At 41.4% G+C, this 288,358-nt stretch overlaps 6 protein-coding genes and 2 long non-coding RNA genes across 18 annotated transcripts in view; 4 read left to right on the forward strand and 4 right to left on the reverse strand.

Annotated features, from left to right (window-relative positions):
• Positions 1 to 579: 579 nt before the first annotated feature.
• On the reverse strand, positions 580 to 99,789 carry elmo1 (engulfment and cell motility 1 (ced-12 homolog, C. elegans)). 8 transcript variants are annotated; one of them, XM_056398850.1, is made up of 23 exons: positions 99,645 to 99,789; positions 67,369 to 67,521; positions 61,182 to 61,222; positions 60,898 to 60,970; positions 60,747 to 60,797; positions 60,430 to 60,599; positions 57,035 to 57,070; positions 55,236 to 55,335; positions 54,876 to 55,027; positions 54,622 to 54,700; positions 53,460 to 53,501; positions 53,052 to 53,102; positions 52,436 to 52,558; positions 51,111 to 51,239; positions 48,645 to 48,749; positions 46,939 to 47,047; positions 31,986 to 32,122; positions 13,103 to 13,266; positions 10,275 to 10,387; positions 6,085 to 6,192; positions 5,630 to 5,712; positions 3,365 to 3,442; positions 580 to 2,036 (listed from the first exon to the last, which is right to left on the reverse strand). In XM_056398850.1, the coding sequence occupies exons 2-23, from the start codon at positions 67,444 to 67,446 to the stop codon at positions 1,836 to 1,838; spliced, it is 2,223 nt and encodes a 740-aa protein (XP_056254825.1). In that variant the 5' UTR covers positions 67,447 to 67,521; positions 99,645 to 99,789; the 3' UTR covers positions 580 to 1,835. The 8 variants fall into 8 exon arrangements, with proteins under 8 accessions (XP_056254825.1, XP_056254827.1, XP_056254826.1 ...); XM_056398852.1 differs by lacking the exon at positions 99,645 to 99,789 and adding an exon at positions 91,916 to 91,938; XM_056398851.1 differs by lacking the exon at positions 99,645 to 99,789 and adding an exon at positions 77,027 to 77,197.
• Positions 99,790 to 103,271: 3,482 nt separating this feature from the next.
• Positions 103,272 to 109,476, reverse strand: rp9 (RP9 pre-mRNA splicing factor). Its single transcript, XM_056400371.1, has 6 exons — positions 109,175 to 109,476; positions 108,911 to 108,941; positions 108,641 to 108,770; positions 106,732 to 106,823; positions 106,182 to 106,243; positions 103,272 to 104,323 (listed from the first exon to the last, which is right to left on the reverse strand). The coding sequence occupies exons 1-6, from the start codon at positions 109,318 to 109,320 to the stop codon at positions 104,098 to 104,100; spliced, it is 687 nt and encodes a 228-aa protein (XP_056256346.1). The 5' UTR covers positions 109,321 to 109,476; the 3' UTR covers positions 103,272 to 104,097.
• A 424-nt stretch (positions 109,477 to 109,900) lies between these two features.
• c16h18orf21 (chromosome 16 C18orf21 homolog) lies at positions 109,901 to 130,771 on the reverse strand. Of its 2 annotated transcripts, XM_056400067.1 has the most exons (6): positions 130,723 to 130,771; positions 130,494 to 130,530; positions 124,360 to 124,388; positions 123,354 to 123,574; positions 111,436 to 111,629; positions 109,901 to 111,106 (listed from the first exon to the last, which is right to left on the reverse strand). In XM_056400067.1, exons 3-6 carry the CDS (start codon positions 124,376 to 124,378, stop codon positions 110,944 to 110,946), a joined length of 597 nt encoding a protein of 198 aa, XP_056256042.1. In that variant the 5' UTR covers positions 124,379 to 124,388; positions 130,494 to 130,530; positions 130,723 to 130,771; the 3' UTR covers positions 109,901 to 110,943. The 2 variants fall into 2 exon arrangements, with proteins under 2 accessions (XP_056256042.1, XP_056256041.1); XM_056400066.1 differs by lacking the exons at positions 130,494 to 130,530; positions 130,723 to 130,771 and adding an exon at positions 130,097 to 130,416.
• Positions 130,772 to 131,940: 1,169 nt separating this feature from the next.
• Positions 131,941 to 137,796, forward strand: LOC130184194 (uncharacterized). The gene is made up of 2 exons (XR_008829944.1): positions 131,941 to 132,325; positions 137,466 to 137,796. It is a non-coding gene; the product is annotated as an uncharacterized LOC130184194 (long non-coding RNA).
• Positions 137,797 to 147,000: 9,204 nt separating this feature from the next.
• LOC130184044 (uncharacterized) lies at positions 147,001 to 150,714 on the reverse strand. The gene is made up of 3 exons (XR_008829918.1): positions 150,574 to 150,714; positions 149,343 to 149,463; positions 147,001 to 148,884 (listed from the first exon to the last, which is right to left on the reverse strand). It is a non-coding gene; the product is annotated as an uncharacterized LOC130184044 (long non-coding RNA).
• Positions 150,712 to 168,261, forward strand: poc1bl (POC1 centriolar protein homolog B (Chlamydomonas), like). Of its 2 annotated transcripts, none has more exons than XM_056399801.1 (12): positions 150,712 to 150,804; positions 151,160 to 151,305; positions 154,453 to 154,904; positions 157,893 to 158,062; positions 159,811 to 160,000; positions 160,172 to 160,357; positions 160,449 to 160,566; positions 162,325 to 162,501; positions 163,867 to 163,998; positions 164,857 to 164,967; positions 166,188 to 166,340; positions 166,518 to 168,261. In XM_056399801.1, the coding sequence occupies exons 3-12, from the start codon at positions 154,519 to 154,521 to the stop codon at positions 166,647 to 166,649; spliced, it is 1,755 nt and encodes a 584-aa protein (XP_056255776.1). In that variant the 5' UTR covers positions 150,712 to 150,804; positions 151,160 to 151,305; positions 154,453 to 154,518; the 3' UTR covers positions 166,650 to 168,261. The 2 variants fall into 2 exon arrangements, with proteins under 2 accessions (XP_056255776.1, XP_056255775.1); XM_056399800.1 differs by having other exon boundaries at positions 150,720 to 150,804; positions 151,068 to 151,305.
• Positions 168,262 to 171,241: 2,980 nt separating this feature from the next.
• On the forward strand, positions 171,242 to 183,936 carry galnt12 (UDP-N-acetyl-alpha-D-galactosamine:polypeptide N-acetylgalactosaminyltransferase 12). The gene is made up of 10 exons (XM_056399799.1): positions 171,242 to 172,202; positions 172,480 to 172,649; positions 173,306 to 173,495; positions 173,800 to 173,985; positions 174,146 to 174,263; positions 174,734 to 174,910; positions 177,256 to 177,387; positions 177,595 to 177,708; positions 179,131 to 179,286; positions 180,360 to 183,936. Exons 1-10 carry the CDS (start codon positions 171,847 to 171,849, stop codon positions 180,495 to 180,497), a joined length of 1,737 nt encoding a protein of 578 aa, XP_056255774.1. The 5' UTR covers positions 171,242 to 171,846; the 3' UTR covers positions 180,498 to 183,936.
• A 17,722-nt stretch (positions 183,937 to 201,658) lies between these two features.
• The window catches only part of gabbr2 (gamma-aminobutyric acid (GABA) B receptor, 2), a 177,304-nt gene continuing 90,604 nt past the window's right edge, over positions 201,659 to 288,358 (forward strand). Inside the window, exons 1-2 of one of the 2 annotated variants that reach the window (XM_056399025.1) lie at positions 201,659 to 202,721; positions 250,792 to 250,929. In XM_056399025.1, the coding sequence (XP_056255000.1) occupies positions 202,407 to 202,721; positions 250,792 to 250,929 (453 nt within the window). In that variant the 5' untranslated portion in view covers positions 201,659 to 202,406. Of the gene's footprint in view, positions 202,722 to 243,891; positions 243,945 to 250,791; positions 250,930 to 288,358 lie in introns of those variants that run through there. The other variant, XM_056399026.1, reaches the window with a different exon arrangement.

Consider the following 288,358-nt stretch of genomic DNA (forward strand, 5'->3'; position numbering starts at 1 on the left):
AGTAATATGTATTTCAAGATTCTATAGTTTAATTTCATGTTTATGTCATGTTTTTTTGGAGTCTAAAAGATGCTTTTAACACCTAGACTTTTTCTAGCCTAGTTTTGATTTACATGTCTCTGCTTCTTGAACCAGATCAAGCAGCTAAACAAAGAAAATCCAGGTGTGATTTAGTGCAAAAAGTCAGCTTGATCATCAAGCTTAAAATACATTTATGGGTAAGACAATTTGTACTTTGTAGTGTTTTCTGGGAATACTGTGTGCTATTACATGAACAGACCGGATCATTTAATAAGCGTTTTTTTAAGTTAATTATGTTAATGTTTCAAGAGCTTTCCTAGTGAAATTAAATTGCCTCTGGGATGATTAAAGTCCTAATCTATAACCATCTGTTACTCAGCTGTTTAACAGACAGTCTGTCCACACAGGTTTATTGTAGTGTTGACTCAGCACAAATGGCTCAATTTTCTTAGTCTAACTAGTGGAAACTGATAACTTTTCACCTCCAAGTCCGAGACACTGTTATGATCCTTTAGGTGCATGTGGTTCATGAATGAAGACAGCAACTGGGAAAAGTGGTTACAGTTCTTAAATCTTTAATGTAAACAGCAGTTTTGAGGGGCTTTGAAAAATCCTAAAGAAAAACATCTTAAGGTATTAAATAGGAAGGGGAAAATATATAAATCATACTAGAAATAACAACCATGATCTGTTTTTAAATTAAAAAAATAATACTTCCCTTGACCAAATACTAACATCCTCTTTGTAATACCAACTACTTGGCAGTTTCACAATTTTAAAAATCACTAAATTATGACCATCTTACACATGATAAACAAAAAAAGCTCAAATATTGCTTAGGAATGTTGTGTACAGCAGTCATTACAACGAGAGAGACTCAAATGAGGGAGAGACGAGTGTGTGTTTGTCTGTGTGTTTCACAATGGGGCTGCTTTTTACGGTTGTTTTTGGCAAAGCCACTGTGTAGGTGTGTACAATATGCAATAAGCAGCGGTGGGATAATAACATTAACATTAAAATATTCAAAAGAAAGGCTTTTTACTGTCGTACAGAGCCTGGATTTTGATGATTGACTTGTTCTAACAGTCTTCAGTATATGTGTAGCAGGGCAGAGCAGGTATAAGAGACTATCTTTTAAGTTGTATTCGTTAAAATGAACTTCAACCCTCTGCTCAGCCTCTTGGAAAACACTTAGCTGCCACAAATACTGTACGTGAGAATGTGACAGGAAATACTGCTGGGAAGTTGACAACAAAACACAAAACCCCCGTCCCTCCCTGCTCCTGAACTACACAACCACCATCCCTCCCCACACAAAAGCCCTGAGGAAAAATAATAAAAATCAACATAAGAAAGGACAACAAGGAAGCTGAATCAAATAGAATTTCTAAGCATTTGTCTACAACGGTCTTCAAGCAAGATGACGGCTGGCGCCTCGGTCGAGAAGAAGAAGAAGAAGCGAATGTTTGGAAACATCAGACACAGGAGGAGAGTGAGGAAGAAGACGCAGGACGACCAACGACAGGCCAAACAAATACTTCCTGGTTTCTCATCTCCATGGCAACCTGTTGACTGCATCGAACCCCATGTCCCTCAAGTGCCTATTAATGTGTCCCATTATCTCTCTTATAGAGGTCTAGTGAGAAGCAAGAGGAAAATAGTTCAATAAATCCTTTTTCTTTCAATCACAGTTCATTTTTTATATCGTATGGTTTAATTCATTTTTATGTTCCAGTTTATAAGAAAAGGGGATTGGTCCAGTGAGTACAGTAGGTGCTGGGTGGGTCTGGGTTAGATCTCGTACTGTTGTTTGTCTAGTTACAGTCATAAACAAAGTCATAGTTGCTTGGTTCTTTGGGAATCGGGGGCGGGGCCTCGGGAATCTGGATGTTCTCTAAATCCAAGAGTCGGAGCTTCATCTCCATGGAGAGCAGGGTGTCCATGTCAGATTTGGTGTAATCGCTGGTCATCTCCTTACCTAGGAGGGCGTTTAGACCGTCTGTCCACACGCAGTACTGCATAGACATGGACAGAAGTAGATCCAAAATTAAAACAAATAAGTGCAAGCAAAAAGAATCACAAACACAAAACAAAATAGTTCAAAAATTCAACAAACAATAATTAAGAATGATGTGTTTCCAAACTCAACGGAAGCTGCTGATAGCGTACAGACGCCGCCTACTTTAGAGACCTGCAGGCATAAAAGAAACTCACCACTGAGGGAGAAAAGTCTGTGTACACTGTGACTCAGGAGAAATAGAGCAGGGACACCTTCTTCTCTATTGTCCTAATTACAAACTTCTATGTTTGAAAAAATATATTTTTTAAAAAAGTTTCTGGATTCAAGCTGCAGAAAATGATGCATGTTACCCTTAGATGAACTCTTGCAGCTTTAGCCCTTTGTGTTAGGTGTCTAATAATGATGCCATAATCAATGAAACACAAGAAGCTTCCTTTTTATTTTGCAAAGTTCTCGAGTAAATAGTTATTATTATTATTTTTCTGACCTATATCGATGCCGAAATATATAATTACATATATTGTGATAGAGGATTTAATTAATATTGCACACTCCTATGTAACAGCAAGTATTTTAAGTCTCTGAACAGTGATCATCAAAATGCCAAAGCTGCTTAATATATAGGGTTTTTTTTATATTGTTGTGGGATTTCACCAGCTTGAACTTGAGACTTGATGTTTTTGATATTTTTGCTTGGTCAGTGAGTCTTAATTACGTTGAATGTGCCTTGTTAAGCATTTGACCACTAACAGACTATTTTTACATTTTTCACATTTGGTTTGTATCAGGCTTGTGCATGATGGTGAAGCCGAATGCCAACTGACAGCAGTAATGTGTAAAGAAGCGCAGCCGACACATCGTGTTACACACAGTGAGTTTTGGTGAATAACACTGAATGTAAACATAACAGGGCACCTTTAATTCTCAAAGCAGCCAAATCCAAACCCAGTTTCAAGTCTTGAGTTCAAGTTTCAAATCTATAGCTTTGTTTATAAGTATGTTAGTTGTATAGTTTTTTTATGCAGTTAGCTTTCTCTAATGCTAATTTATTGCTGATTTTTGCTCACATTTATTCTTTGATAATAGGCGCACATGTACGTTGTGCAAATAAAGTTCAATGACTCAATGAGAAAGGTTCAAGAAAAGGACAATACACACACATTTAGTACACTGTGCATGGTGCAAATGAATCAGTTAAACACACTGTGGTGATCATTTGTAATATATATCTGACTTCTACACACTTTCTCTTTGTGCAATCACACTTGTTCATTCTGTCCATGACACTATCAACAGCCGAGGGGCCGGGCAGTGTTGGCTTACCTCATGCTTGTCAGGAGCAATAAAGTTTAAATACTCGTCAGACTCATACAGGATAGTGAAGGCCAGCTCTAACACCTCCTGGATAGAGGAAAGAGTGAAAGGGGGGGGGGGGGATAACAAGTGAGATTTACAACACAACACTGCCATACCAATGCAGTCTCCCGCTCCTCCACATGTCTTGTCACCTTCTGTTACATCAGCTGCACATCAACATATCAGCGAGAGAGAGAAGCCAAATACCTGGGATGCCTTTAGATTCTAGACACTGAATATGATGTGACATGTTTCCAGGTTTATTCCCTCAAAATCCACCATGGTCTACTATGGGAAACAAATTGAATGCAGTGTGAGGACACTGAGATCCAGATTTGCATACATGAAATTAATTCATTAAATGCGTGCTTGCAATCTGCGTGAAATTAGCGCCTGATTTAGTGAGGCAGTAGGTAATTACACAATCCGGGGCTGCAACCTAGGCACAGTTTGTGAGGCAGAGCTTAAGCGATGCAGTTCAGTGGTGGGATTTGTCTCAGATCAGGAGGCTAAGAGAAGAAAACATGTAGTGATGTTGAATATAAACATATATTACTGAAGTAATGTAGTGAGGGCACTGTGAACCTACACAATTTCATGGCAATCAATGTGACATTTGTTGAGATATTTCAGTCAGGAAAAAAGGTGGTGGACCAACGCTGCCAGCCTTAGAGGGCTGGCAAGGATATTATGTCCATGGTTAAATATGAAGCAGTGGTTGTAGATGACACTGATACAGCTGAAGTCTCCATAGAAGCACATGCTAACTGCAACCAAATGCACTTTTATAAATCAAATATGTATAATGTCCACAGTGCATTAACAGCTTTGTTGCAGTTTGAGGTTTATGACCACAAAGACACAGCTCTGCTCTTTATTTGGTCTTATAAAAAGGATACAATGTTCATTTGTTAATGCTCTTTTTTTAAGTGTTGTTTTTTGTTCATGAACTAATTACGTGCAGGCCCACTTCTTTTGCCGCTCTGTCTGCTATCATTTTGTTTAAATGAAATACTGGTTAATTAAATTTCTCTTCCCTCCCCCAGACGGCCTTATTTCAGTGTACTGTAGCTGCACAAATCTGCACCTGCTCTTTAGACGCAGAGGCTTTTCCACACAACTCGGAGCCATCGCAAATTGAATGAGCATTCCTAAATGCAGCAGAACATGCAATCATCCACACTTATCCTACAGTATATCCACCAGTTATTTGCATGATGCTCCTTTTAAAATTCACATAAAGCAAAAAAGTTTCCTTCAGTAATGAGATGCAAAGTGCAGCACACATGACATGCAAACTGCTCTTCCAGGTCGGTGCACCTGTCTTCCTAGATGACACGCGTGTCTTGAGACACAGAGGGTGTCTGAAGGAAGGTAAATATTGCCCCGAGTACATATGGGAGATATAATAAGTATGGAATAATTATAAAAAATATCATAATGAAAGCGATCAAAGAAATGCTTGTGATGAATACATTTGGCAGAATATGAGAAACAATCTGAAAACACTGCTTTTAACTTAACCCTCCCACCTCTGTCTCAGTGTCCCACAAATGGTCCACAGGCCAGCTCTGCTCTAAAGCCCGCAGGGGTGACTTTGGCTGGCCTTGTAACAGTGAGTAATGAAATATACTTGTGTTCTCATTCACAAGACTGGGACAGGCCTGCTAGACGGCCCACAGACCCCCCTCGGGTCATTCTCCTCGACCTGTGCTTATCGACAAGGTAATAAAAGAGACAAAGCGGGAAGGAGGCGTGCTCCTTTGTCTTCAAGGCTATTTATCCAAGATCCAATATATCAGAGTCCTGTGGGGAGGGGGAGTGAAGGTTTACAGAAACAAAGTGCAGGAAAGGAAGGGCTGATGTGTACACAGACGCAGACAAGATGGCTCTTTCATCCTGGTTATGGTACCACAGAGGGCACACCAATGTGTTACTCTCAAATTTAAACAGCAAAGAAAATATATCAGTATCTTTTCAGCGACTCCTGTGTGATCTGTGCAGCTAAAGGACTACTCTGTGATTTATTTCTACACAACGCTGCTGAGCACCGACACACAAGTTATTGTGTTATTTCCCAAAGCAAAATTATGTAACTGACATCATGTTATGCAACTCTTATGCACACAGAAACACAATCTCCTGCCTGGATACACACCCACCCGCCAACACATATGCACATGTGTGCGCACACATGCACGCACACGCACACGCACACACACACACACGCACCTTGTTTTGCTTCAGGGCTCCCTTCTCCTTCATGTGAGGACAGTCTTTGCCGGTGATAACAGCTTTGATCTCAGCCACAGGCACTGCAGAGAGGACAGAGGTGAGTTCACAACAACAACAACAACAACAACAACAACAACAGCAACAACATCCCTGTGACAACTGTGTCATCCCAGATGGGTGACTGGTTTACTCAAGTGATTAAAACTTAAATCCTCCCCAGGTCTGCCACCTTGCGAGAATCATAAGTCAAACTGATGTCAACACTGACTCTTGGTGTCAGTGGCAGCTATTTGTCACTGCCCATGCTGTGTTTTGGGGCTGGGTAATCCTTAAATAAGGGCAGAGACAGTAGTCTTGTAGGAAATACACGAGTTGCAGTGAGCGCAATTAAAAAATACATTCTGCATCACAGCAGTGGGTGAAGAGCATCAATAATTTAACTTGACACTCACATTTTTCCTGTAAAGAGTCGTGGGGCACCTCGCCCTGAGGGCTCTCCTCCAGATCTCCATAGTGCAGGACTTTATGGTTCGGAGACAGACGGCAATACCAAAACTTATCTAGAAGAAAAGGACAAAGAAAAACAAAGGGGCGGAGGAGACCGATTTAGAGGAGTTATGAAATAACTCACTGTTATAGGACATCATATGGGATTGAATGAGTCATCAACAAGAGAGAAAATTAGCGTGCCAAAAAATTCTGTGACAAAATAAATAAATAAATGAAAAAGAAAAAAAAGAAACAGCCTTGAGGAAAATCCACAGATGGGCTGTGATGCTGGGCATGAGGGAGGGGTCTTGATGGGCAACAAAACAGACAGTTGGCCTTCATCGTTTTAACAATGATTCAACAACAACATACAAGCTCAAGTCAAGATCAAGAGAGGACATGCTGGGCTTTTTCTGGCAAAGATTATACCTGAACTGTGACTTGGTTTATTTTCTTTTTAACAGAAAAGCTAAATCCAAACATGTAGCAGGTCACCAGCAGAGGCACAAGGTCCAGAATGTCTACTCTGCCCACGGAAAGCGCCAACGATGGCTGAGATATTTTAAGAAAACAGTGACAGCTCTTTGGTGTTACCAAATGTTCTAATTTAAATAACTAGAATGAACCCCTCTGCCGAGTTGACCACGGTCAGAATAATGGGAAAGTTTACTGGAGAAGAGAGTGGTCACAAGTTGATCTGGATTTCTTATTTATATAAAACAGGAAGACTTCTTTAGATGTTAGGTTTTTACATAGCTCACGTAAAAAAAAAAAAAAAAAGGAGGAAGTTACTAATATCTTATTACCTTTACTCGCAACATTTTGCATGTTCATAATGCAAGTGAAAACTTCAAGTTGTGAGACAGTTTCACTCTGGTCTAAGCTTAAATGCAAAACTCTTATCTTGATCTTATCTTTATTATCTCTATAGAGGTCTTATTTTGTTAAAGGTGAAGCGTTATTTAAGTAAGGCTTAATTGCCACATTAAGAAGACATAAATCAAGTTGAGTGAACTCCTCTCTTGGCTGATGTTATGAGTAATCGTCCAGCAGTGGGGGCCTGTATCTGCCAGCTGTGTCTATAAAGCCTCCACCAGCAGCCTCTGCGGCCAGCCTGGTGTTCTTTCGTAGCTTCCCTGCCAAGGTGGGCACCGAGCTGAGCTGGCACTGAGCGGGCACAGACTGGGGAGGTCTGGCTGGCGTGTGCATGGGTGGCACAGTCCAAATCCTAATTGCTGAAAATAGACAGTTGGCGGTGCCAGGCTGGTGCGGAGTGGCACCGGTCCATGGGGAGCAGGAAGAGATGTGTGGGGTGGCTGTGAGGGGAGGGACACGCTATCAACTGATTTGTGTGTGCTTGTGTATCTGGATACAAGCACATATGTTCTTCTTTTGGCTGGAAGACACCATGTCTCAATTTTGGATTTAATTTAATTCTTGTATAATGTCGAACTATAACTGTCTTAATTTGATTCAAACTCCAGAATGAAAAGATTCAACAGAACCAGGCCAAATTTCCAAGTTTACTTTTGCTTTAATGCAGCTTTTACACAAAGCACACTTCCCTTAGCCCCAAGTGGCGCTACCTGACAGTACCCTGCACTTAAAAGACAGTACAGGTAGTACTCTTTATTCCAATTTCAAAACACCATCAACCTGAGCTTTTAGAGAGAAGCTTCCCCTTGTAATGGGCAGACTGGCACTTTGGAAGGTAGAGAGAAGAGTCATCTGCACTGAAGTCAGCTAAATTAATATTTGATGTAGGCACTTGAGTCCCTGCAGGCTGGAGGACTTTGAAATAGTTGTACAAGATGCTGAGGGAAGAGTGGGAGAAGGAGAGAGAGAGGGAGGGAGGAGGGGTGCACGTTTTATGCATGAAAAAAAAGATGGGTCAACACACATTAAACAGACAGAGAGCTACTATATAAAAGTATAAAGATTGTGAAAGTTTGTCAGAGAAAAATTAGACTAATAAACCAAAGCACCAAGTGAAAATGAAACTTGCTATGGGGCTCATTTTATTCATGTTCAGCCTGCCTAAGGTCTGCAAGACAAAGGGCTCTTTACATCATCAGTGCATGGATATACTTTTAACTACCAGCATGAGAACAATAGCTCAGAGAGGAGGTGGGAGGCTAGGATAGACATGTACGGGTGGAGGGAAGAGAAATCAGAGTGAAGGCATGTGAAGGTGGTAGCATGATGGCAGATAAGGAAAAGGGTGTGCACCAGTAATGTGGAAAAACAGCATGTCCTTGACTCGAGTGTCCTCAGAGGGAAAGACAGCTACAGTTAGCTTGCAGCAGGCAGACAGCTCCCCTACAGTCAGGGGACTGTTGCAGCGGATTAAAGCCAGTGTAACCCTACAGGCTACTGTGCTAAATTAAATCCAGAGAGGCTCATGAACTGCTTTATGTAGTGTGTGTGGGTCTACTCCTCCTGAATGGCTAACTGTTTTGTTTCTGTATTTAGTATGCGTGTGGCTGCTTGCTTATATGTGCATGTGTCCTCAATTCCTTTGACAGGCTTTCTAGGAGCTCTTAAGTAACAACTGTGATATGGTAATATGAGCCCATTCGCAGCGTGTCACCGCCGCAAAAGCCAGACAGGCATAAATCAGCCGACCACAAGCAGCGAAAACGATCTGATGCTAAATCTGGAGGATGTTTTCCACCTCAACATCTGTCCTGCAATATCTTTTCAACTCAGATTTTTTCCCCTTACTCTTACGTTTCTTTTCAGTTTTTTAAAAAAATTTTTTTTTATTGTTTCTGTGACCCAGCTTTGACAACTTCTGGATGACAGCTGCCAAGACGAATTGTAATCAGGCTTTAAAATGTCAGAATACATTGATGTGAGAAGGAAAAAACACCAGGTTTTACTCAATTTGATTTGACTTATTGGAAAGCAGAGTTCCTGCAGGGAAGTTGATGACAATAATCCAATAACAGCAACCTGAGCTTGTCACTGGGTTTTTTTCTTTTTTATTTCATGTATTTGTACGTATGTGTGTAGACAGAGAGAAAAGTGACAGGGAGAGGTGAAGGAAAGTGCAAGAGGGAGGACAGAGAAATGAAGGGATCAGGTCTCAAGCAGATTAAATCCTATTTGACTGAAGTGCAGTATATTATACAGGCTAAATGCTATCACTGCTACTCCTCTCTATCCCCCTTTCGCTCCTCCTCTCTCGCTTTCTCTCTCATGGCAGCGTGTGTGAAACATGATATTAGGCTGAATGATTCGAATAGGCTCCTGTCTGAGCCGGCTGCTGGGATTTTCCCTTTGTATCCATCTTCCTCTCTCCTCTATGTATCACTAGGAAGGAATACATCCATACTTTCACTCAATTAAACCAAAGGAAAGCACTGTATCTGTGGAAATGAGACTTTGCTTGCCCAAAAATCTCAACATAATTTGGTACCGTGGACAGAACAGACATCCTTAATGAGCTTAAATGTGAGTATGTTAAACATCTTCTGAAAGTTGCAGCCCCTGACGTCTGCCATGGCACAAATTGTCTGACTCACACCCTCCGTGCTGTAGAGCAGCATCATGTTTGATCACCCTCCATGCTGCAGAGCAGCATGAAGCGTGTGTAACTCCTTTCATTTCTGTTTTCAAAGCTTTCTCTTGAATTTATCTTGACAAGTGCAAAGTATGAATGTGTGTTCATGGCTTCGTGTCTTTGTATTTTTTTGCATTGCAATGTATCTGTGTATGTAGGGGCCAAAAGGAGGGAAGACAGTGTGATTGTGCATCTCAAGACAGCAAGACATGCATGTTCTTGAATAACAGAGGCGGCCTGTCTCTGCCTCTAAGGCTGAGAGAGCTAGAAAACTTGTGTGAGCGATCGTGACAGCAGAACCACAGCAGTCCCCCGTTTGGAAGATCTCCTGTGATAAAATGTGTCCTGTGGGGTTTCGACACAGCAAAGGGAATAAGATGATGAGTGGGGGTTGCAGAGGGGAGGGATGAAGAACAAACAGACTGAGGGAGACGGGGAAAGAAATGGAACAAGGGTCTGTGTTGATGCAGCAGACAGAATTTCAGTGTGTATGTGGTTATGATGTGCGGGTGAAGACGGTGTCACGTCAGAATCGGATGCTGGTGCATATATGTGAGTGCGCACGCATGTGAATACTGTGTGTCTCACCTTGCCTCCTGCGACTACTGATCTTCCTGAAGCAGGTTCCCTCACACAACCTGTTGAGCCTCTGCTGTTTGATCAGCTCCATGATCTCTGGCTGGATCTTCTCCCTCAGCTCCCTGCAGATACAACAAACACACATTATTGGTTTAAGACAATTATCTAAATTCTGTCAACCGCACCCGTCCAGTGTGGCAAGCAGGCAAGCAGGCAACAGCGAGCGGCAGGATGCTCCAAGTGAATTTTATAACATTTAGCCTGTTTTCCTGCCAGCGTGCAATATTCATCTGTCAGGAGGGAACAGAGAATAAGAAAGACACATACTTCCACACATACGTGCACATGCATAGTGCACACGCTCAGAAATATAGCATATAGCATCATATGGCTCATATAGCATCCCAAAAGGCTGATCGGTGAAAATCTGTGCCGCTCCAGCTCGGATCACTGTCATTTATTCATGCATCTACATGTATGTGTGTCTGTGCTGCATATGAATGTGAAGCACACAACACTAGTCAGCATGAATTATGTATATTATCTGCCCGAGCAGTGCTGCTCCCCATCGTTTTTTCTATTCTAGAAATTTGCAGGTTTTGACAAGATTTACGTTTTTCTAGCCGCATAAAAATTTATATTTCTAACAGGAGCTATTCATTTTCTTGTATTTCCTCTCTCTGATGGTCATGATCACATTTTTGTCCTTCTCTCTCTTCCCTCTCTCCGTCAGGCCCATCAGCACTTGTCTCCCTTCATCCGTCTCCCTGCTCGCCCTCCCCGTCTATGCGTTCGCCTCATCAGTGACTCCAGTCATTACATTGATCTGTGGTCGCACATTCACTCTGACATCTTTAAAGAAACAGCTAGTGGGGAAGGCGTGGCTCATCGCTGGAAGGATGGATGGTGATAGCTCGGCTTTAGCGCCTCTCGTGCCATCCTTCTGACTGGGCTAGAGACACGTGAGACGGTTTTTGTCTCAGACATTTACACAGTCTGGCTGCTCTGTCTTCTTAGGAAGTAGCTCCAGTTACAATCTAAACTCTTTTCCGGCAAATGCATAAAATCACAGACAACTGAATTAATGGGCCGAGGTATTGCCCTGGCAAACCTCTATGAAAAGAAGCACCCCGCTTGGTATCAGGTGTCAAAAACATCAAAGAAATGAGGCAGGAAAACCCCTTTCAAACCTTGTGGAAATGTACATTAACTTTTAACATTAACACCGCACATCAGTAAAATATTGCCGAGCACAAGTGAAAGAGAGAATCAATAATGAATTGAGTTAAACCGCTTTTCATCCTAATTTTCTGGAGGTTGCATTAAAATTATGTTGCATATTAACATTTTCTCATTACTGCATCCTCAGCGGCTCTGAGCTGACCTGCTGCATGAATTTTTTATGTGATGACGATTTTATTTCTTGGTGTAAGCAGCTTTTGGTAAATTTAAAACTTCCAACATACATCTCACCCCCCCCCCCCCCCCCCCAAAAAAAAACCCATATCAAAACAGCTCCAAATTCTGCTCCAACAAGTCAAAACGACATTAAATAATTCTTCAGCTCAGGCATTTTACGAGAGATGCAGCTTTGATCTGAAGCTATAATGGCTCCTCTTCACCTTCTTTTGATCTCTGCAGTCATTCCCTACAATAATTGATGGCAGAAAATTGGCAGCAATTGTAGAAGGTAACACAGACCTCCTTTAAATCTGCCGTCTGACATGCTCTGCTCATTATGTTTACAAGTCATGACTGTACCGTATTGATTAGAGGAAAATTCCACCCTTGTGTCATCTCATATTGCTGACGGGAGGCTCGTCAGTCTTTGACACTCACTGCTCTCCAACAGTTATGCTGTGATAAAATGTTAAAATGTGCTTTTTCATGTCAGCGTCTGATTCGATTTCAATTATATATCACTTACTTCTCCCAAAATACTGTTTGACAGCAGACTGGAGAGACTGGAGAGATTGGGTGGGAACTTGTTGCATTCTGCTATACTCTTATTATTATTATATTGAAATCAGGTCAAAAAAATGGATCTTTAATTAAAAACTACACTACCTGTGTTATTTATTTTAACTAAGTTAGAGTATTTTTTTATTGTACAGTTTTCCACAACTTCCTTCACCTTTGTTCTGCGTTCACCTCTGTGATTAATTGGCTTCAAAAGTTTGGTCTCTACCCCTCCAATATCGATTTAATAAGCCCTTGGCTCAGCATTGATTACTGTTCAAAGGGACAAGCTCACTCTGTGAAACGATTTTTCAATAGTGCTTGCTACTCCATTAAATACAGGCAGGACAAAACAATGTTCTCCATTACAGAGACTGCATCCATGATCAGTCAGTGAATGATCTATAACAGACTAGCTCTCCATGCTTAATGAGCTGGAGGGTCATTAATGGAGCATTCACTGGGAACGCCATTTGCAGACAATTTGAATTTAATGCATATTTTCAATCTGGAGAAGAAAGCACAGGTGCAACCTGCTTGAGGCCAGTTGCTGGCATTTGGTTGACAAATGGAAAGAGGAAAAAAGAAATAATTACAGCATATTAATGACCATGGCGCTTTTTGTAGGCACAAGGCATATCCTAATTTCAGATTTAGGCTTGATCAGGTAGATGAGGAGAGTTATCACACTGACAGTAAGTATGAATAAAATTATAGTAAACATTAATCGGATTAAGCATTCTGTCAACAACTAGGCAGCCCAACAAGCTCCTGTGGGTCACAGACTACCAGTATGAACCTTTGAAAAATGTGTGCAGTTGCATTTTTGGATTTTACAGTGTGACACGATCATAATGGCCACTGATTGGTTGACTCACAGAATGGGGCGGGACTGGAAATCTTCCTGATTCATTCTCTCGGACTGGCGTATCTTCAGGATCTCTGTGTAGCTCAGATTCTGCAGGCGACTCTTGAACTGGTCCAAGGAATTAGGCTTGAGAGTCAGCGCTCGCATGATCTGCTCCCGCACCACCTGCATTACCTGCAGAGGAGAACAGGGAGGTTGAGGATGAGTGAGATTATCATGGATGCAACATGTAGAAAGTGTGTCATGGTATCTGCTATAGACGGGCGTCAGTGTAGCCATGAAGTCAGACATAAGCCCCTCCCTATTTCTAGGAGTCAGGGGAGCATATAAACTGTGGTTCTGTTCCTGACAGGATTAATGATGTGATTTTTTTTTTCAGAACCAGAGCCTGTAATCCAGTCTAGTGCACTGAGCCTTAAGGGGGAAAGAGCAAAGCAGAATAATTTAACAGTGGATACTCAACTGTTAGCCCCAGTATCATGCATCAGTGAAATGCATGACAGAACTTTTCCTATAATACCCAAGCAAGCTAATACCATTAGTCTGGCTGCAGAGGCACGACACGAGCGCTGTTCCAAGTCATCAATCCCACTCGAGGGGTCTTTGTGATCAACGGAGGTAACAATATAATAAGAAAGTGTTCCACGACAACACATAAAACACATCATGCATATCCACATCAATTAGCCTAATGCATATGCATTACTGTCAGGAGATAATTTAAGTCTACACACACTCCTCAGTTGGACACAGGCAAATGCTTAGCCACAGACACACACACGTTTAAGACTGATGCACTGGAGTTCAATGAGAATCACTGAAATTTAACAATATGAACGCTGAGAAGTGAGCAGTAGTAAACACTATCAATCCCCTCAACTAACACACAAATACAGACTAGAAAAAAGTCATGACCTTTTCGACATTTGTGCAGATGAAATAAGAATTGAATTGACGCAAACTGGAATTCATTCGTTGTGATTGATATTCTCTTATAAAATCTGATGTGAAAAATCTGGTCAAAGTAAAATATATGCAAGACATCTGCAACACGGCACTAGGAAAACTAAAATCTTACACGTCTTCTGTCATTTGAAGTATCAATTAGTAGAGAACAGATTCTCCATTTGAGTAGAAATAGCTATTAAATAACTGAATGGTTAATAAATTGTGACTTTCTATGATCCCAACATACTTGAACTAACATTGCTTCCAGGTGAGTTCATGTCTTTCAGCCTCGAACGCTGGATGAGATCAAAACCAGTGATCAAACAAAGGGTCCTGAACACAATGGTACTTAACCTCATTAAGGTGTGAAATGAAATTAAAGCCCAGTTTGAGCCACTTTATGACAGAACCACACTGCATTTTAAACACAGTTAATAAAGCACTGGTTCTTCCCAAAGTATAAAATCTCCTCATCCCTCGGCACGTACGCTGGAGCCCCCGGAAAATGACTCCTAAGCTGAAATCTTCAATGACAGCTGCTTCCATTTAGCTTTGCACTCTGACAAGTGATTTGCATTTTGCATAATTAGGATTTGAACACTAATATAACTCAAAGGTAGATTTGCGAAGGTATTCGGCTTACACACAAGGGACTTGACTGGGAGCAAAGGTAACTCCTAATGTGCTGAAATGGTTCAAATACAACAAGCACCTGGAACAGTGGTTTCCTCTCACAGCTGAGAGTAGCTTACAGAGCCTGGGTTGAAGTAGGCCTATAAATCCTGCTGACTCTCTCTCTCTCTCTCTCTCTCTCTCTCTCTCTCTCTCTATATATATATATATATATATATATATTTGACCATAAAAACAAACTTGACTTGGCTTCTTAACATTTCTTTGGCCAGGCTGAGCGGTGCTGTTCCAGCTACTGCAGGCAGCGTGATTGTAGACGTGACAAGGAGCCATGATTATGGATCAGCCTTGTTAGCAGCTGCCTCTGGGCCTGCAGATGCTGATTCACTGGATCAGATCATACTGAGGTGACAGAAAGAAATAGACTGTCTTCCCTTCTGTTTCATTTGATTTTGCTCCATTGTAGATCCTCTTTTCTCTGCTCGCCTTCATGATCAAATGTTTGAGAACACACAAGTATTTCCAGCCTCTGCAAACACACTTCCTCACAATGTTTCGACTCTATTATATTGAGAGACAATAACAGGTAAGGATGATGTTTTAAGTGCATGTTTGTACTTATACATGCAGAGAATACTTTATGGTCTTTGCTTATAATTGGTCTGGTCTCCTGTTCTGTACTTTTTGGTTTCATCTGGGCTCCACACCTTTAACAACCAAGCCAAAACCCAGTGTGCCAAGATCCCAAATATAGTCTTACGTAATATTGTTCTTGCTGTTTGTGCTTACTGCAAGGCGATTACTCATCAACTTGCTAACCTCTGGACTCTCACTAGTCAGACTAAGCCAGGGGTGAGCGCATTAAAAATAGAAGACTTCAGTTGCTGAAAATGAAACATGAACAGCATAAACCTCAACCCAGCACCAAAACACAGAAAAACTAAAGAGGACACAGGCGATCGAGGATAATCCTCCTGAATCAGTGTCACATTTGCTGTGTTAAAATGCATAAAGAACTGGTCTGGACTCAAAGTGCCCTTTTGGGATGTTGTACAGTGAGAGCGCCAGGAAAAAGAATGAACCCATTTCTAATTGTAGCTCTGATAAGCCCTGAAGGTAATACTGAGCTCCCACCATAATAAGACCAAAAAAATCATTTTATAAATGATTACACAATTTAATCCAGGGATTAGCTTTTGGAATGCAAATATGTTCAGAGGCGGTAATCAGTGTATTTTCTAACAAATGGGCAACAAATTGACCTTGGAAAATAAACACATGCACAAAAAGGTGACAACCGCAGAAAAGAGGTCTGTCAAGTCACATGGATTTATTTAGTTTAATTTAAATGTTTTTAAGCACCAATTCAGGAGTCGAGTGATTCTACAGTTGAGCTCTGAAATTAGTTTTAATGAGTCTAGATTTGGAACCTGTGCAACCCTTGTCGTCTGGTTTATTTACAAAAGCTCAGACACAGACCCACAGCAGTGCACAAGGTCTTCTCTCGTGTGATCCAAGTCTAACTGGCATTAAGGCTGATGCAGGACATCAGTGACTCAGCACAAGAACCTTCTTCAAATCCCATTTGACAGAAGCAGACAAAAGTTCAGATCAGGATCTCAGCTGTTTAAAAAAAGAAGCGGCCGGGATCAAGTCTCTGCATGTAGAAATAAAAGGTAAATTCTGTTGCTTTCTTTGGTGTGAATTGCACATGAGACGAGGGCAAAGGAGGGATGTCAACCAAAAAAAGGGGAATTTGCTGGACAGTATCAAGAGCTGCTCCTTTACTGTATGTCAACAGAGTCATAGAAATAGCAGGATCATTCATGATTATTTCCATGAAGGGGACTACCTCTACTTTGTTCCTACACTCATGGAGCTTAGCCATGTTTCAGTAGCGTAACAGAGAAACAAAAATGCAAATGCCTGAGTAAGACTGCAACCACTAGAGGGCAGAGGTCAACACTTTCCCTCCCTACCAGTCAAGACCTGTTCTAGGTGAGTGTGCAGAGACTGAGCTGAGATGCAGGCTTGTTGAAGACAGTTATAAGAAGGAGGATTTTGTTTTTCTGTACACGCGTCAGTCTGTCTGTTCCTTTCCATCCTTCTATCGGTTCATCCATCCATAAATGCAGCTGTCTATTCCTTCATCAGCTGAAACAGCTAGGAACATATTTTCATTAACTCTCACTGGTGAATGTCATCTCCATGCAAGGCTCTTCCGCATTCTGTCTTAGTCTGTGCTTCCATGTAATCTGTAAATCATATTTTCAGAAATCGCGGTCCAGCCAACAGCAGATTTACAACCCCCCAGGACTGGCATTTCAGCCGCAGCCTCTCTTCCTCCTCCTCCTCCTCCTCCTGAAAAATTTCCAGACGAGTGGAAGAAGCCACAGCTTGCAATCATGCTACGAGAGATTCATCACTGCTGCCCACCACTTTTAATCACAGCTTCACCGAGCTGCCTATCATAAATTTTCACACGCATACACACGCTTATAATCCTGATAATAAAGCCTCAAATTAATTTATTTTCCCATTAAGATTACAAATGGCCTGTCAGTGTGTCTAGAAGGGACATTCTTCCCTTAAGAAGCCATTTAAAAATAAAGGAAATAATATGACAGGAGAAACAAAGACTGGGCTTTGATGGCCTCAGTTTTACTTATAATGTGGAGTACAGTTAAGACTGCAGATTGTAAACAAAAAACAAATTCTCTCGTTCTTCCCTGAAATCATAAAAGCTTTTAAAGGCAGATCTCACTGTCACCTGCAGCCTTCTTTCCAACCTAATCCTGATCTCCGGAGACTGACTGCCACGCAGCCCTGGTGTTTCAGCGGAGGCGTCCTCGGGGAATGTTCATTAATATGCCTTGTTTGCAGTCATGTCTCTGGCAGGAAAACAATTCTGTTGGCCCATGTGGCTGCACTCATGCTAATTAACACTGCGAATATTCATCACATTAAAAACGAACACATGGTCCTTTCACAACAGGGCGGGGGCTGGGATGGGCGGGGGCATTATGAATATTTTATCTTCATCCTTCTTTTTCTTCCTCCTATTTCTCAGAGAGCACCTTGGTAGAGGTGAGGCGACGTCAGTGCTGAAACTAACTTTGTCGGATGAGCTCACTCTCAGGATAAATTTAGGTTCAGTTTTGTACTGGCGTCGTTTTAGCTGCTTTCTGGATGATCTGAGTGCAGAGTTGTTCATCATGTGCCTCTATTCTTGTTGATCCGAGATTTATCGGTTCCATCTTGTCCACCTTTATTTCTGTCTTTTTGCTACATTCCCTCTCACGCGCCCTGAGCTCTCCCAGACAACAGGCCATCATTCTTTCTTGTAGCTCCTTCGCAGGGGACGTTAGACACCAGAGCAAGTGTCAGCAAAAGTAATTAAACACTGTCCCATGAGCCATCTAGTACACGTAATGAAGAAATGGCCGCACTGACTCATCTGCCACACTCCTTCATCCTCACTCTCCTCCTCAGTTCCTTTCAGTTTGTGCTCAAACAGGACAGTCGGGCAGCTCAGCTCTCCCACAGTCGCCCCACTATCAATCATCGACAACGCTTCAGCCGTAACAAATTACCGTCCCCTTCCTGGCGACCAATCAACTGTCGCCGCTGCTCCATTTACCTAAGAGGATGCTAATGACATCATTTACCAGCTGTCAGTCAGACGCTCACCCGCCATTCAAACCCGGGTGAAAAAATCTGGAGAACGTGCTGGAGAGGCTCTTAGGTGGCCAAATAATAAGGCGGTAATCATAGAATAATGACTTTGTCGAGACTCCCCGGAAAGCAATCAAAAAGTCAATCTCACGTGGTGATAATGGGAACGTCGCAGAAGTGAATCTGTGCATTTGAGGCTCTGAAGCAGACGAAACATGCATGCTCGCAGACATACAAAAGGAAGCATTCACACACATGAAAGTACACACACACACACACACACACACACACATTTGTTCACTTCTGTCAGGGGCCTTTTTTTTTGATACAGAGAAGAAAAAGAATACTGGGAACTAATTTCTCTGTTATTGAAATGGTAATTACATTTTACCTAGCTGCCACTATGTCCCATGTTCAGTTAATAATTATCTCCTTCAAAGTTGAGCGTGATGTCATAAGAATAAAACAATGCCACAGAGATGGACATGAAAGGAAGCCTATGTCTTATCACGCTGCACAGAGTGAGTCTGGTATGGCTTGTATTAAATTTAGAAGCTGATAAAAATGCACTGAACAAAGATGCAGATGTGTTTTGGAAGCTGACTAAATAAAAAGGACTAATCTGTGGTTGGAGATTAATGGCCAAACTTAAGACAACGCTTCTGTTGTCACTGTTAAATCACTATTAAAGCTGTCAAATTATTATAGGCTATATTTTAAGACATTAAAAATAGCTTATGTGACTTTAACCATGAGTATAGCTAACAGAGTGCAGTCTACACCAGATCAAATCATGTATTAACAAGCTAGAGATGACTCTTGTTTGTGCACACAGTATGTAGACACACAGACACTGTTTCCTTCTGGTTTCCTTTTATGAAACAGTAGTGACATTAATCTGTGCCAACAATGCCAACTGTGCCGGTTTTTGCTATCCATCACCCCCGTGGTCCGTGCGAGGGGACGTTTGGGGGAGGCACAACAAAACACAGATCTCCGTCTGACAGCACACACGCACGCACGCACGCACGCACGCACGCACGCACGCACGCACGCACGCACGCACGCACGCACGCACGCACACACACACACACACACACACACACACACACACACACACACACACACACACACACACACACACACACACACACACATATGGCTTCGCTTTGGTCACAACACAGTGTAGTGCTTCAAATGTTTCCCACTGGCTTGGGAAAAAGCTCGATCTGAAACAACACTCCATGCTGCTGTGCACGTCAGCTGTCGTGGGTGTGACAGACGTGATGGTTACAGAGACGAGGTTTGTGAGCAACTCAGACGAAGTGACATAAAGGCGACGACACAGGGCGACCTTTGTCAGTACTTGGATGGTGAAACTGCCTTCACCTATAGTGGGTACTGCTAAATGTGACTAAATCAATATGGGCATCATGAAGAGTAATGAAATAGTGTTGACAAAAACTCTTCAGCATCACTGAAACGATTAGTTTATTAATTAGATTATTGATCTAAGTCTATCAAGAGAAAATTAATCAGCAGACAAAGTCTCAAACAAAATTAGGCAATCTGAAAAAATCATCTTGGGTGTTTGGAAAAAATATGCAGGCACTTTTCATTAGTTTTTTAATTGTTATTTCTTAATTGATAATTAATCAAAACAATAATCATCAGATTACTTGATAATTAAATAACCGTTAGCTGCAGCCTTGATAATATTCTTTTACAGGTTGACAGCATTATGCCACGTCTTTGTAATTCTATCTGAAACATTGTTGGGACTGGGTGACGGCCATATTAATGGTATGTAATGCCAAACAAGAGGCTGTCAGGGTGTCATTACAAAGAGGGTGAAGAGCAGTGAATGTTGCACAGCAGCCAAACTCCCAGATTACATTCAGTATATTCAGCTTTTTCTCGTTAGACTCTCCTGACAGCCCCGTCATGGCTCTGAGTTAAGTCTGCTGAGAGCATCTAAGTGGAAAGACACCACTTTCATCCATTAAACTTTCAATTATGTATCTACCCTCCACAGCTCCAATGTAAGGAGTCATTGTATCTGGATATTTCGATAAAATAAGACAGAGTGGTAAGGGGTACATGTAAGTTAAAAGTGCAGAGATAAAGCAGATCTTTCCTCTTTTAGTGAATGCCTCAGGGACCTGTTTGACGGCATTAAAGCACCACAGGGAACAGAACATACTGCACTGAAGGCGAGGTTGATATACACACTCTCTATGTACATACAACTACTGCAGATATACCAATTAATTCCTTCTTGTACATGCATTATATAGTATGAACAAGCACCAATACACACAAAACATAAGTACTGGTGATTATTCCATGTAAATTCCGAATATCCCGAGGTACACACACTCACTAAACACATCTGGAGACCCCCTTCCATCAGTCCCGTTCTTCCTTCTGCATGAGTGATGCAGGTCAACGCCGGCTGTTGCTGCTAGCTGTTGTTGTTACCATATTTAGAGGCCCAGTACTGCACGCCTAGACAAAATGTCAGAGGAGCTCTTTTTCAACATCGAGCTTGATGTGAAGTGCAGCACAGTCCATATGGATGACTGAAGAGCAAAGCCACCTGGGAAACCGCCACTTACGGTTAGTCCATCAAGAAATGCTGATGAAAGCCAAGTGCTGACCTTGGCTTGTGCACAGCATTGCATTAATGAGTGTTTTATTACGACACGGTTGTTGCTGGAAATATGAACATTGTGCATTAATTGTCCCAGAGGGATGAACAAATTGGTTGTGATTAAACATCTATTCAAGGACATCAAAACAGGTATTATTTCATTATATGAGATAAGCCTCATCCGGGACAAGCACTATCCTGCAGTCTACAGATAAGGCATCATTGCTGGGTAGAAAAACTATCTGAAAAATCTGTTTCTAATGCGTTTTTGGATCTGATTGAACTTGTCTGGTGAAATGAAGTCATCCAAGTTCTCCATAAAAAATGCAAACATCATCCATTTAGGACAGTTACAGGGTTTTTACACCAAAAATGCAAGTCACATAACATTGCACATTGCATGGCCATTTTCGCCTACGGAGCGAGCTGCTGCATTTTCCACAAGATTTTGTGGCAACTGCATGGATTTCCACAATGCACAATGGGATTCGGGGTATTGACAGGTAGAGGGGGCTGGTGACGGTGGCTGGTTCACTGTAAATAAGAATGGTGTGCATCTCTGTGCAGATCTACAAGATGTAAAAATGAATAATCTGATTATTTAGTCCGGTGTACTCCTTAGCATCCGACATATTAGCTGCTGCTCTTGATTCTGCAACACTCTCACACAAACTATTTGCTCTTGCATGTTTGGTCTTAATTGTTAATGGCATTAATGAATGTGAGCGAGTGTGGCTTTGACCCAGCTTAGTTTGTCTTTTTGTTACTGGTGGAGGAAGGTGGACCATCGAGAAACACCTTCACCAAAGATGGAGAACTTCTGATTGACAGACATCCGTGTTTGTCTCCCTTCCCCACATGCATCATCAGCCCCACACAGACAGATGAAGTGCTTCAACTTAAAGCCAGTTTCAAAGATACATCAAAAAAAGATTATCATATGATAATAATGATAAGGCTTACAGCCCGCCATATCCCAGCATGCATCTACAATAAGTCACAACCACACACAAGAGCCTTTAGTGACTTTTCATTGTCTGTAAGCAGTCTAAAGTACATATTGTGGACTGTGCACAAAAAGCATTACACACACACACACACATACACACACACACGTCTTCATAGCAATGCACACTCACTCATTAATAAAGAAACAGACATAGATAAATGAATAGATGGATAAATAACTAAATCAGAAGACAAGAAAATTAGTTTACTTGTATTTTCCCCTGCTGATTTCCAGTGAGTTGTTGTGGAGATGAGACAACAAGATCATTATCTTGACACACAACAAAGCAAAATGTTAGCTCTGCATCTCTGCTCATGCAACTCTGACTGTTTGATGCTAATGGCTGATGATCTCTCTGGTCTGATTAGTGAATTTAGCTTTGGTGTTCTCAGTGTGAGTGGACCAACGCTGCCTGAGATCAGAGATGTCCCTTTAGGCACACACACACACACACACACACACACACACACACAAACACACACTCATGGAAAAAAAGAGAGGTCCCTGCATAGACACAAAGCTTGGCATTCACCCTCTGCTCTTGCTACACACCTACATACAAACCACGAGGATAAAAAAACCCACATACAAACAAAAACAACACACCGATTTGTCATGGGGTATGTACAAACATACATTCATGCACTGTCCGAGTGCGCATACACACGTGCAAAAACAATAAAGCAAACCTTGTTAAGGGAGTAGGAGGTGAGGCAGCCAGGCAGAAAGATATAAATAGCCTGTCTGAATTCAACAATAGAGGTGGAGGGGGGGGGGTCGAGAGGCAAGAATGAGGAGGTGTAAAAGAGAGGAGAGAGCAGAAGGGAGAGAAAGAGAAAGACAAAAAGAAAGAGATATATTAGATTAGGGGAGAAAAGGATGTATGGAAAGATCAAGGCATTTGGAGAGGTAAATTAAACCAGTATTGAATGAGAAAACAGCAGGTCTCATTGTAGGAGAGGAGAGGAATGGGGGATGGGGGATGAGCCGGTTTACTGAGTCCTGATACGTGTCATAGATGTACTGCTTCATGCAAGCACGACAGCAGCAGTCATGGTTGCTGACATATGGCAGCGTGTGCAGCGCTTACACCAACTGTCCCAAGCTGCTTCCTGGAATCCAAACAAGGCATCCACCCCTAAACCTTTGGCACCTGCACTGGCATCATTACCGTCACATCACTTCTGACTGGATGCACCAGCACCCATTTCATTAATCATGTACACGTGCAAATGAGTCTTCTGGCAAAGTGGAGAAACTGTCCTGGTGCTAAAGAGCAGCGCGAGATATGATTTGCATTCATTTGCATTAAGTGTCCTTAATTGATTTGCAGTGACATAAAGACTAAACACCACACCAAATTATTTTTAAATAAGAAGCTAAATAATAGCTGATGTATGAGGATTGATGAGAGGGTCACTCAACTATAGTTGCAGGGGCTTTTGAGGATTGCCATGTGAATAATCCCACATGGGACAGGTCAGTCTTCAACATGGCTGAACAAAGCAGATTATCTTTTCTCCTCTGTATCACCCCGGGCCAGAACAGAAATGTCAAATACCAATAACAAAAGGGCTTCGCTTTACATGTGTGCTTGGTCCATTTCGCTGAAGTGCTCACCCACGGAGACTTACCAAGTTCAAGGTTTCTTGCTCAAGGGCACTTTTTAAACAGGACACTGATACACAGAGACAACAAGATTGAACTTGGCTCACCATTTAGGGGGCAGTATCATTAACAGGGCTGCAAATAACGTTTATTTTTACTGTCGATTAAAGGAATGGTTTGACATTTTAGGAAATAGGCTTGTTTGCTTTCTTGTTGAGAGTTAGATGAGAAGACTGACACCACTCTCATTTCTTTCTGTTCAACACGAAGCTGGATCCAGGAGAGAGTTAGTTTAGCTTAGCATAAAGAATGGAAACATTCTTTATGCTAAGCTATCTTAGCTCTATCAAGAGGCACCCTGGTAAAACCAAAATAGGTTTGTTTTTTTGTTTTTGTATAATCAAATGACAAGTGAGCTTGAGATGTGCTGATTCTATGGTCTTTATGCTAAGCTAAGCTAAGCTAACTGCCTCCTGGCTGCAGCTTCATAATGAATGAACAGATATGAGAGTGGGATGGAACTTCTCATCTAACTCTCTGCAAAAAAGTCTGACAACAGTAACACGAATGTTGGTCATCGAATTCAGTTGAGCATTCAACATCATCATCTCCGCCAACCTGATCCCCAAACTCAGTGGGCACATGGGCATCAACACCTCCCTCTGAAACTGGATACTGGACCTTCTAAACAACAGGTCCCAGGTCCCACATCTCCTCCTCTGTACTCCCTCTTCATCTATGGCTGCACATCTGTACATGTTTCCAATACCAATATCAAGTTTGCAGATGACACAATGGTTGACGAGAACGATGAGTCGGCCAACAGGGAAGAGGTGCAGCACCTGGTGGCAAGGTGTGCTGATTAACAACCTGGCCCTGAACACCAAGAAGCCAAAGAGATCATTGTGGACTTTAGCAAGACCCAAGGCGGCACACACACTCCCATCTATATTAATGGGATGGAGGCTGAGTGTGTCCCCAGCTTCAAGTTTCCAGGTGTCCAAATCTGAGGATCTCTCTGAGACCCGACACGCTTCAACCCTGGTCAGAACACCAAGCTCAAGAAGATCCACCCGTCTCCTCAGATCCTGGTGAACTTCTAACACTGCACGATCAAGAGTATCCTTACCAACTGCATCTCTGTATGGTATGGCAAGTGCTCAGACCGACTGCAGAACGTGGTGAAAACTGCCCAACGCATCACAGGGCAGCATCGTCAGGGACACTTCTCACCCCTGTCACAGACTGTTTGCCCTCCTCCCCTCCGGGAGGCGCTACAGGACTCTCACACACCCACTCACTTTCCATTGCCACACTACTGCACCTACACTTACCTGCGCTCTTTATTCTCCCACACACCAATCCATATCTATACCACTGTCAATAATACTATACATATCTGACCTATAGTGTATACACATATTCACATCTGGCTGTTTATTCTGCATGTAATGTTTACTACTGGCATTACTCGTTCTTACACCCGCACAGCATATATACACTTACACCTGCAATCGCCTACTGTAGCTGCTGTTCATATTGTATATATTTTATCTTATTCATACAGACCCCTCACTGTTATTTATAAATATCTACATGTAAGCACATCACTCTGCATTTTACTGCTTTTTGCACTTCTGGTTGGATGTTAAACTGCATTTCCTTGTCTCTGTACTTGTACTGTGCGCAATGACAATAAAGTTGAATGTAATCTAATCTGAAAATCAGTTACTGGCAGTATTTCACAGGCTCCTGCTCTGCAGTCTGGGGCTGACCTCACTCTAATCCTGTGTCAAACCCCTCTGGCTAAAACACTGGTTGAAGCTCATCCAAGGCTGAGCGACACAGTGTGGAGAGGAGAAGAGCAGTAGTAATGGCATTGAATTCCTCTGGTGACAAACGGTGGGTGTTGGTGATGTGGAGTAATCCCATTCACAACAACAAAGCCCAACCCCCCACCTCACACACACAGACTGTACACTGGAATACAGACGATGCCTGGAGTGTAGTGGGGGTTAGGAGAACAGAGGATGTGTGTATGCATGCATGTAGTTGTGGGTGTGTGTTTGTGAGACAGGGTGAAATTGTAATCTAGCAGATTATACTTGTGTGACTGTGTGTGTGTGTGTGTGTGTGTGTGTGTGTGTGTTAATGAAAAGACTGTGATCAGGGTCCTTGTCTAACCTGCTTACGCCTCGTCGAGTCTCCACGGCCCCATCTGTCCCTTCTCTTTCTCTTCCGCTCTGCTCCTGTCCCATCTTCTCCATCCCTCCCTGCCTTTTCTTCTCCTCTCCTCCCTCACTCCTTCCGCGCCCCCCCTCCCTTTTCCTCCTCCTCCTCCGCAGCCAGGCAACAACACAAACACTCCCTCCCTTACTACCACCACCCCTCGCTTCATCCATCCATGCTAATTGAAAACCACTCTCCCTTTCTCATCCTCACTTCCATTCTTAATACTTACATGTCACCTCCATGTTTCCAAGCGTGGTGTGATACTCTCCACAGTGACTGAAGAATCCTCGTGCTTTTGCCAGAGAAGGAGTTTTTAGCGCTCGACGGGAGACGGGGATGGACGGGGGGAGCAGATGGCTCCTTGGAAGAGCGGTCTAGCTGATTGTGGACAGTTAGCTTCAGCGTTAGCCACAATAAGGGAAGACTCGTCTGTCAACACAGCTCGTGCACTTCCTCCTTTTGCCTTTTCTCTTCTTTTCTGTCTTTGCTATTTGTTCCTTCAGTTTTCCTGCTTGACTCCCTCTTTTAGCATATTATCTTAAAAAAAAAAAAAAACTCCCTGCTTCTTTTCTGACAAACTCTACCTAGCTCCCCTTTACTATGATATTTCTGTATTCCTCTCTATCTGCCTTCCTCCCTCCCTCTGTGACTCTAAGAGCATCAGCCAGGCTGCTCTGCTTCGCTTATGTTGATCTCTGGGCTTATGCCCTGATTGGACACACGCCACGATCAGAGACGCCAATGGTGGTGCAGCAAGTGGATCACATGATAAGTGTGTATGTGTGTGTGTGTGTGTGTGTGTGTGTGTGTGTGGGAGAGAGAGAGAGACAGAGAGAGAGAGAGAGAGAGAGAGGTTTAGATGGAGGGGAGGGAGGGAGGGATGAGAGGAGGAGAAGAAGGAGGAGGGGTATTTTGAGTGGCTGCAAGCCGCTACATCGGTGAGGGATTTTTTTTTCCCCAAGCGCCTGAGCAGACAGGGTTGCAGGCTTTTGTTTTTCTCTTGTGGGGAAGAAGAGAAGGAGGAGAAGCTCTCAGCACAGATGTTTGGATGAAGAGACGACAGGCAGCCGTACAAGAAAGAGTCTCTGATAGACTGACGCTCGTATACACAAGCGTGCCCACATGCAGTGGAGAAGTGGCTCCACCATACAGAAACAGAGCCAGTAGTGCAACGCAGCAGTGGTAATTGGACAGGGGTTGCTATGGAAACAGGGGAAACGGTTGCCTGACGGCCGGCTCTGTGCCCTGGGAGCATCAGACTTGCCTCCATTAAACACACACATGTACATGTACAGCGCGCTCACACACACACACACACACACACATATACACATACACATACACACACACACACACACACACACACACACACACACACACACACACACACACACACACACACACACACACACACACACACACACCTGGAGCAAACAGGACAGAATATATACTGGCCTTACTATGAAGAGTGTGTGCGTGCTACTGTGTGTAAGTTTCATTTAAGCCTCCGTGCCCCTGCCTTAAATGACCGTGTATTCATGCACGGCCCAGTGTGTGTGTTCATGTCTTTGTGTGTGTATCAGGGCCGATGCTCAGTCAGCCATGAAGAGCCAGCCGCTGAGAGAGCCATCAGCGCTTAAGACATGCTCACACACTCGCAGGCCACAGCACCGTGCACACCCAAACATCGACAAAACCTAAACAAGGTGTTTTTTATTTTTATTTTTCGATTCCACACCTCAGAAAGCTCAGTGCAGTCCGTAACTGGCAGCGACTGTAGGAGCTGCAGGGAAATCTAGCCGTGCACTAGCTGTGTTTGGAAGTGGACGCCCTCATAATTATCCTTGACACAGCTTATTATCCTCCCACACACCCTAAAGAGGATATATTCTCATTTGCTGTATGTACATGAGGAGTTGAATGGCGACATGCATACAGTCACATACTATAGATCCTTCCTCTCCCAACACAGCCAGTATTGTTGTTTTAGAAAGCGAAGCCGGACTCAACAGAGAGCATTTTTACAAATACAATAGACAGGATTTCTTTGACAGACTGATTAATCTATCACATTGTACTGTTGTCATTTCTCAAATAGATGTTGGCTCACAGAGATCTTTTAAGATCCCGTACCTTTCAAAAACCAAAGTATATTCGCGCACATTGTAACTATCATTTTCCACTGATGAGTAACAGATGATTAAGTGCAAATCTCGCCATAGAAACCACAAAAAAACAGATGATAAATTTCTTACTCGACTGAGACACCAATAACCAATTACATGACTGATCGCTTGAGACGGGTCAGCTCCACTATTAAGTTCAATAGTCTAGTTTAAATGAACAATTGGTGGCAGTTAAATGGACAGTCACTGCACTTCAAATCAGTGACTGTGGGGTGTACAGTGTAACTGCTGCTGTACATATTCACCCCAACCTCTTGCCATAGTTATTACTGTGCCATTCATTATTAGGCAAGTCAATAGTTACTTTTATACAAATCAGTGTTACCTTTGAGATTATTCCTCCAAACTTGCAGACATGAAGTCATAGTTTCATCCGTTCAAGTTTTTTTCGCAAGTCATTTATTTCATATTCTCTCATCCAAAAGAGTCTGTTCCTTCTTTCCTGTTCCTGTCCCCTAAAGACACAACGAAATAAAAAAAAGATAGTTTTCAAGTTCTAATCCTATGATAAAATAAGATGTACCTTCATTGATCCTCCGTAGAGGAAATTCAAATTGACACAGTAGCACAAAAGAATAGCAGTAAAAGGGGAAAATGTAAAAAGAAATCAAATAAAAATAGAAACAGAATCTAAAATACATAAAATAAATTAGAAATACTATATACAATAACAATATACAAATACCATGTAGGCTGTTCTGTACATGTGCAATAACACAAAATAAATGTGTCCTTGTGAATTTTGAATCGTTATATCTAAAAAACAAAAAAACAAAACAAACAAAACACGAACAATGAAAATAAAAAGCAACGTTAAATTCCTCTCTCTTCTCTTTCTATAAAATATATAAGTATATATATATTTATAAAATCTTTAACTCTGGGCGCAAAGCTTAATTTATCCGGTCAACTGTGATTTCGGGCGACTACCTATCCCAATGCATGAGAGGAAACCAATCTCGACTATTAGCCTTTGGGTTGTAGTGGGTCCCAGAGCGATGTCGTGGGTCAGAGATGTGTGTGTGGGTCTCAAGTCAAGTGAATGTGGTCTAAATTATTCATTTCTCCATCTCCCTCACTCTGTATTCGATAAGCCACACCAACTTCTGAGAAACTGTGAATCTGAGTCTCACTCCTGATTACAACCCACACATATTCTGTTTCACAGCATAGTACGAAAGCTAAAGATGCTCCAATTCCCATGTCACTTGACGTTAAATGTTTATATCTGTGATTTGTATTTTCCTTAATCCCCTCATCTTGCTACTCCTTTTATTGACTTTGTAAAGCACTTAAAACTCATGTTCATGTTCTTCTCATTAGTATTGCTAATGCTAATGCTCAGGATTTAGAGGGATCTACATCGAGCTTTCCCAGCGTGCATCTCTGGGGCATGTTCCTCCTCTTTATCGTAGAGACATTTCATTTTATGGAATGTGCAGTCAGTGACTTTCAGTTATACATAAACAACTTGGTTTGTTGTTGAAAGAACTGGGTAGAAAATGACAACTTTCAGACTTCATCAGAGGGGCTGATGTCTCCTGAGTGTTTCTGAGTTCATAGCGGTTACAAACTGAGCCTCAGCGTTTGGGGCTGGAAGCGCAGAGCTCCACACGCACCATTTAACTGATAGGAAGCCCTAGAGACCAAACAGTCTTGCTATCGACAAGCTGCTGCTGAATTTCAAACTCCCAAGGTATCGTGTGATGAAAGATGAGGTTTGGGGAGGGCAGAAGGGAGAAGGAAGGGAAGCGTCATCTATCCCAACTCAATCGAAATTGACTCTTGTCTTTGAGGGAGGGGTGTGAAGGATGGGGTTGGATAACAGGATTGCTTGCTAGGGGAGGTGTGTGTACGGTATGTGTGTGTTGTGTCCTCGCCCCAGGATGAACTAGAAGCAGAACTGAACTGAGATTAGCTAGTCAGTTCAAGCCCATTACAGATGGTCTCATCACTCCTGGTATATTTATTATTAAAGAATCTCAAGGTTTCACTTTGTAATTACAGCATTTAGATCACCAGACAAACAGACTGACACAATGACACTGTCCCTTTTTCAGTTCTGAATTCATAAAACCAGAAATACTATCATGCTCTCAAGTGATTCCACTACTAAAGCTTTTAGTGAGCTGTAAAACACATATAGTGGTGAGGACTTCAATAGACTGTAGGCGCATGAAACATTTACTCAACCACTGCTACAGAGGATGACTGGATTTTCCTGTTTCTCATCTTGACTACGATATGTTAAGACCCTTCGTTCGTAGCCTCTCGCAGTAGATCAAAAAGTCTCAAAACAACAACAACACATTTTTCATATCACTCTCTTATTTCCTTTGCGAAAGCTGAGAGCTCGACTTTATTCACAATCTTGCATCCGAGCGCTAACTTCTGTTTGTCAGACCGACTTATGAAACTCACACTGCTGTCACTGCCATCATGTAACCCACAGCGAAGTTAACAGAGAATGATGCAACTCCAGCATCACTTCACACTCATTCCCATTCACACACAAAATTAAGATGTGAAAACTCTTGAAAATGTATTTCATGGATGCTGGAGGCTGATTTAGCAATTACAGAGTCACCTTGATGTAGCGCAATATGTGGCCCTTTACAGCAGCATGACATATAGGAACAAGAGCAGAATACCTGCAGAGCAAATGCAGAATTAAGGACTGGCTTGCTTATGTGTTAGACACTTTTCCAATGCTGATCAATGCCAGTAAATATGAGCAGAGGACGGAAGCACAACAAATCACTGTGTAAGCAGTGACTTGGACATGGGCTGGCTTGTAGCTTGTGTTGGTCTGCTTGGTGTTTGACACCATAAGATAATCATAATTTGTTTGACAAATCAGTGAAAGGCACACAGCATCTGTTGTCTGCTTCAACTCATGCCCAACTGAATACACCACATACAATATCTGTCATAAACACCTCATTACTATCACCGTCTGGCTGCGCGCACACATATATTTCCTGTGTGAGCCGACTCAACGGTAGCCATCTTACAGGAAGTTTTTCATCTTCATCCCAGACTCCAATGAACTCCAAATGAAGATGTAGGAGCCTAATCAGTGGCTCGGCCAATGGAGGCAGCTAATGTTTCATGTCAGAGAAAAAAAAAATAAATAAAAAATGCAGGAAAAATTCAAAACCTAAAAGGCGATGTAAAATGCGATGAGATGTTTATGCAGTTCTTTCTCTCAATTTGTGCTCTTATAAAAGAAACCCCTAAAGCATGTTCATTTGTGCAAACAGGGAAAAAAAACATTTCATGTCCATGCACCTTAATCAGGACTGATATTTGACTGTGCGTGCCGCCTCAGTGACTGACAGAACACGAGATATGATTATCAGAGCTGTAACTGAGAGTGAGCTATGCGACTGTGCTGCTTCACAACAGAAAGTCAGTGATGTGCGACACAAATCGTGTGTGTGTGTCACGATTCTACACAAAGACCTCACCTTAAAATAGCAAAAATGACCAATCCTAAAAAAAACACAAAACATTGTTTTTGTCCTCAGTGTCATCGTCTATTAGCTTGTTTTCCATCAAGTATAAAAGTATTCTTTTTCAAGAATGTGCAGTGAAATATCACCGTGCTACATCTTTGTGGAACATTTTTTAACTAGTCAAAGACTTCAGCTGCGTCCCAATTCCACACTACATTGTTAGTTAGTTGCTGCTAATTTCAAATTTGGAAACCTTTCGAAAATGTTCCTGAATATGTCTCACCTGAGTCCATCAACATCATTCATATTAAGTATGTAAGTATTTAAAGTATATTATAAGCGTGCATAGTGCTACCAAGTATTTCAAATGTGTCACTTGGCCAGTGTGAATTGAATGCACTTGAAACCCAAAACCTGGTTGCAGTTAGCATGTAGCATGGATGGAACTGGGACACAGAGATGGTTTTTATTCAGCTAAGCCTCCCACGTACTTTGTTGAAGTCTTCACTTGTGGCTCTCATCTCCTTCCAGGTCTTGTTGAGCAGCTGGATGGAGATGCAGAAGAATTCCTCAAAGGAGCGATCATGGGTGAAGAACATGGGGTGGAAATCGTGGCAGTTTTCACTGGCTGTGGGCACAAGGGAGACGGACTGTCACCGAGAGCAGCGGTTTGAGTCAAAGCTGATACCTGTGATGGAAACCATTTTATGCTGGCATTTCATTGGACATAAGACAATGACAATGATTCATACAAAACGGTAATAACTTGTAGTCGTGCCATAAATTATGCTCTGACAGGTGCAATTATTACCTTCATTCCTCAGAAATGTTTTGAAAAACAATCTAATATTAATGTTTATTCGATATTCATGTTGATATTCAGTCCTTGAGTAGGTGGAAGGGTTGTGGTCAGTTCAGACATGTTGGTGATTACAGCAGCGGAGTGAACTAGAAGGACTTTTTTGGACGCTGACATGCCACAGACATGTGGCTGTCTGGATTCTTGTATTTGCTTTTCTGGTATGTTACCACCTTCTATCAGGTCTCAATAAAACTAATCTAAGCTAGATCCTGACTCGCATCCACTGCATCTCTACATACACCAACATGTTGATAAAAGAACAGCCGTTGGCCAGTGAAGGTCCATTTACTTTGTACTCCTCTACTCTGTTGAATGACTCATACCATATGGTGACCTTCATATATATAAATACGTAATTGGGCCTGAAAGAATGTGGCCCCTAGTTCGGACCTGAACACCTGAGTAATGCACGATAACAAGGACAAGCAGCGCAACACACACACACACACACACACACACACACACACACACACACACACACACAACACACACACACACACACACACACACACACACACACACACACACACACACACACACACACACACACACACACACACACACACACAGACAGCTGCAAGCAAACATCACTTAACCGGAAAGCGTTACAGATGAAGTCATCAAATAACTGCTGCTGAAAGGTTCTGAATTACATTTAAAGCGGCAAATGTGCTTGATGATCATACAAGATCATTCTGACACTTAAGCTTCAAAGAATAATCATCAGGCGTCTGCGTGCTAGATTCATATTCAAAATACATCAGTTTCAGAAGATAAGGAGTGCAGAGTAATATGAGATGTGACAGACTGCTCATGCGAGATCTAACTGATCTGGGAGGGATTCTATGATTCTGCATTACAGACGTGGCAGAGGGTTGATGTGTTTATAGGTTATTTGATAGAAACAACAATTGAGAATGAGATACAGTTCTTCAATGAAACAAGACCGCATGTTATTGAAAATTTAGGTCCTCATCAATTTATAACACAAAATAGCCCTCGGAGGCAAATTGTGACCAGCAAACACTGTTCCATCTGGATTAAAGTGAGATTTTTCATTTTCCAAAGCCAGGGGGTGGTTTATTTTCTTCATTAGCAGTGAACTGAGGCATTTTCAACCCCCACTATTTGTGTGAGGGTGTGTTTGAAATCAGAATGAGAGGGAAGGGGGAAAGCCAGGGCTCTTGAGTGCCCAAACCATATTAACCAAGAGCTACAATAACAAGGCTTGACATTCATTTGAACTAAATTCGTCTCCCTCTCGTCTTGCTGAGATGAGTGGCGGCCTTGTGCCAAAGGTTGGTTCGTTTAAAGAGTTTCAGAGCGGAGCAGCAGGGGCACTGGCCCACCATGAGCAGCCATGAAATTGGATGAAAGGGGTCAGGCAGCAATTGAAACTTCACAGTATAATGAGTGATGCCCGCAGGCCACGGGCACAGCGACCTGAGCCTTGATTTGGAGCGATGGATGGGAGATTAAGGGGAAAGCGGGGTGGAGAAATCTAGGGGGATGTGCTACCGGTGCCGGTAGTCAATCAAGAAACTAATGGAGGTGAGCCAAAACAGATGCTGACTGGCTGCTTAGTCAACAGTACACTGACCCTCAGGGACAGAAGAAGAAGAAGAAAAACGAGAAAGAGATGAAAAAGGGTGAATTCAGAAAAAAAAAAAATCCTTCCTCAATCAAATACCCTTTTTTGGCCGACTTGCAAAACTTCTTGTTAGGGTGGAAGTTTAGAGTGACCTCTGAGCTAAATGGACTGTTTATTGATAGGACCAACAGAGCCCTGAGGTGGCAAGGTGAGTGGAATTACATGTCAAAGTTTATTTGGGAGATACAGACAGTGAGCAGTCTCATGTGGCTCCGCAGAAATTTCTCCATTCAGAGGTTTTGCGAGGCATGCTGAGTCGCAGGCACTTTTATTACCTCTTGCAGGGCTCAGCGGGACCTGGAGCAGCACAACGATGAGGCCAAAAAACACGTTACGGTGCGTTGATGCTCAAAATTGTTTGCAAACAGTGTTCTCCATTATAATATTCTTATTGCAAACGTACCCAAATGGCTACACAGTGTGGATCACTGAATATTTCATCAAACAAACATATTTCACCCACGCTGAGGGAAATAATTTAAGAGGGGAAATCTGGACACAGCTGCTCAGCATTTCAGCAGCCTCCAGAGATGAAAACACATCAGTATTGGATGTAATACTTATATCTATGGGGGAAATCTAAATATCGTCTTGAAGACACAGTCTAGTCTGTATTCGGACAGGGTTTTCAATCGCTTCGGTTCGACTCTACCACTCTAGATTTCATGACACGTAGACGTTTCATTTTTACCCTTAGGGGTATGTATAAAAAGGGATACAATTTCGACATTGGTTCGTTGGATGTGGAATTATACACCCTCAAAGTCAGCACTTTAACTTTATAGTTACTATCTCATTTCAAATTCAATGCACTGAAATAGAGAGCCAAAACAATACTATCTTAATGGACCTGCACTATATTTCACTGAGCCCTCAGGCATTACCAACTGTTTGAATGTAATGTCTGGCTCTTTTAAATGAAAAGTCCACATAGGGCGACAAAACTCAACAATTTGGTACTTCCTTTTTCAGCGCTGCAGTTGCTTTCCAGCTAGCTGAAATGTCACGGCTGAATCATTCTCAACACTGCACAAATGCACTTAAAATTATCCGCCTGAACAGAGACGGCACGGAGTGAGTGCAAAGTCATGTTACTGTGATTAGGTAACTATTACTTTAAGCCTTACTTGCCTTAAACCGGCCTTGTTTTTTTTACCAGAGCCATGCAGCATTATTATGACTGACACTGAGGCGACAATGATGAAATGGTGAACATGTGCTACACAATAAAATATGGTGTCACACAATACACTGACTAATGGGGCTTTGCAGCTGGATGGCTGTACTGAGGAAAATAAAAAAAGAGAAGGGAAACACCAACTCCTCGCCACTCTTGCCCCAAATCTTTAGGCTGCACACGGCCTAAATCTGAGAGGAACTGCAGTCATCCTGTGTGAGAGTGTGTGTGTGTGTGTGTGCGCGCGCGCTTGTCACATTAAATTCTATTAATGAGTGAAGCTACCTCATAACAATGTCTTCATTTAAGGAGACTAGATGATAAGACCTGCAATATCACTCGATATATATCAGTCAACTGCTCTATCATTTAAGAAGCAGCGAGTGAGTGAATGAGGAAGTGATTTGGGACACAGTGAGTGAAGTCAGCGTTGCGTCTTTGTAGCTAATGGAAAACTGATGTGGTGCCATCGCTGATTGAGATGTGGCCAAAGAGCAGAGCAACAGTTTCTTTCCTTATGAGTTCAGCTGTGTCATACTAACCCTTTCTTTTCCATTCCCTTTACATCTACATCTGCTATGACCTGTGCTTCTTAGACAGCTACAAAACCCGAGGCTAAGCACTTATGAACTGGCCTCATGATTGGTCGAAATAGGTTATGTAAAACCTCTTTTACTTCCTTCCTCTCGATGAGACACAGCATTCTCTCCCACAGGCAAGCTAACACGGTCATAGAGATGGGGCGGACAACTGGACACATCAAGCGCCTGAGGAGCCTGACACTTTTTGATGGAAGAGTCACACAGCTAGGGGCATGCGCGCACACACACACACACACACACACACACACACACACACACACACACACACACACACACACACACACACACACACGTGCACACATGCGGACACAAGCACGATGAACTCTGCTTGTGGCTGGATGTCATGCTACGAAGCAGCAGGGTAGATATGAACTCTCTCTCAATTTAAGTCACAATTTGTGACTCTTTTCCGTCAAGCATACGGGTCCACAGCAGACAGTCTAGATGGATGGAAAATGGGCTGTAATGACTTTTCTTTGTCCTGCATGCTTTTCATCCATCTGTACAGCCAGATGTTCAGTCCCTGTACCACCCATGAACTAGGTAACAGGACACTGTGATGACCAGTTTAGGTCATGCTGGACCATATGCCCACTCAGATCAACAGAACTTGACGCTTTACATTTATGGCGCAGCACTTCGTCACTATATGTCTCTACAAAATGATTAACGGAAAAGCAAGAATGATAACACAACTTCCCCTGGACATGACAGGGAGTCAGTGTTTTGTAAAAGGACATTTCAGCAGGATGATTGCTGTAAGACCTTTTAGTTTAACAGTGTCTCACTAGGGCTGGCTAGCAATTACTTTCATTGCTTGTTAATCTACATATGATTTTATAGACTCGCCTGTTTAAAAAATGTCACAGTGACATGAAAAAAAGCCCAACACAATTTCCCAAAGTCAAAGTTTTGTCTCAGCAGCACTCGGGCGGCAGATCCTCACATGTGAGCAGCTGGAACCAGCAAATGTTTGACAATTTTGCTTGAAAATGATCAAATTAAAAAAAATTGTTAGTTAATTTTCCACTAATCAACTTAATTATTACAGCACCACTCCCGACTCACACTGCTATCCTGTTGCCAGTCGTGTCTTGAACAAAAAAAAGTTCTAGAAACTTATTAACTTTCAAGTTAAATAAAATCAAACACACAGGGCTCTAAGCATCAGGGATAGTGTGGTTGAATCATTTAAACGGCCTACTTTTGCTGCGGCTTGTTAATAAGTGAAGCTAGATACACACAAACAGTGTGTAGCTCCTTTTAAACAGATTGAATCACTTCTATAAGTATCAATATTGTATTGAAGTTAGTTGCAACTTTGCAGCCATTTTGTCAACAGTTTGTTGACACACAGATCTTTTCAGGGGAGATAACATTCACTCTTTGAAATTTCCCATATTTATATCTAGGAATTACAACCCAGAGGCTGCCGTGAAGGTTTTTCTGCTTCAGTTGCTCATGATTATGATCAGAGCCATATGACGTGAATGCGTCATAAGCTCTGTAGGCAGAGAGGAGTTCCAGGTCATTGGTTTCAGACAAATTAAACACATCGGTACAGTGATGTTCCACAACATCACACAATGTCATCATGAAGGCAAGACTATGCAGAGGGTGCAGACACTTCCCCTCTCCTCTCATTTTCCCTCCATCCATCCATCTACTGGGGTGTGTGTGGTTGGGCTGAGGTCAGGTGTCACCATCTTCTCCCTGAGGTAAATGTGTGACTGTGTTTATGTGCATGTGTGTGTATGTGGATGCAAGCTTGACTGAGCATGGGACAGCTGTCGCCTGTCACGCTCTTATCAGAGTCCATTCAACGTGAAAACTCTGAGGGCTCGGTGACGTCAACTAAGAGCTAATTACTCAACTGGCCACCACACGAGTGCTGGGCATGAGAAAGGTGACTAAGCATGTGCGTTAAAAGTGTTTGCGTGTGCAGCTGTGAGTCTGTGTATGCATGAGAGAAAAAGCGAGAGAGATGCGTGGGCTGAATGCCACCCTGACATCTGTCAAGGGCCAGTGTGTATTTGTGTGTGTGTGCACACAAAGTAAACGAAACAACCCTCAGAGTCACCTTGCAGCTATGCCACATGATGAATACACAGCGAAAAGTGTCATCCTCACTCTAATTACAATACCAGCATGCCCTGATGTCCAACTGTGACAAGGGGAGAGTGTGTGTGTGTGTGTGTGTGTGTGTGTGTGTGTGTGTGTGTGTGTGTGTGCGTGTATGTGTGTGCGTGTCCAGCGAGCAGCGTCAGCACCATCTTTCCAGTCAAGTCACTGTTAACGTGTGTGCAGGATGCCAAGGCAGCAGGTACACAGAGATGAGATGCAAACCACGGCTGGCTGGATGACTTAGCAGGCTAACTGTGTACTTCTCATGCATATAAGGCTTCTGCCAGAGTAAAATGAGCGTGCACTAAAGCCATTTATCCAAGCAAACCAATCCATTTATTTTCAATGACTATGCTGCTCTAATTGGTAAAAAAAATCAGTTATATAGATACTGTAGCTTTCATCTGTTTGTCATTTTGGACTCAAGTCATACACAGTGGGTAAGATCACCCTACACTTCAACATGTCCTTAGGAACAACACTGAGCTGTGCAGCAATGTTATTCTTCTAGAACTGCCGGTCACATGACGCTCTTAGACTCAGAAACACAAAACAGTGCAAAATTAGCCATTAGGTCAAATAAAATGTTTTGTCTAAGCTGTATAACAAACCGATGTGTGCAGGGAAGTTGAACAAACACTGAATCCTAAAGAATGGTCTCCAGTGTGTGCGCCTGGTCAACGACTTGTTTTGAAATGGGGCACCACCTTAGAAAACTGCATGTAGTTCACTTCATCTTGCTAGCCTTCTGCAGTAGATTCTGGACCAAATATGTCACTTTAAAATGTGATGTCTCAGGGTTTCTGAGTTTGGAGTCTGTGAAATGTGAAATGATAAATCAGTTTTATAATGTTTGGGCCACACCAGCGGGGCCGTCTGGTTGTATTGATCATGAAATAAGGATGCCTGGAGAATGAGGTCACTGGCCAAGTTTCTTCTTTGAAAAGCAAGATAAAAAAAACAAAAACAAACAAAAAAAAAACATTTCGAGACACCGAGTATTTCATTTCAGGGAGGAAGAGAAGCATATGAGGAACCTTGACTGGATAGGGATGAAAACAGGAAAAGTCAAAGCCTTATTTCCTCTGTGGTTTCTAATTACATAACTAAACCATTTTAGCATGCAGAGTCCCCAACAATGGTCAAGATGCATTAGAGGACAGAGGGAGAGCGAGGCATAGGAGAGCAGCAGATGGAGAGAGGGGAAAATGAGACAGAGGGACGCATGTAGCGAATCCATCAACGCTCTGGACTGAGACACATATCCAACAAATTTAGCAGTACATCTGTTTCCACAGACGCCTCATATTCTCACAAATACAATAAGGCTTGTCCATCCACATTTAGCTGTGAGTTTTCTATCAAGTCAGAGCTGCCCCAGGATGCATTTATTAAATATACGAAACACAACTCCTATCTTAGACTATAAAAGACATCATGCCAGACTCCTCTGAAGGAAAGTCTCAGATCAGACGTGGTGATTCATGCTCAGGCTAACAAACACACAATCTGTCTGAGTTTGCCCAAATGCAGAAACAGAATTGTTTAATCATAACAAAACAACAGAAAAAAATTCTCCAGCTTACATGCACATATGTGCTCACGCACACACGGAAGCACACAAACACAGTCTGTATCTGGGTGAATAAATCATAATTATACTTGAATACTAGAACTAGACAGTTTTAGAGTTTTGGAGTTTAGAGTTTTTACACATGTATTATTATATACAGGTATCATTTACTGTGGAAACACCTTTTTGTCTCTGCTTTTTGGACATGAGTGTTAATTAGTGATGGAGAGAAGTTGCATAAAATGCTGAAAGACTGTGTTTATTAGGAGACCTGTTTCTCCTACCACTGGATACATATCTAAATAAGAATTTGAACAGTTTTATTTTATTTGTATTAGCTACTTTTATGTGGTCTGATTTGTTTTGTTATCCGCTGTTCAATGATGTACTACAAGATGTTGTCTAGTGCTGCATTATGATCTTTTAAATGTTCCTTAGCAAAGGCTTTAAATTAACTGTTAACAAGGTGCGTTGTGTTTGATCCACCACGCCACTTCAGTCCACCAAGGTTTGCAGAGAAGTGACAGCAGCGTCTGAAAAACTCAAAGGATGCTCAAAACTTGAGATTCTGGAGCACCCATCTGTCAAGTTTGTTGTTATTTGTGCAATTTAAAAAACCTTTTGCTGTTGTATGCCCGAGGCTATGAAGTGGAAAACCCTGAAGAATGCTCTCCCCCTTTAACACAAGGCTGAAACTGACAACTGAAGTGTGAAGTGGCTGCTGACTGCCAAATAGATGCTCATGTCACGACTTGAGGGATACTTGGGATTCCGCGCTTGGCCTTTCCTCCACTCGCTATCATCCACTCTGCTCATGATTCATGCAGGGAGACTTATGGGAGGGATTATCAGACACAACCTTGAGACTTAACAAGTCATTTCCAGTGGGGTCAAGCTTTCCAAGCTAATGTTCAGCTAACACTAATGTTAGCATACTAATGTTTGATCTCTGACAAAGATTCTCATCCCACTGATACCTCATTAGTGGCAGCAACTGCCCACTGAAAATGATAAATAAAACAAGATACAAACATATCTTGCAATGTATATTTAATGCACTATAATTCAGCATCTTTCCTTCATGTTTCCTAAAACCTACACAAACTGCCAGTACTTTAAAAACAAATATAGAAAACTAAGACAGAAAAAGAACCCCATAAAAAGTGATATTCTTGCCCCCAGCCACTGCTAATGTAACATATTAATTACAAGATAATTTAATGACTTGTCAGCATGTGAGGAAAAATGTCTCTTTGGGTCAGAAATGTAATTAATCCAATTGAGGTGATAATCTACTCCAAGTCTATTGAGTTTCAAACACGAACTCCCTGGAGGCTTGAAAGGTGGATGTAAAGTTTTTACTTATTATGCAGAATTACAGCTGGATGCGGTGATTCATACTGGTCATAACCTATGAAGGTGTGAAAAAAGGATTAAAATGTATAAAAATAAATAAGATAAATAAGAATAATTATTATATCTTATCTAAGTGATAAGGAATGGATGATGAACATAAATTACTTTTAGCAGAATAGTAGAGACCCATGTCCCATATAATATTGACAGAGGTGTTATATGACAGATTTTAATTAATTAAATTAATTCTTTGCCAATTTAGTTTGAAATATTTATAAAATAATATTATATCATATGTATATATAATATTACATAGTCTAAAATCTGATATGACTTTTTCATTTCCTGTTTAGTCTTTAGTGTATGTCTGCACGATCAAACATGACATTTCATTTTGTGCCATGGCTGTGTGCGTTAAAACTATATCTCACTGACACACTGTGGGCCAGTCCAAGCACATCGCAGCATTTCAAACTCACACTATGGCATTTCTCAAGGGTTAGAAGTGGATATGGAGGAGTGTGTGTGTGTGTGTGTGTGTGTGTGTGTGTGTGTGTGTGGTGTGTGTGTGTGTGTTGATAAGTTACTGTTGTTTTTACAGGGGTACAGCAGGCAACTCAGAGGAGTGTCGTTACAGTGGGAGTTGTCCAGGTAATGATTGTAGATGGCTCTGAATCACAGGCTTTGTTTGGAAATACTGTGCATACACATACTAAAGCAACACACACCTAGGCAGGACTAGGCAGGATGTAACAGCAGAGTCTACATACAGTAGCATACAGTGATAGGCTGGTTACCCTCACTTAACTTGTGTTACCTACGACCCAAAAAATCCCTGGTTTTGGTCCAGCTAATCTTTGCTGCATGTCATTTTCTACTACGTATCTCATGTCTCATGATCCCCCAACTGTCCACTATTAATAAAAACAGATAAAACACCCCCAAAATTATTCTGAACATCGAAAAAACATTGATTTGTTGAAACACTACACAAAAGCACAAGGACACCTAAATACCTATGAGCAAGAGAGAAGAATTTACTCAGCTTGGGTTGAGCATCATTTTCTAATGCTCAAAACTAAGTGACCAAGAAGGAAGATACAAACTGTTCTTGAGACGAGACAATGAAAAAAAGAAAATCAATCCGAATATCACAGTGATGTATTGTGATGCTGTACAGCTCCGTTGTACGACAGGAGCTGTCCATGGTGCTGAACATGGCCTTTTGTTCTGACCTTGGCTGATCGCTCAGTGATGGAGGAGACAGCTACAAATATAAGGACATCATGTGACTGTCAGTCTGGAGCCTGGCCAGACCTGCTTGTATGTGTGTGTGTGTGTGTGTGTGTGTGTGTGTGTATGTGTGTGTGTGTGTGTGTGTGTGTGTGTGTGCGTGTGTGTGTGTGTGTGTGTTTGTAGGTGCTTATTTCTGGTTCCTTTTTCAGTTTCATGTGTGAGGCTGCTTCCATGTGTGTGTCCATGCTCAGACCTGCCATAGCTCACCACCCTGCTCTCCATCTCAGCAATGAGACGCCACGCCATGAATCACCAAGCAGGGCCATTACTCCCCATGCCTGGCCCTTTCTAAATAACTTCATAAATATTCCATGGACCGGCTTAAACAGGAGAGTCGGAAAAGTCATGGCTTGGTGCCTCACCGACGCAGATTCCATTAAGCCCCACGTTCCAGCAGAAACATGGTGGGACAATTAATCTTTTAGGATCTGAAGCAGGGCAACAACAAATGCAAGAGTGGGAGAGAGGAACAGAAAGGTTATGAATTAATGGAAGAGGGTGAGAGAGAGAGAGGAAACAGAGAGAGACAGGACAGAGAGAGTGACACCTGGAAAGTGTTATGAATTATGTAGGATCTAGCAGCTCTGACAGCTGATTCAACCAAACAAGCTCTCTTGCCTCCTTTCTCCAGACCATATCTACATAGAAATATCTTAGCAACGAAAAGGGAAAATGTCAAATGTCTCAAAATGAGGATGGCGTTAAATGGATAAGTGGAATGCAAGAAAATCTCTTGACCTGAACAAACATTCAAACAACTGTCATAGCATATTCTTGACTGGGTTCTCTGTTGTTTATGAATGTAAGATATGTAAGATGCTATTTGTATTGTAGTGTACATGGTGTCATTTTCGTCAAAGTCATTGGATGGAGAAAGAGAGCCAGAGCGTGAAAGCATGAGAAAGGATTACAAGTCTGAGAGGGACAGAGCCACAAAGAGGGAAAAACAGAGAGCTTGAAAGAAGGAGTGAAGAGTGAGAAAAAGTGAGAAACATTAAACTGGAAAGAGAACTTGAAGAGACGAGCTGGGAAGAAAGGCAACTTCAATAGCCCCAGGCAAATCAAGAATCTCTTGGTGTTTTATCCTCATGAGAAAACAAGAAGACAGTGTCTGGCCCCTGCCAGAGCCACACTGGCATTTCACATAGATGGAGAGAGCAAATGAGCCACTAAGACGTCCCCGCCGTCACAATTAATCCGCTGTCTCTTTCTTCTGCCTTTATGCACATTAGGGCAGTGGAGCAGAGAGGGAGGAGGTTAAAAAAAAGCTGAAATTAACTCTTTTTCTGCACCAGGGGTTTGGACTCCTTTAATAGAAACCAGGTTTGAAAGACAACCATGGCTTTTCAATGGAGAATCACTGAGTGCTTGTGTTGTAGTTGGCTTTGATGAAGTTTTGGGAGCAGCTTTGCGTCTCAGTTTTGCTTTGCACTATGAAACATTTAGAGGTTACAGCTGCTTCGACGGCTATATCAACTTGTTCCTGCATGCTTTGTGTCTCCTGCTGCACTGACGCTTATGTTGGGTAGAGGATTATTCACATGAACGTTCAAATGTCAGCTACTGGGTTACAGCAATGAATAAACAATACTACAAGTCTAAAGCCAAGCTAGCAGGTCTGTGAGGCTGTAGCAGCAGTGCTTTGAGCTAAATGGTAACATTAGCATGCTAATATGCAAGTGCAGGTGATGCTGAATGTCTTCAGAATTGCAGGTATTTCGTCAAAAACCTAAGTCATGGACAAATTTACAGTTTAATGTGGTGAAAAATTAAAAGTTATAAGATCAACAAAGTTCATATAATAAATGTTGATGGGGCATGCATGTCATGGCCGTCCATCCAAATGTTGTCAAGACATTGGATCCTTAAATCACAAATGTCACCCTCATTGTGGTGGGAAAAGTCAGGGGACCACCAAAATCATTAGGATTCACCCTCTGCGCATCATGAACGTCTATACAAAATTTTATGGCAACTCATCCAGAAGTTGTTGACATATGTCAGACCTGGCTAAAGTGGTGGACCGACTGACCAATACTGCCATCCACTGAACTACACAGATAAAAATTATGTTGGTGTTTTTCGTCTGGCGATTGGCCAATGCAGAAACATTTTCCCCACAGCGTGAAAAATGGTGCATTAAAGAAAAATAATCAGCTTGAAATGCCATTGTTACACTTCAAGTTATGGGTGAAACAATGCGCCAAGGTTTCTAATACTACTCTGACTCAAATACCACACTATCAAAACTGATAAAACGTTGCAGAGACACAGACACTCCCGCTAACATCCTCATTAGTGTCATGTATTTCATTGTTTCCCTGTTGAAAGGTCAACCGAATGATGACAGTCAGTGCAGGGCAGAGACTCATTTCTCTCCCAGCTTCCCTCTGGGAAATGCACACTCATGCCCTAACATCACACACACACACACACCACCTCTAATGACCAGCCGTTCTTCAGGAAGCAATTACAACACCTGCCTGGCCCATGTTACATTCATCTTGCTCATACATTCATTAGTGTGTGTTAATATACACAGGGCTAATAGGGTGTGTATGAAAATGCACTTAGCCCTTTACAAGAGAAGACACAGTGCAGATTATGACTGGGACACGGTGGCTTCCTGCCGTAAGAATAAGACACATATGATGCTCTGTGAGTGTGAGTCTGTGCAAATATTTACTGGAGCTGTGACAAGAGATGGATGGGAACATTAAGATTTGGGACGAAGTAAATATAAATATATCAAAATGTTGACTTTCCTCTCCTGTACCCAGTGATTTCCTGCAAGGGGTTGTTTTATTTTATTCCCTTTGCACATATTCTTTTTTCACTGTGTGCCCATAGATGACCTACTTGTGTATACGGGAATCCTGTCATGTCTTATGGCAGCAGACAGTATCTATAGACGGATGGCTCATTCTTTGCAGCTTATGGGTTCACCTTACCAATTCTTATCTGTCCCTGCATTTTACACATACACACATAAACACTGTACCACATCATAAATATTAATAGTAGGTTCAGTCTCCTGGGATAACAGCCTTGGTAAAGAGGACATTATACAGCCACTGGGAACAGAAAGGCCCAGAACTACAAGTCAAGGTCATTGCCATTATTCAACTCAGGCATTGAGTCCTGCAGGGACACAACAGTATCTTCATCTTCATAAAAATAATAGAAAACACTATTTGCAAAAATGGAAGACTTTGGAGATGAAGGTTTTCTGCCAAACCAAGAAGATCACAAAATGTTGGGCAGAATTTGTACGTCTGGCTGCTTGTTCTCATCATAGTTTCGGAGTAAATTACGTGAAATCCTGCACTTGCCCCAGCTCTACTTATTTGAACAAGCAAGTCTCTCAGAAACAAAGTCTTATTCATAATGACGGCCTGGCATTCGTCCTAGGGATTTAGCCCTATTGCATAAGCCTTCAACTACATGCTTAGAAAAGCCAGAGAGATAAAGATGTTTTCTCTATTTTGGGACAAGTCTGGTTGCCTAATCTCCATTTTGATATGAATGATGTTAAAGTGTTATTTCAAAGAGACTAAAGGGAGGCAATTTCAGTCTACTAAGAGCGAAGGTCAAAAGGGCATGTGCAGTGGCTCACATCTGGATAAAAGCTCATGACATACTCTGAATAGGAGTTCAGCACTGAGACATGCTGCCCAGAAGGAAATCCCAGATACAAGTGGGTACACACACAAACACACGACCAACGAAAGAAGTGAAGCTAAAAGCTCAGTATGTGCATTCACGCGTCACAAAGCACCACAGGAGAACATGACCTGTCTCCTCACCTAGACTAAAACCCTCCACTCACCCACCCCAGACCTCTCCAGGTCAGGGCAACTACGTTAGTGTAATAAAGTGCTGCAGACAGCTTCTTTACGGTTAACATAAAATATCTAGATCCATTTGCCTTTGCTGACTGTGTGCTGAGAATTTGATGAGGACAGGGAGGATGGTGGAGACATTTTGCATTAGAGCAGAGTCTGGCAGCGATAAGAGCATATTAAAAAAAGGACAGGAAAATTACAATATGCTTAGAAATGTTAAAGAAAAAGTATTAGTGCACCTTCTTATCTTGTATTGAAACCTAGCCTGGCACTTTTATCAGTAACATTTAGAACAGATGAGAAAATTCGGGTGAACTTCCTTTGAATATCTTTTAAAGGCACAGAAACCGAAGTGGACACTATTCTTTCAATAAAGTCTAATGTCTTCCTGCAATTTACAGACGAGTGAAGAACCCTGTGATGCAGCCACGTCTGAATCCTTTATGAAAAAAAACAAAACAGACATGAGCAGAGGAAAAGGGCACATCCCTTTAAAACTGAGCTAAAAATGCCATCTCCCTCCCTACAGGGAGCAGCAGGGGTCAGTCGGGAGCAGAACTGAGACCAACTCGCACATTTAAACAAGTAAAGACAAATGAAAAGGGCACATCAATTTGGAGTGGACGTGGGCACAGCATCTCTTTCTCTGCTCCGTGTGCCTCCCAGAGGTGGTATACAAGGCTGAATAAGGGCTCAATGGGGTGAGATGCATCGCTAAATAATGAACTCCCGTCAGCACAATTACTGAGCATTATGCTTGCTTTCGTCTTAACAAGGAGGGAACTTGTGTTTTTGTGAGTATGTGTGTCCAGATATTTGTATTTTTGTATACATAACTATATGCATCTCTGCGAAGCACTCCCTTATAGGTTTTCCTACTGTTTATATGCTCACTCTGGAGATAATACAAGCAACGTGGAAGGTGTTTGTGTGTGTCTGTTTGCTGAGGGAAACTTACGAAGCTCGCCCACTTTGAGAATTTCACAGAGCATCTTGGTCAGCTCGATGCTGCTGCGGCCAAACGGACACTCGTGCTTGTCTTCTCGACTGCTGTTCTCCAGGACGATCTAGAAACACAGACGATCAAATAAGCCAGAGGAGAATGTGATGGCGTGTTTTGGTAAAATCTACACAATGACAAATGTACCAGTAAAAGATGGAGGAGCGCATTTGTAGTTACCTCAAAATCTAGATCAATGTAAAACATATTTGCCTATACTAAAGACTATATAGTAGTAAGTATAGTAACGTAGACTATAGCAACATGCACTGTTATAACACAGCGGTCGAACATTTTGGTCCATGGAATGCAGGTTAAAAATGGCAAGTAAATGTGGACGCAGATTAAAGCGTCTATGTGAATGACGCTGATGTATGATGTATGAAGAATATTTATGTGACATATTGCATCGGGTGTCTTTCATCCCATTCATCCTCAGTCTCAGCGGGTGGTCGCAGCATGCATTGCCATCTGCTGCAGTATCTTTCCGACACTGCAACTTGGCCAAAGAAAAATGTTTGTATCCTACAGTCTAATCATTTTATATCAAAATAACAAATTTTTTATATTTTGTGGCCTTGGCAGAGGTATGCAGTCTCAGAGTGCCGTTAGCTTTTATATTTGAATAAATTCACAATACCACACTAGCTTGTCACACTGAAGGTTATTATGCCATAAACATTTCCATTATGGTTGAAAATATTAGTAATTATTTGACCTTATCTGACCCTCTAAACTATCTGTTGGAGGGCAAAAAACATAAACGAAATCTCTACAGCAAAAAATTCACTCTAATTATGTGGATGGTGGCAGGGCGCCATAAATGAGGCCATCAAGGTCCCAATCATTTTAGCTGCTGACAGTTTAATTTGGGAAATTGGAGGCTCTGTTTTCTCCCCCTGGTCGACTGATAAGGGCTGAGTCGGCACTACTAAGACATCTCTTTTCTCACTTTCAAGTCCAGAGGTAGAGTTACACACCAACATAAGGCTAGATCATGCACATACATACACACACACACACACACACACACACACACACACACACACACACACACACACACACACACACACACACACACACACACACACACACACACACACACACTCTTTTACAGGTGTGGTGAACTGCTGCATGTGTACTGTCCATACTAATAAAAACAGTAATTTTTAATCACAAAAGAGAGCTGCAATAAAATTATTCAAACTAACCTGATTCAGCAAGAGGAAGCTCAAACAACTAATCACCAAAGCTAGTGATCACTACAGTTGAACTACTGTATTTTAAGTCTATTAAAGAGCAGTAAAAATTAAGTTGACTGTCATGTAAAAATGACAAAAATGCTTTAAGTCATTCCCACTGTTGCTCAGGGACTTACTCTGAAAAGAATTAAATCATCTCTGTTGTCTGGGCTGAGTAACCTCATGAAATGTAGTTTTCACTGAAAGAAAATTTGGGTACGAGCCAGAAACCACAAACAAGTGAACAAGCCGGAGGGAAGACGCTCTGGTAGGAAGCGGAGGTGACGAGGAGAAACATAACACCATAGAAATGACTGAGCCGTGTGTGTGTGTGTGTGTGTGTGTGTGTGTGTGTGTGTGTGTGTGTGTGTGTGTGCGCATTAGCGTGTCTACTGCATATGAAAATTGTACGTGCATGCTTACCCTGATGTAGGCGTCTTGGTGATGTCTGGCAAAGTACAACATGTTATCCAGAGCCAGCATGCCTGGAGGAATCTGGGTGAAATCCACAGCTGGATTCACATGGTTCTGAGAGAGACAGAGGAGGAGGTGGAGGAGGAGGAGGGTGAGACATTTACTTAAACACATACTACCAAACCTCTTTTTAAAGCTTTATTCTTATGGGTATAATCTGCTGAACATGACGCTTTTCCTAGTAAATGAAAGTCACAGTACGAACAGTTCCTAAATGGGAGCAACTTGGGTTCAAATTGACAGAAACAACGGTGATCAGATTTTTGATTTAAATATTGCTAGATTCTGATTAGGTGCACTGAAGTATGTGACTTTAGCTATATTCCCAACAAAGCCACACACACTTCAAACCAGTGAGATAAGCACATGTAGAAACCAATGCAACTTAATGCAAAAAAACCACCAAATTTAAATCATCCGTTTCACAATGCCCATACCTGCTTTTTTTTTTTTATTTTTAACTCAGTTTCTGAGCTCAACTTGAATCTTTTTTCTTTTAAGCCGACAAACTGTTCACTGTGATGGATGATCTGTCGTTGCAGTGAAAGCAACGTGCGATTTTCAGTTTTTCAGACAAATTGAAGGATTAAATTTTCATTTGTGGGCGCAGACAATTCTGCCATATCTTAGGAAAAAACCCTCTAAAAGTCAGTGAATTATCTAAAAATGCACTTTCATCAAGTTTGTTTGTCTTATTTGATGAAAAGTTGATGTTTTTGGAGACACATATTTTGTTTTATTGGACAGTGACACTTTCTTCAAGCAAGGTTCCAAGTCTCTCCAAGTTGGCTGCCTGGAAGCTACAGTATTAAAATAACTTCCTAAAAACTTACATTATGCTTTAGAAAATGGTCAGAAATAAAAACAAAGTACACTGCGCATGATTTATAGTTTAGGCTAACATCTACAATACCCCCCACCCCCCCTTCCCCATAACGGATAAATATTATATTGGACATGCTTATAGAGACTGCCTGTGCTGTCGCAGTCCATCACACTTAATTCCTCCCAGATACTGCAGAAAATTTAGTTGACTAATGATTAAAACATTGGATACATATGCAAACGCATCATTCTGAAGCTCATCTTGAGTTTAAAAGGTGAGACAGGATGTTGAAGAGGAAAGTGACAGGAAGAGGAGGAAGGAAGGCGGAGGATGAAAGAGGAATGGAGGACACTGAGATCTGCTCATCAGTTTGGTAAGTCTGCCTGACAGGAAGCAGACTTATAGGCTTAAAACAGAAACAGACACTCAGGCACATGCATATCTTTAAAAAAAAAAAAAAAAATAGCCTCGCGCTCATACGGACCCATGAAAAATATTCCAGCATGCGCAACAATCCCCTCTTAAGGAACCTGAAGGCCCTAAAAGGCAAATAAATTATCTCAGCAGAGATAACGTCTATCTGGAGAGTTATGGCTTGTGGAGGTGTGTGTACACAGTTTGTTTGTGTGTCTGTGTATGTGTGTGTGTGTGTGTGTGTGTGTGTGTGTGTGTGTGTGTGTGTGTGAGTGAGTGTATGTGTGTGTGTGTGTGCGTGTGTGAGAGAGAGTGTGTGTGTGTGTGAGTGAGTGTATGTGTGTGTGTGTGAGAGAGAGTGAGTGTATGTGTGTGTGTGTGTGTGTGTGTGTGTGTGTGTGTGTGTGAGAGAGTGAGTGTGTGTGTGTGTATGTGTGTGTGTGTGTGTGTTTGTTTGTGTGTGTATGTAAGCTGTCTAGCATGGAAAGCAGTCTAAAGATTTTAGGGTGGGTTTTCTCGACACTGGTGGAGACAAGGCAGTCCAATTGGCCTTATCTTTACGGAACACACTGCAGTGGGAGTGTGGATGGGAAGAGCCCCGAAACAACTCTGGGCTTACACCAAACCACAGTGGGTTTAGTTCAAGTTCTTATGCTATAGTTAGACCACCGCATACAACACAAAGTCACAACACACACATACACACACATACACACACACACACACACACACACACACACACACACACACACACACACACACACACACACAATCTTAATAGGGACAGTGTAAGCAACATACATTTAAAACGCCTGAGGAAGAAACACAGTATATAATAAGATGGGTAAAAGCACATAGAGAAATAACACACTTTCTCAGCCCATCTCTCCTGGCATGCCCAGACAGACACACACACTTTGATGTGCAGATTCTGAAGTGAAGGACAATCATGTCCAATTAACAGCAGTCCCCTGTGGACAGACTGGCTCGTGTTTTCCTTTCTGATCTCAGTCTCGAGTCCTATGTGTGTTCAGTTGTAGTAGTTTGAGGCACAGAACAAGCACACTCACGGAGCCCTCTGACACACACACACAACCACACAACCACACAACCACACACACACACACACACACACACACACACACACACACACACACACACACACACACACTTACAATAAAGCCAAGCTTCTTGTAGTCGCGAGTGTACATGGACTTGCGTTTCTCGATGCTGCCGCTGTTGTTGGGCTCACACTCCACATCGAAGGCAATTCTCCGCAGCTCAAAGATGATGTCCCTCTGAGCCTGCACACGCAGAGAAGAATATTAAAGTGTTGCTCATAAATCCATTTGTCTTTTCTTCCATTCACCATTTTATAATTTAAGAATGCTTCAGCCTCATCTCCGTTGTCTGGGGTCTTGCAGTGCCCAAGGCAATCTGGCCAGCAGCCATGTCTCTCCACTGTTTTTATTACTTGGCCAAAGCTACAATAACTGTTTTTTGAAATCTGGCCGGATCAGGCCCAAACTTCCCACAAGCTGTTGAATAAAAGATTAATGATTTACTCCTGGCAGCTTAGAATGCTTGGCTGTTCTGTTGGGGGATCCCTCCATGAGATGTACCTGTTTTTTTTCTTATAAAAAGGTTTTTTTTTTAGGAATTGTTCTTTGTACACCTGCAGGGTCTGAGGTTACTTGAGCAATGTAGGCTACACTCCATTAGACAGGCATGTCCTGAATACTTATTATTTTGCCTGGACAACTTCTTGTTTTAAAAGTCTGGTGATATTCTATTATTTTTTCATTGTCAACAAATCCCATGAAAAGACAAAACCAGTCAATAAACTGATTTCACTAACTGGAATTTTCTATGTAGCCAAAGTCTAATATGGAACAGGGGTACGGTCATGCTGCAGAAAAAACTCACTAAAGCCCCAAATGTGTATAAATTCACTGCTGAAGATCGTCCCTGACAAATACACTATTTACTCCTGTCTGAATAGTGTTTGCTAAAAAATGCCACTGTGGCACTGCCTGGCCTGTTTTTAAAGATTAACGTCTTCAGTAGGAACAAATGAGCTTGGGGCTGAGTGCAACAGATAGTCTGGGGTAATCGGAAAATACTGACAGACGGACTAAAGCATTGTTGGCTTTGGTCTTTTCATGGGATTTTGTTGATAGTAAAAAAAAAAAACAGAATATCACCAGGCTTATTCTTTAAGTTGTTACGCACCATCTTACTTCCTGTTGTTGTGTAATTGATTGCTAATTTGATGGATCTGGATCACTTTTTCTATTAATTCATTATTCATACAGTAACAGCTTTGTTTGCATTAGATTGTATAAGTGTATTATGGGTTTCCATAGGTTATGAAGCTCATGTAATTAAAATAATATACAAACTCAGACAGCGAAGGTCACACAACTCAGGTTGAACAGAGCTAATTTCTTTTTTCACTTTCATTCATCACCATTTCCTGTCTGCATCATTCAGTCCCCACCTGGTCCTGGGGATCCATCTTGGTCATCATGCGGTCCTCCAGCAGGTTGAAGGTGAGCACCTGAAGCACATACAGCTGGTGGGCCATCTCATCGTTGATGGGTGTGGGGCTCCGGATCACATTCTACATGGCATGAGGGACAAAGAGAGAAGGGAGAGGAGTGAGAGGAGGGGAGGGGAGGGAGGAAGAGCAGGACAGTAAGACAGAGGTGTTTGATGCGCAAGGAGAAGGTGAAGGAGAGGGGACGGGGTCAGAGAGGCGAGAGGTGGATTTTGGAGGAAGACGGTAAGAGATAACAAAGGAGAATAAGAGGATTTGGGAGTGAATGACGAGGATTAGAAAGCAGAAGTCAGATGAAGGAAGAGGAGAGGGAGAAATGAGATTTAACACAAGGGAGAGGATGAAAGAGAGAAAAGAGAACAGGTGCGAGAAAGGAAGTACAGTAGATAATAACCAGGGAGGTGAGACACAGGCAGAAGTGGCAGGTGTCATTTTCCTCTCTGATATCACACTGGTGCAGAGGCATAAACCCGAACAGAGAGAGAGAGAGAGCGAGAGAGGAAGAGAGAGAGACACACAGGAGAGGTAAGGAGGAGAGGGGCATTATTAAACTTACACTGAGAATGATGGAGCGCAGCTGTTTCTGGGCGAGAATATGGGCCATCTCCTACAGAGGGAGAAAGAAAAGGAGGGAGAAATAGAAATATAGATAGAGAGAAAAAGACAGAATTTAGGAAGAGCAGGGAGAGAGTGAGAGGGATAAAGATGAGAAACAACAACATATCACCAGTAGATAGGTTTTGGGTTCTCTATGATGAAAAGAAAATGGATGCGGGCAAAAACCAAAATAAAGTTGCCATGGCACACCGCAAAGTATGCAGTGACAGGCCGCAAAAAAACAAAACAAAACAAACAAGGAAGCCATCCCAAATAAGAACTTAATCTTAAAAAGGGATACTAAATGCACTAACTAATGTCTTCTACAGTACAAACTACAAAGTGTGCTAATCAAGGGTGCACTTACTGTCAAGGGACAATTTAGGATGTCCACAATGTGCTCATCAAACTACCATATCGTGTGCAGTGAGGAAACAAAGTCAGAGACAGAGAGACAGACGGTGAGTGAGTGAATGTGGTAAAAAAAAAGAAAAGAAAAAAAAGGAGTCTGAGAGGAGGTTAAGAAAAAGATTAATTTTCTGTCAGCGGTGCAGCTTGTGGAAGGAGAAGGGTGGGGTGGTGGGGGGTGATGGAGTCAGCAGAAGGGTGAGGGAATGGGGGATCATAAAAATAGCTTTACTGATGGCCGAGTCTGTACCACAAAGACAAACACACAAAAACCACTGTCATCTATCTAAGAACTAAAATTGTGTCATTAGCCCCTTGCATATTTAAAAATGTGTCATCTGCAACTTATCTGTGTATAAAAGAACTGACACGATGAGCAGGCGCTGTCCACCAGCATCTCATTATAAAACCGACTTTCTGCAGACATAAAATGACCTGCTATAAACCTATATTACCACACATGCCTGCTCCTGAGCAAAAGGGCATTATTCACTTATCACCTAAAACAACCAAGTAAAAATTTGTTTAAAATTTCACCCAATCAACCTCATGAATCTGAATTTAACAGCCCATTGCCAAATTGTCAACATTTTGCTAATTAAATCCCCCCCAAAAAAAAGAGGCACTGCAACATCCGAGTGTGCTTGAATTTGTATGCAGTAGTGCTGCGGAGCTTATTTCTGCACAGCGCATCTTCAGTTTTGTATGCTGCATAGGAGAAAGAGCTGTGGGTTAGCATCATTCATTATTAATGTCAAAGCACATCCCTGGACCCTATGGTGCTGATGCAAGGGATCATGTGGTTAGCTACAGGGCAATCTGTGACATCGGTGAGGGAGCTAGTGAGAGATGAATGGAGAAATGAAAGCATGTTTAAGCTAAAACATCACTTCTGCAGAGAGGAAAGGAAAGAAAAATGATTTGTCGATACTTCACTACTAGATTTTACTGTTGCACTCCGCTGCAGATGTGTTATAGACACTGGTGCTTCTTAGACACCAAAATACACACACATACACACATATATTAGGTGCACTGTTACAGGATCGCTGCATCATGAAATGACGTACAGTAGATTCAGTGGAGCGTGAAAGTGCTGGGTGTGCATGCCGGAGCCTCACCTGTCTCTTCTCCTCAGGAGCTTTGAGGAACAGAGCATTGATGACAGCAATGGTGTAGGTCTGAATGTCCTGATCAGTCCTGTCATTAGAAAACAGCCCGAACAAGAATATTCATTATTGAAATAATAATCATAACCGTCTGCACACATGCTTTGCATTTATCACTGTGTGAATGATTCTGGTGGTTTAAAAAATAAAAAATGAATCAAAAATAATTAATGTTCACACACACATCTTCTGATTCATCCACTTACCCCTGAAGATGTGGGATGAGCTGTCCAATGGTGATCTCTTGCGCCACCTTGTGGTACAGATCCTGACTGTTGAGCACCATGGACTCCAGGATGGCCAGGGAGCGCTGCAGCACTGCTGTGTCCATTGCCGACTTGTTCACGTAGCTCGCAATCTGATGTCACGACAACAACACAATTTACACATCTTAATGTAACCAGCACAGAAAGCTTCCAACTTTGTATTCATCACAGAGGGCGTCAAAGCCATTATGAGAGTGTTAAAGCAAAACTTTTCCAGTCAGTACGTAGTGGGAGAGCAGCATTATGACTTTAAGTCCATCTTATCCCAGGCCTGTTACATGACTCATTTTCTTGGCTGACCTTCTTGATGAAGGCCACAGAGAAAGTGTCCCAGGAGACGATGCCGTGGTCCATCAGCTCCACGAAGGCCGTCAGAGTGAAGGACAGCAGGTCGCCAAAACTAAGAGACAACACACACACACAGACACACACAAAAACCATAGGAAACTTCTCTCTAGCAGATGGCTTGGAGCGGTGTTTAGCTGCAAAGCCCAGATGGCTTGGAACACAACGAGGAATGAGCGGTCAGCAGAGACAAAGAGAGAGGTGGTGGAGAGGAGGAGATGGGACAGAAGAACAGAAGTTCAATGCTGCAACCAGGCTTGCTGAAGAAAAAACAGAGACAGAGCGAGAGGAAGAAATGGGATGGAGGTGTGCGATGCAGCGCAGACAGACTGGCCATCAAGAAACAGCAGGGGCCGTCAGAAGGCCAGCAGGAGCCGAGCAGCACAGTGCGGCGTTCAATCAGGACCAGAAAGCTACATTATAGAGTGAAGTCATGCAGTTACACAAATACCAGGAGAGATAAATCACTCTGCAAGAGTCACAGGAGGCCAAAGCAAGGGGAACACATTAAACGGCTGTTATATCCAAGACATATTACAGCTGGAAGAATTTAGGAAGTTTTCACCAGCACACAACTCCTGATAAAATGAAACATTTCAAGTTATTCTTGCTGACTTGTGTTTAAAACTGCTTAATGCGTGCAAGCGTTTCAATGTATTGTGACTTCACAAATAGATTGGACAGTACTGACCTCTACTGCTCAAATCTGGCACTGCAGAACTGTCCTGCACTGAGGCTTTTACTGTGTTTTAAGCATCTTTTTAAGCATGCGTCTACTGTTCTAGTTGAATTGCATAAATCCCAACTATGGCACTATAAGCTAACTAAGAAAGGTTCTAAAAAAAAAAAATAAAAATTTGCGTCTTAAAAAAGATCTGAACTCTTATTGAAAAAAAACAATTTTCTGCTGATGCTTTTTACCACTTTATAACAAAGTTTAAAGATTGATTACAGAGATGAAAACCCTCTTTTGACCACGACTGAGTTATTCCTACACAAACAATGGATCAACAGAGAGCATCATGGGTCAGTGTTGCTGCATGGTAGGTGATTGACAAACAGTTAAATGGACAATTAGTAACCCACAGCTGAAGGACGAAGAGGCTTTTGCAGATGGCACTGGGCATTAGGGGACATACTCTGGTTAGCTACTTGATGCTACATGGAATAGCAGAATGCTGACATTAGTGGAAAGATTGTTTAAGGCAGATAGAGTAAAGGAAACCTCGTTGATGGATTGATGATGTTCCTGTGGTGATAGAGGCTATCAGCTCATAATGTTGAAGAGAGAAAACTGGCTCACAGTGAGTCGGCGGAAAATCCCCTCACCCTGAGCAGCACCGATTTGTAAAGAAGACCAAGATTTATTTCAGGCTAAATATTGACTCGTACTGGAATTAATGATACATGCAGCTGTACTAGACTTTTAATTGCAAAAACAGCAATTCATAGACGTCAATAGGGTTTTCTTGATTTAGTAGATTTTTAAAAATAAATCTTGGTCTTCTTTCTGTTTGTGTCGTATAATTAGGATGTTGTTTGATTCTGTTGCCCAAAACCACATGCAAAAAAAGTGATTTTGAAATGGTAGCCTGTGAGCGGCTGTGTTAATACATATAGTACATATACGTATATATTTCCCATAAGGCACTGGGGCCAGAGTCTTAATCATGCAGACTCGGCCAGCAGGTTAGGAAGAGCACAGAGCCAATGACGTTACCCGACCGGGGGGAGGGGGAAGGGGAGGGGCTTACCAGGGCTTCATAATCTTCTGTAGTTTCTGATAGCGCCTGCAAAGATTTGAGAAACTTTGGTGTCACAGGTGGGAAACAAACAACCAAACCTTAAAGTCTCAGCCAGCACAGAGAGGGGAACAACACACATCATGATCGGGTGACAGGTTACAATGAAAAACAATCTTCGAAAGAGAGGAGGTCCAGTCTATGACACATCATAAAAACACATTTCTTATTGTACAAATGAGACACAAGCAAAGTGAAATTAAATGTCAATATTTCATTGATTGACTTAAAATAAACACCTTTAACGAGTCTGTCTACCCAGACACTGAAAGCATGCCAAGCAGAAACAGTTGAAAAAGCAATTTGCTGCAAACCGTACTTACACACAGCAAGCTCAGGTAGAGACGTCGACACACAGAAATGATCAAACAACACTTTCATTTAACAAAAAGAAAAAACAAGTTTGTGACAGATGCAGTGTTTCCTTGCTTGAACTTTAACCTCAGATCTCTGCTGCTTTCTGCACATTATAATATGGCCACACATATTATGAATAAAATGCTGCAGCAGTTAAATTACACACAAATGAAGACACCATTGGATTAACAAAGGGGAAAAAAAGCTCAGCTGAAGATTATCAAACAGAACACAATGAACAGTTTCCACTGGGACTATTTCTTCAGTGGAAAGTAGCTCTGATGAAAACGACTGACGGTGTATAACTGAACTCTGAACTTCCAAACTTTGCAGATTTTTCACTTAATTTTACAAACAACATAACAAAATTAAGTCCACTTCCTTTGTATTTCACATGACAGCACAAGTCCCAGAGACTTGATATCTCAAAACCTTGGCAAATACAACCAAACTGGCTGCATGGTTTGTTATCACAAGGAGGTCAGTGAGAAAATTTGCTTTTTTTTTTCTTTTTCTTTTAAATTTGGGTGAACTTACCTTTTAAAACAACACATTAAATCCCTCTTCCCATCCTTTTTAAAATAAAAACAATCTTAATAATCCATCTGAAGTTGCACTGCACATTCTGAACAACTACATTAGGAATCTGTTGTTCCATGTTTCAGTCAGTAGAGAGCGATGTCTGCCGATTTGTGGAGCTCCTGTGGGCAAAAGCAGCAGCCGACCAGCTGATTTCCGTATGAACACAGTGCAACATCTATGTCAGATGCATTGCCTGCACTGAGCCTCTTGAATAATTACGGTTTACCAGTCAGGCACACTCATGAGTGTGTGTGTGTTTGTGTCAGACACTGATACCTATGTGCCTGTATGTGTTTCATAAGACCCTTCTGTTGAGATGAAAATGCAGCAGAACCACTTGCTCTCTGTGAGACACACACACACACACACACACACACACACAGGCCACTTTTAAACTCTCCAGTCCTGAATAACCGATGGGATGGTAATTTACATAAAAACATATTTAATGAAAAGAGCCAGGAGCTGAGTGGAGTCAGCGTCGGTGCAGCTGAGATGGCTCCTTGCAGTAAGATCAAACAGGGTCAAATATTTGCTAATTTGAACATTACATGCAAAAAAAAAAAAAAAGAAGAGAAAAAGCTTCAATGATTTTCTGTCAAATTTTGGAAGTGAGTGCAATGCTAGAGGCGCTGCTGTCTAATAAGCAGAAACAGGAGATCATTAAGTGGTTTCTGCGGAGGAAAAGATATTAAATACCTGACTGGGATGTGAACCTCTCTGTACCTACAAAACAATCAGGATCACCAAAAGAGAGGGCATACACTTTAAGAAGTTATTGATCAATTTCACAAACAGTAGAGTCTATCAGTGTGCGGTTGTGTCTTGCAGTGTTTGGCTTTTCGCTGCGCTGTAGTAAAAACACATTTGACCTTGTGTGTGTGTGTGTGTGTGTGTTTACACCATGAGTGTGTCTTTGGAGCAAACTTCTCATGCAAGTAAACAACTCTTCAATCCATCTTTTTTCTCACTGGGAAAAAGGGATGAATAATGAGAACTGCATGAGGCAGAAAACAAGAGCGTCCCGGATGGTTGGCTGCTGCTGCCCTCCCTGCCAGTTTGCATCGTATGCCAGCTTGTGTGCATGTGTGTGTGTGTTTGCGCGTGTTTTCACTCCGACTGTAACTCTGGGTTTTGACTCTGGTTGGCCGGCACCTTGCACTCACACAGTCTGCTACTGGCATGCCCATGCACATGCATGCGCACACACACACACGCACACGCACACGCACACACTTCCCCCTGGCATCAGGGCTGAGAAATTCCACCTCAGCGAAAAATGCCCTCGCTTTAACCTTCAGTTGAGACAGTCTCAAGGGGCCTCCACCCTCCCTCAACACACACACACACACACACACACACACACACACACACACACACACACACACACAGTTTTTGGATGTGCTGAACAGACAGAAGCCAGTGCAGCGCTCTCCTATCAGTTGAGTGTAATATCACTCTCATGGTCAACAAAGACAAAGAGGAGCCCCTGGGCATGTACTACATACATAATAAAAGCTAAGTCTTCTCTTTTCAGCAGTAACACACTTGGATGACACCTTTAGAGTGCGTTAGGGGGTCACAGCTTTGCTGTAGCTCCTACACAAATAGCGACCCTAGCTGTGTAACTAATGTAGACTGTGCAGACACAGATATGAAATTTACATATTTACTAAGGTCAGGCTGCTAGTGTTTTATCCCACATATTTCTGCTGCTGGTAGATGATTTTCATAAGGAAGACGACAACAAGCAAGTTAAAGAATTTTCTCCTAATCAGAGCACAAGGCATATTTTGAACAAAGACACTGCAAACCGCTGTCACACTATTATCAAGGTAGAGAAAAACTGTAATCAGATTACAGCCTAATTAATGACTGCAGGGCAGCATTTTTCGTTTTAGTAGCGAGATAGAACAAATGTTCCACTATTACAAGATGAATGTAAGAACGTAAACACGATTACTGAAGATACTATAAATAATGAACTCTGCAACACGGCCTGATAACACATCTATCTAGTGTTGCAGTGGTGCCGTGAAATCCAACAGCATGCTGAACTACAAAGTCCAGTACAGACAGCGAGCCTCAACACCTGATGCAAAAGCATAAATCAAGATTAATACAATGATTTCAGGTGCGTTACTGAATGAGCACGTCAGTCAGCTGCTTTGAACATAACCAGTCAGAATGCACAGTGCAACTCCAAAGACGCCCTGGAATCTCACTGCCTTCAGGTCCGTGTCAGTGGAATGTGTTTAAAGCTCAACCTGATTACTTAAAGCCACAACAGACTTAAGTCGGGTTAAGATGGATCCTTCTAACAAATCCCTGGTTTGTCACATCAGGCAAGAAACTGTCCGAGGTGAGGAAAAAAAACGCAGAGGAGAGGGGACGGACAATTAACTTACTCAGTGCCACTCTCCACCATCTGAGTGAGCAGGGAGATGCCGTCCAGGTTGATGAACTCCTGGGCAAATGTGATGTCCCGGGATGCGTTGGCCAGGTCCTTCAGAGCTTCCAGCTTGGCATCCATGCTGGATGACTGGATACGCTCATGAAGCTGGACTGCTGTCTGGTACTGGAGGGGAAGTGGGACAGAGGAGAAGCAAAAGACAGATACATACAGAGATTCAGAAAATTTAAATGTGTCTGTGCATTCACACTAAGTAAATTTTCTTACATACTAAAAAAAATAAAAAATAAAAATCAAAGAAATAAAACTTACAGGAGAGGTGGTCAAGCGAAGTATTGAGCCGTTCTTAATGTCATTGCGATTCTGTGGAGGATCACCAAGATAAAAGCAGAAGTTACTCAGCTTATGAGGTATATTTTTAACTTGGATACTTCTACCTGCAGTTAAAAACAGATAACCAAACCTTTTCTGTGATGTAAAAATTTGTTGGGTCGGCAATCTGCAGAGCAAAGTTTTCATGGTTCCCCAAGGACCACCTAAAAGCCATTGGATGGAGAGGAAAACATTCCATAATTGGTATAAAAAGTGGAAACATCTTCTCTACAATACAGTTAATATGATTCAAGCATGGAGACAGAGGCACAGGGCTTTTGCAGGAAGCCCTTGGAGAATTATTTTCAAGTCCAAAGGCAAGCATTTATGCACACATACACACACACACAGTGAGAAAAGCAAATGTCGACTTACCCCTCACACACTTCTTTAATGATGGCTGAGAGAGGCTTTTTCTGTGGAGAAAGGCAAAACTACATTTAGTCCACAGCCGAAGCTTGAGTTCCTAAAACAACAGTCAGCTCAGAGTGGGCTGCAATTATTTTATATTACAGGTCTGGCACAAAGAGAGGCTGTTCTTCAGGACCCTGTATTTATCTAACTGTCCAACTGCTGATGTGGGAATCATGTCTGCTGCACCATTTCATTCATTCATTCATTATATGTGAAACTCTTCTAGATCAACAACAGTGGTATTCTGCTCCAAACTGGTGGAACGTTGTTGAGTGAAGTACCTTCACTCTAGTACTGTACTTACAGTAAGTTTATATTAGGGGCACTTTCCTTTAAATTGGAGTATTTCTATTTTGTTCTAGTACTACTTATACTTTTTTTTATTATTATATATAATTATTATATCATTTCATATAAAACATATGATCAGTTTATGAGATATGATGCTTTTTGACTTCTTACACCTAACAGTAGGGTTGGTTATTGTACTGATACTAGACCATTTTAAATATAATATTTCACTTTTTTCATTGACTAATATATGTGAAACCTCTCAATGCCTCAGAGTTAAATAAAGAAACTAAATAAAGTATCATCTGAGGTTAAAAATGTTCGATCAGAAAATGTCTGATCAAAGAATAAGAAGATGAACCAATCTGGCAACTAAATGCCAAAGTTTGATGCTTGATATTTTTCAATACTTAATTCTACAAACACATTTTGGTTATTTCTCAAAAGTATTGACATGCGATTACAAATGCTCCCAAACTCAACAGACATTTGTTCAGATTTGCTTCACTTTGACTGGCTACAACAATAAAAATGCTGTTGGTATGTTAATGCATCAACAATCTGACTTGATATAATAACATTACACACCATTACTATATATACTTAAGTGATTTCTGTCTGGTAACACTTCTGTGAATACTGGATATTTACTTGTACTGTATTTGTATTTGTGTGTGAGTTTTTATTAAAGGGGCACTCCACCTATTCTACACATGAAGTTCAGTTTACTCATCGCAAAGAATATTCAGCCTGTTGAACAGTTGGGAAATGTCTTCTGTGGCTCTGGAGGAAGCTTCCCAATGTTTGAAAGGAGACTTAAAGTGCTTAAGAGAAAGTCTGCATTGCAAACTGACTGTGTGGGGTTTGACAGAAGGGAGCTTTTAGCCATTAGCAGGGAGGATCTAACGAAGGTGTATTAAGTTGCACATTGGGACTCAAAATGCATTATGCATTTTTTGAGCTAGACCTGTATAGAGACCAAAAGTCAAAATATCTTGACCTCTGCTCCGATTCAAGCAAGCATCCCTTCAGACTTAAACAGACAGAAGTATAGTTACTTTTGCTCAAGTAAAAGATCTGAATACAGCACTTTCACTAGTGCTGCTCCATCTACTGGCCCAGGAGTCCCAGCAGTCCCTGTTTGGAGCCAAGACCCCCACTGTGCCAAGCTTAATCTTTTCAAAGCACACAGGCATGAACATGTGCAGAAAAACCACACAGTTACAGTCATGCATTCTAGCATAGGCATATGGTAATTTCATGAGCATCTACATACAACTCACTGAGCATTGTGGAGGATATGATCGTATTGCTGCTTCTCTGCAGTGAGAGAGGCTGCTTCGAAGAGCACAAGCTGTAGTGATGAAGATTTACAGAGAGAAGATAATGGTGGCAGGATGTTGGGGATATATGACAGGGAAGGAAAAATTGGGACGTGACAAAAGAAGAGGGTGAGCTGTTACATGAACAAAAGAGGGAACAGAGGATATAACAGTGAAAAATAAGCAAATTGGATAAGATGAAGGAAAAACAACAGCTAACACAGGAAGAGGGAGAATGGATGATAATAGTGAGAGAAAGCAGGAGAGTGGTTGTTGAACAGAGAGACAGAGGGACCGGGGGGAAATAAAGAACGTGGGGGGGGGGGGGGGGGGGGGGGGGGGTTTAAGGGGTGTGTGTGTACAGTGTGTGTGCACAGTGCCAGTCAGTATGTACTTAATATCTGCTAGTTCGCCACTGCTGTCATCCTCTGGTTCTTTGGGACTTACAGTATGCTGCCAGACTACAGCGAACACACACACACACACACACACACACACACAAATAAACATCCAAAAGTCTGCAATGTCTTAAAAGCAAAAACTTGTGCATTTCTTCGAGCGACTCCTTCTCTCAAACACGATCAAAGCTTTTTTCCAGTGTGGACATGTATTAATAATGAAAATAAATACATTTAAATGTGTGGACATTTAAATTACAAAAAAGGTAATAATCTTTTACCACATGTGTAAAGTGCTGTATAACTTTTTGCTCAGAACACTTCCTGCTGCTCCGTTTATTCTGGCGTCGTTAGTAATAAGCTCACTTTGGTCTAAATATAAGGAAAAGTGGTAAAGATAAGTTAAATATATTTTCTGAAAAGTCTTTAAACGTCTCGCTTCTGCATCATCAGTGCAAACATTGGATCTTTTTCTCATGGTAAGTCGATTTAATGTGACTACACTTATGCATTGTTATTTCGAGTTCTTGCTTGATCTGTGCTCATATTAGTGCATTATCCAATAGGTACAGATCAGGTACTCCATTAACTACTCCAGTTGAGATTTCAAGTGCTGTTTTTTCCTTCTGCAATTGAGAAAATGTTACATTTAATTTGACAAAAAACAACAGTCTGGTGATGAGTACAATATCAGAGGTTTTCACCTTGTGCATTGGCATAAAAGGTTTTGTGAGTCTATACCATCTGTCAGCTTTTCAGCTCAAAAATCTCCCTTTTAACTGGGGGGATAACAGCACTTCATCTCTTTCTTTCCAAGGTCATTCGATCACACTACAAGCAGATTTCACCACCTAGGAACCATGACTGACAGGAACAATGTCTGCATGTCCATTATAGACATTTTAAACCATTATTACACTCAAAGATGCATTTATTGGATATTTTTCTACTTATTTAATGTTTTAATTTTACTGCTCTTACAGAGTCATTAGGTATGCATGGAAAAACATCGCTAAGAGGCAATTAAAAAAATGAATTCATTTATTCTTATATTGGGGCTCTTATTGTCAAATGCATTTTAGCTCTGTCTGGTTTACAGCAACGATCACATTCAACTGCAGCAGTAAAACATGTCTACAACTAATTTGTTACATGTGATCATCCTCAGCATTAATTAGAGAAAATGGACAATCTCGATTTATAAGAAGAGAAAAATGGAAAGAAAAGAAACATATTACAAATAAAAGTTATCAAAAAATACTTTGGTGGACTCTTGCTTGTTTGTGGCTGCAGCAGGCAGATGTTTTCAGTGGAAAAGCTCTGATAAACCCACTGTACACTACTACTAACACTACTGCCCAGCTACAAGCTGAAGACAGACAATTCGATCAGGAGCTGGTGAAGACCAAAACAGAGCTACAGGGTGAATGTTGGACTAACATCAGGCATCCAGACAAGTGACTCCTAATGAATGATGATGTTGCTCTTATTTGCTGGATGTGTAATTAAGCTGCTGTTTGCTAACAAGTTTGCTATATCAACTCAAAAGGTGATAATACGTATGTCAGTGTTTTATTTGCAGCTTGTTTCCGCTGCTCCAAGTGGCGAAACAATGTTTTGTTTTGGTTTGTGTTGGTCATAGAACATTGTCAGATATGACAAAGATTTTTTTATAGCCATCACAATTGTCTACACGTCTTTACAGAGGTTAAATGTGTATTCAGTCATACACCACATATACCTCTATAAAATAGCTTTATAATTCCATAGAAAACTGCTTCCTCACAACAGGCCTTTACACATTGTTTCCCTTCAGTTTGACTTAAATTCTTCTGTTGGTTGCTGCTGAAATTCTCATGCTCATTTTCAAATCTTTTTTTTTTCTACCAGCAAACAGAAACCCCATCACCTTGTCCTCCCACTGTTTCTCTATTGCACTTCTGACAATAACCAATTCCCTAGCGTCCCTACACAAATGTCGGACCTTTGTGTCTATAGGGATGTTGAAAATTTTTGGAAAGACAGAAATCACAGTGTGATCTCTGCAGACACACATATACACAGACAGAAACAGCTGTACCTAAACACACTCAAACTAACATGGCACAGGAACACACACACAAGCACAAGCACACACAGCAATCAGAGATGCACGAATGAATCCCCATACAAATGGGCACAAGTACACACACACACACACACACACACACACACACACACACACACACACACACACGCAGAGCTGTCAGCACATTGAGCACACACACATGCATGAATAGTAACAAGTATGCATGTTGCCACACAAACACACCCACACACAATTTCACTTATGCAGAGTTGTACCCACCTAAACAAACAAACAAAACAAAAAACACACACGCACACACACAAATTCACATTCACACAAACGCACACGCATTCTCTGGGTCTCAAGACAGCTCGAGCAGCTGAAGCCCACTCCCCATCGCATGACTCAGACAGCCATATGCTGCTGCAGGGCCTATTGTACAGAGGAGATGCAGAGGGAGGAGGAAGAGGTGGGGGTTGGCGGTGGAGGACAAGAGAGGAGGAGGCACAACGCAAGTTTCACAGTTACAACAAAAGACGGGGAGGAGGAGTGAGAGGGGGAACGAACAAGGGAGAAAGCAAAGAAGGAAAAGGAGGAGGAGGCAACAGATAGGAGGAAGACAAGAGAGAGATGACAGGGAGAGATAAGAGAATAAGAGAAAAGCTGAGGAAGGGAAGGAGCACAGGGGGGTTTAAAGAAGTGAAGACGAGAGAAAGACCAAAGAGGAGCTAAAGACATTTTACAATTGAGACTGCAGGAGCATTGCTGCTGATAAGGGGTCATTAAATACAAAAACTACATCCCTAAATCTTCACTTAAGTGCTTAAAGCACCTTGCGGAAAACCCAGAAGCACATGTTCTCTGTAGTTCAATGTTTCATTCAGTGGCTCAGCCATTGAGAAGGGCAATCACGGCTCCAGTTGCCACGGTGACTCATAGCTTGTACAATCATTAGCCCATCCGTGAGTCACACACACACACAGAGAAAGAGAGAACAGGCCATTTTACAATCTGGATGTGTAATCAAACAACGCAACAGTCACCCCCACCCCCCACCTCCCCACACAAACACACACACACACACACACACACACACACACACACACACACACACACACACAAACACACACACACACACACACACGGTAGTCGTTGTTTTGGCTAATTATTGGCGTCCACTGACACGCAGTAAGGGACGACACCTGTGGATTCCTATTTGAGCCGTGTTCTGGCACTCATCTGGCCACTAATCAGCCAATCAACACGACAACAAATAACACCAGAAAAGGAATCAGTCCCATCTAAGATCTTAATAGTCAAAATCGAATCCAAATGCTTGAGATGTTCAACAATAGAACATCTAAGCATTTTGATCTTGAATTTCAGCCACTATATGATGCAAATCACTGGAATTTGTTGTGATGCACTGAGGTGGTCTGATGGCATTTTCTCAAATCCAAATCCAACCCTGAATTCCTTCTCTAATCTAATTCTGTTTAGCAGTCGACATTTATAAATGAACGGAACTCAAAGATTCAGTTCAGATCTGTAATCTACAGCTTATATAATATTCTGCCTTTGTCATTTTAACCAGTGAAAATTACAAAAGCAACATTTTGGGGTGGGTCAAAATGTGAAGCATGACCCCAGTTACTGGAGCCCAACCCTGCACGCTGATTGCCACGATCATGTATCAGCCAAACATGACTGATCCACCATTTAATAATGTTTCTTAATTACTTTCCTTAAACACTTGGAAATTTTGCTTCATACATTTTTATTTTTCTGAAAATACCTGGGATAATGTGGCTTGTTTGATTTCAGACACATTTATGGTACAAGATTGATGCCATTAATTACAGGGGCACCACATCACATTCAGTGAAATGTCTTTAAAGTTATGTCAAAGCTGTGGCTGTGTTGGCTGTTAAACATCTTTAATTAAGGCACTTCCTTTAGGGCTAATTAGTATAATTGTTAGGAACACTGAATATATCAGGCACCAATTGAAGGGCAAGTAGTGTGTTTTGATAATAACGCAGCATCTTTGTTCGTCCATAGGCACCCACCTGGTCTATCTCCATGAGCTTGGGGAAAGCCCCTGGCCACTCAATGGCCACCTTGACGATGTCTGCCGGCGGCGGCATGGCTGCCGGGGGGTTTGGTGTGGGTCTCGCTGCCTCACACCTCCGTCACTACTACTGGAAGAAGGTCATCCAAACCTGCAGGACAAGAGAGAAGAGGAGAGGATGGGCAGAGAAATGAAGGAAGAAAACAGAGGAGGATGGGGATAAAAAGAGAGGAAAAAACACATTAGTTAAGAACTAGGTCTAGTTATTTGAGATGATGTTTGCGTTCATTAGCTTTCTTCTAAATCCAAAAAATACTCTTTGCTGTGGTGCTGAAAAAACCATGGGATGACACAGCACTGCTCATAAGCAAGTGTTAACTTCACATCTCATGTAGAAAGTATTTAACAACTCAAAGCAAATAATTCACTTTCATACAACATTTAAGGTTCAGAGGAAATGAGTCAACTGACCTACTAACTAACCGACCAGTTTACAGTTATTCATGCACATATACATACAGCACAGACTCTGGCTTCTTAAACCATCACACCCCTCAATCATCTGAGGTCAGGCTACCCAGCTATAAGTCACACCTTTCTATCATCAGCGCTAATATAGAAACCATGGCTGATACCTATAAAAGAACACACTGTCCTGTTTGTGGGACAGTTGACCTTAAAAACTGAGCTCTTCATGCAAATTTCTGCAGACGCTGGTGCTGAAAATCATATTCAAATACACCATTCAGTTTCTTACATCCACTTATACAAAATAAAGCAGACAAGCAGATTTTTCATTCGTCCACCGAGATCATTTTTTCCGGCGGTAGGCCAGTTTAATTTGTAGTTGTTGACACACAGAGCGTTAGGACGTGAGAGAGGTGAGGAAAAGGTACAATGTCTTTAAAGATCCACTCTGTTTTCACTGGGAGCTAGCCTCAGTTCAGTCATTTAAATGCAGCAGAGACAGACACAAACTGCACAGCAACATCTTACTACTACTTCAAGAAACAAGTAGTTCTGCTTCCAAGTGCATTCGGACATTTTCACTGTGATCAAAGTGCAGGAATTCCTGCTGTTTGCGAGATAAAACAGCACTCTCTCATTCAATGAAGCGCAGGCACAGATGTAGTAGCACTTTAGCCACAAAGGCAAGTGAGCATACTAGACTCAGCAGGGCAGTTTGAGCAGGTTACTAGTCCAGAGAATTTCCTTCTGTTCAATGTCACTGGATTAAAGGGGCATTCCACTGATTTTACACATGAAGGTCAGTTTACTCATCACAGGGGCACAAAACATCCACTGAAACATTTGCATAATAACAATATAAATAATAATAATAATGTATAATATTCTGTTATTCTATATGATTTAATCAAATCTGAGAAAATTACTCAAGTGACATCACCTGGGTATTTAAGGCTTTGGTTTGGAGACTATAAATTAGCTCTCTGGTTTGTATCACTGTTCATCACACTGTGTGTATCCTCAGGTCATAAGACATTTGGAAAACCAATATTTAACATTGGCAGGAATGTGCATCTGCTTGCACATATGCATCGTTGTGCATGATACAAAATAAACTGCAACCCGCTTGTAAAAACTAGGAGCGGTGAAAAAAATTCCACAGAGTACCGTTAACAAAATTGTGCTACAAAGTGGAGTTTGAAACATGTAGGTGCTTACTGGGAGGGGAGGCTCGTTTTATTACAAGTTTTTCCATTTCAGTCCTGAAACTCCCCAAAACTTTATGGAAGTGTGACCTCAAGTTGCTGGTGTTGTCTCTTAAAAGAAGACAATGTGAAAGAGGGGGTGAGTGATGCCGGGAGAATAAAAAGAGGAGGGAAAGGGAGAGATCAGAGGAGGGATGGACAGAGTGAAAAGAGTGAGAAAGAGCATTTTTGACATCTTCTTTCTATTGAGGCGTAGAAGTCAGGTTCTAAGAGACACAAGTAACTACAACCGTCAATTTCTCTTTTTTTCATTAGCTAAAAAAAACACAAGTGAAATACTCAAAACAAACTCTGAACCGTCTGCACCCTGGTTTGTACGCATAGCAACAAGCTCACCAGCACTCGCTCCTCTTTCATGCGAACACACACATACTCCAAAATTGAGCCTGTAATCCTGGGTGGCTCCTCCCTGGTTTCTGTCCCTGTGCAGAGGACTCCTGAGAGTGCACGGGGGAAAAAAGCATGATATCTGACAGAGGAACAGGCAGTCTGATTGACCTCAACCCCGTGGCTTTCTAAGATAAGCCAGTTGGAGGTCCCATGGTGGAAAAACATTCAAATCACAGTCCTTCCAAACCACACAGGAGGGAGCTGGCTAAAGCCACTTCTGTGCACTCACAGGGGGTCTAATGAAACCCACCACTCCACAGTTATCAAGTGGAGAATGCAGCATAGATATCCCCAAAACCGACTGAGGAAGGCATCAATAATTTATTTTCCCAGCCTGTCTAGAAAGCTTGGATCATCCTAGTTCCTGGTGGAGAATCCTGTTTACATATTTAATCTCAATCCATAATGCATAAAGACAGGCTCAGACTAATTCCTGGGGGACAACTATTGAGCAGAAAGGAGTGAGTGTTGATATATACAGCATGTCTGCATGAGCACAGGCAGAACAGTGAGTGATGAAATGTGTGCACACAAACATTGACCAAAATTGTTTTTGTGTGCATGTCTGCAGCACTGTGCGAGTGTCTGTATACGTGTGTGTGTTTGATGAGCAGGTTTTAATTTAAAGATAGTAATGAGACTGGCCTGGCGCTATGTGTGAGTCACCCCATAATAATCCACATAGCCTTTATTCAAGGGCCCGTTGCCATGGCAGCCGCTGCATCAATAGCTCGAGATGTGGATGCATCTTTCTTTCCAAAGCGCGTGTCATACTCAAGTCACGTTTGTCACAACTCCACAAAAATGACTCACTCCACCCTTCTGCTTTTGAATTTCATCAGTGATATACGAACAAGTATGTTCATTGAAGATTATGGTGGTTTTGTAACGTATGTTAAATACTTTCTTAGACACTTCAGTGACATTCAGCTGTATATCTCTCTGTCTCCTTCCTTCTCTGCCTCTCCCCTCTGAGAAACACAGACGCAAGCACAGTCCCTCACACGTTACACTTCATAGGCTAACGGCCGAAACAAACACAGTTTAAAGAATATCAGCAGCACTGTATTCCATTTTGGAATAAGAATGTGTTTTACAAATACGAGCCTTATTATACATAAGCAGAGAATGTGTGATTATGTGATTCATTCGGTTGTCAGACAAAAGCATATCAGTCATCTTCTGAAGGCAAATTATCATCCCTCTAAACACTGACTGAAGCTACAGAGCAGCTGTCAGTGAAAGATATAAAACAGCCAATCTTCAGACAGACTGTCAAAATTTTTAGTCATGTTATAGCAGCATGGCTCCGGGGTATTTTAATGTCAGTCTGTTGGTCCAGCACTTTTGACTGAAATCTCTCAACAGCTATCGGAGGAACCGCCATGAAATTCTGACTTTTCCTCCAGCTCTACCACGACGTTCACATTTGTGGTTTTGAGGGAAAAGTCTCAACGAGCTGGAGGGATTGTCATGAAATTTGGTAAAGACATTCATCATGTTCCCCCTCAGAATGAACTGTGCCTGCTAAACTAATGACATCCCTGTTAACCTCAGCCGCACTTTGTGCCTGGCGCTTATTAATTCATGTTAACATGCTATCACGCTAAGCTGAGGTGGTGAACATTATACCCACTCAACATCAGCGTGTAAGGGACAACACCCTCACAGATGCGCTAACATGGTTGTAGACTTTTTTTTCTCTCCGTTATTCATTATCTTTATTGACTTTATCAAACTCTCTCTCAAAAATCTAGTATTATTGTCAACATTCATCAAAATTGACGGCCCAACTTCTGACCCCCTGTTCTTAATGTGTTTGTGCACACACCCTTTCAGTTTGATCTCTGAATAATGTGGTTCAGATAATCAGTCTAAACCAATTTGTTTCAGATATGTGTCTGTCTAAGTTTTTTCTTTCCCAGTCTGAATTTGTGTTGCCACGTTCCCGTATCTCAGCAATTAATTTGACAAGGGCAACACTGTCATAACAGATAGAAATAGCCAAAGTAACAAAAAACGAGACACAAATTGCAATAAAGAGAAATCATGCTTTACAATGGAGAGCACCAAGTTTAATTGTGTGTGAAGTCAAAGCCTCTTGACTGAGGATTGGTATTTGGTTTTCCCGTAAAGATGGTGTGTATGTGTCTCTGCGTTTAGTGTGTGTTCCGAGCACCTTGTCATCAGTTTCTGAGAACTACAGATGACTCAGAGATGGATGGCCTTGAGGCTTATTGATTGGACAGACACACAAACACACACACACACACACACACACACACACACACACACACACACACAGTAAATCCCTTGAAAACGGGCTCAAATGTAATTGAGAGACACAGCGGTTGGACACACCAGCTCACCATGAGCAAGGCTACAAATGGTCCAGTGCTCATTTGATCAACATGTTTTTCCTGCAATCGACACAACACACACTGCTCCAGGGAACGACTTCTGAGAAACAAGGTTTTCACACCAGGACTTTCTCAGGTGTGTGTTTGTCTCCATATATTGTCTCCATGTCATCATGAGTGTTTACTATAGTCTGGCGGGCTGTGTATCCATTTCCAATCTGTCGCTCTGGGATCTCTTTACACAGTAAATGGAGCCTTGTTATCGAGCTAGCTGCCGTCAGATCTCATCACGCCAGAGCAGGTGATTTGCTGCAACCTGGTTCAGTTGCGTGTGAGCGAGTGTGTGTTTATTTTCACCCTGCCAGAGGGTTAAACAGGCTAACGGGACACAGAGCTCACTCCATCTTTTTTCATTTGCAGAGGAACGCTCTCGTCAGTCTTTCAGGATGTGACCGTGCTTTCCTCCCTCTCCTCTTTTCCTCTGTTCATTCATTTTGTCCACCACATCTGATGTTTCATGCTTCCGTTAACCTCTTTTACTTGCCAAGTTCCTGTCTCCTCAGAACATATTTTCCAGAATCTGATGAAAAAGAACATGAACCGGTAGAGAAGGAGGCTCCAAACTCTCTCCATTCATTTGTTTCACATACATTTATAATCCTTCCACTGGTTTAACTGAACTAGTGTACTGTATGCAATAACATGCTGCCAAAACCATCAAACCACAAGTCTAACTAGGCTCTAGTCCAGCAAGGTATTACAACTGCTTTGTGTGTGTGCGTGTGTGTGTGTGTAGTAAGTGCAGTTAATCTGTCTTCAAACATTCGCCCACCTGCTGTAACCAGAGAGGCATGTGCCGCTGGGTTACAGTGGCCATAATTCCTTAGGATTAACTCCAAAAGAGAGGACAAAAACTAAATCTCATGTTACCCTCAGAAACCTGTGATCCGATCTGCAGCCAGAGGTCGAAATTAAAGAACAAAAACATCAATAAAGAGCGGAGAGAGGGTAAGAGGAGAGGAAACAGAGAGGGGAGAGAAGTCCTGTGATTTGTTGGGCAGCAGGACAGTGCTGGGTTTCACCTCAATAATTCATGATGTGTAATGTGAGGGTCACATCATCTGTAGAGGTGAAAGGGGTTAGAGAGAGAGGTGAGAAATGCAAAAGAACAATAGAAGAGAAAGGGGAGGGGGACAGACACTGACAGAAAACATGAAATAATGACATTAAAAGAAGATTTAAATAAAGGGTTGTAGTAGCGAGAGTGACAGAAAAGAATGAAAAGCAAGACAGACAGAGAGGTGAGGGAGAGACGCAAAACAGAGCTGAGAGATGAGGATAAAACAGCAAAAGATAAACATGCAAGAAGGCCGAAAAAGGAAAAGAGGATTAGAAAGAAGACAGATTTCAAAAAGGCAGCTGTAAGACTTCCTACATTACAACTGGAAGTGAAATTAAGAACTTATCCAAACTGGAAAACCTAAAGCTGTATATACAAGTAATATGGAATATGAGATGTGGTTTCAGAAAATAACGCTGGCGTCGTTCATATTTCACAACAGAGCAATTTATAACATTTGCCTCATTTCATTTCCAGCATTGCTACAGAATCCATCAACACCACTTTCTGATGGCATGAAGCAGCTCTCAAAGACTTTTAATTAAAGCATCTCTACAATGCGGGTGTGTGTGTGTGTGTGTGTGTGTGTGGGGGGGGGGGGGGGGGGGATAAAGATGCCTGTTTGCTTTATTTAAAGGATTTTAACACTTTGAAGTAATTTTAATTAAAGCTTTTTAAGGATTCGCTGATAGAGAGAGACAGACAACGATAGAGAGAGAGAAAGATAGAGAGAGAGAGAAAGATTGTGGGTATGAATATCAAGGGGAACATGATCTAAGTAAAGCACAGCCTCTCCTGCCAGCTCCTCCTGGGACCTTTTAGTAAGAACCCTAATTGTGAGAGAGAACATGAGGCAGCAGTTTTTACAGACAATGTCAGGGTGACCAGACCAACCAGCACTCAACCCTGATGAACCTCAGACTTATAAGAATAGAAAATCCTTTGTTGGCACATTTACTAAATTGTCATTCTTCTCTTTTTTTCCCCCCTCAAGCTTTAATTGCCACTTAATTTGGAGCAGTCTGCACAGCATGATACATACTAAACACCACACTTTAGACCTTGTGATCTGCCATGAGCTTTGCCCATGTCATTTTGTCACATGATATAGACACGGTCAGTTTATTAGGAACACCTAGCTAAGACTAATGTAGTCTGCTACATCAATCCTACCTTCATGAGGGTTACAATGTTTGTATTGAAACTGTGTTAAAGATGTGTTGATTCAGCATTGTGGTGGTCGGTGGTTAAGTTGAAATGTTTTGTGTTATGTATGAATGTGTGTGTGTGTGTGTGTGTGTGTGTGTTTCTATTACTTTGTTCACCCCATTCAAATCAATGAGGGCAGGGTAAATAATAGACACATCTCTGTATAATGCAATACAGTTTGTCAGCACCACAGACTGCATCATGTGTGACTGATCATGTAGTTGAAACAAAACCTAAACATTTTCTAAACATGGTCATGAAGGCAGCATTTACTGCAGGACTACATCAGTCTTAGCTAGGTGAAAAAAATCTAAAAGTTACTGACGCTAGATCACATATCATCCATCTTCTGACAAGATTATGTTTTTGACTCACTGGCGTCTACAGTTGGGCCAGTCTTACTACTAATTTCAAACAAGCTGCAGTACAGCCACTTCTTAGAAATCCTGACTCACCCCAACGATTCTATTTCACGCTGTAATTATCATGGCTTTGGAGGATATTTTAATCTGTTATTCTCATAAACAGGAACACTATGTAATCAATTACAGAATACCAAGCATGCTAACAATAAATAGTCATTTTAAGCTCCTTTTAAACCACAGACCATGAAAAACAAGCAGCAGCACCCTGAGGTCACCCTGTCATTCAAAACCTTTTCTTTTTTTTTCTTTCTTAGACTGTAAAAAAAATAAATCCTCTTAAATTTCCACATCCGGCTCTGGTGTGCTTAGAGTGGGTACCGTCAAGTTTCACACCATCATGTGCATTTTGACTGTGGGAGTGTATATGCTTCAGTATGTAAACCCTAGCAGATTTATATGCAGACATTTGTGTCTGTGTGTCAAGTAACCTATGCCCTGGGCGGATTTCAAAAGGACCCATTCTGGCTCTTCATTTGATGCCTCTACAAAGGGCCCGCCTCACCGCAGGGGCTTTTTTGTTGTGTGTGTGTGTGTGTGTGTGTGTGTGTGTGTGTGTGTGTGTGTGTGTGTGTGTGTGTGTGTGTGTGTGTGTGTATATGTGTTTGTGTCTCAAAAAAAGTGCACCATCCTTTATTTGAGGGCTGACAAAAGCCTACTGACATGGTGTAGAGGAACACAAGTTATTGTCGCTCTGAGCGTGACACCTTCACACACCTACACACACACACACACACACACTAACCACACGATGGTCATGTTACACCCTTGAGGAGAGGCGTGTGAATGTCAGAAATATACACACACACACACAGAGACAGACACACACATACACACACACACACACACACACACACACACACACACACACACACACACACACACACACACACAGTGGTTCCCGCAACCTTTTTTTCCTCAGACATACTGACATTAACTAAAAATGTTGGTTTGGTTAACTTTGCAAATTTGTTGAGCTCTACAATTTCTTCAGCTCTGAAACTGCAGTAGTACCTACTGGGGTCCAAGTAGCGCTGATATAGAATATTAATGCAAAAAGACACAAAAGAAGAACATGACAACAACTACACTGAAACGAAGAATCTTAAAAATGCTAAACACACACACACACACACACACACACACACACACACGCTAAGACAAAGGGTTGACAAAATGGCTACAAATAAAGGGGGAAGACAAAAGGAAAAGGAGGAAGGCTGGGGTCAGGATTTAGAAATATGGCCTCTAGATTCAACCAAGGAAGGAAGTGCCATGCTCTAAGAGCCTCAAAAAGCATGACTATATACGAGCGCGATACAAAGACAGCATTCAGACCAAATAATTGCTTGATAAACGACAAAGCACCAGATGATTTTTTCAAATTCAGGACAGCATCTTCTGACATTTGGCGACTCTTGTGTGTGACTCTCAGCAGGCCTCTATTGTGACAAACCCGCCCTGGTTCTCGCTACACTGCTGCAACCAGGATATCCTGTGAAATGTTCGTACTATCAGCTCGGAACAACTCTGTACAGCAGCCGGCCGACCTCCTGCCGAGGCGTGAGCCCACTATATGGGGACACAGAATCAACTCCCTGCATTTATACTGAGCACATATAAAGCAGGAATCTACTATATGTGCGTCTTCGGATCTAACACACACACACACACACACACACAGGACAACAAGTGAAGCATGGAACTACAGTGTATTGCTGAACATGGTACAAGCCCAGCCTAAATAATGCGTTGCGAGCAGAGCAAGCCAGCAATTTGAAGTAAACATGCGAGTCAGAAACAATTAGAGGTACTTGGATGGCATTCTGCAAACCCAGATAATCAAAACACTGGAACGTTTAGAGACGAGGAGACAGAAAAACAAAAGAAGACACTTTCCCAAAAAAAAAAAAAAAAACACAGCAAAATTAGGCCTACAGGCACACAACTAATCCATAATGTGTATTGTGAAAGAACCTTCATATTGCCAAGTAATTACTTTCCAATGCAGCAGATTTATCAGCTGTGTGAGCGTGCTCTTTCTTTATCCCTTCCAAAATCATAAACTACCGACACCACATTTCTACCCCGCCCCCTACCCCCACTCCCCCAAAACCATGAGGCCACAGCGTTCAACTGTCTTAAAAACACATCCGTTCTTTGACATTTCCATTCTTTTCTGGTTAGATGTGGAAAACCAACAGCGAGACGCATCTCGGATAAGCCAACAAGCATGTACAGTACATACCAAGACATTTACAACTCCAAGATGCAAACATCTAACCACAATGTTCGTGCCCACTGGTGATACACAGGAGAGGGAAAGAGGCAGGAGATTGAACAGAGCCGCACCCTGAGGCCTACTGCATCCTGTGCAACATGAAGAAAGAGTAAGAAATACTATGAAGACGTGAGGACTCACCCGGAAAACTTGACAAACAAGCAGCCACAGTAATTTCTCCCCCAGTCAACCTGCTTCTGGTGCAAACAAAGCAGATACAGGAGGCAGCTCTTTTCTAAGCTAGTCTAGTCTGAGTATCTGGCTGCAAGTGAAGTGCCTTCAGCATCATTAGCTATAGACAAAGACTTCAGACCTCAGGCAAAAGAGCTACCAAGAGAGTGCAGAGAGAGACAGACAGAAGGAGGAAGTAGGCGTTTGTTGAGAAAAGAGGAAACAGGTCTGTCAGCGAAAAAAAGCGGCAAAATTCAAAGTGAAGAAGACAGCAAGCAAGAGGAGACTGCAGATGTCACATGTGAAGGAAGACAAACCGTGCATCTGAATTATCACTGTAAATTAAAAACACAATTGAGCTGCTGGGATTAATTAACGGCAGCTAAACCTCATAAATATCTCATTAGTGTCCACCTGCTATAGTGTATCACTGTGAGATTACTACTGGGGCCTTAAAGCATGTTCAGTTAGCTTAGCATAAACACTGCAAAAGGCGGGATTTACATTTACATTTACATGTTCTCATTTGGTGGATGCTTTTATCCAAAGTGCGTGAAAACACCAAAGCATCAGTGCAGTAGGAGACCTTGATTAGAAACCTGTTTCTAATCGTCTAGCTGCTGTAGCTTCACAGTATCAATCCTGTCATCAAACTCTTTGCAAGAAAGCAAATAAGTGGATTTCGCACTATGTTGAACTACTGCTTTAATAAATTTCCCTGAAGCTAATTCCACCCATGTCTTAGTCAGTGAACCACACTTGTCACAACAGACAGTTAACCTATCTAACCTGACGTTCATGCAGCACTCTATAGGGCAAAGGGCCACAAGGCCACGGACTCAAAGAGACTTAAAAAAAATACATGCACCAAACTTAGAATAAATGTTATCGCTTCTACAGCCAAGTTAGATTCAACGATGCCTGTAATACCGTAGTTTACACAGAATATCGCACCACCATAGTTCACACTTTCACTTCCACCACTAGCTCTCCCCAATCACCACTGATGCAACAAAGCCAGGGTCTACAACAGCAGCAGGGGTGAGTCAGATGGTTTGGGCTGTCACAAAATAGCACTGATCATGAGCTAAGAGGCTGAGTGCCCAAATTAAACATTTACTGTTTCAGCCGGGTGATGACATCTTCACTTCAGACTGAGAGCTTAACGGACCATCTGTGCAAGTGTCACACAAAAACAGATGTTTACTCCACCCAGGCTGAGGTCAACTTTGGTTCGTATGAGACTCATAAATGCAAACATCCAGAACTTTTAGTTCTGAGTCGAACTCCCACTGAGCCTCACTAAGACGAGTATCCAAGTTAGCAAAACATTTCAAGGGAGCAACACCAGTGTAAACAGAACGAGCTAATAGAAACGTATCATATCCTTACTGAGTTTTTGTTTTAGGATATTAGAGAAAGAAGACAGGCCTGTCAGTGAACTGAGAGGTCATGTGAGTCATAAGTCATTTTGCTGAAGCCAAACATGCACGCCATGGAAAGCTGAGGAAGTGAAAAAAGTTTAGAGGACCTCTGTCGCTAATGACTTCCTGCTAGAGTGTGAAAAATATTTGTGTGAGCGACACACAACTGTCTGTCAGGGAAACTTTAAGAGTGAACAGTGCTGGGGCGTCGTGTGGCCGGTTCGAATCCCGCATCGGAAGGCCCTTTACTGCATGTCATTCCCCCTCTCTCTGCCTCCCCGTTTCCTGTCTCTCTCTACTATACTATCCAATAAAGGCATAAAAGGCCCAAAAAAATATACTTAAAAAAAAAAAAAAAAGTGAACAGTGCTGAGTCAGAGAGCTCACAGGGGACTCTGCCCAGCTCCATGTCAAAGCTTTAATAATCTATCGAAACTATCTCAGCTCCCTCGTGGATACCCTGACTCTGCGTACTCCTTCAGCCCGACTGACCCATCCAGGACGCTGCACCACGTATGTCACCAGTCCAGCCTTATTTTTGATATATGGTCGAAAAGGTAATTTGTATTGTCATTTGCAATTATATCAGCAAACCCACTGAGCTGCTTGACACTCTCCGTTGCAATGAACAGAATAAACAGAATCACTTCATGTAGCCATATCCTGGTGGAAATGTCTGGAACATATTAAGCTTATGGCTGGAGAAGTTTCATGATGTTTTGCAGCAATTACTTGTTACTATTTTTATGACAAACAAAACTTCAAGGTGACCACAGCTGTTGTTCTCTGTGAGCTGTTAACAGCCAGTTTTACAGCCTACAAAAGATGAGTGGGTGATACCAAAGAGCGGAGTATCAAGTCTCCTCTGGAACCACTAAACCCTTGTAATCATGACCTGCTATGTTTACATGCATGTCGTGTGTTCTGGGTTTATCAACTCCATCAGCAGATCTAAAGAAACACAGGACGAAAAGGGTGTTTTTGAGTCGATCCAGGAGCAGCAGACTGTCGTTTGGTCTGAGTAATAACCTGTCTACAGCCGTCTGTCCCGGCTGTTTGTTGTTCCAATCAGAAACTATTTAGCCTTAGTATGTAAGACTGGTTGTGCTGAAGCAATGTTTGAAAGAAAAAGGTGAGAAATAATTACTAACAAACATGAAGAGCTGAGTTTTTTAAAATCAGATATTATTGACTGGCAAAACAGGGAATCTTTTTGCTAGTGCAGCAGTGACTTGGGGGGCAATTATTTATTTACAAGGCATGAAAAAATATGAATTTGTGCAGCAGTAAGATACTGGTGTGCAGAAGTACAAAATATATTAACTAGATATAAACTGTAGCCTGTACAAAAACGAAAACTTAGTTAAAAAATAACATACTGGATATCACATTTCAGTAAACATGCTTCTACTTACTCCTCTAATACCGACACTTCAAGCTAGTAATTAGCACCTGGAAGAAGTCTCAACGTATGGCTAACTTGCAGGTTAGCAAATACATACTCTCGTCATTCTCGGTTACAAACCAGAAACTTGTTTGAGACAGTTATTAGTCATTGTAGCAGAAGCCTGACTAATAATCAAATATGTTGACGATTTTGGTTTGACTAAGTCAGCTGTGGCCCTGACCCTGGCCCACACTACTACTGTTTGCTTGTAATGTTGGTGATTCAGGAGTTTGAGCTTATGATTACACTCAGCTGTAAAAGGCTCTAGATGAAAACTCAATTGTGACAGCAGATTTGGAATAATATCAATCAGGTGTTGACGTCATTCAGTCATTTAGTGTTTCATAACCCCTTCTTTCTCATTTTTTCAAACACAAAATGAATTTGCACATTCCCACAGTCAGCTTGCAGAGGAGGTTGTAAGGCAAAGATAATTCCATGACACCTCAGGGGATCATCTATTATTCAAAACCACATTCAAATTTATTCCACTTGAAGAGGAGTAACATGCCTTAGTTGTAATCATCAGACTCAAGCGGTTGCGATCCATGCATTTCAACATACAGTGGTCCGTGTTGCTTATGGTTACTGTGACTGACAGGAATCTGGGCCACATCATCTTGCGAAACAACATCACACCAGATCCTGCTTCCCAAAACAACCCTAAAAACAGAACAATAACTACCTCCTTTGGCCTTGTTCACAAAACAACTGCCTGTGGCTGGCTGCTAAGCTAACATATGCTAGTTGTTTTTATGCAAATTATTAAACACTAGCTATTAGCCTGCAGAAATGCAGAGACCCAGTATTCCCACACTGAACAGGAGACTGGGGGAGAGGCAGAATTCCTGCTCATTAGAGTCTGAGGACGAAGTCTGAACTGGATAAGATTTACTGGGGGCAACCTGTAATGAAATTATCATGGACCATATGTAATAACAGACCATTCCTATTCGATCTCCATTGAATTACAGTTTGGAGTCCAGATCATCATCATTATCAACACTGTCTGTATGCATATGCTGTTCTGCAAACCATCAAGACAAACAGTAATGCATTATTATATTACAGAGATGTAATAGAAGTCTAACGAGAACTTAACATTAGCATTTTACAGAAATGGGACATGTATATAACATAATTTCCTTCCTTTATCTTGTGGACAAAGAAATGGAACAACATCGATAGTTAAAAACGGACTTCCCCTGTATTATATAATATCAGTGAAGACCAGAGAGGCTTAATAGGTGCACAACCTGCAAGCTATAGCAGCCATTTAAATGGAGCAAACACTCCTGGGTCTATCTCACTGTATTAAATGTCGAGTAGAGTTACACTGTTAGTTGGGTCTCACTGCCCACAGGTTGTGCAAGTATCCTCTCATTATCCTCTGTGATAGTTTATAATCGCAATAATTGGGACGTGGTCACACGGGCTAATGTGCTGCTGACTCCTCGTTCTCTCACAGCCGTTTAACACGACACAGGTTTAGCTGGAAATGGGACTAAACCTGTGTGTGCGGCAGACAGGTGGCAAAAAAAAATAAAAAAAATAAAAAGCTTAAACTTGGCAGCTTACATGTATTCATGCGGTGATTATGCTGACGTAATAAATGCCTAGTTTAGAACATTCTTTGTACAAAGTTCTATGCTTTTGTTTTTGTTTATCTATCATTTGCAACGGTGTTAATTACCCAAATCCTTACACTGTCTGTGCACAGCTACAGTCAGCAAAGCAGCAGCAGGGCACACTCTCAGATCATGCCATTTTCTTTTTCTTTTTTTTTTTTCCCCCTTTCCTCCCCATCTGTAATGCAACAAGAAAAACGAAAGCAAATATCTAAATATCCAAACAAGCTCATAATCGTCTTACTACTAAAGCTCATGAATTTGTCATTTCACTCAACTTTTTACACATTGGAGTTTGAACAGATTAAACAAACTTAATATAACGTGTTATCCAGAGAGCTTTACTTCAATATAGCCCGGCTAGCATGTCTTCTATATTTCCACGCTGCGCTAACCGTCTGCTAGCGACAGCTTCATATTGACCCTTCAGATATACGAGTGGTACAGATCTTCTCACCAAACTCTCAGCAAGAAAGTGAATTAGCGTATATCCCAAAAATATCACTGTTCATCATCCTCACTGTTCCCTGATCAGTCTCAACTCACGATATTTCGGGATATTTAAGTGCTTATGAAACATTACCTGCACCATTAAAATACCCCAGTGTGTGTATTTTAATCCTGTGCACTTAAAGCATGTGTATTCAAGAGCGTTATGTAAGGTGACTATTACACATGTTGTTTTTCCTCCATTGCCTCGCTAACTGAAACACAATAGGCTATGTGCTCTGTTCACACACACACACACACACACACACACACAATCTCTTTTCTCTTTAGATTTAAAAATAACATGCCATCCTCCCCCATTACATAACTCAATATCAGTCAGCATCAAGGTCGGCAGTGAGAGCTTAAAAACAGAAAAGAGGAGCACAATTAGGTGTTTACCCTGGAAGCCTTTTCACTGCCAGTTAGGTGTGTGTGTGTGTGTGTGTGTGTGTGTGTGTGTGTGTGTGTGTGTGTGTAAGTAAGAGAGAGAGCCCACAGGCTTAGTGAGTCACTGACAGTGTGACCTTCTGCTCTCAGGCTTCGCAGCCCTGTTGGAAACAGCCTATCCAGGTCAAACACCCACTCTCCGCGGTGTATTTCTTCCAGCTGACAGATATAGGAGGACTGAGTTATGGAAATACTGTCTGATCCACTGTTGTCTTCGAAAGTCGATCCAAAGCCGGAAATTCCTGCAGCAGCAGGAAACATTAACATCGCTGGATTCTGGCTGTGATGAGAGCAATCAACGTACCATGTTGTGCACATGCCGACTCGTGCAATTAGCAAAAAGACATTAGTATCTATTTTAGTGGCAAGCAGGCTGAGATGCTTAGAAATAAAGTTTTACTCATGAATACAGCGAGTGTTACCATGAAAGAGACCGCACCATCACAGTCTCCTCCAAAGAAATTCAGCACACTCCACGACTCGTCCAGTCTGATCTTCACCAGAAGGCTTTTACGGACCTCAGATTAAATTCTGAGGCTGATAACAGCGGTTTCTAAAACCTTAAATTACCTCAGCTTTACCCAGAGCAGAGATGCGGGTTAGGGAAATAGAAATGTCAGCTATGCTATGTGCGTCCCCCCGCAGACTCCACAGCGGCTGGTCTGGCTGCAGGCCCGTGGGGTCTTTGGCGTAATCAACTTACATAGCTGGACCATTAGGATGAAGCTGGAGAGAAGAGCCTGGATATTTAAAGAAACAGACTGGGATCAGCTATGTGACTGCTTTTTAATACTCCAAACAGCCACAGTGTTTGGATAAAATCATCATGCTGACAATGGAGGGGATTCAACCAAGCATTTACTCCAGGCTGACACTGGCACTATATTATTTTATAAAAGACATAGTTAAGCAGAGAAAGATTTGTTAGGGTTTCAGCTAACAAAGGAAAAATGTATTTCCAAATTGCAAGAGGCTAGTAGTTTGAAATATCGTATGTCCCCTAGACTGAGTATTACAATGATCTAGACTGACTTTTCACAGTGGTGTAGTGTTTCATCAAACAAGAGGGTATTAAAGAAATAGTTTGATATTTTGGGAAAATACACTTATTAGCTTTCGTGCCAAGAGTTTGATTAAAAGATTGAACTCATTTTCATATCTGTTTATTCACTAATTAACATGTTAATAGCTCGTTTCTTTAATCCGAACAAAAAACGAAGAGTTAAAAAGAGACAAGTTGCCAGGCAACCAGCGGAGACTCGAGGAAGTCATTGCACCCATCCAATAGCCTGATTCCTAACCCCACACAAAACCACAACTTATTCCTTTTACAATTTGGTGTAGTTCCTCTTAAAAGTTCAGATAAAAATCAAAGTACTCTCTTTTAATACTGCCCCATAGGGAAACAGAAAAGATTGAAGAGCGGTAAGAAGGAAAGAAAAACATTTTTCCCCACTGTGGGATCTTAAACTTTCCCATCATTTCATCAAAAGCAAAGTTGGAGTCCCATTTTTCGATATCATGAAATATCAGACGAGTGGTAAAAAGTGGAGCAAACTGAAGAGAGTCAAACGAAATGCAACAAAAGTGTGCATTGTTTCCAAAGACACAACAGTTTGTGATGTAGCAAAACATCAAAGTGAAATTCTTCAAAAGCAGCAGAGAGTGGGGGCAGCGACAGGGAAAGGTTTGACCACAGCTTCCCCCCCTGACTGATCACTGCACACAACAATGATTGGAGCCTCTGGGGCCACGCTTCAAGGAACAAGCCATCCTGAAAAAGATCAGTGAACCCCTATCTGTGTGTCTGTGTGTGTGTGTGTGTGTGTGTGTGTGTGTGTGTGTGTGGGGTGTGTGTGTGTGCGTGTGTGTGTGCATGTTTTGGTATGTAAAGATGGGATGGGACCACACAAAAACCCTGCCAGGTCACGTGAGTGAGGCGGGGACGAACGGTGCTTTTTGGTTGGTCACAGAGGGGAAGTCATGGAAACAGGTCTATAGTCCCATTGTCTAACTGTGAGGCCTGCATGTGTGTGCATTGGGGGAGGCGGGAGGCGTTGTGTCGTCAGGAGGGACGAGCACAGCGTTCTTCATTCACAAGCAGAAAAACGCCTCCATCATCAAGTGACCTTGACTACTCCAACAGAACAGACAGCGCATCCCAGCATCTCTCTCACACCCCCTCTCATTCCAAGAGTATTGCAAAGAAGGCAAACAACCACATAAATATAAACTGATTTTTGTCAGTAACAACACTGATACAGTTATAAAACTGGGCTGTCAATGAAATAAAACAGACATTCAGTTTTAACTAGCTCCAGTTTCCACATTGTGTAACTAATCAAACCATGTTACTGCAGGGCAAATCAATAACTGCTCCTACACAGTGTCATGATAGGCATGTTTTATCCACCACATGCCTGCTAGTCTTGCTCATACAAACTGTGTTACAGCAATAAAAAATAATCCTTACAAAAGCAGCAGTTGGAAAATCAAATTGTTTTCCATTCAGTTCTAAAAAAAAAAAAATCTGTTTTAAAAAAAAAAAAAAAAAAAAAAAAAAAAAAAAAAAAAAAAAGGTAGAAATTCTTTTTTAAAAATCCATACTCATTCACAATGTTTGAACTGGCCCTTACCATTCAATTTAGCTGGGTCAAGCTCAAATGTTTTTCAGTTCTACCAAAAGTTTAGCAATAAAAAAAGACTGAAATCCCACTTCCTCAAAGTGCTAAAATTATACCCGAGACAGCGGGGGGGGGGGAGTACCAGACAAAAGGTTATTATGGAAAAGATGGGCAAACAACCACAAGCATACATGGAAGCAAAAGACAACAGACATAAAACTGCCTTTTATTTTCTCCTCTGTGGGGCTTCTCATTCATAAAACACAGACAGTGCTTATCACCAATACGGCTCTTGAGGGATCTTCCATCCCTCAACTGGATTATTGCTGTTCATGAGGAAGATAATGTTAGTATGGCCTCCGTGTGCTAATTGAAAAATCCAGCAGGTGCTATGGGAAGTTACTTCTGCACACACAAACCCACGAAGGCACAAAAAGAGCAGTGCACTCTGCCGACCAGGCATGAGTCGTGTTTAAGTCCCAGAATAAAGCAGTGGGGATTATGCAAGAACAATACTGTAGCTAAAGGCTTAGTTTCACTCATTTTAGAAAGAAAAGAGAACTTCCCTACTCTCCAGAGCATGGGCAGTATGGCAGAATATGGTAATTACTCTAAGTGTTAGGCTTCATATAAGCTGCACAGTTTGTTAAACAACCACCTCTCCAAAATGAATGGATGATGAAGATGGGAGATGCTTCTACAACCTCCATTCATATGTTAATGATTTTTGTACACAATATTTTACATACTTATTGTATGTTTTTTGTTTTGGATATGAAGTGTTTAAACTGAATTTTCATATACTGTTGTATTTATTATATTCAGTTCACTTGACAGTTCAGATGCAGCCGTTATTCAATTGATTCAAAAAGTACTGAGCTTCAAACCTGGGCCTTCTTTGTACCACAACTGTCTATAAGTAGAGAAATAACAAGTGCGTTCACTGCACGAGTGCTTTCAAGGAAAGAAGAAAATAATATGTTTTTAAATGACTCTTTAATGTAACGTATTGAAACATGGAGCCTGAGCAGGCACTCTTGATGTTCCAGCCCGCATTGATGCTCCTTGAGAGGGCTGCAGTATCATGCCCCTGCAGACATTTCTAAAGACTTAGAAAAATACTCTGCTTGTTGTGTCTTACATTGCTTAGCCACAAAAAATGTCAAAATCTAACTGTGAAATAATTGAGTAACATCTTCTTTGGTTTTATTTTTATAGATAAATGGTGCTGTCCGGTCACATTTGGACTGATTTGATATGTTCGGTCCTGGGAAATGTTAATATGAATGTTGTGAAAAGGTTTAATATTTTGGTTTGGCAAATCCACAGCTTTGTAAAAACATTAACATGATGTAATACAATCACTGATTTGATTTAACCTATAAGTATCTAGCACATTTGAGGGATCCACACTCCACTATGACCTTCTAAACAAAAAGTTACACAATACACTGAGCTTGTTCATGCAATTGTCCACTGCAAAAGCATTTCAGTTATGAATACAGTCTTAGTGCGGTTTTAAACTAAAAGGTTAGCGGCACGCTGATGACTCGACAGCTTTTTCAGACCTGCTTTGTTACATTATAGGAGCTTAACTCCCTCTCCTCACAGCGCTGGCAGGGCTGGCATGTGCTCCATCGAGTTAAATGGGATTTGAAGGATTGGGCATCCCGGGTCAGGGAATTTCCATTGCAAATGATTGCTGAGCCACCAAGACCAGGCTTTCATATTGTTCAGCATTTAGACAAACATACACAACCAGGACTGCTGTCAGATGGTTTCCTGTCAGGGAAACACACAGGAAGACAATGTAATATTCTACAAAGTCTTTCACATTGCAAAATTTCCTCATTAAGTTTTGACACTCAGAAAGACTTTCTGGAGGCTTTGGTGGAGACAGGGTAATCCAAAGTTCAAGATGACCCATTTTTTGGTACAAACACAATGTTTTCGTCAGACTGACTGTTGGATAAATGTGTTTTTTCTTTCTTCTTTTAAGCAGCGAGTTTTCTTTGATTCTAACTCATTTCACTTTATTTTGTTTTGGTTTTTTTTTTTTTTTTTTAACTGTTTTTCTTTCATCTCTCTCTCACATACACATTACTTTTATTTTTGTTTCTGACCGTTCTTCCCATGAATCGCTGGTCCTATGGTGTAACACTGTTTTTTCATTTGCTTTTGCAACTTTGGGAGAAATTAGCAGCGCTTCGATGCAATGGAGCTCCCTGCTGTTCCTGTAAACAGTGCAGTCATTTCCATGTGAGAAGGACTCTGCATAACAGGCATGAAAAGAAATAGAAATAAACCCTTAACGCTAGACTCGCAGAAACACTAACATCAGTATCTCGGCCAGTGAGCTGATGCTGAGAGATCTAAAGCTGCAGGCCACTCCGACTGTGGTGGCTCCAGACTCCTTACCTTTCAACTAATTTAAAGTAGAAAATGTCAGTGGCTATTTGTGAAAATGCTTACATAAAGATGAAAAAAATGAATATGCAATTTGGCTACTTTTTGGAACCATTAGATACTGATAAAAGGGTGATTTGTACAAACAGTTTGAAACAAATTATATACAAAAAAAAAAACGAATGAGTGCAACCTACAGAAAGTATAGTATGAAGACATGCCTGCTCTTTACCCACCTGCTGATGAATGCACATTACTCCTGAGCCCTGCAGGCCTTTTTATTTTGCCATCTCTTGTGGAATCACACAGCACTTTACACTGCGTGACATTTCTGTGCTATCGATAATTTGGTCTGTCATGAACCGCCGCTGCAGCGCTGTACACGTCATATACATCTCTTAATGGAAACATGGTCTCCACTTAGCTAAATTCAATAGCTCAGAGGATTACCATCCTCACTGGAGCATGTAATAACCAAAAGGTCATACCATCATCATAACTCAACAAACCATAATCCACCGCTGCCTCTTTAATGGCTTTCAAAGTGTGTCAAGGCCCGAATTGCAGCCACCAGTAAGGTTTTTTTTTTTTAATGAACATGGCCTCTTCTAAAGTGCCAGTCTGCCACTCATTCTGCCCAGTTTTGAATGCCGTGTCACTCTATCCCCTGTTGGGTTGCGCTAGCCTAGATCGAGATGTGCGAAGAGCCTGAGAACATTTGGGATTGATTTGTGGCTATTTTTACTTGTCCTACTTGAACTAAATGGTTCAGATACTCAGAGGAAGAAGTCAGGCGCTGAAAAGGCTTATTGAACTCCTAAAAAAAAAAATCATTGGAAAGCTAAATGGTGGTGGAAGAGTGAACACTTCAGTGTAGAGCTTTCACAGAGAAAAAAAAAAACACCTTTAATAGAAGAGAGGTATGAGCTATACAGTACATCCTCCAGCCATTGGTCTATTATTTAAAAGGGTGCTGGCATTCTGAGGGGTGAAAATTAATGTGCTGGGAAAGACAAATACCCTTGTGAATGCACGCAGCAGACAGGTTCAATAAAAGAAAGGTGGTATAAGCTGTCTCAAATGACCTTGCACCTTGATAGACTCAATGCACACAGTAGCAGCATTTCCTCCAGAAGCCACACGGGACTCCATACAGAGCTCCTCTCCACCAGAGCAGATATTACTCCTCTTATTAAACCATAACTCAGGAGAGAACACAGGCCCTCAACAACACTCATTACCTAAGCATATAGCAAACAGGCTACTGTTCAATGTTGCTGGCGCTACAATTATGTTAGCACTGATGACTATCATCACAAGCATAATAAGCGCTCTACAGGAGCACTGACATTATGGGAGATGGTTCTGGGCTCTCCTGTGGAAATCTCCCGCTGCCATTGCCAGCTCTCTGTGGTATAAAGTCATGCAAACACACACATATACACACACACACACACACGGGCTGCAGACACGGCTAATGTAAAGCTGGACTGTGTATCTGGTCTAGGTGCTGTGAAAGGATTCAGTCACTTCACAGATCAGCCATCTACTCGCTGTGACTGGCACAAGTGAGTGGGAACAAAGGAGTCACTGTGGCTGTCACACACACTCCTCGTTACACTCACCCTTTGCTCTGCCAGCTGTCTCTCTGTCCCCTCCCATAGCCTCCCCCCAGCTGTGGCTATACATCAAGCAACGCTTAATTCCACGCACACACACGCGCGTGCATGCAAAGACACCCACCGGCACACATGATTTGGGTGGCTTCAGGATCTGGCTTCACCAAAACACTCTCTTCCTCCCTGCTGGGCTGCTCTTTGCCTATCCGCCATACTGGCTGACTGGCTGACTTACTGCACTGTTGGAGGCACTGTGTTATTCACCAACCACCAACGGCTCATCAGTATCACACCACTGCACACAGCCACAACGCATGAGCTCATGCTTGCTACGAATAATACACTGGAGACGATTTTCGAAATATTTTCCACGTATGTCTTTTTTTTTTTTTTGCCTGAGAGTACTGTCTCACAGATGCTAGTTATTGTTCTTTTACTCTTTGACCAACCTCCACTTCACGCATGCCACACCCTTTCACCACAATGCCCTCCCCTTTCCTGACAGATGCCCCATGCCCAGTTTTTTGGGCTCACCCTTTAATTTGCTAACCCCTAAGCTCTGCCCTCAGCCTCCCACTCTCCACTGCCTTCCTATTATTTATTTATCCCTGTCTTTTTTTTCCTTCTTTTTTTTTTTAAACCATATGCTACACCCATGCCCTCCCCTCCCTGTGTTTACCCACTGGCAGGCCCCAGCCCTGCCTGCCCGGTCAGTCACGAGCCAGCGCTGAGGCCAGCTCGGCCTCCACCCTAGCAGTGTGGTGACTGCCGCTGTTTAAACACTTTCATCCCTTCTGCGTGCCCAGCCCAAGCCCTGCAAAGCCATTCATTGGGGCTTTGCTCGTGGCTGCCTCATTATTGTCAAGTTATAGTACAACGGAGGGAGGGGCTTCACTTGTGGTCCAGGCCCAGTGACAAGATGAGATGAAATGAGGCTGAAGTTGGGCTATTTATGGACTGGGGCATAGGATTCAAAGGACTTGATTTTTGCCTTTTATGGGTTAATTGCATGTAACCCACATTTATGTGAAACAGAGAGAGACAGAGGAAAAGAGGGGGCAGAAAGGGGGAAAGAAAAACACAAGTGGAGGGCATTCCTCAGGCCAGGCTTTCATTGCTGTGGGTACGATGTCATTGAAATGATGTAATCGGTGCATAACAGCCCCCCCATACATCTATTCGCAATACATGGAAACAGACTGAACATGTTTCACTTGTCAGTCTGCCCTGTAATTGACACTGAAAAACATTAACGACTAACCACATATATGTCGAGTTGTGGGGTTGTGTCTACACTCCTTGACCTTTTCTCTTCAAGCTTTCTGTCAACAGGAAACCGATCGGTTCACCTGCATATATCGGCAGGAAGTGGCTCATCTTCCAGCCTCAGTTGATAAAAAAGGCGCGCTCCGCCACCACACATACTCTTCTTGGAATTAACTCACACCTAAAATTTCTACTTTGTACATAAAAAACTTTTAAAGACTGCTCTGCATCCAGTATCTCTTCCCCTATTGTACAAATGCCTCTGGTATTTCCTGTGCCTTTCTTCCACACTACTGTCTGGAATGGAAAATGCAGCCAGACAAGTCGGACGCACACACATACACACACACAAAAATACAAACACAGAGTGTTAAGCTTCCCCTCCAGACAACAAAAGAACAGACACAGCAACAAGCCCCGAAGGCAACATTAAACCCAGCTAGTCTGCCACTACAATACCCCTCTTCTCTCAATAGAGAGCCATGCTGAGCCCAACTGAGCTGAGCTGTACCGTGTTATTCTTCAGTTTTTAGCATAGCTGGGAGTAAGACAAGGACTAGGCACACTGACAACGTGTAACATCCACAGGAAATGGAAAACATTGATGTGTGGCCAGCACAGACCGGCCAGGGTGACACGGGGTAAGGCAGGTGGTTTACAGATGGAGAGAATCTGCTCAGGCTACAAACAGCAACAGAATCCAAAGCTCCACACAAAGGCTCCACTGATTCTGAGAGACAACAAAACACTCCTTGCTTGTTTGTTCTCAGATGACAGAGAAAACCTGTATCTATAGACACAACAACATGGCTGGCAGGAATGACAAGAAGCAGAAACACTGATAAGCACAAGACAGGAAGTAGGACACCCAGACTGGCTGTCCTGTGAGAATCTTCACTGCAGATATATGCTGCTTCATACTACAGTTTTTTAATATTTTTATTTGATTTTTTTTTTTTTTTTTTTTAAGTGAGCCACCAGCCTAATAATTTGTTGTAATTACTCAGCTCTGCCTCATAAAGCAGAAAAGAGACAAATAAAGGTTTGATGATGATGTGTCTGTATGTGTTTATGCTCCTCCATTAATACATGTCTGATATGCCTAATAAGCCAAACAGCCCGGGAAATGAACAGGAACAAATTTAAAACTTCCACTTTTAGGCCTTCAAATGAACACTATGGGCAGAAAATAGACACGAGGATTCGACTGAGGGCGAGGGCAAGTTGAAACACCACTCCTTGCACACAGTGAAGAAAATATGAGCCATACAACAGCTCTTTGGTGAAGCTTCTCAGAGAGCTTCACCTGTTGACCTGCTGTTCTTTGACGACATTAACAACTCCAAGGCTTCGGTAGGCCTAAAAGAAGTCTTCTTCATGCAGTGGTTATTTTCCCGGCCACAGATCACATTTACTTGTTGCTAGCAAGTGGTGAAAGGCAGCATCAGGGTGTTAGGGTGATTATGGCTTGTTTTTACTGGCTGGTTACACCCAAAAGAAACTCACCTCAGGCGGCTACTGAGCTTAAAAGTAGCAGCAGTCGTGACGACCATTGGAGCTCTGAGCTAGTCGATCTTTTCCAGATGCCCTGACAAACGCTGCTGCTGGTCAACGTGTCGACAGCTCGGGTCAGAAACTGGGCAATACGTATAGGCAGAGCCGTTAAGATGGAAAGCTGTGGTGAGAACATGGAGGTGGAAGACGGAGAGGAGGAAGAGACAGTGATAGATGGATGAGAATGGAAGACAAAAATGACAAATGAATAAAAAAGGGGCATCAACTAGTAAAGTCTTACAAGGGAGACATGAAGACAGAGCGAGAGGGGGAGAATTAAAGTGTCTTATTTCACGAATGTCCTTCTGTGTTTTGATTTATTTGGAGACTCGGAGGCAGCCTCAACATAAAGTAACACACCTTCAATCCCTGCAGTTTCCCAGCCGGAGAGAGAGAGCGAACGAGCGAGCGAGCGAGCTGGTGACCTTGGCATGTTAAGAGAGGCCCTCCACTCCTCCTCAATCTCCTCTCTCTAGAGGAAGCCTTGACTATTCTAATGGAAAGCGCTGCTGCGCCACGTTGACATCACAGGGGCCGACAACGTGACAGAATGGGTTCAAATCCTTAATCTCAACCCATACATTAATTATGCAATACGTTTAGCTATGCGTTATTCCACCTCTCTCTCTCAAGTCCTCCGAACAGAACATAACTTGAAATGAACACGTTCGCCGTAGCCATAAGCAAACAAGTTGGAAAAGTACCAAAGGGAGTTGCATTCTATAAAAAGGAGTTTGTGTTTTTGTTGTGAAGCAACAACACCATCAAAAATATCAAAAGATTACACTCACACTGTTACATATTTTACCAGTGTCTTCTGAGCAGGTACTGTATTTTTTTCACTTCCATTCCAGTCAGGAATAAATCAAGTCTTAACCGAGTCATTTTCTAACCTGCACAGAAACTGAGACTTGAGACTCCATAATCATTGCTTAAATTGATTCTTAAAAACAGAGAAAGAAAAGGGGAGGCAGAGAGCACAAGAAAACAAGGAAAAGATAGAGAGAGAGAAAGCATGTTGACAATAAAGTAGAAATGTAAGGGTAAAAATAAGTAGCCTATGTTGGTTTCTTAGAAACAGCGTCGTCCTCCATTCCCTCCCACAGCCAGCAGAACAACAGGCTACTTTTATTTCCGGTCCACCTCACTGAACCGCCAGTCATCCGTATGTCCTGTCCACTCTCATCAAGGGACGGCGTTGACAAGATCATTGTTGTGTGTGCGCGACTGTGACACACACAGGGAGACAAACAGGGGGCCGACCTCTGATTGGACCCTGGCTTTAACATGTGACTCATCGCTCACAAACACATACGCATATATACACACACACACAAAAGATACAGACAAGATCAGTCAGGCCTTTTCTTTACTTGGGAAAACAAACCAAAAAAAAAAAAAATCCCAGTGTCCACCCTGATCCTTCAGCCTCATATCCTCAGAGACATTAATGAACATAAGTTATGTTCACAATCACATGTTACTGGCCATTTAAGTGAGAGTCTCATGTGTGTGTTTGCTGCTCATTTTCTTATTATAATGCCTTATAATAATTATCACTATTGTTTTATCAGATGGAAACAAATCACTGTGACCATGTTTTAATAAAATAATCATGTTGTTCTTGGCTTTTCAGTTTCAAGTCTTTGTCCTTAAATGTAAGGACATTATGAATCGTGGTAATTCCTTCAAGCAATGTCTGCAGCATTTACAGAAAGGGCACATAAAGGGCTCCAAAAGTCAGCCAACGAGCCTCGAGGCGTTATCAGGACTTCACTAAAGTAATCTTTAATTCAATCTCTACAACTGCTCAAAAATCGTTATACAACTTTTTTCCCACATATACAGTGGTAGTGCTCCAGACATGTAAACAGACTCTGGTGTGTAAAATCAGCAGAGTTCCCCTTTGATGAGTTCAATACGCCAGTTACGAGATGAAGGTGAACTAAATCTGCCGGGAGTTTTTAGTTCTTTTAATAGGAAAATGGCTGCGACCTTTATCTGCACTCCACCTACTTTGCTACTTTAATGTAGGTGAAGCAGTGAATCATCTAATTTCCTAATTGGGTTTTCATCTGTATATCGTGCAGCATGTGTGCAGGATTTATCTGTTCAGTTATTATTATATCAATTATTGTTTAATGTAAACAAACAAATATTCTGTGACATTTTAATTTTTTTTTTTTTTTTCAAACAGCAAGCATGCTAAAGCACAACACAAAAGGATATGACACCTCCTGCCTGCCCTTATAATCTGATACACATCATTTGAGTTTCGCTAAGTGATTGGGTCACACTTTATAAGCTTCCAGTGTGATACAAAGGGAGAAAAATTACAAATAGCACTGCGGCAATGTAGTGATGAAGTGCTTGAAAAAGAACACACACATACACATGCACACGCACGCACATAAACACACACAAAGTTCATAAAAATCTCTCTCGACTTCTTCCGTGGATCTAAGATCAAACAGAAAACTCATTACCACATCAGACAAAAACTTCCATGAACTAATGGTTCAACATTTCTGTAGATACCAAAAGTCAAGTGCACACTTTGGGGAGAGCAGTACAGGAAACTAGGGCACCTCCATTGACTCACACTCACGTTAAGACAGTAATGGGTGAGACTGTCTGGGGAAGTACACATCATAGAATCTCATGGGGATTCACACTCACACCTCTGATCCCCGTCCAAGCCACTGAGATCATGGAGGGAATTAACAACAACCCACGTATGTGATGATTGATCATTGGTAGACCACCAGATCATGTTTTCATGAGCAGGGGGAAAGAGGAAAGAAAGCAACGGACGGATGCACGGATGGAGTGATGGACAGGCCCCTTGCCAGCATGACAGCAGTTATCTGAATATAAACAGTGACGGGGATCAAGTGATGACCCATACTATTACACACCACCTAAAGGGCTGAGAGACACACAAACATGCATACAAACACACAGATACACATGCACAAGGGAAAAGCTATAATTAGGTTACAGCTTAAGAAAACCTGTGTTTAGCACCTGGGTCATACTGACGCACCAGCATGCAGCTACTGAAAATGATGCAGGCAAGCCTTGGAGGAAAATAGAAAACTGACACAGCAACAAACAGCAGCACTCAAATTCTGCAAATCTCTGCAGCACTTGTGCATACATGCCATAAATCATACCCTCTGTGATGTTAAAACTCATGACACATTCGCACAGTCCTACTACAACAGCTGCGTACAGCGTAGTAGACCCTAACACCCACTCACAAATGGACAATCTTTACAAAGTACGCACCTCTAAATGTAAAGTCGGCTCAAGCCTCTCACACAGCTGGAGTGGGGATCTACTGGGCAGACTGTGAGACTATCTGCCCATTTATCATATTGGGTCAGTAGGCTCAGAGGCTGAGAGGCTCTTAGCTTAGAGATGCTAAATACCACAAACACACAGATTCACACAGAGCAGGAGAGAAAGCTAACCTCTCACTCAATATTTACAGAGCTCTGCGGCAGTTCCACAGCTGGAATGCAGCGGGCAGAGGGAGCACGCAGAGGGAACCGTATCAGTTTCTGGGTCATCTAGGGCTCCTTCACTCCGCATAAAGTCTAGACTTGGACTGAAAAACACGCCCGCGGATGCTCACCGCTTAAACTGATTCATATTCTAAGAATGGTTGGACTGTGCCTGAGGAACAAAACATATACACTTATAGAAGCAAAGGGTGAAAGGTTGCAGTGCATTCATGAGTGTATTCCCTTACGCAACCGCTAAGAGATCACAGTTCGTCATAAAACACTAAGTTTCTCCATCAGTTTATCTTGTTTATTGCATTTTTACTGCAAGTCAAGGAGCTGCTTGGCTCTGAATTTAGCCAGCAGCAACAATCAGGGAGCTAAAGAGCAGAACATGACAGTCGTGCCTATGAGATCTCTTCTCACCCACCTATGTCTGTCTGGCTGTCTGGCACCTTCCCATCGCACCTACAGTACCTGCCTGCTGTTTTAATTAATTTCATACCGCAGGGAGCAATTATGCAAGGCAACATTCATCTCATTTGAAACCGCAAATTAATCTAACCTCAAGCTACAGAAGGACAGACGTACCAGTGTGTAGCGCAAGCAAGAATACCAGTGCTTAAAAATGGCAAGGCTTTTTTTTTCCGCAAGCATTGTCAATGGCAGAAAAAAAAAAAAAAAAAAAGACATAAAAAGTGACAGAGAGATGACAGGAAACTTTTCGGTCCTGACGTTTTTTGGTGTCACTTGAATGCCACAATCCTGAGCTTTTAGGAGAAAATTGGGGGAAATGGGTTCATTAAGATGGACAGATAGCAGGCCAGGCATACATCAAGGAGAAAACAATTTACATACCTCCATTTCCCTTAGGGAGCGAGAATAGAAAGCGAGAAAACTAGATGGGGGGGGGGGTGCAGCAATGTGAGAGTGAGCAAAATGAGAAGAAAGTGCAAGAGATGGGGATAGAGGGAAGGTGAAATGAGAGAGACAGTACGATAGCATGCCTGAGAAAGCAAGTGTAAGAGAGTAAGCTAATGAGAGAAAGATAACAAGCTGCGGGGGGAGAGGAGGAGGGGGGGCTGACAGGCGAGAGGAGGGAGAAACGCAGCTCAGAAATTGGCAAGGTTGCACTTCAGGAGGTGGTGAGAGGATGCCAAACAGTAGGCAGTGTCAAACAGATACAAACCAGGATCTCGTATGTGATGCAACTCAATAAGCGAGGGCAGGCACCCATCCTCTCCCAGAGAGTACTCCAACCTGCCTCTTTCCACTAATCTGATTTTCTGGATTATGTTTCAGTATTTAAAACAAAAGACCAAAGCGCTCAAGTTGAATTCTGTCAGTTTATTTGGCAAAATGAGGCTGCCGTATTTTACCTTCTCACTTTTCATTCATTCTTGTGTTGCAACACTTAATTTCTCTCGCTGATTTTTAAGACCCTGTAGGGATGAAGAAATATTTATTTGGCCAAGCCTGCTAACAAGAAAAGGAGGTTTTTGCTAGGGCTAATAAAACTAGGTTTCGCATGTGTGTGCATTCTTTTTGACATATAGGTCCCTCAGGTGGCTTTAAAACTGAAATATTATCCTTCTGGCACACTTCACTTCTTGACTGGACAGCTACTGGCCGAAGCTGAACACGCACACTGAACTTCACATACCAGTTTAATGGGAGAGTGCACTGAAGTTACCGGATTGTTCCAAAGTATGAGATGAAAATTGTCGTTCCTTGACTGCTAAAGCTTTGCCAGACCTGAATCTAAAACCAAACATCAATCTCTAAACCCACGGTCAACCACAGTCTTACAGTGAAGTATTCTGCAGGAGACACAGAGGCCAATTCCTCACAATGCATCACAAAATCTCCCAGCTTAAGGTTGTCTCCGTGAAAGAAACTCAGATTTTACATCTATATCCTCATGGAGAACTACAGCAAGGAAAAACCAGAGAATAACCTCTAACTTTCCTCCTCTATGATGCTCTCAGAGAGGCTCTTGAAACCAAAACTGCCACACTAAACATCCCTTGTCCTCAAGCTCTTGAGAACTACCCGAGTCTGTCTGTCTGTGTCTGAGACATGGCAACACATTCCCGTGCTTCTGGATCTAGGTTATGTTTGTCTGTGTTTGTTGCTAAGTTGACACGATCACACCGGCAAGCGTGCGGCTCCATCACAACGGGGACATCTCTGGTGGGTAGCAGGGCATGTAAATGGGCTCTCACTCTATCAGAAGTCGCCTGGAGGGAGAGGGTTAGGGGCCGAGAGAAGAAGACAGCGTAGCACTTGCACGGCACTACAACTGATGTTGTTGATGCTGTTGAGGTCTATCGCCGGCTACTGAGAGGTGAGAGGAGCAGAGGTTCCCAGCGTAGGGTCCACAGACAACCAGGGGCCCTTTAAGGACCACTGTGGGACTAATGGTGGGTCTAGTTAGTTTCAGTTAGTCCATTTTTAGTCCGACGTCCTCCACCTTAAAATGAATGGTACCATTCATTCATTTATTAGCTGAACTGCGTATCCTTGTAGGGCCATGGGTGGGCTGGATCTAATCCCAACTGACAGTGGATCTGTAGCTTCACATCTAAATGTACAAGACATGGTGATTTTATATGGTTCAATTTTATAGTTTATATTTGTACTACTGCCACAAAGAGTGGCCGAATTTAAAGCTTCAACCATTTATTTGTCACTTTTATCCAAAGATTTTGAATGTTCATTTACTAACTAGTTTTCACATTCTTTCAACCACAGCATGAAGTGTTGTGACTCATCTGGTCCTGTCAGAGCTGGTAGGTTACTGAGGCAATACAAATCATGTTTACGCATGTTTATTCTCCTCCTGGACACAAAAATGTGGATCCATTTCTTTGAAACAAATCAAAATTCATCGTTTTTCAAATTAGCTGAGCTGCTCCACAATCTTTGCACATACACCCTGGTTACTGCAGAGGCACCCCCTGGGGTACAAGCACTTCTGGTCAGGAATCGCTGATCCACAGTATGTATAAACATTTTAGGATTCTGTTAAAATAGAAACAACAAAACCTGTGCAGGAAAAGGCTACCTGGGGCAAAATCTTTTCAAAGAAGTCCATTGTTGTCTAATCCAGATCTTTCATACCTGGGAGTTATGAGATTGCAAGATATTTCTGAGGGGTTGTGCAACATTAGTTTACTTTGGTTAACTGGTGTCAAGCCAAAGACACATTCAGCCTGTGTTGAAAGTTAGAATAGCTTCATTTTAAGTAGTTAAACTAATCTAATGCACATGAATTAGGGGTTACATAGAAAGTTGGAAACCTCTCGATGTACAGATTGGATTGAAGAAAAGATGTGTGACCACTGATAAGTGACTAGACTACCAGATTATAATGCATCTACATATCTTTGTTTTGCATCTTATGGAAGAGAGTAAAGAGCGTTAACATGCATCAGAGTCTTCTCCTCTCCTCTGCTAATCACACAGGCCCCACGTTGTGGCCACAATGCTGGGCTGGAGTTACACCCCGCACACCATTAACGCAGCTCTTTAATTAGCAATACTTGAAGAGAGAGAGAGAGAGAGAGAGAGAGAGGGGGGGGGGGGGGGGGGGGCGGCATCTATAAACGCACCACTTTTTGCATCAAGCCAACAACATGCACTGAACAAACAAGCCGGGGAGCAGCAGCCTCGGCTTCTTCACGGCAAATCTGCTGCAAACACACAACTTGCAGCTTAAACCAGCGTTTGTTTTAGAAACCCAGATCTTCAAAAAAAAAAAAGGAGGGGGGGCAGAATTAATTTCCAGGCGTTTTCACCGCATTTCAATGTGTCTGTTTGTGTGTGTGTGTGAGAGAGAGAGAAAGAGACAGAGAGAGCGGAGCGATGCTTTTTTTATCAGACATGCATGTCAATAACAGAAGAACAGCGCCCAAAGCCGCTATAAGGCCACTTCACAAAGTAAAAGACAAGGCAGGGGAGATGTGGAGAAGCCGGAGAGACACACACACACACAGCGTTATCTCGCCACAGTGGCACAGACACACAAGAGGCTTAGCGAACCCCAAACAACCGTGAAGCCTCAACATCTCGCACAAAAACGCGAAGGAAGTGAAGCTGCAAGACTCCCTCAACACTCAACATTTCTGCAAGAAGGAGAAGAAGAAGAAGAAAAACGTGCTTTGACAAACCTGCTGAAGCGAGGACACTTCTTCCACTAAAGCGCTGATGTCCGGAGTTTGTATGTGAGTGTGTGTGTGTGTATGTGTGTGTTGTGAGTGAGAGTGTGTCACTCTGTGGTGTTTTCTCTCTCCCTCCCTCCCTCTCTCTCTCTCTCTCTCTCTCTCTCTCCTCTGCCGTAGAGATAGCGCTGATGTTTCCACTTCCTCTTTTCTTCTGCCGTCTGCTGGCTGGCTTGGTGATGCCAGACGGCGAGTGTATATGTATGTATTTGTGCGTGCGTGCATGTATGTATTTGTGCGTGCGTGCGTGCGTGTGTGTGTGTGTGTGTGTGTGTGTTGTGTGTGTGTGTGTGTGTGTGTGAATGCCTGCGAGCAGAGCTGCTCTGAGTCACCGGTTAATGAGGGGACTGTGACATTAAAAGTCAGGAGGCTACTTTTATCATGGCCTGTCTGACGTTTGGTGTCTCGTTTCTCACTGTAAATTCAATTTTAAAATTAAAATCACTTTTACTGTCCTGATAGTTTAATTTAAGGATGACAAGAGAATTTGACTTAGGTGAATATGTGTGTTTATATTTCGTGAGCTGTTAGTGATAAGTGAAGTTGACATTTTTGTCAAGTTGACAAAATTTACAATTCAAAATGTCCTGCAATCAGAACCGGGTTAGAGTGAGTCACCCTGCCCCCTGATGTCCAGCACAGACACATGTTGGTTGATTAGCTCTTAACATATGAGAATTGGTTGGTTCCTATGTCTGCATTTCCTAAAGTTTTTAGAAGTCTTTCAAAAACACTTAAATCATTCTGTTACATATGTACTTCATTAATATATATTATAGTATAGTCTAAAGGTTAAATATGTGGTGACTGAGCAAACAAACTAAATTAGCACAAAATACCTCAATTTTGATTCAAACAAACAAAAAACTGTTATTTCACCAAATACAGATTCTTTGATGCAGTTTGGACTATTTGCATACAAAGAAAACATGTATAGCTGAGTTTAAAAAGTAGATGGTAATATTAAAATGGTACAAGTGAGTCCTGAGCTCCCCAAGTGGATCGTAGCGTTTTCTACACTGTCTCAGCAAATGCAAATAAGTGAATAAAGGGGATTTCCACTAAATTATATCTGAACAAACAAACTGAGGATGACACACGTTTTTTCTCTCCATGATGGGTGACACAAAAGCGCCGCTGCCTCCAATCTTGCAGGAGGGGAAGGCAAACAGGAACAAAGATTTCAATAATTCATGGTTATTGAACTCTCTGCAACTCCACACACACACACAACTGTCTGGAAGGTGCGATTATGACCCTTCTTATGTTGCATTATGTTGGGAACCATTTTGACATAGCTCAGCAGTGGCCCAACACAACACAATGCTATACAGTGGTTTCATTAGATTTCATTGATACAGGACAGACTGTAGGGCTGCATCACAGACGACAGCAGCTCTGAGCCACATGCGGCCACTTCCCTTTAATTTTGTCAGTGATTACAGACTGATTCTCATATTAAAGCCAGGGTGTGTGTTTGTGAGTGGAAGACAGAGGGAGAATAGTGTACAGCAGACAGTCCTGCAGCTCATCCTTGTCTCCACTCAGCAGGAGCAGCAGGAGGAGGATTAATACAGGAGCCCTGTCTGTCCCGATAAATAATCTGAAGCGACACATCCAGCAGAAATCTCTCTCTCTCTCTCTCTCTGTGGAAAACACAGGATACAGAACTCCGCCTATTTAAATGACAGTTAAATTGTTAATTTGACTGCATGGACTGGCTGTGAAGGTAGGCAGAAAAAAAACCCCAAAAATATCAGAAAAATAAACTGAATATTCTACTCAGTCTGACAATTTAGTGAAGCAGGGCACAAGTGTTTTCAGGAGGCTTGGGTACAAGATGACATTTTGAAATGCACAGACTTGGGTCAAATACTAATGTCAAATCATTCTTTGTTTGTTTGTTTGTGGTTTAAACATCAGCTATTCAAATGGTTTATAATAAATTCCAGACACCTCTTTAGTGTTTACTCCTGATTTATAATTGCACTTCTTTTTCCTTATCAGAGAAGACCTGAAAATAAGCAAAACAATTAATTTATTCCTCAGTTCAATTGTTGTCATTGAGTTATGGTAACTTTCGCATCCGTGACTTCAGCTTCATTGAGATGGAGATGTCAGAGCGCTCGTAGAGGATGTAATCCTTTTATGCGAGACAGCAAAGAGACAGTGCGATGGTTTTAAGCCAGTCCATGTGGTTTAAAAGAACTGCATGATGCTGTCAGTAAAGTGCAGACTCACAATGCAACTCTGCATCCAATAAAATAAAATGCAGAGTCACACTTGTTTCTTGTTCTGCATCTTGCAAGGTAAGACTTGAATAAGTTTCTTTTGTATACGTACTTCAGTTGGTACTTTTACCTGCGTGTGTAACCTGCTCAAAGCTGGACACATCCTGTTTCACAACTACTGGCCGAACCTCTACCCGATGAGCTCACATACTCAAAGCAAAAAGAGAAAAGCCTTGTTACTGCTTCTTTCTCATCTGGCAAACATGATTATTATTCATGAGTTAAGTGCAGAGCTCCGGTCGTAACAATTTAATTATCTCCTTTTTCAGCAAATATGTTAGGCCTCTAATACAACCAGCACAATCAGTCTGGCCCGGCACTCAATCTGACCTGTCCCTTGTCCAAGAAGACAGAGTGCTTCAATAAAGACTCCGCTGAACAAATTCTCTCTACGTGGCACAACCTCCCTCTGAGCTGCTTCTGTGACTGAATCTCATCTGGGAGATTCATTGTTCTACTCACAGAGAGAGAGAAAAAGTCAACGTGGAACAGACTGTTTCAATGAAGCTGATTTAGTTTTGGTTACTGGTCCAAGCAGCAGGGAAAGGCTGGACAGAAAGGAAAGAGAGGAGAGGGGGAAGAGAGAAGAAACAAAATGATGCTCTCACTCAGAACTATAATGCTTTCATAGCCTTATAATCTGTCAGTCTTTGTTGCGATTGTAATTTCTCACACAAACACATACACTCCCCACAGCTTTTGAGCTTCTCAGAAAGCCCAAGACACAAATCTAAATGGATATCTAGTCTGCTTGTTCCCTGTAGGTCTACTGTAATTGTCTCTCTATCAGGGTCATTAGGAAGAGGGAATGTTTTTAGTTCATTTCCACAGGGATTCCTTCTCAAAATGTTCTGCTTACGAAGGAAAGAGGCGCCAGACTTCCTCAAATGCGACCCAAAGGGCAGGTGTTGTGTTGTGTGAAGCAGCTACCACGCCTCTGCTAGCTTTTTATGTAAGGCAGTTCTGCGGTTGGACATTTGATTGAGTTGTTGATGGTAGCTCAGCTCAGCGAGGGAGGATCGCTCTGCATTGTGAACGTTACAGACTGTGAAATGACTTTTGAGAAACACTCTCTGAAGTATCCTCAGACTGCGAGTGGGCCAAGATCAAAGGAAAGATGTTATTCGGCACTTAGGGAGGTCACCGCAGTTCTGTGCCGTGTACTTTATAATGATCAGACTTCATTGTGAGGAGGTTTGCTGTACTGTCCTCTAAAGATCAAGTTGTTATCGACATGAAAAATAGTGCCATACCCATTAAATCAAGGCCCAAACGATAAACAGTGTTGTTTTTGCAGCCCAAACTTGGGTAAACATTGGAGAAAAAGAGCCATCTTTATTCACAGAATATGGGAACACATTAACATACATTCTTTCCCCATCTATGTGGCTTTTTGAGAGAAAAAAAAAAAAAAAAAGCAAATAAGCATTTTCCAACCTCAAATCATTCCAAATATTTATGTATAGTCACAAGCGTTTTGGCTTCTGTGGAAAACAAATTCTAACTGCACTCCAATGTTTAATTTAGACTTTTTTTTTTCCACCTCTCTGCGTTTAACACACTCTACAATCAAAGTATTTAATACCAGCGAGATGGCAAGGATAAAAAAAAAAAAAAAAATATGGTGGAAAATACAATCTCTTAATGACACACTATTTGCTGACATGCTATCTTATTAGATTCCATAAAAGAACATTATCTCTTACACCAAAGGGCTCAATTCATATCCCCTCAGATTCATTACCCACGCAGCTAATGCTGTTTGACACTCATATGCACCAAGGCACACGTACGCACACTTAACTTAAGCAGCTATTCCATATGACTCTGTGCTGTATGATCTAGCAGAGAGGATGTAAATGCAAGTTGTCACCCTGCAGCAAATAAGACGGCTGGGAGAAGTCATGCGCAGTGGATGTACAGTCTTAAGAGTTTCACCCTGCAGAGAGAAGGCTTAAGGAGATCTCCAGAGTGCAGTTCATACTGGTTCATTCTGCAGAACACATTTCACTACTGTGTAAGATCTACCTTTGCTGCTACTTCATTCACAGTCTCTTCCTACGTTTAAAGCACGTAATTTATGAGTACATACATTGGCATGTTCCAAACACTCAATCTGAATCTGAGTGGGCACTGGTTTTGGAGGACTTGTGCTTTCGCTTCCTCTTTCTCTTCTTCTTATCTTTCTTCTTTTTGTCCTTCCTCTTTTTCCGCTTCTTGCTACGATGGTGGTCAGAGGAGGAGGAGGAGGAAGAAGAAGAGGAGGAGCTGTCGGTGTCAGAGGAGGAAGAGGAGGAGGAGGTGGTGTCCTGGAGCAGCTGCTGCAGCTGCTGGATCCTAGAAACAGGAAGGGCAGGGAGGAGAGGAAGGAAGGATTAGAGTGCAGGGGGAAAAACACAACTGATGCAAACTTGGATGTGTGGGTTGGCAAGCATTTGAAGTGTCCTTGAATAAGTCACTGTCTTTGTCCCAGTACCAACGTTTTCCAGACTGTGGAGTTCGCCACATGTCTACTTGTGTTACATATTTCCAATAATTGCCAATAGTACCTGTGAAAGCTGCAGGTGTGCAGCTAGGACATGTCTGGATAATGAGGTCACCCTGTCACTTAAATATAAGGCTCAAGCTCAGATTGCCTTCTAAAACTTTTGTACTAACAAGTACTATCAAAATAGGAACAACCACTGCTGCTTTTCTTTCACTTTCACCAAAGGAGATATACAGTGATTTCACAGTCATTAAATCAGATTAACATCATCATTGATCACTGGTGCAAACACAACTGAACCTTCTCATTCTGTGTTGTGTTGTGTTGACCGGCCAGGGGACAAGTCAGAAGTAAAAGGTAGTTACTAAAACATCTGGTGAACAGCACAAGAAGCTGCTCACTAACTAGGTCAGATGAATATATCTACTTGTCACAACCAAATATGGTTCAGGAAGGAAGATTACAACATCAACTCATCACAGAATTGGGAAAAATGCACCACACAGCTCAAAGAAAAATAAAGCATTTGTCAAAAAGGAAGTGGAGGAAAAAAACAGACTCAGCCATGAAAACATTGTCTCTTGAGAAAAAGACCGACATGCTCTTGTTAAATGTCCATCAGGCCTCGTTACGGTGGGTAAGATCACACGGAGCAGAATGACCATCTGATGCCACGCTACTCCTTAGGGCACACCTATAGTCCTCAAAGTGAAGTCCATCATGAAAGCACTCAGTGACCTACAGATTGATCTCTAAAGAAAACTCACTTCTGTCAGCTCCAACGCTTCTGTCTCCTCAAATGCACTATTTAAAGAAAAGGTTAAATTCCTGTACACTGGTGGTTCTGTCATGTACCTCCATCTGGCATCAAATTCACAATGTCAAAAAGCACATCTTTATATAAAAGCCACATACTGTAACAACTAATCAAATGGAATGAGGCAATGAGGATGTAATGAGACAACCAATATATGTCAAAATTTGTTGAATAAAAATGAAAATAATAGAAACTGAAAGACAAAAATGTAGAAAAGATTAGATGACCATTGCAAAATGAGCCATTCTGGGGATGCAGGTCAGAAAATAACCAGCCCTTAGATGTATTTATTACTCAGCACTTCGTGATAGGAGGCTAGGATCTCAAGCACAACTTGAGACAATACTGTCCGTGAAATTGGAAATGGCAATTGGCGGATATGTTTCACTTCCCTTTCAAAGATGATGCCACCATTAATGTAGCACAGACACTACAGAGGCTTCAAAGACTGAGACTTCAAAACTGGCCTTTGAATAACCTTTTTGTAGTGCATTCAAAAACACACACAATACACGACACAACACTCTGCATGTACGTACACACGTACACACACACACACACACACACACACACAGCAGTGAGACTTCATAGGGAACAAACCTCAAATTCAAACATCCTGGTGTCAAACATTATTTGCAAGGAACTGGCGCAGAGAACCAGCCACCATGAGAGAATTTCTAGGTCATCTGAGATTGTCCCACTCCTCTGAGGGAAAACAGTCAAAAACTGCAAAAACTATGATCTCATTGTCTGAGTGCAGCCTCAAAAGTGGCTTTTGTGTGTTAGTTTGGACTATTTTAAATCTGACTCTTATTCAGGTAAATAACAGAAAAAGGACATAAACACTTGAGAAGTTTAAACGAGTCAAGAAAAAAAAAGAATGTATGTACCTGGTTTCTTTTTCATTTCTTTTGTTTTCCCGTATTATGTCATACATTGGGTCTTCATGAGCCTAAAAGAATAAAACACAATTTGTAATTAACCTTCCATGAAGAAGGGACATAAAAATCAAATTGACTTACAATAAGAGATGCTGTTATTCATGTTAGATCCAGGAAATGATCCCAGCACATGTCAACCATCGTATTGTTTTACTAGGTCAGCAATTTTTAAAAACCTCCAAGTGACAATACAAGCTAGGAAAATATGAAACTGTTGCATTTATGGTAATCATTGCAGAGGCTGTGTGCTCCTGCAGTAGGCATTGTTCCACTATAGGCACACAATGGAACAGGCTGTGTGAGGAAGTCTGCTGCCCACATGTTCCTTGGTGTAAACTAAACGTGCCCCAACCGTGTTGTTAACCTCCACCCAGGTCTCAGACACAGACTGTCAGTCGCAACTTGCCATGACCCAGCCTACACTGTTTTGACCATCATTTCAAAAGTTCTCAAAATATATAAGGGTGGGGCATTTTTTGTGAAGAGCTACCAAACTCACCACTCTGAACTGTTCCAGTTTCTGGTTGCCTTTGATGAAGAAAGGACACTCCCTGTCTCCTGTCCTGTGACCGTAGCGCTTGCATCTCCAACCTGAAAAAAAAACAAATAAACAAACAAATATCAATGTGTCTACTGGGGGAAAAATGCCAGGTTCATGACTGCAGATTTACAATGAAACAGATTAAAAAATGCACATGAAAGTACATTCTTGACATTTTTAGCTCATTCTGAAGCTTTCAACAGAATCTCACAGCCTTCATTAGCAAACAGAGTACAATTAAGTTCAGTTGTCAAATACACGACCATACACAGACAGTATATACAAACATAAATAAATACAGTGTGAGCAAGGTTCGATACTATCTGACAAGTGAAAGATCTAGAAACAGAAAGTAAGTGAACCTGGAGTTAATATTATTTTGTCAAAGTAGGTAATATATTTTTTAAGAGGTTTTATTTACTGTAGTTTCTTTCTAATCTCCACAAAAACACATTCATCTGAGCAAAGAAACAAGTTTTCCTTTCCTTTGTGTGATTTAATAATAGCAACATAAGCAACTAGGAGTCACACACTCAAAGGTCCTGCTCATGTCGGGATGTGTTGGAAAACTTACGGCTCATTATCAAAGACAGAGCATCTGAAAATCATAGTCACTCCTTCCTCACTGAGAAGAAGTTTCAAAGAGTTTTAATATTCTACACTTTAAGTGGCAGTGTAGCTACCATGAATAACTTGGGAGTTTTTGTAAACCGAGACCACACAAATTCTGTTTATACTGTAAAAGCCGTGCGCAAAATTGTTTACTCAGTTCTTTTATGCCCATATCATTTACAATGAAGTGTCTCCGTTCCTCTAAACACGATGCCATATTCAAACATTTTCTCAAAGGATTAGGCTGAGCAAGTCATGCTCAGATTCTGCAGAACAAATGCCAACTTGTGGACAGGCCCAGAGTGTGTGCGTCTGCGTGTGTATGTGTGTGTGTGTGCTGACTCCTGAAGTCCCTGGCTGTTCACACAGCATGAAAATGAGTGGGACAAAGGAATGAATGGACACTGAACATAAAGACAGTCTTTGTCTGGCCATCAGGAGAGAAGGTAATCTCCTCAACACCATTATTAATCTTTAGTCTGTTATCTTCATCAGAAAAACATGATGTCCGCGATGTTAAATGTCAAGCTGTTGCAGTTATATTTATCATCTACGAAGACCGCTGCCCACTCATGATGGAGGTTTACTCCCACCTGCAGCTCTTGAGCCAGTAGTGCCACTGTTACTTCTACAACTAATATAAACTTGATTTGTACACAGGGTACACAGTTTCAGCAACAATGTCTAGAGTTCCAGTATTGAATTAAAGGTGTAGAACAGTTATGTAACCGTATACAAAATCATTCAAAGCCTTGAGTCCACATAATTGCCATCAATTTTAGACGTTTCCACGACTTGCAGACACCATGTGTGCGGTACAGTATTAAAAACAAGCACATACATGGTTTACAGGAAAAAAATAAAGTAAAATTGAGTGAATTCAAAGCGAACAACAACAACACTGTCAAAAGGAATTTAAAGATTAAAATAAATAAATAAATAGTACCAAAAGATTAAAGACAAATGTGAGAATGCACTGAAGTGATGTCTTGACTACAGTGGTGCACTTGTCTATTATGACCCCTGCTCTGACAGCAAGTGGCTGTTTCATGACAAATATCCTTGTATTTTACAAAAGTGTTTCATTAAAGATGAGCTTCACCCCTGACATCAACTCTGCACGTCTACAACTGTGTGAGATGTACCAGATGTTTGCGAAAATCCAGTTAAGTACTGAATCTTTGGGAGGAGCACTTTTTCGCCCTTTCAGTGCAAACCCAGGCGTACACTGCTGAAATAGTGTAGCTGTACTCACACTGCATCACCTTCACTTCTTTCCCCAGAGGCATCCACAGCCCCTTAGTGGGGGCATGTGCCAGGAAGCTCCGGGCTTCTTCATTTCCTGGTTCAGCAGGAATACAGTCCTCTGGTTTTTCCTCATTCTCCTGCAACAGCAACTGTCACTGTCACCACTTTTGGACATGCAGATAAAGAGCCACATGTATTAACACCAAGTCCAACACAATCTGTTTGTATAATTGTCTCCACATTCACCAGATGTCTTTCGTGTTTGTGTCAATATTACCTTTATGAGTCCCGGTGGAGGTTTCTCATAGCTGCGAGAAGGAAAGATGGCTGTTATACAAAAATTAATTCCCATGTTACTACAGAAGAAATATCTTATCTGACAACCCCATAATTTATCAAGCACAGTTGAAGCACATGTAACATTTGCATCGAAGTGAGGCACCTCAACTTACAACGAAAATAGCGGTAGATTAAGTCACATTTATAATTCATGCACAAGTTTGCAATCTTAAACAGAGAAGCTCTCATTAATATCACTCACAACGTCTCGACGTGTTTCAGTTTTTGGACTTCTTGGTTGAGTTTTTTCGATTGTGTCTTGAGTTTCTCCAAATCATGTTTAGATGTCTTGTGCCTCTTGTGGTCCCGTCTGTCCTCCTTCTCTCTTGTTCGCTTTCTATCCGACATTGTCCTGTTATCGAGGAACCGTGGCCCCGAAAAAACATTAATTTATAAATAATGCAGCATTCGGGGATAATTTTTTCACTGTTCAGAGAGAAACCCCGGCTAACGTGCTAACCAACTGCTAACTAGCAAACATTGCTGTGGAGCTGCTGCCTGTACTTCCTGTGCAGCCGGGTTGGTTAGTTAAAGTCCAGCGCCACCTGCAGGACACGGTCAGTTACTGGCCTGGCTACTAGTTTTTGATTATATAAATTAGTTCTATTTTTATTTGACTATATAGGAAGGCTATATTTTATTCTCTATATACATTAAGCATCTTTGACATAAAACATTTATTTCTGATAACTGATGTATCTTACAACATCTTAAACCCAGTTTTAAGCTTCCCTTAAAACATAAAATTAAGCTAAAACTTAATGCCAAAAAAAAAAAAAAATTCAGCTGGATTCATGATAATAATGATAATTTATATCCATAACTGCTTAGATATGGATATGAACATTGCAGTACTGAGGTTGCAATATAAGAAATTTTTACAGCACTTATTTCAAACGTTCACAGCAAGTACGGATAAACAGCAAAGTTTCACAGACTGAAAAGGTTTTTATTTCAGAGAATCAAGATGTAGGCGGAATACAAATGTGAGGTATTTCAGGATTTAAACACATACTGTACATTGAACAGCTAATGAACAACAGGTAGGTAGTCAGGCAGTACAAAATTCAGTAGACATATTTAAATTCCTGCTCTTAACATAAAGATGAAAAGAGTAACCATTCACAAACAACATACCCAAAGAAAATATATATAAGAAAGCCTTGACAATAGGTATTGTCAGTAAGTCTTTGTGTACAGGTTTTAGGCAAATGTGCCTATTCAATGTAAACAACAACTGATGAGTCCCATTTTAGATAATAATCACAAATATCTTCATTGGTGACTTGCACACTCTCAAAATCATTTGTATGCAATTAAAAAAATGTTAAATAGTGTATCAAATCTGTCATGTTTCGCCAGAGCCATCACAAATACACAGACACATCTGGAGAGGGCCAAAAAATAAAGTGAGTAAATAAATTCAAATACAAAAGTTTCAACATCAAGTAGTATGAATACCAAATAGTTTCATATTCATCATATAAATGTATAATTGTAACTTTAGAATAAAAAAAAAATCAAAAATGAAAGGATATTGGCATGTAAACCAGCTCATCATGCCACAAACACCACCACAGAACAAAGATGGCTTTCCTGTGATGTTTCAGCCATTTGATAACTACCGAATAATTCCTCAAACATTCCACTCACAGTAATATCCCCAATTTAGGAGATTATAAGAGGCATGTGCTAAATTAGACAAAAGAAGCATTCTGCTCTGACAGGCTCAGCAGAGGATGCAATAACCCTGATTAATAGGTGAAATAACCAGCCTAATTTCTGCACTTCAGGATTTCAGGAGTGCCATGCCAAACAGCCCAGCAATAGTTGTGCTGGTAGCCAAACTGTAACCATTCCCACAAGGGCTTGGAAACCAAGTTACTGTCTTTAGTTCCCCCTTAGCCTTGGGTGTAAACAGGTTACAACACGGTCAAAACCCTTGTTTTTATATAAGAATATAAAAAACACTCAAAGTGAGGAAAGAAAATCTTTCAAGCCCCCCTTTTTGCTGCCTGGGTTGTCTTCTCGCATGAGAATCTTGCTGAGACGCTGGACGACCCAATTTTTTGGTTTAGATGGAGGCTTGGAGGAAGATGAGCCTGACCCTGAAGTGTTAGAGGACATAGAGGACCTGCAGGGAGAGAAAGAGAGATTTGGTGAGGGAGGAAAAGGAGATATAAAGAGGGGGAGAAAGGAAGAATTAAGATACAGTAACCTGAGATTTTGTTGGTTGGCAGGAAATGTTAAAAGTGTACTGTCAACAAGTATATGATCTGGCAAGAATGAATACCAACACGTACCAATCATACAACTAACTGCAGCTTAATGCTGAATAAATAGAAACTTAATCATTTAAATGCTAACATGCCTGACGCATCATCCTCTCGGATGTCTGTGACACCTCCCGAGTTCAGTCGAGGAAGGTTAGAGCTCAGGAGATATTAATACCAGCAATCTTACCTTGGTGTATGAACAGGTGTCTTGTCTTTGCCAGGAGTCTTGGGGGTAGTCGAGTTGGATCTGCTGGTTAATTGTGGAGTCTTGTGTTTGCCAGCGCTCCCTGGGGTGCTGTGGGTCTTAGCAAGGGTAGCTATAAAGTCCCTATTCATTCCTTTGTGTCTGGATGTCTTATTGCAAGTGTGGCAGGTGGCCATCTGGAAAAAGGAGAGGAAAGGAGCATATGCATTAATATTGCATGCCCTGCATCTATATTCCTCTGATACATAATTAGGTTTTGACGTGAAGGCATACACAGTATCCCAACTACAGATACTTTGCAAAAACTCTTGCAGGATTTCTAAAAGGTGATTGAAACTACTCTAATGTAAATCTAAGATCTATGTTCTTTTGTAATTCTAGCTATTATTTTTTTTATCAAACCCAGTATTGCCACCGCTGTCTGACTTTCTCTGGGTCACACAAGAGTTTGTTATGAATTAGTCTGGACAGGGACTGCAGCAACAGATTGACTCCAGGGACACAGCGAGCAGGACAAGCTGTGGTTGTGGCAGTCAAGGGGGCTGTAATGAGCACTGCTCCTATGCCCTGGGTGACGCAGGCCAGCCCAAAGCCTCACAGATGTCAAGCACATGTATTGCATCTCACAGCTGAGGAATAGTTCACAATGGTGTCCAGGAAGCAATTTCACGACCGGGACATGATCCACTTAACAGCTGAGACTCTTCCCATCGGCACTGCCAAACATCCCCATGATTATTTTACCTTTGAATGTTTGTATGGTTATGAAAATAACTGGATTAGTTAAAGCAGGATGGGAAACTGTGCCTTTAGCCTATGAGAGGGCGAGGAGGGGCTGTTGCCATGCAGGTTCACCTATTCGGGGTATGGATGCTATAAGAGTCGTCAGGCAGCTCTACCCTATGAACCATGTTTAAATACAATTACTTTGACACTTCAGCTGAGTTTACTGCACCTCACTTCACATGAGCAAATTCAAAGCAATTTTCTGACACAGATTACACATGCTCATGCAAACAAACAATTATGAGACTCTATATAAGGCAAAGCATGCAGAGACTTGTGAGAGTTATGAGGCACAACTGTCATGTTTATGAGATTCTCGTGATTGAAGGCAACAATTGGCATCTCAGACGTCTACCTCCAACTGTCTTGTGTCCTAAAAAAGGTATAGTGGCTGTAACTAGACTATGACTGGGACAAACTACAGTAAAAATCTGTCACGTAGGTTGATTGATGACTGCTGAATCCATAGGAACTAAATAAAGCACAAATCCACAGACACCAAGGTCCATTCCCAAACAGATAATTCAAACCTGCTCTGGTAATCGCCACACTCACTCTTTTACATTTACAACATCTGGCAGATGCTCTTATTCAATTGCTGTCCAGTATTCACACGCAAAACACCATCAAACACATTATCCCAGTGATGAGCTGACACTAAGCACAAAACTAATTACAAGGACTGAGGTTTTTTGTAGTCATTTTTTTTTTTACTCCAGTAAAGAATTAAGCTCTTTAACAAACAGCCTGTTACACTTTTCTTCCTTAAGAAAACTTTCTTCCTTCCTTCCTTTTCCTGTAGAAAATGCAATACAAACTCTTAAGAGCTATTTAGCGTCAATTACGAACTCTTCAACACTCCTCCAAACCGTCAGTCACTTAAGTCCCATCAGTGGCACAAGCCCTCCAGAGTTGCACAAGGTTAAAACTGGTCTAAACAGACCACCACTGCAGAGGTCAGCAGGTCTGAGCCAAGCTGCTGACAGTCCTAAATGCTGATGAGATGGAAAACTCACCGACACGAACGTAGCCATTTCAGATTCTGACAGGTGTCTGTTGGCGACTGTTGGAGAGTTGGGTTTCGATGCACCAGGAGGACTGAGTTCCTCTTTCTTTCTATGTGACAGTGTGTGAAGTGTTTACCACATGAGCCCGCCCGTCCAGCTTTATACAGACCAAGCCCAGCAACCGACCCACCTATCTTTGAGTAGGGGTGTGGCTCAAAGGAGGACTGACCAATGCAGAGAGAAAAAGGGTCAACTCATCTGTGAGACAGCCAGCACTCTGCTGCTACTTTTCAACAGTGACTCATCCGGACACGTCCTTGTTTGCAAATAAAAATCAACAGGACAAAAAAAAAAAAAAAATTCTGAACTTTATCCAAGCAAATCCAAACAAAGAAAGATATGGCTGAAAGTTGTGTTTGAAATCCTTTAAGATAAACATTTTATATATTTTTTCCATTTAATTCTTTTCCTCGTAGAATATATCATGGCCTTGTTTCTGTAGGGTAAATCAAATTTAAATCATTTCTATCTATGTCTATGTACACTAAATTCAAGCCGATAAATGACAATATTGAATTATTGAGGAGTTCAGTGCAGGCCGCATATGAAGCACTGGATGAAATGCTGTGAGAAAACACTTCGCAAACCATTGTGATCATCATTAAAAATGTTTGCTGGTGGTAGTTTTGACTTGTGTTATATGAAATTATTTCCTTATATTGTAAAGGTAAAAATGAATATAACACAGGTAAGTCTGCAGATTTAATTTTCAACATATATAAGAGAAGCTTCAGAGCTGGATACCCAATACATTTCAGCAAAACTGTTGTATTGATCATTAAAAAGCTGTTTTTGCTCAATCATGACCGAATTAACGCAGCGAGGTTATTCTGCAGTCTAAACAGTAAACCATCTATTCTATGCATGAGGTAAGCATTTTAGGTTTTGTGTCCTGTATGGTTCCTGACTGTGATCAAGGAAGTGGTATAAAACTAACTTCTGTCGAACTTCTAAACAGGCAAGCTTCTATTTCAGCAGATGGAGCTTCATCCTAAAAAAAGAACACTCAATAGTAAAAGCCTTTTCATCAAACTCATTATCTCTTCTGAACTTGAAATAACTGGCACTCCTCTAATCTCAGCAAAGCTCTAACCTATTATGATCACAACTGCTGTATAAAAAGAAATAACAAGTCAAAAAGCTGGAAGCGAGTGTATTTAACATATTAAGGTAAAAGTTAGCTGGAGACTATAAAGATGTTCAAGCTTATTATTCAGGAACACACAGTGTGCAGGCTTTTCTTTGTGTCTTCAGCCAAGAAAAATGCATTAATATTACAAAGACATGGCAAAGGATGTTACACTGGCACCACTTTCTGATCATAAAGAGGTATTTCAGAGAAACAGAGGTGATCTATAATGGATAGAGTGGCACTCCACTGGAGGATGTGGGTTCACGTGAAGGATGAAATATCTATCCTACTGACGTGTCCTCAAGCCCAACACTGAATTCATAATGTGTCCGCCACTCTCCACTATAACTAACATTAACACTACTTCACGTTTAAAACTGATATTTGAACTATAATATGTATTATTTGTAAGTCACAAACAACTGGGGAAAACTCTGTTTGGTTTTCTTGCATTTAGAAAAATGTATACTTGGAAAACTGAGTCTGTGTTTGCATCAACATGAAGGATTTCTACAACACTTCTTGCTCACAACTGCAAGGTCAGATGACAGTAACATATTTTTGACATCATTAAAGCTGTCTTAAAATAGATGGAAATGTAAAGAAAAAATTTTTTGATAAAAGGCTAAAATGCATTACTATTCATCCATTAAGATTTTAAAATTTGAACCTGGGGTTTTTGTTTTTAGAGAAACTCCTTTTTTTTTTTTAGCAAAGTCAGTGACAGACTGAAAGTGGAATTTGGAAGTACTATATTCAAATTCACACAACATCTATAACTTATGTCATGTGTCTAGTCTTCTGTGCATGTGATAACATGAAAAGTGAAAAGAAACACTCTTTTTTTTTACATTTAATGATGCAGAGCCTGTGACATATCGAACATTTTGTACACTGCATCATTCCAATTTTCACCACATTCCTGTTTATGTCTACATCTATCCGCCTCGATAAGTGTAGTGATGAATAGTGTTGTTCCATTTCACACTGCACTTGCTTTATTGTTATTTAGAACCTTTCCATCCACACCTTCTGTCATTTCCTACTACAATTACCCAATTTCCTCCTGTGGATCATTAAAGGTTCATCTAATCAAACCTAAACAGGATGCTGGTGTCAAATCCTCAAACAAAAACTATTTGTTCCCAAGTTATAAACATCATCTCAGTTGTAACACATATTGTAAGTGATCAGGTCTGTGGACTTTTAGGTGACAGCCTAGATTTTACTGATTTGAACTGAGGCGACTGTCCAATGATTGCCAAGGAGAGAAAAAAAAACACCTTAGCAAAACAAGAGGTTGGGTTCATGGTGAAGTGGATCAAACACAGACAGACAGACAGCTGGCTGCAGATGGATGTTTACAGACAGAATGACCTCATGCTGTTTATCCTTTTGTCCTGGTCCCACTATCATCAGCTGGCCTGAGCTGAGGCGCTGATATCACAGGCTCTAAGAAAGGAAACCTTTACCCAGTGAAGGTATATGTATGTGCACGTGCACAGAAAAGCATAGCGGAGAGACTAATCGGACCAAGTTCGACAATACGAAAGAGTCGACAAAGTGACTCTGTCCATTCCGAAACAACATGTATGGTATGGTTGCTGCATAGTGATGAGAGATCATGGGAACCTGAAATGAAAATCCCACCCATCACGTGTACCCATTTAATTTACGCTAATCCTTTGACATGTAGTGTATGCACTTAGAGGGGCACACGTGAGCTGGTGCCACAGAGAGATTTCATTTCCTCATCTTGGGCTGCTCGTCCTGGCAGCAGACAGACCTACACAGTGGTCAGTCAAACATATGGCAGCGGCGACATGTTGGAGCTTCAGGGTATGAAGAGAATAAACAACCACCTATACACAGCTGGGGGAATATTAAGGACAATAAGTTTTTGCAGAAACTCGAATTTCTGTTTGGGAAATCTAAGTTCACCATACGGTCAGAGGAAAAAAACACCACTTGTGATTCCAATATTTAAATGAAATCCACTGTTCAAGAAACATAGCGAATAGCAATCTAGCAAAACCTCTGACCTGTGAATATATTCTCTCACCTGGTCAGCCTTGACCTTTCACCCTACTCCCGTCTAAACAATAAGAGAAGCCTGGTTTCTGTCTTACAACATTTGCATGCTTGTGTTTGTGTTCAACGGGAAATGTGAACCCACACACACAGCCACACTCACAGATACACTTAACCTTGATCCTGCACACATATATCACAGATATTTAGCTCTCGCAATCCGGCATGCACATGGAATGTCAGCACCTACTAAATCATAAAAAGAGACAACATGCAATCATTATATACCTCGATAACAGCAGCTATTTATGGCTTCTTTATGCCATTTTGAAGTCAGAATAAACCTGCTAATTCTCATGTGTGTCTGCAGTGAAAGCTTGAAAAGCAGTCAGGGCTCACTTGCATGCCAACAAATCAGCAGTCATCCTTTAATTTATGAGCTCTGACACGCATCCCATCTCAGTTTACATGAATGAGCATGAATAATAGTCTGAGCTTTTATTCATCAAAGGATTCAGCAATAGTTCATAAATTTGACAACTCTCAGTGAGATTGTGCAGCTTTATATCGTTTAGCTGAAACTCAGTTGACTGTATGTGACTTAATATTGTGAGAAATGAGACAAGGGAGTTTAGTCTTGTGAGTTTAACAATTTTAAACAAGTCTGAACCTAATCAACACAGAAACCTTTCCAGACCTTTCACATTTATTTTTTCTTACAGAAACATACATTCCACCATGTGACATGCAATCCTACACCCTGAGATGACTCTCAAAAATAACATTGGTTCTGAGAATTAAAAGTTAAATTGCATGTGAAATAGTGGAAATGGCACACAGACACACAAACACTAGCAGACCCACATAAATCGATTCTGCAGATGGACCCTTCTGTCTATAAATAGCCCCTGCGCCATAAATACCTCCCTTCCTGTCTTTCTCTTTCTGCTGCCAGAGGTCAGCGTGGGTTGATTAGTTTGACCTTCGCAGTACGATACCACCCAAGAGGAGGAAGATGAGCCCTCTAACAAGGTGAGAGACCAAATTAGGCGCCTATAAGAGCCTTTGAATTGAACATAAGCCTGACAAAGTAAGCGGGTGTTACGTGTCGATTGTGTGTCAGAGTTTTCAGAATCACTCTGTGTGTGCGTGCGTTCAAAAGCATGAACATCTGCATGCATTGTGTGCAAAAGTCATTTGAGAGCACATCAATACGACACAATAATGCTGAAAGCAGAAGAGCAGTTGGGGGATCAATACGAGGCAAGCAGTGTAAACTTTCCTCTAACTATGGCCTTGCACTGTGATGGTGCTGGCAACCATTTAGTCACTCTGTCTGGAGGCCGACTGCCCAGTAAATACACAGAGACACCTGATCTGAATGCGGAGCTGCTACACAGTGCCATTTTAAAATGATGTCATATCTGTTTCTCCCTCTTTTTCTGTCTCCGCCGGCGGTGATAAAGGTCACATTTCATCCTGCATCACACCGCTAGGTTTGCCTCAAAACAAAACAGGCTGGAGGAAAGATATCAAGGTTTCAACTGATGATTTATCCATAGCCCCCAAACAGCAGGATTTATCCAGTTAGCCAAATTAGATGTAAGAATAATATGTTATTCATGATGCCTTGAGTCTTTTGTCAATTATATGAGATCTTTGATGCCTCTAAAAAAAGTTTGATAAAGTTCTTTCAGATATAACATATTATCTTGGGGAGGCTTTATCAGCTTGAAATCATGGTTTGAATTTATTTACGAAATTAATCCTGCTTGATGGCTTATTCATTAGTAGTATTAGGCAAAATAAATGTTTCCACTGACTAAAATGTTCATTTAAATTATTTGACGGTACTAGGTAGAACTCCAATTTAAAAAATGTCTTTTACCCGAGGACACACCTGGACAACCCAGGTGTGCTGCAGCTGCTCGGAGTTTTGCGGGTTTCAAAACTAAACAAAACAGCTAATGACTAAAGACTTCATAACAGATTTGTGATGAATACCACTGATGTGCACACATGCTGATCAGTTAAAGGAATATACTGTAAATACTGGTGAATGAGGATCCAAACAGTGGCGCCTTCCAAACCTTGGCACTACTGCTAGTTTACAGTTAAACTAACAGTAGGGATTGCCAAATTCCAGAGTAGACTTTTAATAGTGCCGATGAAACGAAATGAAGTGAGACACAGGGGCTAATTGAGAGATGACATGCTGTTATGGTGTGGCATCAGGTTCTCTCTATGGGGTTTATCCTGCTTGAGAGTTGGGCTACAAACATGATGACAGCAGGGAGTTGAAACTGCATCTGATCCTAGCCCAAGGATTATTGAGTATGTGTGTGTGTGTGTGTCGGAAGAAAACAAACGAACATGCATGCATTCTGAGTAGGTGTGCGTTACATGGTGCATTTTTTAAAAAATACTTCAGCACACACTTCTAAATCCCTACACACGTGAGACATAAGTGAGTGTAAGTCCCAGCGTGCCTCCTTTGTTTGTCTCAAAAAAAAGCTCAAGGCCAGTTGCCCATGACTGTTGCTGTTCCACATTCCCTCCTGACCTTTCTCTACCCCAACACAACCCTCCCCCTCTTGTCATCCTGACACTCGCTGCCTACCCTTGAGGTGTCAAAACCCCTGGTGGAGCTTTTTCCTCTTCCCTGAGAGCCAACAGGCAAAGCACCATCCAGAGGCCATCCAGACATCGCTGTCTCCTCTTTCCTGTCATCTCAAGAGGCACATTCTCCAGCAGCATTAGTCCCGTAAAGATAAATATGACAGAGGGATGTGGTGAAGAGATGGCCAAGAATGGAAAGAGGAGAGGAGAAAGATGAGGATAAAACGAGGGGGGAAGGAGGGCGGTCATGAGTTGTGGTAAAAAGAATGACAGGGATTGGAGAACGTGAGGAAAAACGGAAGAATATGGGATGAGGGGATGAGAGGTGGTCAGTGAGGTCAAGAAGAAGTGGAGACATAAATTACAAAGAGAGGCTGGACTCATGTCAGAAAGAAATGGCCCTTCTGGGAAAATGGAGCGATTTTCCAACCACTTATGTTCTGTCACTTTGTTTATTTTTTATTTTTCTTGTTCATCTTTTATTCTGAAAAGAAGTGTTGTCAGCAAATGGCATTGTGACTAGCACACTCAGTGAACATGTCTATGCATCTGTCTTGAAAATAGAGCCATTCCAAATAAAACAAAACATGAATATACTGTATATAACCAAGGACAAGCTAGAACTGTGTCCTTTTTTTCTAGTAACAAACAAGCCTGCTGGGAAGTATAAATCTACAGACAAGGAGAGAGAATGGAAGAATGAAGGAGGAGGAGAGTGTGCTGTCCTTCGCTCCATTTAGGGTCTTTATCTCTCTTGAGGGGCTACAATCCAACTTATTTCCATAACCACTGCTAGATAACCTGGTCTGCATGCACAAACACACCCGATTAATAGTACCTCTATGACACAACTTCACAGGGCTGAGGAATCCATCCTGAGGGCAGAACATCCTAAAGGGAGAGCAATATGGTGTGAAATGGAAGGGATTTACACCCTGGAGTATAAATACTGTACAGTGTTCATGTGTGAGTGTGAATATGCATCTCCTGGTCATGTGTTTCTGTTTGTCTGATGCTTTTATACTTATATTTAGTTAAGACAGGGACACTTCCTTAAATTCAATACACATAGAGTGCAGTAGTGTGCAGTATGTATGAACTATTCAAGTACAGTAAATAGTAGTACGCAGTATACCAATTGTTTGGAACACAAAATATTTCACTCACAAAAGCTGGAAAGACTTTGTGAATGAAATGTGGTGTTGATCAACAATTTAAACTAATCCAGATTAAAAAAAACAACAACAAGCTCTTCAAAGTGTTCCATAACACCTCTCATCCGCAGCATGATCCCAGAAGTGTTTTGACACTCGAAAGAACATCGGGAACTCAAGCAAACACAGATATCTGCGTCTGCAAATACTCACACCTCGTTTTTAAATAAACATCTACCTCACGTCACACACAAAAAGGAATGAATGCGGCAATAAATTTATACAACAGTTTGTTTTGCTTATTTCTCCAATAAACCCTTCACTGCTTCCTGTGAGTGTCACGTGACTGACAGTAAGAAGAGCAGAATATTGTGTGCCATAACACTCGACTCTGGAACACAGAAATGAATGATGAGCCACTAACAAATTAAAGTCTTGTGGTTAAATTATCAGGGAGTTTTCAAGATCTGTGGACTATGTTTTTTCATACAGTTAAAATATGAAAAACCATCTTCTCATAAATGACATAAATGGCACGATAATTATAAAAAAAAAAAAACACACACATTACTTCTGATTCTCCCACATCTTTTTCTTTAAGGAGGAGAGGAGTGGATGCTAATCTCTTTGTTCAGGCTCTCGTGCTGAGCCTCTCTCCCTGGCAGGGTTGCTGTGCTCTGTTCATCAGCATGGAGCCAGAGAAGCAAAGAAGCACTCTGCATTCCCTCTCTTATCTCTCTGCTCCACAACTCTGCATTTTAAGGGTATCGCCTCGCTCTCACTCTTCTGCCGAGCACAGGTGTATGCCGTCTCTCACATGTGGCTTGACTTGTTGCCCCTCCACTTTATGACGGGCGAGTGACCATGAAAACACAGGGTAAAAATACCTTGGAGGACATGTTCAGGGTGTATTGGTTTACTAGGAAGTCACGTGATGAACAAGCATCAACATTCCCCGTGATGACCAAAACACTGTTGACAAATGAGTAAGAGCAGAGCTGCAGAGTCACGGCCGAGAGAGAGGCCCCTTCGTGTACAACACACGATATATTTATGTTTCACTGAGTGTGACGTGTCAGACGTTACATAGGAGAGCAAAACACAGGTATAGTTTATGGATTTGGTTGCTAGTCAGCTAGCTAGTCATAAATCCACCATTAAAAATTTTTCTTAGTAGTTACAGTTAGTAGCTACAAGTTAGTTTCGAGCTAGTGATTTACTAAACTGGGTTGCACCATCTAAACTACAAAAAAATGCCTTAGCTAGTAAAGACTTTAGTACTGTGTAAATTGGCAGCTAGTCATCCTCTGAAGCACCGTCCAATTAAAAGTTATCAACTATGTAAACAGGAAGTCACCGTAGCATCACATTTAAAAAAAAAAAAAAAAACAGTTTGAGGGGCCAAGATTTACCTGATAATCCTTTGTTAAAGTAGGTATAACCTTATTTGTATTGTGTCATATATGAATAAATGGAGAAATTTGTTTCAGAATAACCAGAACGGTTGTAGTTAAGAGTGAGAGCAACGTTATTTAGTCAGCTTATTCTCATGTCATTTGTGTAACGTTTTGTAGTTATTATTTATATATTATATTATTATATATGTAGTATATTGCGTTTATTAAGAAATCTTCCCAGCTTCCCATCAATATTAAACAACATTAATCAGATGTCAGCTCAGTCATGTCAAGCAGTTGCTGTAACTGGGTGAGGTGTAACTTCTTATGTATGTATTGAGTTTTCGAAAACTATTAGTTGGATGTTTTTTAGATGGTTTCTTTCTCAAGGTCGATGTGACATGACACCACACAGCATTACATAACACTATCAAAAAGGTCATGTATCCACTGTTAGCACATTTCCTATCCTTTCCCATCATTTGACTTTTCCTGTTCACCTTTTTCTATGTACTTTCCACTCTCTTGAATATTCTAATTATCATCGTCTTTTTTTTATTTATTTTTTTCTGTTCCTTTGTTATTCTCCTCCATGTCTCTCGCTACCTTTTTGTATTCCTGCTCCCTCACTCCATCTTCGTCTGCCTCTTTGCCTCCAGAGTCAACAGACATATAGTGGAGAGTGGGTTCAGAGTGCTTTGTGCAGTGAATACCTGGGACACCTGCATACTAAACGAGCCCAACCAGATTTTAATGAGGCAGCAGCAGCAGCATTTCCACTCGGGCTGCTCTTCATTAGGGTTGATGTCAGATCACCAGAGAGGCTCTCCAGTGGTTCTCTCCTATCATTGCTCTCTGATGCGAGGGGGGATGCCACAAGCTCCACCGCCAGTTTCCTCATCTAAATGGGCTTATCAGTGGAGTGGATGGGTGCTGGCCAAAATAAGCTTTCCAAGTTGTTTCTGACTGGTGCTATCCATTAAGAGGAAAGACAAAAAGGACCACTATAACAATTTTGGGGGCAGTGGGAGGGAACAGGGTGAGTATTGACAAGGCACAGTCTGGCAACATTAGTTCTCTTACAGTTAAGCTTAATGGGATCACTGTAAAGGCTGTAACGATGAGTGGAGCACCATAATGAAACCAGACTCTTTCTGTGAAATGAATACAAATGCCTTCATCAATCTTAAGAGCAACAACGGCTAGAAACAACAACAACAAGAGACAACAAAGAGCTTGTTGAAGTTATAATAAATAATAATGTGATACATTTTGATCACCACTTGGAAATGTGTTTATGTCTTAGCTCCTTCATAGGTCAGACGTCAACACCAGTTACAGAGTAAGTGTCCAGCTCAAAGACTACGCAAGAGGCTTGACTCCAGGATTACCAACAATATATATTTAAAAAATTTAAAAAAAAAACGACCTAAAACACACAAATTGCTTGAGGTAAATAATAAACTATGAAATTACCGTTTTCCAGCATGTGTTTTTCCTAAATACCAATAACAGCATCTGACTCAAAACTCCTACTGAAGTCAGGCTATAAAAACCACCGCACCATCCTTCCATCTAAACCTCCCCTTAGTTCAACACTTCTACAGCAGAGGACAACAGATCAAGCATTCAACCATGATGTTTTTCTGCAAGGATAATATGCTGCAGTGCAGTACAACCAGGTCTGTGGGGTTGTAGCGTTTTGTCTTCTCACCAGTACTGAGGAGGACTTTTGGAAGTGATGCAGCAGATTTTTTTGCACCAAGCTGAGTCGTTTCCCCCGGGCCTTTCTACGCAGGATGCTCTGCACCCGTGCTGATGGACGCTGCTTGGGCCGCAGTCGCATCCGGTGATTGTCAGGCTGCAGCCACTGATAACAGTACGGACACACCAAGGTGTTCTGCAACAGACGGGGGCATTTCTGCTTCGGTGGTGCTGAGAAGAGGGAAGAGACAAATTATATAAAACCTGTCAGCAAATATTCTGGTGCAGTCATGCATATTTCTTTTCAACAAAAGAATACCCAGGTAGATTGAGAATGAGTTTGTTAATTGTTTTCCAACCCTTTATGTGAGCATATTAAGCAAAAACGCAAGGAAATATCTGTTTAAGACAAGTAGTTGAAAGATCAATGTCGGAAATAATCATTTTAGCAGCTGCATAGAGATTCTGTGCTAAAACTTCATTACAACGTCTCATCTTTCTATATCCACAGAAAAACAATCTGGATTGCAATATATTTGTCATTCCCAAACAACATTTTGCAAAATTCTGTTTATTCTCTCAACATCCAGACTTCATAAGTCACATTATCATTTCTTGCAACAAGCAATTAAGTTCTCCAAATGGACCAATGAACAAATGCCATGTTACTCTCTTTGGGACCAGTCCTGGTGTTATTTGGAGGAGAAAAGCCTGAACAGCCTTACTAAATAGCACCACTACCTATTGATGTGGTTTTAGCTGGCATGTGTCTGTGTGTGTTTACGATTGTGTGTGTGATCCCATCAGGCAGTCTGCCACAGACAGCTGGCTGACTCAGTGTGTTTGGCTAAGGGTTTAGTGAGGTTTATCAACCTTGACAAACCGGTGACAAGGTCCTACTTACTATTGCTCTACATGACTATTACACTCCAGGGCATGATTGATGAAAACATGCCAAAATGAAGTTATAAATTAAAATGGAGTTTCTTTAAGGATGCACAGGCTTTTTAACTTACCATTCACAGTGGCATTCATAGGCCTCTGCCTAGGGAAGAAAAAGATGATAGAAGATCAGACACTGGAGGAGAGATTTATATGTGAGAGTGAAAGTAATTTGTAAGTGGGATTTAATCTTAAAAATTATAATATCTTCTCTTTAAAAGATAAAGTTTCTGGTTGGTTTGCTCTAAAATACTGGAGAAAATCATTTATAAATAATTCAACATGCACATTTGTGTATTTTAAAATGCCCTTGTCAATTTGCAATAGAACAGCTCCTTTCACACTGGAACAATGTCATAAACAAGTTAAGAGCTTAAGAGTTAAGAGAATATTTGGACTAATTTTCTTCCACATAATTATCAGTTTAAATAATTTAGTGAAATAATCTCGGAGTTAAGAATTCTATTAAAATACATCCATGCAAATAGATCCATTAAGATATGGAAACACCAATTTGGAAAAAAAAAAAAAAAAACAGAAAGCCCTTCCCATTTTGTGTATTGGAAAACATGCAACCGGAAAAGCAAATAGGTCTCTCCCAAACAATATAGGGCAACTCTCCAAACCATTTCAAAGCCCCCCTCCTCCTGCTAGGCTGCCTCCAGTTTTGGAACTCTCGCAATCAGATATTTTTGCCAACATTTCAACTAAGCCACTGCTAAGTCACCCTAAAATTAGCTGCAGGCTTAAATCAATGAAGGGAAATTTGCTGTCCGGCAGCACGTGTGGCAGGGACAGAGACAGGAACAGGGCTGGCTGTTTATGGAGAGGAGGGAGAGACTTAATCTGGAGTTGACCCGCTGGCTGCTGCGGTGGCGGCTGGCAGCAGACGTTTGTTGTCACTCTCCACTTGCACTCTCAATCACCCCGTATGTGAAATGGTGCATCACACTGCAGGTTGATGTTGGATGCAGCTCCACTCACTCATCCCACAGTCTGAGTCACTTTCCCTTGACCCCCCCGCCCCCCCAATTTAATAATCAGTGACTGGATTAAACTGTCATATTATATAGAAGCCCTGTCAGAAAATGCTGGGAATGAAGAGACGCTGAGCGAAGCTGGCGTGGTGGATTGTGACTCTGTAGAGGACTGATAATGACTCATGGATGTTGGGCAATTCCCCAGACACTTTTGCTTGTCATTCAGAAAGCCTTTTTCATTATTCTTAGCTGATAGAAAAGTAATCTTCAGAAAGTTTTGCAGGTTTTGAATACATTTCCTGAAGTGGCTGCTTCACTATTGATAATCAGTGCTCATTAGATCCACTTGACACCAGTGATGAATGTATTTTGACTAAATAAAACATATTTTTAATTTCCTGAAAGTACTAACAAAAGCAAACCCTCTGAAAAAGCTCCTGTTAAAAAAGCTATGAACAAACCACTAAAGACTTGAATGTAAAGAAGCTGGATTCTTGAGAAAATTTGTTTTCCTGCGCCCTCCCTTCCTAATGCTCCCCTGATGAGCCAGCTCTCAGAAACTGTACACCGCAAAGACCTCTTCCACTAATCTTATTAACATACTTGTCATGCTTCTCCTTTTAAGTGCACACTTAGTTGTGGTGATGAACACAAGAATTTGGCTCTACACACGGACTGCTGACAACTGGGAGATGCTATCAAAAAGCCCCAGAAGATGCAAAAAGGGTGGGGGGTGGACATTATGACATAATGTGTTGGCTACAGAGTGATATTGTAATTAGAGACAGAAGTGCTGGCTGAGGCAAAACACACAAAATTAAGAGCATTATGAACATATTATTGCTACCATCAGGGAAAACAGTGCGGCTGCTGGCAAATCCTGAAAAACCTTCACAGATGCTTGTAAACATTTAGACACAGTGGCCAGGCACAGACAGTGGTGTGGTCAGTGTCAATCGGTGAACACTGTAGATACTGTATCCCTCTAGAGCACAGATTGGCAGGGTCCCATTTATCAGCTGGATGTGACAGAGAAAGAGACCAGCAGGTGCCTCCAAGTCTGGGGCTCTGGGTGTATGGGTGAGGACGTCAGCGGAGAGAGGCCGTAAGATGAGATACAGTACGAGAGGAGGTGAGAGCCAGTGGTGGATGAATGGGGTGAGAGAATAGTAGACCCAAAAAGGCAGTGATTGTGGAAGGAATGAAAAACATAGTGATTGATTTAAAAAAAGAAAAAAAGAAAAAAAAAAGTTAGTGACTGTCGTATTAATGAAATGGATGAAAAGAAGGGTTCAATTAAATCAAAGCGCCTCCATCCACAGCTTTATGGCTGAAACAATTACTCAGAAAGACAAAATCAATTGGCAACTATTTTCATAAGTGATTAATCATTTTGTTCATTTTTCAAACAAAACAGCTTAACAATCACTGATTCCAGCTCCTCAAATATTATGATTTGAAGCATCTGTTTGAAATACATAACAGTAAATTGAATATCTTTCGTTGCTAGACTGTTACAAGTTATTTGGATACATTACCTTGGTCTCTGAGAAATTATAAGGAGCATTTTTCTGAAATTTTACACAACCACACAACAATCAATTCATTAATTAACAAAATAACAGGCGGATTGTATAAGTCAGTTAAAGCCCTCCTCTGCTTTCATTAAATTCTTCCCAACACAGATATTCACTAATTAATCAAAGTTCCAGTTAATGGCTAATGTTGGATAATCACTGATATCAGAAGAGAAAACATGTTGGCCGTGTATGAAGAAAAACCTTGGGTACATAATGAACAAAAGCACTGGAGGCTATTTAAAAACCAACACATCATGACACTTTTTGTCCAGCAGACATCCTGCATACTTTGGTAATCAGAGCACTCAGTGAGGCTTTAGTTACTAGACACAGAACTATGATTACAAACTTACTGGAAAACAACTTCACTAGTCTGGCAATGTGAGCCACAATTAAGGGACATCAGCTCACACACAACAAGCGCACACACGTGCACATACACGCACACAACTCACACACACTGACCTGGCAGAGGGTGAAGACAGTGGCAGAAGGCAGTAACAAGATCTCCAACAAATATGTTTAGCAGTGTGTTTGAGCAATGACACGCACCCACGAAACAAACAAACACTGCAGTGATGCATGAGCCAAAACCATAACTGGAGAAAGAGAGGACACTGGAAACCCCCAGAACACAGAGAGACCGCTGAGGTTCATTGGGACCAATAACATCATCAACACACACCAACCACGTATGCCAGCCATTTGAGTGGATGATGACAAAAACATTTTCATTTCCACTCAATTAACTCATTGACTGTGCATCCAAGACGTCTATCTGAAACATTAATTCTTAACAGTAATTTCCTTCCTAGTATGCTCTCCATATTATCTCTCTGGCTTAATTAGCTCATCACACTAAGTGTAAATTTTGGATGTGGCTGCTAATTGTGTCTTGTCTGCCAGGCACTTTGGCATGAAACCAATCAGGTCTTACAACCAGTGTCCAAACATTTAGATTCGTGTCTTGCCTGTTGGACAGCTGCTCGTAGTTAAATGTGGTCAAAATGTTCTCTATAACCACAGCTCATCATAGCCAAAGAATCTGGGGAACAGATCAATGTACAGTCATGGTCGTAAGAACTATTTTAAACTGCCCAGCAATGAGTCCTGACCTAAATCTCATTGAAAATCTTTGGAGAGAGATGAAATCTGCCACTGCAAAAATGACTCTTGCGAATTTAAGAGCTTGTACACATAGCAATGAGTGGAAAATACCAATATTTGGTGAAGCACCCTCCACCAAATACCTGGTGAAGGGTGCCAATAATTGTGTCCCGGGTATATTTTGTGTTTTGTATTATCATGTCACTGTTATACAAGGTTTTTTTTTTTTTTTTTCAGTAACCCTGGACATGTTATTAAAATAATGTGGTTATACAAAATTGGTTAATTTGCATTTATTTCTGAAGATATTCATAATTATGTACTGGAAATTCAGGGGTGCCAATACTGTCAACCATGACTGTCTTAAAGGAGTAGTGGGCTCACGCATCCGTAAAATGACCCTGACTTGGGTTTTACTATAAAAACCTCTGGTTTTGTTTCCATTCATAGTTCTGCCCACAAATTTCCTGGCTCAGGTGAAAGGGAAAACAAGCTGGAGGATACAGGGACATGGCAGGAACCCAAATCAAACATGAGCCACACACACACACACACACACACACACACACACACACACACACACACACACACACACACACACACATAATTACACCTGTTAGATTCATTAATATCCACATGATAAAGAAATTTGAACACCCAAGTCTGTACACCTGTAAGTGTGCATGGTCCACGTGCGCGTACGCGCGCACAGACACGCGTGCGCACACACACACACACACACACACACACACACACACACACACACACACACACACACACACACACTCACTCTCTCTCTCTCTCTCTCTCTCTGACTAAGGCTTAAGTGGATTTTTTCAGAAATTACTTTTGGCTTTCACTTTCCACACAATAAGGCAATCACCACTGTGTGGGATATGCCATCAGAAGAAAATGGAATAGATTCCAATTTTGGCAGAAGCAACAAAACTGAAGCAGTGGACTGTAAATAATCAAATAAATTAGAAACTGGCATTAATTACTATTGTGTTATTCTAATAGGAATGAAAAGACTTGACTACAGGAGGCTAATTAGATAAAGACAGTTGGTGCGTTGGGAAAGATTTGGTGTTCTGTATGGGTCCTTTTACAACCATGAAAAGGATATAGGGGAAAAAAGAGGCTTACAGACTACCTGGCTCACAGTTTTGTTTTCTTCATACTGCTCTCATTTTTATGCTTGTTAGGAAGGTAGTGTAACTCCACCAATGAAATCTGCTTCACGCTACAGCTGCATGAGACTGAATGACAGTCAAGTCTGTTACAGTAGCACAGACATGCTGCACAGACTTACCCACAACACCTACACAAGAGCAGCCACTGGACTTAAAACTGGCTCATGTCCAACTTCAATAAACCATTCAACAAAAATAGCAGTAAGATAAACGATGGATGCCAATTCTCAAATACCTGATGATATTCAGCCCTTGGAACAGTAGTTCAATATTAGAATAACAATCACAGCAGAGCTCTACCACCAGAGTTTCCTGTTAGTCCTCTCAAACTGACAGGTCTTTTGTAGTATTACACATCAATTAAATTTGTCATTGATGTTTTCTGACACTGTTTTAGGTCTATAAGCATCATTATTTGTTAACACGCCAGTAAAACAGTTTAGTCATTTTTTAATTTCTAAATGAAACTCATAATTTTTTATGTGTAAATAAATGAAATAACAAACTACTACCACTCTACTACCATGTCTGCTTAATTAATATTTTGTCAAAATTCGGTCAAGTTCCCTGTAGGTACAGGAGTAACAGACGGGAACCTAAAGTGAAATCTTAAATCACACCAGTCATTATTTACCACTGACTTCCTGTGGAAACATCTACAGAATATATTAGTATAGCATAATATTTTTTAAATAATATATTTTTTCATTCGGGGTATTGGAAGTTTCTAGACACCACTCCGGGAGAAATTAATTTAAAAAATGTATAATGTTACTTCCTTCAACCGCCTTCAACAAAAAATTAATTTCCCGGACAGGAAGTAAACCGTTAACACTGGTCGAGCTCTTCCCCCTAGCGTCTAGAAATCGCCATTACAACAATATAGGACAGAAAGTAAGCGCTAAACCGTCAAACTGCAATTCATGAAGGATTTTAAACAAACTTTCTTACAGGAAGAACCGTGACAGCTCCGGACATGTTTCTTTATACAGCAGAGAAGCGTCTAACAGAAAGTTGGTAGATTTTGCGTCGGTAGTTGTCTTCATTTTCAAACAGTGTCCTGCTACGACGTGTGAAACTCCGCTGTTCAAACCTCTTCTTCGTTTACGTGCTCAGCAAATTGGAAACAAATGATAAAACAGCGTCCACACGCACGAGTGGAGCTGTTAAAGAGCGACTAAAGAGTGTGGAAATGTGTTATTTTGGTATGGATAAAACTAACGTTACCGCTAGGTTGCTACACGACAGAAATCCACGTTGGGTCACGAGATTCTGACGCTTCTTGTGGTGCATTGTGGGAAAGGGAGTCAATCAAAAGCACTGCGGAACAACTGCTTGGTTTGGTTACCTGTGTTAGCCGATTTATGCATTACTGCGAAGTGGTCCTGAAAAAACAGACAAAAATTCAATTAAATAACTACATTGATATATATTAAAAAAAAAACAGTAAACGTAAGAGTACATTATGAGTCTGAATTAAAATGAACTTTTAAAGGCTTTTTTAGGGATCAGGTGATCTAGCCTATCATGAATTAGGTTACATCCACAGTGTGTCCACAGTCATGTTACTATGTTACCTGCAGTCAAAGTTAAATCCTCAAACACAAACTAATGGCTCTTTTTCTGAGATATCCAACGATGACAAGTTATTAAATTAGCGCAAGTGCAGTCAACCAAGCTCGACTGAATAGATACTCTTTGATGTCGTCATTCCTCAGATCTTATTGGACAGTTAGGATTACCAATGTTAGACGGCAGTGGGGTATATTGACATCATTATTGCTGTATCCTGCGCATATCAGAGCACTAACAAACCAGGTTTCTTGAGCTCCAAAAACACATAGGCTACATTAACCTATGCCATCCGACAAAGATCCAGGGTATCGTTTGAGTCTGTAAAACTCCTGCTGTATCCAGAGAAATTAATGCATCGGATCTGAAAGGGAATTCTGTTGGGAGAAAGAGAGCCATAATGTGAAATTGGATATTTTAAAGCAGCAGCGGCAGCAGGGAGGTAGAAGAGCCTTCTGAGTGCGCACGGATGGGTACCCTCTGGTGTGCGGATATCAAAAGAAGCAGCCCGGTCAGACACAAGCCCGGTGGAGCAGAGACGTGAAGTGACAATAAGAAGTTACAAAGAGATTCTGTTCGACACCAGAGGGAATTTCATTCAGCACCAGCATTAACAAAGCTCCTGCTCTGTTCTTATCAGAGTGTCTAAGGGCTGATCCTCGGACCGGCGCGTTTTACGCACATCTTTACCCGGAATATTCATCCTGCATAACAGTAGGTTTTCACGTTTTCATTCATGGCAAATACTGCAATTTTAGTCAGAAGCAAACAATTTAGCAATATTATAGGCTATTATTTATTTATCATGCTCCCATGTGAACCTGAGTTAGAAATAGGCTCTAATCATATATTTTCAATTAATAACTAATCATTTTCATCCATTTGCAATTTTGGCATAGACTGCTTAAGTACAATATGGAGTAGGGCATATAGGGCATTGGAATTAGGCTATACAATACAAACTATAGCTTGAGAGATAATTATTATTTCATGCTTATTCATACCCTACTGTTTGTATCCATTATGGTTTAGCAACAATGAATGCTTTTCTATAGGCGAACATTTTCCTTTCCAAGTCTTCTACAGAGTTGTTCTTTACAGGTCACACTTGTGTCTTTGCAATGCACACGCATTGCAAAGACACAAGTCCGTGTCCCTTTATAGAGGGAAGGAGTGGATGTGGTGGGGGGCTGGGAGGAGGATGGGGGGGCTGCCACCAGACACTGAAGAGATATTAAATCACCGGGCCAGTGTAGAGCGTACAGAAACTGATGGAGTAAGCTAAAGTGTGAGGGATTGCTCCTCACTTTGTCCGCGAGTAAATCTTCACTTTATCAGGCGCTGTCAGGCAGGCGCCTCCACACGAGACTGAAATAGCCGAGCGGTGCAGCTCCGCGTTAAGTGTAGTCTGCGGATAAACGGATTTTCCCTTTACTACCAGGACTAAATTGACTCGCGATTCAGAGGGAGAGTTAGTCAGACGGAGAGACAGCCTGACAGGCGGGCAGGCAGAGAGGCTGATGATGGTGCTCTAAGCGCGACCAGATCCTCATCCCCTCTTTCCTACCGTGCAGCTGAAATGAGAAGGACCAGGACTGTGATAGAAAGGTAGGTAGACTGAATGTTCTTTTTTTTCTAAAATAATTTACTATAAATGAATGTCGCTGTGATGAGCAAAAAAAAAAAAAAATCCAGTCTCAATGATCAAAGACTTGTAGAAAAAGCTACTTCTCTACTGATCTGCACAATTATAAAATAACCTTATTTTCCTGCAGGGTACATGAAAAGCTGAAGCCTGTGGAGATCAATCAACTAACTATCAGGCAGTATTGTAGTGTTAGTAAATCTTTGAAGCCTGCCTTGAAGTGTGAAGAAAATTAAATGGCATACATAACATTAGAAATTCTACTGATGCTTTGCAGCTTTTAAGTTCAGTTTTACCAGTGGGAATTTAAACTCTAAAACTGTCTGAAGAGTGCGGTGCTCTGCTGACTCATAGATGATGGAACCTGCAGCCCTGTAATGCACCTCTCACTGAGCCACACAGGACCACACCTGTCTCCACTGTGCTGTGGTGAGACAGGTCCAGTGCTGAAAGGACTCTTCTTTCACCTTTGCAGGACCTCACAGGGGAGCAGAGACATCCCAGAGTGTCCTGTCAGCATCTGCAGGGAAAAGCCAATCCATGCAACCACTGAGCCAGCTATCACTTCTGAAATGCAACACCAACTCCAATAATGCTGAGAAAGCTCAGGAGAAAAAGCACAATGTGCTGTAATGCTGTAATGCTGTAATGCTGTAATGCTGTGTGTGTGTGTGTGTGTGTGTGTGTGTGTGTGTGTGTGTGTGTGTGTGTGTGTGTGTGTGTGTTGTGTGTGTGTGTGTGCTTAAGTGCATGCATATGTGTGATTGCAGTCACTTTGTGTCTGTTGTACATCTTTGTGACGACCTCTCGCTGCTGTGGAGCTATAACAACTCGAGGGTCCACTTCAGTCAGTTTTCTCAGTGATGTTAACCGCAGATAAGCATTCGTCTGTGGCTGTTATCTCAGGTCATTCTCCTGCAGAGCTCCCTGACTTTACACATCTCCAACAGGAGAATTGCTGAGTTTTAACAGTATATTCTGTAATGAGTGTAATTATCCACTTGAATTAATAATTAATAGAGTATAAGGTCACTCTCAGTGAGTCAGGTTTTATGCTGATAACGGGCTGCATTTGTTTTCAGTCTGTTGTGCATAAACATCCTAATCATGCAGTCTTGCTAATCCTGAGCTTATTTACGACTTTTTAACAGCCAGTACTTCTGTCTTTCCTCCTGTTTCAGTACAAACATACTTGTGCATTAGTGTTCATGTTTGACCAGACCTCTGTTTCTCAGTCGTTTCTTGTGAAGCATTTCTCTTTTTTATGCATCATTCAGAGAGTAAGTACTCTTAGAGCACGCCCGAGCTTGTGATGCATTTATCACAGTCACTCTTCGAATCATGGCGTGGATGAATAGTCTGATACAGGAGCACAGAGTAAGTGAAGACCAACCAAGGTCACAGCATCACATGCTCAAAAAGAATTTTGTCTGTGTGCAGGTTGGAAGTTGCTTTGACTTCTCTGGGAATTATCACAGACTCCCAGAGACAATACTTCAAGGGCAACAACTCGCACATTCTACTTCATTAAAATTTGTAGTCTGATGGCTTTGAAATGCTGTTTTGCAAAACTACCCTGTGAGATAAATATAATTGTATACTCAATATCTGAAGTGATTACACACTCCACGGAGGTTATTTGTGAAGAGGGCTGAATCACTCATCAGTTACTGGAAGCTGCACATGTAGAAGCCAAAAGACTTCTTCTCTTGCGCTATTTTCAACAACGCCGTCCCCCATGTCCTATACTTCTTGATGGAGAAACATGTGAAAACTTAAAAGGAGGTGATCTGGTTTTATGACCTTGTTACATATTCTTCCTTTTACATAGTTTTTTTTAAACAATGCCCCGGAGCAAAATTCTTTGTAGATCTCAGTATTGAAGTCCCTTTTTTAGGCAATGAGAGCATGTGGGTTTTTGTGTCTCTGAACAAGGCAGAGTGCGTGTGTGTGCATACATGTTCACATTTGTATGTGGATGTATGTATATGCGTGTGCTTTGGAAGCAGAACCGTGCATAATCAGGTTGAGCAGAACAAAGATGTTAAGTCTACAAACAGGGTTTGTTTGGATCAGGACGATCCCGGCATCCAGAACCCTAGAGAACAGTGGCTCATTCACAAGATACCAAGGGAGAGGACCCAGTGGAGGGACCAGCTAAGGTCTCTGTAAAAGCTTGTGTATCCCTGGAGAATAACAAGGAGAGGAATAGTGGGGAAAAGTAGAGCTTACTTCCATTATACGCTCTTCATTATAAAATGATTGAGGGTTAGTGTTTAAAGACATGTCCTGAGAGGCAATGAGACTTCATAGTTGTGCCTAACTTTCACAGTAAAGTAAATATTAGTAAGCCTCTTAGTTTGGAATAAGAATGTGCCACTGCTGTGCATCATAGATATCAAACAGGTAACCTTGGGTTTACCTAAATGTCTTGTCTATGGTATGATTAATCCAGTGGTTACATTTAACATCATTGTTAAAAGTTGTCGTTTGGATGACAAGGCTTTAAAAGTTTTGAGTCAAATCTAAGACCGTGGTGTAAAATCGAGGTGCTGTGGAGTGGTGTAGAAATGATGGTGCCTGTTTGTTTGTTACCACCCTGCGGCCTAGATTAAAATGAGTGGGCACACAGCCTAACACCCAAAGTGGCTGCCAGACAAAACTTTCCTTTCTCTCTTAAGTCAAATGCCAGACTGCTGACTGTTGCAGAGCCAGTCGGCAGCCTCAAAGACCTCAAGCATACAGACACATTTAATGTACATGCATACAAACACATGCAAGTGAATACATGCAAGTTTTATACTGTCGTCACTGTTACATTATGGATGCACCCAGTGATGCCGTTTGCCTGATGCGATAATGAAAAGCCTGAATAATTGGTATGAGTACTTTGACTAGACTGTCTCATTATAAACAAGTTAATCCAGCAATGTTACTAGTGAACATAAAGTACAGATGATGTAGGGGCAAGACAGGAGCACAGACATTATGTAAATATGGGTATCTTGTATGCTGATTTCTTGTCGTATCCTCATACTCTTTTCCTCATAAATGCAAGAATCATAATAATGCAGTTTTCAAACCACGGTTCCTCTCCTCATGGTTTGCCAGCAGACTAAAATTCTGCCTCCATATCACAGACTAATCAGAGGAGCCACACCACTGTTACAGCCAGCACAATGCACCATTGTTAAGCTGGCTATTGTGTACTGTGTTGTGTCTTTGAATAGGGGGAGGATCTTTTCAAATGATAAGGTTTTGGTAAAGGGATGCACAGCACGTATCCATAACACTCTGTGTGATCATTGTCCTGATTATGGAGAATAAGTGGGACTTATTACTCAACATCAATACTTCAATTACAAGTTCCATTAATTGCACACTGCGTCTGCGGCATTTTTATCTGGCAAAGTCATTTCGGCTCTGTCAAAGCCCATTGTTGCTGCGGTAATGAAAGGCAATTCACGTAAACGATTAAATGTAAAATCTGGGTGGCCTCTTTCTCGCCACGGCCAAGTTGCCTTGAGCAGTTTCCAGTAGTATGCCATCCATTATTAGCCACTGTTTCCATCCTAACGTCTTATATGAAGGCAGGGATGCACTGTGACTTCGATTACAAAAGGAGCCAACACCTGGTAATGCCTGACGCTCTTGATGTAGGAGATCAGATATTCCTGACAGCATACTTCAAAAGGATCATTCACAAGTCTTAGGCAGCCTTTTTCTCTCCCCCCCTGATAAAATGTCTGTGCAATCCCATCCGACATCGTTACCTTCACTCTGACCCGAAATCCATTCAAAATCTCAGCAGTTTTTTTTTTTTTTTTCAGAATTATGCGTTCTCTTTCACTTTTTAAAATCCAGAATAGAAAGTTAGGGTTAAATGAACCGAATTTTGCCCCTGGCTCTCCTTTACTTTCTTATTTGCTTGCTTCGTCCTTCAGCTCCTTTCATCTGTCCTCTGAGTTCATATCCCTCTGGTCTCAAAATCTAGGTTGGACCCATTTTCATACAAAGAACTAGGCGAGGCAGAGGTACTCATGTAATTGCCTAACGGTGCTGCATCACAAAAGCAGAAGTCTGGTTTAACCAGTGAGGCTGATGTAAGTATCTTTGAGAGGACTTGGAGACTGGAGAACAAACCTGACAGGAATATACCACGACAAAAATTTGGGCTAAATGTCACAGAAAAAAGGGCTGTTGATTATTTTCGGTGTTTTGCCTGTTGATGTTCCTTGTGCAGATATAAGGACATGTCTGTGAAACCATGACATTTTCAGACCTTTGTTTGTGATACACGCAGCTTAGAGTTCACTCAGCTATGACCTTTTGATGCCTGTTACATGGCAGACTCCCCGAGAGAGACGAGTAGGAAACGGGAGAGAATAACAGAGGCTTGGGGGTGGTTTGGGAATTGATTGCATGCCCTCTACCTCTTTGATGACAAACTGCTTCCCCATGAGACCAATAGACAGCATAAACACTGGTTTGCTTGCACACATTTCCAACTTTTAGACCCAGATCACCCCAACAGATCTTAATTCTTTTCAACATGCAATGCACAGCTATGATAATGATTACATTTATTCTCAATGACATGCTCCAATTCCGCCACAGGGCTTTTATACAAGGACACTGCAGACAGATCTTTTTCTGTGGACCCGTGGCACTAGTAGTCATTAACCTTCTAGTCAGGCAATTTGGGCCAGAGGAGTGTTTTTCTCTGGATGTGGAGCAGGGTGGATATGAGATGTAGCTGGGAAAGCCAACCCCCTCTTCGCAAGGTGAAAAAGGCTATTTTCATTGGCCAGGTGATGAATGTGGTGTCTGTGGAGGTGCATCGCCCTTTTGGCGCTCTCTTTCTCACCCTCATTCATTCTCCATTAGTATTTTCCTTCATTCTGTTTCTCTTCTCGTTCATTTTCCTCCCTGCTCGCCATCTCATTCTCTGGTCCCACGACTCTGTCACTCTCTTCCTCTCATTTTCTCCCATCTGCTCCCTCTGTCTCTCACACAGAATCTATTGTAATTGACTTTATCTCTTTTTCTCTCCCCCCCTCCCTCATTTCCTTCCTCTCTGTCTTCCTGTCTTCCTCTTCACAGTGGATCAGCTGTTGCCGGCCTGAGCTGAAGGTGACCTGTTGGCTGGGCCAAGGGCTGCAACACAGGACATGGGTCCTGCTTCCCCTCCCCGCTCGTGTCTTGTGTTGCAGCCAGTGGAGCTGCCTGTCTGCCTCTCTGACGGTCTGTCAGCCCACTTCTGATGGACTGAGCTCCCACAACAGATGGATCCTACCAACCATGGACCTGCTGACCCTGCTCCTCACTTTACAACAAAACTGTGCTGTATCACTGTCATTTTCACTGTAGTTTTCAACATCAATATATTGTCCTCTCTCACAGTTTAAAGGCAATAAAATACTTTAAAGGAAAATGTTACTCCTGTTGTATTTGTGATGATAAGTGGGATTCAAGGATTTTTTGTTTTGGTATATAATGAGTATACGTAATGTCCCCAGTTCAGATTCAGTACTTGTTTCAGCTCATGTCTTATCAAGCATACAGCTGCAGCCCTCAGAGAACACCTTCCTGATGAAATTTGCTCTCTGACATTTAAAGCAAAGTTAGCACCATCACAGATTATTATTCTTTAGAAACCATAAACACAAGGCAAGCCAAATAGGTTTTTAATGAGGCTTGTCTTGCATCAAATGAAGCAGCACCTATGACTTTCCCAGGGACCAAACATCAGTGTGAAGCTATAGCTCCTGACAAGGTCAACAGTGATGTACCTCTGGGCGAGGCAGGCAGGTGCTGGGGAGGCACGCACTGGCTGTCCAAGCCCATTTTAATGCTTCCTTATCTTCCCCCCAGGTTGCAAACGAACAGCATAAAGGAAGAGGTCAGCAGAGAGAGATTCAGAGGGGGTGAGGAAAAGGACACAGACGCAGTATAGTGCTTCCTTCTACCAGATGTGACCGTTTACTTTGCATAGTCACTCCAAGAACTCAGACTTGGTCAGAAATCACTGCATGTATGGGGGAGACCAAAGGGAGGACAGTGGGGTGAGGAAAAGTGGCTTTGTGTTTGTGCACATCAGGTGTGCTTGTTTTGTATGTGTGGTTGGATCTCTGCAATAATGGAGTGTGTGTGAATGTGTGTGTGTGTGCTTTAGAGTAGAGAAAATGAAGCCATTTTCAGACAGGGGTGTCACTTGATCCGGGTGCGGATGCTTGCTGTTTTCAATCTCCCCCTAACCGGACTGTTTACCAGAGGGATTGAAAGGAGGCTGTGTGTTGAATGCTGTGTGAGCTGATATTGGCTGACTGTGTTTACCCTGTGTTGGTGCAGATGTCTCAGAAGCAATATTATTTATTTACCATTATGCAGCCCCGACATGCCGCCTGGAATGTTCCCTGACCTGATGTTAAGATATGCTTAAAGTGAAATAACTCTGAAACAGCATGTTATCGGTGGTGTTCATCTTTTTGTGGCCTCTGCAAGCTTAAGTATAACCACTTCAGGGTAACTTTTTTTCAGTTCAAAGTTTCCTCTGCCACTTGGTTTGGATGTTTACAGGCATTTTTAGAATGCAAAGAATTTCAGTGGTATGTTTTTGGTTTGAAGACTAAATTAAGTGAATACTTTCTCAACTTACTTACTTTATCAACATTTTGGAAAATACTTTTCAATTTCTTACCTAGAGTTAGATAAGAAGACTGGTACCACTCTCTTTGTCAATGTGGGAAATATGAAGCTGCAACCAGGAGCATATTAGCATAGCTAGTATAAAACCCGGAAACAGTCTCACTAATTAACACATTATATCTAATTTGTTCATGTGTGAAAACAGTGTAAAAACAGCAATCTTTGTTGAATTTGTTAGGGGTCATGGGCTGGACTATTTCTTGGTTTCTTGTTACCTTTAGACAGAGCCAGGATACCTCTTTAAGTCTTTATGCTAACCAGCATTTGGCACTAGCTAATAGCATACAGAGATGACAGTAATTTCTGTCGTCTTAGATTGTACAAATGAGAAATAATGTGTTAATTTATGATCTTTAGAGATGCTGGTAGGCAAATAATGTTACCTTTGGATAGGGACTGGGCAGCTGTTTTCCCAGTTTCCAGTCTTAGCTAAGCCAACCAGGTGTTGCCGCCAGCTTCTAATTCCATAGACATGAAAGGTATCCATCTTCTCATGTAACTAAAAAAATCTGGAATCATTCCTTTAATGAAATGATAATACAATGACCCTCACCCTGCTGTCCATAAAGACACAATTTATACCTTAAATCCCTTGCTGACAAAAGTCCGACCTTTTAAAGCACTTAATGAGCCAAATGAAACATCTTACACCCAGAGAAGTGCGCAGGACACTCTGAGGCCCAACAGATTGCTGGGTCTTAACAAAGATTTGCTGTGCCGCATATTTTTCCATACCAGTGCACTTTGTGTCTGCAATCAGCAGTTACAGATTGAGGGAAAGAGAGCTACCCCCCTTGCTGCTGCGGTTTAAACTTCCCCTAACACCCCGTATGAAAACGCTACAGCAAGAATATCAAGTCAAGGAATTTATTCAATTCCCGGTGAGGGAGATGAAGAGAGAGACTGAAGGCAGGTTCAGGAGTGGGGGCGATGAGCCAAGAGCAAAGTCCTCTTGTTACAGGTGTCTTGTTGATTGGATATAGGTGCATCGCACAACATGGCAGGCACCCTGGGCTGAATGTCAGGACACTAGGTTAAAAGACTGAAGTTTGTTTGATGATGACATGTGGTGAAATGTAGTCAGTGTTGTGCTCTGAATAAGAGGAAATAAAATCAGAGAGGGAGTGATAATATGAGAAAGAGAGATATATCACATCTCACAGTTACGGGTTCAACAGCATTTCCAGGCTAATCAACTATTATTTATGTGCAGTCATTCGCGCTGAAGAGCAGGTATTGACAAAGGGATGAGTGATGATATGGTTGGATGCTCATAGTCGATTACAGCACATTAAATGTACTCAAAGACAAAGAGTGGACACCAAGGCCTCATAAAGTCAGGCTCACTCACTGTGATAAAGGATTGCCAATATACATCAGACTCATTTATGAGATGGAGTATGTGGCAGCGTAATCAATTCCTCAGTCTATTCCAGTGACTGTCCATCCATTCATACTCATAAGGTCGTAATATATTTTGTTTTTTGATGCCTATTACAAAAGGCAGAATGACCGAAAGAGGAGAGGCTATGGGCACTAAGAGGAGAGATAACTTGCTGAAGAAAGGGGAAGAGTGTGTGTGAGAGAGGTTCTTCTCCATTAATTACACTGTAACTCTGCCATTACTTTGCAAAAAGTGACGAACCCACAGTACCTGACTCTATCCAAGGACCCTGAGCTTTTAGAACTGGCTCAATATACCAGTGCTCCAGGGGGAAATGACAGAGTAAGGCTCTTTTTGAGCAACTTTACAATGATAAGAGGCCCTAAAGAGAGACCGGAGAGGAGAGAGAGTAAAAGAGACGGAAGTAGAAGCGAACTATTAAAGTGGGGGAGTTGGAGATGGTAGAAGAGGGATGAAGAGATTGGCAGCTGGGAGCGATAATGACAGACTAGCAGAAAGGAGAAAATAAAGGGAAGAAAAGAGAATGGCAAAACAGAGATAGAGAGTGGCGAGGAGGGAAGGCAGCAGCCTTAGATAAGTAGTGAAAGGGACCAAGCATAGAGAGGCAGAGGATAGCGAGGGAGAGAGTAGAGAGAGTGGGGGACAGAATGACTGGGGGTGATTTATTAAACCTGAGCCAGGCGGCACTGCAGAGACAGCTGCCACTTTTCACTTTTATTTCAGACAAGGCGAGTGACATTGACACATCAGTCAATAGAAACAAAAACTTTGCCCAAGTGTTCAGTGAAAAAGTTCTGAACTGTGTTTGATTATCTGGCGGTTGAGGTCACTGACCTTGTAGCTGCCCAGGAGACACAAAGACATGAAAATTTTCTTGAATTATGCCAGTGGTGTGGAGTGGTCTGTCAATAGTTAGACAAAAAACAGTCGTCATGCACTGTTTCTGTTTTTTTTGCTCTCCCTATTTTCATGTAGGTTGTCTATGCGACTCTGTTTACCCATTGCAGGCAAAACACAGACAAAAAAACCCCTGTGCGTGCAAGGATACACTCTCATTCATTCTGAAATGGAAAAAGCTGTTTGAGAGAAAGAATGAATAAAAGACATTTTCACCCTCTGCAGAGTCAGCACACAAAACAATCATTACCAGCAGTACAATGAGTGCCTTCTTCAGTTGTGTGGTACCGATCTTTCCACCGTAATGGGGACATTCAAAATAAAACATAATACAAACAGATTCTATGGCAAGTTGATGAGAGTTATAAACACTGTTACATATGTAGGTAATATGAGGTTGAATGCAAGCAGCTTGCCAGCTTTGAAAGTACTCAAAACACTTTGATGTGAGTTTTCAAAGCAATAACTTGCTCTGAAGGAAGAAAATCATCAGTTTCAGGTGGATTAATATGCAAAGACGAACAGTCTGGGAAAGCATGACTACTTATGCCAAACACAAACTGAATTTCCAATTTGGCTGTGTTATAGGGGAGTTAACAAATTCTAACTGACATGCAACCTTATATGATCTACCTTCATCCATCAGTGTGATGGGGATTTGATTTCTTCAAATTTAAATCCCTTTCTACACAATTTTATCCACCTTATGTACATATTGTGCCTGTATGTCCAATGTGGTTGTATGTGCACATCTGCACGTGTGTGTGTGTGTGTGGGACCTCACACTGCCGGGAACACCCTTGAAAGGTTCATTGATTTGATGGACAGATTCAGATCACAGATTTCCTGTATACTCTCCGAGCCGTGTCGCAGGAACAGGCAGGCAGACGTTTCGTGATGCCCCTGAAAGCACTTGTAACCTGCTGGAGTGTGACTTTGATAAAGCAAATGTCAACATATGCTAAGCCTTCCATGATTTCTGTCTCAGCCATGTTTTATTGGCCTCCTGCCGTACTCCACCCACCCACCAGATGTCCCCGGACTTTCTTCCCGTTTCCAGATGCACCTGCTCACCTGTCACCATTTCCAATCCCTGGAACTTCTCCGCCCACCTACACACCTGTCCCACACCTGTTTCCCTCATCTGCTCCCTGATATTTATAGCAGCCCTTCACCCCTAGTCAGTTGCCAGATGATGATACTAATGTCTCTGTTTCCTTTTGTGCTGCTCATGTTACTTGTACGTAGTTACTTGTTGTCTGTACCTGTGCCTGCTCGCCCATTTGTCTGCCAGTAAGCCTGGTCCTCATCACTATATCTATTAAAATTCCATCATTGCACCAGTCTGCCTGTGTGTGTTCGCTCGGCTCTCCCTGCCTGTGCTTCTACCACCAGCTGTGACGAAGCCTCACTGTACCGATGGCCTGTAGTTTGGGGGAATTTGCTTGTGAATTTAATGAAAACCTCTATTTCAGCACCAGAGGTGAAATCGATTCTCCGCTGCCTTTAGTTATTGGGAGTGGATTAAAAATCATGCTGCTTTTCAGAGGTTGTCTCTTTGCCAAGAGACTAAATAGACTTGAACTTATTTTCCCAGGCTGAAGCAATTTATACAAAGTCAATAAAAAATCAAAGTTTGTCTTGTCTGAATTTCATATTCACAACCGAATGGCATCAGGTGATGAAGAAACAGGAATCTGAGGAAAATGTTCCCTCTCTTCTGCCGTGTCGGACTGGGTGACCACAGTTTCTCTCCATGTCAGCTCCCATGAGTACCACTGTTCCAGCTCAAGAGCTGGTGGTGTGCAGGTTGGGCAAGTGTGTGTGTGTGTGTGTGTGTGTGTGTGTGTGTGTGTGTGTTGTGTGTGTGTGTGTGTGTGTGTGTATGTGTGCGTGTGTGCGTGTGTGCGTGTAGCCAGAAGGCAGGTAAAAAAAGATAGAGGACTTTCAAAATAGCATGAACATTTCTATATGTGAAGTGGAGAAAAAAGAGCTTAACTCATACAAAGACAGACAAATGGAAAGTTATCGTTCAGAGGCAGACGGGGAGAGTCAAGGAGGCGGAAGAAATGTTAGAGATCAAAACAGGGAAATTGTGTTTGACAGAAACAGGCTAAAGTAATGAAAAACCTGAGAATCAGAAAGGACAGAGACAAAGTGAGATAGAAAAGGGGAGGAGAAAAAAATGAGACCGCTAAAGAGTCTCGGCCTGAGAGAATGAAGAGTAAAAAGAAAAGAAGTTCCTGAGGTACCAAATGTGAGAGGGACAGAGAGAGAGAGAGACAGGACAGAGGAGGAGAAACAGAGGAAAGAAAGAGTGATAGAAGCTTCAAAAGATGAGAAATTAATCTCCAGTTGACAGCAGATAGGGGCCAGTCATGATAAGTGTCACCCTCTCTATCCTCAGTGGGAGTACAGTCCAGTGCTGAGTTATCAGCTGCCAGTCGCCAGCTCAGGTCCCACAGACACAAGGTGACCTTCTGTGAATCAGCCAGTCAGTGGCAGGGAGCTGGAGACTGCTGACAGTGACAGGTGTTCACTTTCAGCCCCCAGCTCCCACTGGCACACTGTCATTATGGTTTATTCATCCATTCTGAATGCACACAAAACTTTAAAGGGTAAAGAGGTCCCCTGCAGGGCGGACATGAATAAAAGCATCCTTGCACATACTGTACTGCTTTATTGGTTTTAAAACAGGTTGTGATGTACATTCAATAAGGGAAATCACAGCGGTTGTGACGGGGAATGCGTAAATGTTGACACCCTGTCAGATCCACTCACAAATGATGTGAGGCCAATTATGATGTTGTTCCTTAAAGCGACAGAGCTTTAAAATGGATTAAGAAGACAAAGGCTAAAGTGATGAATTGCTGCATTTCTTGTCTGCCTGGGATAATGTGTTTCCAACAGAGCCTGCTTTTCCACTGAAAGAGATAACGATTGCAATATATCAGTGAAATGTGAATTTAATGTGCTCAGGTTGCAGGAGATCTGGAGAGTGAAAGTAAGGTTTTTCTTTTAATTTACGACCAAGACGCAATTTTCCATTCCATTATCAACACATTTTTAGTTTATCACCACCCGTATGAAAAGATTCACCTCAGAGTGTGCAAAAGAGAAAAGAGCTGAGCTCACCCTAATGGAAATAAAGCACATGTCTCTCTAAAAAAGAGTGGTAGACAGATGTGTAAGATAGTTTCAGCAGCTTCCAAAATCTAAACCTGATAAGAAGCTGCAGTGTGATGGCCTGAGAGGAAAAGAAGACATTAAAAATCCTCAGTCATGCTCAGGCAGTTGCCAGTTGCTCATTTGGGAGCAGGACTTTGGTGCTGCAGCCGCCGGTGATATACATTATTTGCTGGTGGTTGGGTGAGGATGTTTTTACGAGGCCAGCGGCCATGAAAGCACCACTGTGTGGACTCGCTCTGAACAACTGTATTGTCCTAGGGCTTTTGATTAATATGAGGGGTGGCTGAGGAACAATTCCAGCAGTGTTATCAGGAGCAAACAGAGGGAGACAAGGGGCCCCTAAACTCAACAGGGGCCCGATCAGTGGGCCCCCAGGATATCTGGCTATGTTTCAGACAACTGAATTGATAGTGTCTGATGTGGGTTATGCTTCTGTTTACCTATGTGTTTGTGTGCATGTACGTGTGTGTCTGTGTGTGTCTGCTTGTGCTCACAGCTAGAATGGAGGGAATTGTGTTTCTGCGTTTACCCTATGATTGAAAATCTCTCTTCCACTGCACTTAACTGCTGATTGGTTTGACCTTGCCGACACTATCCATTTGTATTACCAACCACCTCGGAAAAAGAACCTCAATCATGCTGCATTTCACTGCTGAAGCTATTTATAATGTAAATACTGAAATAAAGACTTTCAGATAAGGGTGGATACTTATTTGTCTGATGCGAGAGATCCTTTGAAGACAAGGCAATAGCACATACCATCATTTTTTAAAAGTCTACACATGCGCTTTTATCTTTGGCAGCTGCATGATAATTCCCTATGATGGTTATCTGTCTTGGCTCTAATTACAAATATTACACTGTTTCCCTACAAATGAGGCTGATATATGAGCAACTCGCTCCTCCAATCTACCAGTCCATTGGTAGACCAAAATGATGTCCCAAAAGGAAAAGAGTGAGAGAGAGAAAAAAGCACCTCCCTGGAAGAAACCGTCAGCAGCTGTCACACTCATTTAAGAAGGAACCAATTATAGCAATTTGACAGTTGTGCTCATTTCTGAACAGATCCTGTTTCAAAAGGAGCAGACCTGGCACTCTGCCTGGCACTCAGAACTTTGCGCTTGTTTCTGGCAAAGGAGCCTAGTTTACATGCCACCTTCCTCTCCTCCATTTCTCTCTCAACCTTTTCTGTCCCTCTCTCCCTCTCTTTCTCTCTCCGTTTCTTTCGTGCCACCCCATCCCCTCCCATTGTGAATCTGATGTGAAACAAACAAGTTAGATGCTCACTGGACTGAATGTGATGCGTTGCCTGGACAACGGAGGGACAGGCCGGGGGAGTCTGGTGCTGGATGAGAGATTGGAGAAAAGTGAGGAGGTGGCTGTGTGTTTGTGTGTGTGTGTCTGTGTGTGTGTGTGTGTGTGTGTGTGTGTGTGTGTGTGTGTGTGTGTGTGTGTGTGTGTGTGTGTGTGTGTGTGTGTGTGTGTGTCTTTTAGACACTCCCATTGGGCCCCCTGGCTGGCGAGGACTGACTGCTGAGTGGGCTGATTGGCACACAGACATAAGACCCCCCCACCCCCATCCTTCTCCAGTCTGTCTCTCTCCTTCTCCAGCTCATCTCCCTTCTCGTCTTCCTCTTCCCCTCGCTCTGTAATGCTGATGATACTTTCTGCTTCAGGTCACTTCATCTGCATAAACATGAGGATGTTGCCCTGTCCTACAACCTCGGTATGGTCATCCAACATACACACTACAACTAAAAACAAGGATACACACAGACTCAGCCTTGGTTGGCAAGTACTAAAGAGAACTTCATCCTCAATGATCAGACTTTTTTCCGTACACAATTAGCATGCAGAGAGAATGCAGCTCAGCACACTGACCTTAACAACCATAATTCTTTAGAGCATGAAAAACACACAGTCACAAAAGAATAACTAACTATGTTAGGTTTAAGATAAAATAAGCCTTTTTTTTTTTTTTACTGCTTTCAAACACACACACCCTGATATACTACATCACATTGTGCCCTTTTCACAGCAGACATCTTCACTCATCACAGCGGGAAAAGCACAGGTGTTGCTAATAACGTTAACGCTGACTCCAGGAACCGAAATGGAATTCAGTCATAATTAATTTTATCATTTACACTTGCTGCGATTCGTCACAATGTCTTCAGTGAAGAAATGTGCTTTCCAAACGCTGCCACAGAACTGAGACCCCAATAAGCAGAATTAGTAAGCCACAGAGGATCTGTCAAACGGCCCTGTGATATGTCATGTGACAATTAACATGACTCCAAACAGCCACAGCAACTATGAAGAACAGTGATCTCAAGTTGCAACGAACCAACAGATACTTGACAGAAATAAACAGCGCTTACAATGTCTGCTGCTAACATCCCAGTATGCCTCAACTTTGTAACAGTGCTTGCAAAACTGTAGTGAGAAATACTTCACAAATATAACAATCCTCGCCACAATGACCCTTTTCTTCATTATTCAATCTCCTAGAAAAAACATAAAATTACCAAATCAAATTATTTAAAGGCCCTGAAAACATATTTTGATGATCTGATTCCTACCATGAGCCATGATATGCTACATGAACACAAAATGTTTTGCCAAATTTAGATTCATTTTGGTTATTGAGAGATTTCTGTCTAAGCTGTTTTATCTTAGTTATTTGGCTCAGCTGCTGTCAATCAAATCTGATCAAACCACACCCACACAGTCCAGATGAAGCAGAATAGCTGAGTTTGTGTTAAATATTTAATAAATTATTCCTTATAGTGTTATTTTATGAGCTTAAATTTTGACTGTTGCTTAGTCATGAAAGTTGTTTAAAGAAATAACTAAAAATTGAAACTACACTTTTAAAGGCTTTAAGTGATCTTTAATCTTCAGCCAAACACTGTAAATACAACATAATCCAAAAACTCACCATCTCACATAAAGCACCATGAGCTCAGATTGATTGAGATGTCTCACACAAACGTACACAGCAGCAGTCTCTGGCACAGAATCAAGAGCGTAGTGCCAACTGTCCTATCTCTGACTGTTCAACACACTGTGCACAACCCTCCTTACAAGGTGAAAAGTGTCAGGTTGACCTCAGAATCTAAGTAGAATGGATATTTTTTTACATTGTCCTTTATCCCTCATGTCCTTTTGGCCATAACGATCAAATGTGCTTTTTTTCTTGATTGTTTGTCTAGAACTATTTTCTTTGTCACTGTCTCTCTCTATCTCCCCTTATGTCTCAGTCTAAACAACTCAGGTACACACCCACTTCCAAAACAGACTGCAGACGTGCCAACCTCTCAGAGGCATAAAATATAAAATATTAACCAGCACTGTGGGCATAATGATGCATCGCTGATGGATGCTCAAACCCATCAGTTTAGGCACACACCAAGTCAGATCTGACTGCTCTGTGTAATAACAGGCCATTCACTCATATCGTGACCAAGGTCATAAAAGAGGCCTACCCTTCACTATCAGAATCACTAATTGATAACCATGCTCAGTCCCTATGGTTGAAGGTCATTGTGTCTTCTGCTCTAAGGGGAGCTAATAAGCTAAGGGAGAGTGTGGGCCAGAATCCATCTCCATTAAATTAAAGGAGCCTGGTCCCACAATGTGACCTCTATTCACTATGATTTATTGCATGAACAGACTAAATGAACATTAAGCACAAAGGACACCCAGCTAATGAAATCATTGGCCCAACAGTTAAGTCAGTTCACATGTGAATAGAGCTGTAATTGAATTGTTGAGCTGTAGAGAAGTAAAAGGCCCGGCGACACATTCCTTACATCACTGTTGTGTAGATCTTGCAGCTTATTAGTCTGTTGACAAACTCAGCATGTATGCCAGCTCTATGCGTCTAATTTTAGAGGTTAAATGACTTGCTCAAATAAATGGCTATTCATTAGTGGGAAACAGAAAGCAGAATCTTGCAAAGTTACATGCATTTTTCAGCTCAAGATATGAACCCTTCATCCAGATAGATTACATTACTGTGCTATTGTTTACTAAAAGTCTATCTTTAGTATTTCATTTGTCATCTTATATTGTAAGAGAGTAGAGAGGATTTTAAGAGGAAAAGAGAATTTTGCAGGCAATTTGGGTTTAATTGTTATTTCCATTGAAGTGGAAGGCCATTACACCTATGTGAAGTGTAATTAAATTGGATGTATTTTATGCAGTCACTAGATGGCGTACTTTACTTGAACTGTTTCATCTGATCCTGCTGCCTATGGCACCAGGTCAAAAACTGACTGATGGTGTTCTTCAAATCTGCTTGACCCATCTTCTTCAAATCTGTCAAATGAGAGAGATCTCAATCATGAGCCCTGCAGCTGCTGAGCTGAGTCCAAATGCAGATTATCGTAAAGGACAGTGAAAGGCTAAGTCTCAACAAATCAAGGGCCTCTACAGAGCTATTTAAAAGAGCCAAACACACTGGAATTACTCTGGATTTCAATAAAACCTCTTAAGAATTGGGTGACTTTTTTTGCACAAGTTATTAGGATAAAGCTTTATTGTGAGGACTAGGGAGTCCTGAGGTGGGCTTTAACAAAAATCCACATATAGGTTAGTAGAAAACACGTTGTTTTTAATGCACAAGTAAATCTGCTCTTCCCTCATGATGGGAAAAATAAAACACTGCTTAATCCTCAATTGATTAAATGGGTTATGCTGCTAATTTAGGAATGAAGAATTTATTGTGTCTGTAAACTAATGAATAGTTTGAACTGGGAAAGGTTGAAATGCAAGACCTGTACAAGAGCTGTCCTTGTAGCTGTGAAAGCCCCAGATCCCTATCACGGAAACGGGTCCCTTTTCGGTTCCGGATGAGAGCACATCAGCCTCACAGAGAGAGGTGTCAATTGGTTTCGACTGGGGAGAAGAAAAGGAGGAGGCAAGGAGAAGGAAAGAGAGGGAGGAATAAAAGACATTGGCAAGTTACCAAGTGGTGCAGGTGCCTGCCTAACAACAGGCTGCACTAGCACATGTATACTCTAGGCAAGTGTGGTCCGGCCTGATCAGGACCTAGAGACTATGGGAAAACAAACTAAACACACAGAAGGAAGGCCTGTTTGTGTGTGTGTGTGTGTGTGTGTGTGTGTGTGTGTGTGTGTGTGTGTGTGTGTGTCACATTGTCCATTCATGCAGTGGAAACGAATAGATCCTTTCAGCTTCAAGACAGGATTTAAGACATTTTGTGGCTTTAAATTTTGTCAAAACTACCCAAAGCTCAAATAAAGCTGCATGATATAACCACACTCCACAAATCATTAATTCTGAAAGCTTAAAAATCCAAATCTCATCCAAACATGCTTCATCCAAAACCTCTCTAGTCTCAAAAAACAAATGTCTCCTGCCTAATTTGTCTGATGGATCACATAAATGCAGCTATTGAATAAAGTTAAATCTATATTTAAAGCTTTTGATCTTGATGACAGATCTGTAAAAATTAATCACCTGTGGGCACAATCTTTATAATTGTACCTACTGAGTTGTATTTTTTTATGTGTTGCAATATCAGCTCATATGACACACACACACACACACACACACACATATATATATATATATATATATATATATATATATATATATACACGTTTGTTTTTAAACTTTGGTGTTAATTGTACAAGTATTATGTTGTATTTTATCAGAAATGTTGACAAGTCACGTGCTTCCAGGGCGTAGTGTGTCACTTAAACAGATGAAAGGTCACTCAGCCCAAGTTGTCAGCTCATAAATATACTACAGAAGAGGCAGTATGTTTAAGTTGCTCCATAATTTAATACAATTGTCTTTTTATAGACTTCATAGAAACCTCTGACAATAAAAGGATAAACTTGGGCACACAATGAGACACACTTGCTTTGAAACGACAATTTTTAAATCAAACGAGACTAAGATGCTGGTTTTCAAGTAGACTCATGTACTTAAGTCTGTATTATTGCAGTGCTGTTCACTTTAAACTTATCAAAAACTCACGTCTGTAAGTTTTCAGGTTCCACCGCTTCACTTTGAAAGTCAAGTTAAGCTTCGTCATTGGGCGCAGAGCACCCACTGATTGAACGAACCATTGAAACCAGCTACAGGATCAATGATATTATAGCCAAACGCATATCTTGGGAGAGACAGATTACAGCTAGCAGGCTAGCATAGAGTGCTGCGTCAAGCTAACTGGAGAGTTTCCCTAACAAAACCGGAAATACGTTACAAGTAAGTATTTTTTTACTTCTCTTTCTTTTATGACAAACAGTGGGATGAAATATTAAGCTAATATAAACGGTGCACTTTAGACCAGAAATAATAATTTGGCTGAATTAATAATTATGCGTATTTTTCAACGAAAAAGTTACCGAGGACGGAGATATTTTTTCTATATAAAGGTTTTTCATACCCCAAAATGCTTATAATTAATAATAATTACTCATTGTATATTGAGGTTTTAATTTGTTCTGTGTCGTTGTACTACCTTGTAGCGTCCATCAAACGTTTAGAGAGCCCCAGTCGTGCTTTTATTACGGAAGGTTGTACCGGAATCTGTTCGGTTTTGGTGGTTGCCTTAACGCAGGTCAGAAGCCCAACGTGGAGGAGAGGATGTGGGTATGCTGACATCTGCAAGCCAGAGGTTTAACTGGAAGACGACCGCAGACAGGCGGACAAACAACGGCCATAGCAACCTCGAAGAAAGTCCGAGACATGTAACTTTCTCTGAAGGTAAATTATTTTCCACAGAAACAACCTAAACTCTTCGTTTTTTAGTGAGAAATGTGCTTTTGTAACTGTCACGCAACGTTACGTTATGTTCTAAGTATAGTTTTCATGTTAGCGTTGTCGATGACTTAATTTGCATTTCCGACTCCCTCGCTTGTTTACCAGTAAAATAAGTCATTCGTCGCGATGATTTGACAACGAAGCAACCACAGAAAAATTAACAAAGGTCACTGTTTAGCTACTTCTGGTCGTTTGTCGCTGACTTTTTTTGAAAGTTGAGAATTGTTATTATTTTCCTGAGTCATTGCTGTTAACCTGCAAATTTAATGCGATGATCACTGAGAGATCAGTTTAAGATTTCACCTTCTCTGCTGGCTATTGGACAAATTATGATCCTAACAATGATTTATTTTGACAGATGAGTAGACCTGTTGCTGAACTTTGTGTTTTGACGGCAGTCAGACCCGTGACAGAGACCCACTACACTTGTCTCCTCAATCTCTTATTTGCCTTCAAGTACATTTGAATCCTCTTTCCCTATAAATCCGATAAAACAGCCGAAAAGATGATTTCCTCAAGATAAAAGTAATATCAATAGACAGACCGTACAGAGCCATAGACTGACATTTCACTCAGTATAAATATAGAAGATAGTCGGTTTTACTTTTGCTTTTAAGTGAAGCCTTTTTTGGCATCTTCTCTGTTGAAGTGACGCGAGAGACGAGAATCAGCATTTCTCAAAGCTTTCTGTTTTATAGTGCTGTTCAAGTCTCTAGCCAACTTTTAAATTAAGCCTGTCATCAGTTATCGCAGCCTGGCTCCTTTAAAACAGTTGCTGTCAGTTTTGTATACATAGATAGTAATCCGCAAAGAACTGTTTGTATTGTAGAGAGGAATCACTGATCCTGTCTTGTGGGATTTTTACACACTGAAAAGGGCCAATTGTTATAGAGGGCGGAAGTTGCTTTGTAACCTGTTCCACCTGTGCTTGCTGTATATTACACAAGTTACAACTGTTTGTCCTTTTATTTGACTGGCTAATGAGGAAATGAGCCGTGCATTGTATGCAATGCAGACAGTTCATTCCAGGCTAACCATGGAGACCAACTGGTCTTTCTCCTGTGCCACACAGTTATCCTCAGTGCTTACATCTGAGAATCAAGTGACTTAAACATCAAGCTTAGTTTGTTTCCTCTGCATAACTGTAGTATTGTATGTATGAGCTATCTTTTTCATCGCTCTCTCTCTTTAAAGTCTTGTTAAGGTGATGGGGTGAAACATGCACCACAGATTGCAGCATGGGAAGCAAATGCAAATGTTATCCGTCACCTACTTCTTTTTTTGTTTTATTCCCGCTTAGCCAAAAAATGGGGCAGGATTTAAGCTGCATCTCAGCCCTCTGTGCCCTCTTGCTCGTTCCAAACAGCTCACCAGTAAGGCTATCAGATTCAGAGAGAGTGGAAGGTGTGATGGACAGTCAATAAAAGGGGGTTTTGTCTGCAGGCGTCTCCATTTTGTAACCTCAGGACTCCCTAGTCTTCTGGCCAGGACCCAGACTGAAGTGAAAGGGCTGCGGTGCTGCCTTGAAGGACTCAAAGTGGAAATTGAGTCCCCTCTGACTTAGTAGCATGGAACCGTTGGCTCTCACACACCACGCTCATGCAGGTTTATTTTACCACATTTTCTCAGCAGCAAAGTCAAATTGTTCCCAAAACAGTTTTTTTTGCAGAATCAGGAAATAATAGCCATTATTGGGCTCTAGTGTGAGGAAGGAGAAGGACTGCCTCTGTGTGTGTGTGTGTGTGTGTGTGTGTGTGTGTGTGTGTGTGTGTGTGTGTTGTGTGTGTGTGTGTGTGTGTCTGCGCATCAGTATTGCTGCTAAATCTGTCTGGCAGTGGCTGGCACTACTGTAAACGGCACTGTGCTCTAATATTAATGCTACACAATTATGTGATTACATCCAGTTCAGTGTCAACACAGCTAAGTGCTCTGTTTTCACCACAACCCTCTTTCAAATCCTGGCATGCTAAGCTGATCTGTCAGACATGAATGTCTAAATTGCTTTCTTCATGTATCTACGAACCTAGGCTAATCCTATTTTTACGTCAGCAAAAAAGGGATCTATCCTCATACAAATATTCCACCAAGGTTTTTGGGCACGATGTATTTTTGGCTCAGTGGAAGAGAATGGAAATCTTAAAATGAGGAACCCTTCATAAAGGCCTGATTCTTAATCTAAATCTAAACAAAAGGGTTGTTGTTGTTGTTGTTGTTGTGCATGAGCTTGTCATGCTACATAACAGGTTGTGAGTATCTTAACACAAAATTAATAAATTCCATTGTGGCATTATATGTTGATAAGATTGCAAAAACCTGACTGATGTGATTGAATGTGATTGATGGAGTCAGATTATTCCAGAAGAGATTTCAGCTGTAGCTAAAACTATTACTTTTTTGGGGGGAAAAGCATCTGATATGAGCTCTTGCACACAAGACTTAAGCCCTCAAAGGTTTTCTTGGTAATGATGCTCACATGAACAAGCATGAATTGGCTGATTAGAAACCTCACATGACATGTAAAAATGTGCAGCCTCGCAGTAGCACTTATTTAAGATCTGCTGTGATGCGGGGTGACTAAAACTGCACCGTTGCAATGAAGTTCATCAGGTTAACACGACTCTCATTGGAGTGCATCACAGACTCAATTTATTCAGCACATTACTGTACTGTAAGCTGTAATTTAGCTTCTTCCATCTTTGCAATTTGAATTTAATGAGCATCTTAATGCAGGCCTGGGCATGTGATTATATTTATGATGTCAGTGCTGATTACCAGTGGTCTGGTCTATTGGAGCTGTCTCTCCTCAGGGCACTTGTGAATTTAGAGTCCAAGACTTTCTTCTTGTATTAGTGTTTAGGTGAATAACCTCTCCTAATTGCGAATGCAGATTACTTTATTTAAACATCATTCTAATGGGGAGAGCTCTGATTAAGAGAGCTGTTGTAGATGTCTTGTCACTGGTACTTACTTGGTGCCATGGATGGGTTATACACTTGTGCGCCCCTCTCTGCTGTATGGCTCCAACATGCAATATAGAAATGTTAATAATAATTTTTTTGTTTAATCCTACATCTCTTTCTTTTTTTCCAGAGGCTTGTGTCCCGTAGGGCACCCCGAGGCTCAGGCTGTCACGGTGCCTCCCTGGGGCTTTCCATCATGAGGGGGCGTTGCTCTCGAAAACTAGGCGTGCTGGCCAAGGCTGGCTTCCTGATCTGGGTACTGTGGCTGGGCTACCTTTTGTTAGAACGCTCCTCTTTCCCTTCCGCTTCCTCTGGTGAGGAGGAGGATGAAGAGCATGATCTTCAGGCGAGACAGCTCTCCATAGACGAGAGCGGGGCTAATGGGCAGCTTGCTAGGGCTCTCTACATTAAGCCAGCACCAGACAACAATGCGCCGGGGGAGTGGGGTCGGGCCACACACCTTACCCTGAGTCCTGAAGAAAAGAAACAGGAGCAGGACTCTGTGGAGCGCTACGCTATCAATATCTATGTCAGTGACAAAATTTCCCTCCATCGGCATATCCAGGACCACAGGATGAATGAGTGAGTAAAGTAAAAAGGCATCCTAAAAAAGAATGATTAGCTGCCCCGGTAGCTCACCTGGTAGAGGGTGTATCATGTTTCCTTACCACAGCAGCCTGGGTTTGAGTCTGTGCTGCATGTCATTGCCTCTCTCTTTCTCTGCCCTGACTTTACTGTATACCTCTACTGTTGCTATAGAAATAAAGCAGAAATGCCAAGAAAAAAAAAAAAAGAGAAAGACCCATTTGTCACTCACTGACTAATGGGCTATGACAGCCGATTGCCTAAAATTGTTTCTCAACAAATCACTAGTTCTTATTGCTTGCTATTTTCTTTGAGGTTCTAGCCAAAACATATATGTATCTCTGGCCTCGGACACTGCATGGAGCTGATAGCTGTGCTGCAGCTGTGTCTGGGATAAATTACTCAATAGAGATTAAGTTGAGCTCTTTACTGGAATCAGTTTTCCACTGACAGTTAGAAACAAAGATGAAGGCTCTCATGATGCATTGCAGGGCTTACTGAAGCTGAACTGAAGCTGGTGTAAGCAGCTCTCTCCCTGAACGGATTTATTCCATCCAGAGTTGTTGTCCACAGCTCAGCTTGTGATGAAAAACAGAATATGACGTTTTCTATTAGTATTTTTTTTATTATCTCTTACTGGCTACCATCCTAATGAAACCCAGATGTGGTATCCATCAGTGTGGTGAGAACCATCATTTGACTGTGTAAAGACCATGTGTTTGTTTTATATGCCCTGGAGGCTACCAGTGAAGCATAGATTCTTTTAAGCAGTGGATTCAAGATTACATTTGAGTATAACCTTTAGAGATTACTGGCATTAAACATGCCATGATAAATTGTCTCAAACTACTAGCACAGAGAAATGAATCTCATAGGTCGCCAAGGTGAAAATGGAGTAAAATATTTTCAGTGATATGACTGCATATCTAGAGATAGACTGATAAGATGCTTTGATCTCCTCGCTGGGCGAAGGAGTCTGCCCACATGGTTAAAAGTTAAACCTTGTGCTTATTCAAAGATAACAGTCACACAAGAGATATCATTATAGGGCTCCAGCTGTATAGTCTTCAGTGATTTTAAAACAGACTCACCTTCCTGTACAGACTGTCACCATGTGACAGAGCATGATGGGCCTTTGCAGTTGCACAGTGACATTCTTGACAAGTTCAAATTTTTTTCCCCCTGCCTGCATCCTGTTGGCGTTTTAGTGACTGGCTGTGAACCTGACATAAAGTGGTAATGGAGACACAGTGAGGAATGTGTTAGCAGGGATGAGGTGGTGTTTAACTTTTGGTGCTAAAGGTGCTGTATGTCGTTTTGCTATTGCTACATAGTCAATGTTAGCATTAAAAGCTGTTTACTTAACAGTGTAGAAGAAACATTGCGAGTTCAGCATCAAACTTAATTCCTTTACTCAGCAAGAGCTGTCTCCAGCGGTGGAAAGCAACATAAATTTGAGCTCACTTCTTTTCTTCTACTGAAGTTAACACACTAACCAGCTGGCTGCTCCATCTTGTAATACTACTTTGCGATAGTGAGTCACTGTAGCATCCAGTCTGCCCTCAGCAAAACATGAGAGGATGAAGAAGTAGCATTGATCAGAGTATTCTAATGCCTTGTCTTGTAAATGCAGTGATGGTTGAAGCTCATGTTAAGTGACACTTATCACCACCACCACCACCACCACCCCCCAAAGACCACTTTCAACGGCAGAGAAAACTTGCATATTGCCCCTTTAGGGATCTCATGTCCTTCATTGTTTGTCTGCTCATACCATGATGCATGTGTATGACACAAGACACAGTGGTGCTCTGTGCTATTTTTGAATGAACAGATCTTATTCACTTGCTTAAGACTTGTTGTGTGGATAATATGTTGGCCAGTTTTATTAAGAGACATCATATTTCTTCTGCCTACACAGGCAGTTGTGCTGTGAATGGCTTTCATCCGATAACGAACTAACGCTCTGTTATTATGGGCTGTTATACATGGAGTGAGATTTGTGGATTGCATCATTGTTAGTCAATGGATGTTGAATGCCCTTTCCTATTGTCAGACTGTCCCAGGTGCACTAGTGTCTCTGTTATGTTATGCCTAGCAACTATATTGTTATGTGTTATGTCCTTCCAAGCTAATTTACTTCAAGGTGTTGTGTATGCGCTTGTTGGAGTTCTGCAGCTACTCCATAATTACATCAGTTTCCTCTTGGGAGCAGGTCTTGTGGCAGATTCACTTTGGACTGCTCTCTCTGTCATGAAACTGCTGTAGCACAGTAAGCACAATGCTTCTGAGGAAAGGAAACTAGCTGATTTGATTGGTCGTGACTAATACTAGGGCATAATGTAGTTGTTCTAATCCTAACAAACTTCCAACCGTGTCATAGTTGTGGGTTGAGCCTTTGGTAACAAAATTACCAGAAGTCATTCAGCCGGTGCCAATGGTAACACTCTCACAGTGTTGTACACACTGAGTCACAAAAGTACAGCTCACACAAAAAATGTTTGCTCCCTCTCTTTTTCTCTCTTCCCATGCCTGATTTTGTTCTCATTCCATAAAGCTGCTAGTTTCCAGTTTCTCACTTAAATATTCATTCATTTTCGTCCGGTTTTCCTGTCCCCTCTGTTCTGCTATTTTTGTCTATGTTTGCCCAAGTTTCTGTGGTCTCTCACAGAGCACTGCTGTGGTATGTTGCTCATTGATGTGATACCCTCCCTACCCCCATCCGTACTTCTACAGTTCTTTATTGTTTTAATAACTGCCATCTGGATTAAGACCAGCCATTTCCTCTTGCCACAATAGTTACTGAAGTCACTCTGGCCATATGCAGAAATAGTCTTTGATAGTCTTCAAGTCCATTTAGGGGGCCATGTTTTGTTGTTGTTATTTATTTTTTTAATAAATATGTACCCTATATGTGTACTATTGCTTATGTCAACCCTGTCTCTCCCTCCACCCCACCCACCCACACACACAAACATACTTCAGATGCCGAAGTAAGAAGTTTGACTACAGGCGTTTACCCACCACTTCTGTGATCATAGCCTTCTACAACGAGGCCTGGTCCACCCTGCTGAGGACTATTCACAGTGTGCTGGAGACTACGCCTGCCATCCTGTTGAAAGAGATCATTCTCATCGATGACTACAGTGACCGAGGTCTGACACTCAACATTAATAGATAAACCAATGTGTTATTTTTTGGTCTGTAAAAATAAAACTGACAGAAAACAAAGTCTTTCAAGCTCAGAAACAAAGCGGACTCAGCCTAGTTTAGTAAAGTGAACAAACCAAACCTCAGTTGTGCTTTGATTTTGTCACTTTGACAGCGTACAAGGGAACGAGTAAGGACTCTGCTATATATAGACAAAAGATGCTATCTATGGTGCAGTGAATAGATAATGCCTCTGGATGCATTCTGAAAGCAATCAGGAAAACATCCTCACAAATAAATCAGTCACAAATAAGGAGTAAAGCTTGGGGTTACTGCATGCTATACTGGAAATGATTGCCTCTGTAACTAACTTTAAAGGTTATGAAAATACATGGGTTTTGGTAAGAAGGCAACAATTATTATTAGAAATGAGAAGTTCTTGGCAAAGCAATTGCAAATTAGTTGCCTGTCTGGTCCAGCCTCTCCTTGAGTCACTCTCAGTGTGTGTGTGTCTATATGAATTTGAGGTTTTGCTTATATAGCAACCTGATATTTCTAGGACATCATTTATTTAAATTCCATAGTATTATTGAGTCCTAAATGTTGCTGTACAGTGTCAGCATCTTTATGTTAAAAGTTTGAACTTAAGTAAGGAACATCATTCTTGACCTCGGGAAACAGTATGTGTGACTAAAGTCTCAACTCAAAGGTCAACTTACTAGCTTTTTCTGATCGTTCAACTGCCTCTCACAGTTTTCATCAGCAAATGGAATGTCAGCTGATTTCTGCAGACCATGTGTTAATTCTGAGAATGATACTACTTCATTTCAGAAACTGGATCTCGAGTAGCTTGATGTCTGTCTGTCTTAATGGAATTAGTATTTGGTCCCAGCTCGTCTAGTCTGTGTGTATCGGAGACATTACACCATAACGGTGACTTCAGTGAGCACTGAGCTGCCATGACATCATTTCCTCTCCTCTGACCACCCTGACCAAATGGAATGCTAGAAATGCCACTCCCGAACCAGAACGGTTACCATGGACAGACAGCGACTGGAGGACTGACAGCGTTCTCTCATGTTTCCAAGCTGGTTGAACAGGGTCTAGCATACCAAGCCTTGTTTTGACTTCAATTGTGCTCAGCCCATAAAAGGTGTGTTTATGTGGCTCCTCTGACATTGTAGTTTAGGTAACTGTTAAACAAATTTATAAGTAGGAATTCATTCATCAGCAAAGGTTTTAATGTGAGCAAGTGGTTAAACCTGCATTAATCCATATTTTAGATATTGGCATTGAATTAAATCAAGCTCATGTTTGATAAAAAAAGAAATCACTTTCACTCAACTGTGTAGTCTTTGAGACCCTTTATGCTAATTGTTGTGGTTTTGCAGCCTTCTAATTAACTTTGGTTGAGTTGGTTTGATTTGTCTGAGCCACAGTTCTCAAACCCCGGCGGGCAGCCGGTACCAGCAAAAAAGCTCTGATGAATCATTGCAGGCTACCTGCCCAGCATCAGTGGCAGAGGGATAAAGTTAGCGACAAGTTGGTGAACAAATGTGGGCATCTAGCTAACTAAAGAGTCGTATATATAGGAGTTGGTGGAGACTATAACAGCTGGAGTAGAAGTTGAATATTCTATTCATAATGCGACCAGAGACACAAATCCAGATAAATGCTAGTTTTACTCTGTGTCTGCTTGATTTGAAAGCAGACAATATTTGATGATTATGTCTGTGTGTGTTATGAAAACTAGGCTACCTGAAATCCCAACTAGCTGACTACATCAGTAATCTGGAACGTGTGCGGCTCATCCGGACCAACAAAAGAGAAGGGCTGGTCCGGGCACGTCTCATTGGCGCCACCTATGCTACGGGCGACGTGCTGACATTTCTTGACTGCCACTGTGAGTGCGTCCCTGGCTGGATTGAGCCTCTGCTGGAAAGGTGGGTTGAACAAATTAGATGAGTAAGAACACCAGGAACTTAGTCTTGAAGCTGTACAAACTCACCATGAATATAAAATGGAACGCAACACAAAATACTGAAGCACAATTTCATATTTTTGTCTTTTGTCTCCCTGCTTTTTGCTTGATACTGGCCATGCTTTGTGTTTAGGATTGGTGAGAATGCCAGTACCATTGTGTGCCCTGTGATCGACACCATTGACTGGAACACTTTTGAGTTTTACATGCAAACAGATGAGCCAATGATAGGAGGATTTGACTGGAGACTCACCTTTCAGTGGCACTCAGTCCCTGAAGTGGAACGCAAGAGGCGCAGGTCTCGCCATGAGCCCATCAGGTGACTATTTAATGCTTCACAAGGTCTACTCACATTGAAGATCACTTTGTCAGGTTGACATATGACCTTATTTTCCGTCCATTTCTTCCAGATCTCCTACAATGGCAGGTGGATTATTTGCTGTGAGCAAGGCCTACTTTGAGTACCTGGGCACATATGACATGGGTATGGAGGTGTGGGGAGGAGAAAACCTGGAGCTCTCCTTCAGGGTGAGTTCAGTTAGGGACACAGAGCACTTATCCACTTAGCAATATGAGACCAGAGTCTGGTTTTAAAAATGTTAGGAAAGAGTGACTAACTAAAAATCTACCAGAATCTCTTACTCACAGACGGAGCATCCATTGACTCAGCTTGGTTTTTTTTGGGTTTTTTTGGGTTTTTTTACCGTGATAAAATGTAGACATGAAGCACCTCTGTTCATAGTGTATGCTCCTAATCATTTGATTCATCCGTCTAACAGCTGACTGATCCAACAGTCAGTGGGTAGTTAGTGTGAGAGAGACACGTGTCAGTGTCAGATCACAGTCAGCCATGGCATCTGAAACTGCACCCCGATATTAGATGATACCTTGTTGTGACATTGGTGTCGCTTTTCACTTGTTTGCGTCAATCAAATTGCCACAGATTTTAGGCTATGTGTGAGTTTGCAGCAGGAGCATGCAAAGGTAGGCAATGTAGATGGTGTGTGCATGATTTATAGTGTGTACGTGGTTGCAGTGTGAAGACGAATGGGCTGTTCCCACGAGTGATGTGTTATGCATGTGGAAATAAAAATGCCTCTCACTGGGACTTTTTCCATAAATAATTTATGTTTAGTGAATTGGTTTCAAGTCTGCTTTTGGAGTGCTAGAAATAAATGGTGGGGAGTAAAATGCCTGGTGAATTAAGATGGAAGCAACTGTCATGTACTGGCTGTTTGGCTGTGGATATATGATAATGATTTTGCCTTGTGTAATTGGAACACAGCTCAGCCAAGTATTTAGAAATAACTTGCAACAACCTTTCATCCTTTAAGGGTATTTGCTTCTTTCTTTTTGTTTTTCCATGGTGAAAGATCAAGCAATTATACAATGCAAATTGATACAATAAATCAGCCGCATTCAGATGCAGTCGATTTGCGAGAAACAGGGTGATTTTCACGGTTAGGTTGAAGGGGAAAGAGCACAAACTTTGTTTGTCATACAGAGAGGATTTTTAGCAGATATTATCATTTTATTTGAATTAAGGTTTGTATCTTCCTTCAAGAAAGGATTTAAGCTTATATAGGTGTGAACAAAAATAGTATAAAAGTATAATTTAGTTTGTACCCAAGGACCGATCTCTTGTTTCCCAATTTGAAAAAGTTACCATTTGCAATTTACAAATGATCTACTAGTTTATTGGCAGGTAGGTCAAACATTACAGACACAGTCATAAATACCAGCAATTAAGTGCTTAAGTTCACCAGTTGTTGTGGCACATGGCGTAGAGTTGACAATGTAGCAGGCTAATGATAAACATTTGATTCTCTATCACAGTGGTTCTCAAAATGGTGGGCAAACCCCCCTGGTGGGGGGGCATAGAGCCACTGCAGGGGGGTAGTGGATGAGCAGGGGAAAAATATGGAGTGAAATTAAGTTGGATGAATATCATTTATGTTGCTGATGGCATCGTGCTGACCTTTGTTTCACTAAAATTCAACATGGATCCTATTTTATTAGTTGCTTCCTCTATCATTGTTAATGATTGAGAAAAAATGTGGGGTGGGGCTGAACTTTTTTCAGCATCTGAAGGGGGGCTTGAATGTTGAGAAGCACTGCTCTATCATAATGTTTAAGAATAAATACACACAGGGATCAGGTAAACTTGCTTTGGGGGATTATTTAACCACAAAAGTGTAGCATTTGTATTACACAAAAGTATAAAAAGGAGTATCATGAGATTATAAACATCTTATTCATGGTATGTTATGTGTTTAACCCCCTCAGGTGTGGCAGTGTGGGGGCAGCCTGGAGATTCACCCCTGCTCTCATGTGGGCCATGTGTTCCCTAAAAAGGCCCCTTATGCTCGACCCAACTTCCTCCAGAATACTGTACGAGCTGCAGAGGTTTGGATGGACTCATATAAACAACACTTCTACAACAGGAATCCTCCAGCCAGAAAGGTGGGACACTTACAGATGAAAGGAAGCAAGTTTTGTTTTTGTTTAGCCAGACATGTTGCTGTGATGCTAACCTTAGAATCATGTTTGGACAGACACTCACCAGGCACTGAGCTCGGTCTTGGCCTGTTACATGCTTGTTTTCCATTCAACCAGAGCTAAACCGAAGCCCTGCACTGATGCCATGTCCCACCTAGCAGCACCACGTTAATATGCTATGAGGAGTCGCTTACCTTTGATGTTAGATTTAGATGTTTCATATGATATGATTCACCTGTCTAGGTGTCAACATATGATGAAACACTGCCTGTGTGACTAGGTCAAATAGGCAGATGTGTGTGTGGTACGTGTGCTGTGCCTCTCAGGTTCTGAGTATTGGGCACCATCAAAAATTCATGTATCTCAGTTTCACCTATCTGAAAAAAGTACATTATTAATGTCAGGGATCTTTGATCAAACAATAAATTACCTGGTCAGGGGGAGATTGAACACAGCACCGCCAGGCCAGATCACCAGCTGCAAATCTATTACACTGTTATCATAGTACGTGTTAACAGACTACAGTAGTATTCATTTGGACTAATACATACATCCTTTTCATTAAGTGCCTTTAGTTAAGCATATAATTTTGATATGTGTTTTTTTTTGTTGTTGTTGTTTTTTGTTTTTTTTTACAGTGTTTAGATATTTAAGGAGCCACTTCACTGTACCACCCAGATTAATTATTCTAACCAGGTTTTTCACAAGAACTCATAGCATTCATTTTTAATGAATTTCTACATCCTGGATTTGGAGGTTTATTGTGAAATGGTTTAACTGTATTAACAGTTTACACAAATTATTAAAAAAAAGATTAAAATAATATTTATTTATTTGTTTATTATGAGAAACTACATTCCCACTGTTTATCCCAGCAACGGTTTCACGTTATTCTGATCTAGGAAAGTTTGTGACTGAAACAGTTTGGTGTGTCTGTATTTATATTTTACTATCAGGAAGTACAAAGGTGTAAGGTGGGTGAATGAGTTGCTTAAGGTGGAGTTCCCCACTTCAGCAAACACAGCTATGTAACATAGTTTATACTGTAGGTGTGACCAATACAAACAGGTAAGTAGGATTTCCTGGTGCTGCCAGGTTGTGGAGTTACATGTGTAGGATTAGCAGTTATACCCAGGATGTAAGCTAATAAGATCATTAAGATATTTAGTTTTGTGGTGTGGCTGTTTTGTTTTAGATGCTTCAGATGCATTAGAAAATGTATCATGTGCTGCAAAAGAACAACATGTATGTAATGAACAAAGGTAAAACCTGGAGATGAAGTGACAACATGGGGAAGATGGCTCATATGTTGTGCGCTTATTTTTACAGGAAACCTATGGGGATATCTCAGAGCGGCTGCTGCTGAGGGAGAGGCTAAAGTGCAACAGCTTTGACTGGTACCTGAAGAACATCTACCCTGACCTACATGTACCTGAGGACAGGTCGGGCTGGCATGGTGCTGTGAGTGTCTGCCGTCTTTATCTGAATTCCATTATTTATTATGATCAAACTGCAGCATCTGTGTTTTAGTTGCTCTCTTACTCTTTATTTACTCTTACTTACTGATCAAAGATTCTGAGCTGATATGCTCCTAGATTCTAAGCACTCACAGAGATGACATTGCAGTCTTTCTTCCTTAATTCCATCTATTTTGAGTCTGAATCTGGTTGTCAGGCGGGGCGTGATGGGGGAAAATCCTGGTGAAAGTGAGAAGGCTGGATGAAGACAAACAAAGGCTTTGAAACCCATTTGGACTGAGCTCAAGATCATTATGATCCAGACACCTGATGTCTTAACAAAAAAGAAAAAGCCCCGAAAGATTTCTTTGGCCTGTACATCCAAAAATCCACCACCTTGCCGTGCTGCCACTTGTTTCACATTGCGGGGCGTTGTACAAAAATCTGGAATGTTGTTTTTGTCTAAAAATTGAATGCATGCCTACAGTACAGACACACAATGGCATAGCCTCAAAATATGGCATTTTTTCACAGGTAGAAATATTGGCATTTTGATATGAAAGCAGGAGAAAGTAAAAGAAAAAACACTGGTCATCTGTTTCATATTGATTGCTTAATAGGTGTGTGTTGGTGTGGAAAATAAGAAAACAGCAGGCAAAAGTCTGTTTTGTTTCGAGGTGATGTCTTGGAGACTCATTTAATCAGGAGACCTAATCTACTAGCCTCAGGGTGCTGTTGTGTATGTGACCTTACAGTCTGACCTGCCTGTTCGGATAAAACCAACCCAGACAAACCTCTTACAGCAGTCAGTGTAGCACAGCATTTGAATTTTCATTTATATTTATTTCTCTCCTCTTCCCAGGTGCGTAGCTCAGGGATACATTCAGAGTGTCTGGATTACAACGCTCCGGAGCACAGTCCTACAGGTGCCCACCTCTCTCTGTTTGGCTGCCATGGCCAGGGAGGCAACCAGGTACACTAAGCATTTCACACCTCGTTTAATCCATCTCTCTCCATCTCTCTCATGCACGTATTCTCTCTTGTCACAATCTTACGACCTCTCTTGGCCCAATGGGAGATTTATCTTAAAATGTCAGCGCTTTCTGCTAACCCCTAAAATGAGCTGCCACAGTTGATTCACACCACAAAATTGCTCTCTGCTGGTATATCCAGACTCAAATGTAATGAAAAGAAAAACTCAGTTTGGTATTACGTCCAAAATATACCCAAACATATCGAGCAATCGAATCACATGTACTTTTAAACTGAACGCCTGACAGCTGCAGTGATGGATGGTTTAGCGAGCAGCGGATTATTTGCCTGTGAGGATGTATATTTAATGTTGGGAGGCAGGCAGTAGGCAAAGCTCCTTTCTGCGAATCTCCAACCTGCTCGATACTCTGATTACCCCGCTGATGCACCGCATCAGGTGTCCCCAGTCACAAAAAGCACCATGTGTGACTGAAAATCAATGTTTGAATGGCTCCCTGCTGAAACAAAAACCTTAGGGCCCTTTACCACCTCCCTCCTGCTCCCCCGTCCCTGGCCCACATAAGAACCACGTTCCATTTAAAAGATACATGAGCCTCGCAAGCAGAATGAATGGCACAGCCTGGGTAAATAAGTTTGAAGCCAGACACAGGGGCCCCAAGTGAGTCTTTTATTAGTAACAACCATTATAGGCCCCAGTGCACCTGAAAGATGTATGAGATGTGAAGAGCAGGATGGGGAAGTATGAAGATTGATTACCTGACCCTCCGTTTAACGGGTAGCCCAGGGATTGTTGCATCTTTTGTCCCAATTGGCCAGGATGTTGAAATGACACCGGGGGGGGGTGTGTTATGTCTGCTTGATTGAGAGGGCCACGGCCCCATCTTTACTGATGAGATCCCTTGACACACTTGCAGACACGCCACGAAACTAGCCGGCAACTGACCCCACAGTAGAACAAGAGAAAAACCTTCTGTAATCCTAGTAGAAAAAACATGCCAACATGTACTATTGTGCTTATTGAAAAGCTTTTGAAAGAGATTTTAAGGGAGGAAAGAAAGATGTACCGACACACCTGGAAAGGAAGTAGAGAAATGTTTTAATCTCTTAGTCACTGCTGCTTTTCCAGTTGGGTTGCTTTTCCAAAATGCTTTTCTCCATGTTGCAAATGACCACATAACCAGTTTTTTTATTCACTTCCAGTACTTTGAATACACATCTCAGAGGGAGATCCGTTTCAACTCTGTGACAGAGCTGTGTGCTGAAGTGCTCGAGGGTCAGACCTCCATCGGGATGAGGCACTGTCCTCGTGATGGGGAGCTCAAGTCTCCCAGTATCATCTGGGAGTTCAGAAAGGTAAGGGGAGCACTCTTGTACACGCACAAACACTCTGACTCTCACTCAAGCATGAAGCCAAGTGAACTCATTTGCACATATGTTACACCGCATGACTAAATTTCACACATTTCACTCACAATTTCACACATTTCTCATCCTGGCCCTAATCTACATTTCCCCCTCAAACCATTTCAGGACGGGACCATCTACCACCCTCATGCAGACATGTGTGTGACAGCCTACCGCACACCAGAGGGCCGCACAGACACCCAGATGAGGCGCTGCAATCCAGGAGACAAAACCCAGCAGTGGAAGTTCGAGTGGTAGGAGGAGGAAGAGAAAAAGTAGCAGGAAACCTAAAGTGACCTTCTTTGACCATAGTGCAATTACTACAGTGGATGTCTTCTCCGCTACTCCCAATTCTCTGGCTCTCTCCAAGTCTGCACTCCATTTGAATGGGAATGACGAGCAAATAAAAGGCGGTGAAAAGTCACTTTAAGCCAATGATTCACCCATTTCAGTGCTTTTATGCCCATGAGAATGACTGCGTACGTGCAGATGGTGCTGGAGTGAATGAGAATTTGAAGATGAGGTTTTTTAAGGAAGACCAGCTGAACTTGAGACTTTTACTTTCGTGTTGCTTTCATCCAAGTGCCTCTGCAACCAAAACAGAGTCCACACCTTAACTGTCATTGTTGCCATTGTTCTTGCAACAACATGAGAGCAGTGAAACTGGTTTGACTCTCCAGCACATGAAGAAGTGCCTTTCAAATAGATTAAAGACAAAGCATTTCCTTGAAGACTAGATGCAAAAATCATGCTGCACTACCGAATATTACCTTAATGTGAAATTAATATTAATTATTATTGTTCATTGTATCAATCATCATGCTTATTTCGTTAGTTGTTGAAAAAAATAACCAATTTAAAGATGGGCTGCTCAAAGAAGACATGCCAGGAATTTAAGGTCAGCAGCATTAAGCCCCAAACCAGCTATATCCTAACATGCTCCATCATGTGAGAGGGGAACAGGGAGAGAGCACTGTGGTCATACAGAACTGCCCGTCAATTCTATCTCTTGCCTGTGGAGCCAGTTTCATGGTAGACTGCTGCCTGAACAAGACTTGAAGCAGAAGCATGCACTAAGTGCAATTTGCCCCAGAGGGCTTAGTGAGTTGACAGGAATGTTGTCATCTATTCTTCCCTGTATTGTAAAATTAAGAATGCCCTTTAAACTCCTACGTCAATGTGCCTTTGAAAGGTTGTCATCCTAAGAAGAACACGTTTGTGCCGAAATGAAATGTGCCAGTGGATGTCAAATGTATTTAGAACATTTTAAGTGTGGATATCTAAAATAACACTGGCTTGATGCACTTGATTTTATTTAGTCACAAAAAGCCTTAAAGGGAGCGCCTGTTTAATTTAATCTTTCAACTTGGCTGTGCCAGAATGTTTTGTCAAGACTCCTGTGTGTAAACTGTACTTGAAACGGCATCAAAAACACTCCTGTTTTGTTTTTTTTCCACTGAAGACCCCATCTGTGTTTCTACTGGGATGTAAGGACAAAGAGATGTGGTGTAACTGTTGTTGAAATGTTTGTTGAATAGCAGCTGTATTTGCCGAAGACTGCTTTATCACTGAGCAACGTTTGGTCTCTGTGGTCCTTTGAATTCACGAATAAGAGATACAGTAGATAAACATATAAGATGGCTCCTGTTATGTGTTACCTTTGTAAATAATGTTTGAAATAAGGGACCCGGGGGGGGGGGGCAGTGCTAATGTAAAGCACCTCAAACTACTGATAATGCAAAAGGGATGATGGTGATGATGATGGTGATTACTTGATATGAAGAAGAGGGTGATTGAAATGGGATGGATGACTCAAAATAAGATTATATGTGTTGGGATGATTGAAAGAATAAAAAAAACTAACCACAAATGCACATTTGTCATCTTCTTTTTGCTGTCATCTGTAGACACTCAGCATATTGTACAACTGTCAATGCTTGAGCTACGACATGAAACAAATTTTTTAATTTACTTAGGACTGTGGCATTTACTGAAAAGCTTTTACAGGCGGGATCCTCACTCCCTATTTCCTTTAGACCATAGACTGTATAAAAAGATTCAGACAATGTATTACAGCTTTCACAGTCATTTGGCACCACCTACTGGCAGGAAAGCAAATAACTGACTAATAATGACCAGTCAGTCCACAAAAACTGGACACAGGCAGGGTCGAGAAGATTTTTCTTTAGCTTGTTCAGGGTAATAATCTTGTGGAACCAGTGAGACCAAACAGGATGAAGTTATCTTAAATAATGTGGCCTGTCTGTATTTTTTGTCCACATTGATTTCTGTGCATCTATGGGCTCAGCGAGTGATTAATAACTTGGTAGGACTCATGATGTTCATCAGATGATAAATGGTTTATTTACTATTATAGCCACTGAGTTTGTTTGTGTTTTGAATTTAAGTTTTAAGTGGCTATATACAGTGATAACATCACTAAACCTGAAATAGGTGTGAATGATCTTGAAGACATTTTTAAATCTAATACTTCATATTAATATTTTCAATCTAGTTTATTCTCACACTTAGTTATAGTCTAGTCTAGATGTCCGAGGGATAATTCTCTGACATGTTAATGTAGCTGAACTACACTGTAAATTGTGGGAATCTTTTCAGGGAAGCTGTTAACATCCTCTGATAGAGCACGAGGGGTGCAAACACTGGTCTTTTAATAATGGATCAAGAGAGGAAGGTACAATAGAGAATATAAATAAGGCCAGATTGCCCCCCCCCCCCCCCCCCGCAGAAAGCTTAGCTCAATTAAGGAGCACATCAAAACAAAAGAGGAGGAATTAATTGTCAGCATCAATTTGGCTGCAGAAGCACTGAACAGCCTTGTCTGGATCTGTCTATAGTCTGTATGTACCCTTTTTTTTTGATCTGTTGATGCAGCTGCTGCAGTCCTAACCCATTTCACACATGAAATCTGTAACATTGCTGGTTTCATGTTTTTAAGAGTGCTTGCTTTAGGGCTTTCAAATATACAGTAGGTCTCATTGATCAGCCTAAATACAAGACATGACGGAAGACTGACTGATCCAGTTGTACACGGGGTCATCCACATTCCTTAAAACCTGTGGGTGCTTGGTGCCTGCTTGGTGCTGGGCTTTTGTCATTCCCTTTTGAATGCCATGTCAAGGTGCATTAGTCCTTTGGCAACTTTCAGCCATGGTGCCCTTTAGGATGTGCTGTTTGGGGTCCAGAGGGGCTGAATTTGTGGCGTTCAAACCACTTTTCCAATGTGAATCTCACAGTCTTTTGAGTGTCTTTTCGTCTTGTTTGAAGGAAGCACACAATCAAGCAGAGTCATCAATAAATGTTGAAGTGTTTCCACCCATTAAATGTTTCCATTAAAGTAATTTTATTAGAGACATGAAATACAAGTAATAATAAAAGTCAGATTTGGAAAATAAAGAAAACTGTGATGTGTCTGTGCTGTCTAAACTTATCTGTCTTATTATTAATATTATTATTATTATTTGCCACATAAACCGTATATCTGCCTGTAGTGGAGTGACAACAGAGAAGATAATAACATATTCCAAAGGGGTATTGTTTTATCTTCCTGTTAATACATTTGCACCAAATATCTGTTGCATGGAAAATGCTATCTATCATCCGGTCCTAAATGAAAACGCCCTCATGCATTAACATTAATATTGTGTCTCTGACAGACACGACAAGCCCAGTCTACCGTGGTATATTACAACACTCCGGATGACTTGTTGCCTTCCCGTGTCTCTTTGTGGTTTTCACAATATGGGTACTCGATCAAACAGTATGCCACTCAAATTACCTTCTCGCCTTGAATGATCGCCTTAATTATTTAGCATTTTAATTTGCTCAAACATACATTTTGTGTCAAATTTCATCATTCGTGTCAAGGGTTTTCATATCAATTTCATGTGAGTGACAACTGGCTTCATATGAAATAAGACCACCGAGGTAAATGATTTCACTAACTGTTTAATGTGTTTTTCTGGGAATATACAGTATATTGAGTAAATACAGCTAAAGGTTATTTTCTAATATGTTATGAATAAATAAATATATTGGTTTTATCACCGAGTAATGTATATTATCCTGGACAAAAATCCCCAGAAATATATTTATGCCCCCCTATCTACCATGTTACGAACTCGTAAGTAAACAGTAAATAAAGTTTAATATGTGGAAAATCTTACAGTAAATACTGTGTTTATACCTGATGAAGTCTCTCACACTATAATTGCTCTAAAAGATTTACCTGAGGCTACACTGATGTTGAACTTCAACTCCATCAAGTTAAAAAAGGGACACTGGGCACTTCCGGTTGAACTATTTTGCCTTCAAAATGAAAGCGTAAACTTGAGCTCAAGTTTTACATGTGGTGGTTTTACAGCACATCAAACATGTAAGAATTTTGCAGTTCTTGTAAAATTAATAAAACCAGACGAACAGGAGAACCAAGATAAAATCTGCAGTAATTATTTCCAATCAAACATATTATTAAACATAAGCTTGTTGACAACAATGTATTCATGATTCAGTCTATTATGACAGCAAATGTCTTCTTGAATCAAACATGACAAATTGACAGGAATTAAAAATATATATACAAAAGTGACAATGTATTTAAGTTTAAGAAAAATATTTTATATTTGAATAGTATATAGCAGATAATAGCCGGGACGCAAAGTTTAGCCATGGCTACGTAGCCTACATGCTCTTGAACACTCATAATGGACACCAAACAATCATAGACTGTGCTAGTGCTATTCATTTACTGTACATTCAAATTCATGCACGATGCAGATGTTTACTTTGGAATTCGTATACCGGAAATATGTTTGCCTGTTCGGCCAGCTTGGCAGTTTTGTTTGAACTTCAAAGCAAGTTAAAGTAGACGGGAGGCAAAGTTTAGCCTGTTTATCAACCACAGCGGGTAACACTACATATTCAACAGAGATATCGCACGGACACAGTTTGTCGCTTCTTTATCTTGAGAACTACTGGCATGCTTTCATTTAATTACAGTGCATTTAGCTCGTCATTTTCTCGCTGAAAACTAAAGGAAATCGTGACCTGGATTTGTTTTGTCTCCACTGGGGAGCTACAGGTTAAGCAGCTAGCTAATCCAAGGAGATAATTAATCCGAATCCGTTAATCACCGTTGCAAAGAGTCGAGGAGGAGGAGGGGAGGAGTGTACCACTCCAACGTCAGTCGAGATAAAGACGTTAAGGTTCCGGCTCAGAGTTGGTATTTGGACATTTCTCCGATGAAATGAAAACTCACGTAGACTCACATTGATGGTGGCTGAAAGTATGCGGAATAAACTTGAAGTCGTCAAACGGAAACGTGACAAGCCTGTTGAAACTACAAGGGTCACTTCAGCAGTAGGTGTAAGCGGAGTGCAGCTCCTCAGGGCATGAAACCTTCACACAGCTCTGCACTGAGGAAGGAAGCGACACGATGGCAGCCTGCGGAAGAAGGAATCGACCCAAGCTACTTTTTTTCCTCTGTGGTGCCACTTTAGTTGGGTATCTGATATTTTTCAGACACAACTCCGGGGACGTGAGCGCGACAAATCGACTAGGGGCCTCTGTGGAGGGAGGAGAGGTGGAAAATGAACAGCTCAAGAAGCCCGTCTACGAGAAGCCCCCCATGTCTTTAGATGCCCTGGGCGAAATGGGGAGAGCTGTCAAACTGAATCTGAACGGAGAGGAGAAAAGGAAAGAAGAGGAAAGTCTCAAAAAGAATCAGATTAACACATATGTCAGTGATAAAGTGTCTCTACATCGCAGGCTGCCAGAGAGATGGAACCCACTGTAAGTTACTAGTTGCAAAGTTAAAACTCAACTCAGTAACTGCCACATAGGACATTGCAGCGCTTGGAGTGATAGTATGTTATTTGCTGTTGAGGTGGAGTAATAACTGCTCCTTCCTATATTTGCTGTTCTGTTCATTTCATTTGGTAATCGCGGAGTATTTACTTAAGCAAACCAGATTTAAGCTTCCTGCTTCAGTATGCAGTGTTAACCCTGTCACGCAGCCTCCCCTCCTCCCCCTTATTCTGCTTCTTAACAACTAAATTCTCCTTTGCAGTTGCAGAGAGCTGAAATATGATTACCGGTCCTTGCCAACAACCTCTGTGGTGATTGCCTTCTACAACGAGGCCTGGTCCACCCTCCTGAGGACAGTCCATAGCGTGCTGGAAACGTCCCCTGACATTCTGCTGAAAGAGGTGGTGCTGGTGGACGACTACAGTGATAGAGGTACAGGCACAGGGAGACTGAGACAGACAGTCTGATGGACAGGAGGAGAGGGCTGTGGACAGGCAGGCTGGCAGACTGACAGTCACAAAGGACAGAGAGGTTGTCAGAGCGACACACAAAGAGACACACAGACAAGTGGCAGGCACTGGTTTGTCAGACAGGTAGAGGGGAGAAGGCCAGACTGACATGTTAGCAATTAGGAAAGCCAAACAGATACAGGAAGGTAGTGGCTAGGAGTGAAACTAAGATGTGGATAAAGGGAAATCTTATCCTGTAAACTGAAGTATTCTCACAGATATGTATGTCACATAACAGGGCAATTTTTTTTTAATCTTCAATAGAAATATGCACAAATAGCTTGATGACATTGTGTTCTAGTTTGTAGTCATTCATTGCACATGCCAGTGGCTGAGACACTTCAAGGAGTGGTTCCAAAATATTTTGACTCATGACCTCGTAAATCCAGCTATTCCTGCCACTTTGGTGGTGAACAAGCTGGTAGCAGGTTTAAATTGTTCTGTTGTGCTTGTTGTTCTTGTTGTACTTGTTCCATGCATTCATTTAAAGTAATTAACGTAACTGCGCTCAGTACAAATATTGCTGTCATGCACACAAATAGAAAGTAACATGTTGTCTTATTGTTTAATTCCCTGAAGCTCATCTGAAGGAGCCATTGGAAAAGTACATCTCAGGATTGAGGAAGGTGCGTCTGATCCGGGCCACCAAGAGGGAGGGATTGGTGCGGGCCCGGTTGCTAGGGGCATCCATTACCACGGGAGATGTACTGACCTTCCTGGACTGTCACTGTGAGTGTCACGAGGGCTGGTTAGAGCCCCTGCTCCAAAGGTGAGGAAACCCGCAGCAGGAAAAGAAAGGACACTTTCTCTTGAGTATTCTGTCAAATCGTGTCCTTGTGGTTAGACACACTTGTCTTTTTGCTCAATTGAAATGTCACTGAATGAAGCTCTAAATCTCTACCAGCAAACTACAGGAGTGCTTTTATGTAGCTGACTCAGTCGGTATACTCAGTAACTTCTCTTTAGAGCAAGTGCAACACAAAAAGTTGACACAGACATTTGAGATGAACAAATTGCTTGCTTTGTAGCACCACTTCCCCCTGTCAGCGACTTTTCTCTCCTCTCTCCACAAGGATCAAAGAGGAGCCATCAGCTGTGGTGTGTCCTGTCATTGATGTGATTGACTGGAACACCTTCCAGTATTTAGGCAACCCTGGTGAACCTCAGATTGGGGGGTTTGATTGGCGGTTGGTCTTCACCTGGCACAGTGTCCCAGAGCATGAGCAGAAACGCCGTCGCTCACCCACTGATGTCATCAGGTGTGTCAAGCGTGAACATTTTTTATGGATAACTTTACAGAAGAGGTCAAGACTCATAGCAGCACTGTCAGCTGGTACTAAACCTCTCACTGATATATCACTTATCATATCCAGATGAGTTATAAGATGAAAGTAAATGATCACGGTTTTTTCTCCCCAGGTCTCCTACCATGGCAGGTGGTCTGTTTGCTGTAAACAAGAACTACTTTCATTACCTGGGAACATATGACACAGGGATGGAGGTGTGGGGAGGAGAGAACCTGGAGTTCTCCTTCAGAGTAAGAAATTATTTTATCTTTATGTGTTTTTTGATGTACATACACATGTGTTCCACATGTGCTAACTCCTAACTTTATGGAAAAAAGGCATAATCCTCACTCTCTCCATGCATAGATTTTAGCACCAAGCCACAATACAAAACACAAGGCACTAAAAAGGCAGCCATGTCTGGTTTACATTTACCAAGACCTGCACTATGTGAGACTGTCAAAACCATCCTGAAAGAATTATAACTAAACAACCAGTGAAAACAGGCCATAAAGCCTCAAACTTTAATTGCAATGAAGAATTTGAACATCCCTTTTTCTCCAATAACCGCAATATCCCAAAGGGAAGGAACCAAAACAGCTTCTTTTTTTTCCCAAGCTCTTCAGCAACAGGGCCGTGCTTTGTGTTGCCTGATTAAATGATTGAATCATGGCTGAGAAACTAACCAAATCCTCGTGGTGATGTTGTTGATGTCTCTTAGATTTGGCAGTGTGGGGGCAGCCTGGAGATCCACCCATGCTCCCATGTGGGCCATGTGTTCCCTAAAAAGGCCCCTTACTCACGGAGCAAAGCTCTGGCAAACAGTGTGAGAGCTGCTGAGGTCTGGATGGATGAATACAAAGAGATTTACTACCATCGAAACCCCCACGCACGACTGGTGAGTCAGTACAGATGGTGTTCTTTTGCGTGTGCTTGTGTGCTAGTGGTGTCAAACACAAAACTATTCTTTGAGCATTCTGGCATATTTAATGACTGAATGACTTGTTTTCTTCTTGGAGCATTGTGATGGCGGTGTATTTTCGTCGCTGCACTCATCACAGAACTGTCTGATTGATTAATGATTTGATTTCACCAGCGACACACTCTCAGTCCCACACACACGTGCTTAAAATTACATGCACTCCTTTCTCTCTCAAACTAGACACACACACTCACACACTGCACTCCTGCTGTGGTGAAACAGCTCCCCTGATTAAGTGACACTTGGGATACATGAGCGGTGGACACCCAAGGTGACAGGGGTGTCAGGGCGTTCCGGTGTGTGATTACCACCTTTCCATGCCACAATGTACCAACGGGTGTCACCAACCTGTCCTTGACAGGATGAGAGCAGTGCTAACCCACGGGGTGCCCTGCCTTTGTATGCGTGCATGCGTAGGAGGAGGTGGGTTAGTGTGCAACAGTGTAGTTAAAAGGAGAAGCTTTCTAAACACAGATCAGGTGGCGCTCATCTCTCTTAGAGGAGGTAGCCTTTCCAACCTGTGGTATGATAAACCCAATACACCAAAGCCTCCAAATAGGGACTGCCTGACTTAAACAGACACATGTACATACACACAAGGCTCTCAACAATTTTACAATATTTTATAATAATTGGGATTTAATTCATATTATTTTCAAGCTCTCTTATTTTTTAACTTTTCATTTTCTGTGATTTTTGTTTTTTTTCCATTTCCAGCAGTTAATGAATTTTCAGATACCAAAGTGCAGGTTTTGTTTGACTTTATGAGGAGATTATTAATCTCTGTTGTAAATCTGAACAATAAGTCTATCAAGCTATTCTTTGCATATTCCTACTCAATCTCTTGGAGCTTGTAGGATATTGTCAAAGTAGAAGCTACCCACACAAAGCTCTCCATTTTTCTTTTGGATCACTTGGCTTCCTTTGCTGGAGAAAAACTCAGGCAGTGAGATGTTTATTTATGTAAATTAGTACCTGAGGTTCAGTATTACTAGACGCCTCCACCTTTAGCCCTAAATTGGTTCCAAGCCCACAATCTAGATAACTTGAGTCAGTCTAATACATATATTTATAGCTAATTGTATTATCTCCTTTCAGTCTGGTAGGCCATTACATTGTCAGTCCCTCCCCAGAGTAGAAAACAGTGTATTGGGGTTGCAGGATGATGGGTCACTGAAACTGAAGTTGATGAACTACGTGTCAGTTCATGTGAGTTATGTTTACAACTCTTGGTTAATAAGTAATAAAGTGTGAAATCTAAATAAACTAGATTCAAAATGTAACGGTGTATACATTTCAGGGATCATTAAGACAAAAGAATAAATCTGGGAAAAAACTGTAAGCATGCTTCTGTTGTTTTCCCACTGCCTTTTTACTCTCATTTAATTGGCACCTCCCTGGCCCCTTGTGTACATTACATTGGCCTCTATTTGATCCTTTAGTTTTGTTTTTCAGTGATCCCTCCCTGGTCCATATATTGGATTGTCATTGGGCTGCTCGTCACCCTTACATTACATTTAAGTAGCACCTGTACTGGTCCTTAATTTTGCCTCTCCATAGCATTTTCGTCCTATTGACAACAGATTGTCTCCTTTGGGAATCCCTCTCTTGACCCAATAAATTGATGAAGGGCCAATTACAGCTGTGTTCGGGCAAACCACCATCATCCATCATCATCCTGCAGTACTGCAGAAGGTGTGGTGAGCTTATGTGCATGGGCAGATCAAAGTGGAGACTGTCCTCTTCCCCGCACTACAGTTCACTAGTCATGATCACTGTGATGTGTGTGTGTGTTTATGTGTGTGTAACCATGTGTGTATAAAGGTATCTACATAAACACACATGTACTATATGCGTATACTAACATGCACATATACACTTGTAAAATATACAGGTTGATCAGGTTTGACTAGGACTTAGGAATGGTTTAGTGTTAGGATCTCTGTTTGTTTTGAGGGCGTCTCATTATTTGTAATGTCTTGTAATTATGTAGAGTTATGAAACAACTATAGATGGTGCTGTTGTACACCATTTCAGCACAGAGCTATGCTATGAACACGTCCTCCGACACTGCAGGTGTCTCACTGTACACACATAAAGGTCTTTCTTTGATTATGAGATGCCATTGATACTTAACATCTTGTAATATCCATATTACAGCCAATCTGTTCTTCCTGATATTGTTATGAATCTCAGGGCATTAAGGTAAAAAGGTACTGAAATAATGAGGTGGATCTATCATTTGTGGTCTTTGTTTCTAGGAGGCCTTTGGAGACGTGACAGAGCGGAAGAGGCTTAGAGAGAAGCTGGGCTGTAAGAACTTCAAGTGGTATTTGGATAATGTTTACCTTGATATTCACGTCCCAGAGGATCGGCCAGGCATGTTTGGAATGGTGAGGACACACCTGAGTTACTGATTGTAGCTTTAAATTTGAATATGAATTTACCAATTATTACTAATCTGATTGTATTTAATCCAGCTGTACAGTTCAGACCAGAGCCTTATCATCCCATCATACCTCTGTATGAGCTCCTGTAAGCTATATTTTATAAATACTCGAAAAAACTATATTGATATAAATGCTTTTTGCTCATTATAGTTTAAAAACCGGGGCAAGAACAACTACTGCTTTGACTACAATCCTGCAGATGAACACACGGTGGTGGGTCAAAGGGTCATCCTCTACCAGTGTCACGGCATGGGTCAGAACCAGGTACTGGACGTCAGGCTACATGCCATACAATGTTTCTTGATGTGTTGTCTGGTGAAATTCACTAAAATGTCTTAATTTTAACACTGTGAAATATAAATAGTCTGATTGATCTCGGTTGTACTTGAATTAGAGAATCTTATGTTTTATGTTTTTTTGTAGATTTTTTCGACTCTTTTCTAGGTTTTAAAGTCCTTTTTACAAGCTGCACTGAGTTTTGATTAAGTTTGAGTTAAATTCAACTAAAGTCTTTTCTGTGTCAATACCTTCAGTGATACACTTATTTGTTTACAAGAATTTGAAAGGTTCAGATGTCCCTGTAGTCACCCAGCCTAGTGACTAGCCTCATTCTGATTCATCTCCCTCTTTTATTTCCCTTCTGTTCCTCCTCCTTATCTTCCTTCCAAACTTACACCCTTACTTTTCCTTTCTCACATTTTTATTTATCATCTCCTGACTCCTGCCTTTCCCATCCTCCATGAATCCCTATTTTCTGTTTACCTGAGGCAGCAGTAATTATAGTCAGAAATAGCTGCTCAGAGTCCCTCAAAGTAGAGACACAATCCTCTTATTTCATAGTAGACAGCAAGTAGAGTAGCCGTACTTTTACAAATCTGGGAATAGTGGACTGGATGCGCCTGTCCCAGATTGAAAAATGATATGTTGGCTTTGTTGATACAAAGGAGAATATATTTCCCAACGCCTGTATCCCCTGTGGTTGGCAGTAGGTCAGGAAACACTGTGAAATTTACCATTGTTATTCCAGCAGCCCTCTGTGGACACACATTGATGTCGTCTCTCTAGGAGGTGGCCTCTGCAGTGCTTGTGCTGTTTGCTTTTATGAGAGTGTTATGCATGTTACAGAATCACACTTACTCCACACTTTCAGTCATAGGCTGTGCACATAACAGCAGTTTGTGTGTGTATGTGTGTTTCTGTGTGTGTGTGTGCACACACCAACCATCCCTCGGTACACCGTATCCATTTGCTGCATATCTTTTACCCCTGAGTCACACATAAAATGTACGTGCACACATACATATGCATGTACAGATCCTCTTATGACTTAAATATTACAAAAATTTAATGCAAGTTGTGTTTCCATCAGTTGAGTTCAAGTGAAAAATTGACACTTGTGTCACATGCATAAAACATTGTCTTTCTTTTTTTGTCAAAGGATTTTACAGGAGTCTAAGTGAAATCTAATGGGATTTAGGATTTCCTTGAGCCAACTATTGTGTGAAGGGGGGAAGAGCGTGCTTCCACTTAAATTATTTTAATTTCTATTTCAAGTCAGATTTAAAACTTGGATTTAAAAAAAAAAAAAAAAAAAGAATAGTGTTTCCATTTAGCTTGTATTTGACATAACACAATTTCCATGAAAAGGTTTAGAATGAAACCCAGCTGTGTCATCTCATCCCGCAGTTCTTTGAATACTCCACGGACGGTGAGATCTGCTATAACACGAGGGAACCTGCAGGATGCATTGTGGGTGACAACATCAGCACCTACCTGACACTCCAGCTGTGCAGAAAACGAGGACAACCTGTGCCTAAAGATCAGAAATTTGTCTTCCGAGAGGTAACAAGTATATTTCTGTTTATCATGTCTGTGTCTGTATTTAAATCCAAATTTAAACAAAGAGTGGTAAGACGGGAAGTGCATGGTGGCAGTGAATGTGAAGGATGGAATGAGTTTTTGAGTCGCTGTCTTGTAGCCAAAGACAAGTGTAACATGATATCTGATTTGGGGTCCTTAAAACACTTTCCTTTTGAATTTCAGACTTTTTGTTAATCTTTCCAAATGATTTATTACTTTCCTTCTTGAACCAGCACTCATACTTCAAAATATGGTGAGAACCAAATTTTCCAACACTCACTGCCCAGTTTGCTCGGTTTTTCTGTTTCTTTTGACCCAGTCTAGACAGGAATATTAACACTGTGTTGATTTTTTCTCTTCTTTTCTTTTATGTTTTGGGAAAAATCAGCGGAATTATTTCTTGCGAAATTAATAATTCAAATCTTTTATGTTTAAAAGTTTTATGTGTAATTATTGGACTGAACTGAACTGAATCCTGAGGTCCCAGCAAGGATCAAAATCTAATTCATTCCACAGTCAAAGTCATGTCAGTCACATTGCTGAGCTGCTCCACAGGTGTTGAGCGCCAGTGTGGCTGATAATAAACACCGCTACACAATGCTGGAAGTTGTTAAGCATGTGTTTCAGTGCAGATACGCCCAACCCAGTGTCAGTAGCTAAACCATGCTATCTAAATGTAAATGGAGCCAAGAAAGAGTGAATGGATGTATCAGGGAGGCCAGAGGCAGAAGAGTGGCACATTTAAGAATAAAGGGAGGGAGAAGAGAAAGTGAAGCAAACAAACATGCTAATGTACGGTAACTAAATGGGCAGATCAATCAGTGCAGAATCTCTCAGCTCCAATGGTAAGCACTGATGTTCTTAAAATAGTGTCGATCATAAGTCATAATGTAAAAATGATAATATCTGCTGTACAGAGCAGCAGCTATACTCATACTGTATTGTAATAGCTGCTTTTCATAACAACTTTTTGGCCATTTGAGTGATTAACCTGCATGTAACTATTGTGTTCTAGTATTGTAACAGTACATATCCTCCAAACTGGTTCTTTTCAGGATGGGAGTCTGTATCATGTGGCGAGCCAGAAATGTGTTGAGGCAGTAGACAAGACAGACAACGGGACACCAGCCCCCTCACTCCAGCCCTGCTCTGACAGCCTCCACCAGAAGTGGTTCTTTGAGGAGAGAATGTAATGGCATCAACCTTGAATATATTTACGAATCTGTTTTTCATTCAGGCTAATATCCTGAGGAGGGATATCGGTGGATTGACTTGTTAAATGTTTTTTGATATGTGTGCCTTGCCCTGAAAGGAGCCCAAAGGAGGAAGCCTCTATGCTCCCTTCCAAACTTCAACCTTTGCACATTTCTTCCAGCTGGATTTAATGGATCAAGAGGAAATTATACTGATAAGTACTTACTTTCTGAAGTACTTTATAAATATATATATATATATATATATATATATATATATATACATGGGGATATTTTTTTTATTTGGATGCTGTTTCTGGCAGACAGGAGCCCACTGGAATATGAAAAGTTTTTCTAAGCAAGGACATGCTTGAGAATTAGTGAAAACCTGCAGAACTGTATATGCTGACATTTTTCTTCTTTTTCATTTACCCACTCCACCGCTGCTGAAATCTTAGCGAGATCAGTTTAGTTTTATGTGCACATGGACAAACACTGAAACTTGTGTGCATCCATCTGAAAGAAAACAACTGCTTAAATACCTCTGTCATCATACCCGTAGCCTCTTATGAGCTGCTGGTTGGCATAACAGCGATTTTCAGAACCACATGATGAGACATTTTAGGATATTTGCATCTTCTCCTGTAGAGGGGGCCAACGCACCTCTCTGCACTTTCCTCTCTTTCACTGTGCTTTCTATTTGTCAAGAGAAAGTGGGACATATCTTCAGGTATTTTGTTAAGAACCTTTTCAAGACATTTTGAGTGCTCGCTACTCTTACATACAGGTGGCTTAGAGAAAAGCCTTAAATCACAGGCATTATGCAAGTACCTAGGAAATCTTGAACTTAATCACCTAACTACTGATAACAGGAGAAACTCCAGTCTTAAACTGTTCAGCTTTTACTGAGGTAATTTTGAAATGCAGGGTAAAATGACATGGGTCGTTTTGCTAGTTTTTGTAGTCATTTTAATAAAGGAAGAAAAAAAACATTCAACATAATGTACTTGCTTCTGCAGCTTCAAAATACTAAATCATAGCCATATTTTATGGATTGAATTCATGTGGTGTCAATTATGTTTATTTAAAGTGATGTATTTTGTAGATGAGACTAAATTACTGTGTTATTTTAATAGCGTCATTGCAGATATATCTCAACTTCAGTCATAAATAAGTGGAAATTTATTAATTTAATGCTGGTTAGTGCAAATGTATAAACACTGAGCTCGCAAGAAAAGGGTCTTCCTCCTCATCTTACTTGTCCACTTAGAGCTCATGGAAAGTGCTGGATGTAAAAAAAAACTTTAACTATAACTATTTTAGGATTTCCCTTCACGTTACTAGGATCATGAAGAATGCTCATGAACTGAATGTATATTTTGTTGCACGATGAGACAGAAAGAGAGCAGTAGTTAAAGTTGAGACAGAGTTTCTGCTCACTCACAGTACATACGGGCCTCTGCTGAGAATATGCACTGGCGAGCAGGCATTCCCTTGAGCGAATGCATATTACTCTGGTGGGTTGTGCTGGTTTGTGCACACTGCCTCTGTTTCCATTCGGCAGAATTCGTCAACGATAGATCCTGTTCAGAGTCGTGGTCAGTTCTGTGGCTGTCCCTCAGGCTATGCAGAGGGAATAAGGGAAACACAGCGGAGTGGTAGACAGTTGTTGGTGTCTCCAGAGCGCTGGGATGGCAGATGGCTTCCTGATTGATTTTTCTGGTCCTTTCCCAATTCTTTATCACCACCCTCTCTGTGTCAAACGTGTGCGGTGGCGGCGGACTTATCTTTTGGACTAACGCCAGCCAAATCCTCCTCAGATGCGCACTTGTATACTCATGTGCTTGAGGTTTGATTTATGAACGGAAATCATCAAGAGTACAGTTTTTGACAGCAGAAGCAGATAATGGAGGAGGCTGACTGAAGCAATTTGTGACCTCTTCCTTACCATTAACCTTCACAGGCTGTTGGCCCATCAGTCTCAGAGGAGCTCTGTTAGGAATTGATGTTGGAGGATCATCGGACTAAAATAGATTTTTTCTATTGATTCAGAATGTATACTCACAATAAGATAAATGGGAGATAGAAAAAGAGATTTTGCCAGCTGGGACTTGAGTAGAATCAGAATCCCTTCCTTTGCCAAATATAATGAATGCAATGCGTAATGGTGGTGTTTCGAGAACATGGTAACATCTGTGCGTATGAGCTCACTTAGTACAAGCCTAAAGGGACAGAGCAAGATGTGCATTACTTACCACTCTGTACATATATTAACAATTTTATTGCAGCATGCAGAGCAGTGTAAAGGAGCATGAGATAACTGTACTGATGAAAGCATGAAATAAGTTCAAATCATATTTGAATATGGAGTAATTCCTGGGGTTAAAGTTCCCAGGAGTCCATAAAGGCTTTTGCTACCATTATGAGTGGTACATGATTGTGGAGACAATGCTTGGTAATAAATCAAATGGACCAAAAAACCAGTAGGAAGATTGTGGTCAGCTTCTCAAAGGGAGGGGCATCTTTCTCAGGATTGTTTGATGGTTGGTATGGCTTAAAAGAGCAAATTGTGTATGGTCATAATGCTTGTTTTTAGTCTTGATAGCAGAGCGCCATATGGCTGAGAAAGTCTTAATAACAGGTTGTTTGAAACAGTTTCCAAGCTGTGCATGTTTCCTGGCAATCGTGCCAAACTCCTTGAGGGCTGAGCTTTCCACGATTTAAGAAAAGAAAAGTTTCTTCAGTGAGTATCATCCGTGAGAGATCAGTTTCACCGGCAACAGGTGAAATTGCTCTTTTAACACAGTGCTTCATGCTTTATGTATTGAACACTTCAGAAGTGACAGTTTTTCCATTTTCTTTAGTTTGTGTCTGCCTCTGAGTGCAGTATAAATATTCTATCCTTTTATTAAAAAGGGTAATTTATTGTTCAGTGTGGCCATCTGTTATCCCAGGCATGTCCTACATACACTGGCATTATATTGTATGCTAATTTGATATTCTACACACAGCTGCAATAAAATTGATATTCGCCCATTGGGGTCATGTCTCTCTGGCAGGTCATATAGGGCTTTTATATCAACCAAACATTTGTCGTAAACGGTGGTGATATTCCAGGGATCTGTTGAAGCACTTGAACCAGTAAAGTGGCTGATTGCACTGTCACCCAACCCTAATGGACCAGGCAGTGCTGTTTTACAACAGCATGCACATCTTCTGTTTATAATGCTAAACAATTCCCAGTGGAGACATTTGAATTATTTAAGTGTTAAATTTACAGAAATAATAATGCTGGAATTCAACACCGTGTCTGGTGTATTTGTGTTGTTACTAACTCCAGTGGCCTTATATTGTTATTAGGAAAGTGAAGGATGCAATTAACATTATTTTTGTATGTATGTGTATTTTTTGTTGGATCCAATAAATGGACCATATCTGATGTCTGCGTACTCTTTTAATTGTTGTCAATTGAGTCGAAATAAGTGAACACATAAGTAATGTTTGATACAATTAATGCCTGTTCTCGTTCATTATGTTCTTTTGTTTTTTAATGTTCACTTTTGTGTCTTTAAATTGTGTATCACTTGTGTCTGATTCTATAAAAAAAAAAAAAAAAGTGACTAAAAATTCTTTTGTTCTCACTGTACACCATTGTTTATCCATAAGGCTGTGACTCATCTGCATCCACGAGGAGTAAAACAGGCTATCATCCACATTTAACTGTGATGGAGATGTGAATCAAGACGCTCAGAGAGTAATGAGAGAAGAAAGGGAGAGATTTTCCAACCATATCTGATTGGTTTGATCACCAGCTGCTGAGTGCGATGGAGAAATGTGGCGCCTGCGCCAAGTCGCTCCGTTTCCCCTGGTGTTGAAGCTGTGCCCTGCAGTCTCTCTCAATTACTCATTGATGATGCTCTGCTGTTGTTTCATAGCCTATACAGTGTGTGTGTGTGTGTGTGTGTGTGTATATATATAGACTGGTTTTGGCATCTTTCCATTTAAACTGCACATGCTAAAGAATTAGAAAAGGTAAAATTACATTCAAGTGCATCTTTCAATTGAAGTGTACTACACTGCTGGAAATAATAGCGGGGAATATTTGTGCCTCACTGAAGGCGCCGCATGAGACAAGCTGGTTTCTCTCTCGCACAGGATGACATGCTCTGATGGAAAACTTGCCAGAAATCTTCACATTCGGACAAATGCTGCACAGACACCACTCGGCTGCTTCCTTGGAAAATGAGGAGCCCTGCTGCAGAAGGCTGTGATGCTGCTGTCTCCAGCACTGCCTCATCCTAATCTTTGGGGTGTATCTCAGTGAAGTGTGTGGTACAACATCGTGCCATAAAATATCCTGTAATTCAGCAAATGCATCCACAGAAAACGGTGTATTTTGTTGTAACCTGCATACAGCGTAGACCTAGTTTTTGCAGCACTACAGTCTCCCACACCCTATATGTGTCTTTAATGATAATGCAAAACAAGACTCCCTGTGGTGCAAGTCTTTGGAGATGCTTCAGTTGTCAGGGAGGGAGAGGAACCAGAGGAGGACCAGTGCGCACACACACAGTGATAGGAGGCCATTTCTACACTCCATGATGGTTTAGTTTATGTAATCCCCAATACCCAGAACAGCTCAGGAGCAGTGGCTGCTGGCTGCATACATTAGATGACACACTTTCACTTTCAGGAGGGCCTCCAGACGGTGCAGCAAACATGTGAGGCCTAGATACAGAGATAGAATAACATTTCTTATGCACTGCCACTGCCTTGCATCTGATGAGGTGGCTCATGCAGTGAAGAAAGCAGCAAGGCTTCCGTGAAGTCTCTCAAGGCAAATTTGTTTAAATAACCATAACCAACTATTCTACAGTTCATCACTTATGTCTGAGCAGTATTGTGGTTTTATTTTATGGATCATGTGAGCCATTTCCATTTGGCAGAGATCATCACTTTCATGGAAATCAGTTTCTCAAGGAGGCAAAAACAAACTTCTAACAATTAACCTTGACAGCTTTCATGACAACAGATGTTCTGAATGGTAAATTCATCTGTGGAAACAAAGGCAACATCTAATAATTGTTGCTAAGACAGGAAGATGTGAATTTAAGGTCTTTATGGCCCTAAAAATATATTTGTAGAACATCGATGTGAAACACTCTGTGTGAAACAATACCACAGAAACACTTGAGCACAGTGAGGTTAGGAAGAATTATCTGTTGCAAATGAAGAATCAGAATTTTTCCAAATACTAGGGGACCAGTTTCCCAGACGTGCCTCGACTTAAAACCTTTTTCAGCTAAAAGCCTCCTTCAGTGTAGGATCAAGCTCATCTAATCCATTTCTGTGAAACCAGCCAATGCAGCATCAAAGGCAAATAGCTTGTTGCTTATTTTCCTTGAGTCACCCCCTGTGTTTTTTTTTTTTTTCAGTAGAGTTGGACCTCACCAGGATCTCACTGCAGGAACAATGTAAAAGGCGTGTCTTTCCAAAATATGATCTTGCTGAGAACCTGACGGATAACAAGAAACTTCGACTTCTGCAGAATACAAAATTCATACTCGGCTACACCGGAGTTAACGGATAATTTGGCAACTTTTCATCTTTCTCATTCAAAAATCTTCTGATCCCATCATCACCCTGAGCAGTTTAAATATAAGTGTGAGTCATTAAAACAAGTAGATGAGAATCATTGACTTTGATTATGAAAGTGATTGTGGATAAGATCTCACCCTTTTCAATTACTGCCACAGTCAGAGTGTCGCTGTAAATTAGTGGACCACATCTCTGTTAATGACATTAATGGACTAGTCCTTGATAATGAGTCACTTGTCACTTGCTCAGACTTGCTGCACAGATGATTCTGACCTCGTGGCAGACTGGTGACTACAGCAGGTGGTTTTTTGACACAGATTGACATTTGAGCGTTTGTTTTTTTAGGGCTTTTATTATGTTTTTATGATCTAATCTAGATTTTTAAATAAAATGCAATTACAGATAGCACATTTTACTTTAAAGGGCCTGGTTGTGAACGGCAATTTAAGACTTTTTGTTACCGCCTTCGCTGTTGTAATACATCTGAACAGCAGAATGCAGATCTCATGTGGTATTTATGGTGACACAGCTGAAGTAGTTAATCATGAGAAGCATTTCTACGGTGAGAGAGAGGAGAAGGAGTCACAGCACATATCACACTTGTCTGTTAAAATGTCGTGGATGGAGGCAACAGTTTAAGCTATAGTCTTTTATTCTGTGCACATTTTTCTATACGTTGAAGTTTGACTCTTCAGACTGTGATTGATGTTTCTCCAGTGAGTTTTCTTCGTACTCTTTTTTTTTTTTTTCTCCTGTCGGATGCAATATTGAAACCTCTGAGGGAGCAAATCATATTTGGCAGAAATTATGTATTCTACTAAAGAGAACACCAGAGTCACATTGATTCACACCCCGGCAGACTGTGATTTTTCACAGCCTCCCCCAACGTAGCCTACATTGACAGAATACCTCTTTAATGTGTTCCTACGAGATAAAAATGCTTCCACAGGCGATTAACCATTCCACCCCGCTCCCATTCATTTCACTTCATCAGATTACTTGATTGCTTGCCAAATGGACTGCCTCTCCCCCCAGGGAAATATACTGTATATATTTCCTTTGGACAGAATGGGATGTGGTTGATTTATTTCTCCTCGCTCACTGTGTTTTTAGACATTCGATCGGCCTTAGTTCAGTTCAGTCAAGTGTACCTCAGGTTTTGAGATATTATTAATCCTTTCCAACACATATTTTATATTCAGATTTACATAGTGGCCTAGAGCTGTTTTAGAGTTTCAGGGTGTGACTAGTGAAATTGGGAAAGTATCAGTTTACAAATTAGGTAGACTAAATTAAACAGGGAGCCATGTTTCTGTTGCAGTCTCGAAGATTTCCCCCTGCATTCATGTTCTGACCACAAACTGTGCCAGATCAACTGAGCTTCAATTTCCTGGGTAAAAGGCTTGATACAGTATGTTGTACCCACTACTGTAGACTTCTTGAGATACACTAGAGGAAATATTTGCATACGCTTCATGAGAATATTCCGTGCAGGTGTTGTTTTTAGACATCGGAGACTGAGTGAGATCTTGCTGCCTGATGCTTTTTTTTCTCATCGCTCTCCCAGGAGGTGAAATGAGTCTTACACCTTGACATGCTCCTGATTTCGAGTGCTAAAGACATGGACATTGCTTTTCGTAGTGTATGATTAAATTAAATTCTGCCTTCTCTTGAGGGGCTTTCCCACTAAAGGGGTGTAGTGATGCAGGTCAAATGAACAGATCCCTCGCTGTCTGGGTTTAGTCATGTGTGAATTAAATGCCTCATCACTTTGCAGAGGCAGTGTCAGCTGCTTAAGTTAATTGTGATGGTCTTCCGCGTGTGCAATATACACACGAGCATGCGTGAGAGTGTTGTTTGTATTTGCACCAAATACAACCCGACACACCAGTCTCAGAAGTCTGTTGTCTGTGTTTTTATTTTACTCTCCAGTGTGCTTGAGATGCAACATTACCATGCTCCAAGCTTATTCTGAATGAAAACATTTTTTAAAACATAATTTTCCTGCCAGGAAATTAATGACTGTAGTGTATTAATATTATCTGTTGGTGCAGAGGCAGTGGATAAGAAACTGGTGAGAGGAAAAAAAACAAAAAAACATAGCAGGAAGCAGTCAAGCTCAAGCGTCTGAGAACTGGCTAATGTTCTTTTAAGAGAGAGGCAGTACTTGGAGTTCGCAAAAAAAAAAAAAAAAGACTATCCTTGCCTCTGCATAATTCATTACTGATGTGATAATGATGTGCTTGGTCAGATAGACAACCAACTGCCCTGGCAATGGAAATGTAACTTAGATTGATGCAGCATACACATGGTATTAATCATCGAAGGCATTAAGCTGATGCCTTAGTCAGAGTTTATAAATCAGGTTCATCAGAGGATGTCTGCCAATGTGGTTACCATCCTGATTTCTTTTTTTTTTTACCAGTAGTTTTACTTTCTCAATTAAGTATGTCTGTAAAATGAAGCTACAGTCAGCAGCCAGTTAACAGCATCTACTTCTCAGCAAGAAAGCAAATAAGTGCGTTTACCAAAATGTCAAACTATACCTTTAGGAGTGAACCCTTAAACTCACAGTTTAGTGTAGGTCACCATCAGAGTACAGGATGTTGTATATAAGAGATAACAGTAACAAAAGCAGTTTTAAGAATTGACTAAGGTACACTGATAGAAAGGTTAGGTTTATATTTCCCTACAACAAACAGCGGAGTATTCCTCTGTCACACGCCTCTTGGTTGGTTGGCCAGCAGCCCATGGTGGGTACAGAGTTCTGGTGAATGCCATAGCAGAGGGGTGGAAGGGTGGGGGGGCACTGAGCCAAGTCACTGACCTTTCCAGCGCGCCGATCGATAAGGCTCAACATCGCAGGGCTCCGGAAATCTCTCAGCAGAGAGACAAGAAGTAGTAGACTCACACTGTCAGATGATGCGCTAATTGCTTGTGGTTGCTAACCTCCCCTTCCCCTGCTGGATGAATCGCAGTGGTGGGATTGAGGCTTCCTGCCCCTGGGCTCCTCTGTGGAGTGTGGGTCCTCAAATCACTTGGGGCCATGGGGCTAGTTGCTGTGTATCTGCTATAAGTCACATAAGGTGGCATACATATATATATATTATATATACAGTATATACATACACAAAGTGTCATTGTACATGGGAAAATACTATAATATACTTACTATAATACTGGGTTACAAAAGCCTCATGTAAATTCTGTATCTGCAGACATCTGTTCTTCATCTACAGACATCTGTTTTACAGGCTTGATGAAAAGTGTTGCATAATGATATGTTATGAAACACAAGTTGTACTTACCATTGTTTTGGATGCCCTTGCACTTCTATACTGATGTGATAAATGAAAAGAAACTCAAAACATAACCCTCCCTGGATATGAACATCTGCTACATGCACAGAAAAAAAATGCATACGACAGCCCTCTTTTCACCTTGGAAAGCTAAACTACAAGTGCTCACACTGCTCTGTATAAAGGCCCAGTTCTTCGAGTAATAGTACACCAAAGTGACAGGTGAGCAATGCTCAGCGGGTAGTGGTATGGAAATGGGGCATGTAGGACTGCGCTCATTGAGCCTGCTTGCTGATAATGAGCCTGCAGACATGTGGAGGAGTGGCAGCGAGCAGGGCCAACTCCTCTTACTGCCTAACTCTGCTTTCATCGCCCTGCTTTCATCAAGCTCAAGTGCCACAGCTATTAGACCTTTGTGCAATGTTGAAGGGGGGAAGCTGAGTGTGCCAGCACGGTTGGCTAGGTTACTTCCAAACTGCTTCCCACAGCAGCTCTTTGATTAACTACTCAAAATTATGATTAGCCTTAAGCATTTTGATTTTCTTTTAAAACATACTGCATGAACACATTGAGATTTTATTTTTTTGTGTAACTTTGCTGAAACAATCCAATTTACAGACACAGGTTTGATTTATTTCAGTAATGTTCAGAAAATGTTTCTCCTTTCAACCACCACACGTGTAGCCTAAAGTCTAGTTTTTGTCAGTGTTATAATGGTAAAAGCTTTCTCATCTTTTGGAACAGATGTATTGTACAAGTCTGTGACTCGCTCACGAGTCACAGACTTAGAAGGAGACACATGAACACACATTTCCTTTCATGTCCTCCACGGTTCCTTTCAGTGGAATGACTCGCTCATCACCTGTGCATGCTTTCACAATAAATTCACAACTCTTGCCCTCTACTGTCCCGTTTTTTTTTTTCTTTTCTCTCATTCTCTACTTTCATCATTGCTTCATCATGCCGCCTGATTTCTGAATCTGAATGGCATGGTTATTTTACACTGTCTCCTGCAAAGCTTCAGAGCACCTCATCATATCCATCACTGGTGTCTGCAGATCTTCCACTAGATGCCAGAATACTACTTCTGATAGGTGTCAGTGTGGTGGCAGGTACAGTATGTCGTTTTCTTTCTCCACCGACACACTCTCGTGGAGCAAACACACAAAGGATGCGAGAGAAGACACAGAGACACAAAATCTATTGAGAGGAGGCAGCCAGAGGCACACAATGTAGCTCCTGCCAGAGAGGAGCCGGTGAGTGAGTGGCAGGTGGCCTGGCCCCAGGGATTCCTAATGAAGAGAGTCTGCCTGCCTGCTTATCGATCCAGCCGCATCAGCTGATCTGATGCTTGGCTGACTGGCAGACTAGAGGGGGGCCTTAATGGGCACCTGGGGCCACACACACACACACACACACACACACACACACACACATGCGTGCACACACACAAAACTGTCTGCTCAACAGGTGTGTGTACACACATCGTGCACAACTGACTCATACCTTTATGTATATATACATATATATAATATATATGTATATATAGGTATGAGTCAGTTGTCTTTGATGTTGAACCTCTTTCCTGTCTTTTGTTAAACTGTTGTACCACAGCAGAAGAGACAACAGCTGCCCGCCTGTCAGACTGTAACACAGCATTTCTAAGCCACTGTCCAGCATAATCTATTCACTCTCTCTCTCTCACTCACACACACACACACACACACACACACACACACACACACACACACACACACACACCTTCCTCTGCCATCACAGATGCTCCTTCAAGCTCATTATTTCTGGGACTGTCAGCTTATGGCTTGTTGTGTTGGCTGGGTAATGCATCTTAAGCCCAGCTATCAAATATGAATGAAGCACTGACTTCCTCATCTATCTTTCATGGCTTTCATTTGTTAAGCTATTTGCCTGCAAAAATATTTTTGGATGTTCCCTTACTGTTGTGAATAATGTGCTCAGGCAGCAGCAGTCAGTCTATTATAAAACTGAACACACAGTTCTGGTTTGTGTGAATATTATTGTTCGAGGGGGTGGGATTGGTTGAAATATTTGTGTGAATGGGCTTTATAATCATAATTGATATTAGAATTTTTCATTTCATGGTTTGTGTGATATCATGATTGAGCCTGCATAATGTACAATACCATGCTGTGTCGAGGAATGTGAACGTATAATTTACCGTGTATTTATCTGTGTGTGTGCTTGTCCTTTTTAATTATGGTCAATTTTTGTGCATGTGTGTCTGTCGGTTTGCATTTTTATCCTTTTCCATGCATAAATGAGTGGGTACATGAACACATACATTTTACATGTATTCTATATTTAAACATGTTTGCATACAGTTATAGTGTCTACATTTTAAAGGAGGATATCACTGCACAGATATTATGTAATTCCAATGGCCTGAGAGAAACCTGTCAATATGTGCACACAGGAACACCTCTGCTCCAAAAATGAATAGTATACACTTCAAACCTGTGTCAGCAAGCCAGCCCTGAGCCTCTCCATGAAATGTGAAGTGGGAAAACTGTTCAAAGTGAATCTAGGAGCATCAAATGGAGATTCCTCACAGAGAAGAAAACTTTTTGTGTTTGTGAACAGCTAACTCTGCAAAAGAACAAAGCCTGGGCGAGTATAAAAACTCAAACTACTCTGTGGGTCCAAAAATCAGCATCCTATTCACTGTCTGAGAACAGTTCAGAGGTATGGCATCTTGATGATAGATAACCCAGATTTGAGCGTAACTCTCTTGAGGTCTGGCTTTAGGAGAAAGTTGTCCCTCGCCAGATCTCGGGGACTGTCCTGGATTTGAGAAAACACTCACAGACTCCTGAGGCAGAGCATTATTAATGCACAAGTGCTTGTGAACTTGACACTGCACTCCACAGTTCACATTGCTGAGCCATTAAGACGAAGCCGTCAGCATTCCACAAGCAATCACTGATCAATACATATGTTGGAGCTCAGAGAGGCTGGGCGTCTCCTGTGTCCATTAGTACAATCACCAGTGAAGAGAAATAGAAACTACATCCCCAAGTGCTCCGCATGCAACCCGTGGAGCCATCTTTATCATGGGGAGCCACACCAATCAGCTCACACATAGATAAATTATCCACTGGCTTTTAACCTCTTAGGAGCGTGTACCTCTTGGTCTTGGTGGACGGAAAGAGGTTGTGTATAATTAATGCTGGTGGGGTGAGTTGAGGTGGGAGGTCTTGCAAAGCTGCTGTCCACCCCCTCCATCTCTGAGCACATGCACTGTGGGCCGGCACATGCACATGCATCAACAGCTGTCATTAACTTGACCCAGAGAAATGCCTAGAGATTCTTTCTCTGCACCTCTTTTTTTGTGCAGCTTATTCTTCATCTCTCTATCTAATTTCCCCTCAATTTCTCCTTTGAACTATTTGCTCGCTTTGCCCTTTTCTCTATCTCCCTTTCACTCCCCTGAAAGTGTCTGTATTATCGCTTTGAGTGAAAGTTTGTACTAAGATTTTGTGTTTGGAGGAATGGCCATGCATGTGATGAGTGTGAGAGTCTGAGAACTTTGGCTGTGTGTGTGCATGTGCCTGTGTGCATGTTAGTCAGTGTAAGCCAGTACACTTGTGCTTGCTTTTCTGTGTATGTATCTGCTCTTACCCACTAATTAGAGTGACAGTTTTTATTAATAGTTTGGGGTTAATGTGCGATAGCGTGACTCCAGCTTTCCTACTAGCTCGTTTACCCTGCTCTCTTGCCACCTCAGGCCCTAATTATCGAGCTGACGATCTGACATCCGACCACTAAAACAGAGACGACACATTGACATATTGTCACTTCCGACTTTAGACTGGACCTCTAAACCTGAGGTTATGCTGTATTCCACAGACTCGTTCCATGTTGTTCATCTGCTGTTAATCATGTCTGAAAACTGCGTGGAGTCCAGATTATAAAACTAGACATATTTATAGATAGCAGAATTCCCCGTCTCAGATTATGCACATAAATTTGCATGTCAAGAGTGATTTATCAGTCTCAGAAAACAATATCATGACAGCAGTGGTTGTCTTTCAGTATGTATTATTAATCCCACTAAAATTTTGGTATGTTCATATTTTTACCCATGTTGTTATTAGTAGGTGCAGTCAAGAATTCACCGAGTATGATTCAGATGCAGCAGTTTTTTCTCGTATATGAGGAATTTTGACATGCATAGATCAAAAGGATGCTGGTTTGCGGATCTATCTTCTGACTGTGTTCCTTGCCAGAGTGGAAATAATTTCCCCTTTCATATCAAGACACAAATCCTTGCATATGTCACACATGAATGTAGGATATACATTTTCTCACAAATGAGTATTATACCATTAGACTTTTTTTTATATTTTAAGGAAAATATCTATTTTGTCTACCTAACTATATTTGCTCTACATGCACATTCTTACATCTACTCTGCTTTAATCTTATAATATTCATCCCACAGGCACGTGGAATTGCTGTTGAAACAATCACCCTTGCTACAAAGCAGTTATGCTGTAGATGAGGTTGGAAACATTCATTGTAAGTGTGATTATGTAAGACATAGTTCTTGCTATTACTAGGACTTGACAGTAATCAAAATAGTGTCCTCCCACAGCACAGCCGCAACTGAAGCTCTTTTGAAGGCAGTGGCCTACTTTACACAGTCTCTTCTCATATTCTTGATTTAATTTCAGAATGGATAAAAAAGGCTTTGATAACCTCTTCTGACCAGGACAAATGCAGCATGCCCATTCAAGATTATCTTTCTAGGGTGCACAGCACAGGGCATCCTTTAAAACACAAACATGCTGTGTGTATTTTCTGTCCATTCTGACACAACCATGAGCCTGGAAATCCTGAGCTCACCCTGCTGTAGTAATGTTGGTGTAGTAGCTTTTATTTTCTATGATCATCCGTCTGTCAGCAAACTTGTGCCCCGCATGTTTTTGCAATGATGGCATGCATTAAAAATATAAGCTAGTTTATACAGTATATGTAAAAAAAAAATAATAAAACACAATAAATTACATAAAATAATAGCAATATAGAGTTAAATATAGACCTTCAATTCATGTGAATTCCCGTCAACTGGGTTAGGTTAGGTTTTTGTACATGAGTTGTTCTGAGTTCTGGCATGCTGATAGATAAATGGCAGCAATTAGCTCTTTTGATATCTCCTGGAAGTAATGCTGCGTTCATGACACGTTGGAAAGTCAGAAATTACATGCTCGTAGTTGGAAACAATTATTTGAACACGGGAACAAGTCGGATTTTTTGCTCTGTAATGCAGTTCCCCGACTTACCCGACTTTACGCAAAACATCTGTAATCATGTCATCCTCTCTCGTGACTGGTAGGGTCAATAATATTACGCCAGTGAGTAACTCCTCAACAAAGTTATCCTACATGCAAACCAGGCGCTCTACATGAGGAACGTCGCTTCTAGCGGCCATATTTGTTAAGGAGAACAAAAGCGTTGGGCTACAACCAGGCCGCAACAAGGTAAACATCTTCTTTACTGTCTAGTCCACTTAGTGATTTGTGTTTCAGTTGGGTAGATGAGTGTTTGAAGAGTCAGCAAACGTTTTCTTAAAAGCCTATGCGACCAAATTTTGTGATATTATTCGTAGTATTTGTTTCATTGTAAAGGTGATTCTAATACTATTGAGCAGTGGCATATAAACATGAACATACTAGTTAATTTTAATCAAAGCTACGAAAGTGGTATAGCATGGGTATCAGCAGCACCTCACCATCTCATTTGAACCCCAAAAAGTTCGTGAAAACTCTTTTAATAACGACGTCTGACGTCTTTGCTTTGTTTTCAGTGTTGTTGTGTTTTGATGTTTGTCGCAGCTTCATTTAATATTCATATATGTATGTAAATAAGCGTCATCTTTAGTGTTTCTGAATGTTATTGATAAAAGGTGCTGGCCCTGTGGTCAGTTTGGTTCTTTACCTGAAAGTAAACTATGACCAAAACCCTCCCTAACATTAATTAGTTGCCTTACTCCAACCTTATCCAAACTGTAGAACATTTTCATAGCAGGCATTTTGAGATATCATAGCAGGAAAAGCACAGGTGTATTTACTGCTCAGGCTTTGGCCTGTACGCCCATGTTTAAGCCACACAGGTGATTTTAATTATCTTGGCTGATTAGACCTCCTCTCAGGACTGAGTGGGCTTGTACAGACAGGGCTTGATTGACATCCCTCCATAACCTGTTAGTTAAACAAACAAGGGCTGGAAGATATTTGGACATGTTGTAATAGGCAATGTACAGGTGTAAATTAAAAAAAGAAGATTGCTATAACCCATTTAGCTGCTTTAGTTTCCAGGTCCTGGAAGTATGCATGTTGGCTCACTGCCACACTGTCAAGGCTTACTGGAAATCTTGATTAGAACGAAGCCATTGTTAGTAACACCTGTGCTTTTCCTAGTATGACAAGTAAAAATGTCTGCTCTTAAAAAGGCCTCTCAATGCATGGGGTAGCTCCGTCCTGTAACCTAAGCCAGCCAGAATAACTGACAACAATTGTGTGGATGAAAGAAGACTGAGCCTGTAAGAAGGCTCTGGTCTGCTGTTTTAATGTTTTGTATGATTTATATTAATTTGGTCTTGTATTTGTAGACTGCCAGTGTATGATGAGATGATGGAAATATGAGGAATTCTGCAGCTGTCTTCTTGAACATTTCAAGGTACATTTCTTTTAGTGAATATATTATTTAAGTTACTAAAGAGTGTATGCCATCAACCATTCCAGCTGTGCCAGCTTTCAACTTACAACAAAAATGACTCGTCAGGCTAATATAGGAAAACATACTCTGATAATTAGGAGATCTAAATCACACCTTATTGTGCAATGTGATATTTGAATTTGCAGTAGGCCTGCCACAATTTAATGCAGTTCTTGAACTCTCACTCCATCTACAGTTTCAGTCCATCTCCAACGGTGTGTGATACTAGTATTTTAAGCACGGGGCCATATGATGTTCACGTGTGTGCTGTTTGTATTCTCTTTAATTTTGGTCAGTTGGCATTTAAAAGTTCATTGTTCATTTTTATTTTTATTGTGTATAAGATGACATGACAAAGTAATTTATTTGTCTACTCATACAAGAGGATATATTTACAGTGTTTTCTTATATTTTCTGCCACATTGATGACCAACAAACTTCTCACTAATTTTGTCCAGAGACTGTGTCACACGGCATATCTCACTAAATGAGTTGCACAAATTTCTTTAGATCACAACTGGAAAAAAAAATTCTAATTAGGAAGCTCCAATTCCAAGCATCCCAACAGAAGCCAATGTGAGTCATCCCTCTTCTTTATCCCAAGGGGAAATTTCCGAGTTGACAGTCCGCTGTGTTTTCATGTTTTCCAAGCTCATAAAACATGCATTCACCACTGCCATGCATGGAACACGCCCTGTTGAAGAATTGCTCCTCAACTTGTTGGTATGCATGGAATTCACAGGACTGTGACTCCAGATTTTGAAACCAATTATTCAAATAGCTGCCACTGTAACTGGCAGGGCAAGCGTGTCGAGAACAAGGGAGAGAAGCATCTCAGAGATTCATAATAAAATGTTCTCTGCTGTATAGTGCCGTAACTTGTCCGTGCCATTTCGAGATAGTCCGTGGTCCTTGGCTTGGTGTTTTGGGATCAGTCATGTGTGAGATGACTGTGAAGTAAGGTGTTGATCTGGGATAAATGAAAGTCTATTCTAGCTTTTACTTCAAGTGCATATGTCTGTGAGATAAGAAGATCGCAGTAAAGCATTTTATGTTCACGGATGTGGAATGTGATACAAAATCAAACTAAGCCTCTATAGATTTAACATAACTCAACATAGTGTTCCATTGCGGGTAAATTGTGAATTAGTGGCTGGATGGATAGATAAATGCACTAACCTTTCTTCCTGTCTGGCACTCACACTCTCCAGAAATATTAATCAAAACAGCTCAAGTGTAGCTATAAGAAAAAAAGGTTACAGAATTTACATGAAAGTGACATGAAGTTGATTAATTATCCATCAGGCCATTCAGTCATCTGCTCATTCGCCAAACAACTCACAAAAGATGTACATGGATATTCCCTCCGTGAGCACAACCATCTGAGCTATGAAATATGAGAGCATCATAAATATCATTTTTCATTCATCCTGTTCTGAATACCTGGCATTTAAAATTCATAGAGCATTTGTGGCGTATTGTCAGAGTTTTGGTGAGGGATGTCCTCAGACCACCCCATTAATCTCTATTAAACAGGAACATGTGAGCCATCTCTGTGTGTGTGTGTGTGTGGATTGGATCATGCGTTTGTGAGCCTTCTGAGCATTGAATGTCAGGTGTTTGGCAGTAGAATTGCTTAAACCTGGGTTATTCTTTTGTTTGTTTCTTATTGTTTTTGAGTGCCACAATTCAAAAGAATTTGACATGGACAAACACGTTCACAGCTGTGGTCTAAGTTGCTACATGAGCATGGTCACTGAATCTACAGCCATAATATAAAATTTCATCTCTGATTGCTCAAGTACCAACATCAGTATAATTATTTCACTGTGTGCCCTTCATACCACACAAGTATGTTCCAATTAGTGGTGATATATTGGCTTGACATCTCGTTTAGTGAGGACGGGCACATTGCAGAGCCATGATTGAAAGCTTAATGAATGATTCATAATCTGGAATGAAATGGACATTTTCACTTGGGTGTCTGCAACAATCATTAGCTGAACACGTAGCATTTCTACATTACAAAAACTGAAGTGTCCATCTGGAGTTGTTGATTGATTGTACCTGGAAATGTCTGTAGGTACAGTTTTAATACAAACCATACTATGTGCTAATTAAAACACACATTTTCAGAGCCATTTCAATTGTAGTTCCCTCACCTTGCAATTACAGAGTTTGATTTGTTGTTGGATTCAGTGTTCTACCTCATATTTCTGTCTGGGTGTTGGGGGAATGTTTAGAGCAGGGAGGGATGTTGTCTTGTGCGAAACAAACAGATGGGACGACAACTTGACCTACTTCTTCATCTGGACCACTCTGAATAGAAAAATGGGATGACTATGGAGAGGAGAGTGAAAATAGAGCTGTGTTATGAGTTTATTGTGTGGATGAATATAAAGTACATAGAACACAGCTATTTCTTTTGATTTTTAGTTTGGCATTGTGTTGACCACATTTACATGCTTTCTATATGTGCAATTTGCATATAAAATAAGCCGTGTTTTAAGAGGTCAGGAGGGTCAGCTCTGCCATATCAACCGTGACAGCTCTATACTTTAAAACCCTAATGAGAATTGATACAATGGTTGTGTTATAGCAGGGGCTGAAATCATAGTGTGATTAGGAGTATTTGCTTTGCAATATTTACTTTATAATGCCTATTTCCTGATAGCAAAGTGATTCACCTTGAAAAATGAAACACTTGCTGATGGTATTTGAAATAGTACTGTATATTCTGACATCATCCTTTGTAGGATGATTTGAAATGAAGACTTGTATCCTTTCACCTGTCTTGCAATTTGGACTTCAACATTTTAGGACCATGTGCCATATTCATCCTCACCTTGAATTGGAAGAAACACACTTCACTCCTATTTATGCTTCTATCCAGGCGCTTTTTAAAGAATCCCCCTTGACGCTGATTGTAATTGTGCATGTGATATAATTGTGTGGGTCAAACTGTTTGTGCCTCTGTTTTAAAATACAGTTGCAGCTGATGACTTGAAAGGCTTTCATATTTTTCCCACATGTGGAGAACAGTTACCCCCTCACAGCATATTCTGTTCTCTTCCCACGCCTCTTTAACAATACCATGAATTGTGTTGCAAACTATTGCAATAATTGCCTGTTTTTTTTGGACCACTGTGCCACAGGAGACAGTAATCCTCGTGCACAGAGACATGAATAAAAATATGTATAAGCTCCCCTGGATAAGTACAGGTAATGGGCCAATGGACAGTATACAGCATAAATGAGTACTACAAATACAGCTGTCTCTCTTTACAGGGGTTCCCTATGATGCAATGTTCCAGCAATGCTGGTGTATCAATTACCATTGAAACATGTCAATACTAAACAGGAAAATATTTTCAAAATGATAAAAGGCCATGTTGCAAAAATGAGATCACCCTCTTGAAAGTTATAAAATAATACTTAATAAGATGTTTTCTGGTGCTAGTTAAGGGCAATTGATGAGCAGATGAGTCTGTTGAATTACTCACAGACTTAATGTTGACGGCAATGGCACCACATGGGAGAGAATTGTGTGGAGACCTGAGGAAGAAAATGATTTCATTGCACAAAAGAGGACAAGGGAACAAGTGGATTAGAAAATTGCTGTTATTAAATCAGAACACAGCAGAAAAAATGATACAGAAATTAAGTTGTGACAAGCTCCCTGGGACATTCAGGTTGTTGCCATAAGTATTCACCACATGATGAGGTGAAAGATTTTTGCTGAGAAAAGTGCAGGAGTATTGCAAAGCAAGTGCCTGAGTTGGCTAAAGCTCCAGAAAGCTCAACTGGAGTAACTGACTGTTTCGTCTCACAGTAAGACACAACGTGTAGAGATGTGTAGAGGTGGAATTCATGGTCATTGTCCATGCAGGAAGCCAAAGCACAAGAAAGAGTTTAATCTTTGCCCAAGGCCCATATTGACAAAGGTGAAGACTTTTGAGAATATATACTCTGGTCTGATGAGACCAAAATATTTTCTTTGGCTCTGATAGCATCCAAAATGTGTCACAATGCAAGGGGGAGGAGTACAGTGAGAAGTGCATGGTTCCCATAGTGAAGCATGGGGATGTATGAATGCTGAAGATGTGGGGGAATTGCGCTTCATTGATGGCATCATGAATTTGTAGATGCTACCCTCTCTCCACACGCTAGGTTGTCAGGCACTTTTTCAACGTCATAATGACGTTAAACTTTCTTCCGAGGCAATGAAGGTGCTGCAGTGTGGCCAAGTATGTTACCCACCCTCAACCCTACTGAGCACCTGTGGGATATTTGCAGCATTTCCCATCTAACATCAAGGCATTCAAGAAGGTCATGCTCAGGCCTGGAACAGGATAAATGTGACTATATGTAGTGAACTTTTACACTAAATGCCAAGAAGCGTCGAAATGTTTAATCAAGGATCTACTCATTTTTGCTACCATAAGCAAAGTTACCCAATTCATTTATTTTAGTTATTTGTGACATCTTTCTCTGTCACATGTATAATAAAGTAATTTATGCTGTTTATTGTACATATGTCAACAGGAGGACAGGTTCAGCTCTTCTGTTACAGAGTTCAGCACCATGGACAGCGCAGAGGTTTCCCAGTGTGGGGAGCTCGCTGTCCATGGTGCTGAAATTCTGCTGAATTTGTGGCTGAGAATCCACAAGTATTTTATGATTATTTTACAGTGCAAAGACTTAAACCAATATTAATAATGATGAATAATGAACTCTATACATCCATTGGAACAGGGTAAGATGTATACAAATTTCATCTCATCCAATTACAATGGATGGGATAGAGTTCACTTCTGCTGTGAGAATGAAGGTTTCCTGGGAAAAGTAAACAAGGACACCTGGTGATGTCTGAACCTAACTTAAGTCCATATTTTGGCACATTTTGTTTAACTGCTTGCTAGATGGCACTGTTTATGAGACATACCACTACATCAAAGTACATACAAAGAGTCCCAGTCCTTTTAAGTAGGTCTATTTTCATTTCAATAGATTCTACATAGTTATTATTGGTCCTAGTGGGGATTCTATTTTCATCGTCTGGTTTAGACGTGCACAGCCAGTCATTTCTTATGATGCTCAAGGACACTTCGGCAGGTGCTGCAGGTACAGCTACACAGTGGATCAAAGCCCAGCTGCCTGTGGGAACAATCTCCCATCCCCGAGGATCAGCATTTATAATGAGTCACGAAAAATATAGCTGGAAGAGGTGTTTTTCTTCTTGATGTGACTGTTATGTGGCGTGCAACATAACAGAGCTATACACATGTATACAGCCTCAATATATTTTAACTAGCCTGCTCCATGCATGTCTGAAACGTCGTCTGCCTCCTTTAACATAAAAGCCCAGTAAATCACCCATGGCTGTCAAGCCACTGATGAGTCTGCCCTGCACAAAGCCTATGCAGCCTTTCCACCAGGCTGTTGTATCCCTCCCTCCCTCCCTCCCTCAGTTCCTTTCCTCCTCCACATTCAGTGCTCCCTCTTGCGCGCACGGTGAGCAGCAGCAGCAGCAGCAGCAGCAGCAGTAACGGCTTCAGCGCTTCTCTGACGCACCATCGAAGATGAGCATCCCAGTCCCACAGGCTGTCAGGGAAGACTCTCTCGACATCTCCCCCTAGGAAATCTGCGGTCAAGCTTTCAGCATCAACTCTGCGTGTTTTTAGTCTGTTTTCCGTGTTCCTTAGGTTGTCTTGTTATTTGTCAGATTCGGCGCTGCGTTTGGCGGGGATGCCCGCAGTTGACATCTCTTGACTGGGAATTTACTTCGGAGGTGATTTTGTATCCGCACCAACTGTCAGCTAGTGATTGATTTCTCTCTACACTTAGGGGGGTTATCTCCGTGTTTTCGGAGCATCAATCGGGACATTCTTGTGCTTCTAAAATAAGTGATTCAAATTAAAGGTGAAAAGCGGGGTTGAATCAGAGGGCTGGAGATCGTTTGGATGACGGACACCGAGAGGCAATAGCTCTCGCTCTGCAACGCAAATCTCTGCGCCCTTGGAATATTCTTACAGAGGCACTGTTAGAGTAGAAATATTTTCTCAGTTTGCAGTCATAATCCATAGGACGAGTTTGCCCACTGCAGGGGCTGTTGCGGCTTTCTTGTCTGCTCTGTTCTGAAATACGATTTGCTTGACGGGCGGGCGTCTGAGCATCCCGGACGAGCCCGAATTTGCGATGCCCAAACAGTGAGACTACGGTGGGATCTCATTCGGTCACCCTGCGCGGTAGCATGGCTCCAGCCCGGAGGGACTGCAGCGGCTGGGAGATGTTCCTCCCGACGGGATGCCTGCTCCTCTCTGTTTTGCTATTTCACCCTGGACTGGCCAAGGTGTGCAACGACCGCACCAAACACGGACAGGACAACAGCTGGTTCACCAGGGACGGGGAAAACTTGCCCATCATGGTTCTTATGCCCATGAACGAGTCGGCCCTGATGAGCAGCATCAGCCAGGGGATCGAGCCGGCGGTCCAACTGGCCATCCAGCACATACGGGAGTCCAGGAAGTACTCGTTCTCACTCATCACCAAAATCTACGACACAGAGGTAAACATGCAGACTAAATCTTTTCACTGAGCAGCTGCTGGTTGGGGTGGCGTGTTTAAAACAGTTGTATATAGCTAGTGTAAGTGCGCCTGTGTGTGCTTGTGTATATGTGCACGTGTGTATGCGCGCGCGCCACTGCCCCGCAGCGCTCCACACAGTGTGCGTCCAAGGGGAAACGCTGGGATCTGTTATGTTTGGTATCTGCGCAGCCTCGTTGTTGATGAGCTTGTTTTCATTGCGCTAAAGTCAACTGCTGTCTCTTTTCCCTCAAATGACAACGCGGTGCTATAGTGCCTATTTCCCATCTTCGTCTGTCTCGCTGCTGTCGCTGCTCATTGACAGTGAATTTAAATGTATCCTGGCACCAGAAGGCTCTGCATCACCCGGACACCCCAGAGCCACACTCTCATGCTCTCCCTATATAGGACGTTTAATGGTTACCGCAATCTCAGGATGAAACAGGACGACCAATATATCTGATAAAACAAATGTCATCCATCGCCTTCACACAATTGTATTTTAATTGAAACGCTGCATTCGGCCTTTTTGTAATCATCACTTTATAAGATGTATGTACGACTTGAACTGGCTTTATGTTGCAAAGATTTTCAGTCACGAATCCAGTGTATCTTTAAACGGTTAAAGAGCTGGTTCTCATCGTGCCTGAAGATGGCGGTAATTGGATGTGCGATTTCTTCTGACTCCTTGCACCCTTGAATCTCACAGTATTCTAGCTCCAAATTAAGATCAATTTATTTGATAACAATAGCAACAATAATATACCACTCCAGCTGAAGTCCTCTTGAAGTCATAGCCAAATCTCTGCAAGCTTTGACATGCAGGCCTATTCTCCATAATTTTGTTTACACTTGAATTATCTGACTGAACAAGTCAACAGTGCTTACAGTGGCCTTCAAGGCTTTAGCGATTTACATGCTTTTGAGGACAGGATGTAGTTGAGGAGCTTAAAGCTGCTGCATTATACAGACGTGTATGAATGTTGAAAATGTGACATCTGTTTAACAATCCAGCTACAAGAAAAATCTGTTGAATAAGAGAACATTGATTTGATACTTAGATAAATCATTACTGTATTTATAATATTTTATAATCTTTGGTTGATCCAGGTTCGTCTTATTAAAACATCGGATGGTAACTCCTCCCCCTCCTGTCTTAAATTACACTAATTCCTTTGGTTTTTTCCTGTGTAGCACTGTGTAGCACCTTTATACTCTTATGTTCACAGGTGTGTGTGTGTGAAAGAGCACACAAATCTCTGTTGACAGAGGTAAGCTCTCACAGGCGGCATGCGCTCAGACCATGGGATTAATATGCTCTTATGAGAGTTATGATTTTTCTCCTTCTATTCCTCTGGAGAGAAAGATGAGCTGGAAGCAAGAGTTCAGTGGGCCAACCTGACATCCACTCACTGGGAATGTCTGATAGTGATGCCAGCTTTCTAATACTAACAATCAATGGGAAGAGTAAAGAACAGTGTTATTTGATGACTTTGTGGTCAAAGGCTAAACTCTATTACACTGTGGCACTGCCAATCCCGTGGTATTTGACATTTGTTTTGTATACAGGCCAGCTGAAAGTCCAAGCTCTGATCATGCTTTTTGAAATGTCAGAATGAAAATATTCTAATGTCTGCTCTAGAACTGTGTTTTTCCATCAATAACATATTTTTGCTCAGTGCACAGATACATACAGAAATATATAGTCAACATGCTTCCTTTTTCATTATATTACTAGTGGAAGACCTGATAGACATGTATTGGTTACTTCTAGATGAATATTGTTAATGTGGAACGTTGGCCAAACGTATCCTGTTAGCTCTGATTTTAATAACGCTCAGAAAAAAAGCACCGTGCCAACAACTTCATAGTATATTTACAAGCTACAGGAAATCATCTGGCACAGGCTGGCATGGTTAAAGTCAACAAGTGACCACAGAGAGCACTGTGAAGTGCAAATGGTAGTATATTACTGCAACAGAATATTGTTATTATATATTTACAGAGAATAATAAAGAAACAGTCAGAAACTTTAGTGAGAGAAACATGATTCCAATAACATCTTAAGATATGAGAAACTATTATTGTTTGTTTATTTCAGATGAAGTGGTCTGAAGTGTTTGCAGTGTCTCAGTACTCATGAGCATTAAAGGTAGAGACATTTGCCCAGGGTTATTGCTGTAGTGTGGACTATATTGGAGCCTCTGACATGTTTATGGGAGCAATAATATGAAGTTAGTGATGGCTCTGCCATTAACAATTTACCATACATGTTTTCATTATACAGTCATTGCCATATAATCTCTTACTTACACATGAATAAAAGTCCTGAACACACACACACACACAGACACACACACACACACACAGACACACACACACACAACACACACACACAACACACACACACACACAAACGCACACATGCACACAGCCTCCCCACATTCCACATGCTTATGTCAGAAAACAATACATGCATCAGTGCGTTCGTTGCAGCTAGCAGCAGGCCAAGTGTGTGCCTGTGTGGTGTTAGTACACATGTATGTGTGTGTATGTGTGGGCACTGGGATTTGGCCTGGCAGATGTAAGTAATCAGTCCCTGAGCAGAGGCTCTTTATCCCTTTATCCCCTGTCGGTGGAGCCATGGGTAGACTGAGTAGGCCCAGTCCATCCCCTGGTGGTGTGGAGCTCGGTGGTGGTGCTGATGATTGGGATGGTGAGGCACTGAGGGGCTGTCCCACAGTAAAAGAACTGAGAGCTGAAGCTGTGCTGCTAGAATGAGACAGTTGGAGGTTAGAGGATAGAACAAGCAGTCATTGGAAGTAGAGCAGATGTCCTGATGTGGAATGCTTGGAGATGATGATCTAATGTGGGCTGGTGTGAAACTGGTCTGAGCAGCCTGAGGAAGATATTTCACCTATGTAGACATTGTAGCAGGCTGAAGCAATTGCAGAATACATTTTTTGCTTTAAAACCAGGGCATTGCAGGTAGAAAAGAAGCAGGATGGATTATATCAACTGGGAGGCTTAGTGCTGGAGCCAGAGTTGGTCCTCCAATGCAGCTCTGGATGTGTGAGTGTGGGTTTTAGTGTAACCGAGGACTGATACTGTAACTCTGCAGGCTTAGAGGATCAAAGCTTTGGAGAGGACGGGAAGCACTGGAAGAGGATGGAAGGGAGACTTTGGGCAGTGAGAGCGTTCCACGCTAAGCTACGCTAGTTCATGGGTTTATAGGATGTGTGACAGGCTCTTGAGATGGGCCACTCAGGGAAAGATCACTTTTCAGCAGAAAAGTGAACAGTGGTACGCAAAGTTTTTGAAATCAGTGTCATCTTGTGTTCAGCTCTGGCCAGTCATGTCAGCCAATAGATACGAATTTAAACTTCACAAATCAAAAGGCAAAGTTTGTTGTTATACACGCAAGGGTAGCACTATTCATACATAAAGACATGTTAGTCCTACATGCAGTCAGTATAGTACAGTAGTTATTGTTATTGCTGGGGCGAAGGCACAAGGCATGTTTTAGGATATTGAGAAACATTTGTGAAACAGGCCTGCTGTGTCACAGATTGAGGGAAGTGGGGAGAGAAGAGGACAAAGAAAGTCTGGATCCTTTCATTAGGCCTCCTAGAGGAATAAGAGACTCATATAGTTTCACCCAATAGGGCTGTCACTTTAAGAAAAACAAATGAGAACTAAAATGTAATTCTTCCAGATTATTTTAAAAGCAAACCCACAAAGCCCTAATTAGGAGAGAATTGACAGGGTTGCATTGATTTGCAGTGCGTCCACAGCTTACTTCAGATTGGGGAATTGTTTCTACAGGCCATTATGTTTTGAAAACACAGCAAACAGCCCCAGCTTTATCCACAATTTTTCCACCTATCTAGTATAGTATAGTACATCTCAGATGGTTTGGTGCCATCATCCATTCAGTATGGCTCACTACCTCCATTTTGTGTTAATAAACTCAGTGACAGTGCAGTTTGCAGACACGTCGGAGTACAAGGAGCAACCTATTACTCTTAAATGCTGTGAATTTTACAATTCAGTAAGATCGTTAGGGATTGAATATTTAATTTGTGCCCATGTTTGAACAGTTGTTTGAACTTTGAATAAAAACTGATAGCTCACTCATGGATCTACAGTGACCCAACACCTTCTGTTGTTTGCTGTGGAATGGGGAAATTATGTGATGCCATAAATAAAGCATAGAAAAGGATATGATAATGTTGTGGCTGACGCACTTCCTCAAGGGTGATTGTTTTCAAAGTGCTAAGATGAATGAACATGGTCTGTTTGTTTTTTATGGGTGGGGGTGTTATTTTCCCCCACAGGTGAATGTGTAACTTATAGAAATGTGTCAATGTGTGTTGTGTTGGGCCTCAGCTCTAGTTCCTCCTCACTTGTGTTGTTGGCCAGTGAATCTGGGAACCTTCATGCAATCCCATCCTTCTGGGGGTCCAGTGGTATATAAAGCTAGAGGAGCTGGCTTCTAGGCTTTTTTGCCCCTTTTGCTTACAATCAGGGAATTTATGTATGGTGAGCTTTTGGATCAAGATGTAGTCTGTAGCTCTCCTTTAGATTGCTAAAGTCTAAAGTAATAATTTTGCTGTTTAGTTTCAGTTAATCAATTAATTATTTTCAGCTACTGTTTCTCTTGTTGTTTTGTGTTGCCATTTTTGGTGCATTCCTTTTTTCCTGTTTTACTTTTGTGTGTTGATAGGGATAGGATTTTATGTTACACGATTGGAGGTGGATGGTGTCATCTGAGGAAACAATCAATTTGATATAAACTCTTTAAAAGTCCACTTCTGTGATCCTTTTGAAAAAAGCAGTCCCCATTTATTGGAGGAAATCTTAAATTCAATTAACATACTTTAAGTCAACGTGCTCCTCTGCTATCATGTTTCCTGTATTCTAGCAGAGTGAACACATGTATTTTAAAGGCAAATCAATACAACCACAAAGACACAGAGTCTACAGTTTGCGATGTGGACATTGCCCATGTACAGTGCACTAGATACAGTATGGGTATTTATGGCATATGACTGTCCATCCATGCAATACTATGGGCCTCCTGAGACTATGTTAGCAATGATGTATGTTCGGAGGTACTGCACACAGATACGTACAGTATAAACAGCCTCCTCTTTTCTCCTCAGAGGACTAGAGGCAACATGTCACATTTGTGCACATGTCGGCAAGCCTGCAACCACTGTACAGTACACTTGTTCACAGGAGGAGGAGCACCCCCCTGAGCGCATGTAAGGCATTCTGTCATTTTGTCAGAAGAAATTAGGTTTTCTGTGAAAAGGCATTACCATAATGGAGGTCGGGGTGCTACTAAGCATAGGTCTTAAGTCAGGACGAGCTGGTTCAGGGCTGTTGGCTGGTTGGCTTTTTTTTTTTTAGGGTTGAGGAGAATTTGTTTTATCATTGTATCATGTGTTTAAAGTGAAAGTCCTTTCTACATTTATTCAAACTGAATATCCCAGTGTACCCTTTACTGATCTTAGTGATTCACACAATGTACCTCACTTCTGAGCTTTTGTGTAAAACCATGTGACATGGGCCAAATGAAGAAGCACCTTTGAACATCTTGTCAGGGTTTCATATTGTACGCCACATATTATCTAAATATCTGACATCTATTCAGCGCCGTAGCAGTGGCCCAGGGGGGGGTCAACAAAGATTACCTGTCATTGTTCCTTGGAGAGGGTGAATATTCAGGGATAGTGGGGAAAAGCAGCCTGTGACAGCCTGGGTGCTCTCCAGGCATAGAGAAAGTGCTGAGTGTGGCTGTATCCACTGACCCGACACAGATAGTGGGGATCAATGTGCAGCAGCCCTTCTCATAGAACGAACAGCATCTCAGGGGAGAATCAGAGAGTGAGGCGAGAGAGAAAGAGATGTATAGGGTTATGAGATGGAGATCCCGAAATAGGATTATATCATCTTTTGTGCAGGAAGAGGAAATGGCCAGCCTCTTAATTCTTATTGGATCATAATGTAATACCATTTGCGTTGTTTCTCTGAGGCTACATAGTTTAATGGCCATGTGAAAAAAAGCAATTACTGCATGCAATGAGGTATGAGCATTAGATCAGTTAAAGGCTACCAAGACATTGTGTTTTTATATCACTAATATCATTTTGCAGGTTCATGAGAGTATTGTGTTCATATCATTGTAATGTTTTTTTTTCGCTCTGATTCACTCAAAATCAGAGAAACACGGGTCACGGTGTAATAAAGTTACTAAATTTGAGCATTAATTGCTGACCTTTTTCTGAGTCAGGCTTCCAGTGGCCTGGAGGGCTCGAGCAAGATGACCAGAAACATGAACTTTCTTGATAAAAGAGGCTCTTATGTGCCCTGAAGCTGGCTTCACCACAGTTACTGGGACACACAGGCACACATGTAATATAGCCCATAAATGAACAACAGTATGCTCATAAACATTGTACTTTTCATTTTCATGCAAACACAGACCTGTCTCCTCCACACACACACACACACACCCACACACACACACTGAGTATACACACACACACACACACACACACACACACACTGAGCACACACAGAGCGCACACTGAGAACACTGAGCACATACACTCCCACATATGGTCATGGCCGTTTTCAGTTGGCATCCCTGCAGCACTGCCTGAGGTCAGGACAGTGTGGTCAGTTGAGCAGTTAAATGCAAAGTGTTGTTCAGTTCCAATAAAAATGGAGTCACATTATGGTCAGATTGCTTTGTAGCACATCAGTACCTCCTGCTTCACCCTCACTATGGGGAGTAGTGAAAAACTCAACCTCAATAAGAACAGTTTTCATCAATCTTTTGAAACCAGTCAAACATGACAGGAATTGCTTTGTACTATGCACTTTTTAAAAAAAAATTTCCTTACACTTTATTTCCATCTTGTGCCCTACATCTAATGTAGAAACTTTATTTCTTTTGTTTTTTTTTCTAAAAAAGAAGAGACACAGTAGATCTCGCAGGCTTTGTGCATCCTCAAAAGTTATGGATTCAAAACTTGTTCCCTGTTCCATCTCATCTCTCCTCACCAATGCTTTTTAATAACATAAGTCCCCACCTCTTGACTACCGTTTCTTGTTTATCCCAGATGTTTTCCTAAAGCTTAAGAGAAAATAAGTCAAGTTTGACTGCTCCCCTTCTCTGGTATATTACTCCACATTAACCATAGAGCAACATCTTCTTGCTAATATGCTAGCAACACAATGCTTTATTTAATATAATATTGGTATTCCGAGCCTTAAGTTCAATAGGTGAGTTCAAGTGTGACAAAAACAAATTAGCCTTCTGGCTTTCTCAACAGAACACCTTGTTTTTGCCTGGAGTAGATTACAGTGTCTTTGACTGAATCTCATTGTTTGTGCAAATATGTTGTTAATTCGAGAGAGCAAGGGAGAGCGTTTGGCATTATCTTTTGTCTGTGGAGTTGCCCTGCAGGGCCTGATGTGCTGACCAATTCAAGGGCTAATCACATGAGAGAGGCAGCGGCTGAATTCAGTTTCAACAGCACCCTAAGCAAGTTCTGTTGGTTGCTTGCGAAGCAGTCAAAATGTGCTTTTGACTATGAGTGCTGCTGGAGGTTGGGAAAGGATGGAAAATAGTCTGCACAATGAATGTGTGGGTGGAGGCACTTATGTGAATGTGATTCTTCGAGATGGACGCAATCACCCCACACTGATAATGTTAAAAATCAGCTTCCTTCTAAAATACAACACAGCAGAATGTTGTGGTTAAGGGTGTCACTGCGATTACATATTTCTGCATTGGTATATCTGCCTTAGTGGGACTGACCGGAATCCAATTTAGCTCTTTGGTAGCCCATTGAACTAAATAATGTACAGTCAAATGCCATTGTCAGCCTAGACTCATTCATGGTGTGGTCAGGGGTCTGTATTGTGGTCAGCACCATCACTTAGGTGGTGTTAAATGAATGACATCCTAGTAGAAAACAGTATAGTATATATCAGGAAGGGCAGCCCTCCGTACGAAAAGGTTATTATAATATTTCATATCATAGCATGCCATCATACTTCAATACATTGTAGCATAGTACCTCACCTGAAAAGATTAATACAGTATCCAAAACTCTGCATATGTTGCCCTGAATATATTGCATCTTAATTACAACCAGGCGACATGCTTGTATAGTAAAAGCTTTAATGAATTTAGTTTGTGATAATCAATTAGGTTTCAGATTAATTTGTCATTGTCAAATATTAATCTTCCTTTTCTTTGTGCCAACGTATTGTGTTTTCCCAGCAGATGCTAAGATGAGACATCTGTTGGCACGTCCCCTTCTCATCTTTTTTCTTTTTTCTTTTCTCTGCTATTGTCGAGATGCACAACTCCAAAAGGTGGTGAACCAGGCATCTGGCTGCCATTAACATTAAACAAACAGTTACTCTCGGATTCACATGGCTGTACTGTGGTACTGAGGGACACCCACTGGGAAATCACCCAGGAGATAGAAACAGGATGGGAGGATGGATGAAGAGGTGGGGGAGCCAGAAAAATTGGGGCTTTAGGAGGACGAGAGAGGGGAGGTGGAGAGGGGAGACATAGAAGGGGAGACAGATAAACTGGAGGCAAAAACACTGAAAAGCAGCTTTAAAGTAGCGATAGACGAGAGCTGGGATGAGGATGAAAATCTCCCATTTTTTTCAGTGCTGCCGAAAATACTGACAAGATGGCTGCTGCCATGTTGAGTGCAACACTAAGTCAGTCTGTCAGGCTGCTTCTGCTGGTGCGTCTATAAAGCTGCCATTTATCCCCAGCCAAGCCATTTGCACAGACAATTATAACAGTGAATGTTTATCTGCTCCTATAGCATGTTTTGCTGTAAATGACTGAAAAGAATCACTGCCTCTTACTCCCAAATGTGGTTTGAGCATTAGGAGCCTTTCATAATGATATTTGTGATGTTGCAGTTTGTTTACTGAACTCCCTTTTCTGCAGACAAGATCCAGGAGAATATGTGTTTGTGTGCTTATGGTTACCAACCCCAAGAGAGGTGCCCTGCTGTTACACGTCTGGAGAATTTCCATCACTAAAAGGCTGCGCGTATGTGTACGAGCGAGAAAGACAGGCAAAGGAGAGAGAAAGGTTGTAGGTATGAGATGGTTTTCAAATATCTTAACATTGCTTCCCTTCTTATGTTGTTTGACCTTTAACCCTTAAACACAGCAGACTCTGACCAAGGTGATAGTGTTCCAGATTACCTTTTTTAAAGGATGACCTGTTTTCTACTCGATATTGCCTTTGTCAGCCATTATTAAGCCTTAATCCTTAAAATTTTACACCCCCCCCTCAATCACTGTCTGCTCCTTTCACAACCCCCCCCCCCCCCCCCCCCCCCCCAACACACACAGAGACACACACGCACACACACACACACATTCACCTCTGTGCCTCCCTGTCCCTCTCCTGTGAGTGGACAGAAATGAAAGGATTATCGTGGAAAGGGTGTGCCGTTGTCATTAGAGATTGGACAAATACTCTGTGCATGTTCCTGTCTGTGGCTCTCAAGAGGGCCCAGCACAGAGCAATAAGCAGAGAGTCTGTCCTTGTCAGTCCTGTAATTACATTAAAGCTCATGTAATTCTTGGACAAAAAAAGAGAAGCCAACCCTTGACGGCTTCTTGGAAAGAGATGGGTGTGTATGTGTGTGTGCACGTGGATGCACATGTGTATGCGGTGTGCATGAGTATGCTTACCTATAAAGAGAAAGTGACTATACGCTGGTGCTTTCATGCATCCACATATACGGTATGTACTTCACTCTGAGGGCTGGTGACTCGGTGTGTGTGTGTGTCTGTGCAATTGCGTGATCCTGGCAGCACGCAATGTGTATGATTGTAAAATGTGTGTGCATCCTGTTCCCAGGGGTGAATGGCAGTTAACACTTATTCCCAGAGGATGCTTGGCTGTCATGGCCACAGCTGGGATGTGTGGAGACTCAAGCAGGTGCCACAGAAGAATAATGGCCTTTCTTGCTTTGTCTCTGTCAGTGTCACCATGACATGCACCTACATGTGCATACACTTTTTATACCAATCTCTGTTTCTCACACACACTGACTCACACACACCCAGACTCACACAATACCCCAACCACATGAAAACAGACTGTGTTGAGACAGACATGTAAACTAACCATTGTGACTGGTCAACAGAGGGCACCAGGGCGCTGCCCTTCCTAAAATGGCAACCTCTACATAATCGGCACTTTCACTTGTTTCATTTACCTCTGACTGCACTGCTTTCTTTGTAACAATAGTATAAAAAACAGACAACCAACACATATTTCCTGTTTATAACAATTACCAGCCAGTCACTCTTCAAAGGAACTGTAGGAGTCCAGATTGGTCAAAATCCTGTTTTGTGCTCAGATGGTACGTTTATACACACATCTCCCCCTTTTTTTTTTAGCCGTGTGATACCATCCTGACATATACGAAGGAGTAATTGTCACTCACTAACAGCCTCAATAGATCCACTCTCCTGCTCGGTGAAATGCTCCAGCAGCATACACAGCAGCGACCCAGTAGTGAAGGCTGGTAAAACACAATAAAACTGAGCGGTCTATAATGTGTTGCAATGATGAGGACTTATGGCTGTAATGACCCCTTTTAAAATTCTTTAGAAATTCCTCATCAAAAGTCAGACCAGATGCAAAATTTCCATAGCAGCTTTTACACAGATTTTATTATCTCATATAAATGACCAGGCAGAACAGAGGAAGCAGTTCCAACTATAACACACTTTGACTCTCTTGGGCTCTACCTTTTGTCTTCCATGATGATTTGCTTTTCATATCAGAACAGGACATTGTCAGTGCTGTTCCTTCGTCCTCTTCTGGAAAGAGATGCTCCACTAGAGGAGCGATTATGCAGTTTCAGTCACACTGATAAGAACCTTCATGGAGCACCTGTCGGAAGCACAGCCTTCACAGTTATTATTTTACAGAAATAGACTGCTGGATTTAATACATTAAAGCTCCCTTGAGCAATATCTCATGCTTTTGTGCTCATCCAGCTGTAAGGTAACAAACTGTCAGTTTGAGTTTTGCTTTTCCTCTTACGGTTTGTGCCATTTAGATTTTGCGGTTGTCAAGCACTGTAATCCTCTGTGTGTTTTCCAGTATTTTTCTGCTTTAACTGACTACATACTGACTGTATGTACAAGGATTGTCTGAAAGTGTAACTGTTGTGATTTGTTGCTGGTAGTGGGCCTCAGCATGCGTCCATGTGGCACGCTGCAGCTCTTTGCTCCAGCAGTCTCTGGATACACATCAGACCTTTGTCCATTTTCCGCCTGCTCATAGTGGCTACAGCTTCCCCATCCCTGATTGCTGGGGCCTGTTAGCGGAAAGCAGTTGGTGAGCCCATTGTGTGCCAAGAGCGATAACAACAGACAGTAGAATCACAGATGTAACCTACACACAAATACACACACACTCCCTGCCACACTCTCTAAGTGCCCATGCACGGTAGCAGTGGTATACACATCTGTCATGTCCATCCAGAGCAGGCAATCATGCCACATGCAATCACAAAAGCCTGTGCAATGATGATAAGAGATCGTTTGCTCTATCTGCTGTGGCTCAGTCCTAATCTTTGTGCATGTATGTATGTCTGTGTGTGCATGTGTGTGTTTTCATAGCTGGATAGTTGGATAATTGGATAGCAAAACAGATTAAATTGTGCTTTCTTATGTTGTATCAGTGGAATTGTGTTTTTGTCAGTGAAAAAAACAAAACAAAAACAAAAATAAAACAGTAATATGCAGGAGTGGGTAGCATTTTGTTTTGAGCAGTCCCCACACCATTTGGCAAACAAACCCCAATCCACAGCCCCAAACACACAAGAACACTACCACATATCCACACACTCTCTCCAACACCATGACACACAGAAGCACAGTTACACTGTAAATGTTGTTCCTAGCTGCTCTACATGTTGTAATGAGCTAATGTCTCTTTGTTTAATACATCTCTGAACAAACCATGTTACAGAGCGGGAATTGTAGTTGTAAAGAGTAGTTAGTGTTACAGAGCCTGTGTCAGACTGCGGCTGATAGATGGGGTGGGGTCCTGATTGGACAGACCTGCGGCTGCCTGTCTGACTAATGAACTGTTACTGTAAGGCAGGAGCCTTTTATTGCTTTCTTTATGGGGAGAAGAGGGTACATTGATGACTTGGTCTGCTGTCTCCTTTACTAGTCAATTTCTTGCTACACACACACACACACACACACACGCACGCACACGCACACGCAGCCACCCATACATCCTTGTTTTACTACCATCATTGGCATAATGCATTCTATAGCTTCTTACCCTAACCTCACCCATCACAACTGGATGCCTGACCCCAAAGCTACCTCTACGCCTGGCGTCCATACTACTCCAGAAACTTTTGGAAACGCTCTGTTTTAGTTTTAAAACTCCAGGGTTGCATTCTAGTCTGGAGGTGCAGAAACAGAGACTTTTGGAAACAATGACGCTACACCCACATTTGTTTCCTGATTGGGTCTTATCAGTCACAGTGTCCTGTGATTGTTTGATTTCATGGATATTGCTCCAGGTAACTCTCATGTTGCCGTATTTGCTTATGTCTTATGGCACCATGACTGCCTTATACTCATGTATTACTTTCAGTCACAGTTCCACTTTGTCATCCGTCCAAGCAAAGAAATCTCTGCAAACCAACTAACTGCAGAGTAGACAATCTGCTTCATACATGCCCAGTGTACATGAAGGGTCATGTGATATGCATTTTCATTTTGCTTTTCTGATACAGAGCTAAAACGCTCCTCTGGATGGAGATTGTTTTCGTTTTGAAAAGCTGTTTTAGAATGATCATATTAGTGTTGACGTAAGCTATACCTAATTCTAACCTGAACCCTTAAACCAATCCTTAACCCTCAAACTGATCAAAATATCCTCACTCCAACCGGCCCTCACAGAGATAGAAGTACAAATGTACACACACACACACACACACACACACACACACACACACACACACACACACACACACACACACACACACACACACACAGAGGCTTCACATCGATCAGCAGTCTGGAGCCAAGTTATTAAAACTCTGACTCTTGGGCCCATTTCATTAAATTTGCAGCATGCAAACTGATATTTACAATATGCAATCACTTGTTTGACATGTGTCACAAATAAATTACAATCTCAAGAGGCAAAAGGACCTCACAATGCACACTGAAGGAGGCAATCTGTACCTGTTCTTTCTTCATCACATCAAGAGGATGAGTGTGATCATGAAATACTTGATCTGACCTAGAACATGTTCTCCTTCTCCTTCTCCTATACTCAAAAAAACAAATTAAAACAAAATGAAAGAAAATTATAAAGAAATGTACAGTGGAGCCCAGACGATTGTCTTGGACAGGACATAAACTCTGATCTTGAGCGTCACAGCAAGGCTCAAGTATTTGAAACATGAAATTCTGAACGTTTAATCTCACTTGTGCACATGAAAACACAGCCCGTTTTTCAGTTGCATTAATTCATGGAATTATATAAGTGTAAAATCTGGAAATCTTGAATTGACATGTCATTGACATGTTGAATGGTGACTGAAGGGATATATTTAGTATAATCTAATCCTCACATCAGACAGTGTTATTTAGTGATAACACTACGTGATTAGATGCTCCTACTTTCATGCTGATTTCTTGCCTTCTGTCCAAATGCACAGCAATATTCTCCAGAAAGCTCCTCTGTTCATGTCGCCCAACTGTGTGTATTGGTTTCATGGCTAAAAACAGGGTGATGGCAGAATGCCTGTTTTTTCTCCCTTTTGGGAAACATCCAAGAACAATTGATGCTACCCTTTTGCTGGTTCTTAAAAATGGGCTGCTTGTTGACAATATGGATCCAACTGCACCTGAATTTCATCACTTAAATGCTGTCAGTTAAATCATATTTTAAATAGTTTCATTATAGCCTATTTTTCCTGGATTTGTGTTCACCACATTTCCTTAAACCTCACACGTTTTCCATAATGTGATGTTTCATGGCCACACTGGGATGCTTGAGGAATGCGCTCCAGGGCTTTCACCACTGCTGCCAATAGGTACTGGCCCTCACTTCCTCTGCCAGCCATCTTTTATTAAACCCTTTCTTTATGTTTGAAATTCCAAGGTAAAGGACCGTCTAGGGACTGAATGTCAACAGTCATATTCAGCTACTTCAACACACTGTACAAGACAGATAAAGCAATTAAGTCACCAAGGTAATGCATACACTACACTGAGCTCTTGCAGCGGCAAGAGAGTGGCGTGCAGTTTGTCTTTGAGATGGCAGCCTGTGTTTAGGAGGAGACCCCCATTTTACAGTATGGCTAAAACATCCCTGCCATGTATCATTCCTGCTTTTTGTACTGTGATGGTTATTGGGCTTTCGTGAGCTTTTATTGCCTCAGTTGTCTGTGATGGATGTGCCCAATGAGTGCCGAACGCTGGTTGGGCTGATGACACCCCAAGCTGTGAGAAGGAAGGATGCCTATCACGGTAATTCAATAGAAAGCAGTTGGATAGTGAGTGAGATTTCATTATCCCACGTAAAGCAGATAATTCCAAGGGCCATCTGGGCGGATGGAGGACATTACTCCTAAGGCGTATTCATATCAACGTTTATATTCACAGAGACAGCGCTATCACAACCCTGTTCTGATGTAATTGTAAACAAGCTGTCGATTGGCTAGCACAGTGTTAGGCTAGCTAATTTTGATCTGATGGAAAAGACACCAAAAAAGGTCTGCCAACTGTGACATCCTTGGAGTTGCAGTAGCTTTTATTGTGGAAAGTTTGCTAGCATTAAGCATCTGCCAAACAAAACTAAATGCTAATTTTAAACGTCCACTCCCTGCCAGGGATTTTAGTTCCATTTTACAGGCTCTTTAAAAAGCAAAACCAATTCTTGTCCACACTGAGCTACAGCCCATGTTACACTAATTACTACCCTTATTAGTATTCTAGTGGAACATTAGCGATTAGCATAGCCATTAAAACCATAAGGATCTCCTGTGGGGGACAACAGAAAAGAAAAACAGAAATGAGCCTAAAATATTTTAAGCCAGTTTTACATGGCTGTGTTGGTGCAATTGCGTTTGCACCTTTTGGCCTTGGCAGACAAGTGTGTAAAGGGTCCTCTGGCAATGCAGTGCTGTCTAATGTATGTAAATTGTGTGGAAAGGGGACATCAATTAGAGTTGGCAGTGTGTACACACTGTGCATTTATTCATGAGGTTGGTAAACCTGTTAATTGTATGTACTGGAGACATCCGTTGTGGATGCCGTTGACTGGGTTAACGCAAACACAACTAATGACATGAATGCACATGATCTGTCCCACGCTATGTTGTAGCTGTGATCACAGAACCTCACACTCAGTCCACATACAAAGGTATGCAGACGTGAATGGATGAGTGTGTGTGTTTTTGTGTGTTCAGAGACATCCTCTGAACTTAAAAAAGAATAAGACAAGACAATTCTCCAGTGCTGACCTGTTGCTGGATGTAGTCTTATTGAATAAATGAGCATGCCTCATATTTACTAGATCACTGCTTTCAAGATGTATGAATAAGAATTATACATGGTCCCTGGCGGTTGTTGGCAGCCTCCCTCTACATAAATATTATCTGTATGCCCCTGCTCTCTGCTCTGTTGACTTGCTCTTTCACACAGGGGATCTTCTATTGATTTCTACAAGGCCTTCATGCCGACTGGAATCACATTTTCAGGAATGGGCCTTCCATCTCTGTGTGTGCAACATCATATCTTTGCTTGTTTTTGTGCTTCACTTCTTTCAGTGGATTTTCTCATTATAGTCTATTTTAGGCCCACTACGAATTTATGTGGGAGATTTGTTGCTGGAGAAGCACTTTTAAAGGGGAAAAAAATCACTTTAAAATCACTATGGCTATAACATTGTTTGAACATTGCTGCATTAAATTATGGTGTGTGCATGTTCATCTCACCCACTCACGCTGTCAGTGGTGTTGCATCGATGGGAGAATCAGTGTTAGCTCAGTTGCTCCTCAAGGCAGAATGTGTGACGACGATGGCAAGGGGACCACGGGGTCATGACCATTCTTCTTTCTTTGATAGAGGGCAAATGTAAATGTCAGCCACGTCTGAAAAAGGAAGGTCTGCTAGTCTCTGATGCTGCACAGAATAAGCTGTGACAGATGGCAAAAGCGTTGCGAGCTAGAAATTATGGGGGCGAAGCTGAGAGGAGGAGAAACGATACTAGAAGGAATAGGAAAATCAGGAATTTTGGGGAGAGACTAACAAAGACAGGATTTTTAAAAGAAATACTATTTCACTGGATCTAACATACAATATAATATTCTCCTGATAGTTACTAGCTAGCTGTATTACCAGAAAACAGTTGATGTAATATTCAAATATAATATCTTTGTTCAAATTTGAGAGTTGCTCTGCCAGATTCCTCAACATTTTGATACTGTGAGAAGTTTTTAAAGAAAACGATTGTCACCATTGTTCAACTGAAAATCCTGTAGAACTACCTTGACCATATTTTCTGATCGCTATAGTAGCCATTGATTTCTGTATAGATCGTCTGTAGACTTCATTGATCAGTCATGATTTGCACTAAAAATCAGAGTTCAGATATGGTGCCTAAAAAAAACTATAAAGAATCATTGAAGTACAAAAATATATCAATGATTATAGCTTGTGAAATGTATCATCCATTGCATCATTGGTTAGGGTTAGGGGTTAGGGTTTTACAGAAATCTACATTTTTTGTCTTATATGATAAAAAACTGAACTGCTAATTTAGAGAAGAATATTCCCTTCCATATCTCTCAAGTCACTGTGGAACTACAGCATTCCAGTCTGAAAGTGTTACAAAAGAAGGTTTTTGGCTGAAGAGTCTTGTCACATCTTCCTCCCACCACAACAAAGGCAGACCAAGAATAATGTTAGTGCGTATTTAATTCATTTATTCATAAGGGTAATTGAAATATTAACGCAGCTGGTTAGACACTGGAGACTGGATGTCTTCAATGCTCAGATCCCGCACAACTCACCAAGGAAATTATGTTTTATTTACACATAGATTCTATCCCTCACATCATAATCCCTGTGTTTAATGGAGGTGTGTATCCCAAAGGTCCCTGGACAGTTTTTCATTTAGATAGATATGCAAATAATTTGTTGATGATATACACATTCATTCTGTGCATGAATTACCAATAGTCGAAGAGAGCTGACATAGTCTTTATGGGAGTACACTTAAATAATTTAGAGGATGAAGAAAGGTGAGATTGTGGTGAAAAGTGAAGCGGGTGAGAGGAAGAACAGGGGGGATATAGCGAGGAGAGAGGAAAAGATGCAAGGAGGTTTTGAGAAAAGAGGATTTTGGAAAGGGGAGGACAGCAGCTCAGCTAGAATTGTACGACGCCTGGATGTGGCTGGTACGAACACAACCTGGCATGTTTACCCTTTTCTAATGACGTGAGAACTGTGCTGGAAGAAGGTGTGTGCAATGAAAGTCAGACAAAGGCACAGCATCTCTGCATCTGTGAACAGTTTGATCTGCACAGACCTAGCATGTGGCTTTATGCTCATGTACTTGCACTTCTGCATTCGTGTGTGTCATTATATGAGTTTAATTGCACAGATATCTGTCAGCGTGTATCGTATGTGTCACTGTATGCATGCGCTTGCCTCTGAGATAGTCATTTGGGGTTGCTGGCTGGGGAGAGAGAAGGAACATGACAAGTGTGCCAAGCTTGTAGCGGGGTGTTCTCAGACAGTCTGGGGGGGGGGGGGGACACGACAGGCCTGCAGAGGAATGGGGTGGAGGGATAGGGGAACTGGGAGGCCATGTGCTGCTCCTGTCACATGTCGCGCTTGGCACGGCAGTGGGCGAGCGGCAGGCGGGCGACGATTTCACCACCCACCGGGAACTGTGGGCGTGGGGGCTGGGTGAGGAGGATGGCTGCTTCTTCCCCAGGCTTTATCAAAGCGAAAAAATAAAACGCAGAGAGATAGATCTGCCACTTACAATCAGACTAGTAGCACACTCTGTTTGTGTGTGCCACAGAGAGAAAGAAAGCGATACATACAAACTCAGTGTACTATATGTATGCATACAATGACCCACAGTGACAACGACAAACAGATTTTTTCACTTTTTTTGCAATATATTAAAAGAGCATTGATAGACTTGTCCTGAAGCTGCACTGTTGTGTTTTATTATTTGCAGTAGATCGCTGTAATGCTGAAAATTAATCATCTCCAGTCTGAGGTCATGTGCGCTCTGGAACAGGTTTTTGTCAAGGACCTCTTTTGCGTTTGGCCGCATCCATCATTCCCTCAATCAAGACCCATGACTCAGTGCTTAAGAACAATCATGCACGTAGTCAGTGCCACCATAGCCATGCTTCAATGTACTGTGGATGGTACAGTATTATCCAGTTGATAAGCAGCATTTGTTTTTTTGCCAGATGTATCGTTTAGCATTCAAGCCATAGTCCTTTAAATCCATTGAAAGCCATTTGGAGAAATTTGGTCTAAGCTTCTTTCTAGCTATTTTACAAAAACATGGGTTGGATGGAGAGAGCAGAGATGTTTGCTCTTCTCCCATTTCTGCAGAGGAACTCTGAAAGTGTTACGGTGGTCACTGGATTCTCACTTCCCTTGAAAACTTTTTAAGGGTAAAACTGGTGATATTCTATATTTCTCTTACTACCAACATTAAATTAATCATACTACCAAGTATTGTCTGTAGCCAAAACCTGATATACTTTATTCCTCTGTGCCACGTTCCAAAAATTAAAAGCACACTTTTTCTATCTAAGCATCTATAGATGCTTCAGTTATTGATTTTTACCCTTCCCTGGATCACTTCTGTCCATAGTAGGGTTAGGTGATAGTAATGTAAAGAATTACATAAATAACTCTGCACATATGTATCAGTCAAAAACAGTACATTATTTTACTTCTTAATTGCAGTTTGCTTTAAAACATTAATTCAAATAGCACAATTGTGTTAATAACAATAATACAATATGTTCATTTTGTCACAAAATGACTTCACAGTTCGTTGCCTTGAACAGTTTGATCATTTTATGTATGATTTTGTCAGCATTAGTGGTATTGTGATGTGCATTAATAGTGAAAGAAAGCGTTTTCTGCTTTGAAATGCTCTGTAAATGGTGGGACCGTTTTGACAGGTGCGTGCGTGATGTCCAGTCTCATTAAGATCAAGAGATATCTCAAGTAAGATCAAAGGTAAACAGATACAGCTAGGCTCAGTGTGTCACAGAAAAGGGGGAATATATTCAGTATGTAAATGAATTGTTTCTGCATTTCAGATTCAGCTGAGAAATATTTAAAAATGTATTATAAATAAAGAGCAGGGGAGAGCAGCAGAGAGATACAGCAGGATTAGGAAAAGAAAAATTAACAAGGGGGAAAACAGGGAGCTTTTTAATCTCTGGAAACCTGGCTGTGTGTGTGTGTTCACGCTCTCTTGAAAGTAATGTGCATCATATGTCAGTGTGCTCAGAGCGTCCACTAACACAGAAACACAAACAAGGTTCCCATAAAAACACCTGCAATTTTTTTTTACCCATAAACGCGCAGCCACATTTCTTTGAAGACCACCGTTTCCCCATCAGCCTTCACGCCTGCTGTTTGATTCTCAAGGCAACCAGCAATCCGCACCCTCACACTTCTATTACGACATCCCTTGCTCCCCCTTTAATTTCTTCCTCCCCATCACTCCTTCCCCTTGTCTCCACCACCTCTACCCTCTGCTTGGTTGTGATGGATGTGCGGCATACAGCAGCCTGGAGGAAATATTCTGTCACACATCATCATTATGCGCCCAAGGACGCCTGTGTTTAAGCCAGGGACCCTGGTGCTGTCATGTCCCCTGATTATTGTGTAACAGATTGATTAACCCTCGAGTGGAAATAACCTTTTCCTTCATTGTGGCAGGTTGCTACCACTCTCTTTGGTGTCAGTTTGTAAATATTTGTCTCTCTCTCATTCCACTATGTATTAAACCTGTTGCGCAATTGATTAACACACACATAAAATCAATGTCTTTAAGGTAATGTGTCTTTTATTCACGTGTCACAGTAAGGGGGGTCGGTGGGGGGAGGGTGGCAGCTTTAATAGCTTCTCCAACATAAGTTTATATGTGGTGACAAGTGGACTGTGAAGAATTTCTGTAAACTCTGCATTATTTATTGAGCAATAAATGCTACAAAAAGCATTGAAAAGACATTGGTTATTTAAGCCAACGAGTAAATACAAGATGCAAATCTAATATCAATGAATATTTTAAATCACTTTTCTTTTAATGTTTAGAACGCACACACACACACACACACACACACACACACACACACACACACACACAATAGTGACAGCTGTGTTTGTCTGAAGATACGATGGATGTATGAGGGGAATGAATTTGCAAAATCTTCTTTTAGTTAAGTTGATAACATGTCAATAATACTACATTTACATACATTTGAATAAAGTCTAAATTCTGGAGTAAAAAATGTTAAATTAAGAATAATAAGTAAGGTAAAGTATTTGTTTATACACTGAAAAATCACACTACATCCAAAATACTGTATTTTAATCAGCCAGCAGGCACGGAGGAAGATTTGTTGTTGCTTGTTGCATGAACTCGTGCGCCAGGATTGAAAAGGGAGAAGAAAAAAAAGATTTCTTGGGTTTAATCTGCCTCTGACTTTCTCTGAACGGAACATTAAACTGCTCGGCAAAGTCTGAGCGAGAGTCACTCTCTATCTAATCTGCTGATTTGGCTCTTGGCGAGATTAAGGGTTATGGTTTAGAATGAAAGAGAGAGTGAGAGAGAATAGCTGAAGAGATGAGATGACGGAAAAAGGGTGGATAGAGACAAGTAGGGAGAGAGAGAGGAGGGGGGGGAGCAGAGTTGATTAGAAGAGATGGAAAAAGGGAAAGAATTGTGTAGATGCACGGATAGAAAAAAATGCTACAAAACAGAAGAAGGAAAGGCCTTTTCTGTCTTGATTGTCAGGTAAAATCCATGAAATTAATTCATTTACAGCCATTTAAGGCGGAGTTTTGCTAATGATGGATGAGCCCCGTGGGTTAGTGGAGGTCACAATGTCCTGCCCTCTTTTAATGAAGCTGTTGACAACACACTTACTCAAAGCTTCTTTCACACAGCTGAGATATGACTTAATTCTGCAGGTTAAAACTGCAGCTTGTATTGTCACGACCAGCAGCTTTGCACATTAGAGGAGTGCAATGGTGCAGCAGCTTGTAGTGGAAGTTGACAATAGAAGGTGGCATATTTCAAATATGTTTTATTCCCTGCTGCCATTTGCAACATTTTTGGCAGAGGCATGTTGGGGGTAGAGTTAGGATCAGTCTATAATGTAAATCAGTTCAGATTTTGTTGCTGAATTACTGGAACTTAAAATGGGATGAGTCACTCTTTCACTCTATTGTGCCGCTCAAGAAACTAATGTCGCAGCCCAATGTATGACAAGTACCAGCACTTCTGTTGTCATCCTGCTCAGCCACGGATTTATCCTTGGGCCAGTTATCATTGTGACCTGCTGCCGATGATGGATTTCTCTTTTGATGACTTAACTGAGTTGAGGGTCGTTGATTACAACTATAATTCTTCCTTCTTCATCACTTATCCCACATAGACAGGTCAGGGTGGGTCTATGTTCAGGCACAGTCTTCAACTCTATTTTTCATGGGGGATCAGAGGGACTTTCTTTACACAAACATGACATGAAAGGATGACATGAACCCGCAGTCGAGCCCCCCCTCCCCCTGACAGTCCTATTTGTCTTGCCTGGTCAAGCCTATTCATTCGGCTCACAATTGCCATAAGTACAGTAGTGGTACAGTTTATTTATAGCTCTGATTCAAAGCTCAGTCTTCTGCCTGGCTAGCAGTGCTTGCGTGCAGTACAGTGTAAATATAGCATCTCCTCTGTTTCGCCCTCGCCTCTTTACATCATTTTTTAAAAATCTCTTTATTCTCTTTCTTTGCTTTAACTGTGACTCTCTAATAGGAACACTTGCATGTGTGTGCATAAACACTTAAACAACATGCACGTCTGCACACACACACTCACTTCCCGTCTATACCCCGTAGCTGTGCCGATGTCTAATTGGGCTTTCCTTTTATATTTCCTGTCAAATAATACCTTATATACACATGATGTCAGTGGCGCCACGTGCCTTCACTTGACTTCATCTTTCAGCTAAACCCATGTGTGTGTTTAAAGAACATACGATGCATGTTCTCTCTTCATGCAATTTTCTAGATGTGCAAATTGTGGCATGCATGAGAACATGAATAATGGAAATCTGTAAGTTTTCTCCCCTATCTCTCTCCAGCATGGTTGTTTGAAGCATGGCTAATATGAAGTGTTTTTAACCTGCAGGGCGAAGAGAAGGAAATGCTCTAATGAGCTTGGATTGCTGCTAAAGTGTGTGTTTTTTGAGTGTGCCTGCAATTGTAAATTTGCTCAGTGTGTGTTGTTGTGTATCTTTGTGTGCGTGCGTGTTTTGTCTTGCTGTGTGTGTGCTTCTGTGTGGAAGACAGTAGATCTTTCTTCTGCAGCGCTTAAACATGACAGTTATCAGGAGGAAGGCAAGTGTGTTTGTACCTAGTAGTCCCAAGTTTCATTAACTCAGTCAGTATCCCTGAGCCATGCAGAGGGAAAGAGAAAAGACAGTGAGAGAGAGAGAGAAGTACAGAAAAAGAGGTTTCCTCTGGAGATTAAAAACAGTAAAAAGTAGGACTAAAGGAGGGAGAGTCTGAAAGATCGTACATGCACCTGAACCCAGCCGGAGGGGCCCTTTTCTGGCAGCTGAGGCTGTAGTTGTAGCACACACACAAACAGAATCAAACACACACTGTCAAAACCCTTCCCACCTACACACACACACACACACACACACACACACACACACACTTCTCGCCCACGCTGCTCAAACCCCCAACAAGCCGGGCCCCGTTCCACACCAGTGGCTAAAAAGACGGGGAGCGCAGCTGACACTTGTGCCGAGGAGAGGAAGAGCAAACGCAGCCAGCTCCCCCTTCTCTCTCCTCCTCTTCCAAGTGCTGCTGCTGCTTTTATAGCCCAGGCTCCTTCTGCGAACCATTTAACATTTCATAGCATTTCATAGCAGTAATGCATGGCCCTCTCCTGGGCTGAGAGTCACAGCACTGGTTTATTCATCAGACCTGACCAACTTAACTGGAAGAGGACAGTCAGATTTGAAGCCAGAGAGAGAGAGGTTAGTTATTATTATAGTCTAGTTATGGCTGCTGTGTGGACAAAAACAATTGCTTTGTCACAGTATAGTAAGGAAATGCAAAAAGAGAAAGACAACGTTAGATCATCTCGATTGTGTTTGCATAAATTAGTCCTGGACTTGTATATTTGGTTGCTGTATAATCAGAGATGCTGCGTCTCACACGCTGTCTTGCGTCACTCATCTTATTTTAGCCCTTCTTATCTGGATTACAGTATGTTCATCTTCTCCATCACCTTCTCATTCTGTCTCCCTCCTTTCAACATTTTGTCTTTCCTGCTCTCTAATTAACGCTCCCCTGTTTCTCCTCTTCTCCCCTCGTTGTTTTTCTCCCTGCCTCCTCTGTCAGGAGGAGCAAGGGGAGCTAGTGTTTTCTCATTAAATTAGCAGGGAACTGTAGAGCACAACATTCTAATATCTGCCCAGATGCCCATTAGTCCAGCAGCTTGGCCCAACTGATGGGAACACAGATCAGAGGGCAGACAGTACAAGTCCCCACTGGCTCTGCCTGATAAAACATCCTGTTTCACGAGCAGTGTCGGAATGGAGCAGTCAGTTGGTTGTGACGAAGCCACAAAAAAGGCTGCTCCGATGAGGCTACAAAGGAGTGGGGCAATGTTTTCTGTGCACATTGTTAGGTTTACAGAACGGTTAACATAGAGCACCCACCCTAAACAAGGCCTGACATTACTGATGTTATTCCAGCAGTGAAAACCAGACGCCCTTAATGTATGTCTGTTGCTGCAAAATGCATTTAGTCTAACAGTTTTTACTGTCCATTTATACGTTTCCTGCCTCATAATAATCACATTTAAGCTCTAGGTAAAGTGTCAAAAATGCCTAGACATGTATCAGGCGTCTTCTTTTTTTCTAATTCCTGAAAATGTTGATTGTTTTTGTAGAATTCAGCATGTTTTCTTGTGACAAGAGAGACACAGAGGGCAGGAAGCAAGGGACTGAGTGAGAGAGTGGAGGCAAAGATCAGTGGGAGTTGGCAGGGTGAAGGGAAGTCAGCCGGGACCCCCAGAGCTGAGTGATTCACCACCAAATGAATAAACCACATATACACACAAGCTAACACACGCACACAGATGTGCCAATACAGACAGACGCAGGTTACGTTTTGGGGATGTCAGGACACATCACTGTCAGAGCTTTGTCTCTGTCCTCTGAAAAAAAGAGGACACGTCTAAATTAGAGATGGCTCACACAGTTTTTCAGTGTCATTCACCGTAATTGGTTCATGTCTTTGCTGTGTATCTTCCTCTGGGTGTGTCAGGGTATTGAGGACTTTAAGTCTCTTATCTTCATATGTGGACAGTGTGTTTTAACTGAAAGAGGGATTTCTATCTATCTATCTATCTATCCCATCATCTTCACCTCAGTTGAGGTTTTGTGCTGTAGACATCAGCATTTTTCTTGCGTTCACTGTGAACATTTCCTGCTGTCAAAATCCTGAGGCCATTCTGCCATATTTACAAGTAACATCTGGATTGAAGAGCATGACTCATTTGTCTGGGCTGTAATTCAATGCATTCAGTTTATTTTCTGCCATATTATTCAGCTGATGTTGAGATTTAGTTGTCGTGACCACGAGAAAACAGAAGTGACGGATGACATCAGTTTTGCTGAAAGTTTTGATGAAGATGAAACCAAAGGCAACAAAAACTGGCTGCATAGGTTGAGGTTGTTTTGGACGCAATAGGAGACACAGAGGCAGGTTTTCTGTATGCACATGTGTTTATGGTCAAAGACAGTGTAATACTCACTTGAGCCATTTGTATTTGCCATGATCTGTGAAAGAGGAGATTGTTATTGATCCTTGTTTATGCTTCAGTGTGTGTGTTTGTATATTTGCAGTGTACAGTTATCATGTTTGACTCACAACACGCAAATACAGGCTGAGTGAGCTCTGGCCACGCTAAAGCAAGATGTACTGATTTTACATCAGAGGTGATGTCTGCTGTTCCTGCCGCCATGATCAGCAGGATAGAAGCAATTGGCCCTGCGTCCCAAACACACATCATCAGTCCCTGTCCAAACTCTTCAACTCTATAAGCTGTAAACTGTATTAAACAGCCTCTTCCAGGATCCCCCTCTATGTGCACGGTAGGGTCAGATAGACTGTACAGAAGTGCCTGCGGCTGACTGCTCTTCACTGAGACCAGCCTTGGTGACACTGTGGAGGCTAGAAAACATAAACACTCAGCAAACCAGAAATGGAGCTTGTGTGCTGTGTTGGCAGTTTATGTGCATCATCTGATTGTCTAACGCTAATTAACTGAATCACATTAACATAGCAAATAGGAGGCATTTAAGCACATGCACACAAATTCTCAGAGAGTTAGAAGTATCTTCAGACTCAGAATTCATGATTGCTTAATTTACAATGTAATACAAAATAGAATAATTTAGGCGAAACAATGCAGTGGCATTGCGTGGTGTTAGCTTGCTGTCAAGTGAATGCATTGGCTAAAAACATATTTCTGAACCGGGTCTTGAATTACATTTATTTCACTGTCATTTCTGCAGCAATGGCAGATGAATGTTAGCTGTAGTAATCTACTGTTCCTCACTTCTTTCATAACTTTTCCTAGTTATCAAAAAGTATCACAGCCTCCCATATCGTTACAGTGAAGTTCAGTTGAACGTAAGTAATTAGCCCCCCGTCACTGAAGCATTGTCCAGAATGAAAAACAAAATGAATGGAATTTGAGAATTAAAGTGACTATGTAGGACTATCAGTCACCATGGGCATTTAATTCAGAATACCATTGATAAAAATAGTAAATCAAATTAGTCAGTCTGGATCAAAGGAGACAAAAATCACTGACTTAGACATGAATGGCAACAAAATCATCTTAACCTGTGTTATCATTTGTCAGCAGCAGTCTTGAAGAAGTGCTGGTAGTTGACCCCTCAAGACCAGTAAACTTCTGTTTGTGTGACTAAAATAATTTCTCTGCAACAAACCACAGTATCAGCGTTTTCCAGCACTTTGCCCTGCTACAAAAAAAGTAACCACAAAGGCATCACAAATGCCACAACATGTTGTATTGTTCGGGCACGCTGCCTTGCACTGCTGAAAATGAAACATGATGTAGAAAAGAGAATTAACTTTGTCCTTTTTGGCCAGAACCTTAAATTACTTAATTATTCTTGTGTCTTCAGCTTTCAGTTGAGATGATAAATTATTGTACGACTCATTTATTTTGTATGACAAAAGGTGAATATTTTTAGACCGACAGTATGTGAACGTGTTTTTCATAATCTCAATGGGTAACCCATGGCTCAAACAGTTCCATAGTTTAGGGGTAGATACAGTAATGTTTTATTAAAAATCTGTGTAAACAGATTTACCTCTCTACTCTCTCCTCTCTTTTTTGTATGTTCAATAAATCAATAAATAGTCTTTTCATTTTTGTCTTTTAATTAAGTCACCAGATATTCTGTTCCATGCTGTTCCATTCCATGTTGTGCTATGTTTAGTCTTTGATGCAAATGAGATGTGGATCATGGATGATTAGCGAGTTGTGGTCTTACTTGTTTATCTAACTTTAGCTTGTCTTTGAAGTCTATGATCTGAAGTCCTGATTCAGGTATACAAATTATTTTATTGAGTAGTATTCAGTTTCATTTACCTGCACACAAAGGCAGTTTATTGATCCATGTGTGCGCATATGTTTGTGTGTGAGAAAGCGTGTGTGTGTGTGTGTGTGTGTGTTTGTGGAGTGGGCTGCATAATGACATGCATCTAATTGCAGTTCCACCGAGCATTTGAAACCTTTCTGGTTATTTGCAACGAACTCGGTGGGAGACTGTGTGACACACACTCAACACAGATTTATGATGAATTGGTTAATTTAAAAAATATATTGAACTTCAACTGCAACCATGGAGACAATAGCATTCAGTGATTTTGCGCTCATTCATTCCCACTCATGTTCTTCCTCTACCCCTCGTCAGCCTCTTCTTTCTCACACACACACACACACACGAACAAACATGCAGACAAGAAAAGAAGCAGACACCCGTCAGTGCACACTGCGTCAGACAAACATAGATAGAAACACATAACACATGCACAAACACACATAGTTTTGGCGACCGACCAATTCAAATCTGTAAAAACCGTCACATGAAAACCTATCTACCGAACACCGGTGATGCAGTTAACCCCTTCAACAGGTTCTCTGTTGCCATGGCAACGTGCTGCAGGCTGACCGAGCGGGATGTGAGTGAAAAACCCATTTCCTTGGCGACCAGTGGAGACATGCAGAGACATCAAATGGTTTGTGTGTGTGTGTGTGTGTGTGTGTGTGTGTGTGTGTGTGTGTGTGTGTGTGTGTGTGTGTAGAAAGTGAATGAGCTGATGTGTGTTTATGTGAGGACGTGTTAAGATCTCATCAGTGCACTCGCCACCCTTCTTTGTATCTCATCATTCCCACCAATGATGAAACAGACTGTAAGTAAGGGGCGGGATTGCTCATCAGTGATTGACATGAGTCTTTGTTCTGTGAAAGCAATTGACTCACACACACACGTGCGCATTCACACAGACACAGGCATGGCTCCCCTTGTTCCCCCTAATGACTGCAGCCATCATTATCTACCAGCGGTTTGTGGCTATGTGCGGGAATGTGGAGACATGAAAAGAGAACAGTCTCATGCTCATTCTGCATCTCTGTGGATGAGCTGATGCAGAGAGAGAGAGAGAGAGAGAGAGGGAGAGAGAGACATGAGCCAGTTCCCTCTGCATTCTTCTCTCCCATGAATCTGCCCACGCGCTGCCTTCCACCCACATCATCACAGCAGTGATGGAACTTTTCTACCTCCTCCCTTGCTCGTTTTCTCACTCTCTGCTCCTTTTCTCCCTCCTATTCACATGTTCTCTACCTTTTTCTATCCGTCACGCTTCCTTCCACAATTTGTGTCTCCCTTTCTCGCGCACTCTTCATTTGTCATTCCTGAACTCTAACTTCTTCTTTCTGCCATATACTCTTTATTTCTGTCCCTTCCATCCCGCCTTCGTACTGTCTTTTCTGACGGAGAGCACATTCTGAAGAATCTCTCTGCTTCTGCATGAATCAGCCCTGTGCCTCCTCTACAGCAAAACTCTGGAGAACGCAAATGAGGTCTTAAGAGTTTCCAATATCATTGTAATGCCGTCAAAGAGTCCTCATGTGTGGTAGAGCACCCATTTGTAAATTCATTTTAAGATTGGAAGGAAGGATGTAACAGAAGATGCAATTATTGTGTTGTGACTGTGCCGGAAAAAGGAGTGATACAGTTAATTCAACTGCAGTCACAGAATCTAAAATAAGATATTGCTCTGAATTCTTATCTACTTTATAAATATAGCTAAAACACAGTATCAAAGCTCAGCTGTAGCGCTGACACCCAGTATTATTCAGTAAATGCATTCCACCATCAGAGTCATAGCATCATCTCCAGGGGCAGGTGAATGAGAGGGGAGCAGTTTTATCCGATCACAGCCAGTGGAGGTGCCTCATCAAAGGCCTTCTGGCCTGGCGTGTTCCCCTGGGGCATTGCCATCCTCCAGGAGACATATCAAACACATGAAAGAAGAACCTCCAGAGTCACACACCTTTGCCTCCATCACAGCTGCATACATTTATCATCATACCTGACCAGCAGTTATTTCCTGTGATGCTTTGTGCACAGGCTTACATTGCTGATTCTTTTGGTTTTGATTTATGTGAACTGCTTTTCAAGCTGCTTTTAAGGAGAAAAGCATATTTAAGTGTAGCAATAGCTTTAAGTTTTAAATTTCATCCGATCCATAAGCTCAACTCGAATATTCTCCTCAGCAAGTTTACCAATCAGAGGAGCCATTCACACAGGAAACAGCACAAAGCACTTCATTCTTCGGCTACATTTTAAAGCGCTAAAGCTGTTTTTCTGAGCAGAGCAGATTTTTTTCCTATGCTATAGCCTGTTGTGGGGAAAAAAAATAACAGCGCCTCTCCATTTCAACCACGCAGCAAATTCATACAGGCATCTTCTATGCTCCATAACGTATTCTACCATATCCTCACCTGCGGTGTGCTTTCCCACTGTCAGCTACAGCAGACGACAGTATTCACAAGGAGGGGGGCAGAAATGCAGCCATCTTGGAGGCAGTGGTGCATGCCAATGTCTGCCTGATGAGTTCACAGAGGAAGTAGTTCATCTTCCTCCACTGTTATTTTATTCATTACTGCCTGTCGGAGAGGGGAACAGACACTCACATACACTGAATACAGTGTAGGCAAGCATACACACAGGCAATCAGGTGGGCAGATGGGCAGAAGAACACATTTTCATGTGGTGTTGTTTTCCCTCCTATCTTCTTTCCTGTCTCTTTACTCTTAACCTCTTTTTTGTTCATTACTTTCATCTCATAATGGTTATTCTTGTTTATCTACTCTCTATAGCAACTGTTTATATAGCATGTCACATAGACTCATTATACTTGCCTGAGGCATTTTTAACACTTCTTTAAATAGTAGCTCTGAAGCCTTCAGAGGATTAAGTGGAGATATAAGAGCCCTGGCAGCCTGGGGTAGTACGTTTCTGCTTTGTGTTTGTCTTTTGTTTTGTCAATTTGAGATGAACCGCTTTGGCCTACTTGTGGTGGGGGCAATTAGGAGAGAACCCTTGGGCAGTTGCTGTTGAGGATTTCCGGATTGTCTCACTTGAGTAAACAGTAGTACATTTCATATACACACATGCACACAAGCCGCAACACACAGAGTAAGAGGTAGCAAGAACAAAGGGGCAGCAGAGCACTGTTGTCAGGCCCTGGAGGTGTAGTTATTTCAATGTTGCTTCTTCGTCTTTGTATGACACGTTGCGTGTGCGGGGTTGTTGGTTCGCTGGGAAAGAAAAGAAGCCATTGGGCATTGTAGAGTCAAGAGAGAAGGTAGGGAGGTGAAAGAGTGTGGTGTTCTGTAACTGCCTGGTAGCCCATTCTTACCGGAGTTCAACAACACTCATTAAGCTCAGCTGCCTGTGCAGTAAAAGTTTGGGAGATTCAAACTGAAGAGGACTCCTATCCCTCCCCCTGCAGGCCAAAACAACCTCTAAATTACACTATTCCTCTGTGGCCTCTTCCTGAGATGGAAATAAGTTTTGATTTGGCTTCGCTGTGGTCTGGCTTGGGAAAGCGTAAGACTAGTCTGTGGCCATTTTTCAGGGTGATGCACTGGAATGTATTGTGTTAAAATGCTGAAGAAGTTCAATGGGAGAATCATCTTCCAATTTAAATAATTCCCTTCCTCTGATTTAAAAAAATGTATGTAATCAAATTACTGCACCTGTGAGTTTTCTAAGTCATCCAGATGATGTAGTATGTAGATCTGAATTACACCACTCAAAGGGAGCTGGACTTGATGTGTAGTCTTGAGCATATTTTGCCACATATGAGAGGCTCCTTTAATTACAGTGATGACGATCCAGGGAGTTTCCTTGTATTAAATCTGTGTGAATGATTTTTACATACAAGTAATTTCACTAATCTTTCTCATCATGCTCACAGAGGTCTGAAGAAATTCAAGTGTGTTTGAAATTCAAGAGATTGCTTTTTAGAAAGGTTATCAACTTTAAACCAATAAAAATATTACACTAGGAAAATCTTATTCATTCAGAAATCAAACACGAATTTCATTTTTAGATGGAGTTTTCAACTCAATCATTTAATCGAATGACAGCCTGAGGATTTCCAAAGTTTACTTTTTTTTCCAAAGCATAATCTCGACATAACTGTAGCCTGTGAGATCACACACACGGGTGTTGTTTGCTGAATACAATGTCTGCAAAATCATCGCTCACTTCCCTTTTGTCATAAAGCCTCTGTCACCAGTTCCATTTTGCTCCAGTTTAACTTCACACTTGATGATCCAGTGTTGATACCTGAGGTGAGAGCTGAATGTGAAGACACAGAGAAAGGTGGCAATACACAGTTTTACACTGACACAGAAACAATCCGCCAATTATAACTTTGGAGGTGCTAGCTTCCAGGTGCTGCATCCGTGAAAGACTTTGACATTGTGACCAGCATGAATGAGACTGCAGCACCTGTACAGATGTAAGTCAACGTATTTTGTTGTGGAACATAGTAACCATAAATGTCCTTTCAAACAACTTGGGCCTTGACTGAAGGTGACAGGAGAGGAACAGCACTCACTGCTGATTGGTATTGGTAAAACGAAAGAAAAATAATCACCACGGTAGTTGAGTCTAGAACAGTTCTGCCTAGAGTATAGATTTAAGCTTAAGTGTAAAAATTAACTAGTCAAGATGTGGTGTGTACATTTCGACTTCATATTGTTTAAATCAACACTCAGCTTGTCCTTGTTGGTTGTAAGACAAAGTCAGGTATGAGAACTGATGCTTCGTTGGTTCTTGAAGGGAAATTCTGATTTTATTTCTCTCATTCAGAGAGAGGTCAGAGGTCAAGGTCTGCTACGGCGATTCAGTCTCTGCAGATGCTTCTGTACACGGGGCATTGATGTCTTTGTTTCTTAAACATTTTTAAAACATCCACCAAAGAAACATGAATGAAGCTCTTGCCCTTACACATCATGAACGTCCTTGTTCTTGATGAGTATAGATGTGAGTATGACCTAACAAACAGTCTGCAGTGCAAGTGCTTTATAGCTGTATATTAGGCTTCTGTTTTAGTAGTAAACAGGAGGAGACTGAGAAAGTGTGAGGACGGGCTGTGATGTTGGTGTGTTGTGACGTTCTCCACAGAGGCCAACATACTTAGCCGTTAGGGACTGTGTGTGTCTTGACTGTCCATCAGTGACATATCAAGAAAGAATGTATGTTTCCCTCTTGCCTGCTTCTCCTCACACACACACACACATACACACACACACACACACACACACACAGACACCAGCATCTTTTCTGTCTCCCACATATACAGCCTTGCAGACTTTCTTAGTTGAGAAACTGACGATGGCTCACTCTAGTTGATTTATTTATGAGGTGGAGTTCAATACTGGCTTTAGGCCTGTCTTTAAGGCTGGCCTCTTATAGTTTATGCTTATTGACAGCATTTGTGGTCTTCATTAATATTACATTTTGACATCCTGACAGATACGCATTCCCAGAGGACAGCAGTAAAATAAAGTTTTCTACTTCGCCAAAATATTCTCTGTACTTTCATCCTAACTTTGACAGGAAGACTGAATTTTTTCCTGCTGAAATGGTTGCAAGTTTGAAATTTTTTATTTTCCTCTAGTTTAAAATATTGCATCTTGGAGAGGCTAAACTGATCAGTATGTTTAGAGAAGTTTGGGTTTTTATCTTCGCTTTTTTCATGGCTGTGTACTAAGTGCATGAATCAGAGCCAACATGGTTTGGCGAGTATTAACGTCGAGTTTAGAGCTAATTTTGATTTACTCAGTTTTGAACTAATAGGTCAGGCCAGGCAAGAAGCATCTTGCTCAGGTGACAAAAGAAAGAAGTCTCTTCTACTGCTGAATTTCAACCAGCACCTAAAAGAATCATATGGATTATTGTGTAATAAATTACATGGCAGGAAATTAGAATGGCTTTGGGGCAAGAGTCTAACATTTCAGATGGTGGAGGAGATGCCAGACGTAGAATTATAAATAGACTGGATAAATTGATTAGCGTTATGCAATGCTCATTCAGTTATGCATCCAGAGTTTTCTTTTATGTGGTTTTCTTACATGTACTTTAGAATGGGCACTTTGCTCTCCTAAATTATTCAGACACACAAACAGGCACACACAACCCCTTCACCCCCCACCCCCCAACCCCCCAACACACACACGCGCATGAGCACTGTGATAGGTGATGCAGTCACAAAGACTCACTGGTGATGACTGTCACTTGTGGTCCCTTGGGTTGGCTCCGTGGTCAGAGATTGGGATGTGACAGAGGAAGACTATTATTGTGATCTGCTCAATTATTCATCTATGGATGAACTCAATACCCAGAGTGGAAGGGAGAGACGTTTGGGGTTGACGTGAGGCAAAGCAGCCATACGCCCAAAGAAAGATAAAATGTCTATTCATGTTTTAACATGAGTCTCTGAATTAAATCGGCAGAGCATTCAGGGCTTTTACAAAGGCAACAAGTAATTCTGTTGTGTAGTTTTTAATGTCATTGATTTAATTCTTGGATGCAGGATAAGGAAGACATCTTGTTTGTGATACATACCACACCACAGCTCTCACAAAAGGCCCTGTGAACATCAGTCCTAACATTTCCACACTGTGTAAAGGCACCATCTCTTGATTGCTCTTCCATTGTCAGGAGGCATGCCAGGGCTTATCTTACCTGCGTTCACTTTGTACCTCCCCCGTTCGACTCATCTGACAATGAAGCGTATCTCTGAAGATAGCATCGCCAACCAGCCTATAGCTTTCCTGGTGGGAACCAAAATTCTCAGCTTGCTTTTATTTACACACTCTTTTATTTTAACCAAACTTGAACCAAACACAGGTCTGTTTTCTGTCCCCCCCCCCTGCACTCGCACCTATTCAGTAAGTGGATTGCTGCATTATAACTTCATGAACATCCCCATAAAATGAGGAGCACTCATGAATGCAACTGCCAGAGAAGGCATTTTTATCCCATGTTGTGTTTACATACCAGCAGAACCACCTTTGATGGGATTAGAATCACTAAAGATGTGCTTTAGCCGGCCTGGGAAGCTGCTAGCAGGGAGAATGTGCAGGGATTTATGCATTTTTGATGCAGCGTGGGGAGGAGTGGAACTCTGAAAAGGCTGCATGACCTACTTAGAGAGCCGTGGAATTCAGACGACTCGTCATGCCACAAAAAGAGAAAAAATCTTTCTCTCACTCTCTGTATGTGTGTGTCAGAGAGGTGTATGCAAAGTGTGCTATTGCGCATGTTCTTTTCTGCCTGCTGGTGTTTGTGTGCGCGGGACGTGACACGCGCACAAGCAGTAAATTCAAGCGTTTCTTTTCCGTCATTTCTCTCTTTACTTTGCATTAGTGTGTGTATCCCGCTCCATGGGCTGCATCTTATTTTAAGCTTTTCAATCTGTTTTATTTAAAAGCCTCTGTAATGAAGAGCGTTCTGACATCCTGCAACACTTCGGCCCACAATCCACTGAGATGGCATCTGGAAGGCTGTTGACACATGCGCACACACACACACACACACACACACACACACACACACACACACACACACACACTCACATTCACTTTTATCCACACAAGCAGTGGACTAACAACAACTTCTCCCTTCGTCCCCATCTAAGGGAAAAATGCAATTTTCTTTGCGACATGGCCTTGTACACAAATTAATTTTCCTTTGCAGTCTAGCCCCTTCTTTCTCCCCTCTGTCCACCCCACCACCACCACAATCAGACACACACACACACCCACACCCACACACACACACACACACACACACACACACACACATACACACAGTCTCTCTCTCTCTCTTTCTCGGTAGCTATGGCAACACAGTGTTGTACGTCAGCTTCTCAAACGAGACGGTATTGTCCGATTGCTCGGGCTGTCACATTCCTCATTCCTGCTTTACTGTCACCCTGTTGGGTGAGAGAAAAGAAGAGAGAGCGAGGGGGGCAGAGAGACTCTTTCTTATTGCTTCTATGTGTTTCCAGTCTCCTCAATACAGACCAGTCAATAAGCGATTCATTAGAAACGACAAGCACTCACAGTCAATGCCTTCAACTGGAGTGTTTTTTTTGGCCCGGAAATGAGCTATTGTGAGACGAGAGTCGACCACCTGGTTGGATGCTGCGTGTGTGTGTGTGTGTGTGTGTGTGTGCGTGCGTGTGCGTGCGTGCGTGCGTGCGTGCGTGCGTGCGTGCGTGCGTGCGTGCGTGCGTGTGTGTGTGTGTGTGTGCCCATGTGTGACTGTCCATGATTGTAACTCCTGTGATTGATGAGTGTTTGTGGACACTGTTGGCATGGCCCCCAGCCTGGTTAAATATTCGCTGGTTGATGAATGTTGGGGTGCATAGCGTTTGTGTGTGCTTGCATGTGTTGGTGACAGTGAGTGCATGTGTGCTGGTGGCAGTGTATGGCAAGCCATTTTAACATTTGCTCAATAGTAATAATAGCAATTGCAGATATCAACAATTGCTTTGTGTCTAGTTAGAATTCAAAGGCAGTGTATCCATAAAATAATTTATTTTTCACTAGTCACAATATTAATTTCTGATATCAATAATTAATTTCTTACATGTGAAAATGTGCATTGTAGATATTTGTAACTTTATTACAACTTTTACCATTGACTTCTATTCAAACTAAATGACAGATCTGTAAATCAATTTTGATGTGTTATAATTCCAAGTCGCCATATGCTTAATGTAATTTTGACTGGTTGCCATTCTTGGTAATGATATCTGCAGCTCGATTCTCACTAGACAAAATGTAATTTCTAACAATTACCAATCTTTATTACTGATGTTCATTGTTGTCTTGGAAGTGCAACTACTAAGAATAAAATTTCAAATGTCTAGGATTACATTTTAGATATCTAGAGCTGCATTTCAGATATTGAATTGAGAATTTCTGCTGGTCATCATTGTAGATATCTTGACAAAATGAATATGCTAATTAGAGCACATATCAGTAATGAAATTGTAACATTTCAAAATTGTTTTGCAGATATCCTAAATGAACACTTTGACATCTCAAAATTACATTTTGAGGTGTCAAAAACAAAGTGCAAATTAGGACACAAATCCAAATAGAATATGCTAATTAGAGTTGCAATTGCTGATATGTGAAATTACATTTCAGCATGTTGAAATGAAATTAGTGATTATTCAAATAATTATCATAAAATTACTGATATCAAAAATTAACTTAAAAATATCTGTAAATCTCATTTTGATAAGTTGAAATGTAATTTTTACATGTGAAAATATACATTGTTACAGATATCTTGAATTAATATTTCCACTAGAGAAAACTAAATCGCTGTCATTGTGGAACACTGCTGGTCCAAAGCAGGCGCAGTAATGACTGGACCTGTGAAAAACATCCAAAGAAGACAAAATTTGCTTTAGTGTAGACATCATTTTTAGTTGGTGATGGACATTGTTCTGGATCAAAAGGTCTTATGATGGACAAAAAGCCTGGCTTGAAGGCTGCTTTTGTGCAGAATAAATCACAGTTCTACTTTGCATACTGCACTTTACTCCTGTATCTTTTCATTTCACTTGGATCTCATTATCCATTTACCTTCAACAGCTAATCTGCAAACCCTGTGCCCTCCTGTCACTGACTATTGAATCAATTCTCAGCTAATGTTAATGATTGATAAGCACATTTGCTTGCCATGTTGTATCAGTCCACTCTTTGAAAGCATCCTTTGAAAAATATGGTTAGGTGATTAACTGAGGAATTAATTGGACTGAGCAGAAAACTGCAACGTTAACATCCAGAGAAGATGAGTTAATGATGCAACGCTTACAGCCATGACCCTTAATAACTTTAAACCTCCTTGAGCTGAGAGATGAGAGGGGAGAGAGAGAGAGAGAGAAAGAGAGAGAGAGAGAGAGAGAGGTATGAAGGAAGTGGTAGGGCAGAAAGAGAGATCAGTGGGTGACTGAGAGGAAGGAGGGAGGAGCAAGAAACTGCGAGATCGACATGTGAGCATGTGTGAAAGAATAAGAGGGAAAGAATGATGATGTTGATGAAATGGAGAAAGAAGTAGTAGATGGGGAAAGAAGAAGAGAGATTTGGAGAATGAAAGAGGGGTCCTAAATCCAAACAGACACTAGGCCAGGATTCCTGGGAGGCGGCGTTCTGCTGTAACAAGATTGATGTGCGTGGACAGAAGAATCCCTAGGCTGCAGAGAGGGACAGCCTGAACTGTGCTTTGCTCTATCCTACTTAGTATATACACACACACACACACACACACACACACACACACACACACGCACAGACCTCCATGCACCCACTCACCCAATATGACAGGCAGTTTTTTGAATCCAGCTCCACAGTCCACCATGCCTACACTCCTAAGACTCCCATCTGTCTTGTGTGGAATAAAGACAGGTGCTGCACTCCTCTCCGCCTTGTCACAGAGTTGTCAGTAGAGGGTCATCGCAAGTTGGAGAAGGATGAGTAATCTGCAAGTGTTTGTCCTTTTAGACCTGACTAAATGTCAACGGTAATATCTTCCTTTTTCTATTCTTTAAATGGCCATTATTAGATAACCAATCATAGAAAGGACTACTGGCAAAGTCATCTGAACACACACACACATACGTGACTTGTGTGGTGATCGTGGTGGGAAACGTGCCCTTCCAAAAGACAATGTCAAACTGAATCTAAAGTAAACTCCCATTATGTGTTACATGTTAGAAATTAATGAAAACATCACACCAAAATGATTGACAGGTGAGGTCAGAGCAAAACAAAGTGTGTGATCTAGAGTTGTTCCTCGTGTTTTACTCTAATCATTTAACCATGACCATCTTTAACTTTCAGGGAATCAATTTTACTGTACATATCAAAAGTCGTTTACTACTCACAGAGAGTCTTACTCAGCCTGTGAAAGCAGCTATATAATGTCTTCTTTCGCTCTGGAAGAGTTTTGTCAAGTCTGAAAAATGACCCTGATGATGTCAACAGAGTAATCTTGGCTTATAGATTTATAACGGAAACGAGGAAGTGGTAGGGCAGAAAGAGAGAGGGCTGATGGGAGGAGAGGATGGAATTTTAAGGGTTTTTGAATTGCAGGGCCGGTCTAATGAAATGCACTACATCGTCAACAGCTTCCTGGAGTACTCTTAGAAAATGGTTTAAACACAACTTCAAACACAATTCATTTAAAAGGCCATGCACAGATACTGATTTAATGTCTAACCAAAAATATTAAAAATAAATACTTAGTAGATACAGTTTGTTCAATATCAACATTCTCAAAAATTGTTATCCAGGCAGTTTTATGTTGACCCTATAACCTTTTCAGTATTTTGCTAATGTAAAATAACTGCATAGGAACAAAATAGAGCAACATACACTTTACAGGAATAGTTTGACATTTTTGTTTGCTAGAGTTGGATAACAAGATTAATACCACTATCATCTCTGTCCATTCAATATAAGGCTACAGGCTAAGGCTACAGCCTTCAGCTGTTACATTAGCTTAGTGTAAAGTATAGAAACATGGGGAAACTGCTAGCCTGGCCCTTCAGTTGTTACCTGGCAACTCCACAGTGATGACAAGACTCCCAGAAGCTACTGCATCCAGCCAAAAACCTGTCCGGCACATAACCTCCCTTACATTTTTTCACACTTTTGGTTTTTGTACAGAATAAACAAACCTGAAATACAATGTCGAGCCACTCGTAAATCTGCTTGATTGAATGGGAAATGAAAGTGGTATCAATCTTCTCATCAGTCTCTAGGCAATACATGGAATAAATGTTTTTCCCAAATGTTGAACTTCTCCTTTAAATGTCATTTAAATCTTTTAAATTCTGCATAATGATTCAAACTCTGTCTAATTCTTTCGTATTTTGTCGTGTTTACTGTACCACATACTAGCCTGAATTAACTGAACCCCACCACTCATGGAAAATCATCATTGCTTGCCTCTCCCCTGCTCTATTGGGCAACTGAGCTGATGCAGTCCATCACGGTCTACGTATATGTTTCAACTCAAATATACGTTAAGCTCTTGGAGACAACATTGTCTGAGGTAAACAGGCTGGAGAGGGCTCATAAAAAGCAGAGCCTGGGACTTTTAAATGTGAATTCGTAGTAAGCAGAGGCCAGCGATATCCAGCAGGACTCGTATATGCTAGAAGAGTTTGAGAAGGAGAGTGGGGGAGAAGGAGAGAAGGGATGGATTGGGTTGAAACTTTCACACAGTTGTTGTCCATAAACCTTTAATATCCCCAATTGACAAGAAATATATGATGGGTTTAATGTGCTTTCTTATTCAGTTTATAGGCTGCTTCAGTTTAGGAAAACGCAAACATAATCTAACAAATATCTTGAAGGGTAGCAATTTTTCATTTTGAGTTCATCTGGGGTCATGCTGTCTGATAAAACAAGAAAAAAAAAAGTGTTGTGAGAAGTGCCTTGAGTCAAAATCGACTGCGATGCATTTTGTAGTAACAGATATCATGACTCTCCAAATCAAGAAGGCTGTGGATGAACTGCTAACAGACTTTCAGAAATGTTTCTCTCTTTCTCTCTCAGCAGTAACCTTAGCCATCTGCATACCCCCCAAACTGACTCTCATTCCAATGTTGGACTCATTTACTACTGTACTATTACCCAGAATCACCCTCCTTTTCCTCCCTCTTTCTTCCTTCCCTGCTCTGATTTACTGGATTCATCCACGGGAGAGAATCGAGGACCTTTGGGGCCAAGAAACAATTAACTTGATAATGGGCTCTCTCCCTCTCTTTTTCTTCTTCCCACTCTCTGTCCACATCCCCTCTCTCCCACTCTTTATCATTTACTAGTTAGCAGATACACCAGCGATGGCAACTATGTGGTTGCTTAGACCTTTTATTAAATAATTAAAAAATACATTATATTTATTCGACCCTTGTGTTCAAATTCTGCTGGGCAGGTACGAAAATGACCTTCCTCTTGTCAGGCCAGAGTTATCATTCATGAGGAACCCAAACTCTTAGCATTGAGCCATGAATGTACATTGACTTTTTCTGCTCTTCAGCGTGACTTGAATGGAAAAATGGCAGAATGCCCTCAGCTATTTCTAGTGTGGATGAAACGACTTAGCACAGTTTCAGCCCGATACATTTCTGCTCGCGTCTCAGATTAGGTCAGAAATTCAAATAGGTCCAGATCTCGCATCAGATCTTAAATTGTCCTATTTCTGTGATCAACATGACAAATGTTAACTGCTTCTTGAAACCACTGCCCTTCTGGGTGAAAATTACTTTGATTGGACGGACAGCTCACTTGTAGTTTCGGTTTAGGCAAAATAACCACTCCTAAACGGAAGAACAGCTAAAATTAGGAAAACATCATGTCATGAAAATGAAATAGCGATTCAGCCTTATTATTATTACTTGATAAAATATATTGCCTTGATTGTTCTCTCAGTCCTCTCCTCTCCATCCAGTGTCTCCTCTGGGACTGATTGGCTCATTTCAGCGGGATTACACTTTAGTTTGTCCCCCTCACTGGTTAGTGCAACATGTTCCAGCTGTTGTCAGGCCTTGTCAAAAGCACAACAACCTGTAATAGGCTTAACACAGCGTCTGCTTCCTGCACAGCACAGATTGCTAATAAAGGTGCAATGTGTTCGGAGCGATTTTTGTTGCCACTGGCCAATTTCAGCTTATCTCGGATAGGGGACTGATGGCAATGTGTGCATTAATGTGTGTGTATTTGTTTATGATTGTGTTTTGGCACGCGTTTGCTTAAGGATGATCATTTATCTAGTGTATGTTTGAGAATAAGCATGAGCACAGGGGGAATTCTGTGTGTGTGTGTGTGTGTGTGTGTGTGGTGTGTGTGTGTGTGTGTGTGTGTGTGTGTGTGTGTGTGAGCGCGCACATAGGAGAGACAGAAAGTGAATAGAGCGAAAGAGACTTGACACCACGAGGAGGCTTCCAATGTGCCATCATGGTTATCCTGGTGGCCATCTGAGCTCTCCAGAAAGCGAGATAGATTGAGTGCAATAACAAGAGCCAGACTGCAGGGAGAGAGGGAGAGGGGAGGAGATGGAGGGCCAACAGCCATCAGCTTGAGCAGCCCAGTCAGTCTGTCGCAGTGGATTTTAAAGGCCAGTCTCTCCCAAGATAAGTGGTGAGTTCCTCAGATTTTTCTTTCTTTTTGTTGCTGGCATGCAATGTGAAGGGAACAGATTGAAAAAAAAAAAACTTTTATCACTCCTTCCTGCTCTCAATTTTACTTCATCCACTCTCACTCAATCAATGTGTACTCTCTTTGGATACTCTGGGGCCCGCTGTCTAAATGTTACCACAAGGAGACTTGCTGCTTGCTGCATTCACAACTCGGCTTCTTCCTCACCTCTTCTTCCTCCCTCTTGTTGCTCCTCTTTAAAGTATCTCACTTAAAGCCTTGGCTATTGCTTTTTACACTGGTTCCCTAAGTCTGTGAATTACCTGTCAGCCATGTCCTCCTGGTCATTTAGAAAGGGAAAGGAAAGGCATGGTGGGTGATATGTTACACCCCAGTGGACCTCACAAAGGGCTCATTGATGGGGAACAAATAGCTCTGGCTTCTTGAAGATCTTATGTCTCTGTGTGTAAGGATGCTAGCAGGTGAGATGAGGCTGCCACTGAAGTGTGAGAAGTTTAATCAGCAGTGTGGGGTGTTGACCTTAATTGACAGATAAATGACCCCACTGAACTCAAAGGAACCCTCTTTATCAAATTGTTATTGATACACTATTAGGATAATCAAAGATAATACAGTTACACAGAACGAGTAAAACTACTAAACTGATGCAGACTGGTTCACATAGCCCCCCCTCCCCCCGCCCCCTCTTTCCTCCTCTTCTGAGAGTAGTTGGTATTGACAGCCATGACAGAGTTTAGAGGATTAGTTTGGTTTGTACATGGGGAAATAGATAATCTCCTTTAGATCTGACCTATTGGCTGCACCCTGCTAACTCTATAGGGCTTTATAATGCCAAGCATATGTTTTAGCAATCGCTGGATTCATCCTGGCTCACATTTCCTCTCCTGGCTTGGAGATGTGGAAGTAATTCAATGAGGAGTGCATGCAGGAGGCAGATGTAGCTGTTAAAAAAGACCAGCTTTTTGCAGCTGCTGCACCGCTGCTGCACTGCTCAACACATCAGGGAAGTGTGCAGCATGATGGCAGGAGGGATGTGGACATGTGCCCTGAAAGGGGACATCAACAGTGACAGTGCTGTTTCTGTTGCTGGTGCACAAATGTACACTAATAGCATTGCAGTGTGTATAATTTAAAGGGTTTATGCTGACAAATGTTTGTAGCTCCTGGAACTGTTGTTTTCTGTTATTGTTTATTGTTTCTCATGCTTGTAGAGGCACGTTATGAAGAGTGATTATTAGAGTGAGTTATTATAGACATGTTCAAGATCTTTTTCTCAATTCTAAATTCATTCTCCATTGCAATACTGTATGCGTGTAGTGTGTGCGTGTGTGTGTGTGCGTGTTTGTGTGTGGTGTTTATGGGTTGCCATTTGTCCCTCTTCTTCCTTCCTAAATAAATATTCTTGTTATGTCTTTTTCCTCAGTGAAGCATTGCAAGTAAAATCTACTGGCTAAACACTGGAAAATAACTCTAAAACAAATGAAACCAAGGATGGAAGTTTACAATTAATTGTGTTTATTGGACTGAAAGAAGAAATGTTATGTTGTTGCACACATCAAATTCACACATAGCTAAAGCTATAATGCGTTCACCATTTCTTGGGTAAATTACATCACATTATCTCTACAGAGGAGCTGACAGTGTGTGCACATCTTATCGTAATCCATAAAGACACATATTATGTGGTGGGATTCTTGCACATTTTGTTCTTGGTAATCACCTGTGCTGTTGGCCTTGTCATGAATAAACGCAGTGTGTGAAGAGCAGATTGCTCCTGACATCAGATCAGGCTCTCCCCTCCCTATTTCTCTCTGTTGTTATCTCTCTCTCTCTCACACACGTGTATGTGTGTATGTGTGTGTGCGCATTGTTGGGCCTCAGGTTGCTGATTTGGGTGCAGTAATTTGCCATTAGACGAGGGACAGGTGCAGCTGCCTCTGTTTGCAGCGCTAACAAGGCATTTCATCATGGTTAGCTCCAGCCTGGTGCTCTTATCAGCTCTTGTTCTTGTCACAATATCACACACATCTGCACACTCAAATGCACACACACAGGCACACGCACGCATACAGTACACACATTGTAGTTCTCTCCAGTGGGTCGTTCTACATACAGTGGTGGTGAGATGGAGGTGAGGCGCTGGCTTTAAGTGAAGGACAGGGCTCCAGGTATGCTGGTCTATGATTGTCTCTGTGTAGTGGCGGCAGGTTCATTTTACTATGGAAATACTCACAGTACACAGTACTTTTCTGTTAATGCAAAGCTCTGCCTTGCATTATGTGCAGTCAAACTTGTAAACTTTTGTAAAGATGTTGGATGTGTTTAACCCTCTTTGACTTATCATCGCTGAAATATGCTTTGAACTTACTTTCAGAAAAAAGATGCTTCACCCTGTACTATATCTAAGAGCCTCTGTGCAGGCTGACCTTTAAATATATGCACCATTAGAGAATGTTGTTCAAAAATAGATGCAAATTATCACATGAAACATTAGCTAATAGGTTAAAAAATCATTCCAGGGCAGCTGTTCCCCTCACATTTAGCCTAATTGAGTGTGATTTATCAACAGCACAATAACAGTAGGCTAATGCCATCATGTAATGATAAATCAATAGGGATGAATCTCAGTAGCTTTGTGTAAAGGTCAGAGTGAAGGAAATGTAATGGAGACAATGGATTGAGGAGTATTTGAAATAAACTCCTCCTTGGCCAGCTGTCCCATCAGTAATGTCCTCTAAATGGTCAGGGAGGTGGTGCAAGCTCAGTGGAGTGAAATGTCAAGCTCAGGAGGAGACCTTTTGCAAAAATAAAAACGGTAATAGCCTACATTTTGTAACAAGAATCTCTAAATTCAGTGACTGGAGAGTGAAACCGGTTCCAGTGTGTATGAGCAGCAAAGTCAATTTTCTGTTTATGGATGTTCAACTTAGACAGGGTTATACGCCTCCCTTGAGTTTCCATTTCCAGGTTCTTCCACCATCAGCCCTCACCCTGCCAACCCCACCAGTCCCACCCTCACACACACACACACACACACACACCACACACACACACACACACACAAACACACACACACACACACACACACACACACACACCTTCCCTGGCCGTCTCCCAAAGCGGTCAAACAGATTACTACGGGCGTTAACTCCATCGATCTGCTCCAAATGGCCTCCAAATGCCAGGAATTGGATTTCAGACTGCAGAAGAGGGAAATAAAGTGCTGTAGTATTTCTTGCTGCTCTGCTTGGTAGTTAAGTGCTGCCATGCTGTCCTCATTGTAACGGCTTTTCCTCAGAACTTATTTGTGTTTTTCAGGAGTGAGATATTTGTCTCTGTTTATACCTTGTTTAGAACAAATATTTCAGGGAAAATTGGGTTGTAAGATATAGCTTACACCCAAACCCCCTCAGCAGCTGCTTGGAAATCCTTGAAAAATACATAAATGTCTCAGTGCGGTTGAATATGGATATGAAAGAGAGAAGAGTGAAAGGCAGAGAAAAGGAAGGAGAGACGGAGTGGCTAATGTACTGGAAGAAAGTAGCATAAGGTGATCGAAAGATTTGAAATATAATCAAAAATAGTCTTAGATTTGATATTTAAATATCATTCTTCCATAATTGTCTGACTGTGGACAAATCTGCAGCGCACTGTGCAGCTGCTGAGCATCATAGAGAGCCACTGAATCAATCTCACGGTCATGAATTACTCCATTGTGGGGTTATAATGGAGGGCAGGTTTATAATACTGGTTGACTCGGCTTTATTAGAGCACGGTTAATGTCAGGCTAATACCTCTTCACTCCTCTCTTTCTCTCCCTCTATTCAGCTGCTCCTTTCTCCCCCTTTCTCCCACCATCACCATTACTATCTCCTTGTCCCTTTACTCTTTGGGTTCCATTATATTCTGCTGCTTCTCTCCTCTCTATCCCGCTTTGCCTATCTAGCATTAAGCTATACAGCGTCTCCATAGCTGAATAAGTATTGATTAATGTCTGAGTAGTTGTGCTTCCTAATGAGAGGCTAAATATAGCCATCGCTACACCGGCCCTGCCGCGGCCTCCTCCCTCATCTAGCGCACAAAGTGTGGATAGTCGCACGTTGGCATGACAACACACAAGTCAAGGCTCTGTGAGCAGTCACAACAGATTGTGCGCCCGGCAAAAGTAAGAGAGGATGAATGAAGCAGGGGGGATGAACAGAGGAATCGAGAAAAAAAAGAAAGAGGTAGCTTTTAGCTCTACTTGAAACTGCTTTGCTTCCTCTCTTCATCACTGGCTGTTTTCCTTCCTCAAAGAAAAAGCTGGACATTCAGAGTTTGGGGATTTTTAATTACTTACTGAAACGGGCAGAGATGAAACAATTAGTTGCTGAGCTGATTAGTTGATGGAACAGAAAAATAATCAGCAACTAGAGATGGTAAATTGTTTAAGTCATTTATCAAGCAGAAATGTCAACAATTCTTTAGTTCCAACTTTAAAATGTTGAGCATTCACTGCTTTTTTATCTTGTGTGATAGTAAACTGAATATTTTTGGGTTTGCCTTGAGCTTTAGGAAACTGTGATGATTTTATCATTATTTTCTTAAATTTCATACACTAAAATGGTTCATTAATTAATCAAAAAATGTATTACTCTATCACCTTTTCCTTTTTACAGCTTAACACAAACCTGTTTTGAAGACATAGTTTATCCAAATATATAGAAACAGCTGTTTAGACACTGCGGTTACACTGGGCCCGGGCTTGCCTTAAAATCAGCATGCTTACACACACACACACACACACACACACACACACACACACACACACACACACACACACACACACAGACGGTCTGTTGTTGGGTTTCAAATGCTGTAAAGTAGTTTTATTTGCTGCAGAGGGGTTGACCACCTACATTACATTGTCACTCTCTGTAATAAATCAGCTTAAACCTGCAATATCACCAAGCTCTATTGTACTCACGTTGACAAGTTTAGGTGCCCACATTTCTTTTCTGTTGCATGGTAACCAATTGAGAGTTGCAATCCTACCAACCCACCTTATTATGGCCAGTTGGACAGAAATGAATGATAAGAGTATGCAAATGTGATATCTTCTTTAATAGCCTGCTGTTTTATTCAGCTGTGTGGCCAGGATAAGGAATCCCCACTGTGTCTAATCACATCTTCTGCCTCTCATTTCACCTGAGGCATATCCCCAATCTAGTCTATTTTTGACTGGCATTACAGCTTACATTGTTCTCTACTGGCGTGAATGTACGTGCACAGGGGAAAACCATGTTTTAACCAGTAATTGGCCTCCGACTTTAAAAATTGAAAGGCGTTCACACAAAAAGAGTCTGATGACTTCAATCTTAGCACATGATTAAATCTGATTGGTGAGGGGTGAGTGCAATGCAGAAAGATGGCCGTAACAGTTTTTGTCCTTGCCTTCTACGTCTGCAGTGAATAAATCCAGGGCTTCAAGACTATCGTCACCCTCTCAATGAAACGGATGAGAAGAACACAAGATGTAAACTTGTCACCCCTCCAGCCATGACACCTGCCATGCTCTTAATAAAGTTCCGAACAGATCACAACATACAGTCTTATATATGTAGTTCGGAGTCTCAATCCTCCACATTCGATTTTCAGTTTTTCAATCTGCGCTGAAGGACCTGCTGAGCTGTTGTTCAGTGGGAAATCTCATTCAGTTGCCGGCTGATGGCTAACAAGGTCAAATGACTCTCCAGATGAGATGGACTGTGTCAGAAGGCGGAAGCACACACACACACACCACCTGCCATTCAGGCAGTCAGTCCATCTATCTATCAGCCGCACACAGGAACACATCCTGAATTGAGTGGCAATAATAGAAGACTGAGGGGGGAAGTGTTTACTGCTGATAGGAATATCATTACAAACTGTGGAAATCAGGGAATCACAGCAAAACCAGTTAGCCAGCTCATGTAGCAATCAATAGGGACCTTCACTGTTTTTTTTTCCTCTCTTCTCTCAGTTCTCTCTCTCTCTCTCTCTCTCTCCTTTTCGCACACTCTTTTCCTCTGGTTGCTATAGTGACGTGAAATGGCTGCATTCTGCTGCACTGGATCAGAGCGGGGGCCCGCTCCTGCAGCTAGTGAGCTACATTGTTTTACATGATGGTTTCAAAAGAAAAAAAAAACACACACACACACAAAAACACACAAAGCTGCAATTAGCATGTGCCACGGTGCTAAGAGAGTTATAACAAGTTAAATGTTATTCAAATGTCAAATACTTTTTCATAAGCAGTAGGCCTATACATTACCATAAACTGACACTCAGTATTCTGGTTTTGTCGTGCATCCATCACAGTGTGTGTGTTGGAGTGTAATGATCTGATGAACACAACGTTTTTTCTTGTGCAGATGGTATTGATTCATTGAATGACTCCTAGGTTAGGGTATCAATTATTCCCCTGATCAAACTATTAGAAAAATGTTCTATACCTCCTGACATAAACGAACAGAAAGATCTAATATTTCTGTATAACCTGTAGTTTCTGTAGAGGAGCGCAAGGTCTGAAATAACATTCAGGTAGTGGTAGTACAGAACTGGTTTGAATATCTAATGTTGCCTTTTAAGTGTATATAACTTCCCCTTCCATCTCTTCCTCGTTCTTACCCTACACCTTTTCTCAACCCTTTTTTCTAAATCTGATATATCTCTACCCTTTTTCCTTTTTACTGTCCTTCTCTCGCTGTTTTTACAACAACTAATTGAAATGTGCCTTTTCTCTCTTCCTTCTGTCTCTCCGTCTCTTCATCCCTGCCCTCACCTTCACCACCTCTCTCTGTGTCTGCAGTGTGACAACGCCAAGGGGCTGAGGGCCTTCTTTGATGCCATATGCTACGGCCCCAAACACCTGATGATCTTCGGCGGTGTCTGCCCCTCTGTGACCTCAATCATTGCAGAGTCCTTGGAGGGCTGGAATCTGGTGCAGGTAGGAGACATATTGTATATATCAAAATGTGTGCCTGTATGCATGTGTAATATATGTACACTATTGGTGATCCAAGTCCATCGGTGGGTAGAATAAGGTGGAATACACATGGACTTTGCACTTACTTATTAATGGTCTAAGGCTTCTTCTTGTTTCTGTGATACCACCAGAAAACCTGATTTTGCAACCTAGTTTCCAAATTATCTTGTCCCTTAGTTTTGTGGTGCTCAAAAAAGCTCCTGGGATTTCATAGGTGTAACTGTTTCATGCAGCACTTGAAAACGAAAATATGTTTGGAGGTGTTTTGTCATTTGTATGAGCTGATAGTTAGAAGTGTTACTTTGCTGGTCAGTCAATGTTAATTACCTGCTAAATATTCATATAATAGATTTGTAATAGATAATAGTTTTTACCATTCAATTATAATCATGCTTGCTAAATGGCATATGCTGCCATTATCTTAGTAGAGCTTTGTGATTGCTCACTGTCGGCATTAAACACAGCTCATTCTTGCATCTGGTAAACTTGTGACCCCCTGAGTTATTGCTTACTATTTCTCTGATTATGTACTAAACTTCAGTACCAGAAAATACTGTTCATTTGCTGCAAACCCTACAAAGGTTACCAGGCATTGATAAGGAAGGAGTGAAGCTAATGCTTGGGAGAGATAGTATAATTCAAGAGGCTTCATTTTGAACTGAATGTCACATTACGTGGCATGTTTCTTCCGTTTGCAATTACTGTGAATCTGCTGCTTTTCTTGTTCCTTTTTGCTCGCTGTCTTTTCAGGGTCACTTGAGAGTGAAAAGATCGGCAGGATGAGGGAATGAAAGGACAAGTTATTTTTTGTTTTGGTGGTCACTTCCTCCTGGTGACTAATGATCTCAGTCTGTAAAGAGCGATTCAAGTCATAGTTGAATTATAAGTACTCTTGGGTATTTGTCTGTGTAGTGTGTGTGTGTGTGTGTGTGTGTGCTCCCCTCTCTATTTATTGGCTTGTATGGCAGTGATTACCTGTGAGAAGTGCAGTAGCAATCTTCTGCTCTACAGAACACTCTGCCTAGTACAGTGTGTTCCCCAGAGCACTTCACCAACCAGGCTCTTTTTGCTATCAATACACAGACCAACACCAACAAATTCATGCTGGTCTGATCCCAAATATGCGTTGTAACGCTGCCTGAATGCCAGACAGCAAGTGACTGAGGGAAAAAAGTAAAGGTGAATGGCTAAGAAAACACCTACAATGTACCTGTATTTAAAGGGCATGCCTTAAGAATACGCACTCGAATTCACTGTCAAGGGAAACTGTACTGCTGTTGCCACAAGCAACTAAATTACTTTCTTTAGGACAGAAGATGTGTAGCTGCAAGGGCACCCTAGAGAAAGCCCTCAGCAGTAGGGTTGTCACAATACCACAACTTCTTCTGTACCAGTAACAGTTAAATTCCATGATTCTTGTTACCGAATTCAATACCAGAGCAAAAATACAGACAACAGGAGAGGCAACAAGATAATATTAGCCTTTGTGAATGCTGAGTGTGGAGCATTTCTTCAATAAACGCCAGCTAGTGCGGTTCACAAAAAATAACGGAAATTTTTCAGGACATGAACAGTTTGATGAAAGATTGTTAATATAACTCACTCGCAGATCTGTCTTTGAGCTGCTGAGATTAGTTTGAGGTGTTTCCTCTTGTGATTTGAAATGCTCTGTAGCACAGTTTGCATACTGGCTTTTGGTCGTCTATAACTTCCCTGATAATCTGGCTCAAATACAAAATATTTCTATGCACCAGTCTTTTTTTTTCCACCAAGCCACGATGGACCTGTTGCTGCACCTGCACATGCTGCTGCCATTCCACGTGTTGTTATTGTTTACAGCGCCGGTCTTCTTCTTCTTCTTCTCTTTGAGTTTGATGTCAGACTAGGATGCTTGTGGGGTTATTATACTGAGCTCATCAGTCCAGGATCACACCTCTAGTACAAAACAACAGCTTCTGTACCTTTGGTTCTTGTTGTACTGTAGAAAAAAAAGTACCGTCACATTTTCAGAATTTTGGCATCAGCCTGATACCAAAGTGTCGGTTCTCGTGACATTTCTACTCAGCAGCTGTCCAGCTCAGTATGGAGACTCATTACATTTTGAATCAGGTGTCCATCAAAGAGCTAAGCTTTGTAGTGTCATATGAGACATAAGTGTTTTACTTATTAAAGAGCTAGTGTTTATATGTGCATGAGTGTTGGTACAGTCCTGGTTTTAGGTGTGGTACAGTATCAGAAGCTGAGGGTACTGTTCTGAGATGCAAGATGTCTTTGCAGACCTGCTTCCTCATCAGAGCATGAGTCACCAAGAAACTATAATGTTCGCTGGAAATCGTCAGTTGATGTAAACAACAGACCAGACAGCTTTCAGTTGTTCTGTGGACCATGAGGTTTGCAACTCTCTGTTTAGTTATTATGTACTTATCAAGCTGGTCCTTGCACTTAGGCCCTGCTAGACTGTTGGCCTGAGACTCTTTGTTCCAGCCCACTGACATTGCATTTATAGCGTTTGTGTGGACATGTGTGAGAATACGTACGTGCAGTTGTGTATATATGTGTGTGAGAAAGTGTTTGTATGCAGAGTGGGTTTATGACAGACAGACAACTCTCTGCTTTGACAGCTTGTGATGGGAGGTAGTTAGGCGCTGCTCCAAGCTAGAATGAAGCTTTTGTCTGTGTAAGAAAAAGAGGAGCCTCTCTGAACTGAAAGAGGAAGGTACAGAGGGAAGGAAAGATGACTGGAAGTTTTGAATCCAGCACCTCACAATGTTTAGCGTGCCATGTCAGCGGGAATCTGTTTTTAAAACTGTGAATTCTGTCACCCTGCATATTTATTACCCAGCCCTGGCATCCCATCTGCAAGACTTGAGTTGGTGTGCAAGGAAACAGAGAATTTTCCATGGTGATTCTTATGGGCCAGGCTTAACAAGCTCATCATTTCCACATCAAAACAGGGAGCTGGCAGATACTATCTACAGTTGAGATAGCTGAGAGAACAACCACTCCTGGAAAAAGCTTAATCATACACCCATAAAAATAGCTTTCAATCAGTGTTGATGCCTAATGAAGTCAGCTTTGAAAAGCTCAACAAAAATAAACTCCCACTGCATACCCGTTCATTATGCTCCATGCACACACTTGAATGCACATATTCATACTTAAAGCAGGGGAGGTTTTAGAACGGCAGTATCAGTGTCGATATTTTTATACTAAAAATCACCAGTCAATATTTTTTTGTTCCCAGCAGGTGGAATAATGACTAAAAACAACTGCACTACTTTATGAGCATTATGAGCTCAGCTACATCCTGCAAGGTGAGAGACATGTGACCAGCAGAGACAGCCAAAGGTGTCAGTGGGCTACTTTTCAGCAGCCTTACCAACTTGTCTATTTGAACCTTAAAAGAGAAGAAGCTCATAACACAACTGTCCTGAAAATTAGTAAAACTCTGGTCCAAAAAGGTAAATCACAGCGAAACTAATCTGTTCTAATATAATTCTAAAACTAAACTCCAATATAAAGTAATAATTATGAGAAATAGAAATTCAAGACTTGTGGCAAATTAATCTTCCTTCCAAATACGACATTTGATCCATTATGAATAAATTAATTTGTGCAAATATAACTCCTAGTCAATCAGATTTTGAAAAGCACATTTTGCGAATCTCTTTAATACAAATTACTTTGCAGTTTCTGTGTTACACTTGAATTATCACTGAAATTCTGACAGTTGACTTCTGACTGAAATATGTTACTTTTAACTGTGATTCACGTTAGTTGATTCCAAAGCCAGAGTAAAATCACAAAGCCTGAGGCATGCAGCACAGTACTTCACAAGTTACAGTAAATCTTTCTTTCACACACAGTAACATACACTGACCAGTGCGCACAAACACACACACACACACACACACACACACACACACACACACACACCCACCCGTGTGCACAGATGGCAGGCCATAATGATTTTGCCAGCAGCACAGTGTTAAGCTCTTTATGTACTGTATGTAAGGATTGATCTGTTGTCACACTCTGCGATTCTGACTCGTGTCTTGTGATGCTGTCGTTGTGGTTTGTTTGTCCACCTACTTGCTTGAGGTGCTCCACTTGGCTCTGTACTTACAGTCACTTTTTGTAATGCAGAACTGTCCATGTGCTAAAATGACTGCCCGAGCAAATTAAAATGGTGGATGAGAATGTTGCCAGGGCCGATGGACAGATGGCGAGGAGCGGATTGAGGGAATGATGGAGGAATAGACAGACAGGAGCAGAGACGGACTGTAATAGCATAAAATTGAAATTCAAAGAAACAGGGCAAGACGCAGCTGTGTTTGTGAGCTGCCATCAGCCACAAATGCCACTGATTGCTGTGTTTTTATTTCCGCAAGACAATGAATGTTGAGCCATTGTCTTGGCAGCCATCTTGGGATGTGATTAATCTTGTGTTCTCCTCACCATGATATTACATAATTCCAGAAAGCATTTGGCAAGCTTTTTAAATACTTGCTGGCACAGGTCTGTAACCAGTCAACACGCTGCACTCTCTTTACCCTGTTTTCTAAACTTACGAAAGGTCCTTTCGCTCACAGCAGTGGTGTCTATTTTCTGTAAATAGCTCATTGAGTGCCAGGAAATAGCCCCAACCCACCCTCCCGTCGGTTGCTGGCCCCTTCTCACTCACCAATTAGTCCTATCAGTGGTGGCACTGTTCATTTTCAGCCATGTCAAGTGTGTAATGAAAAATAATGCTTCTCTTTTGCCTGTTGTAATTTGGGAGAGAAGAAGACATGAGAGCGTTACTCCTTCAAATGATAATTTGTGGAAGTGGACTTAGAGGGCAGGTTTTTGTGTGATGTGCAGTGTTAACACCTCACGAGCTAGAGATAGCTCAAAGTTTGGTTCACACATATTAAAATGAACATGTTCACATTCATAGTTCACAGTTTTGTTCTTAGTCTAGTTATAGGTCATAGTTCTTAATGATTTTTTGTGATCATTATTCACTCGCAGATATTTAAAAAAAACAAAAAACCAAACAGGTTGGATGCTTCAACTCTGTAATTTCAAATTAGTTGCTGTTGTGGCGTTTGGACTGTATGCAATAAACAGTCCTCCAAATGTTCATACAAACTGGTTTCAGTAGTATTAGTTACAGCCATGTTTGAATTGCCAGCACTAGAGTATGACATGTCGCTGCCGTAAATCCTCGAGTGCCGCTGCAAAACAAGGTTCATCTTCTGATGGTTGTTGCTGTTTGGTGAACAGCTTTTTGACAGCTTTTTGGTGAATTACTGCCACGTTCTGGTCTAGATATGTTCAGTTTCAGTGGGTTTTTCTGATGGAATTTTTGTTTTGATTCCTGAAAATAAGGTCTGTGCTTAAAATGAGCTCAAGACATTTCTTTTTATTCTGCATCATAAAATATGTCAGTAAATACCCCGGTCGTGATATTTAAAACTTTTACGAGGCGGTTGTCAACAACTAATCTACTCATCAGGCGCATTTACAGCCTCGTTGTATTTATACTGCACCCTTCAAAACTATTGCTAACTTCGCACGAGGACAGGCTTTTGTAGAAGAGGGAAGCACACAATCAAACTACAAGTTGGAAGTTTAGCGGTGGTGACTTTGAAGTCATGCAACGGTGGTGCAGTGCGCTTATTGCCTAACATTAGCTTTTTCTATTACTACAATTGTATTTAGGATTTGAAAATGAAAAGAGTGATGTTTGTTTGTGGGGATTATCTTGCTGAACAAAACATGTAAGTATCATAAACTTTTGTTTGTCACAGAGCTTATTTTCAGCAATAATCCAAAAGCCAATAGAAAAATCCCATTAGCTTTTCATCAAGGGAACCAGGGTGAGGGTGCAAAAATACGTCATCCCTGCAGCACTCTACTACGCGTATCAGTATTTTTTCCACAAATATTTATTTTTCACTCTTGGGTTTCTAAGGAAAAGGAGTGAATATGACTATCAAAGCCACTTCTATTCTCTTGTGTTTGTATCGTAGTTCAAATATTTGTATCTTGTGCCTCAGTGTAAAGCTTGCAAAACTTTAGCACCAACCTTCTGATTCATTTATCTTTTAGTAACACTGAATAATGAAGTCAATATTTAGGAGGAGGAAAAAAAGTGGATGCACCTTCTCAAGGTATTTTGGTCAAGACCTGGACATAGAGCTAATATTTACCTGCACCTGAAGCCCATTTTTCTTCTCCACTTGCTGTATTGATCGTCAATGCTTCATTAAACCAGGCAATTTGGGGACAGGGAAGTTGCATCCCTGCCTCCTCCCAGTGCAGCATTCTCTTTCTTGAAGCCTCCACCAATTCTTTAGGGTCGTCTTTTTCCCATTTTCTTTCTCTCACTCTCCCTGAGTGCTACACTGGATGCTTCAATAAAACATGTGATGCCTAGCACTGCAGTATTCTGCCTCACTTACATCAAATCCTCCTGTGTACCGTATCAATATTTCATGACTTCCAAAGTTTAGGCTAAAATCTCAGAGTGCAAGGGCAGGGATAGTGTGAGCATCACAATAGATCATCATAAATCAACATTATGAGTAAAGTTCAGGTTCACTTCTTTATGTGAGTGAGTGTTTGCTGGTTTTTTCCACTTGGCAACAAAAAGTAATATAAACTGTCCTCTAAAGGTTCAATGACCAAACGCCCAAACCATTCATATTTATATTTGGTTGTATGTGTGTTTGCTAAGTACAAGGTCCAGTCTTGTGGATTCATTTCTGAGCTCTTTCTCTATGAACGCGACTCAGGAGAGGCAGTTAGGTCTGATTATCATACTGTCTCAAAGCTTCTAGGCAAGACCCAGAGGAAAAAGGAAGTGGCGTCTCTCACTCTGTCTCTCACTCTGTCTTAACCAGTGAAAGACTTGACGTCACTGCTGCTTTTTAATAGGCAGAGACTTGCTTCTGGTGTGTAATCCATATATGAGGAGGTACTGTTTGGAAATTGAGTGGGAGGACGACTCAACATCCTTGTTACGGGTAGTAAATTACACTCCAGATTTCTCCGACAGGCTGCTGATGAAGTTAAACAAGGCGAATGTTGACATTTAAAGCAAAGCTAATTCAAAGACAAATGAGCCTGCTGCACAGATGTAAAAATGGAAAGAGTTCCTCTTAATTCCAATGTTTTCTCATTGAGTCTGTCACAATTTCTCTCTCTTCTATCGCCAAAGGAGAAAAAGAGGCAGAAAGAGACTGAAGAAAATAGTCATTATATGCTATATTGTGCATTAATCAGGATTTTTTTCGGTCATGAATGCCGCTTGCACTTGTAGAATGCACCAGCGTGTACTATAAGGCTGAGCTCACATATGCTGTTGTACGTCTTCGAAGTGCTGAATGCATACCATTCGACAGAAAACACAGTAATTAGCTAATTAGCAACATTTGTTGAATACAAACCATTAACGGGTTGCGACTGTTGGTGTCACGTATTGAATACACTTGCTAGTTCATAGGCCCTCAATAAGAACAAGAACTTTGACGGAACATCTTTCTGTTTCTGTTCTTCCAAAGGAAGTAGGAACAACAAATGGAAACAGTTTCTCATTCTTTCTTTTTACCACTGACACGTCTTTGACACCAAGGTCTATGAGACACATTCAAAAGGAATACAAGATGAATACATGCTGAATTCCACCCTTGCATTCAAGTGCTATCATTCTCCCAGTAGTTTTCTGAAAGAGGGTGAGTAAAAAGAAAATCAGTGTGTCTTACTCGCAGCACTAATGATGGTGCGGGACCTGCCAGCCACCAGCAACAATAAACAAACTAGACACATCTTGTTTTTGATGTTTCACACCGAGACTTTATCATACACACGTATCTTGTGAAGACTGTAAATTATGTTTTTTTTATTTTGTTTTTTTTATTTATTTATTTTTTTTTGTGCCCCCAAATCCTGGTTCTCTTCCACTTTCTTTTTTCTCTTTTGGGGTTTCTAGGCTTTGATATTCCTTATTTAGGTCATAGAGTCCATAGCACTTTGAAGAGCTAGCTGGGTGTATACACTTTTTAGTTTCTAGATGAAAATAAAGCTTTGAACAAGAAACATCCTATGATAAATCGAATTTGTTATTAATCTCTATCTAAAATTAATTTACTGTAATAAATCCAGCTCAGATGCATATAGAGGTTGACTTGGCTTTATTTTTGGGGGCCAAAATACATGCTCTTAATTTGCAATTTGACTCATGCTACTAGGCAGCCATTTTTGCATTGAAGAAGAGTCAAAAAGAAATCTTAAGAAAAAAGATGTAAGGGAGCAGGAAAGAGAAATTAGTTGGAGGCACACTGCAGAAAAAAAAATGAAGCAAGGAGGAAAACAGAAAAATATAATTTAGGGAATAGCAGGAGGCTCCACTTAATGACTGAGAAAGTCAGACTGCACATATCAGCTTCAGGATGTCTGGATTACAATTAACTTGATACCGCAAGCTCCACTCTGATCATCGCTACACCACTTTAGACACCAAATAACTTTATACATAAAGCAAAGTTGACTCAACTTATGTCTACTGGTTGTGACCAGTTGTTTTAAGTATTATTCTAAAAGAACAGCCTTGGATAGAAATTTTTCTTTTTCTTTTTCTTTTTTTTTTGGGGGGGGGGCTGTCTCTCTTCTTAATCATCTGACAACCTCTCTGACTTGTGACTTGTAAATGATTCCTGATTGGTTGGAGCCACTGGCTTTGATGGTAACACTGGACAATAAGGTTAAATTTCTTCTTTGTTTGAGGTTTTTGTTGAGCGATGCTGATTGACATACACAGGTTGTCTCAGAAGAAGTTGTGAATTAATGTTAATGTTAAGACTCAATTTCTATTTTCGGTGTTGTCTCAGAACCATGTTGCCAATGAGGTTTACAAAACCCTGAAAGACTGCTCCTCTCCTCTGATTTTCTTCCCCCAGTATATGGACATTTTAGAACCACAGGGCTGGGTACCTCATCGACCCAAAAAGTTGTGTTCGGAAACTGGCTTCTCTGAGGCCAGCATCAGGAGGATCCTTTGTATCAATATCATAAACAAGGGCGGACTCGCTGAGCAATTGAACATCAAAGAGGACTCGGCTCCATTACAAGCCATTAAAACCATAACGGCTGCTTGGAAAGAGTGAAGCTTAGAGGATCGATAAAGGGCAGTTTAACTGTCTGACACAGCTCACTAATATCTGAAACATCAACTCCCCTTCAGACAGAGACACAGGAAGAGAGAGAAACAGAGAAGAGAGGAGAAAGTTAGTGGGTGAGAGAGAGGAAGTGGAAAGAGGGAAAGATCATTAGAGTGCTTTCCATCCTTTCCATTGCTCCTCCTTGTCTTCCTTCTCTCACCCCTCCCTGCTGTATAGTGTAGTATACATGCACAGTAATGATATAACTTGATTTACACTGTACACCCTATGCAAACACACAACACACATATAAACACAGACTACACATTAGGGTTAGCATCATACTGTCACAGCTCTACCCAAATAGTGCTTTAACTGAAAAAAAAAAGAAATTTTAAAAGGAAAAATGTTCAAACTTTAATTCCAAAATGTTACTGTTAAATGTATTTACAGGAACATGTACAGCAGTATTCTAAAATAGTATTCAGTTGTGCTCATGATGGTGGGATTTACCTTAACTATACTAACTACAGGCTTGTCCATCCAGTTAAGCACATTGAATTGCATCTATCTTAAGACTGTTCAGAGCGTTTTGTGTCACAAACAATAAATCCAGGCAGAAAAAGCTTGAAGACTCTTTCCACCTCCTTACTCGATTAAATTCCCTTTTCCTCTGTGTCACTCTTTTTCTGTCTCTCTTTCCTCCCACACGATCCTCTTTTGCTTTATCGGGGCATCAGAATGCGGAAGCGTTAAGCCTCCTTGAAGTTGATACTTAGCTCAATGCTATTTTCATTCCCTGTTGGTGCAGTCATTGAATACCTCTCTTTTTAGTCTGCGGCTGCAAATGGAATCCAGTTTGATAAGTCATGATAAATGACAATGATTTTTAAGCTTCAGGCCACATCAACATAGTCTCTAAAGACGTAATCGCAATATGAATTGATGTAAAGACCAAAGGGAAATTCTTTCTTGCATCTGTCAACAGTATGTGCATTTGCGTATGTGATTGTTTTTGTTTTATTTTAAGATTTCACCTTTTTATAATGATGTGGCAGTGACCACAACTGATTCCGAGCTGATATAGTTTGATTGAGCCGATCAGTGGTTGAGAAACGATGTCCTATCAGGCTCCCGATCAATCTTTACATGCAGAAGTTACACAAGGTGTTGAATATATCTTTTTAATGGATTGCTATGAAATTCTGTAGGAACATTCATACAGGCTTGTTTTTCTCACTGGTTTTGGAAAAGATATAAAAAAGAAAAAGACACTTGTCATTGTAGTTTAAAGTAGATGAAGGCCTGTAGCTGAGAAGGCAGCTTAGAATATACATCCACTACAGGAGGGTAGAGAGAGAAATAGTGAGAAAATACAAATAAGTCGCTGTTTGTACAATTATGGTAAATACTTGTTTTGTAGAATGTAAAAGCATCATCAGGCTAAATCACAGTATGTTTACATAGGGGAAAATGCACTTTTACTAAGAAATGTTTACCCAGACCTTCATATTATCTATTTTTATTTTTGAATCAGATTCTTCATTGTTTGAAAAAAATAATAAGCCCATGTCTAAAAAGCTTATATAAATAACAACATTTGCACTTGTCTCATGATGGTGCCCCCACCCATCAACACTATCATCAAGTTTGCAGACAACGCAACTGTGATTGGATTTATCTCAGGAGGAGATGAGACAGCATACTGAGATGTCCAAAGTGACAGTGTGGTGTTAAGATAATAATCTCGTCCTGAACTCCTCAAAAACCAAAAAAAAAAATCATAATAGAAGTCTGAAAGAATAGTGCAGACCCCCATCTATTATACATCAGCGGGGACTGTGTGGAAAGCGTCTCTGTTCTCAGCTTCCAGCGTACACACATTGCTGAAGATCTCTTCTGCACCACCAACACCACAGCAGTAGCCAAGAAGGCACAGCAGCGACTGTACCTCCTGAGGATCCTTAGGAAAAACAACCTGCAGGAGAATCTGCTAGTGCCCTACTACCACTGGTTACTAGCACTGGTTCACCCAGAGGGTGCTGACGTACTGCATCTCTGCGCGGTATGCCAGCTGCTCGGCAGTGGACAGGAGAGTCCCTCAGAGGGTCATCAATACTGCCCAGAACATCATTGGCTGTTCACTGTCCTCTCTGGGAGACTTATTGAGCTCTGGCTGCCTCAGCAGAGCAGCCAACTTACTGAAAGACCCATCCCACACATCATCTGTTTGACTGCTGCCCTCTGGCAGACGCTTCAGGTCCATCATATCATGGACAAACAGACTTAAGAACAATTTTTACCCCAGAGCCGCAGGTACATCACCAAACACAGACACTAATTGTTCGGGACCGATGTGACTATCTGCACTACAATACATACAGTTGCAACGGCACGAAAAAGTAAGTGAACCCTTTGGATTAATCTGCATTTATGTAGAATTTTAATTATAATATATACAATATTGATTATGATATTGATTATTTCAAGCTGATAGGGTTACAAAGTAATCTCAAAGAGTTTAGATATTCATCCGTCCACAGTGAGACAAACTGTCTATAAATGGAGTTGATTAAGTTCTGTGGATAATCTCCTTAGAAGTGGTCGCTTAGCCAAGATGACTCCAGAGGAACAATGCAGAGCGCTCAGTAACGTAACAAAGAACCTCTAAGTAACAGCTAAAAACAGAATCACTGGAGCTGGTTAACCTCTTTGTTCATGAGTCGACCGTAAGAAACAAAACAAACAACCATTAATAAAAGAAATGAAAAAAAAAAGGTAATTCCAAAGGGGTAATTTACTTTTTCTCGTCAATGCATAACTACAGGTGAAGTACTGGTGAAATCATTTGTTTCTGCTGTTCAGATGATGTCATATTAGAGATATATAAATTCTGAGTTAATTGCATTCTGCCATGCCTTTTTCTAAATCGTGTTCAGTGGCTAAATTTGATTTGGTTTCCGAACAGTTTTTTGTCTTTCGAGAGACGGGAAACAGTAGGAGAACGGATCCTCTCCTCTTGAATCACAAATCGCGCTGCCATTTGGTGTCCTCTTTGAACAGCTGTGCTACTCAGGCTCAGACTCAGACAGACAAACAATTGCTCATATGGATAAATGAACACGCCCATGCATGCACAGATGCAGAAGAGGAGACGTGCATGTTCAGTCTGTATGCACACAGTCTTTGCGCTGGCACTTCCTAACATGCTTCTCTCACCCCATGTCAAATCTATCTCCGTCTCCCCCCTTTTTCTCTCTAACCCTCTTCCCTCTTTTTCCCTCTCAATCTCTCCTGTAACAAAAGGGGTTTTCCTTTTCAAAGGGCCTCAGAAACCCTTGGGCACTCGAGGTAGGAACTGCTGTAATTGGCAAAGATGTGGCGAAGCGTTCGTCACTAGGAAGTCCCATATCGTCACCTTCCTAAAATAATGGCCTAAGTCATGTTTTGACAAAAATGTTTTTTTTGCCTAAATCACCCCCTCATGATGCTGGCCACCTCTGGTAAAATCGCCTGAATCCTCAGTTGAGGGGAACATGCAATTCTACCCCCGGTTGTATAATGGCCTATGTCAAAAGTGTGACTCTTTTGTTGAGTTTTTTGTGTTTCCTGAAAAACCTGAAAAAATGACTTAGGCCATTATTTTAAGAGGGTGTCGATATTCTAATTATGCTGGCAGAGATTTGTACGGTTTTAAGATGCAGAAAGACATGGCAAGGAAACTACTTTCATGAATAGTCATAACATGCTTTCTGCTGCATTATGATACGTTTATATTATGACATTTGTCAAAAGATTTATCAGCAGCATCACATTTACATGTAAATTTGTGTGTATTGAAAATGACAGAGCAGTTTCTTCATATGATATGGAGATGGATGTTTTCAATGGCACCCTTTAAAGATTTCTATGATTTCTAACTGGTACTTTTACTTCATTATACACCAGGCCATTTCTTTATAATGGCGTCTTTAAAATCACATAACATAGTGTACAGTACACAGTAAATGCGTTATTGAAAAGATCGCTCAATTTCACATTTGCAACAGAGCAGCTGCTTGGAACACACCCTTATCTTGTGTGATATTAAACAGAACATCTAAATGACTACGACAAACATGTTGGCAGACAGCGTGGCCACTGAATAGTAAATCTGCTGCACGACACAGAAATCCACATACAGGACTGCCGTTGACTAAAGCCTCCACCCACTGATGATGTGGAACTAAACTTTATAGTTTTGCGTTTGTCAGATTGTATACTTTATAGACTGTGACATGCTGTAATAATGTGAACAGTGCTGTACAGTGAAAGTAAAGTATAATGGACAGGAAAATAGAGATAGACTTGAAATGTTTTCTGAATCAGGTTGACTGGTAAGAATTTGAGCTTTCTGAACAGCTGGAAGGACACGGCAAGAGTTTTTCACCTTGACAGACAGCACAAAAACTATATGACTCACAGTGCTTTGGGTTATGTGAAGTGTGTTTTATATATAAATGTCCTGAGATGCAGGCAGCACAGCGCAGCTCTGTTTAAAATTTTAATTCAAACCTTTTAGTGGTTTGCAAGCAGGAGGACCTGAGAGACAAAACAGAGAGAGCAGCACAGCTAGCTCATTAGTACAGAGTGGATTTTGTCTGTCTTTGAACCTCTCCCTCTCTCTCTGTCTCTCTCTCACACACACACACACACACACACACACACACACACACACTATATATTGTATATGTATATACACATGCAAGCAGTCACACAGGTGCAGACATGATTCCCTGCAGTACACACATAAAACACAAAGACACATGTATGCTCATCCACTCACACTCATATATCCACACAAAAGATCAGTCTGATGTCCACACAAACACACACCTGCCCAGCTCATACATTCATACACTTGTTCATCTGATGACCGTTGAACGCCACAGGTTAGCAGAGGAAAAAAAAAAATCGAAAGTGGGGTAAAAATGTTCCTCAACACTGAGCACAGAATGTGCATGTGGCCTGTTCTCCTTGTACAACAATGTGCGCACACACACACACACGCAGAGACACACACACACTGACACATGCACAGACACACACACACTGACACATGCACACACACAGTGACTAGGTAGATGCATTCTCAACTTGTACCAACCTTTAAATTTATAAATACCCCTGTGGTATTAAAAGCGAGTTTGTGTTTGACTTGCGCTGGGTATTTCTGCGTCCAATTGCATCAGAACTGCTTCTCGTCATACTCTCCTCTTTTGACTTCCGCTTTTAAGCTGCTGCTGTCCTGTCTATTTTGATAATGTGATTTAGAACTCAGATCCACATCAGCGCAATTTTAATGGATGAAAAAACTTGTTTACTATTGTGAACCAATGGGAGGTTTCCTTTAGCGTCCCCTTAGAGCAAGGCTAGACTCCTTGGCCCAGATTTTATCCGCAGCATGCAACATTTAACAGGCTTTTTTAACTGAGCAAGACATGGTGTTAAGTGTGCTGTACATTAAATGATTGACAGTTCTCTTTACTTCGAGACATCCGCAGGGACCTTCTTACACCTGATTGGTCAAACAAACCATTTGCTGGGCTGACATTAGCTGTTGCTTTTGAATGTGAAAAGTCATTCAAACTTTCGAAAACTGGAAGTGGAAAACTAACTACCAGTAGTGTTTTTGTTCTACATTAATCTAAAATAGCAGTTCATGCAGTTGCAGAATTTTAATATTAAGAAAAAAAGACAATACACCTTAAGGCTCAACACGATAAACATTCACAAATAATTGTGCATTGTCCTACTTCTTTTTTTTCTTTTTTTCTTTTTTCTTTTACATTGGGCTCTGAAAATTTTACGTGCTTCATTTTGTTCTCTTTTTTTTTTCACTGAAGGCTTTGTATTCAGTAAGTTCAGTCCAATATTTAATACTATCGCCTGCAGTTGAGAGGGTGATACTTAATTTTCAGTTCAAAGGTTTCCTGTGGTGCTTTGCTTGAACAGCAGCACTGTTTTTGCATAAACTGATGACAGTGCTTTCAAGTCTCAGCTATGAAATCAGCCATGAAATACAAGTACTTTGGAATTTGATAACAGTGTCTTCGTAAATACTGATACAGTGAGAAAATCTTTCAATCCACTTCCTGCCTTTGTTAATCAATCTCCTTGTTGAAACTGGATATGCAGTATCATATATATATATATATATATATATGTATATATATATATATATATATATAGATATACACACACACACAGTACGCCTAGGGCTAGAACTCATGCACATATGCACAGGAAATCAATACAGTGCTCCAGATTTTCAGTTATCTTGAACAGTTTCCTTATGTAAAGCAAATACTGTTGTGTTTACTCTCAAGGATCACTGTAGAAGGTTGTGAAGAAGGTTGTGAAGGAAGAGGAAGATCGTGAGATGTGGAATTTCATTGGCCACGTTACCTGATATTTACCGCTCAATAGGTTAACACCAAGGGGGTCACCGCTTCCTGTGGTGGATCGCCGTGCATTTTTAAAGAGACAGCCCAGACTTACCAGTGGGATGCCAGCTGCCTCCCTCGGTGTTAGGAAACGTGCATAAACACACCACCACTGACCTTTAGCTCCAATAAACACCATTAAATATGAATAAGGACATAATTGAAAGTAACCACTGGCACTTTCTTCTTTTTTCCCCGGTTACCACACACACACACACACACACTTAGACTTTAGAAAATCCAGAGCCATACACATTATCTGGCATACTACTTGGCCAATAATAATCTTGACATTTTCTGTGGTGTCATTAGGACACACTGCAAAAAAACCACACACAGAGTCAAGCCTTTGATGGTGATTGAAAATGTTCATACTTTACACGGTTTATCGGCCACCTAAACGGCGCTGATTTACGACTCGTCCTGCTTCCGCAGTGATTTTTACTGGATGACAAATTGTGTGAGACTTGTAACAGACAACTTGAGAGAGTTGAATTCATAGAGGCTATCAAAACACGACAATGGGTCGCTGGTGAGTGTGTAATATTTATTTTGTCCATCGATTGGTTTCCTGAACGACTCCCCCTTCCCCCCCATCATCCATACTGACCCCCTCCTCCTTGAACTCTCCAACCTGCTTTCATTGATCCATCAGGCAGAGAGAGAGAGAGAGAGAGAGAGAGAGAGAGAGAAGAGAGAGAGAGAGAGAGAGAGAGAGAGGAGAGAGAGAGAGAGAGAGAGAGAGAGAGAGAGAGAGAGAGAGAGAGAGAGAGAGAGAGAGAGAGAGAGAGAGAGAGAGAGAGAGAGAGAGAGAGAGAGAGAGAGAGAGAGAGAGAGAGAGAGAGAGAGATATGGGGCCAACATGGGCCCTGGATAGATATTTACATGGTCTGGGTGTTTATCCTGCAGAGGTAAACTTTGAGGCGCTGTTGTGGCATTACTTCCTTTTCCCCCACCGGCAGAGAACAGTGGGAGTAATCAGCTTAATTGGTATAATTATGGGGTAAGCAGTGAACCCTTGAACACACGCCTCTGCTTTTCTTAACGGATATTTGCAGATTATGGGGGTAAAGTTTTTCTCATCAGCATTTTGCTAGGTCTCCTTTGTCTATGAATCGGGGGGGAGGGGGGCAGAACATGTTCATAACAGAGAACACAGATCCAATCCATTGACCAGTCTTTTTGTTCAAATTACTTCTGGGTAATCTCGTGCTCCCTAAATCCCAGTGTTTACCAAAATATAAAGCCGCCAAGTAAGCCAACACAAATTCTTTACAAATATAAAAATCAAGGCCAAGTGGAAAGTTGTTTCGTGACACAGAAATACCATCACTGTCTGTGTACAACTCCACTCTTATAGCTGTTACAGACTGATGTCAGAATCCACACCCACAAAGAAAAAGGCACTGTGTGTTTTGATCACAAGCTGGTTAGATAAAAGTAACACAAAATTATTTTAGAAAGTTAGGCACCAACTTGAAAGAATTCCCAGTTTTCTCTTTTATTTTGCATTTTGAAGGGAGACTTCATTATTACCTTTGATTAAGGCAGGAGGTTCAGGAAAGATCATAGTTTGGTTAAATGTTAATGCTTCAAGTCACTATTCATTTTTTCAAAATTTCCCCTGATCTTTCCCGAACCTCAGCCAGATGCTGTGGGTACCTAAACATAACCACATAACTGATCCTGCTTTAGGTGCTATTGCAATTTTTTTTAATATATAAATGTAATTTCTTAGAGACAAGGTTGGTGTATTTATCATTATTCATGAGCTTTCAATGAACTAAAATTAGATGAGCCTCCACATGATCTGAAGAACAGGCTTAAAATATAGAATAAATAACACTCAGCTCAACCGCTCCAACATTCTTCCAGCTTTTCAGCACAATTTCATTCTGCACAAGTGTAACACTGCCCTGCAGAAACCAAAGGTTTGAGTGGTATTCAGTCTTTGGTGTCATCGTGCTCAGGGGTCCTTCATGTTACTTGATGTCTGACGGCCAGCCCACCTCAGACCCTGGCCATGTCTCCCTCGCAACCCAGGAGATGGAATTTTAAAAATTTACAGTCCTCTCTGAGCTAGCCTTTTGGCCCCTGCAGGTCTCTGGAAATTGAAAAGTCAGAGAGAGTAAAGAAGAGAGCTAAGGTAGGATGGAGGGACAGAGGCCATGAAAGAGAGGGAGAGAGGTTTCTGTATAGCTGGACAGACTTTGTATTGCCCTTATAGCAAGATCTCAGCTCCCCCCTTTCCCCTCCACAGAGACCAGATGATATCAGATGCCATCACTGAAAAATGCAACTTGTGTGGAGGGCAGTTCATTGAAATGAATCCCCGGACCGGTTCCTGTTTTCTCAGACCTCTCTACAGCATATTTCACAGCTGAGGCTGTTTCATGCCAGCCATTCAAAGAGTAATTGAAAATCCATGGCTGATTGACTCAGACCCTTGGTAATTAATTTTCCTATTCTCCTATTCTTATGGAATAGAATTACACAAACATACATGCATATAGTTGATATATATACACCTACATATACAGTTGTATGTAAAATTTTGGCCATAGCACAATTATTGTCTTTTTTTTTTTTGTAAATTCATGGATTAAACAGTGGATTAACATTTGAAGTTTGATTTGAATGGCTGTTTGTTGCAGGAGTTGTATTTACTTCTCTCCACTTAACTAAATATATAATTTCATATTCATCTCATAAAATCAGGGCTTAAACCGTGGCTCATTTCCAGTCCCTAACTTGTCTCTTTTCAAGTGCCTAATACCACAGTGACTGATAGCTAGGTGCTCAAGGTGCCTTCTGCTCTACTGCCTGTCCTTATGGCAGCTGAACTGTTGATCAAGGGAGGGATACCTTAAGAGGGTTGGCACACATCCACCTGTTTAGAGGCGAGTAACAAGCACGGCTGAAGGACATTTAGGAGAATGCATTTACGGCGTATTTAAGTATTAGACTGGTAGACCATAGCTTCTCTTATGATTACAAAATCAGAGATGAGTTCCACTTCATTTGCATGGCTTAGGCCACAGCAGTAGAATATTGCCATTTTCTTTAAGTGAAAAAAGGCACCCCAGTGTTGTATTGTCTAATATGACATTGATGCAGCATGTAGGCCACAGTATTCGCCTCTAAACTCTGCTTAAAACAACATCAGTGGAAATGACATCTACATAGGAAACCAAAGAGGAATCACAGCATTGACACCTGAGAGTTCTAGCAAAGAAAAGAGAGAGGGACCTAATGGCACGTCTCACATTGAGGGACCTTGGAGCCTGTGTCTTGGAGATGAGAGGCTGATATATACCCTGCAAGCTGAGTGTGGGAACAGGCCGCATCGACATCCCAGTCACGTTTGAAGCAGAGCCTTGTATGCCACGATAATCATGGTCACACTATAGAAGAGAGAGGGAAAGGCAGAGAGAGGGAAGGGGTGTGTGGCTGGCAGCACTACTGAAGGTCTTCCTCCACACAACAATTCTGTGAGGATAAAAAGGCGTTTTCCTCGTCGTGGTTGACATTTGATTGTGTCTATTGTGATGACATATAGATATAACTATCGTGTCATGGTGTGGCTGTATTGTATCTCTCATTATCTGCACCTTTACACAACTAGCCTCCATTGTGACGGTTTGTTCATCAGTGGGTGAGATTGTCGGGGAAGGCCAGTCTTAGCACTTGATATGCTATCGTCCTGGTTATAGCAACTGTAAATGTAATATGGATCACGGTACAGAAATGATTCTAATGACCACAACTTGGAAGTTCTTGACAGAGATGGCAGTCAGACCTAAATCACTTTAACCACGGCTACGAAGGACATATTAAGTTGCATGGCTTTAAGATCATTATAAGGTGAATAGATTTTCCAGATTATATTTGTTGGGGCAGTTTGAGTGTTTTGGTTTGTTTATGGCAAATGTCAGTTTTATCAAGACTGTTTAATTGCATCACTGATGCATCTGCATTGTAAACAGAGATGACTTAGCTTTTACAGGGCTTTGATAGTTGCCGCATTTCACTTTGAAAAGTCACACATCAAAGAGTTAAGACCTCTTTCATTGCTCGCAAAAATTGCTAATTGGCAAATAAACCTAATATGACCCACCTTTGTAGCAGTGTCAGTAATGGTAATTAAGTTTTTCCTAATTTTGTCGTGGCACACACACACACACACACACACACACACACACACACACACACACAGAGACCTTTCAACATCCTCTTTCCTCAGACCAGAGGAGAAATTGATTGCAAGTGGGTTTGAACCAAGTTTTTCATTTACTTAAGTGCTCTTTGTCCAGATACACTCTTTGACTTCTTTCTTCATGAAAAGAATACACATTCAAACTAATAGTATAATATTTGAATGTTTTCAGATGAGATTGGACTCTCCACTGTTTTATAGCCTGTTGACTGACAGTAGTAAACACCTCTGGCTCTCAGTTTCCGATGGTGTCTCTTTGTGGCCCCTGTGGCCCCCTTGCTGCAGAATGTTACTGATGTCGGCTTCACCGTAGGGTTCCTCCTGGGTTGACGCAGGCAAGTGGAAAACGTTGGCATTTGCTTTTTAGTATGTGTGTCTGTGTGTTGCAGAGGGGAGGTGCTCGCCACCCTCCAGCCACACTCCAGGGAGGTGAATGCTGCTTCCACTCCCCTCAAAGCTTCATCAGTTGCACAGATCCACATAGAAAAGCTCAGTGTGTTTGTGAGTGAATATAAGAAAGTACTATGGGGAGAATAAATAACAGTGTGTGTGTGTGTGTTTTGAGAGAGAGAGGAAATGGCAGAAAAAATGTACAGATGAAGAGATGGCGAGGCAAGCTGAGAGAAAGAATGTATCATCAAATATATCGATACCACAGGCACTGTTTATGCATGCATGTGTGTGATGCTTTAATGTTTCATACTTTAAACTGTTGACAGAAACCATGCGACCCACCAAATTTAAAGAAAGAGGAAGACCTTAACATTATTTCTACTTGAGTGCTAGTGACTATGTCAGCCTTTAATATAGTCTCAGTGGCTGAGAGAAGTTGTCATCATGTACTCAGAGCACCGCAAACGTGGCAGTGGCCTAATATTCTCCCGAAGGGCCGACACAGTTCTACTGACAGAACAAGGGGAACACACACTCGCGCATACACCCATTATCACAAACATACAGCAATCAATAAACTTGTAAACCACTCATGATTGAAACCAACCGCAACTGCCAATTTTATTCCCAGCTATAATCAGTCATTCAGTCACTCCAGCTAAACAGAGCCCATACCACACCTGCAAAAAGCTCCCAATTGGAAACCCAACCCTTTGACCCCACAGTCGTAAATCCACCAGGACATAGCTTTACCCCCATCAGCATGGGCTCAACTGTTTCAAAGGCTGAATATTGAAATGGGAAGAAAATACCTTTTTTTTTATCCTTCCAAACTGCCTTTTGCTCGGAGGGGATGCTTTGGAAGAGTGAGAGTGTCAAAAAAAAAAAACAGCAATTTGCATGGCAAAGAGGTGTCCTGACAAGTAAGGAGGCAGCAGAGTTGTTGCCCGGAGGACTGGACGACTGTTGAGCAGTGGAGGGAAATCTGCTATTCTCTCTTCTCTCTGCTAAACCGGGAAAGTGTAACCTCCCTTGAGGGGAAGGAAGGTTGCACAGCACAGTAATGCATTTCGTGAATATCAAATAAAGGTACTAATACAGTCAGACAACAGAGGAAAGGCTGAAATGAGGAAAGAAACTGAGATAGCGGAAGAGAGAGGTGATACCGTAGGAACATGTTTGACGCGTGAATAGAATTTTTTCATTGCCATATTTAAATGCATACATGTTGCCAAGTATTTACATGTGTCAGCGAGGCAGATGATATGCTCTATAGCTCCATAGACGGAACAAAACAGAAATGAAGTTAACTTGCTTCTTTCCAACATTGCAGTGCAGTCTTTTGCTTCAACTGAGAAAATCGGGGAATCCACAGTTTGAAGAAGGATCTCTGAGGATGAATATTTTAATAAAAGATACAATGTTATGTGAATGGCTGTGTAGGTGGCGCTTGGGGAGAACAGATGACCATCAAGATACCAATGAGTGATCTAGGATAGAGCAGAGGAAGAGCAGGGGGTGGAATTCTTTAATGTTTGCAAACCATGCAAGATGCACTGGTTTGGATGTGGTTTGGCTTAAAGTTTCTAGCTGAAACACTATTTTCTGTTATTTAAAAGCTGGTGTCTTATCGTCAATTCAGGGACAATGCAACGGGTTTTTCACCCTGCACAGACTCAGTAATCGGCTGATGATCTACTGGAAAACCGCTTCTAGTTGTTTTTCGTCGATGCCCTGAGGCTGATGCCATCAGCAGTTCAGCCCCAGTTATTGGAGTTGTTCATTAACCACTGCCCCAAGATATTTTTTTGGCTATTATGTGAAAAAACAGGCTTTTCAGAGCCACAGTGCTTATCTATCAATATGAGCTGATTGGACATGGGCTGAGGAGGATGTGGAGGCTGAGATGGAAAATGAGGCGGCGGAGGTAGAGAGGAATGCTGGAGGTGCTCGCTGTGAGTTTCTGTGACAGGCCAGGATTTAACACAAAGTCAATACTACTGCAAAGTGCAATCACAATGTGTTGGCTAAAGCAGATGGCTGCGATCAATGGTGCAGCAGGACCGGTCTCTGTGGCCTCGTGGCCCCAGAAGAGATGTTTGATGTGGGGAGAATTCTTCAGACTGTCTGCTCTCTGTCTCTGTCCAAGTCTGTCCATGTGCACCGCTCTGTTCTTCACTGCTTCTTAATTCAGTCAACCGCAGCTTTTCTCTCAGCCTATGTACGTAACCACCTGTAATGCCTGTATACTGTGTGCACATACTATACCGTATATGCATATACAGCAGGGGTGGGCAATATGGACAAAATCACTGCTTAACTAAAATGCAAAATGTAAAAAAAAAAACAAAATCAAACACTAAGATCATGTATTGGGACAAATTTGTGAGACATTCAGCTTGTTTTTATTTAATTTTGACTTGCGAATTATGAATCACATGCACATATTCACTATCAATACTATTTTTTGCATCTGCTGTTCTCATTATCATTCATCAAGTCTTATCGATCCTTTCCTGTCCACAACATTATTAAAGATATTTTCAAACTACAACAGAAGAGAGAAGACACTCTGTGAATGTTAAGAAGGAAGGGAAAAGATAGTTGGAGAGCAGGACAGCTATAAAGACGATTCCCATAACTCAACCAAAGTGGATTATTTGAAATGGATGCCACTTTACAGTCTTGCCTCTCTGTTACCAGTGTGACTGCATTGATCAGGTCTGTTTGAGAGAGAGATTGTGTGTCATACTGTAAGCAAGCAGACAGCTAGAGAGCAAGGCCTCAGCATAGGATGTTAATATAGATCAGACACTCTGTACAGAAAATGGGATATCCTTCAAAGAATCCCTCATATGTTTGTGTGTGTGTCTGTGATATCTAGACTAGGTAGCAAACAGGTGGCATAGTGAAACTTAGACACTGTGGCATTTCAGATGCATAGTTTTGTGTGGTCAGAGGACATTAATATAATTTCTCAATGATGCTTATTTTTCATAATTTGCATATTTTTAATTGGGACAATAGTTTAATAGTAAACTTCCCACTATTGGTTCAAATGCCATGTTTGACACTGGATGGGCGGGGAAGAGGAATTTCTAACTGGTTGTTATGGTGGCCAGCAATTCATTTTTGGAAAAAATATAATATTTCATGATGGAAAAATACTTTTGCACAAGTTAGTGGACTATAGATAACTAGAGTAGCAAGAGGGGTGGCTACTGCTTTGCACATGTGCACAAGGTGTGCTTCCTTGCCCAAGAAATAAAGTCCTCTGCAGTTCCACTCGACACAGCAAAGCATGTTATGTAATTGCTGGGTGTAATAAACATAATGCAGCACCAGTTATGAAATCCAGGCAAACGTTGTGCATCAAAGTATATGTGCATCATTTACACTCACAACTCTGTCTCCATTTGTCTCTTTCTCACTGTTTCCTTACTGCACACAGTCTTTTTGTTTTTCTGTTTCATTTCACTACCTTTCAAGTGATTTCTATAGTGCTACCTGCTTCATTTTATCTTTAAGAGACATGAGAGAGGAGGTATTGTGTACGCCAAGAGAAGTACGACTCACAGCTTCAAGGGTGTGTCTAAGGGAGTCACTGAGGACATAAATCATTAGGCTACACACAGTTCTGAGTACATGTACGTGCAGGTAATCTGCATCTTAGAAGTGAAGATGACCACTGAATGTATTGCTTTGAAAACCAGGCAAAATAACAAGCCTGTGCCTCGTTTTGGAGGGAGTTCAGGCCCTGGCCGAGCGAAGCCGTAGGACACGGCTCCCCACCGGTTCTGGAGGAATAATCTGTTAGCAATAATCCAGCAAACCGACAGCAGGGTCACATGTTGGGAAATGCGAGCCCAGTGAAGAGCCACATTCTATTATTCAATTCTGTTCCCCTGTGGTTTATTCAGCCACAGCCTCTCACATGATGGCTGGGATGTAAGCAGATTAAAGAGCATGTTGGGTCTGTCTGGTACCAGTTTGATTTTTTTAAGTGGCTATTTTCCCTAATCAAATGTATTTTTGTGTGTGTGTGTGTGTGTGTGTGTGTGTGTGTGTGTGTGTGTGTGTGTGTGTGTGTGTGTGTGTGTGTGTGTGTGTGTGTGTGTGTGTGTGTGTGTGTGTGTGTGTGTGTGTGTGTGTGTCCTCTGCTGTGTCTGACGCCTTGTTCATGTTTCACTCTGAACTAAAACCTTTCCAACTCCCTCAATTTTTTTTCTCTCTGTGAAACTAAGGTATATTACCTGATTACAATGATCACATGCAGCATACTGGCCCTGTCAGTGTGTGTGTGTGTACGTGTGTGTGTAAATGAACATGGATCTGAATGAAACTGTATCCACATTTCAGCATGTGTGTCTCGTATCCAACACTCAACATGGGTACAGTGGGGCTCAAAAATCTGAGACCACTTTCCCATTCAAGTATATAACTAATTGAAGTATGAAATAGTCTGTTGTCTAAAAATACTATGATTTCCCAGTACATCTTAACAGAGTGTCTAAGTGGGCTGATAATGCATTCCCTGCGGCGCTCGCTGTCAGACTCATCTCAGATCAAGGGAGTGATAACGCCGCACTCCAGCCCCCTACTACAAAAGAGGCATCTACTCTCCCCTTATTTTTTTGATGAATGGAATATGATGGAGGAATTATGTTTGGTGTAATGTATATGTGCTAAAACTGAAAGTTTAGATATTCCCTCCTCCTACATATTTTCATTCATTTTTCACACATTTTTTCCTCCTATACACCAAAAAAAAAAAGATTTCTGGGTTGTCTCAATTATCAACTTTGTAGATTTATGCATAGAAAATGTTCCAAGGGAAGAAAACAAATGTGCAACATGACCTAATTATAGGTAGTTGTAGCATTATATACCTACTGACCACTGTCTTTTCATATATAATATTATAGCAATGAATGAAAATGAATAAATGAATAGTCAGCAACTGCCAGTCTCAAAGTCTGACACACAAAAGCCTGTGTCCTTTTTGTGCTGTTTGTGCTGCATGTAGCATTTCGGTTCCCCACAGAGATGGAGCTCAGAGCAGCATATGCCATCAAAACATTTTTAACCCATTTGTTATGTTACCATCTGAACTGATCCAACCTTTTTTGGGTGACCCAAACAAGACCCTCTAACCTAACCCCCGCTCCAAAAAGCCAAACATTTGTCAGAAAGCATCGGAAGTCACTGTTGGCGTCAGTTTTTCACAGTGTGAGGGATGCACTCACATCTTTGGCTGTATGAATGGAAAATTGCTGTAAAAATACCTTCCAAGGATAAGCCAGTCATTATCCTTGGTGTCTATTAACTGTCACTATGGTTACAGGCATTGTTCTCGGGAAAGTGACTTCATATGCACAGTGGTCAGTTTATTGGCTCTGCAGAAGTGCAATACAATAAAATGCTAAACTGCCACCACTCAAGGCAAAATAGCCTTTTGAACTGCAAAAGAATTATTAACCGTGTTAACTTATTATCACATGTATAAATAATGCTTGTTATAAGGAAACACTAGTATGTTAAAGCATGTTATACCACTTCATCTCTTGACTAATATCTCCCGGCTATCTCTTCCCTTGCTGTAAGTAGAGGAGAGATAGCCTGCAAATCAAATTAGCCGTCTAATGGAGAGAGATTAAGAAAGAAGGAAAGATGAGAGAAGGAGGGAGGAGAGGGTGAGAGCGGTCGTGATAAATCTGCAGGATTACATTATTGCCATTTTTGTGAATGGAGAAAGAGGGAGAGTGAAAGAGGGAAATAGGCTTGGTGGTCTGAGTAATATTGACTTCAGGGGGGCTTTTTCAAGGATGTATAACCAATTACAGTGACCATCCCACCACAAGCTTCTTTTCAAATTTGGGACAAGTCACTGGAACTCCAGCAGTGCTGCAGTGCTTTATTAGATTCCATATTGCCTTACCTCTGTAATGGAATCCTTTGCTTGAGCGACCAAGGAATTCTGGTACTGATACACACACATATAAGCAGATATAAGCTACGGCACACACACACAGATACACACATAGGCACAGACATTAGAGTGCTGCCGGCAGATAATGGATTTTTTTATTATATTGATATTTGAGAGTTTAAAAAAATCTGAAAGGGATAAAACAGCTGCTAATGTTTTTTCTGTTTATTTTGTTGAAATGGATCTTAAATCTGGTTTTTAAAGCTGCAATAATCAATATGTTTATTTTAAAGATGAGAAAAAAGGAGAGTGTATAATATGAAAGGTGTCAATCATAGTGTCAAATACTGCAGCTCCCTTCAGCTCTATGAAATGTTTTAGTATCTTTCAGCTCATTGGTTTGGTTTTTGCTGCCTGCTTTACTCAGCTGTTTTCAGTGAAAACACTGATTAATCCCTCATTGTGCTACCTGCCCAGCACCAAACTGCATACAGATGAAGTTAGCGATTAGCTGGTTCAGCGTAGTGTAGCATTTACCATCTAAATATCCAAAAACTTACTTCAGGAGGTGGTGGAAACCAAAACAGAGCTAAAAGAAGAGTTAATATTGTACTCATATTTGATGTCAAATGAATGGTAATATTTTCCTAATGCTAACACATTCACTATATTGGCTTTCTAAATTCCTAATATTTTTGTGTTTGTGTTTACTTGGGTTTAATTAGTGCTTTGTGTTGGGCTTGCTGCGTTGCCCCCAAGTGGCCAAGAAAAATTAATTAATTGCTGGTTTAATGAATTGGAACCAAAATATGTGCTGAGCAGGACATTTAACAGATGAATAAACTTGTGTGCACTCTCTGGTGGACATCCTATGTAAATGCAACTTTAAACAAACTTTCAAATTTCCTCTGTTAGTCAACATTTACAGTGATGAACCTAAATCTGTGATAAAATTGTCTGATAATATCGGCCCAGAAATTGGTCCTGCTTTAACAGAATACAGGGCATACAGACATGAACTCATGACAACTTACAGACACAGTTATCACACCCACGCACAGAGCTGTAGAAGGAGATAGAGCAAATGTGATGGAAGATATCTCATTGTTCAGTGAAACAGAAAGCACCTTGTTTCCTTTGTTCCAAGCATTTGGTTTTATCCTGCTCAGCTTTGAGTGTTTATGAGCAATCAGCATGCATGCTCTCCTTTTTCTTTCTCATATTCTTGTCCTGCTTTGCATGAAGACAAGATGCTGCCGTCCTTGGAGAGTGGCGGAAAAAGAGAGAGAGAATGTACAGGAGAATGAGAGAGAGAGAGAGAGAGAGAGAGACAACTTTGCTCATGAAACCATCTGGGTGTTCCCGGCATCATCCTCTTGCTTTGGCACAGAGGCTGTGTTTTTCTCCTCTTCCTCACTCTCCTACATGCCATGTCTGTTCTGTGTACCCATGCTTTATTTATCACTGCCTTCATTAACAATTTAATTGAAAAGCAAGGGGAAGAGTCACATCAGAATATTATTGGACCAAATGGGACCGATAGAATCCCATAAGTATGGACTGTAAATGCTTTCTCTTGCAAATGGGAGAGAGAGATAGAGGGAGATTGAGAGAGAGAGAGAAAAAAAACTAGATGTCTGCCAACTTAAAAGATAGTAATTTGCAAATGCTGGCTGTCTCCAGTGAAATGTTTGCCCACTCACAACATGAATCGCCTGTGTGTGGGCTTCCCCTGCACTGCCCATACATAACCTATTATAGAGTGAATATTACACTGTGCAATTTATTGGCTGTTCTGTCAAATAATTTAATACTTTACTGAGCATTAGTAAACATGCATGCTCCTCTTCAGGGGAAAAATGGGATGCAGATTTTTTTTTCAGTAAGCAATTTTCCTCCAGCTTCCCCCATTTTATGTTTTCAGGCTAGAGGATGAAACATGGTGTTAAAGCAGGGCCGTACAGTATGTGTTTGGAAATGGAAATGTGTGTGGCTGTGCTTGTGTATACGCTTGCAATCTGCATTGAACCAGCTTTTTTTTTTAACATCAGAGGAGAGTGGTAGAGGGAAGGGAATACAAGTATTAAAGATTACTGGATTTGAAAAATAGCAGGAGGGAAAGGAAAGACATTTAGAGGCTAGGCTAAGTGCTATGAAAAAAGCAATAAAGTAAAACACTTAGCCAGGTGGGAAATTTCTTGATTTATAATATGACATTAGCTTGGTGCTTATTAAATGATTTGTCTTCGAAAACATTGTCTCTTGTTTATCATAAATTCATATTGGAGGTTAGAGTGGGCTGCCAGCCTTAACCCGAATTCTAAATCATTTGACTTAACACACCTACCACATGGGAAACATGCACGGTGCTGGAAAAAGGTTGCGCTCGATATATCAGTATCAATGGATTTCAATGGCAACAAATTTTGATCACACAAGAAAAAAAAAGACATCGAAAACGTCTACTGAATCAAGAAACTGTGGCGGTGTTATACTGTGTAGCAGCTGTAGGGTGGAGGTTGGGATGCAGGGCTTTCAATACAAAGCACAACACTTTGTCAAGTACCCCAAGTTAACACATGGTTCATGGTTTGAAGTTCGTTTTCCCTACAATACTGGCACGAGGAAACTAAATTAAAATTGATTGTTCTTTTGTTTAGGAAAGTCAAACGGTGAACATTCTGCAGATCTGTTCAGATATATGGATTTTAGTGTTGGACAGGTTTCATTTGTTTCCTCAATATCTCAATAAAAAGCTTAATCTGAAGGGCGTTGCTTTCTTACAAAATGTATTTTCTATTTTATATTATTCATAATCTGCTTCATCTGGACTGTGTGGGTGTACTTTTAATTTGATTGACAGTAACCATATAACCCACCAACTGTCATCACAATCTAATTAAAATATTGCTGAATCCTGATTGGTGCACATAAATAGGCAACATCACATTTTTTTCTAAATGAGGCCCACCTACTTCAAATGAATCAATGAAAAGAGCACGGTGATACAAAGAAAAACATATAAATCTCAAAGATGAAATAACCAGAACCGTTTTAACTTTGGCAGAGAAAAGTCTATCCATGATCCCATCACTCTTAGTGAGAAAATACGTTTTTAAACTGACCAAAGATCCAATCCTTCCTAAAGAAGAAAGTGTAAACTTCTTACAGCTACCTTTAAAGTCTACATGGGTGTAGGGTGGGGGTGTGGGGGTGTGGGGTGGGTGGGGTGATGCAGATTTCTGCAGAAGCATCAGTTTAATTCTTAATATGAAGACAGCAACATTTTTTGCAGTGTGTTCACCACAACTTGGCCAAGTAAGCAGGGAAAAATACTAGCTCATGCAATGTAATCCCCTGCCTCCCTGAAGGAATCGGTGTATAGAGCGATGGATAGAGAGAAGCGGGAGGGAGGGAGGGGAAAAAAAAAAAAAAAGAACAATAATGGTCTCTACAGTTCAGCATCTGCTCATAAATCATTCATAGGCAGCCAAGTGGCAGCAGCAGGGAGCATGGTGAGATTTCAGGTTACGGTATCAAATCTCAATTTATAAATAGAATAGTTATGGAGCTAGGCGGCAGAATGCCATCAGTCAAAGCCGCCACCCCTCCCACCTCCCCCTGGGCATTCACTGATTTCTCTGTATCTAAAGTTTGGCCAGCATGCAGTGATACTAGCTACACATGCTATTTGAGAGTAAGACCCCCCAAAAAAATGGCTGTAGAAATGGAGAGCAGTCACATGTGACGCAATGATGAAAGAAGGAGAAGGAATAGTAATGGACTTCTCGAGTGAGCGTCACATCCTCTCCTCTCATCTCGTATCCGATCCTGTCAATATCCGCCATTCACTTCATCACGCCCGGATCGATAAGAAAATGCTCCCCCCCGATCCTGCTTGTGATAGCGATGCATCACTGCCACTCGTATCCACCGTTCAAGGGCAACCTGTTGACAGATGGCCGCATGAAGAATGGCAGAGTCCCGTGAGCTCGTCTCGTGGCACAGGCGATGAGAGGGGTGTGTGTGTGTGTTTGTGTGTGTCCGTGTCCGTGTCCGTGTCCGATATCTCCTGCTTCTCACTCCAAAAGACACGCTGGCACCTTCTGTTGATTAATGCTCCATATAACTGCCACATTTGCCACACCAAGCTCATACTACACTGTACGACAAATAGGCCCATATGAGTAATTTGATGATGTAAGATGAGACGGGAGAGGGGGACAGCCTCCTGCATTCATGTTCAAGTGTCTCATCTGATTTACAGCTTTAGTTAATGACTTAATAGCCATTAAAATCAAGAATAGTTACAGGCAGGCATGTACTGTTATGAGTTCATTTTTACCACCAACGTGAGAACATGTAATGTCCATATCAGGCTCAGCATATCACTGCAGCTATTTTACACATCGGATCGTGTCAGGTAAGCCAAGCGCTGAGGTCAACCATGACCTGAGAATTTAGAGTGCAGAAGCTCACTCCACCATTCAGGCTGCAACACTGATGTAGCTTTAAGTGGTCAGCTTGAGGGAAGAGCTTAGCATCTTAATCTGAGCTCAAACTCCTTTACACAGCATTAACATGTGAGATGAGCAACCATCAGCCTTGCGATGATTAAGTGGAGCCTCAACTCTTAACGCTGAGCCATATATTTTGGAATAGGGATTTTTGTGATGTTATTTTGATAGATGATTTTACGATTTTCTTTTGGTTGATGCAATGTGTTTGATCTTACAGATATTCAGATATTCGTAGAACAGGTTACCCTGTCATCACTCTCTTTTACTGTCTCCTAATTTTCACTCTTGCCACTCTTCCCTCACTTTGTCTTTGTACATCCTGTTCGTCCTACTATACCACTTGTGTGGTTTTGTTTTGAAGCATTGCGTGTGCAGATGAGCTGTACGTGCACGGTCAATTGAAAAACCTTTGGCGAGTAAATAAAAGCCTCTGCTTCGCATGGCAGCAATTGAGTGGCAGTGCATGTATGATTGAAAGCTTGTGCAGGGCAATCCAAATGCTGAACACGGTGCAGGAATGGAGCTCCATACTTGACAATGTCCTCCTCCTGTGAAGCCAGCTTCAGGTATGAGGAGGGACAGACGTAGCTGCTGAAAATGACAGCCAGAAAGAAGAGACGGAGGGGTTGAAAACCAGGTCTAAATGATTGACCTGAGATAAGAGTGATGCGGTGGGGTGATTCGCAAGGGCAGCAAAGCATAAACAGAACATCACTCAGTCAGTGTGTGTGGGTGGGCGTATACATGTTGACATTAGCTATGACATGACTGACATGTAAGAGCAGGGCTGCAGCAGCCCAAAAGCTATTAAGGCGACTGTCACATCACTCACCTGTCTAGAGGCCAGTTAGTTGGCATAGCATGTGATGATGAGCAGTATCCTGTCACACAATATAGTGGAGTGCATGGTAGAGTCCTTTGCACCCGTGAAGATGGCTTTCACAGTTGTTTTGATGTTGAAACTGAATTGTTTGAATGTAAGTTTTGCTGTTTCCATAAGCATATTTAAATTCTTCTGCGTGATTAATGCTTTAGAAATGATTCTCCTAATACAAAGGCACAAAATGTTTGCAGTTTATCCATCATTAAATTTTGTCCTTTTCGCTTAAAATATATTTTTTAATTTCCTTATGTGGGAAAAAAATACTTGCATGTAGATTTCACAGTATTGCAAGTAAATACTAAAGTATTACTACTAAAGTATAATCTGCCGGAAGACAGCAGTGGAGAGTTTTTATGTAAAACTTTATATATATATTCAATTTACCGTGTTATTATTAAATTTAACTCAACCATTTTTTATTTGATTTCATAGAGGTGTTATATCTTCAAATATCTATGTGCAGTGAATCTCTCAAAGCAAACGGGGGAGATTTACTTTCATTATTCCCATCATTAGTATTAATATCAGTTCTACACGAGATTTTATTTCTGACCATGTTCCATGTTTTCATGTTTAATTCCCTCTGAAATAGAAATGCCAACAACGATCACTGTAATATGGGTTAAATGGTCTCATATCATCTGCTCACTACCACCACCACCGCAGCAGCAGCCTCCACTTCCTGTCCTCCAGCTTCCGTATGGACCTCCTACACATACAACGCACACACACACACACACACACACACACACACACACACACAGCTAATGTGTCTCATCTCAAATAGCTCCCAGCTATCTGGGAAAATGAAACACCAATGCCTTGTAAAATCGATTGTGATGCCCACCTTCAGGTGTGCGCTTGTGTGTGCATGCGTGAGTGTGTCCGTGGTGTAAAAGGTGGAGCTTATTCTCACATGCAGCATTCTTATTTTTTGGGCTGTTTATGTTTGCAAATAGGGTGGGACAATAATCCAATATGATCAATTATTGATTTTGATTGGAATTGTATTGTGATTCAAATTATTTTGAATGAAAAAAAACAACAAATAAGCTATTTTTGTTCTTGCTCTGCGTTTATATTTTATGTTCAACATAATGCAGAGCAGTGGAACACAGGTTTAAACTTAATTTTAATTTTATACGTGATTTAGAATACCTTCTCCAGATTGTGATATATATTGAAATTCAAAAAAATCTGATTATATTGATTTCACACATAACACTGAGCCGTAGATTTGAGTAAGTCTTTATGATTAGAAATCAATTTCATTCATGCAAAAGAGTTTGTGTAGAACACAAAGCAGCATACAACAAAGCAGAAGATTGACACTAGTTGCACTCAAACACACACACAAACACACACACACACAAAAGCTCATACAGACCAGCTTCACTATGCGCTGTAAAATCAATAATCACATCCCTGTGTAACACTTAATGACTGCTACATAATTTCTTCTTTCCATTCTTCACATTCACTGTTTGGTCTGCATCACTCCTTCTATTGTCGCCACCATCAAACATGACTCTCTTATCACCACTGGGCTTCTCACTCAATTCTTCCACAATGTAACCACAGTATTCATCTTCCTCCCTCCCCCACCTTGGTGCTAATGAGTTCTGGATGTGGTCGGTGTGGGGTCCAAAGCTTCTCCCTTACTGCCACCTCTCCAGCTGGGTTCTCCCACGGTGCACCAAATGCCTCTCTTGAATATTGAATAAAGCCCAGGACCTCCTTCGTGCTTCCTGATCAACAGTGCTACTATTACCATGCTATTACTCTGCACGGGGTCCTGGGGCTCCGACAGGATGGATGGGCTTTGAATCTGTTGTGTTGTGGGCGAAGGTAGAGATAATAGGCCTGGGTGGGTTGAGCGTTTGAAGTTGTTTGATACTATCCCTTCAGATTATGAAACCTTTCCTTTCAGTTTTATAACTTGCTGGCATTGACTCAAAGCACCTCTCGTAAAGTGTGTTATTCTGGGATTTATCCAATCAAGGTCTGACACGCTAACTTGACTGCATTTGTGTAAAATTCGTTGTGACCTCAGATTACCTCTTTTTAAAATAACTATTGTGAGTGGCATTAAAGAAAATTCATAGAAACCACTCCTGTCGCTTTTGGAGAATCAATAAAGTCTCAAAACATATTCAAATTTAGTCATAGAACCTGAGTATTTTGTCCAGTATGAGTGCTGCCTCCTTCAGTGTTATGCTGTTGGCTTGCTCCCTGTCAAGTTTACCATTGGACTGAACATCACTGATGTTAGTGTAGGTCGGAGCTAATCAACTACATTTGTCTAAGGGCCAGAATTTGTATAAACCAATTATCTGGTTAAATCTAATCAGCCTATTAATCTTCAATATTTTACAAATTTAATGTTATTTTTATATTAGTTTATCTGAGTGAACACACATGTTCAAAAAACATGGGAAATCCATAACGATAAATGGATACTTCTGCCCGGCTAGAAAAATGCTCTCAGACCTCTGCCAGGGCTGCTGTCCTCCTCCTCCTCTCCTACATCTCATCAGTCACAGATAACCCCTCCTGACCCTCTCTTGCTCCTTCAGCTGCCACAGCAGTACTGGTTGAAGCCAGGAAATAATGGAAGCAAATTAATTGGATAGCTAATCTCAATGGTTGAACTGCTCTCCCACGTGTTTTATGAAGTTTCTCGGTACTCTGTTTTGCTAATACCTCTGGTCCACACTGTTTTCTGCGCCCCCTCAGGACCAAATATTTTTCGATTTCCATGTGGATTGAGGAAGCAAACATTCAGGGTCAGAGGTAAAGAATTAACTCTAGTGTTATCCACTTGCATGAGCAGTATATATTGACAGGCAGCTATGCTAGCCGTCTTCTCTGTGGGGAAAAGCCAACAACAAGCTGTTCACACACGGGTCAGTCAAATGGTTTGAGAGAGAGAGAGCGAGCAGAGAGGGGAGAGGCTTGAGTTTACCCAAATGAAATAGTAAAAAGAATAGAAAATAAATATGTGGTGGTCAATGTTGATATAGTGAAAGACTGCTGCAAATACATCAATGTATGGGAAATGCTGTTATATAAAATTTTTTTTCTTCCTCATATTTTCCGAATTGATTGATATTCTGCGATATGTCTGGGATGCTTTGGTGGGTGGGATGTGGCCTGCTGACTGCCAGTTGACAATCACTGCTGCAGGTAATTCATCGCCCTACAGGTGACCTTTTGTGACCTGCTAATCATGTCTTATTGATAACCCATAGGTGTCTGCTACAGTGCGCTTGTATTACATCTATGCCAAAAAACAGGACATGTTCAGAAAACAATATCCAGACATTTTAAAAAATTGTTGCAGAATTTGTGACTGTAGAGGTGGGAAGTGGAGAGCAGTGTTTATTTTTCAATGTTTTGGAGGTTGTCAGTGTGTAGTTGAAATATTGATCACGCTTTTCCACAAAACTTATGGTCTTATCGATATTTGCGCCTAGATACTTGATCAAAGGGTGACAGCTAGTTTTAAGTACTTGCTATTGGATAAATGGTAAACCTTGGTGGCACAACATTAATTTTCTGTTACCAGAAATATTTGGAAGAATTATCATAGAAAGTAAACGTTTGCCTCTTCTTGTTCCTCTCTGTGTAAGATATATACACAATTTTTTTTGAGGTAGGAATACATTGGTGATGCGGTCAGCGGTCAGATTAGACAGTGATGCAACACCTTTGGTATAATAAACATGAGAGGCATGAGCAAAAACACTCATTTTTTATCCAGCTTGTCCATGGTAGCCACTTCATTATTCAAAGTCCAACCACACAATTAGCACCAGCAGATCCTATTGCGAAGCGGTCCCGCTAGGACCAATCAATGCTATTAGATCCGTCAATGTGATTAGACACACTCCTGCATCTTCCTTATTTCTCCTGCAAGCCGCGTGTGCTCAGAAAGGTTGTACGGCTTGTTGCCTTTAATTTATCCACCACTGATTCCCGGTCCCATGCCAAATCAGGCAGGTATATTGCAGAAGATATAAACAGAGGCATTTTGCAGTGGATGTTGGTAATAATGGCTTTAACAGCCATATCTAGGTCATTAGCTGCAGCAATCTTCTGTGGCTTTGTTATAACGCAGTCAGAAAGACAAGCCACCTTTATCTTAACCACTAACTCTCAACTAACTCTCGCAAAGAGCACTAATAGCCAACTAAACGAGAAGCAGTTATAGCTTCTATGGAATGGACGGCTGATAGCCGAGTGGTCAGGGCTCATTCCACATGGGCGTAAATGCTCTGGTCCCATTCTCGGACCATTTACTGCATTTCAGAACCGTACTTTCTTTCCACATATTTCCTGTCTGTCATCACCGTCCCTATCAAATAAAGGCATACAAATGCCTCCAGGAGAGCTCAATAATCAGCACCCTGAGCAGGAGTTAGTGACAATTACAAGTCCTAAAGCCTTAAAAATCTCTTAAAAATCTCACCATGCTCTCTCAGTTTGTCTCCGTATGTCTTATTTTCTGTTCTGGGCCCCTCTCTCACTTTTCGACCGTGCATAAACATAAAAAATGTTTTGGTTGTGACTTGAATAAACCCAAATGAAGAAGCAGCAAAGCTTTTGTACTCACTTCAAATAGAGTGTGATAAGCGACTGTGTGTACAGAATGCCTAAATAGATGAACCACTGCGATGGTATCAGTGATTCACCTCAAGTCTTCACAAAAACGTTATGTCTCAGCGGGGCCAGACGGATCCTCAGTCATATTACCAAGAGCCTCAGTGACCTTGTAGTGAGATGAGAGGGAGAAGCTGCCCGGAGCCCATTGCCACAGTTTTAATTACCACTGGCAAAGGAAGGCTGCTGAAGTTTGTGTGTATCAGAGAGATCTGTGGTTCAAGTGTGTGTGAATGCATGTGCTTTAACCTGTGCGTATCTGTGTGTATGTGCACACTGCATGTGTAAATCTGACACTGGTGTAGAGCTCTTCAACAAAGACCATCCTATTTGGGCCGGCCGTCTTTTTAAAACCCTCTTACATAAGCCACTACTCTCAGATGTGTGATATCATGGAACTATTTTTGGCTTTTCCTCTGAAAAAGGCTGTTCACAGTTAGATAAAGACGAGCCTATTCTTTAAATAATGCACCGGGGCTTCCTCTCATCTTGACACTGTCCTCCTACAAAACTGTGTTATAGTTGACATGGATTGACCTGCAGGAAAAAAACCATGCATTTTATCTTAGTAAACTTTAACCCCCTACATCAGCTGACCTGGATTCAGTCGCCAACAAAATGCATTTGTGTCACTGTCCTAGATTTTGCTCTTACAGGAAACAGATGGAGAAACTGAACTCGCCTAATGTCATGATTGGACATTAATGCTCACATATCATTTTCTGCTTCCCATTGTGCATTTTGATTCACAGCAAACAATCAAATTAATCTTGAGTCTACAGTTAATTTGTTTAATAAAATACTATTAGATGCTTAAGGCCTTTACGCACGCATATCTCATTTTCATAGAACCTGAAGAGTTACTGCATGACTTGAGTTTTATCTGCAAGAGTACAGAAATGAAAAATTGATTACTTACAGTGCCATTGCCATAATGTGTGAACAGTATTTTCTCTCTGATACCGAAAGAAGTTTCAAGTGGTGAAAAAACACTTACGTCTGCACCATACTCTCCTACACATTTATATTCCCAAAACCTCCCAATAGAACACTGCTGGGTGAATTTAAACGGAGGATGTATTTATTTATTGTTGATTTCATGTTTTTAAAACTTTATCACCAACCTTTAACTGACCTCATAAACTGATAATATCAA

The sequence above is a fragment of the Seriola aureovittata genome, chromosome 16, assembly GCF_021018895.1.
Source record: "Seriola aureovittata isolate HTS-2021-v1 ecotype China chromosome 16, ASM2101889v1, whole genome shotgun sequence".
In the NCBI taxonomy this organism is placed as follows: Eukaryota; Metazoa; Chordata; class Actinopteri; order Carangiformes; family Carangidae; genus Seriola; species Seriola aureovittata.

Coding starts and splice junctions, on each gene's coding strand:
- elmo1 (XM_056398850.1), bottom strand. CDS start 67,446: ATGCCGCCGCCGGCAGACATCGTCAAGGTGGCCATTGAGTGGCCAGGG. Junction 52,559..53,051: donor TGCGCTCCATCATTCTCAGT/GTAAGTTTAATA, acceptor CATGCCATGTAG/AATGTGATCCGGAGCCCCAC. Junction 47,048..48,644: donor ACCAAGACGCCTACATCAGG/GTAAGCATGCAC, acceptor CTGTGTTTCTAG/ATCGTCCTGGAGAACAGCAG.
- rp9 (XM_056400371.1), bottom strand. CDS start 109,320: ATGTCGGATAGAAAGCGAACAAGAGAGAAGGAGGACAGACGGGACCAC. Junction 108,942..109,174: donor CTGAAACACGTCGAGACGTT/GTGAGTGATATT, acceptor TCCTTCTCGCAG/CTATGAGAAACCTCCACCGG. Junction 108,771..108,910: donor CTCCACCGGGACTCATAAAG/GTAATATTGACA, acceptor TTGCTGTTGCAG/GAGAATGAGGAAAAACCAGA.
- c16h18orf21 (XM_056400066.1), bottom strand. CDS start 130,191: ATGAAGACAACTACCGACGCAAAATCTACCAACTTTCTGTTAGACGCT. Junction 124,389..130,096: donor GAGCTGTCACGGTTCTTCCT/GTAAGAAAGTTT, acceptor TTTCTTCCCTAG/GCAGAGGCCTATGAATGCCA. Junction 123,575..124,359: donor TATGAATGCCACTGTGAATG/GTAAGTTAAAAA, acceptor CCCTCTTCTCAG/CACCACCGAAGCAGAAATGC.
- poc1bl (XM_056399801.1), top strand. CDS start 154,519: ATGAGGGGGCGTTGCTCTCGAAAACTAGGCGTGCTGGCCAAGGCTGGC. Junction 164,968..166,187: donor ATGGCCAGGGAGGCAACCAG/GTACACTAAGCA, acceptor ATTCACTTCCAG/TACTTTGAATACACATCTCA. Junction 166,341..166,517: donor TCATCTGGGAGTTCAGAAAG/GTAAGGGGAGCA, acceptor AAACCATTTCAG/GACGGGACCATCTACCACCC.
- galnt12 (XM_056399799.1), top strand. CDS start 171,847: ATGGCAGCCTGCGGAAGAAGGAATCGACCCAAGCTACTTTTTTTCCTC. Junction 173,986..174,145: donor TCACCCACTGATGTCATCAG/GTGTGTCAAGCG, acceptor TTTTCTCCCCAG/GTCTCCTACCATGGCAGGTG. Junction 177,388..177,594: donor GGCCAGGCATGTTTGGAATG/GTGAGGACACAC, acceptor TGCTCATTATAG/TTTAAAAACCGGGGCAAGAA.